The following is a 243,793-nucleotide window of genomic DNA, read 5'->3' as shown; positions in this document are numbered from 1 at the left end:
GCTTATTTATGACAAACACACTCGTTTGTAGGGAGCAGGGACTGTGGGCTTTGGGTCAGCAGGGTGAGGCTGTAGGGGGTGCAGATTCCAATTTACATCCCGCACCTGCTTGTGCGAGGGCACGCACCCTTCCAGCCCCTCTCCCTCCCAGGGACTGATCCGGTTGTCATCAGCATCCGGCTCTTTGGCACAGGTACCTGGGCACCGTATGCGGGTACCATATGCAGACCCCGGCTCTCTGTTATGGCCCTCACTCTGTGCTCTGGCTTCACCAGCTTCTGAAAGAGCTGCCCCACTGAGCCTCTCATGGAGCCCCCCCCCCCCCCGTTTGCCCTGACACTGCCTGGAAGGGTGCCTGCCCATGTCTCCGGCTATTCTCACAGCTCCCACCACGCACTTCCGAGAAGGTACCTCCCCCCCCCCCCCCCCCCCCCCCCCCCCCCGGCTGCTTGCCAGCGGTCTTCCTCTCTGGGTGTCCAACGCTCTCCGTGTTTCTGGGCGGGTCTTCGAGATGAACTCTCTAGATCAGCTTGATAGGCTTCTGTTGGACTTCCCATGCAGTGTGAATTCACTTTCCCAGGTGACTGCTGGTTTCCCGTGGAGGGTCCCCTGTGCCCCCTCTAGACTCTGCCCTGTGCCTAGAGGCGGGCTTCTTTCGGGGTGAAGGAAGTCACAGTGCCATCCCTGTCCCAGGAGGAGGAGCTTTCCTGTGGACTTTGACGTTTCCTGAGGTCGGGAACTGCCTATGTATTGTCAGAAAGTCCAGCTAAAAACACGCAGGGCCTGGAGTCCTTTTTTTTTTTTAATAAATTAATTTTTATTGGTGTTCAATTTACCAACATACAGAATAACACCCAGTGCTCATCCCGTCAAGTGTCCCCCTCAGTGCCCGTCACCCATTCACCCCCACCCCCCGCCCTCCTCCCCTTCCACCACCCCTAGTTCATTTCCCAGAGTTAGGAGTCTTTATGTTCTGTCTCCCTTTCTGATATTTCCCACACATTTCTTCTCCCTTCCCTTATATTCCCTTTCACTATTATTCATATTCCCCAAATGAATGAGAACATACACTGTTTGTCCTTCTCCGATTGACTTACTTCACTCAGCATAATACCCTCCAGTTCCATCCACGTTGAAGCAAATGGTGGGTATTTGTCATTTCTAATGGCTGAGTAATATTCCATTGTATACATAAACCACATCTTCTTTATCCATTCATCTTTCGATGGGCACCGAGGCTCCTTCCACAGTTTGGCTATTGTGGACATGGCTGCTAGAAACATCGGGGTGCAGGTGTCCCGGCGTTTCATTGCATCTGAATCTTTGGGGTAAATCCCTAACAGTGCAATTGCTGGGTCGTAGGGCAGGTCTATTTTTAACTCTTTGAGGAACCTCCACACAGTTTTCCAGAGTGGCTGCACCAGTTCACATTCCCACCAACAGTGTAAGAGGGTTCCCTTTTCTCCGCATCCTCTCCAACATTTGTTGTTTCCTGCCTTGTTAATTTTCCCCATTCTCACTGGTGTGAGGTGGTATCTCATTGTGGTTTTGATTTGTATTTCCCTGATGGCAAGTGATGCAGAGCATTTTCTCATGTGCATGTTGGCCATGTCTATGTCTTCCTCTGTGAGATTTCTCTTCATGTCTTTTGCCCATTTCATGATTGGATTGTTTGTTTCTTTGGTGTTGAGTTTAATAAGTTCTTTATAGATTTTGGAAACTAGCCCTTTATCTGATATGTTATTTGCAAATATCTTCTCCCATTCTGTAGGTTGTCTTTGAGTTTTGTTGACTGTATCCTTTGCTGTGCAAAAGCTTCTTATCTTGATGAAGTCCCAATAGTTCATTTTTGCTTTTGTTTCTTTTGCTTTCGTGGATGTATCTTGCAAGAAGTTACTGTGGCCGAGTTCAAAAAGGGTGTTGCCTGTGTTCTCCTCTAGGATTTTGATGGAATCTTGTCTCACATTTAGATCTTTCATCCATTTTGAGTTTATCTTTGTGTATGGTGCAAGAGAGTGGTCTAGTTTCATTCTTCTGCATGTGGATGTCCAATTTTCCCAGCACCATTTATTGAAGAGACTGTCTTTCTTCCAGTGGGTAGTCTTTCCTCCTTTATCGAATATTAGTTGACCATAAAGTTCAGGGTCCACTTCTGGGTTCTCTATTCTGTTCCATTGATCTATGTGTCTGTTTTTGTGCCAGTACCACACTGTCTTGATGACCACAGCTTTGTAGTACAACCTGAAATCTGGCATTGTGATGCCCCCAGATATGGTTTTCTTTTTTAAAATTCCCCTGGCTATTCGGGGTCTTTTCTGATTCCACACAAATCTTAAAATAATTTGTTCTAACTCTCTGAAGAAAGTCCATGGTATTTTGATAGGGATTGCATTAAACGTGTAAATTGCCCTGGGTAACATTGACATTTTCACAATATTAATTCTGCCAATCCATGAGCATGGAATATTTTTCCATCTCTTTGTGTCTTCCTCAATTTCTTTCAGAAGTGTTCTATAGTTTTTAGGGTATAGATCCTTTACCTCTTTGGTTAGGTTTATTCCTAGGTATCTTATGCTTTTGGGTGCAATTGTAAATGGGATTGACTCCTTAATTTCTCTTTCTTCAGTCTCATTGTTAGTGTATAGGAATGCCATTGATTTCTGGGCATTGATTTTGTATCCTGCCACGCTACCAAATTGCTGTATGAGTTCTAGCAATCTTGGGGTGGACGCTTTTGGGTTTTCTATGTAGAGTATCATGTCATCGGCGAAGAGGGAGAGTTTGACTTCTTCTTTGCCAATTTGAATGCCTTTAATGTCTTTTTGTTGTCTGATTGCTGAGGCTAGGACTTCCAATACTATGTTGAATAGCAGTGGTGAGAGTGGACATCCCTGTCTTGTTCCTGATCTTAGGGGAAAGGCTCCCAGTGCTTCCCCATTGAGAATGATATTTGCTGTGGGCTTTTCGTAGATGGCTTTTAAGATGTCGAGGAAAGTTCCCTCTATCCCTACACTCTGAAGAGTTTTGATCAGGAATGGATGCTGTATTTTGTCAAATGCTTTCTCTGCATCTAATGAGAGGATCATATGGTTCTTGGTTTTTCTCTTGCTGATATGATGAATCACATTGATTGTTTTACGAGTGTTGAACCAGCCTTGTGTCCCGGGGATAAATCCTACTTGGTCATGGTGAATAATTTTCTTAATGTGTTGTTGGATCCTATTGGCTAGTATCTTGTTGAGAATTTTTGCATCCATGTTCATCAGGGATATTGGTCTGTAATTCTCCTTTTTGGTGGGGTCTTTGTCTGGTTTTGGAATTAAGGTGATGCTGGCCTCATAGAATGAATTTGGAAGTAGTCCATCTCTTTCTATCTTTCCAAACAGCTTTAGTAGAATAGGTATGATTTCTTCTTTAAACGTTTGATAGAATTCCCCTGGGAAGCCATCTGGCCCTGGACTCTTGTGTCTTGGGAGGTTTTTGATGACTTCTTCAATTTCCTCCCTGGTTATTGGCCTGTTCAGCTTTTCTAGTTCTTCCTGCTCCAGTTTTGGTAGTTTGTGGCTTTCCAGGAATGCGTCCATTTCTTCTAGATTGCCTAATTTATTGGCGTAGAGTTGTTCATAATATGTTTTTAAAATCGTTTGTATTTCCTTGGTGTTGGTAGTGATCTCTCCTTTCTCATTCATGATTTTATTAATTTGAGTCTTCTCTCTCTCCTTTTTAATAAGGTTGGCTAATGGTTTATCTATCTTATTACTTCTTTCAAAGAACCAACTCCTGGTTCTATTGATCTGTTCCACAGTTCTTCTGGTCTCAATTTCGTTGAGTTCTGCTCGAATTTTAATTAACTCTCTTCTTCTGCTGGGCGTCGGGTCGATTTGCTGTTTTTTCTCTAGCTCCTTTATGTGTAAGGTTAGCTTTTGTATTTGAGTTCTTTCCAGTTTCTGAATGGATGCTTGTATTGCGATGTATTTCCCCCTCAGGACTGCTTTTGCTGCATCCCAAAGATTTTGAACAGTTGTATCTTCATTCTCATTAGTTTCCATAAATCTTTTTAATTCTTCCTTAATTTCCTGGTTGACCCTTTAATGAGTTTAGTGTCATCATGATATCTATTTAGTCCTTGTTTTTGTGGATTGTTCCACTGAACTTCTTCTTAAAGGGGAATTTTAAGAGTCCCCCTTAAAATTTCTTGCAGAGCTGGTTTGGAGGTCACATATTCTTTCAGATCCTGCCTGTCTTGGAAGCTCTTTATCTCCCCTTCCATTTTGAATGAGAGCCTTGCTGGATAAAGTATTCTTGGTTGCATGTTCTTCTCATTTAGGACCCTGAATATATCCTGCCAGCCTTTCTGGCCTGCCAGGTCTCTGTGGAGAGGTCTGCTGTTACCCTAATATTCCTCCCCATGAAAGTCAGGGACTTCTTGTCTCTTGCTGCTTTAAGGATCTTCTCTTTATCTTTGGAATTTGCAAGCTTCACTATTAGATGTCGAGGTGTTGAACGGTTTTTATTGATTTTAGGGGGGGATCTCTCTATTTCCTGGATCTGAATGCCTGTTTCCCTTCCCAGATTGGGAAAGTTTTCAGCTAGGATTTGTTCAAATACATATTCTGGCCCTCTGTCCCTTTCCGCGCCCTCGGGAACCCCAATTAAACGTAGGTTTTTCTTCCTTAGGCTGTCACTTATTTCCCTTAATCTGTCTTCATGGTCTTTTAATTGTCTGTCTCTTTTTTCCTCAGTTTCCCTCTTTGCCATTAACTTGTCTTCTGTGTCACTCACTCATTCTTCCACCTCGTTAACCCTCGTCGTTAGGACTTCTAGTTTGGATTGCATCTCATTCAATTGATTTTTAATTTCTGCCTGATTGGATCTAAGTTCTGCAGTCATGAAGTCTCGTGAGTCCTTTATGCTTTTTTCTAGAGCCACCAGTAGCTGTATAATAGTGCTTCTGAATTGGCTTTCTGACATTGAATTGTAATCCAGATTTTGTAACTCTGTGGGAGAGAGGACTGTTTCTGATTCTTTCGAGTTGAGGTTTTCCTTCTAGTCATTTTGCTCAGTGCGAGTGGCCAAAAACAAGTTGTATTGGGAAAAGGAGAGAAAGAGAGAGAAGGAAACAAAAGAGAGGGAAAAAAAAGGGAAAAAAAAGAAGAAAAAGAGAAAGAAAAAGAAAGAAAGATGAAAAAGAAAAAGGGGGTGGGGGAAGCAATCAGAAATCAAAAAGAAAAGAAAAAACAAAAAACACGGGGGAGTATCTTCTGATTCTGTAGACTTTAAGTCCCCTGACTTCCCCTGGAACTGGTCCGTCCAGCTGGTCTTCTGGGGTAGGGGCCTGCTGCTGATTTTCAGGTGTTAGCACTTGGGGGAGCTGCTCTGCCCCTGCCTGCTGCAGGGCTCAGCGGGGGTTGTTTACCCCGTGAGGCCCCAGGAGGAACAGCCCCAGTGGCTATGGCAGCTCTGGAAGCCTGGAGTCAGCCCCGCAGTAACTCCAGAGCTCTCGGTCTGCAGGGCCTGGAGGCTCCGGGGCGGGGCCGCTGATCTGCTCAGCTCGGGGCAGGAGCGTCCTCGCTGTCCTGGGCCCTCCCGGCCTCTGCCTGTCCCGGGGGAGGCCGGATCCTGGGCTGTGTCCCGGCGCCCTGTGCTCCGGGGCCTGCGCTGTTGGATTCGCGCTCCCGCCCCGCAGCCCCCTCCGCGGAGCCGCCGCCCGAGCCCTTCCGAGCTGCTCCGGCCCCGCCGTGCGCGCTGCAGCCCTTAGGGAGCTCGGCGCACTCTCCTGCCTCGCAGGTGTCTGTTAGTGTCCCCGGGAGCCCGAGGGCATCCCCGCCCTCCTGGGTCCTGCTCCACCTCCCTGCGGGCCCCTTTCCGCCCGGGAAGGTTGGTGCAGCTCCTGCTCCTCCGGGACGGGGCTCTCCTGTCCTGGGGACACTCGCCCCGGCCTCAGCCCGGCTCCTTGCGGGTCCCCTCCCCTCGGAGGCCTTTTGTTCCTTTATTTCTTTTTCCCCCCGTCTTCCTACCTTGATAGAGGCAGCGCGAACTCTTCTCACTGTAGCGTTCCAGCTGGTCTCTCTTTAAATCTCAGGCCGAATTCGTAGATTTTCAGGATGATTTGAAGGTTATCTAGGTAATTTGGTGGGGACAGGTGATTTGGGGACCCTACTCTTCCGCCTTCCAGGGCCTGGAGTCCTTGCCCTCAACTCAGGAGGGGATGCCCTCTGTGAACAGGAAGCCACATCGCGGGGACCACCTATCTGTGGGAGACCGAGGGGCTCTAGCTATGCCCGGAGACACCTTGGTCCTGAGACCTAGTTGTGCTTGGAGCATCATTATGCTGGACTTTTCAGGTTTGTGAACCAGAAAATCTCCCCAAATTTGATTTGGGTTTTCTATCCAAATCAGGACCAGGTGGGATGTAGGGGTTTAGTTTCTCCACATTAAAGCTCTCATCATGGTGTTAGGTTAAGTATCCTCAGGTGATACTTTTGTCTGATAAATCTTTTTACGTGTGTATCCACAGGAAAAAAGAAATTATTCCAAAGAGGAATAAGCATTGTGAGGCTATTCATAAGAACACAGTAAATGTTTAAAGTAACTTTGTAGATGTAATTGGTCATTGTCTTTAAAATGATGAACCATACTCTGCACAAAAGTAAAAATATTGAAATGATTCCCTTAGGGCCCATGGAGTCTATATTATAAGCTGGGCAAAATAAAATTATCCTCTTGTACTAAATGAAAATCTGTCCTACTGGTTTCACACAGTCTTGAGCAGCAGGATCTGTGTTGGCAGCGTAGGTGGTGATGAAGAGTGCAGGCTCTGGAGTCAGACCTGCTGGGCAGCCCAGTGGCCTTGGACAGTTTATTTGACCTTCATTTGCTTCAGTCCCTTGTCATTGAGAGAGGGACACCTACAAATTAGCTTTATAGGATTGTCACGGGGTGTCAGGGAACTGATGACTGTGAAGCACTTAGAATGGTGTGCGCAGTAAATACTCAGGAAGCGTTGACGGTTTTGGATCATGAAGTGAAATGCGCCCAGTTTGAGCCATCGTGCGTTGGGTGTAATGAGGCGACGCTCTGAGTTCCCATAACACCTGGGTATTCATTATTTCTGCTCTTAGTTGTCTATTTTGCTGTTTCCCAGAAGTTTTGACCCAGCCTCACCACAGAGGAGGACAAGGTTAAGATGCTCATCAAATAGACATAAACAATCAGAACAAACAACTATGACCACCAGGGGGCTTAACATAATTCTTCAGGTGTCAAAACTTGATTGAGTTTCCTTTTCAACGGGTCCCCCACAAAACCCTGAAAATACATGTCCTCCCTTGATCACGTCTTGGGATGGACTGTGCATACTTGTTTTTCAGTGATGAAAAGATTTTCCTTGGTGCTAAATCAGAAAAGACGTTCTCATGGCAGACTTTGCATAAAGGGTTTGAGGCTATGTGGGACATACCAGAGTGTTTTCATGGTTGTGTCTTGCCATAGACGTTAAAAGACGCGAGAAACAAAACGTGCAGACCCAGTCGGCACAAGGGCACAATGATTTTTTCCCTGGTATTCCCCGTATTGTCTCCGGGACCAGAGCGGGGCTCTGGCGTCAGGAGCCGTGTCTGTTTCTCTGTTTCTCTGCGTCCTGCCTTAATCTGCTACCGTTAAGTGCTTGGGGGTTGCATAGCCTGTGGACAGCTCAGGTTTCTTAGCTCTGACGTACCTTCCTATTTCCACATGCTTCCATGGACGTGCCCAGTATACCTGTCTTGGCCAAAGACGCATAGCTGTGTGGTCTGAATGTGACCCCAGGTGAGTGGGGTCTTCATGGCCGTGGTCTCTGGCTCCCATCTCACTTCGGGGAGTGGTGCTCAGTCTCCAAATTAGAGCTTAGGAGCCGTGACAGTAACGCCCCTCACCCCATAAGATCAGCTACTAGGTAAGGCTCTCCATGCTAGTGAACCTCAGCTTGCCCTGCGGTGCACCATTGACTTCTCTTCTCCTTGCAGAGTGACCGCTTTTGAGGGAAGGTCGTTGCCTCATGCATCCTGAGATCCCTGTCAGTCTTGCTGTCTGTGAACAAGAGCACTGAGCAGATGGCCTGGCCTGGCCGTCCCAGAGCTCACCCCATGTCTGTGTCTCCTCCTTCCGCAGGACTCCCTGTGTGGTGGCCTAGGCTCTGCTCTCAGGTCCCGTCATGACTTGGCCACGGGCAGAATGACGCCCTTCCCCTGCCCACACGTCCCCGTTACATCTCCTCTGTGCGGTCCTCCGTGGATCCCCTCAGACCTCGTGTAACTGCGATGCTCACACTGACAGGTTCTCCAGTCCTTCCCCGTGGTGGTTCGTGCCTTGGGGAATGGTCCACGGGAGCTTCCCTGTGCCAGCTCCCGAGTTGGGTCCTGGGTGTTGAGGAGAAGCCGTGGGGGCCAGACCTGGCGATCCCTCAGGCCTACTGCATGTGCTACGTCCTGTTACCCAAGAGGTATTTGAGTAAGTGACTCCCCAGCCAGTTCCCTTGCTGGTGCTCTGAGAGAGAGGCTCCACACGCCCGTTTCTACCCATTGTCTCTCTCAATTCTGTGTGAGGATGTTGGAGATACAGGACATGAGGGGCATGCCAGTGTGTTTGTTCACTGTATTTATTTTGCTAGAATATGAAACTTTTGGCTCTTTAGAAGTGACATCCATTATTCTGACGTCCTTTGGAATTTGCCAGCTTCTGAACAAATTTCTGAGCATCTCTTACTCTTAGAAACAGTATAGAATCTATTTTTAACGTAGAAATAATCTTAAATTAAACGTAAATAAAACTAGTCCCAGCAATTTCACTTCTGGGAACATATCCTAAGAAGATAACCACGAATTCATAGGAAATTATCTAAATGCTATCCAGTCCACCTTTGTTTTACAGTAAAATATTGGAAAATACGAATAATGAGAGGTTAGATAAATTCACGGTTATAGCCACGTTACCAAAAGTGCACATTCATTAAGAAGATGAAAGTTGGGTACTTAATACCACAAAACGGGGTTCATGTCACATTAAGGGACAAGAGGAGATAACAGGCGGCGCCTTCTCACCCCGTGTCTCGGAAGCTTCTCTGTGTGGAGCCCCAGGGAGAGACAGAAAAGATAGGCCAGAGTGGGGGCCCCGTGTGTCCTGTCTCGGGTGCTCGGAGCGAAGGGCGGCTTCCCACAGCGGCCTCCACGCGACCCCACCTGGCCGCTCCCAGCACACACTGCCCACACTGAGCTCTCTCCAGGCTGCTCCTGGAGCTGGGACCCATCGGGGCACCGGGCCCTCGCACAGCCCTTGGCCCCGCCTCTGAGCACCCAGGACTCGGCAGTCACCCCTCCTGCACGGAGCCTCCGCGTGGGCCCGTTGTGAGGGGTCCACGCCATCCCTCCCGCCCCCTCGAGCTCCCCGGCTCCTGTCTGAGGCATCGCTGGATTTACTTCATCGTTGTAGGTTTGTCTCCTGTCCGTGATCACCAGCATGCGCTGAGCACTTGCAGGGGCGAGCGGTTGGGCAGGCCCTCCACTGAGTGTGTCACACGCCCCTCGTGCTCCTCCCTTGCACCAGCCCCAGGAGCTCGCGACTGCAGGCCTCTGCGCGTCACGGATGCGGAGGTCAAGGGACAGAGGTTAGGGAATGTGTCCGGGGTCACATGGATGGCCTGCCAGAGCCGGCCAGTACCTTGGGTGGCTCGTCCGCTCTGGGAGGAGGGAGGGTTGTGTGCGTTTTGGTCACTGCTGTGTCCCAAGCCCCTAAAATACTGCTGGGCCTGTGGTGCCTCAGTCAGTGGTTGCTGAGTGGGTGAGTACTGATCCAAGTACTGATGGTGTTCACCTGTGAGTGCTGCAATGGAGACAGTGTCTGCTTCTCTGTTTTCTGTGTCAGAATGCTTCCGGCCTTGGGGCGTGGACCGTCCACAGAATGTCTGAAACACGGCATGTTACTGTTGTCATAAAGGGTGGCAGGTGGAATATCATCAGCGGTCCTGGTTTGTTCCCATTCTGTGCTGGGTCTTCCTGTGATGGCCCGACCCCTCAGGGCCCTTCACTCCCAGGTGTGGCCACAGCAGGTAGGGGCAGAAGATTGGCCCTCTGTTGGGACCTGCTCGCTGCTGTGACCAAGTCCCCGTGGCGTGTTCCTTATGCGACACGGCCGAGCTTGGCTTCCAGTCCCATCAAGAACGGGTTTTCTGGGACTCTTGAGGGCTTTCCCCAGAGGGGTGGTTCTGTACCCAGGTTCCTGCCGTCTGTGGCTCTGCTGTCCTCGCATGAGCCTTCAGGGTCCTCGCCCTCCTCACCTGACCGAGAGAGGGAGGAACTGGGAGGACCACATGGGGCGGAGCCTGGGGGACAGACCACTGCTCCTTTCCCATGGTCTATCACCTGGCAGGTCACCTGAAGGCTGGCAGTGGTGGCTCACTAGTAGGACCTGCGGGACCCTCTCCAGGGGCGTCTGTTCTCCATCTCGGCCTTGCTTTGCTCAGGATTGGTTGTCATGCAGCTGGCGTATCACGGTCGTGTGCTGTTTTATGCAGAGATGTACACACCTGGATCGGGTGTGGTAGGGGCCATGCGGGCTGTCAGCCAGGCCACACGTCCTGCTCTTACCTTTGCCACATAAAGCTCAGGGTCCGCACCTCAGGGCTGGAGACAGACGTAGGTCTTGTATCCTCCCACGGCGTATCTTAGCGTCTCTCAACAGAGGCCTCTCTGTAGGGGGTTGGGTAGAATGAGGGTCCTCGGTGTCACAAGTAACAGCATCTCTGGGGGTGACTCGTATTGTGGGTGGTCAGCAGCGCACCACCTCTTCTTTTAGCTTTGCCTGTGAGCTTTCGTTCGAACCCTTCAGAATTTCCCTCTATGTTAGATTTAGAATATTCTCTGAAAAGTTTACAGTGTTTTCCCAGGAACCAGAACAGACGGGACCTGGAGGTCAGAGCGTTACTGTTGATCTCAATAGCGCATTTGCTTGGCTGCCGGAACCTTTCTTGCCAACACCTCTGTTGTATATATTCTACCTTAAAAACTTCCCTCCTGGGGCAATGGCTGTCGTCTCCCTTAGCTGGGGGAGAAATGGGAGGCTAGTTGGGGACTTTGGTATGTTTTCTTTTCTTTTCTGGTCATTGGCTCTGCTAAATATTTAGAAATCCTACAGATGCGCAAATTAATGGCTTCAAAGTCACCAATAATTCCATGGACAAGAAACTCATTGTTTTTGTCTTGTTTGCTTCTTTCCCATCTTATTTTTTAAACCAGAACTGGGAACAATAGTGTTTTTTTTCTCTTTTCTCCCTTTATATTCTTTTCTGAGAACTTGTCCATATTTTCAAAATATTCTCTGATGACTTGATTGTATCTGAAGTGCGGTATTCCAGGATATGGTATTATTTAAGTGTTTCCCTATTGCTCCATGTTCAGTTGCTTACCTAAATGTTTGGCCACCATTCTGGGGCCTGACTGGGGCCTTGGTGGCTTGTGGCCCCATCACTCAGTCTCTGCTTCCATCTTCATGTGGCGGCGGCGGCTTCTTCTCTTTCTCCTTCTCCTTTCTCTCTCTTTTCATGTGGCTTCTTGCCTGTGTCTGGGCTACCTGTCCATCTCCAGTCTCTCTTTCTCTCTCTTGTCCACAGATCAGGGACCCACCCGGATGACCTGGGAGTGGTGGCTCCTCTCCAGGTTCCTAACTGAATCACACCCTCAAAGACCTCTTTTCCAAATAAGGTCAGGGTGCTAGATTCCAGGCACTGGAGCGGCTGTCTCCTGGGGGCCGTGTTGGCTTGCTGCAGTGGGCATGAATGTTCTCAGAACTTGAGACTGCTGCGAGCTCCTTGCGGAGCAGAACGTCCCCACTGGCATGGTGTGAGTGCTCATTTTGTGGCACCCTTCCCACCACTGGGAAGAAGGGGGCAGGTGCATTGGTCATGGGTCAAGTTGAGACTGTGTAAGAGCCAAAAGAGCAAAGGAGAGGAACGTCGGACACTTTTCTGTGCCCACTTGGAGAAAACTGAAGGCACGCATGGTGCGCTTAGAGGCACGTTTGTTCTTATCTTCAAAGATGGGTTAATACCCTTTATGTATAAAGATTATTTTCACGAGTGCATAAAAATGAAGAAGGAATGAATGGCAATTTCATAAAGGAGTCAATAGCTTGGTCAATAAGCATTTCGGGAATGGCAGAGTCACTAATAAAAGTAACACAAAAGCAAACTAAAAATCACTATTTTAAACTTATACAGTGGGTTACTATTTTAAAAATAATCAGTGGCCACACATTTTCAATATTTGATTATCAGACATCCGAGCAAGAGTCCAGTCCATTACTTTGTGCGCCTTCAACCTTCCTGAAATCCACCTGTGAGGAATTTTCATCTGCCAAGTGCACCGTCCCTAACGCTCACTTCCCCTGTGCTTCACAGCTCATCAGAGAACACTGTGTTCTGACTTTATAATGAAATGTAGATTTCCTGTTTCAAACGGTTTAATGGGATAGCGTTTTTAAAGAAGAATTCAAGCTGGCTAAATTTAGTGCTTGAAAAATGGCCAGTCCTAAAATAGACCTGTTCTGAACTGTCGGACCCTGGCTGCAGTATTTTGATGGAGAAGGTGAGCTGCCCGGGCTGCTGGCGCCTGGGAGCTGGTCCTCCCGGAGCGATGGCGGCTGCTAGCGGAGCTGATGCCACAGCCACCCTCCCTGGAGACAGGGGTTTCCTGTGCTGTCTTGCCGCTTCCGATGCTTCGTGACACGAGTGTCTAGTGTGATACGAGCTCCGGGCTCGTTTCTGATCTTGTTCGGGGTGTCTCCCCCAATCCTGATCTTTCACTGGCCGGTTCAGGGCCCTCTCTCCTGGTCCTTGTTGCTCTCTCTTGAGCAGACATTTAATAAATGAATCTTACAGTTTAAAACCCATGAGCACTTTTCTGGGTTTTCCGTCTCTTTCCTAATCCTTATGGTAAGTTTAAAATTCCACTTCACCTGACGTTCTCAAGTATATTGTTTTTTCTTGACGCCCCTCTGGTTCTCCTTTGTGGAAGGGTTGTCTGTGTCAGGTCCTGCACTGTGGTCACAAAGGAGGGCAAGATGTGGTCCTTGTCCCCCCCCCCCCCACCGGAGCTTCCTCATCTGGTGGGAGCCACAGAAACGGTATGACCAAACAGTTGGCCGTTGCACAGCACTTACCGGTGGGTCTGATGCGCAGACCGGTGGAGGGGGGCCCCGGGGATCAGGTGTGCACGGGGTCTGGTTCGCATCTGTCTGGGATGCGTCTGGCATTGGTTGTCCAGGAATGGGGACTGAGGCTGCAGGTGGGTGTTCAGAGCACTGTGTCCTGCCAGTTTTCCTGCTTTGACACTCTGGACCTGTCCCTTCAGCCCTACACGTGGTGGATGCCACCATGTGGGGGTCTGGATCCCCTTTGAAATAAGTGGGGGGCTGCAGAAGGTGACCAGGAGGCATTGGCACCCATGAAGACCCACCCAGCCTCTGGCAGCAGACCCAGTGGGATCAAGCAGATGTGGAGTTTGGCTGGTGGCCCCTCATGATGAAGCCCCTAGGGAGTGGGGTGCAGTCAGGCTGGGTCCTCTTGCCAGAGTGACCACACTGCTGTCCCCCCCGCCTCCAGACAGCCTGCTTCTGGGGTTTTCAGCACAGTCTTCCTGTCAACTATTATATTCCTTTGTCCATCCAAGTAGACTCCTGCTTATTTTGTTTTCAAGATTATTTTTAGAAACATGGCAAAAGCCATGGTCACTCTAGTATGGTTGTTTTATCCTAAATCCCCACCTTAGAAGAACACAGATTACAAGCTAAGGGAGTGTGTTTAACTTGATTTATTTGGGTCACATATTATCATTTCTCTCTTGCAAACATGCAAACAGTGGCCTTGAAAGGTTTGGAGGGCTTCACAGTGTGGGACACAAGCCAGAAAACTTAGGCCGGGAGTAACCATGCACTGTCCACCTGTGATTCCAGGGGAGGGAGGACGGCGTCCCCCTGGGCTGTGTTGCTCCCCTGCGTCTCAGAGCAGGGACCTTGCCAGTGCCTCTTTGGGGCAGAAGTCACATCAGGGCATGTTAGGAAGGCTTAGTGCTCTTTTTTTTTTTTTTTTCCTTAGGGTAGTTGACTACTGTTACGTTAGCTCCGGGTGTAGGATATAGAACTGGTCAGCTCTACAGGTTATGCCGTGTCCACCATGTGTAGCTGAGTCGGCCAGCATGCCGTCTGCCCTGTGTGGTGCCTTTCATCCCCTGGACACATATCCTGTCTGGAATCTTCATCTCCTGTGCACCTTCACCCGTGGTGCCCACGACGCCCCCGACCACCTGCCCTCCCGCAACTAGCAGTTTCTTTTCTGGATTTATAGGGTGATTCTCCTTTTCCTTTGTTTGATTCTTTGTTCTTGTAGATTCTACGTATGTGTAAAATTGAATGGTACTTGTCTTCCTCTGACTTAATTTCACTCAGCATACTGCCCTGTAGGTCCATCCATGTTGCAAATGGCAAGATGTCATCCTTTTCGTTGGCTGAATAATGAATGTCCTGGTGTGCGTTTGTGTGTGTGTTTGTGTGTGTGTGTATAACACCTTGATCCATTCATCTATTGATGGATATTTGGGCTGCTTCCACATCTTGGCTGTTGTAAATAATGCTGCTATAAACAAGGGTTATACATCTTTTAAAATTATTGTTGTGTTTTCTTTGAGTAAATACCAAGTAATGGAATTACTGAATCATAGTTATATTTTTAACTTTAAGGACCCTCCAAGTGGCTGCACCAGCTCACATTTCCACCAACAGTTGTAAGAGGGCTTCCCTTTCTCCACATCCTTGCCAACACCTGTTGTTTCTTGTATTTTTTAATTCTAGCTATTACAATAGGTGTGAAGTTGTATCTCATTGTGGTTTTGATTTGCTTGTCCCGGATGATTAGCGATATTGAGTGCCTTTTCATGTGTCAGTTGGCCACCTGTGTGTCAGTTTTGGAAAAATCTCTCTTTAGGTTCTCTGCCCATTTTAATTGGATTATTATAATTATTTTGGGGTGTTGTGTATACTTTAAATATGAATCCCTTATTGGATATATCATTTGCAAATACATTTTCAGTAGGTTACTTTTTCATTACTGGTTTCCTTTGCTGTGCAAACAGTTTTTTTTTTTTTTTTTTGGTGTAGTCACAATAGTTGAATTTTGGTTTTGTTTTCCTTGCTAAAGGAGACCTATCTAGAAAAATGTTTCTACAGTTGATGTCAAATAAACTACTGCCAGTGCTCTCTGCCAGGAGGGCTATGGTTTCAGGTCTCACATTTAGGTCTTTAATCCATTTTGAGTTTGTGTTTGGCACCAGAAAGTGGTCCAGTTTCATTCCTAGTCATGTAACTGCCCAGTTTTCCCAACACCACGTTGAAGAGACTGTCTTTTCCCCATTTTGTATTCTTGCTACCTTTGTTATAAGTTATGTGGCCATGTGTGCTGGAAGCATGGGTCCATTTCTGAGTTTTCTATTCTGTTTCACTGATCTAAGTGACTCTTTCTGTGCCAAGACCATACTGTCTTGATGACTGTAGTTTTGTAGTATTTCTTGAAATTTGGGGTTGGTATTCTTTTTGTTTTTCCAGCCCCCCCCCCAGCCTTGTTTTGGGTTTTATAGCCTTTTGTGGTTCTGTACGATTTTAGTATTATTTGTTCTAGTTCTGTGAAAAGTGCTTTTGGTATTTTGATAGGGATTGCATTGATTCTATAGATTATTTTGGGTAGCATAGACATTTTAATAATATTGGTTCTTCCAGTCTGTGAGCCCAGGATGTCTTTCCACATGTGTGGTCTTCAGTTTCTTTCATCAGTGTTTTATAGTTTTTGAAGTATAGGTCTTTCACCTCCTTGGTTAAGTTTGTTACTGGGTATTTTATTTTTTTTGGTGCAGTTGTAAATGAGATTGTTTTATTACTTTCTTTTTCTGCTACTTCATTGTTAGTGTATAGGTACTCAACAGATTTCTGTATGTTAATTTTGTATCCTGCAACTTTACTGAATTCATGGTTTTTTTTTTTTTTTTTGCTTTTTTTTTTGTTGATTTCAATTCAATGTGCCAACATATAGGACAGCACCCAGTGCTCATTACATCAAATACCCTCCTTAATGCCCATCACCCAATTCCCCATCCCTCTACCTACTGCCCCTCCAGCGGCCCTCGGTTGGTTTCCTAGAGTTCAGTATCTCTTATGGTTTGTCTCCCTCTCTAATGACTTTCCATTCAGTTCCCCTCCTTTCCCTTATGGTCCTCTGCATTATTTCTTATATCCCACTTATGAGTGAAACCGTACGTTAATTGTCTTTCTTCGATTGAGTTATTTTACTCAGCATAATACCCTTCACTTCCATCCATGTTGATGTAAATGGTGGGTATTCATCCTTTCTGGTGGCTGAGTAATATTCCATTGTATGTAGACCACATCTTCTTCATTCATGTGTCCATGGACATTGTGGCTCCTCCCACAGTTTGGCTACTGGGGACACTGCTGCTATAAACATTGAGGTGTAGGTGTCCTGGCATTTCACTACATCTGTGTCTTTGGGGTAAATAACCAGTAGTGCGATTACTGGGTCATAGGGTAGCTCTATTTTTAACTTCTTGAAGAACTTCTTTACTGTTTTCCAGAGTGCCTGCACCTGCCGTATTCCCACCAACAGTGCCAGAAGATTCCCCTTTATCCTCATCCTTGCCAACATCTGTTGTTTCCTGTCTTGTTCATTTTTACCCACTGGTGTGAGGTGGTATCTCATTGTGGTTTTGATTTGTATTTCTCTGATGGCCAGTGATGTAGCAGGTGAAGAACCATTTATCATGCAGTTGGACCTCAAAAGAAAGCAAGGTACTGTTCGAGAGGGGAGAGGTGGTGTTAGGTTCAGAGAGTAACCCCGTGTGGGTGGTTATGTTACTTGCCTCTGCAGTCCTGTTTGCCTTGGTGGGAGGAAAGGGAAAAGAGAGCCAGATGTTGCGAATGATCCATGGCCACCTGGTCTGACAGAGTGGAGACCTGGGCATCAGCAGCTGGTAATGCTCCTTGGCCAATCCAAGGTAATTGTTCAGCCAGCTCTGTTGGAGGAAGCAGACAACGTTATTTCTTACATTATAGTTGACATTTTTTTTCCGGCACAGAAACAGGTAAAGTCTGCCGAAGATAGGAATTCCTGAGACCCTGAGTGAACAGTTGCCTTTGTAATTCACACTCTCAAGACAGAGGCCATATGTAGCCCTTCTTAAAGATCTGCGTGGGACTGGGGCTGAGTGATTAGGAGCCAGGTTGTCATTGGAAATGCTCAGTTTCTCTTCTTACAGATGCCCTGAAATGGTTGCTTGATGGGGCTGTCTCCTACCGAGGTAGTCTGTGTTCAGCGTAACGCATCAGCTACCTTCTGAAAGTTAGTGTGAGATTTAAGTGGTTATTCAACTATGCTTCGTTGCAGAACAGTCACCTTATGTTTGGATTGATTCCTAATTTAATAACAGGGAGTCTATTTGCTCTACAAAAATGCACGTGGGATGTTTCCTCCCGGCATCATTAAGAGCAGGTAGTTGATTGCCTGGAATGAGTGGAGGCAGGAAGGCAGTTCTCACTTCCCTTGCGGAGGTGATTCCTGTTCTTCTCCATCTCCAGAGACTAGGAATTCTAGTAGGGAAATATCCAGCTCCTGAGCTATTCTACCTAACAGTGGGTTTGTTGGGGCACAAAGATGTGTGTCTCCCACTGTATTCGGCTTTGCCAAATCATTCCTACAGGTGATTGTACGTGACCGGAAGTGACTGGCTTGCCGAGCCCCGTGTTGGCATTAGCAGTACCCCACTTCATCTCCCCTTATCACCTCAGTCTCTGGACTGTGTGGTTTTCGGAACCCTTGCTTTATTGCCAGGGCAGGCAGTAGTTGATGTCCTGTTGCCGGGAAGGTGTTTGGCCATGAGCGTGGGCCTGACATTCTGAATTGGTTCTCAGAGTACATTGACCATAATTCATTGTGGACCCAGATGGGAAAAGGGAGTGGCCTATTCCTCAGGGCCGAGATGGAACGGGATGTGGCGGTTGTGCAGAGGCTAGGTCCACGCTTCTCTGAGTTGTGTGAAAAGGGCTAGAGAAACACAAGTTCTGTTGGAAGAAAAGTCAAGGTTGGGGTAGAATCTCTCAGGGTAGATTTTTTTCTTAAAACAGTTTATTTATTTATGAGAGAGAGAGAGAGAAAGAGATAGAATGAGCAGGTAAGAAGTGGCAGAGGGAGAGAGAGAGAAGGCGACTCCCTGCTGAGCACCTGATGTGGGGCTCCTCCCCGGGGTTCTGAGATCATGACCTGAGCTGAAGGCAGATGCTTAACTCCCTGAGCCCCCCGGACACCCCTCATAGGATGGATTGAAACCTGCTTTTATGGGCTGACTTGGAGACATCACCACCATATTCACAGTATCTCAGGAATGTGTGTCCCAAAACCTAGGATAGAATTACAAGTGAACTTTTGGCACCAACTCCATTTGATTTGGGTGGAGGAAGGACTGAGTCGTACTCCTTGAAGTTTAGTTTGGTACCTTAGGCACTCAGCTACCACTCATTGAATGAGTGAAGGCACTTCTAGAAGGAGAGACTCAAGTGTGTGGCTCAAGGCACTAAAGGTAATTTCTAGAGGGAGGGATCCTGTAACCTCCAGGACACCTTTCATTATTCATCCAGGTCAAGTTGGGACCTTTCACTGCCTCTTTTCTCTTTCCTTTTGTTCTTTTTCTTTCATTCTTGAGGTCATTTCATTGTCATTGTGTTTGTCTCTTGGAGTGCCTTAGCTATGGTCGATTGGGTATAGTAAGGAGTATTCCCGTGTGTGCAGACCCCCGGGCTCTCCATTCTGGTGCACACACATCTGCGGTGGTAGTTCAGGGCTGGGGCTGTGGAGCTACATTGCTTGGACTTGGATTCTGGCTGTGCCAAGAATATCATGCCAACAGTGTGATGATAATACCTCATTGCCTGACCTCGTGGCACCTCTTGTTCCTTATATGTGAATGATGATAATAGTGGTAGCTACCTTGCATGCTAGAAGTGAAATCATAGGCTTTTGTGTGTATAACCTAAAATTTCTTTCAGACGATTCACTTGGAATCAAAAAAGAATTTTGTATATTGTAAGCATCCATCCGTCCTGCCATATACTGTCTGATATTTGCTGTTCACAGACACATACAAGGTTATGTTACTTATGGTCATGTGACTTGTTAGTCAATGAAATGTGAACAGAAGTGAAGTGTGTCACTGCAAGGGAGATGTCTTTGAGGGCCAGCGCACTGTTTGCTACATTTATCCACCCGTGCACTCCCCGTTGGTCACGGGTACTGTTCCAAATGGTAGAAGCTCTCGCACGGGGGCCCAGGAGTGCAGAAATGGGGAGCAGAGTTCCCAGAGGACATGTGTCCACAGAGTAGCAGTGAGGTAATCAATCTTCAGTGTCTCGTGCCACTAACATTTGTGAGTTGTTTATGACCATTGTTCCCCTATTTAATTCTGATGAGTGCCTTCACCATGTTATATTTTAAATCTGTTTTTCTGACAGTATAGCTTAGTGATGTAGAGGGTAAAGCAGATGTAATTAAGTTTCCATGTAGTTCTTTTTAAGTGGCTGCTATTGGTCTGGGAGTTGCACTGTAAAAAGTTAATATTTATATTCTTGTCAAAACTATGTATCTTTTATTAGGTCTTTCCTGATAGACATGTACTCCTCTCCTAACTGCTGGGGTGAGGCCTGAGAAAGGCTGGCTCAAAGATCTCACTGTTTTTTAATGATTTTTTTTTTTAAAGATTTTACTTAGTTCTTTATGAGAGAGATAGAGAGAGACAGAAACACAAGCAGAGGGAGAAGCAGGCTCCACGCAGGGAGCCCGATGTGGGGACTCGATCCCGGGACTCCCAAGATCACGCCCTGGGCCAAAGGCAGGCACCAAATCGCTGAGCCACCCAGGGATCCCCAGATCTCACTGTTTGATGTGATTTTTCTGGAGTAATATAATAGCAGGATAGTGTGCCATCTTGGGTCAGACCTTGTCCATTTCGTGTTCTCTCTCAGCACTAGTAAGACAGAAGGCCAGTATCTCTATGTTACTTTCCGATTCCTTTGTTTTCTTAATGAATTTCATGAGCTTATTTTTACTTAACAAGCAAGGGCTTTTAGTATCAAAGTATAACATGGTTGTCACCCCCTCCCCGCCATATCTTCTGATTCATACCTTTTTTAGCCAAAAGAAGTGGCCTGTCATGTATCAAACAGTGTATTCCATATGCAGTTAGCATTTCATTTTTTTTTTGCAATTAGCATTTCAATTGTAACTTCAGTTTCTTTTGCACATTGCAGCATTTCTTTTCTTTTGTAGTATTGCAGCCACAATTGCTTTTTTCTCCTTGTCATTTCTGTGTTTAGTTCAGCCAAATGCTAATAAATTAAATGGTCCTCACTGACAACCTTAAGAATAAATTGTAGTTATAAATTTCATTTAAATTGGTATGTTCCAAATTATACAGAAGACAAAAATTTGAGTGTCACTAGTTAACAAAATTGATATGCATCTTTGGTTTCTAATTTGAATATATATTTGATAGGTCACTAGCACACTATTGTGTGCTTAGTGAATTTAGAGAATTGACTTTTAAATCTTGTATCCTTCCACTAGATGGTACGCATTCCTTTAGGAAATCTGAGACTTCCTCCAAGGAACTTGTCAGTTATTCCACTGATGGCTTAACAATAAAAAAGAAACAAATTCAGGTTAGAGCAATATCAAAAACCTGCGAAATATCCTTATGTCATGTAAAGAGCCACAGAACTTTGTGGCAGAGGTATTTATGGGTGAAAATGCACTGTATTTCCAAGGAATCAGTGATTTTATTGTAAAGCCCATTTGTATAAAAAGTACTTAACTGCATATCGTACTGTATTCAGTGAAGGGCAAACGATGGCAAAAAGCAGGCGTGGTGGTCCTCAGCCATGCAACTCTTGAAATCAATACTCAGATAATACTTAAATAAGTGTTAAATTACAACCGAGATAAAATCAGGTTATTGCTTCCTAGAGCGTATAATAGGGGGTGTGGGTTGGAAGCATTTGCTTACATTCTAGGGACCGCTCATTTAAGAAGTGATTACACAGCTAGTTCAATGAGATATGAAGGTTGTTTAAGAAAATCAGTCAGGCAAACATGGGTTGAGGCAGGAATTGCACAGTAAGTGTCAGTGTTGGGGGTGGTCTATACACATCTGTTATTGTTGTGTTTATTGCGGTGCGTAGATGCCCTGGGCCTTTTCCATTTGGACACTTGTGTTCTTCAGTTCCTATTTCCTCAGTGATTTTATTCCCTCTGCTCTTTCTGGAAGTTCTTTTAGGTGCAAGTTGATCATTCTGGTTTAGTAGGCCTTATTTTTTTGTTCTTTTCTCAGATTTTGCTTTCTGAGATGGATCTTCAACTTTTATTTCTCTATTTAATTTTTAAAGAATTTCCTGCCATAATTTTAATTCAGTTATTTTTTTTTGTGGGCGGTATGTGGGCTAGAGTGTATCTGTTCCTTTTCCATAGCATCCCAGTGTTACTTCATGGATACAGTGCCAAATGTTTTTAAGAATAATTAAAACAAACCAAAGAAATCCCTTATTTATCGATTCCTCACTATGGTTCCATGTGCTTGTCAAAGTCCTAAATCCCTTGTTTTGTTTTTTTTTTGTTTTTTTTAAAATTTTTTATTTATTTTATGATAGTCACACACACACACACACACACACACACACACAGAGAGAGAGAGAGAGGCGCAGAGACACAGGCAGAGGGAGAAGCAGGCTCCATGCACCAGGAGCCCGACGTGGGATTCGATCCGGGGTCTCCAGGATCGCGCCCTGGGCCAAAGGCAGGCGCGAAACCGCTGCGCCACCCAGGGATCCCCTAAATTCCTTGTTTAATTCTCCCAGCAACCCTAAGAGTTACATACTAATCTTCATCGGTTCAAAATGGGGATGAAGATTCGAAGAATAAGGCACGGATTTGACTCCAGTTACACAGCTGGTTAGGTGGTGGAGCTTGCCTTGAACCCCTGTGGTCTGACTCTGGTGGATTCTGTGCTGTTAACCTGAAGCTATTTCTGCTGGTTGATGGCTTCTCAGTAGAGTGGTTTTGTTCTCACTTTAAATCTTGTTTCATTCACAATGTGTATTTACTCTGGAACTTTGTTTCTGTTTGCTTGGTGTTGATTTTGTCAGAGGTCTGTTAACTCTTGGTTCTCTGCCTGTATCTGATAGTGAGGTGTTAAAAGGCTGATTGGAAGCTCTTTGTGTCTGGACAGGGCTTGGTGACTGCTGAGCTTCTCTATAGAACAGTGGTTTTCAGATGTTGTGGAAGAGGGGGTGTTGGGGGAAAAGTGATTTTGCAGCGCTTGGGGTCCTCAGGGACACTGTTACACATCCTATAATGGACAGGACAGGCCCCCGATAACAAATCATCCAGCCTAAAGTGTCAGTAATGCCAAGATTGAGAAAAAACTCCGCTTTTGAGTGAAGGGGTTGAAAAAGCAGTTACTCTTGGTCATGGGAGCAGAGGTTGTGGATTACAGAGTACAGTGGCTTTCTTTCCTGGGGCTCCTTGGGGTCTGCTGTCCCCGGGGGCTAAAGGAAAAGAGCCCCTCTCAGTGTTGAGGTGTTCGGCATCCTCCTGCCTGGCATCTCTGAGCCCGGAGCATCACAGTGTTCTCCCGGCCAAATCAGCCGGGAGACTTTCCTACACAGTCTTCCAGCATCTTCTAATAACTTTTTCTAGAAATTCATTCTAGAAATTACTTTTCTGCTTGTCTTCTTTCCACAATTATAATTTTTGATGAAGTTATCATGATACATCTTAGGATGGAGAAAAGATTCATATTTGTTATTAATCACTAAACTATTGAAGCCTGTTTTTTAGTGGGATTAGTGTAATTCATCAGCTGCTTATAGTCTCATTTTAAATCACTTCTTAGAGTTAGAATTATTCCTTCTCAGTTCTTTGAAGTTACTTTGAGATACATTTTTTTTCAAGATTATTTTCAAATGAGAGATACAGAGAGAGGCAGAGACATAGGCAGAGGGAGAAGCAGGCTCCCTGTGGGGTGTGCGACGCAAGGCTTGATCCCAGGACCCCCCGGATCATGACCGAAGCCAAAGGCAGACAGACGCTCAACCACTGAGCCGCTCGGGGGCCCGGAAGACTACTTTTCCACACCCCAGAGGCTTTTGCAAATGTCCCCAAATGCTCAGCCTTCCCACCAACGTCTGAAGGGAAGCCAGCCCAGCTCACAGGGGATCGCAGAGATTTGAGAGGCTTGGGCCTCCTCGCACCTATGCTTTGGGCACCCTTGGCCACTGCCCTCTGTGCGCATGCGCAGGAATGCCCGCTTCTGAGGTGCGCAGGCGCATTGGCGGTTAGCAGCGTTGCTAGGTTACGGTGGTTCTGCGTAGGAAGATTCCAAGTCGTTGGGCTTAGTCCCTGGGACGCTGAGGCGAGGCCCACTTGCCTTCTTGCTGGCGCGGGAGTGTATCGCACTAGAGGCGGTGAAACCTGTGTCCCTGAAGCCTGTTGGCTTCGTTCTGCAAAAGAGATTTACAATGTGGAGTGCGTGGGGCGCTCTGCCCTTCCGCATCAAAGTCGGGCCTCAGAGGGCCCCCTCGCCACCTGTGACTGGTTCCGGCCCCAGGTACCACATCGACAGTCGAGATCTTAGAAAAATCCACAAAGCTGCGGTCACGGGGAATGTGGAAAAACTGGAGCAGATCCTGTATTTTGGTTTAAAAGGCCCAGATAAAAGGGACAAGAGGAACAGGTAACAGGGCTTTTGAGGCAGGCGGGCGGGAGGAGGCGGGGCGGGCGGCAGAGGGGCTCATGACATTAAAAGCAAAGATTCTGGAGGGTGATTCAGCCACATAAAAAACCCCTCTGTATCGGAAAGTAATATTAACAAAATAAAAGAGAATGCACTTGCAAAATATTTACAACATCTGTTTACCAGAAAAAGAACACATATCTTCGTTTTACAGGGAAGTTATTAAAGGAATGAGATGGGGCCCCTGCATGGCTGAGCCAGTTGGCCTCTTCTGACCTCCTCTCAGGGTCATGATCTCTGGGTCGTGGGACTTAGCCCCTGGTGAGGCTCCCTGCTCAGTGGGGAGTCTGCTTTTTCTCTTTCCTCCTCCCTCTGCTGGTGTTCTTAATTTCAAATAAATGAAATAAAATATAAAGAAAAAGGAATAAAATTCCATTTTCCATCTCAAGCTTTGTGAAGATAAGGAATGATGTTACTTATACTACTGCTTAAAATTTAAGTTGTTTAAGCACCACATTGAAAAATAAGCTTTAGCCATGAAGTTTATTGGTGTAAAATATCTTTAGGAAATAATTAGAAATAAATAATATACAATGTGCTATTCTCAGCACTATTTACAATAGCAGTGTATTAAGAAGTCACTTAATGGCCACTTACTGGCCGTAAATAAATGGCAGTGTATCCATAGGCTGGACTACAGTGTGACCACTGAATGTGGCAAAAATAATTGATACACGTTAACATGCAAAGCTGTACTTTAGTGGATCATTAAATGGGAGAAAAATTGTTTTGATGATGCAAACACAAAAGCAGACAATGGTTTTGTGTTAGCCAAAAAGATGTGCAAAATATGAAATTAGTTATCTTCGAACATTTGGATTCTAAGTGAATTTTTCATTTTCTTAAATCTGTGATTTCTATAGGAAAGATACATAAAAATTCCAACAAAGATTTATTATTAATGAAGTAATCCAGGAGAACAGTAAGAATATGAATCTTGTGTAGATAAAAAATAGTTTCGGGATCCCTGGGTGGCGTAGCGGTTTGGCGCCTGCCTTTGGCCCAGGGCGCGATCCTGGAGGCCCGGGATCGAATCCCACGTCGGGCTCCCGGTGCATGGAGCCTGCTTCTCCCTCTGCCTGTGTCTCTGCTTCTCTCTCTCTCATTCTTGTGACTATCATAAATAAAAATAAAAATTAAAAAAAAATAGTTTCTACTTACTTACTTTTAAGAGATTTTATTGATTCATTTGAGAGAGAGACCAGGCACACAAGCAGCAGTGAGGGGCAGGGGGACAAGCAGAAACCCCGTGGAACAGGGAGCCTGATGATGTAGGGCTTGATCCTAGGACCCCAGGTCCATGACTTGAGCCGAAGGCATATGCCTAACTGATTGAATCACATAGGTGCCCCTCTTTCTATTTAAAAAAATTTGATGGCTGAGGATTGGTATTTTCTGACAACTTTTAGCCTCTTCAGAAGTAAGGAGAATATTTTTATCTGTATTGTAGCTTTTATTATGCATACATTAAATATATACATATGGTTTTATTATGTGCAGTTTTATAACATGTAATAAGTAAATGATTAACAATAATTTCGTTTTAGTTAAATCCTTACGGAAATAAAAAATATAAATATAAATGATATTGTGAAAGCTTATAGAATTTTTGTTGTATCCCTCTTCTGAAAAAAAATTTAAAAATAACAAATATAAATTTTTATTGCTATTTCAAAAGTATTAGTTTACTTTACAAAAGTTTTCTTTAAAAGTACTGAACTCTCCTGGTGCCTTGGTGGCTGTTTGTTGAGCATCAGACTCTTGATTTTGGCTCTGGTCATGATCTTAGGATTGTGGGGCTGAGCCCCCTGTTGGGCTCCATGTTCAATGGGGAGGCTGCTTGAGATTGTCTCCCTCTCCGTCTGCCCTTCACCACACTCATGCATTCTCTTTTTCTCAAAGAAATAGATAAATCTTTAAAAACTATTGAGCTCTCCAAATGTATTTATGTATTCTTTCAGTCCATTTATTTCTCAAACAGAACCTGAACACAGGATATGTAGCAGACATAGTCTACTCAGGATCTTTTCAATCTTAAAAAGACTTCATGTTGTCCTGTATGAGCAAGATGAGAAATTTTATGTATTTAGGTTTTAAAGCTTTGATTCTTAAGTAATATCTCTACTCAACATGGGGCTCGATATTTAAGGACATATGCTCTACTGACTGAGCCAGCCAGGCAATCCTAAGATGAGAGATTTTATTTTATTTTGTAAATGTTAAAAGATGTGTTTATTTTAAAAGGAGAGAGAGGGTCATGGGAGAGGGGAGGGACAGAGGGAAAGTGAGGATCTCAAGCAAACTCCACCCTGAGCATGGAGCCTAATGTGGGGCTCCATCTTACGACCTTGAGATCATCCTGAGCCAAAACCAAAAGTTGGACACTCCATCAATTGAGCCACCCGGGTGCCTCTAAGGTGAGAAATTTTAAATGGAAGTATTAGGACTTAATCTCACGTGAAGCTTTTCCTTGGAACTTCCTGTCAAAGGAAAACATTTCTGAAGATCGGAAATTGTAAAAGATTTCCCGCCCCTTTGACATTTCAATAATATTAAATACTAATATTGGTAACTGGAAATACTTGATTTCTATGAATCTAAACATTTTCTATTAATTAAAATGAGCTCCCCCCCCAAAAAAAAACATAATGAGCTGTTCCCATTTCTTTGAATCCTGAGTTCTTTTGGCTTAAAATTCCTTGAAAATCAAAGTAAGGGTTACTTTAAATAAATTATTTTGTTCTTTTAGTCCTCTATTCCCGTAATGCTTTCAACTAAAAATTATTTTAGTTCTTGAACAATATAATTCCAAGCATAAGACTAGAAGTGTAACAGACCTGCTGTATATGTCATTATTTCATTTAAGGCACACCGTAGATTGTATGATGCCCCACTATTTATGTACCAAGAAGAAATTTGTGTGTGTGTGTGTGTGTGTGTGTTTTTCCTGATACAAAGGTACTTCTATTGACAGAAGAAATTTAAGAAAATGTTAACATTCAGATGGGGAAGAGGGACTCTGAGGAAGGGAATTCCTTAGGGGAAAGGCTTGTGGGTTTTTTTTTTTAATGTAAATTTATTTTTTATTGGTGTTCAATTTGCGAACATACAGAACAACACTCAGTGGTCATCACATCAAGTGCCCCCCTCATGCCCATCACCGAGTCACCTCACCCCCCCCGCCCACCTCCCCGTCATCTCACCCCCCCCCCGCCCACCTCCCCTTCCACACCCCATAGTTCATTTCAAAGAATTAGGAGTCTCTCATGTTCTGTCTCCCTTTCTGATATTTCCCACTCATTTTTTCTCTTTTCCCCTTTATTCCCTTTCCCTATTTTTTATATTCCCCAAATGAATGAGACCATATAATGTTTGTCCTTCTCCGATTGACTTATTTCACTCAGCATAATACCCTCCAGTACCATCCACGTCTACGCAAATTAATGGTGGGTATTTCTCGTGTCTAATGGCTGAGCAATATTCCATTGTATACATAAACCACATCTTCTTTATCCATTCATCTTTTGATGGGCACCGAGGCTCCTTCCTCAGTTTGGCTATTGTGGACATTGCTATGAACATCGGGGTGCAAGTGTCCCTGCGTTTCATTGCATCTGTATCTGTGAGGTAAATCCCCAGCAGTGCAATTGCTGGGTCATAGGGCAGATCTATTTTTAATTCCAAGAAGAAATTTTTAAAAATCATTCCAGTTATAGTTTTAAGACATTTTGAATTAGAACTTGGATTCCAATGTCAGAGATATAAAAGGTGACAAAATGAGCATCTTGGAATCATTGAAATAGAGTATTCTTGCTCATCCTTAAACGTAGCTGCAAAGTAGGCATAATTGGATCATTTTACTTAATTGTAGTGGGTCTTTGTAAGTTGTAGTAATAGTTACAATAATACTTGTTCTAGGAACTAGTATTCTAAACACTTTGCGTGGATCCTCATTTAAGGATCACGACAAGAGGTCTTGTGAGATAACTACCTTTTATTTTATTTATTATAACTATTGTTTGGTAACCTCTATAACCAACAGGGGGCTCGAACCCCTGGCTCCTGATATCGAGTCCCATGCTCTTCAGTGAGCCAGACAGGTGACCCAAGATGACTATTTTTATGCTCATTTTGTGGATGAGGAAATTGCGATAAGGCTAAGTGGTCACTGTTAAGTGACAGAGTTCAAGTAGGAATCAAACCCAGGTTGAGCTGCCTCCTGAGATCATGCTCTTCCTAAACAGATAGGCTGTTCTTTTAATAGAGTGGTGAATAATCACTAATAAATATTGTACTTTCTTCCAAAGAAAACTAAATCTTTCTTTTGGAATCATGAGAATAACATACTATTTAACATTTACAATTAACATGAATTAATTTGCATGTTTTGAAAAGGTACACTGTAATTTCCTGACAAGTCCTTTCACAATCATAGGACTGCTCTCCACTTGGCCTGTGCCTGTGGCCATGCAGATGTGGTGTATCTCCTGATAGACCAGAGATGCCGGCTCAACCTCCAGGACGATGAAAACAGGACAGCTCTAATGAAGGTGCGTGGTCACAGCTATATCTGCCTGAGATGGATTGGATTGAAGTACTTGGAATGAACATTTGTTGCATTTAAACATAACTCATTGGTGAAACTTGTGGCATGTTTCCTTTAAATTCCCAGAATTTACATTCTGTTTCTTGGTGTAATGCTGACAGGCTGTACAATGCCAAGAAGAGGAATGTGCAACTATTCTGCTGGAACATCGTGCTGATCCAAATATTACGGACAACGAGGGCAACACCGCTCTCCATTATGCGGTCTCTGCAGAGAACATCTCCATAGTAAAGAAGCTGCTTTTATACAAAGCAGATATAGAGGCCAAAAACAAGGTACAGATCACCCTTTTTTTTTTTACAAAGTATTTGATGTTATATATATATATATATATATATATATATATAGCTTCAAAAGGTTTTTTTATATATATGTATATGTACATATATATGTACATAGGCACATATATATGAACACATGGACACGGAATTTTATACATCAGGTCCTGTCATCATGGAAACAACTCCAAAACCAAGGCGGGGGAGGGAAAGAGAAAAGTAATGCATATAGAAAGGCACCTTTCTGTCTGCTAGCCACCCTTCCACCCCAGAAAGAAAATCTTCCCATTAGTGCCTGGGAGTAGATGGTGCTCTCAGAGCCCAGAAAGGATTGAAGGCGTAGAGGGGAGTGTGGTGATGATGGAGGCCGAATGCTGTGCGGAGGCTTAGGAGATGAATGCTTCTGGGGATAAGTAGGAGACCGTGACCCAGAGGAGTAGCTTGGGTGAGTGTAAATGGGAGGAGAAAGCAGGAGGTTGTAATAGGCCATGGGCGCTCTAGGCCCTAAGGTTCAGAAGATGAGAGCAAGGGGATCAGGTCATGACATCCTACAGGGGGTATCTACTTGTGCTGGTAGCCACTCTGTCAGCCATGTACCACGGTGAGGTCTCCCATTCCGGAGAGTAGCTCCTGCTCAGCCTGTGTAGTTCCTCAGTGGGGTGGTAGGTGTCTATGGGGAGCTGGTGATGACCACACTCGCCAGTCTCCCTGTGCTTTCTTTGACGTGCATTACCTTCAGTGGCTGCCCTTGCAGAAACACTGTTGCATGCCATAGATAGGGTCCATTTTTCATATTTGGAAGCTCAAGCATTTCCTGAATGAAAATATTTTGAAATAATTGTCTAAGCTTTTGCTTTAAATAACAATACCTTTTATTTTTGAAGACTTTATTTATTTGAGAGAAAGAGAGCATGAGAGAGAGCACACATGAGTAGGGAGGAAAGGCAGAGGTAGGGGAAGAAGAGGCCTTCCCACTGAGCCAGGTAGCCTGATGCACGGGGCTTGATGTCAGGAGTGGGATCATGACCATAACTAGAGGGAGATGTTTGACCCACTGAGCCACCCAGGCTCACCATCATCCATCCATCCATCCTTCCTTCCTTCCTTCCTTCCTTCCTTCCTTCCTTCCTTCCTTCCTTCCTTCCTTCCGGGGTTTGTTTATTTATTTATTTTATCTTTTTGTTTTTTCTTTTTAAAATTTTTTTTTAGTAGGAGTTCAGTTTGCCAACGTATAGCACAGCACTCAGTGCTTGTCCTGTCAAGTGCCCCCCTCCCTTGGTGCCCGTCACCCAGTCAACCCAACCCCCCACCCACCTCCCTTTCCACCACCCCTTGTTTGGTTCCCAGAGTTAGGAGTCTCTCATGTTCTGTCGCCCTCACTGATATTTCCCACTCGTTTTTTCTGCTTTCCCCTTTATTCCCTTTCACTTTTTTATATTCCCCAAATGAATGAGACCATATAATGTTTGTCCTTCTCTGATTGACTTACTTCACTCAGCATAATACCCTCCAGTTCCATCCATGTTGAAGCAGATGGTGGGTATTTTTTGTTTCAATCCGTGGTATATGTATGCAATGGAATATTACTCAGCCGTGAGATTTTATTTATTTTAGAGGAAGTGAGCGAGCATGTGCAAGCAGGGGGTGGTGTGGGGGCAGAGGGAAAGAAAGAGGGTGAGAATCTGAAGTAGACTTTGCGCTGAGCCTGGCTCAGGGCTGGATCTTATGACTGTGATCATCACCTGAGTTTAGACCAAGAGTCAGATGCTCAACAGACTGAGCCACTCAGTTGCCCCTAAAGAATGATATCTCTGAAGAAGCATTAGAGAATGCAGCTTTCTTTTATGTACTTATGGCAAATATTTATGAGAACACAGAATGTGTTCTGAAACTTTATTTTCAAAAATTTTTTTCTGACCCAGTTTGTTTTATTATTTAGTGCCAAACAACAGAGGAAAGCAAAATTTGCGTTGGAAACACGCTTTGTCTTAAAACACAAAACAAATGTGTTTTACAGTATCAACTCTTGCTGCCGTCGAGAAGTTCCTATTTGATCAAAAAGCGATTTATTAACAGGGTCGGAGTTTATCTTTTATCAGCCTTGACTTAAGAGGGGGAAAAGGAGAAAGGAGTCAGAAATATGCCGAGCAATTTGGAAAATCGGCAAATGAGGGGAAATAACTAGAAGAGGTTTTTTTTTTTTTTTTATTGTGTTTGTCTTTCTTCGGTTTTTATGTTTAGGCAAGGTGTCTTCAATTTGCAGGGATAATAATTCTTACTTTAGGAACCAGTGAGTGTGTTGTAAACTTGTCTAGAGATGAATTCTAGGAGGACTCTGAGGAAATCAGATTGGCAGTGAACAGATGGTTGATTATGTGGGCAAGAAGAGGGTCACCTGGGCGGCTCAGCGATTGAGCATATGCCTTCAGCTCAGGGTATGATCCCGTGGTCCCAGGATCGAGTCCCACATCAGGCTACTCGAGTGGAGCCTGCTTTTCCCTCTGCCTGTGTCTCTCCCTCTCTCCCTCCCTCTCTCTCTCTCTCTCTCTCTCTCTCTCTTTCTCTCTCTCAGTCTCTCATGAATGGGTAAATAAAAATATTTATTAAAAAAGTGGCCAAGAAGAGGAAAGAACAAATAATCAACTGACATAGTATCGTATTTGGCAGCAATAGCCACTTAGACAAAACTCTAAACTCTGCTTGCAAATCTAGAGTGTCTTGATGGAAAGTAAGGAGTGTGTAAATAATGGAATCAAGTTGCATTTTTGAGTTTACTGGTCCTTGTTATAACCTCTAGCCATGGAAATTGAATGCAGGTTTGATAAATGACTCATTTCTGTTTTTGGCGGAATCCTCAAGTGATAGGGAGAATTGGCCACATAGGTGAAAGAGGAGACTGACGTGGTTGTGTACTGAACTAGTTCTCAGCTAGAATTGTGCTGGTGAATCACAGTCAACAGGGAACTTTAAAAGAATCTACAAGCCAAAACTGTCCCGTGAAGCTTTCGACGGAGTAAATCCAATAACATGTGCACACAGAGATTTGGAAATAGTTTTTTGAGATTCTGATACAACTCTTGGCTAAGAACTACTGAATGGGTAAGTATACATATACAAATTTAGAGATGTAAAAATATTAAATCTCTGCAAGAGCTGACGTTTGATACTGGCTACTTCCTTCCACTCTTTCATCTGTCTGTATCTCTATGAGAATTACAGATGAAAATTACTGGGCATCTGTGTTGGCTTGAAAAATAGTTACCTTTTCTCCAACTATCAGTCATTCCCTGGCACCCAGATGGGAAGTCTTTATGAGTAGTCTTTTAATAAGTAGAGTCTGACCCTTTAAAGATTTTACATGTTTTGCTACCATTCTGATTATTACAAGCAGGGTTTTCCCAATAGCAGCAGTAGAAATCCATGAACCTTCCTTTTTAGTTGAAGCTGTGCGATAGACTATCTTAGGATGTCTTTCAAATTCATAGGGCCCTGGCATAATCAGGGCAGTAGTGTTAAACATTCAGTATGTAGTTAGTGACAATGCAGATGGTAATTGTTTTAATAACTTGGCTTCAGAATTCCTCTGAACTCATTGCCTGTTCGGTTAGCAATCTGAGGGAAGTAAATACAAATAGATTGTAGTTGAAACAAGCATTGGAAAATTCTGACAGTAGGTGTTATGAGTCTTCACAGCAATTTTCATTAGAAGGTGGGGCCTAATTTGTTGTTAAACCAGATCCTGATGCTTTAGGAAAGGTTTGATGTTGAAGTATTTGTTTTATGCACAGCCATTAGAAACAGTCACAGCAAATAGAAAAACACAAGTAGGCTATAGACTAAATGTGGCCTCCGGATATATTTAGTTTCCACTGTCAGTTGAGCTAAGATTTAAAATTATGACACGCATGTAGAACTCTGGATTTTGAGCTTTTCTTATAGATGACTTCTGGTACCTTGAGCCCATGCTGCTGTTTGGTATGCTGTGCAGAGGCTGTCCCTTTATATGAGGTTGTGTCTCCAGTTTGCTCGTGTCCCCGACTAGGTTCTTCACTGACTCGTGTCACCTGCTTTGCCTCCATAAGCATTGAGTTTACAATTACTGTTTTATGGTATATGTTGATAAAGATTTCAAGGTTTTCAAGACAATCCCTGTTAATTGATAATATATTTTTTGTATTTTATGTTAATTTCTTAAGATTCAGATTGAATTTTCAGTTTCTTTGTCTCCTAATTTTTTTTCATTACTTTATTCAATAATCATGAGAGACCCAGAGAGAGAGAGGCAGAGAGCTAGGCACAGGGGGAAGCAGACTCTTATGGGGATCCTGATGTGGGCTCGATCCCAGGACCCTGGGATAATGATGTTCAGCCTCTGAGTCACCCAGCTGCCTCGGGATGAATTTTCTAAGTTAGGAATTGCAAGTCGGTTTTTTCACATTTTTTCTTTATATGTACAGTAATCATGTTCCTTTTGGAATATCTGCAAGCCATATGAGGTTAATCCTGGTTCTACTTGGATAGATTATGCATATTTCATCAATATTATCTTTCTCCTTGGTATTATTCCCTAAATATGCAATTAATTTAGTAGCTTATATTATACTAAAAATAATCCGTATAAAGCTGTATTAGAATTTTTGAATAATATTTTTTACTTAAACTCAGTTTCCCAACATGTAAACACCCAGTGCTCATCTGGTATTAGAATTTTTATTGATAAGTCATGACATTTTTATTTGATTTACACTTTGTCTAAATTATAAAATAATCATAAATAGCAATGATAGTAAAAACTAGAATACAAACAGGTTTTTTTTTAGAAGTAGATGTGCATTAGGTTCCCAGAATTAGTATAATTGAGAATAAAATCTCATATTGACTTAATTCACTTAGCGTAATACCCTAAGTCAGTCAGAGAAAGACAATTCTCATAGGATCTCATTCATATGTGGAATATAAGAAACAAGACAGAGAGGATCATAGGGGAAGAAGAGAAAAACTTAAACCGGAGAGACTGAGGGAGACAAAGCATAAGAGACTCTTAATCATAGGAGCCAAACTGAAGGTCCTTGGAGGGGTGAAGTGGGAGGATGGGATAACTGGGTGATGGACATTAAGGAGGGCACATGATGGAATGAGTCCTGGGTGTTACATAAGACTGAGGAATCACCGACTTCTACCTCTGAAACTAATAATACACTATATGGTAATGAATTGAATTTAAATAAACGGGTAAAAATGAAAAAAAAATCTCATACTGAGCTTTCTAACAGTTAAGATAAAACTTTATCATGGTATAATGGAAAGTCCAAGGACTATTTATGTAGTCATTTTTAATATTTTATTGTTTTTATTTTTTAAATTTTTTTAAAATTTTTTTATTGGAGTTCAATTGGCCCACATAAAGAATAACACCGAGTGCTCATCTCATTGTGTGTCCTCCTTAACCAAAGATTATTTAGTATTAAGCGGTCAAAGTTCATTTGAAGCTTGTTTCTTTTATTTATATTTATTTTTCTTTTTAATTTTTAAAAGAATAATTTTGTGTTTTAGAGAGACAGCACACACATATGCACAGGCTTGTGGGGGTGGGGGAGGTGGAGAAGAAGAGGGAGAGAGAGAGTGTCTTAAACAGACTTGGTGCTGAGTGCCAGGGGAACCCAGAATCCAATGTGGGGCTGGATCCCACGACCCTGAGATCATACCTGAGACAAAAACCAAGAGTCACTCAACTGGCTACGCAACCAGCTGCCCTGAAACCTAGCTCTTTTCATTCAGAGTCCATCTCCTTAGTGACTCATTTGGAGCAGGAGTGTTTTATGTTGACATCTGGGATCCCCATACCATTGATAGAAGAGAATCAAGCAAGTTTGTACAACCTGGAGAAACCCTTACCTTTTTATTGGAAAGTTCTTAAAATTATATCCCTGGGAACTCTTTTTTTTAATAATAAATTTATTTTTTATTGGTGTTCAGTTTACCAACATACAGAATAACACCCAGTGCTCATCCCATCAAGTGCCCCCCTCAGTGCCCGTCACCCATTCACCCCCACCCCCCGCCCTCCTCCCCTTCCATCACCCCTAGTTAGTTTCCCAGAGTTAGGAGTCTTTATGTTCTGTCTCTCTTTCTGATATTTCCCACACATTTCTTCTCCCTGGGAACTCTTATTTCTCAAGTATTTTTGGCTACAAAAAAAGGAATTGTCAAATGGGGATAAGCAAATGTAAATGGAGTTCATTTGTGCAAGATATATAGTGCGGTTTTGTAATATTTCACGAACTTAGATGATCATTGAATCTTTCTTTTGGGCACAGATTCTCTTGCAAATTTTGTGTTCTTTGGACTATAATTGAAGAAACACTACTCCAGAGATATCCATTAAAATCAATAACAATACTTTAAATATTTACTACTATGTTTTAGAGACTGGAGATACAGAGATAAAAAATAATCCTCCCCTCTAGAAGCTTTTGGTTTAGATGGTGTGGAATAAAATAACTAGAGTATACCGTGATATATATTGTGACAGAAGCAAAGATCCTTGGAGCCAGGCAATGTTTAAACCGAGTTTGTGGAATGACTGCAGGTAATCTGTTGAAGAGGAAGAGGAGGTCTATTTTACTATTTTTATTTTACGTTTTAAAAAGATTTTATGTTTTTGAGAGAGACAGTGAGCGAGCGAGCAGGAGAGCGAGCACGAGTGGAGAGGAGGGGTAGAGGGAGAGGGAGAAGCTGACTCCTTGCTGCAGAGGGAGCCCAAAGTGGGACTCCATCCTGAGACCCTGGGATCATGACCTGAGCTCATGAGCTGAAGGCAGATGCTTGACCAACTGAGCCACCACACTCCCTGAGAAAGCAGTATTTTAAAAATAGAGAGCAGCTGGTGAAACCATGGAGGGTTGAGAACATTGGGGCTAATTTTATTTACTCTGTGTGTTACATGTTTAAGTTACAGGATGGTTTAGGATTTTTACGATTCATATCCAAATATGTAATTTTGTAAATTATAAATTTTGTTTGCACTTTTACAGGATGGCCTCACACCGCTTTTAATTGCTGTAAATAACAACAAAGAGGACATGGTGGCATTTTTAGTAGAAAAAGGAGCAAATGTAAATGTAGTTGACAACGCTAAAAGGTAAAGTTTTTTTTTTTTGTGTGTGTGAATCTTAGTATTTGGTCAAGAGTGGAAACAATTTCTGAAGGCAGAAAGTTTAACTTAATAAGAAGGGTATTAACTTACAGGTATAGTGAAAAATGTCAGCATGTGATCGGTTAGGTAGAAAAGAATTCTGACAGGACAACGTGAAGAACATTGTATAGTATAATACAGGATCCTTTGTATTATAGATTGATGTCATTTGCAATAGTTTTTTTGCTGTATGATTTTTACAGTAGCTTAAAGTGTTTCTTGTCAAAATTGTTAGTTTTTTAGCTCAGAGCATGATGCCAGAGTCTGGGAATTGAGCCCCACATCGGGCTCCTAGCAGGGAGCCTGCTTCTCCCTCTGCCTATGTCTCTGCCTTTCTTTCTGTGTCTCTCCTGAATAAGGAAATATAATTGATAAAAAAAAAATTAAAGAGTCCAAGCAGAAACCTCTGAAATGGTCTCCAAGCCTTCATGTGGTAGGGTAAACCAAAAACAACCCTGCATCCTAGGAGAGATGCAGAGGGATAGTGCTAGGAGAGCTATGCAGTGGGATAGTGCTAAAGGATGAAAGGCTGGTGAGCTCTATCACATTTCTGCTTGAGTCACTAGTCTGGCCCATTCAGAGACTGGATAGATTGTGGCAAATATCTGTAGTTACTGTCAACTTGAACAAAGAGTCGTTCCATAGTTATTGTGCGCCTCTTATTGCTTCCAGAACAGATTAATAAGATGTCACGTACATGGTATGTCACCACTGATAACGGCAAATGCATTCTTTTCTATTCCGCTAGTGAATCAGAAATAGTTCATATTCATAGAGTATAGACAAAGTGTCCATTCATTTCATTTGCCTCGGTGTTTTATTAACTCATGAAGCTAGACCATTTGAACATCCCCAGAATATCTCATTGGGCCTATCATACTGACACCATGCTAATTTGACATGAGGAGCAGTAAGAGGCTATAACGCTTTGGGCCCTTGGTAAGACCGCATGAATTGACATTTCCGTGACGTTTTGAGGCATCTAGTGGGCATGCCAGGATATTCTCGCAGGAGTGAAAGAAAAATTGCCACATTTTGAATACCTTTTCACAAAGACAGAAACTGGGAGACCTCTTTGGGTTCTGGAGGTAGCATATTTTACACCACTAATTCTCAATGTGTTGGGGGTGGGGTGGTGGGAGAATAATTCTCCTCGGGGAGCATTTGGCAGTGTCTGGAGACCTGTTTTTTGACATGTCAAAAGCTGTACATACTTAATGTATCGAATTCAGTGAGTTTGTGGATAAGTGTAGACCTCTGGGAAATCATCACTGCCTTAAAGCCATAGTCCTACCCATCACCTCCCAAAGTTTCTTCCTGCTCTTACTAATTAATTAACTAATTAATTGGTAAGAACACTTGACATAAGATCTACCCTCTTAGCAAATTTTAAGTATGCAATGCAGTATTATTAGCTATAGACACTGCTAACAATAGATTTGTCTGGAGACATTTTCGGTCCTCACAACTGAGGACATTGCTGGCATCTAGTGGGTTGATGTCAGGAGTGCTGGTAAACATACCCAAGAGAGGCCTCCACAACAACCCACCATGTCCATGGTACAAGGTTGGGAAACCTTGTCCTACATTGAGTACTCCTTTCATCCATACACCTTGGTGAAACTAAAGAATGCAAGACTTCAGTGGTCTCAGAGCAGATGAATTGTGCAGCAGGTGCAGGCTGTGCTTAGGAGTCCCCACTGCTTTGGTCACAGGATCCAGTAGACCCTATGCTATGCGTGGTGTCAGTGGTGGGGAAAAGTTGTACCGTGGATCTTAGGGCAAGCCCCTGTTGGAGAATCAGAGCGCAGGCCCTTGGGGTTTTCTGATCTTGAGTCCCCATCAGAAGCTTGCCTGTAGAGGAGTCCTATGGGAGACAGAAATGACTTGGTTTTAGTATTTCTTCTGTGGTAAGTCATTGGCTGGACACAGCCTAGCAGAGACACAAGGCCCTGGTGTGAGTGCTACGGTGGATATGAAAATGTAGCAGCTGTGTCTACATTTTGAGCTACAGTTCAACTGTGCTCTCTATGGTAGATCCTCTAGAAGACAAATCCGAAGAGTGCAACTCTCCCTGGCCTCTATATTAGTCTGGGTCCAATCAGAAGACGGATATGACATAGTATTTTAAACCGTGGAAGTAAATATAAAGAATTACTAAATGGTGATGAGATAGTAATGAAAAGATGGGACAGAGAAGTCTGAAGACAGTACCACAGAAGAGCTAACTTGGGAGGGGGGTCCAAAGTTGCTAAAGAAGGTGTGATTGCAGCACGATGGATGGCAGAGAAGTTTGAGTCCTGTATGTCTGACTTCCTCTGTGCATCCAATTACCAGCCTCAACTCATTTGTGTCCCAGAGGGTTGTTCCTGTTTGCCTGGAGATTGAGCAACTGGCCCTGGCCCATCTTCTGGTTTGCTTCCCTTCTTCTTCTTCTTCTTCATCTTCTTTCATCTTCATCTTCGTCGTCTTTGTGTTCTCCTTCTCCTCCTCCTTTCCTCCTCCTTCTCTTCTTCCTATCCCCTACTTTATTCTCCCTTGCCCCCCCCAACCCCCCTTCACCAGCATCAGAAGTACTCTTCCCAGCTGTGCACTCCAGAGCATGCAGTCCCGGCCCCAGCCAGTGACCTTCCTATAATGGATACCATGCCCCCAGCAAATGCTCTTGACACCCTACTCGCTCTGTGCATCCAGTCCTTAATCTTAACTCTGCTGTATCCCTAAGGGGTTTGTTGCATCCTTCTGCATGTGCATATGATACACTGGAGGCCTTGCACTGCTCTGCTGGTCCGTGGGCTCATTGTGCCCTGACACTCTCTATACATCCGTTTATCAGACAGGACTCCCTGCACTCCTGAAGGATAGTTCCTGTTTGCATGATGGGTAGCATGGACTAGCTTTGGCCGGGCAACTCTGACTGTAGTTCAGACATCTCCTTCAATGAGATCTGAATCCCAGCCTTGGGATTTACCCATTCGGGTAATCTTTCTTGGGTAATCTTGCACCTTAGTATTTGGATTTCTTTTCTCATCTTTATAGTTGATCTACTGTTACAGTTCATCATTTTTTATATTAAACGTTCCCTGCTCAAATTACTAAGTGGTTTGTCTCCTGTTTGGACCCTCACTGATACACTATCCCTTCTTTTTGGAATGTGCTTCTCTCCCTCTCACTGGCTAACCCCTTTTCATTTTTTAAGTTTTAGCTTTGATATTGCTTCTTCCTGTGCATCCATCCCTGACTCACTACCCTTATTTTTACATGACTCCATAGGCCCTTTGTGCTCACCTTAAATGTGGCATTAAACTCGCCTCTACTCTGTGAACACCGCAGTGTCATGTTTGTTGTTCCCTCACTGACTCCCACAATGCCATAATACAGGTTTTCAGTACACGTTTCTGATTTAACTTTGGGTCCCTTTGAGGTGGTTCTCCCAGGTCAGGGATCTCCAGTAGACTATGGCCCAGGTCATCCTCAACACTCTGGAGCCCTCAAATTCTCATCATGGTTTAATTACGACATAGTTTCAGTTTTCCTCAGTAGATAGAGTGGACTGCAAGGGGAGAGATGTCCAAAAGAATAAATAACCAGTTATGAAAAACTGTTTTTTTTTTTTAATTTTTTTTTTATTTTTTTTTTTATGATAGTTACACAGTGAGAGAGAGAGAGAGAGGCAGAGACATAGGCAGAGGGAGAAGCAGGTTCCATGCACCGGGAGCCTGACGTGGGATTCGATCCCGGGTCTCCAGGATCGCGCCCTGGGCCAAAGGCAAGCGCCAAACCGCTGCGCCACCCAGGGATCCCGAAAAACTGTTGTTTTTTTAATTTTTTACTTATTTATGATAGTCACACACACACACACACACACACACAGAGAGAGAGAGAGAGAGAGAGAGAGAGAGAGAGAGAGAGGCAGAGACATAGGCAGAAGGAGAAGCAGGCTCCATGCACCGGGAGCCCGACGTGGGATTTGATCCCGGGTCTCCAGGATCGCACCCTGGGCCAAAGGCAGGCGCTAAACCGCTGCGCCACCCAGGGATCCCTGTTGGTTGTTTTTTAAAGATTTTTATATATTTGAGTGTGAGAGAACACAAATGGGGGTGGAGACAGAGGAAGGGGGAGAAGTAGACTCCCTGCTGAGCAGAGGGCTCGAGGCAGGGCAACTCCAAGGCCCCTGAGTCCTGACCTGAGCTAAAGAAGCCTTATTTTTTTAAGATTTTATTTATTCATTCATGAAAGACACAGAGGAGAGAGAGAGAGGCAGAGACACAGGCAGAGAGAGAAGCAGGCTCCATGCAGGGAACGCTGATGGGGGACTCGATCCCAGGACTCCAGGATCTTGCCCTGTGCCAAAGGCAGGCACTAAACCACTGAGCCACCGAGGGATTCCCTTAACGAAGCCTTTTAATGGACTGAGCCACCCAGGTGCCCCTATGGAAGGTGTGTGGTGAATTTCTTGGCAACTCTTAAAAGGAGAAGACATTCATGACAGCCCTGAAGTAGAATTGGAAAACCTGAGCTAAGGGATTTGGTAAAGCATTCATATCTCAGTTGTTTTTCATCATAAAACATATATTACCCTAACAGTTTGTTATTTTCATTAGTATAACTACCGAATGAGTATGCAGCAAAGTTGAACCAGGACATATATGAGACTCAGATGGGCATGGGAGTTCTAATCAGGAACTTTCTAGAGGATGTCTGTTCTAGATCCAAAATTGTTTTCCACAGAAGTCTGGGAATTGGAAATCTTAGGTTTCAGGTGATTGTGAGAAAGTCTTTGGGGGATCCACATAGCATTTGACCAAGGAACAAAGAAGCTCAGAGTTGGACTACCATATACTCTTTGAGTATCTCTGATCTATAGAAAAACACTACAGTCAACCAAATTCTTTAACTTACCTGGAGTCCTGGTGTGGAGTTCCTATCTCCTTATAGCCTGGTAATGCCGTTGCCCTCTCATCGCAGGTTGCGTTAGGAAATGTCAGTCTTCTCTTCAGTTGTCACTACAGAGAGCCTCTACTGGTCTCATAAGTCACCCTGGGGAATTCTAAGGGGACAAAAAATAATTTTCTAGCTGGCACCTGTAAGAGACAAATGCTTGATGCTCATAGTTGCAATCATTCACATGCACCAAAACCATTTGGTCTAGCTAAGCTGAATAGGGCCAAGAAATGGTTTCTTGTTGTTGTCGTCCCTTTGTTTTTGTTCATTGCTCTTCCACCAATGAACATATCTGCCCTGGAACTAGCCACTCTCTCAGAAGGGACCCTAGTGGTCTCCAGAGTTCTGTAGGTCATTCCAGCAGCAATTTCTGAAGATGCAGACCCCCTTAGTTTCTAGGTTGCTCATTCCAAACAACTTCTTGTCAAATCATGCAACCTACACACACAAAATGGCATTAAATGGCCTCTGAAATAAGTGCCTACACTTCTATCTATGCATTTGTCTTGCTGTAGAAACAGACACCAAACTTCCCAATTTTGCTGGTGCATCTTGTGCAACAGTGGTTTCTGTTAGGTTTTGTTGGTCAATTTTCTTTTCTTTTCTTTTCTTTTCTTTTCTTTTCTTTTCTTTTCTTTTCTTTCTTTTCTTTTTTAGAATGTGTTGATCTATTGACAGAGAAAAAACAAGGATAAGGAGCAACAAAGGGAGAGGGAGAGGCAGGTTCCCCACCGACCAGGTAGCCTGATAAGGGGCTTGATCCCAGGACCCTCAGATCGAGATCTGAGCTGAAGGCAGATGCCTGACTAAGCCCCCACTCCTTCCCTTTTCTAAGCAGGCTATAGTCCCAACATGAGGCTTAAACTCACAACCCCAAGACCAAGAGTTGCATATTCTATCAACTGAACCAGTCAGGGGCTCCTCCTTTGGTTAATCCTTAAAATCATTAACAAATGTAATAGGAATCTGGTCAGTGAGTTTGGGGGTAGCTAGTTTTGTATTAGCTGTTGTCATGGGTTTGCTCCTGCTTTTTTCTATCTGCCTCACCCACAATATCGCGTGTAGTCCAGTTGTAATTAATTAATGGATCAATTACCACCACATTAAAAGAAATTTCTGTAGACATTCATATACAGCCTCGGGGTGTGTGTGTGTGTGTGTGTGTGTGTGTGTGTATCACACACACATAAATATGAACAGACTATCCTGTTTGTATTTTACTTGATTTTTTTTTCAACTGCATCATACCATTCTTCGATTTAGATCTTTCTGGTGAAATCTTTCCCATCCAATTCATGCCTTCCCTGAGTACCTACGAGAAACTGCCAACTTTTGTTAACAAACATGCAGTTTAAAAAGTGCTTTAGTCTCATTACCAAATAAATACACAGATATCAAAAGAGTGACCACTTACAAGTTATAATGGGAAAATATTTCATTAGAAAAAAGAAAAAGCCAGGATATAAACACATCACGAGGTGTATGCAGGATTTACATAAGGGGAAAAAACCTCCTGGAAGCTAAGGAGGGATGTCAAATAAGACTTAAGCGCAAAGGCATAACGTGCGTCTAAATACACTGATTCAAGGAGATTGATTCTGTTAACATTAATTCTCTTAACCTAATTAGAAATTCTCTCCATGAATTTTTTAAATTTGGCATAGTGATTAAAAATTCATCTCAAGTAACGTAGAGGTAAATATTGCCAAGAGAATATTGAAAGAGAGGATTAAGAAGGGGAACTATGGACCTGTATTGGATACTAAAACATATGTATAAAGAAGTTAAAATACTAGAGTACTGATACAAGGTCAATTGAATCCAGTGTAAAACCCAGAAACAAAAACATAACAGAATGTATGATAAAGTGGCATTTTAAGCTAGGTGAGAAAAGATGGATTATTTAGAAGAAGCAAATAACTATTTTTTTAAACAGTTCTTAAGTGTTGGGGTGCCTGTGTGTGGCTCGGTTGGTTAAGCCTCTGTTTATTTTTTGTATTTGTTGATTTCAGCTTATATTCCTCCGTGTCTCTCTCTCTCTCTCAGAAAAAAAAAATTCTTAAGTGTTGTACCACACTGCAAACTAAATCTTGGATTGATTAAAGATTAAATTGGGGAATAACAGCAAAAAATAAAAATAAAGAAAATGTAAACGTAAGGCTGGGCCAAATCGGAGGATTATGAGGCATGCAGAAGTGCATTTTCATTTCATCTAGGGAATATGAATTGTTCTCCCCTTGTGAGCTTGCACTTGATGATACACATTGCCGAGTCTGACCATGAGAACAGTTTTCTGTTGGCTGCATCTGCTCCATTCCATGGAGACTGACAGGGGTCCCTAGGGATGTGGAAGAGGAATAATAAACTGAGGGAGAGCATTCGTTAGGGAAGTATTCTGGGGGAACATGCTTTCATGCACTCTAGCCCTAGTCGTATGTAAATACTACTTTTTTTTTTTCTTAAGATTTCATTTATTTATTCATGAGAAACTCAGGAAGAGGGAGAAGCAGGCTCCCTGCGGGGAGTCTCGTGCGGGACTCGATCCCAAAATCCAGGATCAGGACTTGATGAAAGCAGATGCTCAACCACTGAGCCACTCAGGGGCCCAGAAGACTACTTTTCCACACCCCGGAGTCTTTTGCAAATGTCCCGTAATGCTCAGCCGTCCCGGCAACGTTTGAGGGGAAGCCAGCCCAGGTCAAGGGGATCGCGGAGATTTGAGAGGCTTGGGCCTCCTGGGACATGCGCTTTGGGCACCCTTGGCCATGGGCTGCTTGTGAGCAGGCGAGTGACGCCAGTTTCTGAGGTGCACAGGCGCATTTGTGGTTAGCTGCATTGCTGGGTTACATTTGTTCTGCAGAGAGAGATTTTGAACCCCGGCGCTTGGTTGCTGGGACGTTGCCGCGAGGCCGGCTTGGCTTATCTCCAGCACTAAGTGTTGAGCTCTAGAGGCGGCGAAAACCTGTGTCTGTGAAGCCGGAAAGCTTTGCGATGAAGACAATGTTTAGCTTCGGGGGTAAGAGGGGCGAGCTGCCCTTGGGCTTCAAGATCAGCCCGCGGAGGGCCGGCTCCGGCGTCTGAATGGTACCAAACTCGCCAACCGGGCCCTGGGTACCACGTCCCAGACAGAGGTCTCAGAAAGATCCACAAAGCTGCCAGCGAGGGCAACGCAGCGCAAGTGCAGCAGATTCTGTTGCTGGGGATAAATGACTTGAATGATAGACACCAGATGAACGGGTGATAGGGACTTTGCAGCGGCGGGGAGGAGGCAGGGCGGACGGGGAGAGGCGCTCACCTTGCCGGCCTGAGTCTGGAGAGCTGAGCCCTGGGTGACCACCAGGGCGCTTGGCCATCTTTCTTCTGGTGGCCCAGCAGCACTAGTTGGTGGAACCGTACCTGGGGTCTACTCCGGCCCACTGAGCAACAAAATGTCTCCAGCTGCCTTTGGACCCGTTCATAATTCTCCATAGGGAGCACTTTACAGACAGTTTTGACGTGATTTAATGGATTTTCAATAGTAGTAGAAACGAAATTAAGGGGATGCCTGGGTGGCTGAGTGGGTGAGCATCTGCCTTTGGTTCAGGTCGTGATCCTGGGTCCTGGGAGCCCCAGTCGGGTTCCTAGCAGGGAGCCTGCATGTCCCTCTGCCTATATCTCTGCCTCTCTCTCTGTCTGTCTCTCATGAATAAATAAAATCTTAAAAGAAAAACAGAACTGAAATTAAGTATATATGGTATTTTATTTTTAATGGACATCTTATACCAGTGCTATTAAAGAGTGCATGCTGAGAGAAGTAATTCCCAGAATTACTTTGGATACAGGGCAGTATCTGACTTCTGTGTACAGTTTGTACCTATGTCATTTACTGAGGGACCTTGGAAGGAGATTTGGAATTGGGAAGATGGTTCTGTCTGTGAATAGGAAGCCTCATTTTTCTGAAAATGTGTACTCTTCCCGTGTTTATCAGTATTCCACAACGCAATAGAAACATTGCGGTTTTAGAAATTTTGAGCTTATATGTGCGGTCTCTGTTCTTTTCATTGTGATAAAATGCAGAAAAATTTTGCAATCACTCACTATATTGTACACCTGCACCTAATACAACGCTGTATGTTAACAAACTGGAACTAGAATACTTAAAAAAATTCTTTTTATAGAATACCTTCTAGTTATTAAAATGTACCTTAAATTTCCGCAAATTATTCGTTGACTAACAGCTGAAAAGACGGATAAATGAATGGAACACGTAAGAAAATGCCAAACACCTAAGTGTATGTTAAGACTTTATAACTTGATGCCGGTGACATTTCATATTAGTAGGAAAAGGTGAATCATTCATAATGTTGATGACATATCTGCTATTTGGAGAAAACTAGCTAGAATTTTATCTCATAAAAATAAGTTCCAGATGGAATACAGATTAAAAATGTTAAATCTGCAAAATACAGTACAAAAGAAGAAAACACGAATGCTTCTGTGCCCATTTTTTTTATGTTGACAAAGACCATTCTAAGAATGACTTTAAAAGCAAGAGTTCGGGCAGCCCAGGTGGCTCAGGGGTATAGCGCTGCCTTTAGCCCAGGGCCTGATCCTGGAGAACCCAGGATCGAGTCCCACGTTGGGCTCCCTACATGGAACCTGCTTCTCCTTCTGCCTGTGTCTCTGCCTCCCTCTCTCCCCCCGTGTCTCTCACAAATAAAGAAAATCTTAAAAAAAAATAAATAAATAAAAGCAAGAGTTCTGGAGGTTGATTCAGCCACATAAAAAATTAAAACTCTCTGTATATCAGAAAATAATATAATAAAAGAATGTCCTTGCAAAATATTTATAACATATGTGTATCAGATAAAAAAAAAGTCTTTGTTTTTCAGGGAAGGTATTAAAGGAATGAAATAGGGGGGCCTCTGGGTGGCTCAATCAGTTGGCTGCTTCCGACTTCCTCTCGGGGTCATGATCTCTGGGTCCTGGGATTCAGCCCCTGGTGAGGCTCCCTAGTCAGTGGGGAGTCTGCTTTTCCCTCGGCCCCTCCCCTCTGCTGGTGCTCTCTCTCTGTCAAATAAGTTAAAAAAAAAAAAAACGAAAATAAAAAAGGAATAAAATCCCATTTTCCATCTGCAAGCTTTGTGAAGATAAAGAATGATGGTACTTATACTCCTGGTTAAAGTTGTTTTTGACTTTTCGGATAGTTTGGTGGTTAAGTCCCAATTGGAAAATAAGTATTCCTTTTACCCATGAATTTTACTGATGTAAAATATCTTTAGTAAATAATTAAAGATAAACAATATACAATATGCTTTTCTCAGCACTATTTACAATAGCAATGTATTAAGAACTCATCTAATGGCCTGTATAAATTATAGGCAGTGTATCCATAGGCTGGACTACTATGTGACCACTGAATGTGGCAAAGATAATTGATACACATTAACATGCAAAGCTGTACTTTAGTGGATCATTAAATGAGGGGAAACAATTGATTTGATGATACAAACACATAAGCAGACAGACAATGGTTTTGTGTTAGCCAAAAAGATGTGCAAAATATAAAACTAGTTTTCTTGTTTCTTAAAAAAGAAGTCTCTGATTTCTACAGGAAAAGGTATATAAAAATTCCAACAAAGGTTTATTATCAATGAAGTAATCCAGGAGAACAGCAAGAATATGAATCTTGTTGTAGAGACAAAAAGACAAAAATACACATTTTTAAGGTATATAAAATACACATTTTAAGGTATATAAAATATACATACATTTTATAAAAGGTATATAAAAATATATATACATTTTAATGTATATAAAATATACATTTTAAGGTATATAAAAATTCCAACAAAGGTTTATTATCAATGAAGTAATCCAGGAGAACAGCAAGAATATGAATCTTGTTGTAGAGACAAAAAGAATTTCTATTTATTTACTTTTAAGAGGCTTCACTGATTTATTTGAGAGGGAGAAATCAGGCACACAAGCAGCAGGGGGACAAGCAGAAACCCTGTGGAGCAGGGAGCCTGATGACGTAGGACTCGATCCCAGGACCCCCGAGGTTCATGACTTGAGCCAAAGGCAGATGCCTAACTGACTGAGTCACCCAGGTGCCCCTCTTTCTATTTAAAAAAATTTGATGGGCGAGGATTGTTATTTTCTGACAACCTTTATTTAGCCTCTTCAGAAGTAAGGAGAATATTTTTATCTGTATTGTAGATTTTATTATGCATACATTAAATATATACGTATGATTTTGTTATGTGCGGCTTTATAACGTGTAATAAGTAAATGATTAACAATTTCATTTTAGTTAAATCCTTATGAAAATAAAAAATACAAATGATATTGCGATAGCTTATAGAATTTTTGTTTCCCTCTTCTGAAAAAAAGTAGCAAATATAAATTTTTATTTCTATTTCAAAAGTATTAGTTTACTTTACAAAAGTTTTCTTTAAAAGTACTGAACTTTCCTGGTGTCTTGGTGGCTGTTTGTTGAGCATCAGACTCTTGATTTTGGCTCTGGTCATGATTTTGGATTGTGGGGTTGAGCCCCCTGTCGGGCTCCATGTTCAATGGGGAGGCTGCTTGAGATTGTCTCCCTCTCCGTCTGCCCTTCACCACACTCATGCATTCTCTTTTTCTCAAAGAAATAGATAAATCTAATATATCTTTAAATAGATATATTAAATATAATATATATATTAATAGATAAAAAATCTAATGTATCTTTAAGTAGATATATTAAATATAGTATATATATTAATAGATAAAAAATACTATTGAACTCTCCAAATGTATTTATTCTTCAGTCCCTTTATTTCCCAAACAGAACCTGAACACAGGATATGTAGCAGACATAGTCTACTCAGGATCTTTTCAATCTTAAAAAGACTTCATGTTGCCAGTATGAGCAAGATGAGAAATCTTAGGCATTTAGTTTTTAATGCTTTCATTTTTAAGTAATCTCTCTACCCAACGTGGGGCTCGACGTTTAAGGACACATGCTCTACTGACTGAGCCAGCCAGGCAATCCTAAGATGAGAAATTTTATTTTATTTTGTAAATGTTAAAAGATGGGGGGAGAGGGGAGGGACAGAGGGAGAGAGAGGAACCGAAGCAAACTCCACCCTGAGCATGGAGCCTAATGTGGGGCTCCATCTTACGACCTTGAGATCATCCTGAGCCAAAACCAAAAGTTGGACACTCAATCAACTGAGCCACCCAGGTGCCCCTAAGGTGAGAAATTTTAAATGGAAGTATTAAGACTTAATCTCACGTGAAGCTTTTCCTTGGAACTTCCTGTCAAAGGAAAACATTTCTGAAGATCGGAAATTGTAAAAGATTACCTTTACCTGCCCTTTTGACATTTCAATAATATTGAATACTAATATTGGTAATTGGAAATACTTGATTTCTATGACTCTAAACATTTTCTATTAATTAAAATATGCTTAATAAAATGAGCTTCCCCACCGCGCCCCCCCCCCCCCCGGAAAATAAAATGAGCTGTCCCCGTTTATTTGAATCCTGAGTTTCTTTTGGCTTAAACTTCCTTGAAAACCGAAGTAAGAATTACTTAAAAATATCCTTTTGTTATTCTAGTCTCTTTTACCCATAATGCTTTCAACTACTGAAAATTATTTTAGTTCTTGAACAGTGTAATTCCAAGCATATGACTAGAAGTGCAACAGACCTGTTGTATATGTCATTATTTCATTTAAGGCACCGTAGATTGTATGATGCCCCACTATTTATGTACCAAGAAGAAATTTTTAAAAATCATGCCAGCTATAGTTTTAAGACATGTTGAATTAGAAATTGGATTCCAATGTCAGAGATATTAAAAGGTGACAAAAATGAGCATCTTAGAATCATTGAAATAGAGTATTCTTGCTCATCCTTAAACGTAGCTGCAAAGTAGGCATAATTGGATCATTTTACCTAATTGTAGTGGGTCTTTGTAAGTTGTAGAAATAGTTATAATAATACTTGTGCTATGAACTAGTATTCTAAACACTTTGCGTGGATCCTCATTTAAGGATCACGACAAGAGGTCTTGTGAGATAACTACCTTTTATTTTATTTATTATTACTATTTGGTAACCTCTATAACCAACAGGGGGCTCGAACCCCTGGCTCCCGAGATCGAGTCACATGCTCTTCAGAGTGAGCCAGACAGGTGACCCGAGATAACTATGTTTATGCTCATTTTGTGGATGAGGAAATTGCGATAATTATAAGTGATAGCAATTATGTGACAGAGTACAAACAGGAATCATACTCAGCTTGAGCTGCCTCCTGAGGTCATGCTCTTCCTAAACAGATAGGCTGCTCTTTTAATAGAGTGGTGAATAATCACTAATAAATATTGTACTTTCTTTAAACGAATAATAATTCTTTGTTTTGGAGTCATGAGAAAAACATGGCTCCCTAAAATTTACAATTATATGAATTAATTTTGTGTTTTGAAATAGTACAGTGTAATTTCCTTACAACTCCTTTCACTTTCATAGGTCTGCTCTCCACTTGGCCTGTGCCAATGGCCATGTAGATATGGTGAAACTCCTGATAGACCGGAAATGCCAGGTCAACCTCTGTGATGAAGAAAACAGGACAGCTCTTATGCAGGTGCGTGGTCACAGATATGTCTGCCTGAATTGGATTGGATTGAAGTACTTGGAATGAACATTTTTTTTTCTTTTACCTAGAGTATCGAGATTAACCATTACTTTTCAGAAAGTAGGATCACTGAAATGTGTAACACAGGCTCATTCTATGAGGTTTTTCTACCTAGGAAAAAAACAAATAGATATCCTAATGTTCCATTTAAGGTATTGACCCTGAATCATTTATAAGAGAAGGAGAAATCGGGATCCCTGGGTGGCTCAGCGGTTTGGCGCCTGCCTTTGGCCCAGGGCGCGATCCTGGAGACCCGGGATCGAATCCCACGTCGGGCTCCCAGTGCATGGAGCCTGCTTCTCCCTCTGCCAGTGTCTCTGCCCCTCTCTCTCTCTCTCTCTCTCTCTCTCTCTCTCTCTCTCTGTGGCTATCATAAATAAATAAAAATTAAAAAAAAGAGAAGGAGAAATCTGCTGTAACTACATATTAAATATCAATCAAATGTTTCCAATGCTATGTTAATACTTAACATTCATCTTAAAAATTGACTTTTGTGACAAGACTTTTGCCTTTAAACATAACTCATTGGTGAAACTTGTGGCATGTTTCCTTCAAATTCCCAGAATTTACATTCTGTTTCTTGGTGTAATGCTGACAGGCTATAAAGTGCCAAGAAGAGGAATGTGCAACTATTGTGCTGGAACATGGTGCTGATCCAAATATTATGGACAACGAGGGCAACACCGCTCTCCATTATACGACTTTAGTGGAAAACCTCTCAATGGCAGAGAAGCTGTTTTTACACAAAGCAGATAAAGAGGCCAAAAACAAGGTACAGATTAACTTTTTTTTTTACAAAGTATTTGATGTTCTAAAAAAAAATATATATATATATATAGCTTCAAAGGTTTTTTTTATATATATGTATATGTACATATATATGTACATAGGCACATATATATGAACACATGGACACGGAATTTTATACATCAGGTCCTGTCATCATGGAAACAACTCCAAAACCAAGGCGGGGGAGGGAAAGAGAAAAGTAATGCATATAGAAAGGCACCTTTCTGTCTGCTAGCCACCCTTCCACCCCAGAAAGAAAATCTTCCCATTAGTGCCTGGGAGTAGATGGTGCTCTCAGAGCCCAGAAAGGATTGAAGGCGTAGAGGGGAGTGTGGTGATGATGGAGGCCGAATGCTGTGCGGAGGCTTAGGAGATGAATGCTTCTGGGGATAAGTAGGAGACCGTGACCCAGAGGAGTAGCTTGGGTGAGTGTAAATGGGAGGAGAAAGCAGGAGGTTGTAATAGGCCATGGGCGCTCTAGGCCCTAAGGTTCAGAAGATGAGAGCAAGGGGATCAGGTCATGACATCCTACAGGGGGTATCTACTTGTGCTGGTAGCCACTCTGTCAGCCATGTACCACGGTGAGGTCTCCCATTCCGGAGAGTAGCTCCTGCTCAGCCTGTGTAGTTCCTCAGTGGGGTGGTAGGTGTCTATGGGGAGCTGGTGATGACCACACTCGCCAGTCTCCCTGTGCTTTCTTTGACGTGCATTACCTTCAGTGGCTGCCCTTGCAGAAACACTGTTGCATGCCATAGATAGGGTCCATTTTTCATATTTGGAAGCTCAAGCATTTCCTGAATGAAAATATTTTGAAATAATTGTCTAAGCTTTTGCTTTAAATAACAATACCTTTTATTTTTGAAGACTTTATTTATTTGAGAGAAAGAGAGCATGAGAGAGAGCACACATGAGTAGGGAGGAAAGGCAGAGGTAGGGGAAGAAGAGGCCTTCCCACTGAGCCAGGTAGCCTGATGCACGGGGCTTGATGTCAGGAGTGGGATCATGACCATAACTAGAGGGAGATGTTTGACCCACTGAGCCACCCAGGCTCACCATCATCCATCCATCCTTCCTTCCTTCCTTCCTTCCTTCCTTCCTTCCTTCCTTCCTTCCTCCTTCCTTCCTTCCTTCCTTCCTTCCGGGGTTTGTTTATTTATTTATTTTATCTTTTTGTTTTTTCTTTTTAAAATTTTTTTTTAGTAGGAGTTCAGTTTGCCAACGTATAGCACAGCACTCAGTGCTTGTCCTGTCAAGTGCCCCCCTCCCTTGGTGCCCGTCACCCAGTCAACCCAACCCCCCACCCACCTCCCTTTCCACCACCCCTTGTTTGGTTCCCAGAGTTAGGAGTCTCTCATGTTCTGTCGCCCTCACTGATATTTCCCACTCGTTTTTTCTGCTTTCCCCTTTATTCCCTTTCACTTTTTTATATTCCCCAAATGAATGAGACCATATAATGTTTGTCCTTCTCTGATTGACTTACTTCACTCAGCATAATACCCTCCAGTTCCATCCATGTTGAAGCAGATGGTGGGTATTTTTTGTTTCAATCCGTGGTATATGTATGCAATGGAATATTACTCAGCCGTGAGATTTTATTTATTTTAGAGGAAGTGAGCGAGCATGTGCAAGCAGGGGGTGGTGTGGGGGCAGAGGGAAAGAAAGAGGGTGAGAATCTGAAGTAGACTTTGCGCTGAGCCTGGCTCAGGGCTGGATCTTATGACTGTGATCATCACCTGAGTTTAGACCAAGAGTCAGATGCTCAACAGACTGAGCCACTCAGTTGCCCCTAAAGAATGATATCTCTGAAGAAGCATTAGAGAATGCAGCTTTCTTTTATGTACTTATGGCAAATATTTATGAGAACACAGAATGTGTTCTGAAACTTTATTTTCAAAAATTTTTTTCTGACCCAGTTTGTTTTATTATTTAGTGCCAAACAACAGAGGAAAGCAAAATTTGCGTTGGAAACACGCTTTGTCTTAAAACACAAAACAAATGTGTTTTACAGTATCAACTCTTGCTGCCGTCGAGAAGTTCCTATTTGATCAAAAAGCGATTTATTAACAGGGTCGGAGTTTATCTTTTATCAGCCTTGACTTAAGAGGGGAAAAGGAGAAAGGAGTCAGAAATATGCCGAGCAATTTGGAAAATCGGCAAATGAGGGGAAATAACTAGAAGAGGTTTTTTTTTTTTTTTTATTGTGTTTGTCTTTCTTCGGTTTTTATGTTTAGGCAAGGTGTCTTCAATTTGCAGGGATAATAATTCTTACTTTAGGAACCAGTGAGTGTGTTGTAAACTTGTCTAGAGATGAATTCTAGGAGGACTCTGAGGAAATCAGATTGGCAGTGAACAGATGGTTGATTATGTGGGCAAGAAGAGGGTCACCTGGGCGGCTCAGCGATTGAGCATATGCCTTCAGCTCAGGGTATGATCCCGTGGTCCCAGGATCGAGTCCCACATCAGGCTACTCGAGTGGAGCCTGCTTTTCCCTCTGCCTGTGTCTCTCCCTCTCTCCCTCCCTCTCTCTCTCTCTCTCTCTCTCTCTCTCTCTCTCTTTCTCTCTCTCAGTCTCTCATGAATGGGTAAATAAAAATATTTATTAAAAAAGTGGCCAAGAAGAGGAAAGAACAAATAATCAACTGACATAGTATCGTATTTGGCAGCAATAGCCACTTAGACAAAACTCTAAACTCTGCTTGCAAATCTAGAGTGTCTTGATGGAAAGTAAGGAGTGTGTAAATAATGGAATCAAGTTGCATTTTTGAGTTTACTGGTCCTTGTTATAACCTCTAGCCATGGAAATTGAATGCAGGTTTGATAAATGACTCATTTCTGTTTTTGGCGGAATCCTCAAGTGATAGGGAGAATTGGCCACATAGGTGAAAGAGGAGACTGACGTGGTTGTGTACTGAACTAGTTCTCAGCTAGAATTGTGCTGGTGAATCACAGTCAACAGGGAACTTTAAAAGAATCTACAAGCCAAAACTGTCCCGTGAAGCTTTCGACGGAGTAAATCCAATAACATGTGTACCCAGAATTTTGGATTAGTTTTTTGAGATTCTGATACAACTCTTGGCTAAGAACTACTGAATGGGTAAGTATACATATACAAATTTAGAGATGTAAAAATATTATCTCTGCCAGAGCTCACGTTTGATACTGGCTACTTCCTTCCAACCTGAGACCCTGGGATCTAGACCTGACCTCATGAGCTGAAGGCAGATGCTTGACCAACTGAGCCACCCACACTCCCTGAGAAAGCAGTATTTTAAAAAGAAGGAGCAGCTGGTGAAACCGTGGAGAGTTGAGAACGATGGGGCTAATTTTATTTACTTTCTATTTTACATGTTTATGTTACAGGATGGTTTAGAATTTTTATGATTCATTATCCAAATGTGTAATTTTGTAAATTATAAATTTGTTTCCACTTTACAGGATGGCTTCACACCACTTTTACTTGCTGCAAATGAGAACAAAGAGGACATGGCGACAATTTTAGTAGAAGAAGAAGCAAATGTAAATGTAGTTGACAACGCTAAAAGGTAAATTTTTTTTTTTTTGTGCGTGTGAATCTTAGTATTTGGTCAAGAGTGGAAATAATTTCTGAAGGCAGAAAGTTTAACTTAATAAGAAGAGTATTAACTTACAGGTATAGTGAAAAATGTCAGCATGTGATCGGTTAGGTAGAAAAGAATTCTGACAGGACAACGTGAAGAACATTGTATAGTATAATACAGGATCCTTTGTATTATAGATTGATGTCATTTGCAATAGTTTTTTTGCTGTATGATTTTTACAGTAGCTTAAAGTGTTTCTTGTCAAAATTGTTAGTTTTTTAGCTCAGAGCATGATGCCAGAGTCTGGGAATTGAGCCCCACATCGGGCTCCCAGCAGGGAGCCTGCTTCTCCCTCTGCCTATGTCTCTGCCTTTCTTTCTGTGTCTCTCCTGAATAAGGAAATATAATTGATAAAAAAAAAATTAAAGAGTCCAAGCAGAAACCTCTGAAATGGTCTCCAAGCCTTCATGTGGTAGGGTAAACCAAAAACAACCCTGCATCCTAGGAGAGATGCAGAGGGATAGTGCTAGGAGAGCTATGCAGTGGGATAGTGCTAAAGGATGAAAGGCTGGTGAGCTCTATCACATTTCTGCTTGAGTCACTAGTCTGGCCCATTTAGAGACTGGATAGATTGTGGCAAATATCTGTAGTTACTGTCAACTTGAACAAAGAGTCGTTCCATAGTTATTGTGCGCCTCCTATTGCTTCCAGAACAGAGTAATAAGATGTCGGGTACATGGTATGTCACCACTGATACGGCAAATGCATTCTTTTCTATTCCGCTAGCGAATCAGAAATAGTAATCTCTCTACCCAACGTGGGGCTCGACGTTTAAGGACACATGCTCTACTGACTGAGCCAGCCAGGCAATCCTAAGATGAGAAATTTTATTTTATTTTGTAAATGTTAAAAGATGGGGGGAGAGGGGAGGGACAGAGGGAGAGAGAGGAACCGAAGCAAACTCCACCCTGAGCATGGAGCCTAATGTGGGGCTCCATCTTACGACCTTGAGATCATCCTGAGCCAAAACCAAAAGTTGGACACTCAATCAACTGAGCCACCCAGGTGCCCCTAAGGTGAGAAATTTTAAATGGAAGTATTAAGACTTAATCTCACGTGAAGCTTTTCCTTGGAACTTCCTGTCAAAGGAAAACATTTCTGAAGATCGGAAATTGTAAAAGATTACCTTTACCTGCCCTTTTGACATTTCAATAATATTGAATACTAATATTGGTAATTGGAAATACTTGATTTCTATGACTCTAAACATTTTCTATTAATTAAAATATGCTTAATAAAATGAGCTTCCCCACCGCCCCCCCCTCCCCCCCCCGGAAAATAAAATGAGCTGTCCCCGTTTATTTGAATCCTGAGTTTCTTTTGGCTTAAACTTCCTTGAAAACCGAAGTAAGAATTACTTAAAAATATCCTTTTGTTATTCTAGTCTCTTTTACCCATAATGCTTTCAACTACTGAAAATTATTTTAGTTCTTGAACAGTGTAATTCCAAGCATATGACTAGAAGTGCAACAGACCTGTTGTATATGTCATTATTTCATTTAAGGCACCGTAGATTGTATGATGCCCCACTATTTATGTACCAAGAAGAAATTTTTAAAAATCATGCCAGCTATAGTTTTAAGACATGTTGAATTAGAAATTGGATTCCAATGTCAGAGATATTAAAAGGTGACAAAAATGAGCATCTTAGAATCATTGAAATAGAGTATTCTTGCTCATCCTTAAACGTAGCTGCAAAGTAGGCATAATTGGATCATTTTACCTAATTGTAGTGGGTCTTTGTAAGTTGTAGAAATAGTTATAATAATACTTGTGCTATGAACTAGTATTCTAAACACTTTGCGTGGATCCTCATTTAAGGATCACGACAAGAGGTCTTGTGAGATAACTACCTTTTATTTTATTTATTATTACTATTTGGTAACCTCTATAACCAACAGGGGGCTCGAACCCCTGGCTCCCGAGATCGAGTCACATGCTCTTCAGAGTGAGCCAGACAGGTGACCCGAGATAACTATGTTTATGCTCATTTTGTGGATGAGGAAATTGCGATAATTATAAGTGATAGCAATTATGTGACAGAGTACAAACAGGAATCATACTCAGCTTGAGCTGCCTCCTGAGGTCATGCTCTTCCTAAACAGATAGGCTGCTCTTTTAATAGAGTGGTGAATAATCACTAATAAATATTGTACTTTCTTTAAACGAATAATAATTCTTTGTTTTGGAGTCATGAGAAAAACATGGCTCCCTAAAATTTACAATTATATGAATTAATTTTGTGTTTTGAAATAGTACAGTGTAATTTCCTGACAACTCCTTTCACTTTCATAGGTCTGCTCTCCACTTGGCCTGTGCCAATGGCCATGTATATATTGTGCGTCTCCTGATGTATTTGAAATGCGAGCTCAACCTCCGTGATGAAGAAAACAGGACAGCTCTAATGAAGGTGCGTGGTCACAGCTATGTCTGCCTGAGATGGATTGGGTTGGAATCCCAATCAGTTCTTGGAATGAACATTTGTTGCATTTAAACATAACTCTTTGGTGAAGCCTCTGGCATGTTTCCTTCAAATTCCCAGAATTTACATTCTGTTTCTTGGTGTAATGCTTACAGGCTATAGAATGCCAACAAAAGGAATGTGCAAGTATTGTGCTGGGACAGGGTGCTGATCCAAATATTACGGACGACAAGGGCAACACCGCTCTCCATTATGCGGTGTTCGAGGAGAATTTCTCAATAGTAGAGGAGCTGCTTTTACACAAAGCAGATATAGAGGCCAAAAACAAGGTACAGATCAACTTTTTTTACAATGTATTTGACATTAGATACATATCTATATCTGCAAAGATTTTATTATGTATTTTCATATATACATACACACAGAGACCCTGAATTTTATACATCAGGTCCTGTCATCATGGAAATAACTCCAAAACCAAGGCAGGGGGAGGGCTAGAGAAAAGTAATGAGTGTGTAAAATCTAAGATCCACCTCCCAGGCCCCCTTCCTCCCCAGTAATAATCTTGTCGTATTAGTGCCTGGAAGTAGATGGTGCGCTCAGAGCCCACAAAGGATTGAAGGCCTAGAGGGGAGTGTGGTGATGATGGAGGGTGAGTGCTGTGCAGGGTCTTAGGAAATGGATGCTTCTGGGAATGAATAGGAGACCGTGACCCAGAGGAGTAGCTTGGGTGAGTGTAAATGGGAGGAGAAAGCAGCTGGTTGTAATAGGCCGTGGGCGTTCTAGGCCCTAAGGTTCAGAAGCAAGGGGGATCAGGTCATGACATCTTACAGGGGCATCTACTTGTGCTGGTAGCCACTCTGCCAGCCATGTACCATGGTGAGGTCTCCCATTCTGGAGAGTAGCTCCTGCTCAGCCTATGTAGTTCCTCACTGGGGTGGTGGGTGTCCATGGGGAGCTGGTGATGACCACATTTGCCAGTCTCCCTGCTCTTTCTTTGATGTGCATTACCTTCAGTGGCTGCCCTTGCAGAAACACTGTTGTGTGCCATAGTTAGGGTTGATTTTTCATATTTGGAAGCTCAAGCATTTCCTGAATGAAAATATTTTGAAATAATTGTCTAAGTTTTCACTTTAAATAATGATACTTCGTATTTTTGAGTATTTCATTTATTTGAGAAAAAGAGAGGATGAGAGAGAGCAAACACAATTTGGGCTTAAAGGCAGAAGGATGGGAAGAACAGGCCTTCCCACTGAGCCAGGTAGCCTGATGCATGGGTCTTAGATGGTGTGGAATAGTGTATACCATGGTATATATTGTGAGAGAAGCATAGATTCTTGGAGCCAGACAATGTTTGAAGCGAGTTTGTTGAATGAGTGCAGGTAATCTGTTGAAGAGGTAGTGGAGGTCTATTTATTTTTATTTTACTTTTTAAAAATATTTTATGTTTTTGAGAGAGCCAGCGAGCAAGCAGGAGAGAGCGCACGAGTGGAGGGGAGGGCCAGAGGGGGAGGGAGAAGCTGACTCCTTGCTGCAGAGGGAGCTCAAGGTAGGGTTCCATCCTGAGACCCTGGGATCATGACCTGACCTCATGAGCTGAAGGCAGATGCTTGACCAACTGAGCCACCCACACTCCCTGAGAAAGCAGTCTTTTAAAAAGAAGGAGCAGGTGGTAAAAACACAGAGGCGTGAGAGGGAAGGGGCTAATTTTATTTACTTTCTACAGTATATGTTTTAAGTTTAGAGGAATGTGTAGTAGTTTTAAAATTTAGCATGCAAATATGTAATTTTATAAATTATAAGTTTTTTTTTGCACTTTTACAGGATGACCTCACACCAGTTTTAGTTGCTCTAAATGAAAACAAAGAGCAAATGGTGAAATTTTTAGTAGGAAAAGGAGCAAGTCTACCTGCAGGGGATAAGGTTATAAGGTACAGTATTTTTTTGTTTTGTTTTATTTTTTAAACCTTAGTATTTTGTCTCAAGTGGTAACAATTTCTCGTGTCATAAACTTTATCTTATTAAGAGGATTAAGTTGTAGTCATATAGTGAAAAATGTCAGGATGTCATCTCTTAGGTAGAAAGCAATTATTCTGACAGGGCAACATGAACAGTGTATAGCAGAATTCATATTTCTTTGTAATATTGATTGATGTCATTTGCAATAATTTTTTTGCCATAGGATTTTATATTAGCCAAAAGGGTTTCATATTAATATTATTAGTTTTATAATGGGGACTCCTAACTTGTAGTTTACTTTAAGACACAGTTCTGGATATCTGAACTCTTTTATTAATATTTTTTAAGATTCTATTTCATACTTTTCTTTAAAAGATGCATAATAAGCATAAGTAGGAGTTGTTTTTTTTATTGACTCTTTATTACTTTAAAAGATGCATAATAAGCATAAGTAGGAGTTGTTTATTTTTTTTATTGACTCTTTATTACTTTTTGTGAAGAATACTGATGTTGTTAGATGATCCCAAAGTGGTTAATTACCATTACCAGATACTCTGGGTTCATCAGTTTTTATTCTTTTTCTTTTCATGTCCAGTATGTTTTATCATTTTCATTTTTAATTGGAATGGATTGAAGGATGAAAGAGAAACTTAGGTAAATAGACTCTTCCTTTAATGAGGAGAAATCATAGGTGAGTGATAAAGAGAACAGATATGGACTTTAGCTTCACCGAAGACTAGGTTTAATTCTTAGCTTGCCTCCTTGCAGTGTATGTGACCTTGGAAACATTACTTACCATCACCAGATACCTTTCCTGATATGAAAAGGAGGATAATAATATATCCTTCAAGGGTGGTTGTGTGTAAATAATATTTTTCTATATATATGTGTGGGTATATACATATATATATAAATGTGTGTGTGTGTATATATATAATGTAATTTAGTGCCTACCACATGCTTAACTTAGCATCATTAATTGCAACTATGACTGTTTTCTTTTCATTAGTGTGAATATTACTGTTTTAAGCCTATAGATAGCTTTTATACCGACGTGGCCTCCAGGTGGCTTGGAGGTACACTGTACCTGTTTAAGGAAAAAATGGGGAATTTTTAAAATGATTTTATTTATTCATGAGAGACACACAGAGAGAGGCAGACACACAGGCAGAGGGAGAAGCAGGAAAGATCTGGAACTCCAGGATCACGCCCTGAGCCAAAGGCAGATGCTCAACCACTCTGCCACCCAGACGTCGCAGAATGGGGAATTTTTTTTAAAAACCCTTCACCTATTCAGATCAGTGACCTCAGCATAGTTTCTTGCTCATCAAAGGGTTTTACATTAGCAACTTCTACTATAATACCCAAGTGGAACCAGAGGCTTCTTTTTTGTCCCTTCATTTTAGCCATGGGGTTAATTTACAAAGATGAACACTTGGACATGTTAGTGGCCAATTCTGTAGCAACATGTGAGATAGTACCTTGATGAAGTGTATCAGATTAGGTGCTTAAATACTCTTGAGTTCTTTTTTTTTAATTTTTATTTATTTATGATAGTCACAGAGAGAGAAAGGGAGAGAGGCAGAGACACAGGCAGAGGGAGAAGCAGGCTCCATGAACCGGGAGCCCGATGTGGGACTCGATCCCGGGTCTCCAGGATCGCGCCCTGGGCCAAAGGCAGGCGCCAAACCGCTGCGCCACCCAGGGATCCCATACTCTTGAGTTCTTAAGGATGAAGTTATCTCTCTTTTATTTTAGAATAGCCCTTATGCTTGCTGTAAAATATGCTGTAAAAGATGAACCATGAAATATAGCAGTCTTCTCTTTAGGAAGGTTTTCCTAAGATGTATATGGATGGACTGCAGAAGAATATGCTATTATTAATAGTATTAATATGTAAGTGTTTACATTAAAATGCTAGTTATTACTGGGATACCTGGGTGGCTCAGCGGTTGAGCGTCTGCCTTGGGCACAGGGCATGATCCTGGGGTCTGGGGATCGAGTCCCACATCTGGCTCCCTGTGAGGAGTCTGGTTCTCCTTCTGCTGATGTCTTTGCCTTCTCTCTCTCTCTCTCTCTCTCTCTCTCTCTCTGTCTCTCATGAATAAATAAAATCTTTTTTAAAACGTGAAAATAAAACATGCTAGTTATTTCTCAACTGAGGTTTAAAATGCAGTAAAATAGTGTTACTTCCTATGTAACAGCTGAGAAGGTATAATTTGATTCAGGCACTTTGGGATGGCAGTGAGTTAGAGCCTATCATCACCCAGAAACCAAGCAAAAGGCTAGACTAGTTAGAAGTAGCAATGGGTGCACGATTCTTTATGTCAGTTCTCTTGAGACCTTTATCCTTAGGGATCCTCACTGTATCTGTTTCATTCCAACTATAACCCTTCTGCATGGTGTTCACATAATGTTATATCTGGGTGCTTCTTTAAAGATTGATTGATTGATTGATTGATTGATTATTTGAGAGAGAGTGAGCACAAGTGAGGAGGAGGGGGTGGAGGGAGAAGGAGAATCCGACACTCTGCTGAGCTGGGAGCCCAACACAGGGCTGGATCCTGAGACTATGACCTGAGCCAAAGGCAGATGCTTAACTGACTGAACTACCCAGGCACCTCAACGTCTGTTTTTACTAACTAATTACTTGTGTCCTAAGATGTTCAGTTTCACAGAAAACTCTATACTCTTCCTTGTGGGTTATCACCTATACTTTCCCCCTTGAATTTTCCAAGAACCTAAGGATTTCCCTAAGACCGGAGAGGCAGTCCTCTTTTATAAGCCATTTGGATGGAAAAAGGGACATGCTCATCATTCTGTGGTTTCCTTTGATTCTGTTCCTGCAGCATTGCTATTGAAACTGGTTCTGCAGTCCAGTCATGATTGACTTTTGCTAATAGGATGCCCTTGCTGATCCGCATTCCTCAGTCCTCATGGTGATCCACACTTAGAATTCAAACTTAAACCTTTTTTTGTTTATTACCTATGCTTATATGCTCAGCTGCTCTTCCAAAGCCACTGGCGTGCTGTTCCGACAGCTGGACCTCCTGGCTTTAGCCCCATACACCCTTCCCTTCACATTCAAAAACTTTACGTGGAAACCATATATTAGCCCAGACCTTCATGATGAATTAACCTTCAAGGATTTTGTTTGTCTTTTCTGCTAGCAGATTTTAGTAGGGACCATTCTAAACTATTAAAGAAGTTCAAATAACACTACAGGAAGAGACTGGACTTTCCTTTCCCTTTTGTTCCTACATCCGTACTCGAAGACTGCTTTATTTTTTTTAATTTTTTTAAAAGATATTATTTTTATTTATTCATGAGAATACACAGAGAGGAGGGGGAGAGAGAGAGGCGGAGAAGCAGGCTCCATGCAGGGAGCCCGACGTGGGACTCGAACCTGGGTCTCCAGGATCACGTCCTGGGCTGAAGGCAGTGTTAAACCACTGAGCAACCCGGGCTGCCCCCCAAGCCTGCTTTAAATCCTGTGGAATACCTTTTCTTATTAGGTCATGGAAGGTCTCATATTGCCCTTCCCAGAGTTGTGGGCATCACCTTGCCTGAGAGGCCACGTTTTGGGTATATAATACCTCATTAAATCCTCCTAACGGCCTTGTAATATAAGATGGTAAGATTCATGTTTTATAGAGGAAGACTTTGAGTGGAAGAGAAGTGGCTGGTCCAAGAACAAAAAGCTGCTGGTTTTAGAGCTAGGACTTTGGGATTTGAGACACTTTCCATTATGGCAGGCTAACTCTTAGTTTACTGAGCTATAATGCCCTCAACTCATGACTGGTTCACCTTACTTTTGTTTCTCCTTTAATTATAATTACATACTTAATAAAAAAAGTTTTTAGAACTAACAAATTTGAAGTACCTATGGGGTAATTTAAGTTTTGATGTTAACCCTGATATTGTTTGAAAAATCTTAAGAATTTGATATATCTGGTAAATGTTTTTCATATCAGTATTAAAAAAGTCACATTGGTTGTCACTCTTTCTTATACGTAGCAATGACCAACTAATTTCTGAACATGAAGAAGAAATGAAACCCGAAAATTCTTCAGAGAATCATGATCTAGGTACGATTTTTTAGAGTGAATTACTTACGGTGGTCCTAACATAGATGAAGTCAGAGTAAGGCAGTTTTGATAATGAAAGAGCAATGAAAAAACAAAACAAATCCAATGTGTAAATTGCATGGGTATTTGTTTTGTTTCTTAATTTCTTTCTTAATAGTATAGGATTCAGAATTTGAGAAGTTATTTTTGGTAATTTAAAATGTGAGGCAGTATTGTCTGAAAAGAAATTCGTTATCTTAGTATTTTTTAGATTTTATTTCTTTATTCCTAAGAGAGACAGAGAGAGAGGCAGAGGGAGAAGCAGGCTCCATGAGGAAGCCTGATGTGGGACTCAATCCCAGAACCCTGGGATCACAACCTCAACCAGTGAGCCATCCAGGTGCCCTCATTATTAGTTATGATACTTAAAATATCATGTGATATCATGTGTAAATAAGAAAAAAAGATATTTAAGTTGGTATGTTTTATGTTTCCTCTATAAATAAACATGTTATAAAAGTTATACTGGTTATACAAATGGATATTTTAATTTTTACAAGTGGATTTCATTTAGTAAATATTATTATAGCATGATTTGTCTCATTATCCTTAAAACTGGAACTCTGCAATACCTTGCTGGTACTTTACACAAATGGCAAACAATAAGAACTGCAAAACCTTAGCTAGTGTGCAGCAATACCAATGAGATTGCTTGATTTTTAAGGTGATTACCTATCCTACAGAAGCCTGTTGAGGAGCACAGGTTATTTTAGATGCTGTTGCATCAACGCAATCTCACTATTCGTGACTTCACTTCTCTTAAGTCAGAATGTGATATGTTGACTTCATTAGGACAATGTTCGTTGCATAATACTGTAGTTTTTTGGAAATAAGATACTCTGTTACCATTAGTCAAAAGATGATCATAATAAATATTCGAAAAGGGCAACTTGGGCTCAACAAATTATAATAAAAGCACAAAAATATTCGCAGTAACAAAGATGTTACCGTTGCTCCCCAGAGGTGGCACCTAGTGCGTTGCATGGTCTGAAATGTAGGAAGAAACCTTTACCTTAGTGTGGATCTCTATCACAGAAATCTTTAGGTTGGCTTTGGTTTTGCAAGCTATAGGAAGCAAAGATGAAATAGAGTTTTGGTCTTTCAAGGTGCTCATAATAGAATAGAGCTGTCTTTGTGTTGTGTTTTTTTTAAAGATTTTAATTTATTTATTCATGAGAGACAGAGAGAGGCAGAGATCCAGGCAGAGGGAGAAGCAGTCTCCATGCAGGAAGCCCGACATGGGACTCGATCCGGGAAGTCGGGGATGAGGGCCTCAGCCAAAGGCAGACACTCAACTGCTGAGTCACCCAGGGGTCCCTGTCTCCTTTCCTGCTTGGCTAATTAGCAACAGCTTCAAGCATATTTTCACATGACAATATCCACTGACCAGAAGAACTGTGTTTTTTTTCTCTATGTTTCTTTTATATAGGAAGAAAACTCAGCGGCTTGCAGTAAACTTCCCCTAACATTTTATAGGCTAGGTAACATGACTTGCTTGTTCCTAAAGCAGTCACTGGTAAATCATGTACTGTGATTAGCTTAGAATAATCATTTCTCCTTTTGCAGCTGGGGTGAGACCACATTCTTTGTGTATTGGGACAATAAATATCCAAATAAAGCTGTGGTTCTCCAGCAAGAATAAAGAATATGGAATGGCTGTTGGGGAGGGAGCCAGCAGGGATTGATTGGAGAATTTGAAACAGAAGAATAATCAGATTAGATTTGAATTAGGGCCCTTTGGTTATGGCATAAAATGGGGATCACCAAGCTTTTCTTAAAAGGGCCAGATGGTGAATATTTTAGGCCCTGGGGTCTCACACTCTACCATTGTAGTGTGAAAGTAGCCATAGCAATATGTATTGAAATAGATGTGACTGTGCTCCATTAAAACTTTATTTACAGAAACAGATGGCAGGTTGGATTTGGCCTGTGGCCATAGTTTGCAGGCGTCTTGTGTGGAGGATAGATTGAAGAATACCAAGTTAAAGATACTGGAAGACAAAGAAAGCTTTTATTTCCTTAGCCAAGTATCAGTCCATTTTGAAATTTTCGGCCCTCTCTACTGAACAAGTCAGGAGGCTCAATTCATTCCATTTAAAATGTTCTTTTTTTCTAGGCCTTATGTCTTTCTCTAGAAAAGATTTTAAGAAGAGTTTATTTATTTGAGAGACAGACAGCACAAGCGAGGTGGAAGGGCAGAGGGAGAGAGAAAAGCAGACTCCCTGAGGGTCTCCACCCAGGACCCCGAGATTGTGACCGGAGCCGAGCCAAACTTTGTGATGAGGTGTTTCATCCTGAACTTAGCAGTCTCTACTGAGGAGCTGAAGAAGTTCCGTTGTGCTACAGCCAAATATGTATAGTCTGTTTTAACTGCTCCTACTAGTGGAAGTCCAGGAAAATCATGCTATTTAAGTTTGCCATTGTCACTTTATGATAATGATTCTGCTAATGATACCATTTCCTGTCAGTCTCATAGGGTTTGGTTACAATAATGGTCATTAGAAACATCCACTTGTATGTACCACATCCTGATAACTAGAATTCTTTTCTTGCATTTGGTAAATAAAGAGGAGAAAATGAGATTTCTTAATGCATTAACTGCCTACCAATAGTACAGTTAATATCCACTGTAGTGTGGTTTCTAGGTGTGGTCCCAAAGGAATACTTTTTAACCAATCATCGTCGGTCTTACACTTTTAATATTCTGTATTTTTCTATTGTTGACTTAAAATGTATTTTGCTGCTTTCTTCACTAGTGGCTGAGAAGTCTGAAGAAGACTCCGTAAGCAGGTAGGACTTTTATGGATTTTTAAAAATGATGTGTTAACTAAGGGAGTGGAGAGGAAAGGATTTGTTGAGTGTTGTCTTCTGGGCTAGACTCTATATTATGTGCTTAATACGTATTACTTACATAGTCATTGCAATAGTTTCACCAAGGGGCTGTGCTGTTATAGCCTACTTTTTATTAACTAGTCAGCTGTAGTTCAGGGAGGTGGATTAATTGACCCAGGATTCCATAGTTAATGAGTAGCAGACCCATGATTTGAATGGTAGCTCTGTGTGGCTCCCACATACATTTTTTGCCCCTCAGCAGGACTGGAATTAAGATACAGATCTTAGATCATCCCAGAATGTCAAATTTCATTACATGTTAACTCTGAAATAGAATTTTCTTAAGAACCAGGCAAGTCCAAGCATTCTCCTAATATATTTGACACAACTAGTGATAGCTAGAGATAAGTATTGTGGTGGTAACTAGTTTCTTGTTTTTACTGTCAAAGATTTTGGAGTGGATCTCAGTTACCTATGGCCACAGTACCATAGCTTTTACATAAGCAAGCCCTAATCTGGCAAGCTCTTACATATAGTGACATCTGCTCTCCTTGAGATGAATGATTTTTCTGAAAGTGAAGGATATGTAATCTAGGTATAGACCATGGTATGTTAATTAAATTTATCATCTATTTAGAGGATATTTCTAACAATTGTCTATTTACTGACTTCTCAGTCTAATTTTCCCTTTAGGCTGGCACCCTTGATAAGTTCTGTGAAGCTTTTTCTATTTTTGTAGACTTTTTTGCTTTTCTCCATGTCCTTTCTATACTCTTTTCTTGATTTTTTTTAACTTCTCCAGTTTTTCTTGCTGTTTCTTTTATTCCATTACTTTTTTATCATTTCTGCCAGCTAAGGATTCTCCATTTTTCTACAGACAAAATGAAAAGCAGATAGAATTTCAGGGTTTTAAAGAATCTTAGAGATGTGTTAATCAAAATACTCTCTGATGCTGTAACCCATGTTTAACATCCTTACCAAGTGGTGGTTGAAGTGGAGAATTTGAAACTCAAAAGGGATTAAAGTGACTTACTTGAATTTGATAAGTGACAGAAATGAGATTTAAATTTAGATTTTTTCCCCTTTTCTCTCATCTTGTAGGTGAATGTTTTAATAATATAAAGATAGGGAGTGGGTCTAGTGTACACGAGAAGGGAATTAGGAGACGGCATGTTTCAAGAAGAACCACACTGGGTTGAATAGGAAAAAGAGTTTTTGAAATGATGTCAGAATATTGGGGTTTATGACAAGATAGACAAAGATCAATATATTGGGTGTTGTTTAGAAAAGCATATTAAAATAGAGTGTTCTGTGGTCATCAAGACAGTGTGGTACTGGCACAAAAACAGACACATAGATCAATGGAACAGAATAGAAAACCCAGAAGTGGACCCTCAACTTTATGGTCAACTAATATTCGATAAAGCAGGAAAGACTACCCACTGGAAGAAAGACAGTCTCTTCAATAAATGGTGCTGGGAAAATTGGACATCCACATGCAGAAGAATGAAACTAGACCACTCTCTTGCACCATCCACAAAGATAAACTCAAAATGGATGAAAGATCTAAATGTGAGACAAGATTCCATCAAAATCCTAGAAGAGAACACAGGCAACACCCTTTTTGAACTCAGCCACAGTAACTTCTTGCAAGATACATCCACGAAGGCAAGAGAAACAAAAGCAAAAATGAACTATTGGGACTTCATCAAGATAAGAAGCTTTTGCACAGCAAAGGATACAGTCAACAAAACTAAAAGACAACCTACACAATGGGAGAAGATATTTGCAAATGACCTATCAGATAAAGGGCTAGTTTCCAAAATCTATAAAGAACTTATTAAACTCAACAGCAAAGAAACAATCCAATCATGAAATGGGAAAAAGACATGAAGAGAAATCTCACAGAGGAAGACATAGACATGGCCAACATGCACATGAGAAAATGCTCTGCATCACTTGCCATCAGGGAAATACAAATCAAAACCACAATGAGATACCACCACCCACCAGTGAGAATGGGGAAAATTAACAAGGCAGGAAACCACAAATGTTGGGGAGGATGTGGAGAAAAGGGAACCCTCTTACACTGTTGGTGGGAATGTGAACTGGTGCAGCCACTCTGGAAAACTGTGTGGAGGTTCCTCAAAGAGTTAAAAATAGACCTGCCCTACGACCCAGCAATTGCACTGTTGGGCATTTACCCCAAAGATACAGATGCAGTGAAACACTGGTTCACCTGCACCCCGATGTTTACAGCAGCAATGTCCACAATAGCCAAACTGTGGAAGGAGCCTCGGTGTCCATCAAAAGATGAATGGATAAAGAAGCTGTGGTCTATGTATACAATGGAATATTACTCAGCCATTAGAAACGACAAATACCCACCATTTGCTTCAACGTGGATGGAACTGGAGGGTATTATGCTGAGTGAAGTAAGTCAATCAGAGAAGGACAGACAGTGTATGTTCTCATTCATTTGGGGGATATAAATAATAGTGAAAGGGAATATAAGGGAAGGGAGAAGAAATGTGTGGGAAATACCAGAAAGGGAGACAGAACATAAAGACTCCTAACTCTGGGAAACGAACTAGGGGTGGTGGAAGGGGAGGAGGGCACGGGATGGGGGTGAATGGGTGATGGGCACTGGGGGGGGCACTTGACGGGCTGAGCACTGGGTGTTATTCTGTATGTTGGTAAATTGAACACCAATAAAAAATAAATTTATTTAAAAATGATAATAAAAAAATAAAATAGAGCGTTCAAGAGAGTCCGGAGCAGCATTTCTTTTTGTTGGTTTAATTGAAGGAACTAGCATACTTCAGGGTTTCTTTCCTTTTTTAAGATTTTATTTATTCATGAGAGACACAGAGAGAGAGAGAGAGAGAGGAGGGAGGCAGAGATCCAGGCAGAGGGAGAAGCAGGCTCCATGCAGGGAGCCTGACTTGGGACTCGAACCTGGGTCTCCAGGATCACGTCCTGGGCTGAAGGTGGCACTAAACCACCGGGCTACCCGGCTGCCCTACTTCAGGGTTTCTGTTGAGAAACACTAAAATCAGTTGAGCCACTGGCAAGAGTGTTTACAGCAAATTAGGAATGGGGATATCATCGACTTCTACCCCACCTTACAGAATGCGGCTTAGATCCTCTCAAATAATGGGGGGAATGGAGATTCTGAACTATATAGCTGTATGGCCCAAGGTAGTGGTCTTGTGATCTCTCCACCTCTTTTTGTAATTCTCTGATGCCCTTCCCGTGTATGTGTAGGGTTTGGTGGGGTAGGACTAGCTGTCAGATCAATAACGAAGCTTCATCTGGGTAGTTGGTAACATGCCTACATTGAGATGACTGCATGGATGACTCAGACTCCATTTAGCTGGTTCTCCAGGAGCAGGAAATGGCTCCTATTCTTGGTCATTTGAGCCTTTCCTTGTTTTGGGAATCTGTGCCTTGGCAGGCTAAAGACTTAAACGTTGGAGAGTGCCACTGAGCCCTGCAGAGGAGTGATCCAGGAGTGGGAGCTCACAAAAAGAAAATATTACGCAGTGTGTGGGGAAATAGAGGTACAGATATCGGGACTGTTTTTATAGCAGTCCCTCTTCTTGGGTATCTGAGTGCCCTTGATGATTTTTAAGGTCTTGCTAGTTTATGTGGACATAAATAAGGCAGGACTTGTGAAACTTGGATTTTATAATTTTTAATCTTTTAATCTCTTTGGAAATATTATTCCCACTAATAACATATAAATTTGTTCTTTAACATTTGTAGATCTTTTTAAAAATTTAAGTGTAGTTGACACAATGTTATGTTGGTTTCATGTGTACAGCATAGTGATTTAGCAGGTCTATATTATTACCCCATGCTTACCACAAGTGTAGCTACTATGTGTTACTGCATAATGCTATTACAATACTATTGACTATATTCCCTATGCTGTACTTTTATCCCTGTGACTTACTATAATTGGAATGCTGAACCTCCCACTTCCCTTCACCCATTTTGTCTGTCCCTCACCCACTTCCCTTCTGGCAGTACAGAATTCTCTGTACTTATGGGTCTGGTTCTGCTTTTTGTTTTGTTTTTGTATTTTTTTAAATTTTTTTTTAAATTTATTTATTTATGATAGTCACACACAGAGAGAGAGAGAGAGGCAGAGACACAGGCAGAGGGAGAAGCAGGCTCCATGCACCGGGAGCCCGATATGGGATTCGATCCCGGGTCTCCAGGATCGCGCCCTGAGCCAAAGGCAGGCGCCAAACCGCTGCGCTACCCAGGGATCCCTGGTTCTGCTTTTTGGTGGTTTGTTCATTTGTTCTGCTTTTTCGATTCTACATATAATTGAAATCATACAGTATTTGTCTATTTAGCTCTGACTTATTTCACTTAGCTTAATACCCTCCAGGTAATCCATATTGTTGCAAATGGTAAGGTTTCATTCTTTTTTATGGCTGAGTAATATTGCTGTGTGTGTGTGTGTGTGTGTGTGTGTGTGTTATGCATCTGTTGATGGACACGGGTTGCTTTCGTATCTTGGCTGTTGTAAATAATGCTGCAATAAACATTGGGGTACATATGTCTTTTCAAATTAGTGTTTTCTTTTTCCTTGGGTAAGTAAGTACCCAGTAGTGGATTACTGGATCATGTGGTATTTCTATTTGTACTTCTTCAAGGAAACTCCATTTTGTTTTTTTACAGTGGCTGCACCAATTTCTATACCCATCAGCAGCGCACGAGTGTTCCTTTTTCTGGGCATCCTCACCAATATTTATTTTTTTGTGTGTGGTTTTGATTCTAGTCATTCTGACAGGTGGAAGGTGATAATTAATGGTGGTTAACTTTTGTCTAGTTAGCTGTCAAACATTTCAGAGAATTCCTTATCTGTCACACTAGTTATGGGAACTAAAACTGAGCCTTTACTGGGTATTTCACAGGTTAGGAGAGGTGAAAGCAAAATAGATAACTAAACCCTTTTTAAAAACAGAGGCCAAGAGGCACCTGGCTGGTTCAGTCGGTTAAGCGTCTGCCTTTGGCTTGGGTCATGATCTCAGGGTCCTGGGATAGAGGCAAGTATGGGGCTCTCTGCTCAGCCGGGGGCCTGCTTCTTTCCCTCCCTCTGCCTGCCTCTCTGCCTACTTGTGCACTCTTTCTCTTTCTTTCTCTCTCAAATAAATAAACAACATCTTAAAAAATAACACAGAGGCCAAATTTTGAAAGACCTGTACTCTGAAAACATTGGTGAAAGCAATTGAGGATGACACAAAGATGGAAAGAATTCCATCTCATAGATTGGAAGAACACCTATTGTTAAAATGTGTATAGGACCCAAAGCAATCTACAAATTTAGTGCAAAGCCTATTAAAATCCATCAACATGTTTCACAGAACTAGAGCAAACAACCCTAAATTTATATGGAACCACTGAAGACCTCAAATAGCCAAAGCAATATTGGAAAAAGAAAAACGTAACTGGAGATATCTCTATGCTAGATTTCAAGTTATATTACAAAGCTGTAGTAATCAAAACGGCATAGTTTTGGCATTAAATAGATACAAAAATCAGTAGAATAGTATAGAAAATCCAGAAATAAACCTATAGCGATATGGTTAATTAATCTTTGACAAAGCAAGAAAGAATATCCAGTGGTTTGAAAAGGCAGTCTCTTCAATAAATGATGCTGGGAAAACTGAATGGGTATATAAAAGATTGAAACAGGACCACTTTCTTTCACCATTTACAAAAATAAATTCAAAAGATACAAATATATCACATAAAACCATTTTATCCTTGAAGAGAGCACAGACAGTGATCTCTCTGGTATTAGCTGTAGCCACATTTTTTTGGTTATGTCTCCTGAGGCAAGAGCAATAAAAGCAAAATAAACTCTTGGGGCTACATCAAAATCAAAAGCTTTTGCGGTGAAGGAATCAATCCACAAAACTAAAAGGCAACCTACAGAATGGGAGAAGACATTTGCATATGACATATCTGATAAAGGGTTAGTATAAGAATATAAAGAACTGATACACCTCAACACCCGAAACACAACCCAGGTCAAGAATGATCAGAAGACATCAGACATTTTCCTAAAGAAGATGTCCAGTTGGCCAATAGACATGTAAAAAGATGATCAGCATCATACGTCATCAGGGAAATGCAAATCAAAGCTACAATGAGATAGCACTGCACACCTGTCAGAATGGCTAAAATCAAAACCACAAGAAACAAGTGTAGGTGAGGATGTGGAGAAAAAGGAACCCTGTTGCACTTTTGGTGGAAGTGCAAACTGGGACAGCCACTGTGGGAAACCGTATGGAGGTTCCTCAAAAAGTTAAAAACCGAACTACTGACAATCCAGTCATTGCGCTCCTGTCTATTTACCCAGAAACGACAAACACACCAATTCAAAGGGATACATGCACCTCATGTTTTTACTACAGCATTATTTGCAATCATCAGCCTAAGTGTGCATGCTGATGGATTAGTGAATAAACAAGAAGTGTGTGTGTGTGTGTATATATGTATACACACACACACACACACACTATGGAATATTCAGCCATCGAAAAGAATGACATCTTGTCATTTGCAATGACATGGTGAAGCTAGAGCATATTATGCTAAGCAGTGTAAGTCAGAGAAAGACAAATATCATATGATTTCACGCCTAAGTAAAATGTAAGAAACAAAAATGAGCGAAGGAGACAGAAAAGAGATTAACCAAGAAGAAGACTACTATAGAGAACAAACTGATGGTTACCAGGGGAGAGGTTGGTAGAGGAGTGGGTGAAATAGGAGATGGGAATTAAGGAATGCACTTGTCACCATGAGCACTGGGTGATGTATGGAATTACCAAATCATTATATTGTATGTATGAAACTAATGTAACACTGTATGTTAGGGTACTGGAATTTAAAAAAAGCTTAACAAAAACGAGGCTAAATTTTCGTATTTCAAGAAACTTCATTTAATAAACAGTTGACCTTTTACTTGATTTTTCTTTTAAAAGAAATGAACTTGTCTTTGTTTTATATTTTTGCTCTAAAGTCTTTCTGATAAAGCTGATATTGATAATTCATGGCCTTCATCAATTGAAGACTTAAGTCCTCGTACCAAGGTAAAGTACTTTCTTGTAAAATTAATTTTCCTGCTCTGAATTTAGTGTTATGTATTATGGCTTGCTTCTTGTCATTTTATGTTTTTTTTTTTAATTTTCTTTATTGGAGTTCAATTTGCCAACATTCAGCATAACACCTAGTGCTCACTCCCCCAAATGCCCCCCTCAGTGCCCATCACCCAGTCACCTCAACCCCCTGCCCACCTCCCTTTCCACTACCCCTTGTTCGTTTCCCAGAGTTAGATGTCTCTCATGCTTCTGTGTTAGTGTCTGTTCTTTCAGTCCATCTCTTTCTATGTTCATTGTCAATATTTTTGGTTACGGCTTTTTGTTGTCTGTGTGTCTGTGGTTTTCATTCCTGAATCATTACCCCACAAGGCTTATTATTTCTCTCACTTTCCTGGAAGGAGCTGATGTTAAACAATCATTTGTCCTTAGCATTTTGACAAACAAAAGCAACTTAAACTGTTTGTAATGCCAACTTGCCTAAATAAATACTACTAAAAACTAATTTTAATATTTTCTCTTATAAGAGATAGTCATGCAATTATAAATCATGCACATTTAAAAATTTTTAAAGCTAATAAAATAATTAATTTTTAAAAATATTGTATTCATTTATTCATGAGAGAGGCAGAGACAGAGGCAGAGGGAGGAGAAGCAGGCTCTGTGCAGGGAGCCTGATGTGGGACTCCGGGATCACACCCTGAGCCGAAGGCAGATGCTCAACCACTGAGCCACACAGGCATCCCAATAATGACATTTCTTATTGTTAGTTTTTTGAGTTTAAATTACTTAGGCATAAATTTTTATTTTAAGTTATTTTGGTAAATAAAGTATTTAAATTTTTTTTAATTCAAATTAATTAACATATAGTGTATTATTAGTTTCAGAGGTAGAATTTAGTGATCCATCAGTTGCATACAGTACCGAGTGCTTATTACTTCAAGGGCCGTCCTTAATGCCAATCACCCAATTACCCCATTGCCCCAACCCTCTCCCCTCCAAGAACCCTCAGTTTATTTCCTATGATTAAGAATCGCTTATGGTTTGTCTCTCTCTGATTTTTATCTTATTTTTCCCTCCCTTCCCCTATGCACATCTGTTTTGTTTCTTAAATTCCACATAGGATTGAAATCATATGGTATTTGTCTTTCTCTAACTAACTTATTTCACTTAGTATAATACTCTTTAGTCCCATCCATATTGTTGCAAATGGCAAGATTTCATTCTTTTTGATTCCATTGTATTTATACACACCGTATCTTCTTTATCCATTCATCTGTCAATGGGCATCTGGGCTTTTTCCGTAGTTTGGCTATTGTGGTCATTGCTGCTTTAAACGTTGGGGTGCTGGTGGGCTTTCAGATCACTATGTTTGTATCCTTTGGATAAATACTGAGTACTGCAATTGCTGGGTGATAGGATAGTTCTATTTTTAACTTTTTGAGGAAGACTTTGTATAATAATCAGGGGTGGGAAAAGTAACATTTTGGGACTGTTAAATCTCTTATAATCTTCACTCCATGAGAAAATGTAGGTTAGTAAATGGCAGAACTGAGTTTTCAGTCTCTATTTGAATGATCTCCAAAACCTGTGTTCTTTTTGTAATGGTGTTCATCTGGTAATGGTGAATATTACAATTATTTTTACGAAATGTGATGCTTGTAATCCTGAAAACTATCAATTTTTTTCTAGACTGTCCCGCAACTAAACTTAAGAGAGCAGATGGCTGCTTTTCTGCGAGCCAGGGGTAAGCTATTTGAAGATTTGTGTTATTCACTGAGTTTTGTCCATTTTTGTGTTATTTAGTAATTTGAAGTTACAGACATCTTCATGTACTCTTGACTTTTTCACTAAATAGGAGCAGACTATGCCATTTTGAGCCAAGAATGTAGACTTTTATTTGCTGACAATTTTGCAAGTGAAGATAAGACTGAAACTCTTTTGAAACCATCAGTCAATGTCTCTGACTATTCTCCTCTTGCTTTTGTATCACCTGAAACTCCTCAAACATCTTTAGCAATGCGTGATGTTACAAAGGTAAGTTGTTTTGAACTTTTCCCCCCATGTTTTTTCACCTACCATCCTCTTGATATCCTTATAATGAAAAGAATCTTAGGGAGAAATGGAAGCCCTCAAGAATATAAGAGAAAACAGTGTAATAACAACAGAGAAGTACTGGGTTGAGATTTATAACTGTTGGTGGGAATAAACAAACCTTAGGTATGCCATCATGGAAAGAAAGAATTAGAAAGCAACTGGAAAGAATAGCTAGATGGGTGTGAAGATGAGGGAGGGGTTGTGGGGTAAGTAAGAATTCATTTAAGATGGATGAGATGAATGTAAAGATAGAGTTTAGAGAGATTGTTATTACAAAAACAGCAGTAGTGAGGCTAAGGGAGAACAGATGCTGTATATTATAAAATATGGTAGAAATTATTTTAAATGCAAATTAATAAAAGAAAGTCTGCAATACAAAAAATGCTCAGATTCTTCTGAATGACAGCTGGTTTTTATGAAGAACTGGAAGGAAATTTTATCCTTTTAAGTTTAATAAAGTATGATAGCCTATATTTAATTTAGCAAAAGTTGTGTTTATACATAGTACAAAGTAAAGTCTGTTTTAAGTCATAATCAGATTTATTATGAATTTTGAATTTTGGCCGTTGTCTTTCTTGTGGTTTCTAATTAAACTTACTGTGTGGTATAATCTTGGTTGATTTTAGATCTTTTGAGAATAAAGAGAGGACATAAATAAACATTTTAGTTAGTCTTTTCATTAATTAAACCTGAAATTTTTTCTTAGGTAAGTGAGGTTCTTAATCTCTAGCCATTAAATGAAAAAAAATTTTTTTAAGCTACAGGACTCTTAAAAATATAAAAACTTTTTTCTGGATTCTGATGCATCTTTTTAAAAAAGTATAAGCATAGAATAGAGACACATGCCAAATGAATAAACTCATAATTTATCATTCTTTTTGTAAGATGATTTCTCATTAGAGAAACATAAGGAAGGAAAAGTTGCCCATAGAGTATACAAAGTTATTTCCAGAAGGATGATCTTTACTTTTTCAAATACCTCCAACAGTGGATACATTTTATGTTATCTCAGGAAACTTTAGTGTTCATAGTTGTTATATTTTGTATTTTGTATTTTTTATTTCATTTTTATTTTATTTTATTTTATTATTTTATTATCTTATTTTATTTTATTTGTAATTTTTTTTTATTGGAGTTCAATTTGCCAACATTTAGCATAACACCCAGTGCTCATCCCGCCAAGTGCCCCCCTCAGTGCCCATCATCCAGTCACCCCAACCCCCTGCCCACTTCCCCTTCCACTACCCCTTGGTCATTTCTCAGGGTTAGGTGTCTGTCATGTTTTGTCACCCTCACTGATATTTTCACTCATTTTCTCTCCTTTCCCTTTATTCCCTTTCACTAATTTTTATATTCCCCAAATGAATGAGACCATATAATGCTTGTCCTTCTCCGATTGTCACGTTTCACTCAGCATAATACCCTCCAGGTCCCTCCATGTCGAAGCAAATGGTGGGTATTTGTCGTTTCTAATGGCTGAGTAATATTCCATTGTATACAGGGACCATATCTTCCTTATCCATTCATCTATCGATGGACACCGAGGCTCCTTCCAGTTTGGCTATTGTGGACATTGCTGCAGTAAACATTGGGGGGCAGGTGTCCCGGCGTTTTGCTGCATCTGTATCTCGGGGTAAATCCCCAGCAGTGCAATTGCTGGGTGGTAGGGCAGCTCTATTGTTAACTCTTTGAGGAACCTCCACACAGTTCTCCAGAGTGGCTGCACCAGTTCACATTCCCAGCAACAGTGCAAGAGGGTTCCCCTTTCTCCACATCCTCTCCAACATTTGTTGTTTCCTGTCTTGTTAATTTTCCCCATTCTCACTGGTGGGAGGTGGTATCTCATTGTGGTTTTGATCTGTATTTCCCTGATGGCCAGTGATGCGGAGCATTTTCTCACGTGCTTGTTGGCCATGTCTGTATCTTCCTCTGTGAAATTTCTGTTCCTCTCTTTTGCCCAATTCATGATTGGATTGTTTGTTTCTTTGCTGTTGAGTTTAATAAGTTCTTTATAGATCTTGGATACTAGCCCTTAATCTGATAGGTCTTTTGCAAATATTTTCTCCCATTGTGTAGGTTGCCTTTTAGTTTTGTTGACTGTTTCTTTTGCTGTGCAAAAGCTTCTTATCTTGATGAAGTCCCAATAGTTCATTTTTGCTTTGGTTTCTCTTGCCTTATGGATGTATCTTGCAAGAAGTTGCTGTGGCCAAGTTCAAACAGGGTATTGCCTGTGTTCTCCGCTAGGATGCTCATGGATTCTTCTCTCACATTTAGATCTTTCATCCATTTTGAGTTTTTCTTTGTGTATGGTGTTAAAAAGTGGTCCAGTTTCATTCTTCTGCATGTGGCTGTCCAATTTTCCCAGCACCATTTATTGAAGAGACCGTCTTTCTTCCAGTGGATAGTCTTTCCTGCTTTGTCGAATATTAGTTGACCATAGAGTTGAAGGTCCACTTCTGGATTCTCTATTCTGTTCCATTGATCTGTGTGTCTGTTTTGTGGCAGTACCACACTGTCTTGATGACCACAGCTTTGTAGTACAACCTGAAATCTGGCATTGTGATGCCCCCAGCTCTGGTTTTCCTTTTTAATATTCCCCTGGCTTTTCGGGGTCTTTTCTGAATCCACACAAATCTTGATGATTTGTTCCAACTCTGAAGAAAGTCCATAGTATGTTGATAGGGATTGCATTAAACGTTTAAATTGCCCTGGGTAGCATTAACATTTTCCCAATATTCATTCTTCCAATCCATGAGCATGGAATATTTTTCCATCTCTTTGTGTCCTCCTCAGTTTCTTTCAGAAGTGTTCTGTAGTTTTGAGGGTAGAAACCCTTTACCTCCTACGTTAGGTGTATTCCCAGGTATCTCATGCTTTTGGGTGCAATTGTCAGTGGGATTGACTCCTTAATTTCTCTTTCTTCAGTTTCACTGTTAGTGTATAGAAATGCCACTGATTTCTGGGCATTGATTTTGTATCCTGCCACACTGCTGAATTGCTGTATGAGTTCTAGCAATCTTGGGGTGGAGTCTTTTGGGTTTCCTATGTACACTATCATGTCATCTGCAAAGAGGGAGAGTTTGACTCTTCTTCTTTGCCAGTTTGAATGCCTTTTATTTCTTTTTGTTGCCTGATTGCCGAGGCTTGGATTTCTAGTACTGTGGTGAATAGCAGTGGTGAGAGTGGACATCCCTGTCTTGTTCCTGATCTTAGGGGAAAGGCTCCCAGTGTTTCCCCATTGAGAGTCATATTTGCTGTGGGCTTTTGTAGGTGGCTTTTAAAATGCTGAGGCATGTTCCCTCTATCCCTACACTCTGAAGAGTTTTGATCAGGAATGGATGCTTTATTTTGTCAAATGCTTTCTCTGCATCTATTGACAGGATCATGTGACTCCCGTTTTTTTCTCTTGCTGATATGATCAATCACATTGATTGCTTTACGAGTGTTGAACCAGCCTTGCATCCCGGGGATAAATCCCACTGGGTCATGCTGAATCATCTTCTTAATGTATTGTTGGATCCTATTGGCTAGTGTCTTGTTTAGAATTTTTGCGTCCATGTTCATCGGGGATATTGGTCTATAATTCTCCTTTTTGATGGGGTCTTTGTCTGGTTTTGCAATTAAGGTGATGCTGGCTCCATAGAACAAGTTTGGAAGTACTCCATCCCTTTCTATCTTTCAGAGCAGCTTTAGTAGAATAGGTATGATTTCTTTAAACGTTTGATAGAATTCCCCTGGGAAGCTATCTGGCCCTGGACTTTTGGGAGGTTTTTGATGACTGCTTCAATTTCCTCCCTGGTTATTGGCCTGTTCAGGTTTTCTGTTTCTTCCAGTTCCAGTTTTGGTAGTTTGTGGTTTTCCAGACATGCACCCATTTCTTCTCGATTGCCTAATTTATTGGCATAAAGCTGCTCATACTAGGTTTTTAAAATCGTTTGTATTTCCTTGGTATTGGTGGTGATCTCTCCTCTCTCGTTTATGATTTTATTAATTTGAGTCTTTTCTCTCTTCTTTTAATAAGGCTGGTTAATGGTTTTATCTATCTTATTAATTCTTTCAAAGAACCAACTCCTGGTTTTGTTGATCTGCTCCACAGTTCTTCTGGTTTCTGTCTCATTGAGTTCTGCTCGAATCTTTATTAGTTGTCTTCTTCTGCTGGGTGAAGGTTTCATTTGCTGTTCCTTCTCCAGCTCCTTTAGGTGCAAGGTTAGCTTTTGTATTTGTGTTCTTTCCAGTTTTGGGACGGATGCTTGTATTACGATGTATTTCCCCCTCAGGACTGCTTTTGCTGTATCCCAAAGATTTTGAACGGTTGTATCTTCATTCTTATTGGTTTCCATGAATCTTTTTAATTCTTCTCTAATTTCCTGGTTGACCCTTTCATCGTTTAGCAGGATGGTCATTAACCTCCACGTGTTTGAAATCCTTCCAAACTTCCTCTTGTGATTTAGCTCTAATTTCAAGGCATTACGATCTAAGAATATGCAGGGGACGATCCCAATCTTTTGGTATCGATTAAGACCTGATTTGTGACCCAGTATGTGGCCTGTTCTGGAGAAAGTTCCATGTGCACTTGAGAAGAACGTGTATTCAGTTGCGTCTGGATGTAAAGTTCTGTAAAATTCTGTGAAATCCATTTGGTCCAGTGTATCATTTAAAGCGCTTGTTTCTTTGGAGATGCTGTGCTTAGAAGATCTGTCGATTGCAGAAAGCACTATGGTCAAGTGTCCACATATAAGTGTATTATTATCTAAGTATGTCTGAACTTTGGTTATTAATTGAGTGATATACTTGGCAGCTCCCGCATTCGGGGCATAAATATCATGATTGTTAGGTCCTCTTGTTGGAGAGATCCTTTTAGTATGATATAGTGTCCCTCTTCATCTCTTACTACAGTCTTTGGGATAAACTTTAATTTAGCTGATATAAGGATGGCTACCCCTGCTTTCTTTTGAGGACCATTTGAATGGTAAATGGTTCTTCCAGCTTTTCTTTTCAGTCTATAGGTGTCCTTAGTTCTAAAATGAGTCTCTTGTAGACAGCAAATAGATGGGTCTTGCTCTTTTATCCAGTCTGAAACCCTGCGCCTTTTGATGGGGTCATTAAGCCCATTCACGTTCAGATTTACTCTTGAAAGATAGGAGTTTAGTGTCATCATGACACCTGTTCAGTCTCTGCTTTTGTGGATTGTTTCCTTAGACTTCCTCTTTCTTTTACAGTGTCCCCCTTCATATTTCTTGCAGAGCTGCTTTTGTGGTCACATATTCTTTCCGTTTCTGCCTATCTTGGAAGCTCTTTATCTCTCCTTCTATTGTGAATGGGAGCCTTGATGGATAGAGTATTCTTGGCTGCATGTTCTTCTCATTTAGGACCATGACTGTATCCTGCCAGCCCTTTCTGGCCTGCTAGGTCTCTGTGGAGAGGTCTCTGTTATCCTAATACTTCTCCCCATAAAGGTTAGGGATCTGTTGTCTCTTGCTGCTTTTACGGATCTTCTATTTATCTTTGGAATTTGCAAGTTTCACTATTAAATGTCGAGGTGTTGAGTGGTTTTTATTGATTCTACGTGGGGATCTCTCTATCTCCTGGATCTGGATGCCTGTTTCCCTCCCCAAGTTAGGAAACTTCTCAGCTATGTTTTGTTCAAATACAGTTTCTGGACCTCTGTCCCTTTCGGCACCCTCTGGAACCCCAACTAAACGTAGATTTTTCCTTCTGAGGCTGTCATTCATTTTCCTTAACCTATCCTCATGATCTTTTAATTGTTTTTCTCTTTTTTCCTTAGTTTCCTTCCTTGGCATCAACTTGTCTTCTATGTCACTCACTCATTCTTCTACCTCGTTAACGGTCATTTAGGACCTCCAGTTTGGATTGCATCTCATTGAATTGATTTTTAATTTCGGCCTGATGAGATGGAAATTCTGCAGTCATGAAGTCTCTTGAATCCTTTATGCTTTTTTTCTAGAGCCACAAGTAGCTTTATAATTGTGCTTCTTTATTGGCTTTCTGACATTGAATTGTAATCCAAATTTTGTAACTCTGTGGGAGAGAGGACTGTCTCTGATTCTTTCTTTTGTGGTGCGTTTTTCCTTCTAGTCTGTCTGTTCAGTGCAGAGTGGCCAAAAACAAGTTGTACTTGATAGAAGCGCAGAGTTTTCTCACTGTGTCACTTCAGCAGTTCTCTCTTTAAATCTGAGACCGAATTTTGGTAGGTTTTCAGGGTGATTTGAAAGTTATCTCTTCTGGGGTGACAACACGGGTTTCCTTAAATTTCATTCCTTGAGGACCTGGGTCAGGTACTCAACCGACTTCCAGTGCCTTTTTCCTTCACCGAGTTCACACATTCGCTTCCTAGGGGCCGGGTGGCGGCCCGGACCCCCAGCAGGCGGAGGGCACCCGGGAAGGGGAGTCACAAGAGATCCCTCCCGCCTCCCCCCCCTTAGCCCCCACCGCCACTGCACTTTGGGTCCCGGGCGTCGGCCGCCCGAGGGGCGGGACTGGCCACGGCGGGGCAGGCGCGCGCCGACCGCGAGGGCAGGGCGTGTGCTCCCGCCAGGCCCCTGGGCAGGCGCGGGGGGACGGGGCCCTGGTGTCGCCGGCCGCGAGTGAGGGGCGGCGGGGAGAGGCGGGCACCGCAAACGCCCTCGCCTTCTCGGGAGCTGTCGGGCTCCCCTCGCTTTCACTCGCTGTTTTGCGTTTTCTAGATTAAAAACTTTTTTAAGGGAGCCCCTGGGTGCACAGTGGTTTGGCGCCTGCCTTTGGCGCGGGGTGCGATCCTGGAGACCCAGGGATCAAATCCCCGTCGGGCTCCCTGCATGAGCTTGCTTCTCCCTCTCCTGTGTCTCTGCCCCCCCCCCCCCCCTCTGTGTGTGACAATCATAAATAAACAAAACAAAACAAAAACTTTTTAAAGTAACTCTATATCCAATGCCTGGGCTTAAACTCAGGTGCTGACATTTCGAGTCACAACACCTCTTGTGGACTGAGCCAGCAGTGCCACCGAAAGTTGTTAAATATACCTGTGAATTTCTTTCATACAGAAACTCAGAAATACAGGAGATTTGATTGTTTTAGGCCTTTTCTTCTCTCTTGTGAATATGGAATATTGCGTCCTGCTTGATAATCATACATGACTTTGGAGACTTTAAACCTTTAATTTGGATGATCATGATTATTAATATTTTAATACTAGATTCTTTCTCCAGCCTTTAAGTACCATCCTATATGTGTAGATAGGAAATTAAAGCTATTAGTATGCTATTCACAGTGGAATAAAAAACCATGTGAATTTTAAAATGGGGTTTTAAATTTTTCTCATAAAGTGCCTTAAAATTCTGTAATCCCTAAAATATTTCTCTTCTACAACTTAAATCTTAGCTTTTAAGATTCATTTTTAAAAAGGAATATTGTGGCAGCCTGGGTGGCTCAGTTTAGCGCCGTGTTCAGCCCAGGACCTGATCCTGGAGACCTGGGATTGAGTTTCCCATGTCAGGCTCCATGCATGGAGCTTGCTTCTCCCTCTGCCTGTGTCTCTGCCTCTCTCTCTTACTCTGTGTCTCTCATGAATAAGTAAACAAAATCTTTAAAATTAAAATGATAAAATAAAAAGGAATATTCTCACAAATCTTCAATTGGTGTTTTGCAATTAAATCTTTCTATTTATCTTAAAAATGCTATTCGCTACAGAAATGAATACATACCCACATACATATGCATTTTTCTAAGGATTTATTTATTTCAGAAGTGGGGGGAGAGGGGCAGAGAGAAGGAGAGAAGCAGAATCCCTGCTGAGCACGGAGTCTGATGTAAAGCTCAATGTCACAATCCTGACATCATGACCTGACCCGAAATCAAGAGTTGGATGCTTAGCCGACTGAGCCATCCAGGTGGTCATTACTTGCCTATATTAATAAAAGTATATTTTCTTTTTTTTAATAAATTAATTTTTATTGGTGTTCAATTTACCAACATACAGAATAACACCCAGTGCTCATCCCATCAAGTGTCCCCCTCAGTGCCTGTCACCCATTCACCCACACCCCCCGCCCTCCTCCCCTTCCACCACCCCTAGTTCATTTCCCAGAGTTAGGAGTCTTTATGTTCTGTCTCCCTTTCTGATATTTCCCACACATTTCTTCTCCCTTCCCTTATATTCCCTTTCACTATTATTCATATTCCCCAAATGAATGAGAACATACACTGTTTGTCCTTCTCCGATTGACTTACTTCACTCAGCATGATACCCTCCAGTTCCATCCACGTTGAAGCAAATGGTGGGTATTTGTCGTTTCTAATGGCTGAGTAATATTCCATTGTATACATAAACCACATCTTCTTTATCCGTTCATCTTTCGATGGACACCGAGGCTCCTTCCACAGTTTGGCTATTGTGGGCATGGCTGCTAGAAACATCGGGGTGCAGGTGTCCCGGCGTTTCATTGCATCTGAATCTTTGGGGTAAATCCCCAACAGTGCAATTGCTGGGTCGTAGGGCAGGTCTATTTTTAACTCTTTGAGGAACCTCCACACAGTTTTCCAGAGTGGCTGCACCAGTTCACATTCCCACCAACAGTGTAAGAGGATTCCCTTTTCTCCGCATCCTCTCCAACATTTGTTGTTTCCTGCCTTGTTAATTTTCCCCATTCTCACTGGTGTGAGGTGGTATCTCATTGTGGTTTTGATTTGTATTTCCCTGATGGCAAGTGATGCAGAGCATTTTCTCATGTGCATGTTGGCCATGTCTATGTCTTCCTCTGTGAGATTTCTCTTCATGTCTTTTTCCCATTTCATGATTGGATTGTTTGTTTCTTTGGTGTTGAGTTTAATAAGTTCTTTATAGATTTTGGAAACTAGCCCTTTATCTGATATGTTATTTGCAAATATCTTCTCCCATTCTGTAAGTTGTCTTTGAGTTTTATTGACTGTTTATTTTGCTGTGCAGAAGCTTTTTATCTTGATGAAGTCCCAATAGTTCATTTTTGCTTTTGTTTCTTTTGCTTTCGTGGATGTATCTTGCAAGAAGTTACTGTGGCCGAGTTCAAAAAGGGTGTTGCCTGTGTTCTCCTCTAGGATTTTGATGGAATCTTGTCTCACATTTAGATCTTTCATCCATTTTGAGTTTATGTTTGTGGATGGTGCAACAGAGTGGTCTAGTTTCATTCTTCTGCATGTGGATGTCCAATTTTCCCAGCACCATTTATTGAAGAGACTGTCTTTCTTCCAGTGGATCGTCTTTCCTCCTTTATCGAATATTAGTTGACCATAAAGTTCAGGGTCCACTTCTGGGTTCTCTATTCTGTTCCATTGATCTATGTGTCTGTTTTTGTGCCAGTACCACACTGTCTTGATGACCACAGCTTTGTAGTACAACCTGAAATCTGGCATTGTGATGCCCCCAGAATGGTTTTCTTTTTTAAAATTCCCCTGGCTATTCGGGGTCTTTTCTGATTCCACACAAATCTTTAAATAATTTGTTCTAAGTCTCTGAAGAAAGTCCATGGTATTTTGATAGGGATTGCATTAAACGTGTAAATTGCCCTGGGTAACATTGACATTTTCACAATATTAATTCTGCCAATCCATGAGCATGGAATATTTTTCCATCTCTTTGTGTCTTCCTCAATATCCTTCAGAAGTGTTCTATAGTTTTTAGGGTATAGATCCTTTACCTCTTTGGTTAGGTTTATTCCTAAGTATCTTATGCTTTTGGGTGCAATTGTCAATGGGATTGACTCCTTAATTTCTCTTTCTTCAGTCTCATTGTTAGTGTATAGGAATGCCATTGATTTCTGGGCATTGATTTTGTATCCTGCCACGCTGCCAAATTGCTGTATGAGTTCTACCAATCTTGGGGTGGAGGCTTTGGGTTTTCTACGTAGAGTATCATGTCATCGGCGAAGATGGAGAGTTTGACTTCTTCTTTGACAATTTGAATGCCTTTAATGTCTTTTTGTTGTCTGATTGCTGAGGCTAGGACTTCCAATACTATGTTGAATAGCAGTGGTGAGAGTGGACATCCCTGTCTGGTTCCTGATCTTAGGGGAAAGGCTCCCAGTGCTTCCCCATTGAGAATGATATTTGCTGTGGGCTTTTCGTAGATGGCTTTTAAGATGTCGAGGAAAGTTCCCTCTATCCCTACACTCTGAAGAGTTTTGATCAGGAATGGATGCTGTATTTTGTCAAATGCTTTCTCTGCATCTAATGAGAGGATCATATGGTTCTTGGTTTTTCTCTTGCTGATATGATGAATCACATTGATTGTTTTACGAGTGTTGAACCAGCCTTGTGTCCCGGGGATAAATCCTACTTGGTCATGGTGAATAATTTTCTTAATGTGTTGTTGAATCCTATTGGCTAGTATCTTGTTGAGAATTTTTGCATCCATGTTCATCAGGGATATTGGTCTGTAATTCTCCTTTTTGGTGGGGTCTTTGTCTGGTTTTGGAATTAAGGTGATGCTGGCCTCATAGAATGAATTTGGAAGTACTCCATCTCTTTCTATCTTTCCAAACAGCTTTAATAGAATAGGTATGATTTCTTCTTTAAACGTTTGATAGAATTCCCCTGGGAAGCCATCTGGCCCTGGACTCTTGTGTCTTGGGAGGTTTTTGATGACTTCTTCAATTTCCTCCCTGGTTATTGGCCTGTTCAGGTTTTCTATTTCTTCCTGCTCCAGTTTTGGTAGTTTGTGGCTTTCCAGGAATGCGTCCATTTCTTCTAGATTGCCTAATTTATTGGCGTAGAGTTGTTCATAATATGTTTTTAAAATCGTTTGTATTTCCTTGGTGTTGGTAGTGATCTCTCCTTTCTCATTCATGATTTTATTAATTTGAGTCTTCTCTCTCTTCTTTTTAATAAGGTTGGCTAATGGTTTCTCTATCTTATTACTTCTTTCAAAGAACCAACTCCTGGTTCTATTGATCTGTTCCACAGTTCTTCTGGTCTCAATTTCGTTGAGTTCTGCTCGAATTTTAATTAACTCTCTTCTTCTGCTGGGCGTCGGGTCGATTTGCTGTTTTTTCTCTAGCTCCTTTATGTGTAAGGTTAGCTTTTGTATTTGAGTTCTTTCCAGTTTCTGAATGGATGCTTGTTTTGCAATGTATTTCCCCCTCAGGACTGCTTTTGCTGCATCCCAAAGATTTTGAACAGTTGTATCTTCATTCTCATTAGTTTCCATGAATCTTTTTAATTCTTCCTTAATTTCCTGGTTGACCCTTTTATCTTTTAGCAGGATGGTCCTTAACCTCCACGTGTTTGAGGTCCTTCCAAACTTCTTCTTGTGATTGAGTTCTAATTTCAAGGCGTATGGTCTGAGAATATGCAGGGGACGATCCCAATCTTTTGGTATCGGTTCAGACCCGATTTGTGACCCAGTATGTGTTCTATTCTGGAGAAAGTTCCATGTGCACTTGAGAAGAATGTGTATTCAGTTGAGTTTGGATGTAAAGTTCTGTAGATATCTGTGAAATCTATCTGGTCCAGTGTATCATTTAAAGCTCTCGTTTCTTTGGAGATGTTGTGCTTAGAAGACCTATCGAGGGTAGAAAGAGCTAGATTGAAGTCACCAAGTATAAGTGTATTATTATCTAAGTATTTCTTCACTTTGGTTAATAATTCGTTTAAGTATTTGGCAGCTCCCACATTCGGGGCATATGTATTGAGGATTGTTAAGTCCTCTTGCTGGATAGATCCTTTAAGTATGATATAGTGTCCCTCTTCGTCTCTCACTACAGTCTTCGGGTAAATTTTAGTTTATCTGATATAAGGATGGCTACCCCTGCTTTCTTTTGAGAACCATTTGAATGGTAAATGGTTCTCCAACCTTTTATTTTCAGGTTGTAGGTGTCCTTCTGTCTAAAATTAGTCTCTTGTAGACAGCAAATAGATGGGTCCTGCTTTTTTATCCAGTCTGAAACCCTGCGCCTTTTGATGGGGTCATTAAGCCCGTTCACGTTCAGAGTTACTATTGACAGATATGAGTTTAGTGTCATCATGATATCTATTTAGTCCTTGTTTTTGTGGATTGTTCCACTGAACTTCTTCTTAAAGGGGAATTTTAAGAGTCCCCCTTAAAATTTCTTGCAGAGCTGGTTTGGAGGTCACATATTCTTTCAGTTCCTGCCTGTTTTGGAAGCTCTTTATCTCCCTTCCGTTTTGAATGAGAGCCTTGCTGGATAAAGTATTCTTGGTTGCATGTTCTTCTCATTTAGGACCCTGAATATATCCTGCCAGCCCTTTCTGGCCTGCCAGGTCTCTGTGGAGAGGTCTGCTGTTACCCTAATATTCCTCCCCATGAAAGTCAGGGACTTCTTGTCTCTTGCTGCTTTAAGGATCTTCTCTTTATCTTTGGAATTTGCAAGCTTCACTATTAGATGTCGAGGTGTTGAACGGTTTTTACTGATTTTAGGGGGGGATCTCTCTATTTCCTGGATCTGAATGCCTGTTTCCCTTCCCAGATTGGGAAAGTTTTCAGCTAGGATTTGTTCAAATACATATTCTGGCCCTCTGTCCCTTTCGGCGCCCTCGGGAACCCCAATTAAACGTAGGTTTTTCTTCCTTAGGCTGTCATTTATTTCCCTTAATCTGTCTTCATGGTCCTTTAATTGTCTGTCTCTTTTTTCCTCAGTTTCCCTCTTTGCCATTAACTTGTCTTCTATGTCACTCACTCGTTCTTCCACCTCGTTAACCCTCGTCGTTAGGACTTCTAGTTTGGATTGCATCTCATTCAATTGATTTTTAATTTCTGCCTGATTGGATCTAAATTCTGCAGTCATGAAGTCTCGTGAGTCCTTAATGCTTTTTTCTAGAGCCACCAGTAGCTGTATAATAGTGCTTCTGAATTGGCTTTCTGACATTGAATTGTAATCCAGATTTTGTAACTCTGTGGGAGAGAGGGCTGTTTCTGGTTCTTTCTTTTGAGGTGAGGTTTTCCTTCTAGTCATTTTGCTCAGTGCAGAGTGGCCAAAAACAAGTTGTATTGGAACACGGTGGAGTATCTTCTGATTCTGTAGACTTTAAGTCCCCTGTCTTCCCCTGGTACTGGTCCGTCCAGCTGGTCTTCTGGGGGAGGGGCCTGCTGTGCTGATTTTCAGGTGTTAGCACTTGGGGGAGCTGCTCCGCCCTGCCTGCTGCAGGGCTCAGCGGGGGTTGTTTACCCCGTGAGGCCCCAGGAGGAACAGCCGCAGTTGCTATGGCAACTCTGGAAGCCTGGATTCAGCCTCCGCAGGAACTTTGGGGCTCTCCGTCTGCAGGGCCTGGAGGCTCCGGGGCGGGGCCGCTGATCTGCTCAGCTCGGGGCAGGAGCGTCCTCGCTGTCCTGGGCCCTCCCGGCCTCTGCCTGTCCCGGGGGAGGCCGGATCCTGGGCTGTGTCCCGGCGCCCTGTGCTCCGGGGCCTGCGCTGTGGGATTCGCGCTCCCGCCCCGCAGCCCCCTCCGCGGAGCCGCCGCCCGAGCCCCTCCGAGCTGCTCCGGTCCCGCCGTGCGCGCTGCAGCCCTTAGGGAGCTCGGCGCACTCTCCCGGGGCGCAGGTGTCTGTTAGTGTCCCAGGGAGCCCGAGGGCATCCCCGCCCTCCTGGGTCCTCCTCCACCTCCCTGCGAGCCCCTTTCCGCCCGGGAAGGTTGGTGCAGCTCCTGCTCCTCCGGGACGGGGCTCTCCTGTCCTGGGGACACTCGCCCCGGCCTCAGCCCGGCTCCTCGCGGGGCCCCTCCCCCTCGGAGGCCTTTTGTTTCTTTATTTCTTTTCCCCGTCTTCCTACCTTGATAGAAGCGTGAACTCTTCTCACTGTAGCATTCCAGCTGGTCTCTCTTTACATCTCAGGCCGAATTCGTAGATTTTCAGGATATTTTGAAGGTTATCTAGGTAATTTGGTGGGGACAGGTGATTTGGGGACCCTGCTCTTCTGCCATCTTGCCCTCCTCTGTCCATCTTGCCCCTCCTCTGTTGTATTTGTCTTTCTGAGGAGTGAGAGAGTAAGTGAATTAATGTGATGTTTTCTGAAACTTTTTTTTTTTTTTTTTTTGGTGGTGTTCTTATAGGAAGGAACAATGAAGCCGGCAAGTGGTAAAAAGGACAATGGTGTTGATATTATTGAAAGTGCTCCACAAGAGCAAGCAGTTAATGACAATTTGACTTCTGCTGATAGAGCACACAAAAATAATACGAGTGGTAAGTTAGTGAACCTCTATGAGTTGTTTTTCTATGCTTACAGGCTAGTATAAAACAATATGAAAGTATGTAGATCCAAATTTTGTTATCCATTTCATTTCACGAAGTTATTTTTCTTTTGCTTTCTTTCTATATATCGCTACTACTGTGAACTTTTTCTTCCTGAAAATGCTTCATCCCTCTGAAAATCTTATCTCCTATTACTTTTATTTTTTTTTAATTTATTTATGATAGTCACAGAGAGAGAGAGAGAGAGAGAGAGGCAGAGACACAGGCAGAGGGAGAAGCAGGCTCCATGCACCGGGAGCCCAACATGGGATTCGATCCTGGATCTCCAGGATCGCGCCCTGGGCCAAAGGCAGGCGCCAAACCGCTGCGCCACCCAGGGATCCCTATTACTTTTATTTTATTGAAATATTTGTGAATGTGGATAAGCTTGTATATGTGTTTAGAATTCATAGTAATACATGTTCTCATTAATGTATTTTTGACTATATTTTACAGATAGGATGTCAGCTTTAGGAGAAGAAGATAGTTCACCTTGGGATTCTGAGGTACTGTCTTTTATTATTTTAAAATATAAGCAATGAGTGATATTGTAACAAAAAGCGATGCTTAGACTTTATGCTCTCATGTCTGTTTTTGCCCATAAAAACAAATTCCTTATACATTTTACCTGTAATTGATAATTATGTACTAAATATGTTAATAGAGTTCTGCTAATTTGCAAGCTTAACTTAGTGAAAGGTGTGTGGTAGTGTGGCAGAAAACTGAGCTTAGAAGTGTTAAGGAATCAGGATGCCTGGGTGGCTCAGTGGTTGAGCATCTGCTTTCTGCTCCGGGCACGGTCCCAGGGTCCAGGGATTGAGTCCCACATTGGGGTCCCTGTGGGGAGCCTGCTTCTACCTCTGCCTGTGTCTCTGCCCCTCTGTCTCTCTCTCTCTCTCTGTGTTTCTCATGAATAAATAAAATCTTTAAAAAAATTGTGTTAAGGAATCTTTTTTTTTTCTATATTTCATCCATTTACTCATGAGAGACATATACACAGAGAGGCAGAGACACAGGCAGATCACGCCTGGAGCTGAAGGCAGATGCTCAATCACTGAGCCACCCATATATCCCGAGTTAGTTATCTAAAAAGCTAAAGAATAACTCTAGGTCAATCTATGGTGAAATGTATGATTCTGTGGTGTGTATAGATGTGGAAAACTTCTAATGTGATCTAGACAGAGTTTGGATTATAGTTTTTTAGAAGTATAAATCATATGCATTATGTTTATATATTAAATTTATTAACATGTGTATCTTATATATTATAATTTCCATATTCTATTTGTTATATATAAAGCATATATAGTTTGTGTATTATGCATAATGTATATTATATCATAATTTATATATTAACTATATATTTAAAGATTTATTAAAAGATTTTATGTATTTATTTATTGAGAGAGTGAGTGGGAGGGAGAAGGAGACAGAATCTGAAGCAGACTCCATTCTGAGCCCAGAGCCCATCACAGGGCTTAATTCCATGACCATGAGATCATGACCTGAGCTGATACCAAGGATTGGATGCTCAACCAACGGAGACATCCAGGCCGCCTAAAAGTATTATATTTGGATTGTCAGGTAGATCTACAAGGAGCATTGGGAGTATAATAACAATGTGGTTTAGTGGTACTCTATTCATTTATTTTTGTAAAGATTTATTTATTTATTTATTTATTTATTTATTTATTTATTTATTTATTTATGAGAGCGAGCGCATGCATGAGTGGGGGAAGGGGCAAAGGGAGAGGAAGAAGCAGGCTCCCCACTGAGCAGGGAGGCTGATGACTTGGGGCTTGATCTCAGAACTGACTCAGCCATCAAGGCCCCCATGATTTAGTGGTACTTTAAAAGGTAAAAACATTTTGTATAGTTAAAATAGCATGCATTGAGTACCTTTGTGGCAGCCCTACTTATAGTAACATAAGTATAAAGTAATGATGACTTATTCTAAGGTGACAACTATGGAAGCAGGTAAAAAGGGCCCATGTCTTAGTAGAGGCAGCTGCTCTACAATGCTGTGAGCACTGTAATTGAAGTCAAAAGATGTGCTGACATCCTGATTCTGTCACTCACTTGCTGTGGGATCTCAGAAAAACTTGCTTAACCATTTTTTGTTTGAATGTCAGTGACCTCATTCATAAAAATGATATTAATATGTACCTCTCAGGTATGTGTCATGACCAAATGTGGTAACAAAGGTGAAAGCACTTTGGTAAGGTGTAAGGAATGCTCTAGAAATACGAGACAAAAATGATCACAGCAGTATTTTAGTGATTTACTAAATATAGAGGGCATGGTTTTTAAATGTGAAGATTTCTGAAGGACAGTAAAATGGCAAGTGTTAAGAAAAGAATGGGAAAGTTAGAGTAGACAGGTGGATTTCTAATTTGGGGTATGTTAAGTTTCAGTAGCCTGTGATTAGAGACATTGTGTAGGTGTACAGTTGGCCCTTGAGCAAGATGGGCTTGAACTGCGTGATTAGAGACATTGTGTAGGTGTACAGTTGGCCCTTGAGCAAGATGGGCTTGAACTGCGTGTCGATTTACAGATGCTTTTCGATACAGTATTTTCTTAATGTAGCTTCCCTTCCTTATGATTTTCTTAATAACCTTTTCTTTAGTTTATATTTTAAGGATATAGTGTATAGTACATATAATATACAAAGTTTGTTCATTGCCTTTACGTCATTGGTAAGGTCAACCTCAGGTTATAATTTACTTGACCTTCCATGCTCAGTTTACCGTCAGTGGCCAAATGAGGGTTAAGATCTAGCTTAGATCTAGAGAGCATATATGTGAGTCTTTTATTGAAATATTTTGGTTTTTCTTACACGTTTCCTATTTTTAAGTCTAATTGCTCTTAAAGTAGGAAATTCAATAAGAGATGAGTAGCTAAGTTTTGGGGGAATCAAAAGTCATTTGTGGATATTTGACTGTGTGGCCATCAACACCCTCAGCCCTTGCATTCTTCAGGGGCTGATAGTATAGTGATTTGGTACTTAGACCTTCTCAGTGAGATGAGGATGATAATTATGTTTTAGAGAGAGAGAGAGAGAGAGAGAGAGAGAGCACGCACGTTGTGAACAGGTGGAGAGGAGCAGAGGGAGAGAGAATCCCAACTTTGCTTCATGCTCAACACAGAGCCCATTGTGGGGTTTGATCTCAAGACCCTGAGACCATGACCTGAGTTGAAATCAAGATTTGGACTGAGCCACCCAGGCACCCCCTCAGTGAGATGATTTTCAATGTTTCGACCTTAAATACATTTCTGTTACTGAATACTAACTATGACCAGGCTGTACAGGTTGTAGTGGTAGGAGCAGAAAAATAAGGAAACTGATCCATTATAAATCACTGTAAGTGTTTTCATGTAAAAAGAAAAAATGGAAATGTTAGTTTAGGGAATATTGGAGGCGTTTGTAGTTAGGATGGGGAGGAGAATGGGAGTGGAATTTTGGTAGTGAGAAAAGATCTCTCTGAGTGTGGCCAGAGCTGCCAAGTGAAGGGTGGGAAGGACCAGTCGCAAGAATGTCTTGGAGAAGGACATTCTGGACAGAGAGACCATGGAGCACATCTGTTCATTTTACTCTAATATCTTAGAATGACCAGGAAGCAGGAAGACTCACCCCATTGTTATAATCATTGTTATTTTTGTGTGTAGAAAAGAAGCTGAGCGTACTAAAACAAATGCCTGGTACCTTTTAGGTGATTAATCAATAATCATGCTCTTTTTGCATGAGTGAGTAAGATGAAAGAAGTTTATTCAGTAAAGATACAGAGAACGCTCTTAGAAGTGAGAGGGGTCCCGACAGGGTTGCCCTCAATAAATGTAAAAGAATTCTTATAAATAAAAGATTCTTTTATTTATAAAAAATAAATTCTTATCAATAAAAGAAAAGAATTCTTCCCTTCTGAAAGCTTACTATACTTTTTTGAAGCATTTCATACCTGTATCTAAAATATTTTGCTATTATTTAAACATAATTTCAAGAAAAGTTTTTCTTCCTGCTTTGCCATTTCATTCAACCATTTTTTTCCTACCAATAAAAATTCCAAGCTTTTGTTTATCTAAGTGAAGGAGCAGCTACCACAGTGTTCTGTTTATACTCAACATGGTGTACTCCAAGGTTTCTTATCATGCCAAGTATCTTATGTTAAGACTAAAAAACTTTCTGCCATTAGGAACAGGTTAAATTTATAGCAAATATAGTTATTAAAGAATTTGTTTCAATACATAGTTTTACTGTCCTTTTATCCTGGTGGAAAATACAAAGTAGAGTCAGGTGTTTTGTTATTTCCTTGATGAAATGTACGTATAAGTCAGTCTTCTTGTCTGTGAAAATATTTACTCTGGCCTTCCATGTTCAGTTTAGAGTTAATGACCAAATGAAGATAAAAAGATGCACTTAATTGAGAGAGCATAGATGAGGTTTTTAAATGTGTTGGTTTTCAATACATGCTTCTCTTATTTGTATGTCTGATTGTGATTAAAGTAGAACATTCGAATATTTTCTTAGAAAAGGATTTGGAAATCTTTATGCAACTCACTATTGATGTTGATTTTAACAGAGTATTTCTGCAAGATTTCCAAAGAAATCTGTTGATTGTTTACCTGGAGCTGCAGATCAACAAGGGCAAAGTATATTCAATGAACAAGTAGAAGGTAAGAATTGTATTTTATAAAAAGTCATTTGACAGAATGTTGATTTAAAACAGAAATTCTCACGTATCCTAATTTCCAAAGAAAATCACCTATTAAATGCTTAGAGAGAAAGATGTGAAAAGGAGGTAAGTTCTATATTTTATCAGGTGTCAGCTGCAGATTAGATTGAGAGTACCGCTAAAGGAGCTAAATTACTGGTTCCATTTCCAGGTATTCCAAGACCTAAGGAACGCCTGGAAATAGTTGGAAAAGAGCAAAGAGGGAATGATGAGAATGGCTGAGAGTACAGGGAGTAAATGGAGGAAAATTAAGCAGCGCTTTATAGTGGAAGGTGGTAAAATAAAAGAATTCTTTTAAAAGGAAGAGCAGGGGATCCCTGGGTAGCTCAGTGGTTTGGTGCCTACCTTCAGCCCAGGGCATGATCCTGGAGTTCCGGGATCAAGTCCCACATCAGGTTCCCTGCATGGAGCCTGCTTCTCCCTCTGCCTGTGTCTCTGCGTCTCTCTGTCTCTCTCTCTCTCTGTCTCTCTCTGTGTCTCTCATGAATAAATAAATAAAATCTTAAAAAATAAAAGGAGCAAATTTCTTGAAATGTGGGGATAATATCAGGTGAGCTTCCAGTACCAAAACTTGTCGGAGTAGTATACCAAAATTTTCCCACTCTTAACAGTTTTTCTCACTGTTGGGAAGACATTATGGATTGACCTAGCTGATTATGCAGAGCTATGTCCTAGTCAGCTATAAATGTATATATGTTAGGGGTGCCTGGGTGGCTCAGTCAATTGAAGGTCTTCTTTTGGCTTGGGCCATGATCCCCGGGACCTGGGATGGAGCCGTGCTGAGCTGGGAGCCTGCTTTTCCCTCTCCCTTTGTCTGCTGCTCTGCCTGCTTGTGCACGCTCTCTCTGTGTCAAATAAATGAAAACATCTTTTAAATAAATAAATATGTGTACCTCAATGTCATATAAAATGGTGTTACTTTGTAAGTATCATTTCGTGCAAAAAAAGAGAATTGGAAGGAAAAAGAGAGCAGGCTCAATTAGGGGGAGATCAAGGAAGCTTTAGCCCTGATAAAAATTCCGTTAGAACATTTATGACTTTTAATACGTCTTCACTTTCAGAATTGATAGTGATGAACTTGAGGCTTGATCATAGAAGGTTAAGGTAAAGGAATACGGCAACAGGGTTCAGTATGACCCAGGATTTCTCAAATTATAGTTAATCGCCCGAGACCTTGTTAAAAATGCACACTGTGAACAGCAGGTCTGGAATTCTGCATTTTGACCTCTCAGGTGATGCCAGTGGCAGTGGTCCTTGGGTCATGTGCTCAGTAGCATGGGTATAGACTTCTCTGTAGAGAAATCTGGAAGAGCTGTTAGATAGTTCAAGACATAGCAGGGCCAAGAAAAAGCATTATTTTGTTTTTATTTCTGAACATGTTTATAACCAGAGGGGAGCAAGGAGATACAGAAATAGAAGGTATAGATGTATGATACTATTGCTAAACAAAGAGGAAAGAAGTGGTGGAGAAAATCCATAAAAAGGTTGTAAAAGCAAAAAAAAAAAAAATCAAGACCATAGATCACAAATTAGTTTTTAAAAAGATTTATTTATTTATGTTAGAGAGAGAGTGAGCGAGCAGGGAGGGGGGCAAAGGGAGAGGAAGAGAGAGTCCTTAAGCAGACTCCCTGCCGAGTGAGGAACCCACCATGGGACTTAATCCCAGGACCCCGAATTCATGACCTGAGCTGAAATCAAGAGCTAAGACCTCCCACTGACTGGGCCACCCAGGTGCCCCCAGAAATTACTTTTGAAGACAGGGGATAGTGAAGGGAAAGAGGGAAAAATGAAAAACGTCTTAGCTAGGAAATTTTGGAGTTGCTGAGGAAACTCTAGAGAATTCACTTTTTTTTTTTTTTTTTTTTTTTTTATGACAGACCTAGAGAGAGGCAGAGACACAGGCAGAGAGAGAAGCAGGCTCCACGCAGGGATCCCGGCATGGGACCAGATCCTGGGTCTCCAGCATCACACCCTGGGCTGATGGTGGCACCAATCCTTTGTCCCCTGGGGCTGCCCGAGAACTCACTTTTTAGATAGCTTGAGTTTATTTGTACTGACACAGATTAGATCACAGCTGCTCCACAAAGAATACTGAGAGCAAATGGAGTGCTGGACTTGGGATAAAACATAGCCACCATTCATCTTCCTCAAATCTGTTGGACCTCAAAGATACATGTTGCTTTGATATTCGTTATTCAAATGAGATTAATTTGAATATGGAAGCATGGGTGTCTATTTTTCAGATAGCTCATTTTGGGGGATGATAGCTGTTTCAGACAAACCGTTTCAAGACTGACATAGTCTACCAAATCAAACTAATTTTGGAAACAAAAGAAATCATAGGGTCCATTCCTTAAATGCTAAAATTGTTACTATCAATAAATAAGACACTGATTTTGAAATACAAAAGATTTTTAGTATCTAAAAATTTGGTGGCAATTAAATTGATTTTTTTCATTTTGGTAGTCATAGTTCCATATTGAAAGCTTATTATACATTATTTCTTAGATGTGTTTTATATACCTTCTTGCATGTGTGGGTCAAGAAACTTTAACATGGCTAAACTAGAGGATACAAGAAATGTAGGCATACTAGTGGCCCACATGGGTATAGACAAAAGTGAATACTTTTATTGACTATTATCCTACAAGTATATCCAGGCTGATCAATTCATAACACTGTTTTCAGTGAAAAATAAATTACGCATTCAGTAAATTATGCATTCATCATAACTGCGTACTGCCTAAATTACGGGACAAATTGAAGAACATGGCAAATACTTGTAGTAGAATGGTATCGATGATTCTGCTGTACTGCAATCAGGATGTGCTGTTGCATTCTACCATCAGCTTTCACATTTATCCTCTCAGAGTCATCATTTGTTCCTCTGATTAAAGATTGCTTTTCTCCCCCATCAATCAGCATGTTCACGTTGGTATATGTGCAACATTTAATGATTTCTGTTTTAGTTATTTCATTTGAAACATCATCTTACTTTTGGAATCCTAACTGCATGTTAATGTTGAACATATATTTCTATTATTTTCTAGTATTTATAATGGGTTCCTATTTCTGTCTTGTCGCTGTCTTAATCCACCTTTCTGTTTGGAGAATCAAGACCAAAACCTAATGTAATCACTTTGAAAGCCAAGCCTGAGGATTCAGCTTAATCCTAACTGCATGAATGTATAGTTGGCTTTCATATTTATGTATAATTAACTACATGTCCCTTTTGTGTTTTAGATTCCCCTGGAAAAGATCTTCACTGGGAGGTAAAGCTTTTGTATTTTTATTTTGAGTTTTTAACTACAGATTGTATGAAATGTACATGGTCTTAATCATATTGTTTCAATACCCATCCAGTCGACCGCTAAAGTGAAAGATTCTGTTCCTAATGAAGGAGTAGCAACGAGTGATAAGCAAACATCCATGTCAGGTAAGTTTTACAGTACAAATATACCTGTGGAAAGATGTACACTAAAATATTGAAATGCCCATCGTCGTCTTATACCAAATTCTTCTTTGTGTGTATGTGAGGCAAATTTAATTGAAGGATTTGACATAAATAAGGTAGTTTTATTTCATTGCTGACATCTATGTTTGAACAAAAGATATTTACAAGCATAAGAAAAAGAGATTTTAAAAATATAAGCTTTAGTTCAAGTTTCTACTATTAAGTTTTGAAATCCTAATGTTCCAGGTTTGGAATTCCTTTACTTCTAAGGGATTCCCAGAAGTTAATTATTAGACTCTAAGATTTTTCCGGTGTTCACCATACTTATTTGAATTCTGACTTTTACCTAGAGTAAAGCTTCCCTTGCTAAACATGTTAGTTGTGTTTTAACTTCATTTCATCTTTATATTGTTATATTGATCATTTTAAGCCAAACACTTGTTCTGATTGTGTGTGTGTGTATGGTGACTTTGATGATTAGAAATGTGGGAAAGAATTAGTTGTATCTTAATATTTGGTAGACACAATCTTTTAAAAAAGTAATTCTGAACTTTTTCGGCCTAGGGTCCTTTTCTACTATTTAAAAATTATTGAGAATTCCAAAGGACGTCTGCTTAAGTGGGTTATATCTGTTGATATTTACAATCTTAGAAATTAAAACAAACATTTAAAACACAAAGATAAAAAAAAACACAAGGATACACAATCTCATGTTGCTAGCCATTAGAGCTGTGATCCACTAATCATGTGAGTTGTGATGCTATCACACATTTTATCTTTCGAAAACTTTATTGTACACTTAATAAGAGAATGAGAGTGAAAATGTCAAATAACATTTAGTACGATTGTGAAGATAGTTTTCACCTCTTGGATTTTGTGAATCGATGGATCTTGGACCTCTGGGGATTCTCAGATGACATGGGAGAACTGATTTAAACCATGTACAGGGTTCATGGATACAAAATGATAAAGGGGCCCTTGTGATGCAATGGGCATTACAGTTCCATTTCTGCATTTCTTGCTTCTTTCTTTCCCTTGACTTAAGAGGTTTAAATCAGACCAATCTTGTTTATAAAGGGACAATAGTTTTGTTAATATATTCATTTTCTGTTTCATGGCGCTGTAGTTTTGGATCTCAGTGTGGACTGAGACTTAACTTTGTTTTTACACGGAAAGGATTATATTACCCAAGTCTTTCATTTCTCATATAAATATGTATTTGTCCAAAAATTAAATTCTGAGGATGTTGGTGCATTGAGGAAAGACCCATCTCATTATTATTAAGGTAGTACCATTCAGTATAAGTTTTTAAAACCTCACGTCTTTAGAACACAAAATGCATTAAACATAAAATAAATGATTAGACATCAGTTTTGTTACTAAAAACATTCAGACCTTGAAGACTCGTAATTATCAATGAACAGAGCTTTTATGGAGTATAGAATATGTAATAGAGCTTGGTGAGTGAATTAAACTATATAATACTCGAGAATGAAAAAGAGAAAATGAGAGAGAGTTAAATACATCTGTGTGAATGCCAAGTATAGGACATGTAAAATATAATTAGCTATGAATGAGTAGTAAGTAGTGTGTCTGGGAGAAGAGCAGGACTTGTGGCTGTTTCTCTAAGAAAAGAATTTGTACAAATTCGTTAAGTTCGTATTGTTTACATTCTAATAAAGGAAACTTTGTTTTCAGATTCTTCTGATTGGGATTCTAGTTTGTCCCTCAGTAATGAGACTTGTCAAAGAACTGGGGATTTGAAAGTTGATAATAAATGCCCATTTGTATCACAACCAATGATCAAAAATGACTCAGCATCCACAGAATTTGGACAGACGACCTTAGTAGATAAAGAAAATATTAGTATTGGAGCTGTGTTTCAATTAGAGAATTCTATGCTCCATGGCCTGTGTGAATCACTGCTACCAGAAAATAGAGAGAAAAAAAAAAAAAAAAAAAAAAAAAAAAAAAAAAAAAAAGAATCCTAGAGAGTTCAGTGTCCTCATGATTTCACCATAGTTCTGATTTTTCAAAAATATTTTGTGGTAAAATTTGTGGTAACTCCTTTCATACAACCTACCACCAAACAGCATCTTTTAGCAAGACATTTTTGCATTCTTCCTCTAACCAAAGCCACATATAAATAAAGAAAGAGAATTAGGAGAAAATAATTTCTTTTAGGCTCGTATTCATCATTCACTTGAGAGTGGGTAGCAGGATTAGATTTAGAATTTGGGGACCAGTTGGGAAAACTAGGTAGAGATGTAAAGATTGTTAACTCACTACATAGTTTCTTAGCTTTATTTTTATAGCTCTAAATTCATAAGTATTGGATACTATATTTACTGTAACAAAAAAAGCACCTTCCCAAACAGAATGTTAAAATATTTCCTGTATTCTCTATGACTTTATTTTGGAGTTGACTTTCCCAGCAGTAATGGTAATCATTGAGAATTTACTACATAGTACCCTCTTCTCAGCTATGTAGGCATAGTCCATCTCCTTGTTTGATTATTTTTATTTTACTTTTTTAGAGAGTGTCAGAAAGTAAGGAGGGAGGGATGGGCAGAAGGAGAAAGAATCCCAAGCAGGCTCCACACTCAGCATGGAGCCCAATGCGGGACTCAGTCTCACAACCCTGAGATCATGACCCGACTGAAATCAAGAGTTGGATACTTAACTGGCTGAACAACCCAGGTGCTGTTTTATTATTTTAAATGAGTAAAGAGTTCCCAAGGAGTATTGGTTTTAAGTATCGAATATCATTTAAAAATAATATATGGAAAGTCAGTTGTAATTCTACTAAGATTTTCAGTTGATTAACCACATCTAACGTGTGTTCTACTTAATGTATCAGTTACTCCAGTGTCCTTTATCAGTCATATGATCACGTGTGTACTAACATATCGTATAATATTTTTTCACTCCTGTAGTTTTATGTTATTTTCTTCTTCTTTAATGAGAATTAACTCATTTTCTAAAGATTTTCAGTTATCTCCAGGAGTAGTGAGTATACACTGTAAATCCAGATTTATTGATCTATACAAGTGACTTGTTTGCTGTTACTTCTTCATGAGCTTGGTAGATCCAAGAAGCAAGACTTTAAAAAGAAAACACCTGTAGGCTCCTGTACCACAGGAAAATGTGAAACAAAAAAATTACAAAGTACATGCAAGCAACATAAAACAGTTCATGTAAATTATATCTCTTTTCCCTTGATGCCAGGATTGTTGTTGATTCACTTAGTACATATTTATTCTGTACTGAGCCCTGATAATTTTATATTCTGAATATTTCTGGAACCATTCTGTCAGTTCAGGTGTGTATCATCTTTGTTTTGCATTACTACCTTCTAATTCATCTCCTGTCTTTGATCACAGTGCCCCTCACACTCATCCCTCCCCACAGTATTTAGAGTGATCTGTCTCAAATACACATACGACCGTGAACCACTGTTGAAAACATATTTATGTCCAGGCATCTTAAAATTAGAAAGCTTTCATAATCTTGACTTGACTTCTTGACTTCTGCCTAAGTCTTCATCTTTAGCCCTTTATACCGTCTGCCCTTATCTCTGGTATCCTGAACTGCTAGTGATGTCTTCCTCTTTGATCCCTCTATTTTAGACAAATATTTACCCTGTTGTGTGCTTCTCTCCCTTGTCTTACTACAGCCTTGCATGCTCTCCCCATTTTCTGCCCTCTAATCCCTTTGAATCTGTCTGACGTCACTGTTGCAGTCTCAGTTTAGGCATTATGTCTAGGAAAGCTATTCCTGACACCTTATATCCACATGCTTCTTTAAACCCGGTCCCGTATCTATCACTTAGTGGGAACTCCGTAAGTAAGCACTAAGTAACATAAAGACTGTTTACACAAAGATGATTTAAGAGATTGTCCCCCTACAGGGATGCCTGGGCGGTTCATTCTGTTGAGTGTCCAGCTCTTGATTTCAGTTCATGTCATATCTCAGACTTGTGAGATGGAGCCCCAGGTGGGGCTCAGCACTGGGGGTAGAGCCCGCTCAAGATTTTCTCTCTCCCTCTGCTCCTCCCCCCCCGCCCCGGATTGTCAAGATTGTCCCCTACAGTGTAGGAGCAAAAGAACTAGATATATAAAGAAGTAGTTTACAGTTCAGGTGGTGAAGGTACACTAGAAAACCTGTAAGGTATTAAGGTAACCCCAAAGAAAGAGATACATCTTTATCTGGGAAAGGATAGCTATAATCAAGGATGACTTTACACAGCAGTCTGAGTCCTAAAGGATGCAAGGAAATTTGTCAAGTAGTAGAGGAAAATAATTTCAGAAACGTTTACTCATCGGGGACATACACCCATAGGGAGGATATACACTGATAAGGACATGAAAAGTACTAATAATTTTGGAAATGATGAATAACGTTGTGGTTGAAGCTTAGGGTGTTGTTTAAGAGGTACTGTTACAAAATAGAGAATAATCTCTTGTGATTTTATATGTTTCTACTGTATTTTAAACTTTTGTTTCTTATTGTTTTGTTCATGGATATTAAGTCGATGAATTTGTGAATGAATCTTGGAGATGTTTGTGTGCCTTTAACCTGGTGACATTGAGTATTTCTCAAATGGTTTGTTGAAATTTTAGATAATTAAAAGTATTTCTTAAATATTCAGCTAAAGATGAATTTAAACTCTTAAGTGATAAATGATATTTTCTATTTTTATAGAGGTAATAGCTTTTATCTAACCATTCTAAGTAGTCCATTTTAACTATATATATAGATTTGTCATCAGAACCAGACTTAGAAGTGGCATCAGAGCAAGAGCAAGAGCAAGAAAGGCCTGATGAAAGTGAAAATAACCACCCCCAGGTATGTAAAATTTTAAATTTAAATTTCTGATTTTGTATTGTTTTCCCTGCTTTTCTAATATTACACGGTTCAAGTGAAATTATCTTTGAGTGGCTATATTGAAGTCAATAGAGTATAATTTAATATTTAGTTTTTATAAAATTTTACGAGTTACAAAACTCCAAAATGTTGTAATTTTTAGTAACTAAGTTAAGCTAAACTTCACCCTTGGAATTTAGGCAAAAAAAAATTTCTTTTGAGGCAAAAATAATTCTAAATATTCTTTGCTTCTTCCATTTTTGTAACTTCTTTACATGATAAAGAAGGTAGCATCAAATATTGAGTCATGTCTAAGCAGTTGAAATTATGAGCAGTATAACAATGATGACTACTGACTTAGACTCATGTACAGGGAGTGATTATTCTCAGTGGTTCAAAGTGCCTAGTTCTCTATTTCCAGTTACATATGCCAAGATTAGAGATTTATTCTGCTTTGTGATCTCTGTGTAGTTGACTTCAGAGAATGGGGTCATGAAATCACTACGATCGCCTGTTGTCGAAACGCACCTTCCAGGATGGGAGCTTTGTAATTGGATTATAAACAATAACTCTTTCCGTTATTTCATTTCAGCACAGGAAATCCATATTATTAATATTTTTCTTATCCACTGTCAGTGGACATTACAATATATTAGAGGTGGATACAAGCAGATAATCTATAGCAATGTCTAACACTATCATAGTATATAATTTAAATTAAAATATAGGAATTTGTTTTTCTTTGATTGATGTTAATTGACATTTGCCCCCCAAAAGTGTAGTTTGCCTATCATCTAGGTTTTAAATTTGTAAAAACTCCTGAAATGCATTGTAGGAACTCACTGTTTAAGATACAAGGGGATAAAATGTTTTTAAGTTTGTAACATTAAAAATCCTCTGATTCATTTTTTGGTAGATGTAAGTGTATTGAATTGTTTAGTGAAGAGAAACCTGACAAAATATAAGTGAATGGATTTATGCTTTTCTTCTGTCCTCACTTCTTAGTTATAATCAGTGTCTTAGGAGCAGCTGATAACTAAATTTTAATCATTTTCTAATTTTTCTTTGTCCGCATTTGATTACCTAAGGATAAAGTTATTTCACAAACGTGTATCCTGGCTGAAAAGACATCTGAAAGCCAAACCAAGCAAATTAACTTTCCACTTGTGCAACTGCAAGATATGGCTCGAGAACCAGAAATGCATATGGAATGTGATAGACAGGATGATAGATCTGTACATTCAGAACATCTTCGTGCACACAAGAAGTATGAGGAGATATGGAAGAAACAAGGCAAATTAGAGTGGAAAAATAATGTAAAGCTCATGAGCAGAGAGTTAACTCAGGAGATTGGTAAAACTTGTGAAAAGTACCAAATTATTACTCATCCTAACGTAGAGCCACTACATGGTAATTCTAAAGAAGCAGACTCAAAGGAAATAGCTCCGCAATTGACAAAAGTTACACTTGATTGTGAGGAAAAAGATGAATTTGGAGTGTCTGTCTTTGTAGTACCTCAGGCCTTTCCTGAACAAAAAGAGCCTCGTCTCGAAAATGCTGTTCTCTCTCATTCATACTCTGGGTCTCCAGACTATGCTTGCCAGTCATCTTCTAAGCTTTCTTTCCATGAAGATGATAACAAACCAGGTGAGCATGTTTTTAACAAAAATGAGAGTCTTGATAACGATACAGAAGATAAAAAAGTAAGGAACCCACTTGTTACATTTGAAGTGAAAGAAGACCAAGAGTTTGACCTGCAGATGGCCAAAAGTTTGAACCAAAATACCACTAATAGTAAATTAGACACTGGCTATATCCCTCCGTATAGTGACCCAGAAAGCCTTTTTGATTTGCAGCTTGCCCACTCCAATGTGGTGAAACAAATGATTCAGAAGAAAAGGCATGATACTTCTGCTATTACAAACACTTACAAGAAAACAAAACCAACACGAGACTCTTTCCAGAAGCCATTATATGCAGATAATGACAGTACTTATAACTATAAAAGTATGGAACCTGCATTAGAAATTGTGAGTTCTTCACCACGTCCTTTCAGAACATCAGAAGTACATCAAAAAGAAGAATTACAGCAAGATAAGCAAAATCTGCAAAGGTTTAAGAATGAGAAAGGCATGTTACAAGTAGAACTCCTGGCTTTGGAAAAAGAGAAAGTTGAACTTCAAAAAGAGGTAGAGAGATTCACTTTGCTGCTGCTCTTTTGTTTTTTGTCTTTGTCAATTATCTGAGCCATTTTGATTTTCCACTTATGAAAAAAGCTCGTGTATAAAATGGGGTTGTCTCAATATATAATTGTGTTCGGAAATAGATGATTTCTGCAATCTAAATGATAGGAATGCAGGAAAACATATGATTTGTGTGCCTTAAGTTTCTTTCAGTTTCCCAAGTGGCATGTGAACTGGGAAGCTCTTTTCGCTATGCACCCTGTGACCTCATGAAGCAGAGTAACCGTAGAGAAAATTGCTTTAAAAATGCGATTATCATGGGGTGCCTGGGGGGCACTGCCAGTTGAGAGTCCTAGTCTTGTTTCTGGCTTGGGTTGTGTTGTCAGGGTTGTGAAGAGGGAGCCCCACGTCGGGCTCTGTGCTCAGCATGGAGTCTGCTTGAGTTTCTCTCTCCCGATGTGCCTCTCTCATGCTATCAGTCTTGTTCTCTAAAATACATAGATCTTTAAAAAATATATCATGATATCTAGGGTTTTTATCTATTGGCTTAAATATAAGTTGCACTTCCAAACAATAAATGGAAAAGAAGTTGGGATGCCTGGTTGGCTCACCTGTTGAGCGTCTGCCTTTGGCTCAGGGTATGATCTGGGATTAATTAAGTCCCACATCAGGTTCCCTGCATGGAGCCTGCTTCTCCCTCTGCCTGTGTCTCTGCTTCTCTCTGTGTGTGTCCCTGATGAATAAATAAATAAAATCTTTAAAATAAATAAATACATAAAATGGAAAAGAAGCAATAACTAAGGGAAGGGATATAAACAAATATTTCATCTAAACCAATCTATTTATTGCTTCTGTTTATTGCTTCAGTGTGTTTAGTCTTCTCTGCTTTCCTCAAACTCTTGGAACTTCAAATTCCAACACGACCACTTTGAGATATTTTTTTTTAATTTTTTTTGAGATATTTTTAATAACAAATATTTGCATCATCACCAGTTTTTTTCTCCCATGTTTTTAAAAACAGACTCCTTTTTTCTTTTAGTATTTATTTATTTATTTATTTATTTATTTATTTATTTATTTATTTATTTATTTATAGGGTGTGAGCAGGGTGAAGGTTAGAGGGAGAGAGAGAAAGGGAGAGAAGCAAACTCCCCAGTGAGCGTGGAGCCTGAGGCGGGGCTCGATCCCATGACCATGAGATCATGACCTGAACTGCAATCAAGAGCTGGATGCCCAACTAACTGTGCCACTCAGGCATCTCCTCCACATTAAAAAAAAAAAAAATTAAGATTTTATTTGACACACACAGAGAGAGAGAGAGAGAACACAAACCGGGGAGCAGCTGTAGGAGGGAAAGGGAGAAGCACGCGCCCGGCGGAGCAGGAAGCCTGATGCACAGGTCTTGATCCCAGAACCCGGGGATCATGACCTGAGCCAAAGGCAGATGCTTAGCTCAGCCACCCAGGTGCCCACGTGTGTGTGTGTGTGTGTGTGTGTGTGTGTGTGTATACACATGTGTTTGTTTAATCACCATTCTCAGGTGTTTCTGTTGAGTCAAACCTTTACATTATGTTTAATAAAGTATGATATATTTTTACACATACGACTTTTATCATGTAGGTAGCATAGATTTTCAGCAAACCTTCAGTATTTGACTCTAAGGGAGAATACTGATGTTTGAGGTGAAAAATAAACAAAATCTAGAGATATCCTCCTTTAAAATAAAAATTAGCTAAGCGCCTCATCCCCAATTAAGGTATTAAATTACTGTGCCAAAGTCACACTTTTAGCATAGCTGATAAATAAACTTGTTGGGTCATTTATTTGATTCAGCATTAAGGAATTGTATCATCTCTTTTGATGCTAGGTGATGCCACTTGAGGAACTTTGTACAAATCATGTAACCTTTTTTGGTTTTATTCCCATTATCAATAGAAAATGGGATTAAAGTTGATAATTACTTTTATACCCTCTAGCTATAAAATTTTATGGTTATGGAATGTGAAATTTGGGGAGCATTACTCATTTCCCAAAATTCTACACTAATATCAGTTTTGCTCTGCTTTTATGTTGTGGTGAACTTTGGTTCCCATATTTTAATGAACACTGTGCCTTTTTTGATAGCCCTGGGATCCAAATGAAAAAAGAATTATAAAAGGCAGTTGGGGAAAGAATAGCTCAGTGCAGAAATGGAAAGCTTCCTATTTGTTCCTGGAGCATCACAATGTCACATCCTTTAAATCTGTGTAAGCAAAATCCAGATGGTAAAGACAGAGGAGGACAGATTTTTGTGTGTCTTTATTTCTTTGGATCTGCTGGTCAGATGGGGTGAAGTTGGGAATGTTAGGTGGCAAAGTGTAGATATGAACACAAAATTAAAGTCCTTTTTGAAATTCTGGAAAATTATGTTGTTCTGTTCAAACAGAAATGAAGCAGAATTTCCAAAAATTGCAATTACATGCAATGATAAAGTTAAGCGCAAGATAGTTTTATTGATTAAAATTATGATAAACTAAGAGTCAAATGATACAATTAATGAAAAAGTTCTTTTTAATGAATAAAGTTGTAATAGTTATTCTAGTATCAAATTTCCATTCAAGAGTGGAAAAGAAAGGAAGAAGCACAAGACTAGTAAAATGGAAGGAGCAGAAAAGATATATGCTGCTGCTGCTCCTGCTGCTGCTCCTGCTGCTGCTCCTGCTGCTGCTCCTCCTGCTGCTCCTCCTGCTGCTCCTCCTGCTGCTGCTCCTGCTGCTTCTGCTGCTCCTGCTTCTCCTGTTGCTCCTGCTGCTCCTCCTGCTCCTGCTGCTCCTCCTGCTGCTGCTTCTGCTGCTCCTCGTGCTGCTGCTGCTCCTCTTGCTGCTGCTCCTGTTGCTGCTCCTGCTGCTCCTCTTGCTGCTGCTGCTGCTCCTGCTGCTGCTGCTCGTGCTCCTGCTGCTGCTGCTCCTGCTCCTGCTGCTGCTCCTCTTGCTGCTGCTTCTGCTGCTGCTCCTGCTGCTGCTGCTCGTGCTCCTGCTGCTGCTGCTCCTGCTGCTGCTGCTCCTGCTCCTGCTGCTGCTCCTCTTGCTGCTGCTTCTGCTGCTCCTCCTCCTGCTGCTGCTGCTGCTCTTGCTGCTGCTCCCCTTGCTGCTGCTCCTCCTGCTGCTGTTCCTGCTGTTCGTCTTGCGGCTCCTGCTGCTGCTGCTGCTCCTCTTGCTGCTGCTCCTGCTGCTCCTGCTGCTCCTCGTGCTCCTCGTGCTGCTGCTGCTCCTCTTGCTGCTGCTCCTGCTGCTGCTCCTGCTGGTGCTGCTCCTGCTCCTGCTGCTGCTCCTCTTGCTGCTGCTGCTGCTCCTCCTGCTGCTGCTCCTGCTCCTCCTGCTGCTGCTCCTGCTCCTCTTCCTGCTCCTCCTGCTCCTCCTGCTGCTGCTGCTCTTGCTGCTGCTCCTGCTGCTGTTGCTCCTCCTGCTGCTGTTCCTGCTGTTCCTCTTGCGGCTCCTGCTGCTCCTGCTGCTCGTCCTGCTGCTGCTCCTGCTGCTCGTCCTGCTGCTTCTCCTGCTGCTCGTCCTGCTGCTTCTCCTGCTGCTCCTGCTGCTGCTTCTCCTGCTGCTGCTGCTCCTGCTGCTCCTCTTGCTGCTCCTGCTCCTGCTGCTCGTGCTCCTGCTGCTCCTGCTGGTGCTGCTCCTGCTGCTGCTGCTCCTGCTCCTCCTGCTCCTGCTGCTGCTCCCCTTGCTGCTGCTCCCCTTGCTGCTGCTCGTGCTCCTCCTGCTGCTCCTCCTGCTGCTCCTGCTGCTGCTCCTGCTGCTCCTCCTGCTGCTGTTCCTGCTGTTCCTCTTGCGGCTCCTGCTGCTCCTGCTGCTCGTCCTGCTGCTTCTCCTGCTGCTCCTGCTGCTGCTTCTCCTGCTGCTCCTCTTGCTGCTGCTGCTGCTCCTGCTGCTGCTGCTCCTGCTGCTCGTGCTCCTGCTGCTCCTGCTGGTGCTGCTCCTGCTGCTCCTGCTGCTGCTGCTGCTCCTCCTGCTGCTGCTCCTGCTCCTCCTGCTCCTGCTGCTGCTCCCCTTGCTGCTGCTCCCCTTGCTGCTGCTCGTGCTCCTCCTGCTGCTCCTCCTGCTGCTCCTGCTGCTACTGCTGCTCCTCCTGCTGCTCCTGCTCCTTGTGCTGCTGCTCCTGCTGCTCCTGCTGCTCCTCCTGCTGCTCCTGCTGCTCCTCGTGCTGCTGCTCCTGCTCCTGCTCCTCCTGCTACTGCTCCTGCTGCTGCTGCTTCTCCTCCTGCTCCTGCTGCTCTTGCTGCTCCTCCTGCTCCTGCTGCTGCTGCTGCTCCTCCTGCTGCTCCTGCTGCTGGACTAATTCAACAAAGAAAGAGTGGAAAAACTGATAACCACCTGTTTCCTACTACGCAGAATGAAGATTCTGATAGGTAAGCCTATAGCAATATTTAAACAGTAGATAATTATTATTTTTCTATAAAACAAATTCTATTTGGAGCTAATGTTCATGATTAACACATTTTATATTTTTAGTAGAGATATTCCACCCAGGGTGCTAAACAGAAAAAGGCAAAGACTGGTATGGTATCAATTTTTTTGCAGGCATAGTGATAAATATTTAATTAAAAAAATAATGTAGGTTAGCAAATGTGAGGGAGAAGTCATTCTTATACACTGTTGTTAGGTGAAAATTGTCAAATCCGTTGCACCTGAGTGGCTCAGTGGTTGAACGTCTGCCTTTGGCTCAGGTTGTGATCTCGGGGTTGTGGGATCGAGTCCTGCATCAGGCTTCCCATGAGGAGCCTGCTTCTCCATCTGCCCATGTCTCTGCCTCACTCTGTGTCTCTCATGAATAAATAAATAAATAGAAATTTTTAAAAGAGAGAGAAAGAAAATTGACAAATCCTTTCTGAAGGGTGATGTAGCAGTGCATTTGAAATTTCACATACGCTGTCCCTATATCCCAACGGCTTCATTGCCAGGAGTAGATCCTATAGGAGAACATGACTTGTGTGAACACTTAGACACACATATTCTAAGAACATTTATTATGTATTATTATATATATAAAATATGACAGATATATTAAGAGTACTTACATAAACATGTTACATATATATGTTAAGATTATTTATTACAGCATTCCCTTATCAAAAACTTGGAGGGAGTCTAACCATCCATAAGGAAGTAAGTTTTCACACCTATAAAATAATGCAGTGTGTGACTATTTGAGAAAATGAATTTAGGTCTGCAGGGTTTTGATTGTTTAACAAAGTATATATATATTTTTTAAATTTTATTTTTATTTATTCATGAGAAACACAGAAAGAGAGAGAGAGAGAGAGAGAGAGAGGCAGAGACACAGGCAGAGGGAGAAGCAGGCTCCATGCAGGGAGCCTGATGTGGGACTCGATCCTGGGACTCCAGGATCACACCCTGGACTGGAGGCAGGCGCTAAACTGCTGAGCCACCCAGGGATCCCCCAGAGTATATTTAAAGTGTTTGGTTTCATGTCTTACAGAAACTTTAGAATACTTTTAATATCTGCTAAGTTGCAAAAGGAAGTTACCTGCTACACTGGCACTCTATTACCAACAAAACTGCTCATTATTAGGTTTTTGGTTTTGGTTCCCAATGCATGAGTGCTCAAATGTTGGACTCTCAAATTGATCTGAATATTATTACGAAGAGATTTCACAGGGCAACTTGTCCCATATTGTGTATAAACATTTGATCCCTATGGTATAAACCAAGAGGTTGTTAATGCAATGGGGGAATCTTCTTTTTCAGGCACTTTGCATACATGCTATTATTTTTCCTTTAAAAATGTTTTTAAGATTATTTATTTGAGAGAGATAGAGTGTGAGTGCAGGGAGCGGCAGAGGCAGAGGGGGAAGCGGGGAGCCTGAAGCGGGGCTTGATCCCGGGACTCCAGGATCATGACCTGAGCCGAAGGCAGACGCTTTACCGACTGAGCCAACCAGGTACCCCTTATTCTTCCTTTTTAAAGACCATATATTTCAACATGCACCACACCAAATTTTTCAATAGTGACTTCATATTATACAATCTATGAAAATTCACTTTCCATTAATTCTAAACACAGTGGATCTATTAAAACATAAGTCAGATTATGTCCTCCTCTGCTCAAAACCTAATGGCCTCCCATTCACTCAGAGTACATGCTCAAGTTCTTTCTAACACCTACAAGGCCTTATGTGACTTGTTCATCTCAGGTCCCTCCCTATCCTTTCCTCCCTCTGTCTCTCTGATTTGAACTACTTTCTATCCCTTTCCTTCTGTTCAGCCACACTTGAATTTCTCACTATTCTTACCCCCACCCTCATTATAAACACTTCAGGCATACCTCTGTACTTGCTATAAACTCTCTGTGGAGTGCTTTTCTCTCACGTATCCTCATGGCTTACTCCTCGCTCCCTCTTTTTCTCCCTGGTTTTTGCTTCAAGGTCACTTTCTCAGTAAGGCCCTTCTTCGTTTATCCTGACTAGTATTTCGACCACCCCTTTCGCTATGACACATTGAAATTTGATTTCTCTGCTTTAGTTTTTCTCCTCTCATACTGTGTAGTTTGCCTAGGTAGTTTATTGTTACTATGTTTACTTTCCTCGTGAGCAGGATTTTTTCTGTTCATGGCCGTGTCCTCAGTGCTTAGAGAACATTCTAGCATATATAGTGCTATTCAGTAAATGTTGGTTGAGTGAATGGAGTTTAACCCGTGTGTATTGTTTTTAACATAATACCAATTCTCACTTAAACAGAAAAAAAGGTTGGCATGGGTCCATTCTGACCATTTAATGTGTCAGTTATCTGCATTTTGTGGATTATTTGGGCCTAATATTGTGGTTATTTACTACTTATTCTTTTACTGGTATTTATGTTAGTTTTAATTATAGTAGAATGGAATAAAGGAAGAGCAAACTTCATTTATGTTTCATTAAGGAAAATGAAATGTGGTGATAAATTATTATAGGACTTTAAACATTTTTGCCAAAGGATATGAGCCCTCAATATCTGAAATATAAAGGTGAAGTTGGAATTTACTGCTTACTAATAAGAGGGAGCTATGCTGGCTACTTACAGTCTTTTCTGACAGAGTAGTCTTCACTTTCTATATACAGTTTCAGGAAAAGTGGAGTTTAAGACTTGGGAGACTTTCAGAGAAATAAATGGTTTGTCATCATCTAAGCACCATGGTAATTTGGGTAAGACTGTTGTTGATTGGTTGGCACTCGAGGCATGCGTATTGGAGTGGTTTTGTCCCACATTGGCTATACTTCAGGAGGGAGAAGCTGACATTGGTTGGCTGGTGAGTGGGGACAGATGGCATTGATCATTACAAACATTTAAAACTGGTTCTGATGGGTTCTCGTTACCATGGCTGCATGTTAGCATTCCCCCGCCAACATCACTTTGAGGTATCTTTAACCAGTTGTTTTCTATTTAAAAGTTGCTTCTATTTAAATTTTTTAAAATTTATTTATTTATGATAGTCACAGACAGAGAGAGAGAGAGAGAGAGAGAGAGAGAGAGAGGCAGAGACATAGGCAGAGGGAGAAGCAGGCTCCATGCACCGGGAACCCGATATGGGATTCGATCCCGGGCCTCCAGGATCGCGCCCTGAGCCAAAGGCAGGCGCCAAACCGCTGCGCCACCCAGGGATCCCAAAAGTTGCTTCTATTAACTGTGTTCAAAATGAAAGCTATTTCATATCCATAATTACAGATTTACGTCTGAAATTTGGGTTGAGGAGAATTGTTTAATAATTGCTTTCAGGAAGATCCATCTTTTTTGGATGTTTAATTTAACTAGAAGAGTTATCTGTATGGCAATTTTAAAACAGTAATTGCTGGTTTTGTTTTTGTTTTCAGTGCCCTAAAGTTACTCAGTTAATAATCTCCTGTGGGAAAATTCAGTCTTTTTGTAAATTTACATGGCTGTATGCTCATAATATTTTCTTGCATGCATTTAGTCCATGAAAAAATATATATAATTTTCTGTTGGTAAATCTAGCTTTTTGTATTAGAATTAGATACTAGGCTAAAAGTATGCACAAGTTACCAAAACATTTTCTTTTTCTTTGTCCCTTTAAAATTATTTTTAAAAATTTATTTATTTGAGAGAGAGAGAGAGAAAGAAAAAGAAAGAAAGAAAAGAAAAGAAGAAAGAAGGAAAAAAAGAAAAAGGAGAGAGAGAGAGAGATGGAGAGAGGATCTCAAGCAGACCTGGGGGTGATTCCACAACCTTGAGATCATGACCTGAGCCAAAGCCAAGTCAGACACTTAACTGACTAAGCCCTTCCAGCTGTTCATTAAACTTCTCATTTTGTTTATGTAGTATATTCCTCATTTTATTGAATTAACTGTTTTTTAAAGCTTTTATACATTTATTTTAGCGAGAGAAAGAGTGTGTGAGCTAGGGGGGAGTAGCAGAGGGAGAGCGACACTGTGCTGAGTGTAAGCCTGATGCAGGGCTCAATCTCATGACCCTGAGATCATAGCCTGAGATGAAATCAAGCGTCAGACACTTAATTGCCTGACCCACCCAGGCACCCCTGAATTGGCTTTTTGTGTTTCCTGGCAGCTCCTTGAATTTTCTTAAGACTGAGATTTTGAAATCTATCTTGGATAAATTACAGATCTCCACGTGTCTGAGATTGATTACTGGACGATTATTGTAATCCTTTGTTGGTGTCATATTTCCTTGATTTTGTCATATCCTTTTGCATTGCTGTCTTTGCGTTTGAAGTAGCAGTCACCTCCTCCAGTCTTTAATGACTACCGCTCCCATGTGTCCAAACCTGATTGTTTTGCTCTGGTGGTGTGCTAGAACTTCTCTGCAGGAAAGCTGGTTTTCCACGAAGACTCTCTACCTCCATGGGTGATTATCTGAGTGTTTTCCAGGGGCTCCCAGATGGTGGCTGTGAGGGTGAGGGTGGCGCCAATTTATGGGCTTTTGCCAGGTCCACAGCTGGGAGTGTAGTGTGTATGCCTGTTACCTGATGCACGGGCAGATGAGACTTTTCCTCGGTCCCTTGGTGAATGGCCAGTGGTCCCCTTGATTCCACAGGTCCTACACAGGCAGTTTTGTTCCCACAAATGACATTGTATCATAATTGTATATGTGTATTTCCTTGCATATGGTTGCACTTCATAACTGTTCTGTGAATTAATAAATGAATTCAGATGGGTAACAGATGTTTACAAAAATTGTTTTTTTTTATTCCTTACCAGTAAAATTATTAGAAAATATTGGTTTTCTAATGCATATTTTAACTGGATTTTTTTTTTTAAGTAATGATCCTGGTTTGTCTATCATGGAAATAAAGAAAGATAAAAATGTAAAGTGGACTTTAAAATCATCTATGATTACACCAGGCTTTGAGAAGGCCGATTCCCTAACTGGTAGTCTACTACGAGTGAGTAATGACAACAATCTAAGTGAAATGGATCAGGATGAAAGAAGGTAAAATCTATAAATTCTTTATTTCCTTCTGAGGGAATGTTAGTAGCTATGATTATTGTTATGTAAGTAAAACACTGTAATATAGTGTCGTACAGGCTGAGGGAAGAAATATTCAAGTATATCAAAAACACCACTTGAAAGGTTAGGATGAGGAGGAGTGACTTTAAGATTTCATTTATTTATTCATGAGAGACACAGAGAGAGAGGCAGAGACATAGGCAGAGGGAGAAGCAGGTTCCCTGTGGGGAGCCCAAAGCAGAACTCGATGCCAGGACCCCCAGATCAGGATATGAGTTTTGTGGTAAGAGGTTGTTTATTTTAGAATTGGTTCCACCATGCAGTATTCTCATATAATTGAATATGCAGATACTATCCTTCATTGATTGAAAATATATATATATAATAGTAAATATACAGACACATAGGCGATTCTGAATAGAACTAATCATTCCTTGTTAGGTTAAGGTATTCAGTACCTTTGACAGTATCATGAATAGCTATGATTTTGTGAGGGGCTTTGGAGTATCTGATTATATTAACTTAATATTTGTTTAGGTTCTGGGGAAGGGGAATGGTTTTGTTTATTTACAATATGTTTATTTACAATTGAAAAACTATTCATCTATTGTAGATTATTACTTTTGGATTATAAAGTTCTAAATTACAAGAGCCACGGTTACTGTACCAGCAGCGTCATTGACACATATTGTGTGCTTAATGAGTAATTGTTGAATCCATGAATAAACATTTGAATGAGTAAAGGAATGCCCATTAATGAACATCTTTAGAAGAATTAAATCTTTAGTTTATTGAAAGTAGATTTTCAATACTGCCTAGGTATGAAGTGTTTTAATTTAAAAAAAAAAAAAAAGGTGTGTGGGATGCCAGGGTGGCACAGCAGTTGAGTGTCTTGCCTTGGGCTCAGGGTGTGATCCTGGGGTCCCGCATCAGGCTCCTTGTGGGGAAGCCTGTTTCTCCCTCTGCGTGTGTCTCTGCCTGTCTCTCTGTCTCTCTAGTGAATAAATAAAATCTTTTTTAAAAAATAAAAAATTAAAAATGTATGTAAGATTCAGAAATTATTTCTAGAATAATTATAGCTAGAAATGGAATAATACTATAGATTCAATTGCTATCACATTACTTAGAAATACTTAACTTACTTTTACCACATATTGTAAAACACATGTTGGGAAGGGACATTTCCTGGACTTGAGTTCTGGGTGGTCTGCTCCTGCCAGCTGTATGGGCTTGGGGAAGTTCCTTAGAATTTCTGTGCCTCATTTGCTTCCTGTGCAAGATACGCAGTATAATTGCCTACTTCATACGGTTTGTGTAAGGCCTAAAAACCCTTCAGGATATGTAAACTGTCCCAAATAAGGCATAGTAGTTGCACAGTAAAACCTCAAAACACTAATATCGTGATTATTTAAAAAGGGCTTGTGTCATAAAAAAAACTTAGTTTGCACTTTCCAAATTGATTTAGTGAAAACTTGTTTTTATTGAAAATGACAACAAAAAATGTATATTTACCCCTATCAAATAATGTAAGTAACATTATGATTTTCCTTTACTTTTGCAATTTTGATCTAAATTTAATACTTTGTTAATATTACTATTAATATTGCTTAGATATGCTTTAAATATTCTTTGTATTTTAAGTATTTAATATTTTCCTGAAAAGAATCCTTTCTCTTTTTAGACCTGCAAAGAAAACATCTAAGGAAAAGAACAAGGTAGACAAACAAAATAATATAATTCTATTTCATTTATGATATATTTTTATTATATTATTTTGATATTTCATATTTATCAGAAATATTATTCCATGGTAAAAAAATTACTTTATGAAACGCACAGTGAAAAAATGAAACTTTTCCTTTGTTGTACAGACATCTGCTGTGAAAAAATTATTCAGAAACACTAATTATTGATAAAGGTATTTTTGATAAAAATCAGTTCTTTTAAAAAGTACCTATGTTTTTGCTTTTATAAAAAGATGGATATTTATCATCTCTCTACGCTTAGTATATTTTATAAATATTTGGATGACGTTTTGAAATAGTATTATTTATTTGTAGGTCAAAAAGCAAGTGAATTCTGTGGAACACCTTGATGGCTTAACTCAGTCATCTGAAGCAGCTTCAGAGCATTGCATGTTGCAATACTCCGATTATAAGAGTTCCCTGTTGCCCATTGGACAACTTGACATGGATTGTAAAGGTAGGGCCGTCGTATAAATATAAAGCCTTTTTCTGTATATATGATTGTAGCAATATGTACACATCTCGTCTAGCGGGGCGCCACACAACACTGATGTGTTATAGAGCTACTCTTCTCAGAAATATGTTTTATATTAAAATAGAGAACTATTGAATACTCTCAGCCAAAGAACTATAATTTCAATTGTGGTTGTCTACGTGGGAATGGCACACTTGATGTGTTTGTGAACTCTGCTTCTCTTCTGTGCTTCACCCAAGGTCAGGTTACCATTATTTTTCTCCTAGATTACTGAACTAACTACAGGACTGTTTTCCCTGCCATTCCACTTCTTGGGATCTTGGTCTACACTGCAACCATAATTACTATACATTTTTAAAAGTTTACATTTCATCACATTACCCCCTTGCTTAAAGCTTAGCTGTTACTTCTTAATGCTATGAGGTGAAAGACCATAGTCCACAGGCTTCATCTTGTATGGTTTCATATCCGTCCTTCCATCCATGTCTCAGCCACTGTCTTAGATGTTTTTTCATATAATAGAGGCTTTCTTTCTCCAACAGCTTTAGTTAGGTAAACTGCACATGTATGAAGTGTATAATTTGATAGTTTTGTCATATATATACACACATATGAAACCATAACTGTAATTTAGACAGTTAACATATCCATCACTCTTAAGTTTCCTGTCTCTTCATATTGCCTTATTATGAAACTGCCAAATTGTTTTCTAAAATAATTGTACTATTTTCTAAACCCACCAGCAGTGTATGAGGGTTTCTAACTCCTCCATATATATTTGTGAGTACTTAGTATTATCAGTTTTTTAATCGTAGCCATTGATGGGTATTTAATATAAACACACACACGCATATATGTGTATAAATGTATACATTTATGGTTGTAATACACATTTCCCTAATAACTGATAATGTTGAGCTTATTTAACATCTGTATAGGGAACCCCCGGGTGGCACAGCGGTTTAGCGCCTGCCTTTGGCCCAGGGTGCGATCCTGGAGACCCGGGATCGAATCCCACGTCGGGCTCCCGGTGCATGGAGCCTGCTTCTCCCTCTGCATGTGTCTCTGACTCTCTCTCTCTCTCTCTCTCTCTCTGACTATAATAAATAAATAAAAATTAAATAAAAATTAAAAAAAAACATCTGTATATCTTCATTGAGCTGCCAAAATTTTTGTCATTTAAAAAATTAGGTTTATTATTTGTCGAGTGTTGATAAATCTTTGTTTTTGTTTTTGATATCTTCTTATTATTTTTTAAATTGGAGTTCAATTTGCCAACAGATAGCATAACACCCAGTGCTCATCCCATCAAGTGCCCCCCTCAGTGCCCATCACCCAGTCACCTCAACCCCTCGCCCACCTCCCTTTCCACCACCCCTGGTTCATTTCCCAGAGTTAGGAGTCTCTCATGTTCTGTCACCCTCCCTGATATTTTCACTCATTTTTTCTCCTTTCCACTTTATTCCCTTTCACTATTTTTTAAATTCCCCAAGTGAATGAGACCATATAATGTTTGTCCTTCTCCGATTGACTTACTTCACTCAGCATAATACACTGCAGTTCCATCCATGTTGAAGTAAATGGTCAGTATTTCTCGTTTCTAATGGCTGAGTAATATTCCATTGTATACATAGACCACAGCTTCTTTATCCTTTCGTCTCCCGAAGGACACCGAGGCTCCTTCCACAGTTTGGCTACTGTAGACATTGCTGCTATAAACATCGGGGTGCAGGTGTCCCGGTGTTTCACTGCATCTGTATCTTTGGCTAAATCCCCTGCAGTGCAATTGCTGGGTCATAGGGCAGTTCTATTGTTAACTCTTTGAGGAATCTTCACACAGTTCTCCAGAGTGGCTGCGCCAGTTCACATTCCCACCAACAGTGCAAGAAGGTTCCCCTTTCTCCGCATCCGCTCCAACATTTGTTGTTTCCTGTCTTGTTAATTTTCCCCATTCTCACTGGTGGGAGGTGGTATCTCATTGTGGTTTTGGTTTGTTTTTCCATGATGGCCAGTGATGCGGAGCATTTTCTCATGTGCTTGTTGCCATGTCTATGTGTTCCTCTGTGAGATTTCTCTTCATGTCTTTTGCCCATTTCATGATTGGATTGTTTGTTTCTTTGCTGTTGATTTTAAAGAGTTCTTTATAGATCTTGGATACTAACCCTTTATCTGATAGGTCATTTGCCAGCGTCTTCTCCATTCTGGAAGCTGTCTTTTAGTTTTGTTGACTGTTTCTTTTGCTGTGCAGAAGCTTCTTATCTTGATGAAGACCCAATAATTCATTTTTGCTTTGGTTTCTCTTGCCTCACGGATGTATCTTGCAAGAAGTTGCTGTGGCCAAGTTCAAAAAGGCTGTTGCCTGTGTTCTCCTCTAGGATTCTGATGGACTCCTGTCTCACATTTAGATCTTTCATCCATTTTGAGTTTTTCTTCGTGTATAGTTTAAGAGAATGGTCTAGTTTCATTCTTCTGCACGTGACTGTCCAGTTTTCCCAGCACCATTTATTGAAGAGACTGTCTTTCTTCCAGCGGATAGTCTTTCCTGCTTTGTCGAATATTACTTGACTATAGAGTTGTCGAATATAACTTGACCATAGAGTCAAGGGCCCATTTCTGGATTCTCTATTCTTTTTCATTGACCTCTGTGTCTGTACCACACTGTCCTGATGATCACAGCTTTGGTAGTACAACCTGAAATCTGGCACTTTGATGCCCCCAGCTCTGGTTTTCTTTTTTAAAATTCCCCTGGCTATTTGGCGTCTTTTCTGATTCCACACAACTCTTCCGATGATTTGTTCCAACTCTATGAAGAGAGTCCATGGTATTTTGATAGGGATTGCATTAAATGTATAAATTGCCCTGGGTACCATTGACCTTTTCCCAAAATTCATTCTTCCAATCCATGAACATGGAATATTTTTCCATCTCTTTGCGTCTTCCTCAGTTTCTTTCAGAAGTGTTCTGTACTTTTGAGCGTATAGATCCTTTACCTCTTGGTTAGGTTTATTCCTAGGTATCTCATGGTTTCATGTGTAATTGTCGATTGGATCGACTCCTTAATTTCTTTTTCTTCAGTCTCATTGTTAGTGTATAGAAATGGCCCTGATTTCTGGGCATTGATTTTGTATCCTGCCACACTGCCGAATTGCTGTATGAGTTCTAGCAATCTTGGGGTGGAGTCTTTTGGGTTTTCTATGTACAGTATCATGTGAACCGCAAAGAGGGAGTGTTTGACTTCTTCTTTGTCAGTGTGAATGCCTTTTATTTCTTTTTGTTGTCTGATTGCTGAGGCTAGGGCTTCTAGTACTATGTTAAGAGCAGTGGTGAGAGTGAACATCCCTGTCTTGTTCCTGATCTTAGGGGAAAGAAAGGCTCCCAGTGTTTCTCCATTGAGAATCATATTTGCTGTGGGATTTTCATAGATGGCTTTTAAGATGCTGAGGAATGTTCCCTCTATCCCTACACCCTGAAGAGGTTTGATCAGGAATGGATGCTGTAGTTTGTCAAATGCTTTCTCTGGCTCTATTGAGACGGTCATACGGTTCTTGTTTTTTCTCTTCTTGATATGATCTATAACATTGATTGCTCTATGAGTGTTGAACCAGCCTTGCATCCCGGGGATAAAGTCCACTGGGTCATGGTGAATCATCTTCTTAATGTATTGTTGGATCCTATTGGCTACTATCTTGTTGAGCATTTTTGCATCTGTGTTCAGGGTTATTCTCTCTACCTCTCGTTTTTGGCGGGGTCTTGGGTTTTGGAATTAAGGGGATGCTGGCCTCATAGAATGAGTTTGGAAGTACTCCATCTGTTTCTATCTTTTGGAGCAGCTTTAGTAGAGTAGGTGTTGTTTCTTCTACAAACGTTTGATAGAATTCCCCTGGGAAGCCATCTGGCCCCGGACTTTTGTGTCTTGGGAGGTTTTTGATGACTGCTTCAATTTCCTCCCTTGTGGTTGGCCTTTTTGGACTTTCTATTTCTTCCTGTTCCAGTTTTGCTAGTTTGTCATTTTCCAGAAATGAGTCCATTTTTTCTAGATTGCCTAATTTATTGGCGTATAGCTGCTCATACTAAGTTTTTAAAATCGTTTGTATTTCCTTGGTATTGGTGGTGATCTCTCCATTTTCATTTATGACTAATTTGAGTCTTTTCTCTCTTTTTTTTTAATAAGGCTGGCTAATGGTTCATCTTTCAAAGAACCAACTCCTGGTTTTGTTGATCTGTTTCGCGGTTCTTCTACTCTCTATTTCATTGAGTTCTGCTCGGATCTTTATTAATTGTCTTTTTCTGCTGGGTGTAGGTTTCATTTGCTGTTCTTTCTCCAGCAACTTTAGGTGCAAGATTAGCTTTTACATATGAGTTCTTTCCAGTTTTTTGAGGGATGCTTATATTGCGATATATTTCCCCCTCAGGTCTGCTATTGCTGTATCCCAAGATTTTGAAGAATCTTATCTTCATTCTCATTAGTTTCCGTGACTCTGTTTAATTCTTCTCTAATTTCCTGGTTGACCCTTTCATCTTTTACCAGGATGGTATTTAACCTCCTCATGTTTCAATTTCTTCCAATATTCTTCTTTTGATTTAGTCCTGTTTCACAGCATTATGGTCTGAAAATATGCTGGGGACAATCTCAAATTTTTGTTATCGGTTGAGACCTGGTTAGTGACCCAGTATGTGTTCTATTCTGGAGAAAGTTCCTTGTGCACTTGAGAAGAACGTGTATTCAGTTGCATTTGGCTGTAAAGTTCTATAAATATCCGTGAAATCCATCTGATGCAGTGCATCATTTAAAGCTCTTGTTTCTTTGGAGATATTGGGCTTAGAAGATGTGTCATTTACAGAAAGTGATGTGTTAAAATCTCCCAGTTTTAGTATACTATTATCTAAGCATGTCTTAATTTTGGTTATTAATTGATTGTTATACTTGGCAGCTCCCGCATTCGGGGCATAAATATCATGATTGTTAGGTCCTCTTGTTGGAGAGATCCTTTAAGTATGATATAGTGTCCCTCTTCATCTCTTACTATAGTCTTTGGGATAAACTTTAATTTAGCTGATATAAGGATGGCTGCCCCTGCTTTCTTTTGAGGACCATTTGAATGGTACATGGTTCTCCAACCTTTTATTTTTAGGCTGTAGGTGTCCTTATGTCTAAAATGAGTCTCGTGTAGACAGCAAATAGATGGGTCTTGCTCTTTTTATGCAGTGTGAAACCCTGCACCTTTTGATGGGGTCATTAAGCCCATTCACGTTCAGATTTACTCTTGAAAGATATGAATTTAGTGCCATCATGATACCTGTTCAGTCCCTGTTTTTGTGGATTGTTGCCTTGGACTTCCTCTTTCTTTTACAGAGTCCCCCTTCATATTTCTTGCAGACCTGGTTTGGTGGTCACATGTTCTTTCAGTTTCTGCCTATCTTGGAAGCTCTTTATCTCTCCTTCTATTGTGAATGGGAGCCTTGCTGGATAAAGTATTCTTGGCTGCAGGTTCTTTTCATTTAGGACCCTGACTATATCCTGCCAGCCCTTTCTGGCCTGCCAGGTCTCTGTGGAGAGGTCTGCTGTTATCCTAATATTTCTCCCCATAAAGGTTAGAAATCTCTTGTCTCTTGCTGCTTTAAGGATCTTTTCTTTACCTTTGGAATTTGCAAGTTTCACTATTAAATGTCGAGGTATTGAGTGGTTTTTATTGATTTTAGGGGGTGATCTCTCTATCTCCTGGATCTGAATGACTATTTCCTTTCCCACATTAGAGAAGTTCTCAGCTATGATTTGTTCAAATACACTCTCTGGCCCTCTGTCTCTTTCGGCGCCCTCTGGAACCCCAATTAAATGTAGATTTTTCCTTCTGAGGCTGTCATTTGTTTCCCTTAACCTTTCCTCATGATCTTTTAATTGTTTTTCTCTTTTTCCCGCAGCTTCCTTCCTTGCCATCAACTTGTCTTGTATGTCACTCACTGGTTATATGTCACTCTTCTACCTCGTTAACCCTCATCATTAGGACCTCCAGTTTGCATTGCATCTCATTTAATTGATTTTTAATTTCTGCCTGATGAGATCTAAATTCTGCAGTCATGAAGTCTCTTGAATCCTTTATGCTTTTTTTTCTAGAGCCACCAGTAGCTTTATAATTGTGTTTCTGAATTGGCTTTCTGACATTGAATTGTAATCCAAATTTTGTAACTCTGCGGAGAGAGGACTGTTTCTGATTGTTTCTTTTGAGGTGAGTTTTTCCTTCTAGTCATTTTGCTCAATGTAGAGTGGCCAAAAACAAGTTGTACTGGAAAAAGGAGAAAAAGAGAGAAAAAGTGGGAGGGGACAAACAGAAAACAAAAAACAAGAGGGGGTATCCTCTGATTCTATATACTGTAAATCCCTCGACTTCCCCTAGAACTTTCCAGCACTGCTTGGTCAGTGACTTACTTTTCCCCTGTCCTTCCAGCTGGTCTTCTGGGGGAGGGGCCTGCTGCGGTGATTCACAGGTTTGTGCACCTGGAGGAGCTCCCTAGCCCCTTGCCAGGTGCAGGGCTCAGTGCAAGCTGTTTATCCTGTGAAGCTCCTGCTCAGTCCCAGGTACAAGGTGACAGCAGGAGGAACAACAACAGTGGCGGCAGCCAGCTCTCCATCTCTGGAGTCAGCTCCCGCAGTAACTACCTCAGCTCCCAGTCCCCAGGGGCCTGGATGGTCCGGGGGCAGGGGGCGTTGATCTGCACAGCTCGGGGCCGCCTGGCAGCAGGAGCGTCCTTGCTGCCCTGTGTCCTCCCAGTCTCCACCTGTCCCGGGGGGAGCGCCGGATCCTGGGCTGTGTCCCTGGCACCCTGGGCTCTGGGGCCTGCACCGCTGGAATCACACTCGCAGGGCTACACAGTGGCCGCCACCTGAGCTGCTCCTGGGGCCCCGCTGGGCGCGGCGTCCAGCCCTTTGGGGAGCTCGGCCTGCAGTGTGTGGAGGGCTCTCCCCCAGAGTGCAGTTGTTCTTTTAGTGCCCCTGGGAGCCTGAGGGCATCCGTACCCCTCCTGGGATCCTGCCTGAGCTCCCTGCAAGCGCCTTTCCTTCCAGGAAGATTGGTAAAGTTTCTACTTCTCCAGGACTGGGCTCTCCTGTCCTGGGGGCACTAGCTTCGTGGCCTTTGCCTGGCTCCTCGTGGGGGCTCCTCCCCCTTGGATGCTTTTTTATTTCTTTATGTTTTTCCGTCTTCCTACCTTGATAGAAGCGTGAACTCTTCTCACTGTAGCATTCCAGCTGTTCTCTCTTTAAATCTCAGGCCGAAATCATAGGTTTTCTGGATGATTTGAAAGTTATCTAGGTAAGTTGGTGGGGACTGGTGACTTGGGGACCCTACTCTTCTGCCATCTTGCCCCGCCTCCTTCTCTTTTTAATATATACCTCAGTGCTATAAATGGTGAGATGAGTGCTACTCTAGGAGGATTCCAGAAATTTTTAACATATTATGTTTTTATTTTCATTCAGTACGTGATACTTTGTAATTTCTTTTTTCATGACTTCTTTATTCCAAGGGTTGTTTAAAGATTTTATGTATTTGAGAGAGAGAGAGAGAGAGAGAGAGAGAGAGAGAGAGAGAAAGAGAGAAAGCATAGGCGAGGGGAGGTCCAGAGGGGTAAGCGTCCTTCCCTCTGAGTGGGAAGCCCAACGTGGGTCTCATTCCCAGGACCCTGAGATCATGACCTGAGCTAAAGGCAGACACTTAATCAATGGAGCCGCCTAGGTCCCCCGACCCAGGGGTTATTTAGATGTGCATTATTAATTAGTTTGCAAGTATTTGAGTATTTTCCAGAGGTAGGTTTGTTCTTCATTTCTAATTTGATCACTTTGTGGTCACAGAACACTTTCATGACTTCAATCCTTTTGACTTAACTCCTTTTATTAAGGTTTATTTTATGACAGAGAATATAATCTCTTTTGGTAAATGCTCCATGGATACTTGAGAAAGGTGGTGGTGGTCAAGTCTTCTATATCCTTGATGATTTTCTGCCTATTGAAATCTCAGACTAAAATTGTGAATTTGCCTGTCTCTTTGCAGTTCTGTTGATTTTTGCCTTATGTATTTTGATCTTATTAATAGATTCATAAGCATTTAGGTTTGTTATGCTTATTTACTGACCCTTTCATCATTAACAAATGACCTTATACATTACTGAGAATATATATTGCTTTGAAATCTATTTTGCCTGGTATTAATATTGCTACTACTCAAGCTCAGCCTTCTTTTAATTGAGGCTTTTAGACCATTTTCTTTCTTTCTTTCTTTCTTTCTTTCTTTCTTTCTTTCTTTCTTTCTTTCTTTCTTTCTTTCATTTTTTGATAATTTTCATTTACTCTGATTATTGATATAGTTGATATAAATCTCTCATCCTGTTTGCTTTCCATTTGACCTGCTTTGTTCCCATTTTCTTTGCTTTCTGCTTTCTTTTAGATTAATCAACTAATTTTTACAAGTTAGTTTAATTTATATATATATATAAACATACACATATAGTGTATGTATGTGCTTTGCTTATTACTATAACTCTTAAGTTTTGCTATTTTAGTGATTGCTTTAGGGTTTAAAGCATATGATTCAAACATCACAGTCCACCTTCTTGTAGTGATATACCACATCATATGTAGTTAAAGAAAATTACAATAGGGAACAGGTGAGTAGCTTAGTGGTTGAGATTCTACCTTTGGCTCAGAGTGTGATCCCAGGGTCCCTGTATCGAGTCCCGCATCAGGCTATCTCAGGGAACCTGCTTCTCCCTCTGCCTGTGTCTCTGCCTCTCTCTCTCCGTGTGTCTCATGAATAAATAAATAAATAAAATCTTTTTTTTTGAATTACAATAGTTTACCATTTCTTCTCTCCTAGCCAGATCCTCTGTGGGTCTGTGGGATTATAGTTTTCATTAAGTTTAGAAAGGTTTCGGTCATGTTTTCTTTTCTTTTTAAAAGATTTTAAAGTTCTATTGATAATAAGATTTTATCCATTTATTTGAGAGAGAGAGCATGAGCAGGGAGAGAGGCAGAGGGAGAGGGAGAAGCAGACTCCCTACTAAGCAGGGATCCCACCATGTGGCTTGATCCCAGGACGCCAAGATCATGACCTGAGCCGAAGGCAGACACCCACTGACTAAGCCACCCAGGCGCCTGGTATAATGTCTTTACGTTGAAGTTACTCAATATTTATTTAATGTATGAATGAGTGAATGTGAACATGCTCAGTCCTTTATATGCAAAAAGTACTCATTTTATTTTGCCTTTTTAAAGAACAAATTTGTGGGAGAGCAGGAGCAGGAGATGGGGAGAGGAACAGAGAGGGAGGGAACGAAGGGGTAAAGAAACTTAAGCAGACTCTGCTGAGTGCAGCACCCAGTGCCAGGTTCAATCCCACAACTGTGAGATCATGACCTCGGCCAAAACCAATAGTTGGATGCTTTTACTAAATGACCCACCCTGATGCCTCCTGTATTTTATTTCTGTTTTTGTTTTTCCTCTGGTGTAGATTCTGTTAGCATATTGACAACCCAGGATGCAATTTTTAAATACAGAAGATTAATAGAATTAAAAACAAAGGACTGTGAACAACTTATAAGAAAAATTTTAAAAATGGAATATAAGGTCAATGGACTACAAAAGGAACTATCAGAAGCAAAAGAAATGAAATCTCAGTTAGAGCATCAAAAAGTGGAATGGGAACGAGAACTCTACAGTTTAAGGTATGACATCTTGGTTTTAAGGAAATATTTCAACTATGTACTTGTTTCTTTTTTTTTAATAGACTCCTCACTCAGCATGGGGCTTGAACTCACAGCCATGAGATCAAGAGTCACATGCTCTATCAACTGAGCCGGCCAGGAACCCCTTGAAATACTTACTTTTATACTACAGATGTGTAGGAGAAGTTTTGTAATTGCTAATTAGCCTTCTGGGATTTTATAGGGAAGAAAACTCCTTTAGAAATGTGAAGTATCAAAAGACGAATGGGTAAAGAAGCAGTGGACTATGTATACAATGGAATATTGCTCAGCCATTAGAAACGACAAATACCCACCATTTGCTTCCACGTGGGTGGAACTGGAGGGTATTATGCTGAGTGAAATAAGTCCATTGGAGAAGGACAAACATTATATGGTCTCATTCATTTGGGGAATATAAAAATTAATGAAAGGGAATAAAGGGGAAAGGAGAGAAAATGAGAGGGAAATATCAGCGAGGGTGACAGAACATGAGAGACACCTAACTCTGGGAAACGAACAAGGTGTGGTGGAAAGGGAGGTGAGTGGAGGGTTGGGGTGACTGGGTGATGGGCCCTGAGGGGGGCACTTGACGGGGTGAGCACTGTGTGATATGCTGTATGTTGGCAAATTGAACTCCAATAATAAAAAAAAAATGTGAAGTCTGAGATTCTTTGAAATAATACAGTAAGTTTTTAACAGTGAATACTTCTAATAATTTAATGTATATTCTAAAGCATAATTTTAATGACCATGTAGAAGTCCATCATATGTAAACCTCATTATTTAACAAATTGAATTTTGGTTGTTTTCCATTTTCCTATATTTTAATTAATACTATAAGGAATGTCTTTAATTTTGTTTCTACATTCTTGGTTAATTGGAATAAATTCTTTAATGTAGCATTGTGTTAACGTATAAAAATATTTAGTGGAGGTCTCTGATCCATATTTTTAAGTTGTTCTAAGGAAATTTTATATTATATGCCCCCCAACAGAGTGTGAAATGGCCAATTTTTCCTCAAGACAGAAAAATTTTTACACTTTGGTTTATTCTTAACATATGCAGGGGTTAAAAAGTCAAATGGGGAAAAAAAAGTCAAATGGAAAAATGATTCATGGTTAAGTTTTTTCAACATTTCTTGCATATATAAAGAAAATTAATTCAAAAGTCTATGCTGAAAGCACATCTTACTCTTTATTCTTTAATTAATATGGATCCTGTGGTGTTTTCAAAGGAGTTTTCAAGTGATTTTTAAAATACATAATAATCAAGGTTGAGAATAATACAGAATAAGAAACATAAAAAGCATGGGCAATAGATATTAGACTCCCTAGTCTAGTACTGGATCACGGTCATCTGCAGGTGTATGTTGTGTAAACGACATCTGCTGATGCTGTCTTACACTGAAGATCATTTTTAGAGGTACCTGTGATGTTTTGTGAAATAAAAATTTATTTCTAGTGAATTTATAAAGTTGTTGATAAACAGCAACTTCTCTTTTTAATTAGTAATGAAATGATTTGTCCTAATTGAAGTGTAATTATCACTCTGTGGGGAAAAATGATAATTTTCAACTCTAACTTTCCTGAATAATTTCAGAATTCGTTTCCTTACAACATCTACCAGAGTTATTACTGAGTAAAACTTACTAAGTTGCAAAATGCTTTCTCATTGCTTCTTTTAAACTATGTCTCTTTTTGAAGAGATTGAAGTGATAAATTAAAAACATGAGCCCTAGAAAGGAAAAAAATTGAGAACAGAAAAATTTCATTTGGATAATGTACCAGCATATGTGGAACCAGATCATAAAATAAAATTTTTATTGCTGACAAAACAAATTTTAAAATGAACACATGCATTTGCAGATTGACCTTAAAGCAAAAAGAAAAAAGTGCTGATATGTTATATATAATTATTAGGGAGCAATTAAGAAGTAAAGAAGAGCAACATAGTAAAGAAGTTGAAATGAAACAACAACTTAATCTTAGAAGACGAAACTTGGAATTGAAGAGTGGAAAAAGTAATTGGAGTCAGGTAAATTTTTGGCAGTAATTGTATATTTCCATCAATATTATTTATAGTATCCCTTTGATATAATACATATTATTAGGCTTCAAATAGATTAAACATTTCATTTTAACCTAATAGCAACCATGATATTTATAGCTACAATTACTCTACCTTATTGGAATTCTTGGCCTCTCACATATGCTCTATGTATATATTTTGAATGAAGGGATGGAAGGTAAAATGAGATAAATGTGATATTGATTTATTGATTTATGGAATTGTATTTATTTTTACACAGAGCATGGGCTGGGGGGAAAGTAGTAGAGGGAGAGGGAGGGAAATGAATCTCCAGCAGACTCTGGTCTGAGCACAGAGCCTCACCTGGGGCTGAATCTCGTGATCATGAAATCATGACCTGAGCTGTAAAGAGTCGGACACTTAACCCACTGAACCCCCAGGTGTCCCAGTTTTGGATTTTTTAATGTTGAAATATGAGCTAGATTTCCTTGAGATGCTGATGAAACTAGTTAAATGTTTTATACAGAAATTTTATTTCACAATACTATGTCTACTTATATTTTTACTCTGTGGCACGTTTTGCTGTCATTTAATTTAAAATTTGAGTTATTCATTGAGGATGAAAAGCTTTGTTATAAAAAAGACTACTTTGAACATTTTTTTAAGTTCTCTTAAGCCTTTTGACTTTTTTTTTTTAATGATAGGATCCAAAATCCTAATGAAAATGTGTCTCTAGGTTATAGAAGAGCAAAATGATGTTCAGAGGCAATTTTCTCGAGAACAGAATGCCCAGAGTATTACATGATGGAATACTTTTTTTTTTTGGTATATTTTTTATTGGAGTTCGATTTGCCAACATATAGCATAACACCCAGTGCTCACCTGTCAAATGCCCCCTCAGTGCCCGTCACCCAGTCTCCCCCCCCCCCGCCCACCTCCCCTTCCACTATCCCTTGTTCGTTCCTCAGAGTTAGGTGTCTGTCATGTGTCATCACCCTCTCTAATTTTTCCAACTGATTTTCTCTCCTTTCCCCTCTAATCCTTTTCAGTATTTTTATATTCCCCATCGAGTGAAACCATATGATGTTTGTCCGTCTATGATTGACTTACTTCACTCAGCATAATACCCTCAGTTCCATGCACATTGAAGCAAATGCTGGTTATTTGTCATTTCTAGGGGCTGAGTAATATTCCATTATATATATAGACCACATCTTCTATATCCATTCATCATTTGATGGATACTCAGGCTGCATCCACAGTCTGGCTATTCTGGAAAATGCTGCTGTAAACATTGGGGTGCAGGTGTCTCGGCTCTTCACTGCATCTCTATCTTTGGGGTAAATCCTGAGTAGTGCTATTGCTGGGTCGTAGGGTAGTTCTATTTTTAACTCTCTGAGGAACCTCCACACAGTTTTCCAGAGTGGCTGTACCAGTTCACATTCCCACCAACAGTGCAAGAGGGTTCCCATTTCTCCGCATCCTCTCCAACATTTGTTGTTTCCCGTCTTGTTAATTTTCCCCATTCTCACTGGTGTGAGCTGGTATCTCATTGTGGTTTTGATTTGTATTTCCCTGATGGCCAGTGATGTGGAGCGTTTTCTCATGTGCTCGTTGGCCATTTGTATGTCTTTTTGGTGAAATGTCTGCTCATGTCTTTTGCCCGTTTCATGATTGGATTGTTTCTTTGCTGTTGAGTTTACTAAGTTCTTTATAGATCCTGGATACTAGCCCTTTATCTGATACGTCATTTGCAAATAACTTCTCCCATTCTGTAGGTTGTCTTTTAGTTTTGTTGACTGTTTCTTTTGCCGTGCAGAAGATTTTCATCTTGATGAGGTCCCAATGGTTTATTTTTGCTATTGTTTCCCTTGCCTTCATAGATGTATCTTGCAAGAAGTTGCAGTGGCCAAGTTCACAAAGGCTGTTGCCTGTGTTCTCCTCTAGGATTCTGATGGATTCCTGTCTCACATTTAGATCTTTCATCCATTTTGAGTTTATCTTTGTGTATGGTGCAAGAGAATGGTCTAGTCTCATTCTTCTGCACGTGGCTGTCCAATTTTCCCAGCACCATTTATTGAAGAGAGTGTCCTTTTTCCAGTGGATAGTCTTTCCTGCTCTGTCGAATATAACTTGACCATAGAGTTGAGGGCCCACTTCTGGATTCTCTATTCTGTTCTATTGATCTATGTGTCTGTTTTTGTGCCAGTACCACACTGTCTTGATGATCACAGCTTTGTAATACAACTTGAAATCCAGCATTGTGATGCCCCCAGCTCTGGTTTTCTTTTTCAATATTCCCCTAGTTCGGGTTTTTTTCTGATTCCACACAGATCTTAAGATTATTTATTCCAGCTCTCTGAAGAAAGTGAAGAAAGTCCATGGTATGTGGATAGGAATGCATTGAATGTGTAAATCGCCCTGGGTTAGCATAGACATTTTGACAATATTAATTCTTCCAATCCATGAGCATGGAATATTTTTCCATCTCTTTGTGTCTTCCTGGATTTCTTTCAGAAGTGTTTTGTAGTTGTTAGGGTATAAATCCTTTATTTCTTTGGTTAGGTTTTCCTTGGTATTGGTGGTGATCTCTCCTTTTTCATTCATGATTTTATTAATTAGAGTCTTTTCTCCTTTGTTTTTTATAAGGCTGGCTAATGGTTTCTGTATCTTTTTCTTTCAAAGAACCAACTCCTGGTTTTGTTGATCTGTTCCACAGTTCTTCTGGTCTTTATTTCATTGAGTTCTGCTCGAATCTTCACTCTCTCTGTTCTTCTGCTTGGTGTAGGTTTTATTTACTGTTCTTTCTCCCAATTCCTTTAGGTGCAGGGTTAGCTTGTGTCTTTGAGGTTTTTTCCCAATCTTTTGAGGGATGCTTGTAATGCGATGTCTTTCCCACTTAGGATTGCTTTGGCTGTATCCCAAGGATTTTGAATGGTTGTATCTTCATTTTCATTAGTTTCCATGAATCTTTTTATTTCTTCTCTAATTTTCTGGTTGACCCATTCATCTTTCAGCAGGATGCTCTTTCTCCTCCACCTGTCTGAGTTTCTTCCAAATTTCTTCTTGTGATTGAGTTCTAGTTTCAAAGCAACGTGGTCTGAAAATATGCAGGGGACAATCCCAGTGTTTTGGTATCGGGTGGTCTGTTCTGAGAGAGTTCCGTGTGTACTTGAGAAGACTGTGTATTCAGTTGCGTTTGGATGTAAAGTTCTGTAAATATCCGTGAAATCCATGTGGTGCAGTGTATCGTTTAAAGCTCTTGTTTCTTTGGAGGTGTTGTGCTTAGAAGATCTGTCATTTGCAGAACGTGCCGTGTTTAAGTCTCCTACTACTAGTGTATTATTATCTAAGTATGCCTCTACTTTGGTTATTAATTCACTGATACACTTGGCAGCTCCCACATTAGAAGCATAAATATTCATGATTGTTAGATCTCCTTGTTGGATAGACCCTTCAAGTATGATATAGTGTCCCTCTTCATCTCTTACTATAGTCTTTGGGATAATCTTTAATTTATCTGATATAAGGATGGCTGCCCCTGCTTTCTTTTGAAGACCATTTGAATGGTAAATGGTTCTCCAACCTTTTATTTTCAGGCTGTAGGTGTCCTTATGTCTAAAATGAGTCTCTTGTAGACAGCAAATAGATGGGTCTTGATTTTTTTATCCAGTCTGAAACCCTGCATCTTTTGATGGGATCATTTAGCCCATTCACATTCAGAGCATCTATTGAAAGATATTATTTTTACTATCATTGTAATGCCTATTCAGTCCCTGTTTTTGTCGATTATTTCTTTGGGCTTCCTCTTTCTTTTACAGCGTCCTCATTAATATTACTTTCAGAGCTGGCTTGGTGGTCACATATTCTTTCAGCTTCTGCCTATCTTAGAAGCTCTTTATCCTATTCTGAACGAAAGGCTCCCTGGATAGAGTATTCTTGGCTGCATGTTCTTCTCATGTAGAACCCTGAATATTTCCTGCCAGCTGTGTCTGGCCTGCCAGATCTCTGTGGAGAGGTCTGCTGGTAACCTAATATTTCTCCCCATATAAGTGAGAAATCTCTTGTCTCTTGCTGTTTTAAGGACTTTCTTTTTTTTTTTTTTCCCTCCTTGGTGGGGGACCTCTCTATCTCCTGGACCTGAATGCCTTTTTCCCTCCCCAAATTAGGGAAGTTCACAGGTATGATTTGTTCAAATATCCTTTCTGGCCCTCTGGCCCTCTCGACCTCCTGTGGAACCGTAATCATGCGTAGATTTTTCCTTCTGAGGCTCTCAGTTATTTCCCTTAAGCTTTCCTCATGGTCTTTTAATTGTTTTTCTGTTTTCTCTTCAGCTTTCCTCTTTGCCATCAACTTGTCTTCTGTGGCACTCACTCTTTCTCCTAACTCATTAACCCTCATTGTTAGGACCTACCTTCAGTTTGGATTGCATCGCATTTAATTAATTTTTAATTTTGGACTAATTAGATCAAAATTCTGCAGTCATGAGTTTCTTTAATACTCTATGCCTTTTTGTAGAGCCACCACTAGCTTTATAATTGTGCTTCTGAATTGGCTTTCTGACATCAAATTGTAATTCAAATTCTGTAACTCTGTGGAAGACAGTACTGTTTCTGATCTTTCTTTTGTGGTGAGATCTTCCTTCTAGTCATTTTGCTCCCTGCAGAGTAGCTGTATGAATGGGCTGAGTCTAGAATATCAACCACAATCTAAGTAAACTTCACCTTAGATGATTATTTTTTTTTAAACATTTCATTTATTTATTCAGGAGAGACCCAGAGAGAGGGGTGGCAGAGACACAGGCAGAGGGAGAAGCGGGCTCCATGCAGGGAGCCTGATGTGGTACTTGATCCTGGGACTCCAGGATCATGCCCTGAGCTGAAGGCAGGCACTAAACCACTGAGCCACCCAAGGTTTCTTATCCTTAGATGATTCTGACGAGGTCCATGACATGAAATTGAAAACGAAGGGAAGAACAAAATAACACAAAATGACCACTAAAGTGAAAAACAAATTTTAAAACAAAGTAGTAGAAAATAAAAGGCCAAGAATGCCAAGGAAGAAAAAAAAAAGAAAAGAGGGGTGAAAAAAGGAAAGGTAAAGAGGGGAAAAAGAAAAAAAGAAGAAGAAAAATAAAATGTCAGGGGGAATGGGACATGGTGGTGGTGACGAAGTTGTAGTAGAGGGAGAATGTAGTCTACCTGAGGGGTCCCTAGGGGGTGATCCTCTTGCTCCTGAGTGTATTAGGTTCTGTATGTTAGAAGATACTGAGTCCCAAATTTCTACAAACCAGAAACACTTGTAGAGAGCCCCAGCATTGTTCCCCAAAACATAAATGAGATAAAACGGGGGGCAGAATGGGAATGAAGAGAGAATATAGTCTCACAGAATGAACCAGCATGTATACCACTTGGTTCTGGGTGTGTGCTGGTCCTGTTTTAGAAGGTCTTGTGCCATTGTAGAACAAAACAAGGTAGAGAAAACAAAAACGCACATACACAAAAAACCTATCTTGTCTAGCTCCCAAAATTAAGTTGAGTATGTTGAAGGGAATCTAGAAGTGGAAAATATATCTAAGACATGTAATTGTAAAAATATGAGAGTCAAAAAGGAAGAAACTTAAAAACGAAGAGGTGTCAAAATATTGTAGTTAAGGTGGGAAAAGAGAAAGAAAATTGGAAACTTACAGTCTGAAATAAAAATGAATTGTACTGGAAAAAAGGGGGGTAAAAGAGGGGTACCCTCTAGTTCTAGATATTGTAGATCCCTCGACTTCCCCTGGAGCTTTCCAGCGCTGCTGGGTCAGGAACTTGCTCTTCCCCTGTCCTTCCAGCTGGTCTTCTGGGCGAGGGGCGGGCTGTGCCGATTCTCAGGTGTGTACACCTGGGGGAGCTGCTCCGCCCCCTGCTGGGTGCAGGGTCAGGGGGAGCCAACTTCCCTTGAGGCCCATGTCCCCTGGCGGCCCCGGCTCTCCCAGGCACAGGGTGACACCAGGAGGGACAACAACACCGGTGGCGGCCAGGTCTCCCTGGCCCTGGAGGGTGGCCCCCGCAGTGACTCCCACCATCTCCCAGTCCGCCGGGGCCTGCATGCTCCCAGGGCAGGGGGCGCCGATCTGCACAGGTCGGGGTGCCGGGGCAGGAGCGTCCTCGCTGTCCTGGGCCCTCCCCGGCCTCAGCCTGTCCCGGGGCGGGGGGGGGGGAGCGCAGGATCCTGGCTCTTCAGTGACCCCGGGACCTGGAGGTCCACCCCCCCCCCCACCATCCCGCCTGAGTTCCCTGCTGAGCGCCTTTCCATTTAAAGCTCCCGCTTCTCCAGGGCTGGGCTTTCCCACCCAGGAGGTTTTCCCCGAAGGCCTTAGCCCGGCTCTTCCGGTGTCCCTCCCCACTTGATTCTTTTTTAATTTTTAGTTCTTTTCCGCCTTCCTACCTCGTTAGAAGCGAAAACCCTTCTCTCTCTAGCGTTCTGACTATTCTCTCTTTAAATCTCAGGTCGGGCACTTGGGGGGAGGGGGGCACTTGACAGGATGAGCGCTGGGTGTTATACCATATGTTGGGAAATCGAACTCCAATAAAAAAATAAATAAAAATCAATCATCAATCAATCAGTCAATCTCTGGTCAAATTCGTAGGTGTTCAGGATGATTTGAAAGTTCTCTAGGTAAGTTGGTGGGGCCAGGTGCTTGAGGATTCCTACTCCTCCCTCACCTTGCCCCCATCCCACCCAAGATGGAATTCTAAACAATCACCTTTGCAAATGAAATGAGATAGAAATGTCTCATACTAAAATGAATTCTGAGGTATTTTCTTTAGTTATTTTGAAGTACATGTGTGTATGTATTTGTACGTATGTATATTTTATTTTTTGGAATTCTTATTTTTCTTCATGTATGTGTATATTTCTAAAAAACCAACCCTGTACATTATGGAAAGTACAGAGGATTTTAAAAGAATACGTATCTATGTGTGAGTGTGTGTGTATATATACACATACATACATACATACATACATACACATATGGGTCTGTGTAGGGGGGAGTGTCGTTTTTAGTCCATTCGTTAATTTAAATGCATTTGTCTGCAGTGGTCAAATAGTGCCATTCATAATGTCCTTATCTGAAGGAGAAGTTTTTATTATTTTGGAAAATAGTATGGAATTTCTGAGCTTTCCATAACACAAAACTCTTGCTACTAACAACATATGTTTTAGTTTTTGGTAATTCCTTCACCACCTCTATATTCATAGAGAGGTTAGTTTCACACTTCCACTGATGAACAGGAGGAAAAGCATAGCCCATTCAAAGACCTTACTTCAGATGTTAGTCTCCTACTTTAGAGAAGAGTAAAATTTGCTCCAAGTAGCATCCGATTTCATTACAAGGAGCTTTTGAAATAATAATATGCTGTAATATATACTTACTGATAATTTATTGATAAGTCTTTTGTTCTTAATAAGGTAGCTCAGTGTATTTTCCCCTTTTTTTGCATTTATTGCCATTTTAATCATCTGAAGAGGAAATAAAATTAGTTGCAGCCACAGATAATCTCATGATTTTTCTAGGAGCTACATAAATTTTACCTTAGTTAGTATTGGTATTTTGAAATAGAAAGCTTTATTTTTTCTTTTTACAAGACTTTATGGATTCATTTGACAGAGAGAACACAAGCAGGGGGGGTGGAGGCAGAGGGAGAGGGAAAATCAAGCTTTCTGCGGAGCAGGGAGCCTGACACGGGACTCGCTCCCAGGACCCGGGGACCATTATTACCCCAGCCGAAGGCAGAGGCTTAACTGACTGAGCCACCCAGCCACTCCCGAAATACAAGGCTTCTTTTGTATTTAAGATTCACACTAGAGAAGTAGCTGCAGTTTGGTGCCAGAACAGTGGTGGTGGGTACAAAGACCTGGGGAATGTCCTGCAGCTCACTTAGTATTTTTAACTTCTCTATTCTGGAATTGTGATAACTGAAAGAGATAATTAATGTATGCAGACATGTTTGTAGTACAATGCCTAGATTTATTAGTTATCAGTAGATATAATTCTTATAACTGAGTATAGAAATGTTAGAAAAGTAGAACGTGTATGGAATATTCTCAGGACAAAGTAAGGTTAGGAAATTTGTCCAAATATATGCAGAGCTAAGGGTTTTCCTGTGGACTGTATTAGATATGAGACTGTAAACTCCATTTTAGTGTAGTCAGATGTATTAGTCTTTTCTTTCAGGCCTTCTGCGTTTGTTGTAAACCAGAGAAAGACCTTTCCAATTCTGAGATTCTTAGGATTTTGTCATGATTTCTTTTTCCTTTCATGCATTCATTGTTTTCAATTAAATTTTTGAACTTCGGGGAATTTATGCTTGTATAAAAAGTTTGAGGCTTGGATCCAACTTTGTGTTTTTCCAGTTGGATATCCACTTAACTGCAACCTCTTCTTTGTATAAACATAGGATATTCTTTGATTTCAGAGAAAATCATGATAATGTCATTTTATTGAGTTCCAGCTAAAAGACTCTTGTTTTACTTAGGTTTCTCCTCCTCATGAAAAAGAAAAAGGTCTGTTACATGAAAACCGCATGTTGCAAGATGAAATTGCCGCGCTAAGACTGGAAATAGACACAATAAGGAATCAGAAGCAGGAAAAGGAAAAGAAATATTGTGAAGACACTGAAATTGAAAAAGAAAAGAATGACAGTCTTCAAAACGCCATAAAATTGAATGACGTAACATTAAACAATACAGTATTCCAATCTAGTGGGCAGCTGAATGTTGTGACACCTGAGAATACCATGCTGAACTCTAAACTGCAGGATGAAAGGCTAAACAGAGAAAGACTGGAAGCAAAACTTCAGTCATACCGAGCTAGACTCACTACAGCTGTACAGGATCACGATCAAAGTCAGGCATCAAAAAGAGACCTAGAACTTGCTTTCCAGAGAGCAAAAGATGAGTGGTGTCATTTACAGGGCAAAATGAACTTTGAGATGTCTAACCTAAAAGATAACAATGAGGTGCTTTCTCAGCAACTTTCTGAAGCCAAAAGTAAATTCAATACCCTAGAAATTGAGCTCCAGTATCAAAGAGATGCTCTCAGAGAAAAGACTTTGGCTTTAGAACATGTACAAGGAAACCTAAAACAAACACAGGACCAGAAGATGGAAATTGAGCAGAAATCTCAAAATGAACAAGATAAAGTGAATAAGTACATTGGAAAGCACAAATCCTTAGAAGAGAGATTATCTCAACCACAAAGTGAAAATACGTTGCTCCGAGAGCAACTAGATGATGGCTACAGCAGAGTGGAGTGTAAAGAAAAGACTAGAATTGATCTCAAAGACCAGGTTCAGGTTATTGTAAGAACTCTTCAAGCTGAAAGAGAAAAACAAAGTCTTATACTGCAAGAAAGAAATAAGGAGTTAATCAACGAGTGGAAGCATTTAATAGAAAGAATATATACGTATAAAAAGGAGAAAGAAGGAAGAGAAGTAAGTATTCAGAAAGACAAATATTTTTCAAGCTTCCTGTTAGAAAATTCAAAGTAATGTTTGGTATAATGGCTTATTAGTACTTTTTGTTTGTTTGTTTGTTTTGAAGAGAAAGAGTGCACCTGCACCTAAGTGGGAGTGGAGTGGGGCAGATGCAGATGGAGAGGGAGAGAGAATCCAAAGTGGGCTCGTGGGCTCTGCCCAGTGCAGAGCTCCACATCATGACCCCGAGATCACGACCTGAATGATGATGGGTCAATTTTGAATCTAGTTGAATATAAAAAAAAATAGACACTATCAGTCAGCATAACTTTTATCCAGCAAATAAAACTTAGACCTGAGAGGTGCTTTAATTTGCATAAAAATGCTGCGTCATCTATGAGAAACCTCAAGAGGTTAAGTTATACATTGTTAAAGAAAGGAGTCTGATATTAATAATTTATTGTTAATACTACTAAAATAATTTTAATTCTTGTCACCACATTTTAATACCATGATGAACAGATAAGTGGAAATGCTCATACCTGAGTGTTTTGACCTTGAGGTTCAAATAAGTGGATTAACTTGACAACTAACTCCAGATTTGTCACATGAACTGAAGTGTAGGTGCTGTATCTCAGTACTTTTTTTTTTTGATAGCTTTTTAAACATTTTCAGTTAGCATACTTTTATTTATGTAAATTTAAATGTTTAGTCTCAAATCATTTATTCTTGTGACCTTTTAACTCTTTGAAGGCATCTACTTTTCACTAAATCATAATTTGGGATAACTGGTGACTTAGCAAAACTGTTTTTGATTTCATCTTCCCACTACAGTTTATAACTTAAGCATTTTTCAAATAATTTGCTCATTTCAAAACTCAAGTAACTACCATTTGGGCTTAAAATTTTCCAATAGAATTGTATCTTTGTGATTTATTAATTTGGCACTGGATCTCCATTTTCAGGCTACTGAGGGAGGGGTGGCAGGATTCTTGTATAGCAGGAGTGGAGTGAGCATAAACAGGGGAGGGCGCTCTAGGAGCTCTGAGGCCAGGAGGGAGGCAGAAGCCAGGTTATCTAGGGGGCTTGAGGGCCATTAGTATGACTTCACTTTTGTTCTGAGATAGTAACCTATTGGAAGGATTTGAGCAGAGGATTGAGTATGTGAAGAACTTGGAAGTTAATTTTAGCCTCTAATAAAAAAAAAAGAGAGAAAACGTTTCATTAATGTAGAATTTACCACTGCTAGTCTCACCTATATAATACCCATTTCTTTTTGAGACTTCAGCAGGCTGGGAAGGTTTGCAAATTCATCAACAAGGAATGGAGAGTGGGGCTGAAATAATTATCTAAGTAACATAACTGACTAGGCAGGAGGATAACACTTTTTGTGTCTTTAAGTGAATTCAGTTAACAGCAGTGTGTACATTCTAGGAATAGAAGGTGAGTTGATGTATGTGGTGGTAAAGTACATATGTTAGAATTCTATATTATTAACATAATAATAGGATGATTCCTAAAATCAGTAAAAGAAGGTCTTCTTAGGTAGTTATGAGAGAACTTCAACAAGAACTATCCAATACCGTAAAAAAGCAATCTATGTCACAGTCTTCACTGGAGTTATCACATTATTGTACTAAGTTAGAAGATGAGATACAGGATTTAAAGAAAACATGCAATCAAATCAAACGTCAGGTATGACATATAACATGTCAACAGTTCATCTGTAGCTGGTTAAATAATATAAAGTGTTTTAGGATGCTAATTTCCATGGACCACTTTCTTTTGTATTTTCATTTCAATTTATCATAATTTTAGTGTCTTCACCATGCACCTATTTATTAAATTCTGACTTTTCATTCTGCCATCTGTGTTACATGTTTTTTCTTATAGCATTTACCCATTCACAGAAATTGAGGGATTTTTTCCTGCTATACAATATTTTTTAAAGATTTATTTATTTATTTGAGAGACAGAGAATGCATGTCCATGCACACTCATGAATAGGGGGAGGGGCACGGGGAGAGAGAAAGAATTTCCAGGAGATTCCCTGCTGAGTACAGAGCCTCATGCCAGCTTAATCCCACCACCAGTGAGATCATGACCTGAGCTGAAATCATGAGTTGGACGCTTCAACCAGCTGAGCCACCCAAATGCCCTAAACAATGTTTTTTAATGAGATCTCTATTACCATGATGAGGTGAGTTAGATAAAATCAGAAGATACGGTTTAATAGAATGTTTCAGAAAATCGTCTTATTTCTCATCTTCACTTTTATTGATGGATATAGACTCTGTACTGATTTCAGGAAAACTTGTAAAGAAAGGTTACGACTGGGATCCCTGGGTGGCGCAGCGGTTTGGCGCTTGCCTTTGGCCCAGGGCACGATCCTGGAGACCCGGGATCGAATCCCACGTCGGGCTCCCGGTGCTCAGAGCCTGCTTCTCCCTCTGCCTATGTCTCTGCCTCTCTCTCTCTCTCTCTGTGTGACTATCATAAATAAACAACAACAAAAAAAAATTAAAAAAAAAAAAGAAAGGTTACGACTAGTGGAACTGAGGTGTTTCCTTCATTTTCTTTTCCTTTTATATATTTATTTATAAATATTATAAAAGGGATCCCTGGGTGGCGCAGCGGTTTGGCGCCTGCCTTTGACCCAGGGCACGATCCTGCAGACCCGGGATCGAATCCCACATCGGGCTCCCAGTGCATGGAGCTTGCTTCTCCCTCTGCCTGTGTCTCTGCGCCTCTCTGCCCCTCTCTCTCTCTCTCTCTCTCTCTCTCTATCATTAAAAATAATAATAATAATAAATAAATAAATATTATAAAATATTTACGTTTTGAATATTTTTTAAAAAGCTTTATTTATTTATTCAGAGAGAGAGAGGCAGAGACACAGGCAGAGGGAGAAGCAGGCTCCATGCAGGCAGCCTGACGTGGGACTCGATCCCGGGTCCCCAGGATCACACCCCGGGCTGCAGGCGGCGCTAAACCGCTGTGCCACCGGGGCCGCCCCATTTTTAATACTTATATATTAAAAATGCATGGAAATATTCAGATGATGTATATACAGCCAAAAGAGAGAATTAAGAAAATTATCTAGGTCCTGCCATTGGCTCTTTTTAAAAGGTTTATTGAGCTATAAATACAACTACCATATAGTTGACCCATTTAACAGTGTAGTTGTCGCTGAATCTATGTATAGGGTTTTGCAACTATCACTGCCATCAGATAGAACATTTTCATCACCCTGAAAAAAAAACCCTTAGCTGTTGCCCCTGATCTCCAGCAAGCAGGAATCTACTTCTTGTCTCCATAGAGTTGCCTATTGTGAATGTTTCATATAAAGGGAGTCACACAGTGTGTGGTCCTTTGTGACTTGCTTCTTTCACTTCCTGTTTTCAGGGTTCACCTGTGTTCTAGCATATGTCAGTGCTTCATTTCTTTTTCTGGTCAGACAGTCCTCCATTGTGGGCCAAAGCCCTTGTTCATTCATCATTTAATGCACCTTCGGGTTATTTCCACTTTGTGGCCCATAATAATGCTGCTGTGAACATTGATTTAGTTGTTGTCTGGACATCTGTTTGTATTCCCCCGCCATCAGATTTTATCCTTTAAGTTAATTGGGGTGATTTTACCATCTCTCAGCCTTTTTTTTTTTTCTTTTTTTTACTCATTCTACCCTTTCTGTCTTTTTAGTTTCCCTTCCTCTTGCCTAATCCTACACTATTGAGACCTGGCTCATTGTCTCTCATTCTCCATGAGGCTTTCTCTGATTATTCTAACTCCCCCTGAACTTACTTTCTTCACCTGTATCCTCTGGTCTGTGCAGACCAGTTTAGTCCTTTATTTTACATTGTTTTTATTTTTTTCATGAGCGATAATTCTGTCTTCCTATGTACAAATGTATCTAAGAGGGAAAATATTTTATGTGTATGGTACCTATCCTTGCATAAATTTGAGAATATCTTAACAGTTTTTAGGATAAAATTAAGTACTTTATACCATAGCAGTAATTTCTGATTGAAACACATTGACATAACAAAGCTGTATTCTAAATGTATTTTAAGCAGTTAAGTGTAAAACTGAAAGCATTTAATCTGATCGGGCAAAGTGTTCAATTGGATGCTGGTTTTTCTGATTATGGCAAAACAGTCTAAATATGCCTGCCTTCATTGTGCAACCAGAACTGAGATTTACAGAGTTCCAGCTCTTTACCAATTATAAAGCTCTGAGGACAGGTTTTTAAATTTTTTTAAGTTTATTTATTTATATAATCATTACGTCTATTGTGGGGCTTGAACACGACCTGAAGGTTAACAGTTGGATGTTCTTTTAACTGAGCCAGCCAGGTGCCCCTGGGGGCAGCTTTTCTGATATGCCACACCACAGAGCCTTACTTAATCTCTACTCATCACAGTACTTGCTAAAGCCCTCTAACATAAACAGTTGCTAAGATGAACAATATGAACGTGAAATGATTTGGGAACATTGGTTTAGCAAGAGTCCATTATTTCCACGTGAGTGGCTTTACCTTGCCTCTGATGGTCATGTAAGTTATGTATCACGCAGTGTAGGAGTTACTGTTTGCACTGTAGTCCATGAGCATTGTCCACTGAGTAATATAGAGAGGAGGTAAATTAAAATTATTATAAGTGGAGGAAAGTACCATTGGCTAGTGGAATTTGTGAAATTTTTTTCTTAAGATTTAAAAAATTTTTTTTAACTTTTGTTTATTTACTCATGAGAGACAGAGAAAGAGAGAGGCAGAGACATGGGCAGAGAGAGAAGTAGGCTCCATGCAGGAAGCCTGATGTGGGACTTGATCCCAGGACTCTAGGATCAAGCCCTGAGCCAAAGGCAGATGCCCAACCGCTGAGCCACCCAGGCATCCCTTCTTTTAAGATTTTATTTGCGAGAGAGAGAGATAGAGAGGGGGAGGAGAAGTGAAGTGAAGTGAAGAGAAGAGAAAAGAACATGAGTGCACAAGCAGGGGGAGGGGCAGAGAGAAAGGGAGAAGCAGGCTCCCTGCTGAGCAGGGAACCTGATATTGGGGTCTCAATCCCAGGACCCCAAAATCATGATCTGAGCCCCCAGCAGATGCCTAACTGACTGAGCCACTGAGGCACCTGTAGTGAAAGTGTTTTGAAGTCCTGAGGCTATATCCTGGGCCTTATGCTCCCCATTTGCTACCGCTTTCAGTGGTATGAAGAATGGTTTCAATATAACTTGTATAAGAGATCACCTCTATTGGCCTGCCATCTGCCTAAAATATCAAATATCATTAGAACATAAAACACAGCAACAATAATAATGCTAATTGCAGACACTTAGAATTTGGTATGTGCCACATACCCTTCTAAGTAGTTTATGTATATTCCCTAATTTAAACTTCCGACTATCACGGTGAGGTAGATACTATTATTAACTTCATTTTACACATGAAGAAACTGAGACACAGAAATTTGAAGTAATTTTTCAAGGTCAAACAGCTAATGCCCAGGGGAGTTGGAAATTCAGATCCAGGCATTCTGGTTCCTACAGAGATCCTGCCTCTGAAGCTGTTACTTGAAATATCTGATTGTCCCTGAAAGCAGCATGTTGACTTGTATAATCACTGGAATGCCCATGGTGATTTGTAAATGTGAATATTTATAAAATTATAATTGATGTGGTGCTTGGAATAGAAAACTAGAAAAGTTTACCATAAGGTAATTGCCTGTTTTTCCTCCTTTGAACAATATGTAAATTTGTATGTGTACCTGATAAAATATAATTTAAAAACGTTAGAATGTTGTTTTTTAATACTAGAAGAGTGGTCAGAAAGCTTTTCTGTCAGGGGATTGTAAATATTTTGGACTTTGCAAGTCATAGGTCACTATTGTAGCACTATAATTCTGGGGTAGCCTTAAATCAGTATGTAGAGGAAAATGCGGCTGTGTCCAGTGACATTGTATTTACGAAAACAGATGGTGGTGGTTTTATACTAGATTGTCAGTAGTTAAAAGTATTTCTTTTCTATTTTAGGTACAAGAAGCAGAGGATCAACATACAAAGATTGTAAGATGTATTGAGAAGTCGCGAGATCACGAGAAAAAGTACAATTTTTTTTTTAAGATTTTATTTATTCGTGAGAGACACAGAGAGAGAGACCTAGGCAGAGGGAGAAGCAGCCTCCCTACAGGAAGCCTGATGCAGAACTCGATTCTGGGACTCCAGAATCATGCCTTGATCCAAAGGGAGACGCTCAGCCACTGAGCCACCCAGGCGTTCCACAACAGTACAATTGAAAGCAGCACAGAAAATAACTTGAGTATTTATAAAGCAGATAAGTAGTATAGTATGAGAAATATACCCATTATGATAAATACATCATTGTTTAGCTGGGTAAAAATATCAGCTTTGTGGGATTTTGAAATGCATAATTTTTGCTTACGATCTTTACATTTTGTACATTAACCCCAAAACACAACCAGAAAAATGGCACAATTGCCAAATCTACTTTTTAAATTTTTAAGAATTTATGCAAGACCTTTAGATGTTTGATTAGAAATTATGTGGTATGTTTAAAATTTGTGTCTGAGAATAAATACTTTAAAATATGCATTTTAGGCTTGAAGTTGAAAATGCCAAGTTAAAAGTTACAATCAAGGAGCAAGCAGGCGAAATTGAACAGCTTCAGAAAGACCTGTTAAGTTCAAGTTCGGTAAGTCAGTCTCTTAATTTCTGTCCTAAGGAGAAGGAATTTTTATATCTCTAGTAGTGTATAAGAACATTTTGGATAATATGAAAATTCTCACTCATAAAAATATTTATTATATTCATATGGTTGCTATTTAACTACTCTTGGTATAATTCCTCTTTATAGATAAAGTTGACTGAATGCATAAATTAATCATTTTTGTAGTAAGATTTTAATAAAAAGCATTGTGATAGCCTAAGCAAAGCAGTATTTTATATATATCACATTTTGTGTATCTGTCAGTGATCGTTTGGGTTTTTCTGCCTCTTAGCTGTTGTTGGTAATGCTGCTATGAATATTGGTATACTAATGTCTGAGTCCCTGCTAATATTTTTCAATATGTTTAAAATTCCCCAAACTTTGAGTAATAATTTGATATTGAATGCTGACTTTCTCTTGTAATCTAAACCCTTCACTGAGATTTTGAGAATGAATTACTTTACTAATAATTTGTAGTGATTTGTAATTACAAATTGGTAATGTGTTGTCTTCATTAAAAATGACTACGAGGGGGATCCCTGGGTGGCTCAGTGGTTTGGTGGCTGCCTTGGGCCCAGGGCATGATCCTGCAGTCCCCGGATTGAGTCCCAGATGGGGCTCCCTGCATGGAGCCTGCTCCTCCTCTGCATGTGTCTCTGCCTCTGTGTGTGTGTGTGTGTGTGTGTGTCTCATAAATAAGAAAATAAAATCTTAGAAAAAAGTAGAATGACTACTAGGTAATTATGCAAACATTTTTCTCAAAGGGATGTAGTTATCTCCTTGTTGGATTTTGTAAAGAAAAAGAGATGCCAGTGAAAAAGTAGAAATGACTGCTCGGTCAGGGCCTTATAGAGTAACCTAGTGCTCGTAGCATTCATTGCAAGTTCAGAAACGAATGTTTTTCTGTTACCTTGAGTTAATCATACTTTCAGAGATTTAACAGTCCAATCTCAGAAAAGATTAATGTGCAATCCAGGACTCCAGTTTATTGATGGGTAGTGAAAACTATATAACCATTTACAAGCAGTACAGGATTATCGTGCCATTCATACCGTCCTTTGTAGGAGTGGCTACCAATGATTTAAGATGAGAAGATTGCTTTGGGACTTCTAAGCTGGAACTATGAGGTAGATGGACCTTCAACTAGTTTCTTTCAGTGACAAAAGTTAGGTGCATGCAAATTTCATTAAACGATCATACCTATCGGGGGAACTAGCACATTCTGTTGACTGGTCCTTTCTGTGGCCAAAGAAACATCGAAAAAAACTTTTTTTCCTGACTTCATATAAAACTGCTCAAGTTGTTTTACTGTACTTTTCATGCAGTTAACTTGACAACATGTTGATAAGGAGTCTTATCGCTGACTGAGAGTGCCATGAGTTGTCCCCCTACAATATCACACAGGAATCTATTAGGGAAGCCATCACATATTACAGAGTTTGTAAGAATATCCATAGATATTCTGTAGATTTCTCCAGAAATGAATTAGGGTTATGGTATAAAATTATTAGCCACTTTAAGCTTACCCTATAACATAAAAACTTAAATAGCTTTCCAGCAACTTAGTTCATAGCCCTAATTTCTCTAGAAGGTTCTCACCTCATGAATCCCCAGGACAGAGACTACGTCTGTGTTAAGATATTTCATGGACACCATTTTGAGGTGAAGAAATCTGGATTGGGAAGGAGAGTTAGCTCTAGCTGACTTAAGCCTCTGAACAAAATAGTCAAGTGTGTGTCTGAAACGGACTTAGAAGAAGACTTCCGTAAGTTCACATCTCTATGGAATAGGAAAGTACTCAAAAGGAAACAAAGGCAAACCATCCATAATCCAACCCTTGGGAAGAACTTTTGCATTATAAAAGAAAGACAAAGTACAGTGGTCAGCATCCTGAGGGTAAGGGTGTCCCCCCACCCCCGAGATTAAAAAAATAATACACTCGGGACGCCCGGGTGGCTCTTGCATTAAGCGTCTGCCTTCAGCTCAGGGCATGATCCTGGAGTCCTGGGATTGAATCCTCCATGAGGCTCCCTGCATGGAGCCTGCTTCTCCCTCTACTTGTCGCTTTGCCTCTCTCTCTCTCTCTCTCTCTCTCTCTCTCTCTCTCTCTGCCTCTCCCCCCCCCACCCTCTCCCTCTGTACCTCTCATGAATAAATAAATGAATAAATAAAATCTTTAAAAAATAATACACTCAAAGTAATACCAAAAAGAGTCAAGATAAAATGTACAAGATTAGCTGTGTGAGGTGCCTGTGTGGCTTAGTGGGTTAAACATCTACCTTCGCCTCAGGTCATCATCTCAGGGTCCCAGAATCGACTCCTGCATCAGGCTCCCTCCGCAGCAGGGAGTCTGCTTCTCCCTCTGTCTCTGCTCCTCTCCCCATTTGTGCTCTCTCTCTCAAATACATAAATTAAAAAATATAAAAATAACAGATTAGCTAACTAGAAAGGTAATGCACGTCAGGTAGCAGGTACTGAATGTGTGGTTGAAAATATTGTCTGTGAGGAACTAGAAGGAAGATGGAAGCATATACATGACCTCAGTAAATGGGTCAAGGCTGAAAATGTAGAGTAGAGCATCTGGTTTTGAAGCCTTGGGATTTGGAGAACTCTGAGAGGATGTGAAAAAGAGGAATAGCAAGGGTCCAAGGACTGAATGTCAGCATTTGCTGTCATTTAGAAATGAAATGGGATTAGAAGAGCAGAGGGAAGATGTGGTCATTGTTTTCAGCTGCTGCTGAGAAGTAAAGCAGGATCAGGACTTGTTAAAAAAAAAAAAAAAAGATCCTTGATGATCGTCAAAATTTTTTAGTGGAATTCCAGGATTGAAAGTCAGATTTTAGTGTAAAAGAAGCGATGAAACGATGAATCTGTGGCTGATATGACACATTAAAGAATGTTCGAGTCCAGTGAAAGGGGAAAAGCAAGATGATCAAAAATGCTGCAAGAGTAAGGAAACGTTTTTATAGAATATTGGGAGGCTTAAATTTTATTTAAATAGAAAAGAAGAAATTGAAATTTTGCAGAGAAGGAGAGTATCTCATCCTAAAGTCAGATGATCATCAAAATTATAATGGGGACAGTATGGGAATTTTTCAGAGACTATCTTAATAAGGTGTGATCTCACAAAACCCCGAGTATCTTAAGATGTTGGTGAAACTGCTTCTAGGACATCTCTAGAAACTCAAATGTAAGTATAGCCACTTGAAAGATTTTTTTCATTAATGCTTGTATTAATGTGGATTAAAACCCTCTGTATTTCCCAAGTAAATTTTGGCAATTTAAATTCTAGAAACAAAAATGATGAAAATATAAACTCAGTTGAAGCTGTTTTAACAAACATCCTTATTTTTGAGATTTCTTGTCATTGACATTTGGCTCATAATCTACATTTTATATGTATTTTATAAACCTGTCTAAACACATATTACTCATGGATTCATGAGAAATAGCATTTTATAAAAGAAGAAGGAGTCTTTCGATTTTTGAAACTAATGTTCTTAAAAAATTGTTTCCAAGGTGTGGTGATGAAAAGGAAAACCTAAAGAAATGTATGGAGTTGACACAGTCTTTGCAGTTCAGGTTGGATCAAGAAGTGAAGAAAAATGAGGAATTAGAAAAAGAGAATACTGGGTAAGACTAACATTTCACATCACTTTAACCATTAATTAATTTACCTGTAATTGTACTTTATAAAAACCTAAATAGAAACTCTTGCCAAAATACTACATTTACTCTTCAGTGATTCCTTAAATAATAACAACAATGCCTTTGACATATGTTGTCAACTGCACTTTTCATTGTCCACCTTGAATTATGTCTGCAAGATATCTTTGTTCTTAGATAATCTTTCCTTTTAATAGTGTTCTTTTCTTAGAGCAGATATCCTAATCTCTAAAAACGTATCTGTGTCATTATGTAACAACATCAAAAGTTACCTTGGTTTCGCATGTATTTCTTTTTATTTATATTATTTACTTGAAATTCAAATTAATTAACTTATAGTGTAATATTAGTTTCAGAGGTCGAGTTCAGTGATTCATCACTCTTATGTAACACCCAGTGCTCATGCCATCACATGCCCTCCTTAATCCCCATCAGCCAGTTACCCCATCCCCCACAATCCCTTTCCCTCCAGCAACCCACAGTTTGTTTTCTAGTATTGAGTGACTTATGGTTTGTGTCCCTTTCTGATTCCGTCTTGTTTTACTTTTCCTTCCCTTCCCCTATGCTACTCTGTTTTGTTTCTTAAATTCCACATATGAGTGAAATCATATGATAATTTTCTTTCTCCAATTGACATATTTTGCTTAACATTATCCCCTCTCGTTCCATCACATCATTGCAAATGGAAGATTTCATTTTTCTTTTTTATAAATATATTATTTTTTCATGAGGGGCACACAACACACACACACACACACACACACACACACACAGTGAGAGATAGAGAGGCAGAGACCTAGGCAAGAGGGAGGAGAAGCAGGCTCACTGCAGAGAGCCCGATGTGAAACTCGATCCCGGGATCATGTCCTGAGCCAAAGGCCAACTCTCAGCCACTGAGCCACCCAGGGGTCCCAAGATTTCATTGTTTATTGGCTGAGTAATATTCTGTTCTCTCTCCCCCTCCCTCGCTCTCTATCTAATAAATAAATATGATTATTTATATCTATATCACATCTTCTTTATACATACCTCTTTCAAAGAACATTGGATCTCCTAGTTTGGCTATTGAGGATATTAACTGCTATAAACATACGGGTGCAGGTGCCCCTTTGGATGCCGACCAAAATGATCTTTGGGATTCATACCTTCTAGCACAATTGCTGGGTTTTACATAGGTAGCTCCTTTTTCAACTCTTTGAGGAACCTTCAATCTGGAGTTGTCTTTGTGTCTAAAATGAGTCTCTTGCAGATAGCATATCGATGGATCTTGCCTTTTTTTTTTTTTTTTTTTTGTAATCCACTGTGATACCCTGTGTGTTTTGATTGGGGCATTTGGCTTGTTTACATTCAGAGTAACGATTGAAAGATATGAATGTAGTGCCATTGTATTACGTGTAAAGTCCTTGTTTGGGTGTACTGTGTCTGTTCCTTTCTGGTCTGTGTTACTTTTGGGCTCTCTGTTTGCTTAAAGGTTCCCCTTTACCACTTCCTGCAGGGCTGGTTTAGTGATCACAAATTCTTTTAGTTTCTGTTTGTCCTGGAAGCTTTTTATCTCCCCTTCTATTTTGAATGAGGTCCTTGCTGGATAAAATTCTTGGCTGTAGATTTTCTCATTGAGCACCCTGAGTATATCATGCCAGCTCTCTCTGGCCTGCTAGGTCTCTTTGGATAGATCTGCTGCCAGTCGAGTATTTCTCCCCTTCTTGGTTCAGGGCTTCTTGTTCCAAGCTGCTTTAGGATTTTCTCTTTGTGTCTGAAATTTGCAAGCATTGCTATTATATGTTGAGATATTGACCTGTTTTTTTTATTGATTTTGAGGAAGGTTCTCTGTGCCTCCTGGCACTTGAGTGCCTGTATCTTTCCCCAGATGAGGGAAGATCTCTGCTATAATTTGCTCAAATATGCCTTCTGCTCCCTCCTTCCCCTCTTCCTCTGGGATCCCCATTATTCTAACATTGTTTTGCTGTGTGGTACGACTCATCTCTCAAATCCTCCTGTCATAGTCCAGTGGTTGTTTCTCTCGCCTTTCCTCAGCTTCTTTATTCTCCATCGTTTTGTCTTCTATATCACTATTTCTCTGTTATGCCCCATTTATCCTAGCAGTTAGAACCTTCATTTTTTATTGCATCTCACTAAGATTAGCCTTTTTTAGCTCAACTTGATTAGATATCAGTTGTTTTGTTTCTCCAGAAAGGCATTCTCTAGTGTCCTCTGTGTGTTTTTTAAGCCCAGCTATTATCTTGATGGTCATTATTCTGAACTCTCGCTCCAGCCTCTTACTTATTATCCATGCTGATTAGGTTCCGGACAGTCAGCACTACCTCTCGTTCTCTTTGTGGCGGTGAGTTTTTCCATCTTGTCATTCTGTCCAGAGAAGAAGAGATGAGTGAGAGAACAGAATAGAAAAATATCGAGAATGACCCCAGAGTAATATATGCTAAACAAATCAGAAGAGACCCGAAACCAATAAAAAGATTTAAAAAGGTGATAATAGAATTAGAGAGCTGAGCAGAGCAGTACACTGGATCCTATGTGTATTTTGGTCTGTTTGATAGGAAATTGCATCCCCAAATGGTTAAGAGGAAACCTTGTATATACACAAAATAAGATTAAATACAACGAAAGGCTAGAATGTAAGTGTAAAAATGGAAATTAAAAGTCAAAATACAAAAAGGATATTATCAGGCAGTTGAACAGAACCGAGCAATATACCATATCCTATGTATATTTTGGTCTCTTTGTTATAAGAAATTACATCCCAAAATTGTAAAGAATGAAAAGCTTCATTACATGCAAAAATAAAATTAAATGCAATGAAAGGATAGAATTTAACTGTAAATATGAAAATTAAGATAGATTTTAAAAATAATATAATCAGATGAAGAGAATAGAGCAGTATAGTAGATTCTGGTTGTATTTTAGTCTATTTCTTAGAAGGAACTACTTCCCGAAATGGTACAGAGAGAAAAACTTCCATATATACAAGAATACTACTAAATGCAGTAAAAGGATTGAATGTAAGTGTAAAAAGGTAAATTGTAAAAGAGTTGATAAGCGATGAAATTGGTTGAAAAGGAAAAAGAAAATTAAAATAGAAAGACTAAGGAGTCGTGAGAAATAGCCATGAATTCTATATACTGTTTGCCCCTAGCACTGGAGTTCTGCAGCTCTCTGTGATGAGTAAAGTTGGTCTCAGCTGGATGTTGTTGCTGACCTCCTGGGGAGAGGCCTGTTGGGATGATTCTTAGGTGTCTTTGCTTACGGTGGGATTGCACCACCCTTGCCAGGGGGCCAGGCCAGGTAAGCAGCTCCAGATTGCTCTCTGTGGCTTTTGTTCCCTGATGGCTTTCTGGGCAGCTTTAGAGGATGAGAATGGAAATGATGGCCTCCTAATCTCCAGCTCTGGAATTGAAAGATCTCACTCCCTACTGCGTCTCCCTGGTTTCTGTCTGCACTCTGTATTCACCCAGCCTGTGACCAAGCATTTTTATCTCAAGCACACAACCCCCTTTCGGTTTTCCAAACTTTGCGGACCCCTGTAGCCCCCATTCACGCTGTGCCTCCAGGGGGAAGGAGGAGGTCTTGCCCAGTTTTGCCACTTGCTGGACCCCTGCTTGGAGAGTGGTCACCTGACTGATCCTCGGTTTGGGGTTTATGGCAACACGGAGCTGAATGCCCACTCCTGGGCTCACTGATTGCAACTGGTTTCCCTGCTCAAATGCCTTGGCAACTGCCATACTCAGGCGCCCCCAATCTTTCTGTGGCCCCCAGGGATCCTGAGACCACACTGTCCATCCCACCTAGGATGCTGCCCCCCGTTGCCACCTGAGCACCTTTCAGACAGGGATGTCCTCACTGGAACAGACTTCTTAAAAGTTTTGGTTGTGCACTCTGCTGCTATATCACTTTCCAGGACTTGCCTTCTGGCTTCCAGAGGCTCCCTGCCCCCATGGTTTATCTTCTGATATATGCCTGGACATTTCCAATCTCCTCGCAGGGCACTGTTCTATTTGTAGAATTGCAACAATTCTTTTCTTGGCTCTCTGTCTGAGTTCACAGGTGTTCAGATGATTTGATAGCTATGTAGCTGAATTCCAGACACCAGACAAAACTTCCTACTCCTCCACCATCGTCCTCTTCTTCCAGAAATTCTGTATATTCAATCGATCAATATTAATTGTACTTTTTATTAGACTCCTCTGAACAGCAATATAGGTTTCTTCTCAGTTATCCAGATTAAACTAAATAGGGATTTATTTATGTGATTATCTTTCTATTTAAGCAATCCGTAACTTTTACTCTCTAAAAGTATCATTTTCAGACCATGTTTCATAAGCAAAATAAAATTCCTACAATAATGTCTCTTGTTTAACTTGAACATTGTAAGTAACGTTTGATTTATTTCAGATGCAGGAGCTGAAGAAAATATAACTAGAGAACTAAAAGAAGGTATGTTGCCAAATGTATGAATTTAGATGGTCATTAATTTCTGAAATAAACCACAAATAGTAACTGGCATCCCTTCCCCTTGTTAAAATTTTGTCTAGATATATCTAATAAAAATGTAAAACATAAACATAATGAATAACAGACTTATTCCTCATTTGGTCATCGTGTTTCATACCTTTTTTAAAAATCTGCTGTCTGTGCACCTGTTATCACTTTTCACTTGTGCCATCGCTATTCAGCTGTCAATCTGAAAATGTGGGCGTTCTCAAACTCTTGTTTCTGCTAGTGGTAGAAGACCAAAAAGACCAGACTTGTCTTAGTAATACTTAATTAAGCAATTATATAGTTCATATAGCTGTCCCTTGACAGGTGACATTTCAATCTCCAGCCAATGGTTTTGCCATTGGGTAAAATTCCAGGTTCCTTAGCGTGGAATACAAACACCCAAATCAATTTGGTTCTTGCCACGTTGTTGAGCCTTCTCTGTCGCTATTACCCTACTCTGCTGCTTTGCAGAGAGTAATCATTCAGGTATCAGCCTACCTATTCCCTCCACTGAAAAGCAGACAATATTGATAGAAAACCAGGATGTCCCTTCTGTGTGTTCTTAGAGTGTCTTGTTTTAAACCTGTCGTGGTATATTTGACTCTAGAAATTGCCTGTTTGATTTTTCAGTTGATAGTATATGATTGTTCAGGGGTGGACTGTGCCATCAGCTTGCAATCTTATCTTGTAATGAGAAAACCAGAAGCTCTAGTATTGATCCACAGTAGTAATTAATTCAATGGCCAATCGTGAGCAAACTTGATTTAATAGTAATCTTGTATTTTATATTGTAGTTATATGTAGATATTTTTCATTCTTAACACTCAGAAGATTCCAACTTTTTTTTACTAACTTCTAGTTAACTATAAAGTATTTCAGATAAAGACTATTATTATTCTTTCTCTTTTTCAGCTGCTCGTGAATTAGAATCAGGATTCTGTAGATCCTCTCCTTTAGGACCTACTGATGAATCAAATGTAAATCAAGATCTAGTACTGCAAGCATGACGAGAATATGGAGAGATTTTGAATAAAAAGTATATGATCTGAAAGATACATAGTAAAAGTTTATCACCTAGATGTTTAATAAAACATTTTAATTGTTTCCCAGTAAATGTCTGTTGTACAAAAAATCTTTATTAAAGGAAATTTTGCTATATCGTGTGTAATGAAAGTTTATATACTATTTTAAGCTATGTTTCTTGGTGTCTGATGAACTTTTAAGCAGTGGAAACTAGCATGCTTCAGTCTGCCCAAGTAACAGCCTTTTAAACAGCACCCAAACAACCAAGTTGTCAATATTTCAGTGGTGTTAACTGATAGCTTTTTTTTGTATTTTAGTTTCTATTACTGGACCTATGGATTTAGACAGACATCATTTTGATTTACTGCTGCTAAGGCTATCTACCAGTGGTACATGTAATACAATTTTTATAGTGCCATAAAACCCGTGTATAATTTTAATTTTAAATACTTATTCATAGCTCTTTCCTCATGGTGAAATAAGATTTGCCTAAGTCTTTTTACCTTTTCTGTTTATTTTTTATTTACTTTTTGAGAAATTAGAGAAAAGTAAAAATAAAGAAAAGTAAAAATTAGAGAAAAGTAAAATTAAAATTAGAGAAAATTAGAGAACAGTCTTAAAATTAGAGAAAAGTAAAAATAAAGAAAAAGAACTTTCCCCCCCAGGACTTTGGAAGTAAATTGTTAAATTATGCCCAATTCCTGTAGCATTTTCATCCTGCAAGTCAGTACATTCCACATAGCTACCGTACAACCCTGCCAATCAGAAAATCAACACTAATGCAATTGACCCTTGAATACTGTGGAGCTTAGGGGCACTGATACTCTGTAGTGAAAATCTATGAACCTTTGACTCCCCCAGGCACGTAACTACTAATAATCTGATGTTCACCAGAATATTTATTGTACCAAAACAGTCAATTAACCTATGTTTTGTGTGTTATATGTATTCCATACTATATTCTCCCTACAAAGTAAGGTAGAGAAAAGAAAATTAAACAATCAGAAGGAAGAGAAAATACATTTACAGTACTGTATTTTTAAAAAATCGGCATATAAGTACACCCAAACTATGTTAAGTATACATCTTTTTTTTATTTAAATTCAATTTGCCAACATTTACAAGGGTCATCGGTTTCAGATAAAGTTTTCAATAACTCATCAGTTGTGTATAACACCCAGTGTTCATCAAGTCACGTGCCCTTCTCCATGCCATCACTGAGTTACCCCAGCCCCCCATTCACCTCCCCTTGAGCAACCTTCAATATATTTTCCAGACTTAAGTCTCTCATGGTTTGTCTTCCTTTCTGATTGTTCCCCATTCAGTTTCCCCTCCTTGCACTATTTCTTATATTCCGCCTATGAGTGAGACCATACAGTAATTGTCTTTCTCCAATTGACTTGTTTCACTCCAGCATAATACCCTCCAGTTCCATCTACGTTGATGCAAATGGTAGGTATTCATCCCTTCTGGTGGCTAAGTAATATTCCATTGTGTATATATACCACATCTTCTTTATCCATTCCTCTGTTGAAGGACATCTTGGCTCCTTCTACAGAATGGCTATTGTGGACATTACTACTATAAACATTGGGGTGCAGGTGCCCCTTCATTTCACTACATTTGTATCTTTGGGATAAATACCCAGTTGTGCAATTGCTATATCAACTATACCCTCTATCATTTAAACCTCATATTCTTTTAAAGCTTTGACAGTTGTCTGTAGTATCCTTTATAGCAAGGAAGATTTTATTTATTTATGAGAGATGCAGAGAGAGAGAGAGAGAGGCAGAGACAGAGGGAGAAGCAGGCTCCATACTGGGAACCTGATGTGGGACTCGATTCTTGGTCCCCAGGATCGCGCCCTGGGCCAAAGGCAGGGCTAAACCACTGAGCCACCTGGGCTGCCCTAGAATGTCTTTCAATGTGGGTTTTTCTTATATTTCCTTATGATCAAATTCAGATCATATATTTTAGCAAGAGAACGACTGAACTGGTCCTCTACTCTTCTATTGCATCATATCATGTGACCTACAATTTTCATTTGTCCCATTGTTGGTGATGTTGATTGCTGGAGTAGTATCTTCAGTTTTCTCCTCCAGAATGTTAACTTTGTACTTTATAATTACCTCCAAATAGTATCACATTGAACACTAAGACTTAAGTCATGAGTGTGGAGGTCGAGAAAATTAGGGCCATTCAAGTTTAACATGGGCACAAGTACAGCCATTGTAGCTTCAACAGCCATCTCAGGCCGCTGTGACCAGGAACTGAACTCTACCCTACCCCGGCTACAGAAAAAAACCACCTTATTCCTTATCAGAATAAGGAAGCAAGAGCTTGTGAGACCTCTTTACTTGAGATTCTCACACCCCCATCCTTACTGAAAAACCCCACCTTACCCCTATACCAGCCCATAAAATCCCAGCTGTAACTCACCTCAGGGTCCAAGTCCCTGGTCTGCTGTGTTGGGTATACTTGGACCCAAGCTCGAGCTTGTTAATAAACCCTCATGTACTTACATCGGTGTCGGCTCCTTGGTGGTTTTCTCGGATTTGCAGTCTTAGGCACAGCAATGAGTTTGGGAGTGGCGGTACAGAAATATTCAGTCTAGAGCAAGGCTGTTCCTTGTTCTTGGCCATGTAGGCTTCCTCACTATGCTTGCTTCATGAAGCTAAAAAGGAGGATTTCACTGCACAGAAGCCTCAGTCCTCTTTTAAGGATTTCACCTGATTAAATCAGGCTTACTTAGAATAATTCCCTTTTGATTAACTCAAAATTAACTGAATTATATCTGTAAAATTCCTTTACATTCGCCATGTTGTAATGGCTAGAATCAAATCACAGATCTTGCCTACACTTAGAAAAGGTGAGAACACCAAAGGGCATTTATTATGGGGCCACCTAGGATCTTTACGTTACAATTATATTGAAAAAGTTTCCTTATAATACTAGTTTTTTCTGTTTTATCATGAGTGAATGTTGAATAATGTTTATTTTGCATATATTGAGATAATTTTTAAAAAATGTGTCAGTGTGGTGAATTATATTTGCTCATGTTAAACCAAACTTGCATTCCTCAGGTAAACTGAATTTAGTTGTAATTTCATTTGTTTAATACAGTGTTACTCATGATCTGCTAATATCTTGGTGAGGATTTTTTTCCTCTCTATTCATGGATAATGATGATGCAAGGAATTTTGAATATTTTAACTCAACTTACATGTCTCCAAACTTATGTGTATTGTTGCTTTGTTTTAACTGTCTTGTATCTCTAAAAAATACATGACATTTTTGCAACCTTTTTTTCCCTAAGATTTTATTCATTCAGGAGGGACACAGAGAGGGAGGCAGAGACATAAGCAGAGGAAGAAGCAGGCTCCCTGCCAAAAGCTGGATGTGGGACTTGATCCCACAATTCCTGGGATCATACCCTGAGCTGAAGGAAGATGCTCAACCACTGGGCCACCCAGGTGTCCTGACATTTTTGCAATTTTTATAATGTATTGTCAGTGTTCATTTAAAGTGATCCGCATGTTTAATTTTTTTTTCCCTATTGCATCTCAGAACTTCTATCTGGGACTATTTTTCTTCTGTTTGTTTATGTACATGTTTTAAAATTTTCATTAGTGAGATAGGCCTGGTAATCAATCTCTGTTTAAAAATGTCTTTATTTCCTCTTATTCTTGATGTACATTTTAACTGCATCTAGAGAGTCCTAGGTTTTTGTTTTTTTTTTTTTTTGATCATACAGAAAATGTCATTCCACTACCCTTTGTCTTTCAGAATTACTATTTAAAAATTAGCTGTCTACCTTTTTCTCCTTTGAACATAACCTATTCCCCACCATGTCCCTTTCCTGCACAATCTGTGGTTATTTTTAAGATTTTACTCTTGGGGGTAAAAAAAGGGGATTTACTCCTTGTTTTTATGCTATTATGTGTCTAGATTTGGATGTCCTATTTATCTTATAATGTTCCATAATTGGAATTCATTTGGCTTTTTGAATCTGTGATTTGATGTCTCAGATTAAACATATTTAGTTAGATCTTACGTAAACTCCATATTTCTTAACCTCTCTTTGCATGTTTCCATGGCTGTTTTTGGTCTCTTTTCTATATTCTCAATTATTTATTCATTTTCCTAGCCTGCTATCCAGCCTGCTATCTGACCTATCCATAGAAATTTAAATCTGGGTTGTTGCATTTTGAAATAAGTTTTCTTTGGGTCTTTAAAAAAAATCTATTAAAATAATATTTTTAGCTTTTTATTCTTTGAAGTATATGGTGTTTTTTTTTTAAATGATTAGCTGAGGACATACTTTTAATGAGAAATAAAGGACAAGGGTAGGGACCACTAATCAGAAAATGGGAATTAGGGACACCTGGGTGGTTCAGTGGTTGAACATATGTCTTCAGCTCAGGGTGTTATCGCAGGTCCAGGATTGAGTCCTACATCGGGCTTCCTACGAGGAGCCTGCTGCTTCTTCTGTCTATGTCTCTGCCTCTCTCTCTGTGTGTCTCTCATGAATGAATAAATGAAGTCTTTAAATAAAAGAAAATGGGGATGACTACACTTTTGTGTTTTTTTTTATTCTCTAACTTTAAAATGCATAATGTGAAAACCAGACAAAGACCCCCACTAAAAAGAACTACAGGCCAATATCTCTGATTTTTTTTAGTAGGGAAATAGTTTTATTATTTATATTTATATAATGGAATAATATGTGGCCATTAAAGAGAATGAAGCTGCATATGTGCTGATACAAAATATACAAGGTATCCTGTTTTACACAAGGAACAAAATAATGTCATAGCTTGCTACCATTTGCAGTTGAAAGCAAGGGAGGTATAAGACTGTGTACATATCTCGGGTGGCCTCTGGGAAGGAATCCAGGGTATGACGGAGGCAGAATAAGAATAATTTCTTTTAGTATTATACAATCTTTTGTACAGTTGAAGTGTTTAAGCATGTGATATTTCTTAGTTAAACAAATAATCACTGAAAATGTAACCCACATGGATGCAAAAAATTCTCACTAAGATACTAGCAAATCAAATCAAACAATACATTAAAAGAATCAAGTGGGATTTATTCCTGAGTTGCAGTGGTTCAGTATTCACAAATCAGTCAACATGATACACTACATTAATAAAAGAGAATAAGAGCCATGTGATCCTCTCAATAGATGCAGAAAAAGCACTTGACAAAATACAGCATTTGTTATTGATAAAAACCCTCAACAAAGTAGGGATAGATGGAATGTACCTCTACATCATAAAGGCCATATTGGATAGACTCACAGCTAATATTATCCTCAGTGGGGAAAAACTGAGCTTTTTCCTACAGTCAGGAAGAAGACAGGGCTGCCCACTCTCACTGTTACCATTTAACGTAGTCCGGAAGACCTAGCCTCAACAATCAGACAACAAAAAGAAATAAAAGATATCCAAATCAGCGAAGAAGTCAAAACTTTGACTATATGCAGAACGACATGATACTCTGTAGAAAACCTGAAAGGCTCCACCAAAAAATTGCTAGAAATAATACATGAATTCAGCAAAGTTGTAGGATATAAAGTCAACATACAAAAATTTGTTGCATGTCCATACACCAATAATGAAGCAGCAGAAAAAGAAGGAATTGATACCATTTGATGCAACTGCACCAAAAATAATAAGATACTTAAGAATAAGCCTAACCAAAGAGGTAAAAGATCTGTATGCTGAAAACTACAGAACACTTATGAAAGAAATTGAAGATGATATAAAGAAATGGAAAAACATTCTATGCTCATAGATTGGAACAAACTGTTAACGACAGAGAACTAAGTGGTGATGGAGGGAGGCGAGTGGGGGTTGGGCTAGGTGGGTGATGGGTATTAAAGAGGGCACTTGTTGGGACACCTGGGTGGCTCAGCAGTTGAGCATCTGTCTCGGCTTGGGGAGTGATGCTGAGGTCCCGGGATTGAGTCCCACGTCGGGATCCTTGCCTCTCCCTCTGCCTGTGTCTCTGCCTCTCTCTTTCTGTGTCTCTCATGAATAAATAAATCTTTAAAAAGATAGTAAAGAGGGCACTTGTTATGACAAGCACTGGGTGTTATATGTAAGTGATAAATCACTGAATTCTCGTGAAATCAATATTGCATTGTATGTTAACTAGAATTTAAATAAAAAATTAAAAAATAAAAAGCGCAGTGTGATGAGTTGATATGGATTCTCACATTCTAGTTAATTAATGCATTCTGTCCCCTACATATTTACTCGTTTTTGGTGAGAACAGTTGTTTTAGTTTCTTAGTAAATTTCAATCGTACAACACAGAATTATCAACTATAGCCCCCACATTTTGCATTAGATCTTCAAACCTCATTCATGTCATAACTAAATGCTTGTGTACTTCTATCCGTCTCTACCCATTTTCCCCACTCACCAGCCCCTGGCAACCACCATTTTACTGTCTGTTTATATAAGTTCAACTTCAAAAATTTTTTTTGAATTCCACATATACATGGTATCATGAAGTATTTTTTTCTCTTGCTTACTTAGCGTAATGCCTTTCAAGTCTATTCATGTTCTTGAAAATGGTAGGATTTCCTTAAAGTCTAATATTTGCACTTACTTTACTTTATTCATCCACTTACTTTATTCATCCATCAATGGAAACATGCTTTTTCCCATACCTTGGCTGTTGTGAATACTGCTGTGAACAGATATCTTTTAGAGATATTTTAGTTTCCTTTGGATAAGTATACCCAGAGCTGGGACTGATAGAGCATATGGTATTCTATTTTTAGTTTCTTGAGTAATCTCCATACTGTTTTCACTGGTAGCTATACCAATTTACATTCCAACCAACAGCGTGTGAAGGTTTCCTTTCGTCCACATTCTCAGCTACATGTGGTACCTCTTGTTTGTTTTGTTTTGTTTCTTTGATAATAGACGTTCTAACAAGTATAAATTTATATCTCATTGTAATCTTGATTTGCATTTCTCCAGTGATTAGTGATGTTGAACACTTTTTCATGTATGTGTTGGAATTTTTCTTTCTTGGAAAAATGTCTGTTCAGGTCTTTTGAACATATCTCAATTGGGTTATCTAGCATTGGATGAATTCCTTGTATATTTTAGGTATTAACCATTTATTGGTTATGGTTTGGAAATAGTTTCTCCTCATTTCATAGGTTGCCTTTTTTAAAAAGTTTTTACTTTAATCACCCAGTGCTTATCACAAGCGCTCTCTTTAATCCCTATCACTTACTCATTCACCCATCCCCCTAGCTTCCCTCTGGTAACTAACTTGTTTTCTGTAGTTAAGAATTTGTTTCTTGGGATCCCTGGGTGGCGCAGCGGTTTGGCGCCTGCCTTTGGCCCAGGGCGCGATCCTGGAGACCCGGGATCGAATCCCACGTCGGGCTCCCGGTGCATGGAGCCTGCTTCTCCCTCTGCCTATGTCTCTGCCTCTCTCTCTGTGTGTGACTATCATAGATAAATAAGAATTTAAAAATAAATAAATAAATAAATAAATAAATAAATAAAAAGAGAATTTGTTTCTTGGTTTGTCTGTCTCTCTTTTTTTCCTCGTTGCTCATTTGTTTCTTAAGTTCCAAATACGAATAAAATCATATGGCATTTGTCTTTCTCTAACTTATTTCACTTAGCATTACACTCTCTGGTTTTATCCATTTTGCTGCAAATGGCAAGGTTTTGTTCTTTTTTATGGCATTGTATATATGCCATGTAATTTATCAGTGCACACTTGTGATGTTTCCATATCTTGGCTATTGTAAATAATTCTGCAATAAATATAGGGGTGCATGTATCCTGTGGAATTTGTGTTTTTGTAATCTCTGGTTAAAAACCCAGTAGTGCCAATTACTAGATTGCAGGTAGTTCTATTTTTAACTTTTTGAGGAACCTCCATAATTTTTCCACAGTGGCTGTACCAGTTTGTATTCCCACCAACAGTACATAAGGGTTCCCTTTTCTCCACATCCTCACCAACTCCTATTATTTCTTGTGTTTTGATTTTAGCTTCTCTGACAGGTGTGAGGTGGTATCTCATTTTAGTTTTGATTTGCATTTCCCTGATGATACATGATAATGAGCATCTTTTCAAATATGTGTGATGGTCATCTGTATGTCTCCTTTGGAAAAATGTCTTTGTCTTCTGCACATTTTTAAATTGGATTATTTCTTTTTTGGTGTTGAGTTTTATACATTCTTTATAGATTCTGGATTCTAACCCTTATTGGGTATGTCAGCCCTTTATCGGGTATGTCATTGCAAATATCTTTTCCTATTCCATAGGTTACCATTTAGTTTTGTTGATTGTTTTCTGCACTGCACAGAAGGTTTTTATTTTGAGGTAGTCCCCATAGTTTATTTTTGCTATTGTTTCCCTTGTTTCAGGGGACCTATGTAGAAAAAACTGCTATAGCTCATATCAGAGAAATTACTTTGCTGTTTTCTAGGATTTTTATGGTTCGGTTCTCACATTTAGGTCTTTAATCCATTTTGAATTTATTTTTTGTGTATGGTGAAAGAATGTAGTCTAGTTTCATTCTTTTTCATGTTGCTGTTCTGTTTTCCCAACACCATTTATTGAATAGACTGTCCTTTTCCCCATTGGATACTCTTTCCTACTTTGTCAAATATTAATTGACTATATAATTGTGGGTTTATTTCTGTGTTTTCTGTTCCATTGATCTTTTTGTCTATTTTTGTGCCAGAACCATACTGTCCTGATCACTACAGCTTTGAAATATAGCTTGAGTTTCAGAATTGTGATGCCTCCAACTTTTCTTTTTCAAGAGTGCTTTGACTATTTAGGGTCCTTTGTGTTCCATACACATTTTTAAATTGCTTTATTCCTGTGAAAAATAGTATTGGTATTTTGATAGACTGTGTTAAATGTGTAGATTGCTTTGGGTCATTTAGGCATTTCAACAATATTTGTTCTTCTAATCCATGAGCATGGAATATCTTTCCATTTCTTTACATCATCTGCAGTTTCTTTTGTCAGTGTTTTATGGTTTTCAGAGTCCAGATCTTTCACCTCTTTTGTTAGATGTGTTCCTAGGTATCGTATTATTTTTGATACAATTGTAAATAGTATTGTCTTCTTAATTTCTCTCTCTGCTGCTTCATTGTTGGTGTATAGAAATGCAACAGATTTCTGTACATTGATTTTGTATCCTGAGACTTTACTGAATTTATTTATCAGTTCTAGCAGTTTTGTGGGAAGTCTTTCAGGTTTTGTATCTACAGTATCTTGTCATCTCCAAATAGTAAATATTTTACTTCTTCCTTACCAATTTTGATACCTTTTATTTCTTTTTGTTGTCTGATTGCTGTGGCTAGAAATTCTAGTATTATGTGGAATAAAATTGGTGAGAGTGGACATCCTTGTCTCATATGTTGCCTTTTGATTTTGTTAGATGGTCTTCTCTGCTGCATAGAGCTTTTTTATTAAATTTTTTTAAAAAGATTTTATTTTTAAGTAATCTCTATACCCAATATGGGACTTGAATCTACAACTCCGAGATCATGAGTTGCATGCTCTACTGACCGAGCCAGCCAGGCACCCCTGCACAGAGCTTTTTAGTATGATGCAGTCCCCTTTTTTTTTTTCATTTGTTGCCTTCACTTTTGGTGTCAAAAATAAAATAAAATCATTGCAAAGACCAATGTTAAAGAGCTTACTTCTTACATTATCTTCTAAAAGTTTTGCTGTTTCATGTCTTACCTTCAAGGCTTTAATATATTTTGAGTTGATTTTTGTGTATCAACTATGTAAAGGAGTCCAGTTTCATTCTTTTGTGTGTGGATATCTAGTTTTCCCAGTACCATTTATTGAAGAGACTATTTTTTCCCATTGCATATTATTGATGTTTTATCAAAAATCAATTGTAAGTATGTGGGTTTATTTCTGGGATCTCTATTCTGTTCCATTTAAGTGCCTACTTTTATAAAAATACTATCCTGTTTGATTACTATAGTTCTATTATTACATATAGTTTGAAATAAGAAAGTATTATACCTCTAGCATTGTTCTTTTTCAGCTTTGGCTACTCACAATCTTTTCACTTGGTTAAATATATTTCTAAGTATTTTATTGTGTTTGATGCTCTTGTAAATGGGATTATTTTATCTCTTTTTCAGATAATTTGTTGTTATTGAATAGAAACACTCTTGATATTGGTATATTGATATTGTATCCTGCAACTTTTCTGAATTCATTAATTAGATCTAACAGTTTTTGGTGGAATGTTTAAGATTTTCTACACATAAAGTCATGTCATCTGCAAATAGAACTTAGTTTTTCCTTTCTGATTTAGATGACACTTAATTTTTTTTTCTTGCCTAATTGCACTGAGTAGGTGTGGTGATAGTGGGCATCCTTGTCTAGTTTCTAATCTTAGAGGAAAAGCTTTCAAACTTTCATCATTATTATATATGTGGGCTTGTCCTGTATGCCTTTTATTGTGTTGCAATATGTTTCTTTCCCTAATTTGTTGAAGTTCTGAGAATGAATGGATTTTGAATTCTTCAATTGCTTTTTATGCATTCACTGAGGTTATCATATTATTTTAATCCCTTATTCTATTAAATATGTAACTATTATTATTATTGTTTTTTGTTTATTTGCATATATTGAACCATGGACAAATAGTGTATGATACTTTTATTGTGTTGTTGATTTTGGTTTGCTAATATTTATTGAGAATTTTTGCATCTATTGATCTGTGGTTTTGGGTTTGTTTTTGTTTTTTTTTTTTTCTCCCTGTAATGTCCTTATCTGGCTTTGATATCAGGATAATGCTGGCCGTGTAAAGTGAATTCAGGAGTGTTCCTTCCTCTCCATTTTGTTGGAAGAGTTTAATAAGGATTGTTGCTAATACTTTTTTCATGTTTGATAAAATTCAACCAGTGTAACCATCTGATCCTGGTCTTTTCATTGTTGAGAGATTATTTTATTTTATTTTATTTTATTTTATTTTATTTTATTTATATCTATTTATGAGAGAGACAGAGACATAGGCAGAGGGAGAAGCAGACTCCCTGCAGGGAGCCTGAGGCAGAACTCGATCCCAGGACCCCAGGACCAGGACCTAAGCCAAAGGCAGATGCTGAACAACTGAGCCACCCAGGCGCCTCTGTTGAGAGGTTTTTGATTACTGATTCAATGTCTTGTCTCATTATTGGTCTGTTCATATTTTCTATTTCTTCATGATTCAGTCTTTATAGGTTATATGTTTCTATGAATCTATTTTTTTAGGTTTCCAATTATTGCCATATAATTGTTCACAGTAATCTCTTGTGATACTTGTATGCCTGTGGCGTCAGTTATAATATCTCTTTTCTTCATTTTTTATTTTATTGAGTTAAAAGTTTTTTCTATTTGAGTATAGTTAACACATTACATTAATTTCAGGTATACAACATAGGCATTCAATTTCTCTAAGCATTATACTATGCTCACCACAAATGTAGCTACCATGTTTTTTTAAAGCCACTTTTTAAAAAAAGAATTTTACTTATTTAAGAGACCATGAGCTGAACATGGAGCCTGATCCAGAATCTGATCCCATGACTCTGAGATCATGACCTGAGCCAACGACAGATGCTTAAGCAACTGAGCCACAGAGGCACTCCTGTGGCTACCACGTTTCACTATACAATTACAATAACACTGACTATATTCCCTACGCTGTGTCTTTTATTTCCATGACTTATTTATTCTATAACTAGAAGTCTATATCTTCCACTCTCCATGTTTTTGCCCATCCCTTCACCCCTACTTCTCGCACAACCATCAGTTTATTCTCTGTATTTATAGGTCTGATTCTGCATTTTCTCTTTTTATTCATTTGAGGTTTTTGGATTCCACATTTCTATTTCTCAGTATGACAATTCACTTAGCATAATACCCACTAGGTCCATCCATATTGTTGCAAATGACATGATCTCATTCTTCTTAAGGCTGAATAAAATGCCATTGCCTATTTCTTACTGAACCATTTGTCTATTGATACACATGTAGTTTGCTTCCATATCTTGGCTATTGTCAATAGTGCTGCAATAAATATAGGGGTGTATATATCTTTTCAAATTAGTGTTTTCATTTTCTTGGGTAAATACTCAATAGTGGAATTACTGGTCCACATGCTATTTCTACTTTTAATTTTTTGAGGAAACTCCATATTATTTTCGACAGTGGCTGTAACAGTGCACACTCCCAGCAACAGTACACAAGGGTTCCTTTTTCTTCTAGACCTTCTTGCCAATACTTGTTACTTCTGATGTTTTTATTGTAGCCATTCTCACAAGTATAAGGTGATATGTCATTATGGTTTTGATTTGCATTTCCCTGATGATAAGTGATCTTGGCATCTTACATGGGTCTTTAGTCATCTGTATTCTTTTTTTTAATATTTATTTATTTATGATAGACATAGGGAGAGAGGCAGAGACACAGGAGGAGGGAGAAGCAGGCCCATGCCAGGAGCCTGATGTGGGACTCGATCCCGGGACCCCAGGATCGCGCCCTGGGCCAAAGGCAGATGCTAAACCACTGAGCCACCCAGGGATCCCCTAGTCATCTGTATTCTTCTTTGGAAAATTTTCCTTTACAGATCCTCTGCCCATTTTTTAATTGTATTTTTTTCTTTTGGAAGGGATGTTGAGTTGTATAAATTGTCTATAATTTTAGGCATTAAACAATTATTGGATATATCTCTTGGAAATATCTTCTCTTATTCCATAGGTTGTCTTTGTTTTGTTTATGATTTACTGTGCTGTGCAAAAGTTTTTCTTTTGATGTAACCCCAATAGTTGATTTTTGCTTTTGTTTCCCTTGCCCTAGGAGATGTATCTTAAAAAATGTTGATATGACTGATATCAGAAATTATTGCCTATGTTTTTTCTAGGATTTTTATGGTTTCAGGCCTCACATTTAGGTCTTTAACCCTATCTGAGTTTTTTTTGTATATGGTTTTGGAAGTAGTCCAGTTTTTTTCTTTTTTTAATATTTTATTTATTTATTCATGAGACAGAGAGAGAGAGAGGAATAGACACAGGCAGAGGGAGAAGCAGGATCTGTGCAGGGAGCCCGACGTGGGACTCAATTCAGGTCTCCAGGATCAGGCCTTGGGTGGAAGGTGACACTAAACTGCTGAGCCACCTGGGGCTGCCCATATACAAACAATTTTATTGAAAATCAAGATACATAAACTTCAAAAATATTAAAAGATTTTTAGCCCATAGCGAATTGTTTCCTGCTTTGATATTAGTAATATTTACTTGTAATTAAGTTAATTAGCCCCATTTATGTCTACAGCACAGCTTCTCAGATTATCTGTGGTAAAGGACTGATGTTTTAAATTCTAGTCCATTACAGATCTACCTGTGGCCCTACTGTGAACTGAACTGCATACCACCCAAATTCATATGTTGCTTTCTTTTACATATAGCTGTCCTGTTTTCTTAATACCATTTATTGAAGAAATTGTTCTCTATTTTGTATTCTTGCCTTTTTTATCATAGATTAGTTGACCTAATTAGCATAGTTTTTTTTCTGAGCTCTCTTCTCTTCCATTGATTTATGTGTCTGTTTTTGTGCCAGTACCATAATGTTTTCATCACTACAGTTTTATAGTATATCTTGAAAACTGAACTTGTGATACCTCCAGCTTTGTCTTTCTCCAGGTTGCTTTGTCTGTTTGAGGTATTTTGTGACCAAGAAAAAAAGACAAAGTGCCCAAATAAATAAAATCAGAAATGGAAGAGAAAAAGTAGCATGTGACACCACAGAAATACAAAATATTGTAAGAGACTGCTGTGAACAATTATATGCCAACACATGGGACAACCTAGAGGAAATGGATAACCCTAGAAACACAATCTTCCAAAACTGAATCAGGAAGAAATACAAAATTATTTCTGATTTTATTTACTTGAGTTTTCTTCTCTTTTCTTCTTAGTGTAGCCAAAGTTTAGTTTTGTTATTTCTTTCTATTATTTTTCTGGTCTCTGTTTTATTTATTTCTGTTCTGATCTTTATTATTTCCCTTTTCCCCCAACATTTACTTATTGATTTTCTGTCTAGACGATCTATCCATTGTTGAAAGTAGGGTATCGAAGCCTTCCACTATTATAGTATTTTTGTTTTTTTCTCCTTCAGACCTTTAAAAAAATTATATATTTATTTTAGAGAGAGTGTGTGTGTGGGAGGGGGAGTAGGGAAGGGCAAAGGCAAAGGGAAAGACTTAAGCAACTCTGGAGCTTAAGGAACTGTCACGGAGCAAGGAACTGTCGTGGAGCTTGATCTCATGACCAAGCTGAAATCAAGAGCTGGATGTTTTACCAACTGTGCCAGCCAGGTGCCCCTGATTCAGATCTCTTAGTATTTGCTTAATATATTTAGGGTGCTCTCATGTTGGGCACATGCGTATATATTGATGATTATTAGTTCTTCTTGATCAAGTGACTCTTGTATCATTTTATAATGAACTTCTTTGTCTTTTGTTACTATTTTTGGCTTAAAGCCGATTTTATCTAATGTAAGTATAGCTACCTCTGCTCTCTCTTGGTTTCAACTTGTATAGAATATCTTTTTCATCTGTTCACTTTTAGCCTATGTATACTAAAGCTGAAGTGAGTCTCGTATAGGAAGCATATATTTGAGTCTTACATATTTTTTGAGTCTTACATATTTTATCCATTCAGTCACTCTATGTCTTTCCATAGGAGAAATCCATGCATTTTCATTTTGAGTAATTACTGATAGATAAGGACATACTTACACCATCTTATTGTTTCCTGGATGCTTTTTATAGTTCCCTTAAACCTTTTCCTCTTTTGCTGCATTCCTTTCTGAATTGGTGATTTTCTCTAGTTGTATGCTTTGATTCTCTTCAGTTTATCATTCATGAATCTATTCTAGGTTTCTACTTTTTGGTTACCATGAGGCTTACATGAAACACCTTATATGTATAATAGTCTGTTTCATACTCATAACAAACTACAGTCACAAATTAAAACTCTACACTTTTCTCCCCTTTTATATTTTTGATGTCACAGTATGCCTCTTTTTATGTTAATTAATCATTGTAGCTATAACCATTTTTAAACAGTTTTCTCCTTTGTTGAACTAGAGTTAAGTGGTTAACATAACACCATATTGGAGTAGGAGTATTCTGAATCTGAGAGTATTTTTTTAATAATAAATTTATTTTTTATTGGTGTTCAATTTGCCAACATACAGAATAACACCAAGTGCTCATCTCGTCAAGTGCCCACCTCAGTGCCCGCCACCCAGTCACCCCCACCCCCCGCCCTTCTCCCCTTCCACCACCCCTAGTTAGTTTCCCAGAGTTAGGAGTCTTCCATGTTCTGTCTCCCTTTGTGATATTTCCCACTTATTTTTTCTCCTTTCCCCTTTATTCCCTTTCACTATTATTTATATTCCCCAAATGAATGAGACCATACAATGTTTGTCCTTCTCCGATTGACTTATTTCACTCAGCATAATACCCTCCAGTTCCATCCACGTCGAAGCAAATGGTGGGTATTTGTCGTTTCTAATGGCTGAGTAATATTCCATTGTATACATAGACCACATCTTCTTTATCCATTCATCTTTCGATGGACACCGAGGCTCCTTCCACAGTTTGGCTATTGTGGACATACAGCAATTTGGCAGTGTGGCAGGATACAAAATCAATGCCCAGAAGTCAGTGGCATTTCTATACACTATCAATGAGACTGAAGAAAGAGAAATTAAGGAGTCAATCCCATTGACAATTGCACCCAAAAGCATAAGATACCTAGGAATAAACCTAACCAAAGAGGTAAAGGATCTATACCCTAAAAACTACAGAACACTTCTGAAAGAAATTGAGGAAGACACAAAGAGATGCAAAAATATTCCATGCTCATGGATTGGAAAAATTAATATTGTGAAAATGTCAATGTTACCCAGGGCAATTTACACATTTAATGCAATCCCTATCAAAATACCATGGACTTTCTTCAGAGAGTAGGAACAAATTATTTTAAGATTTGTGTGGAATCAGAAAAGACCCCAAACAGCCAGGGGAATATTAAAAAAGAAAACCATATCTGGGGGCATCACAATGCCAGATTTCAGGTTGTACTACAAAGCTGTGGTCATCAAGACAGTGTGGTACTGGCACAAAAACAGACACATAGATCAATGGAACAGAATAGAGAACCCAGAAGTGGACCCTGAACTTTATGGTCAACTAATATTCGATAAAGGAGGAAAGACGATCCACTGGAAGAAAGTCAGTCTCTTCAATAAATGGTGCTGGGAAAATTGGACATCCACATGCAGAAGAATGAAACTAGACCACTCTCTTGCACCATACACAAAGATAAACTCAAAATGGATGAAAGATCTAAATGTGAGACAAGATTCCATCAAAATCCTAGAGGAGAACACAGGCAACACCCTTTTTGAACTCGGCCACAGTAACTTCTTGCAAGATACATCCACGAAGGCAAGAGAAACAAAAGCAAAAATGAACTATTGGGACTTCATCAAGATAAGAAGCTTTTGCACAGCAAAGGATACAGTCAACAAAACTCAAAGACAACCTACAGAATGGGAGAAGATATTTGCAAATAACATATCAGATAAAGGGCTAGTTTCCAAGATCTATAAAGAACTTATTAAACTCAACAGCAAAGAAAAACAATCCAATCATGAAATGGGCAAAAGACATGAACAGAAATCTCACAGAGGAAGACATAGACATGGCCAACATGCACATGAAAAAATGCTCTGCATCACTTGCCATCAGGGAAACACAAATCAAAAACCACAATGAAATACCACCTCATACCAGTGAGAATGGGGAAAATTAAGAAGGCAGGAAACAACAAATGTTGGAGAGGATGTGGAGAAAAGGGAACCCTCTTGCCCTGTTGGTGGGAATGTGAACTGGTGCAGCCACTCTGGAAAACTGTGTGGAGGTTCCTCAAAGAGTTAAAAATAGACCTGCCCTACGACCCAGCAATTGCACTGCTGGGGATTTACCCCAAAGTTACAGATGCAATGAAATGCTGGGACACCTGCACCCCGATGTTTGAGAGTACGTTTATCTTTACCAACGTGTTGTATATTTTCAGGTGTTCTCATATGACTAATTATCAACCTTTCAATTCAGCTTCAAGCACTCCTTTCAGCATTTCTTGTAAGGCAGCTCTAGTGATGTAACTTCCCTCAGTTTTTGTTTGTTAGAAGAAATCTTTATTTTGCCTTCATTTCTGAAGACAGCTTTGGCAAGTTAAGTATTCCTGGTTGGCAGTGTTTTTTGTTTGTTTCTTTGTTTGTTTGTTTGTTTGTTTTTGCAGGATTTTGAATATATAGTTCTGTTATCTCCTGGCCTGCAAGATCTCTGCTCAAAAATCTGCTTTAGCCTTATGGGACTTACCTTGAATGAGATATTTTTTTTTCTTGTTGCTTTTGAAATTCCTTCCTTGTCTTTGATTTAGTCAGCTTCATTATAATAGGTCTTGTAGAAGATCATTTTGGGTTGAAATTTTGTGGTGACTTATTAGTTTCATGAACTTGGATATCCACATCTCTCCCCAGATTTAGGAAGTTCTCAGCCATTATTTCTTTAAACTAAACTCTTCACCCCCTTTTCTCTCCTCTTTCTGTGACTCCAGTGATACTTCCATTGTTTTTTGTTTTGTTTATCATGGTGTCCCATAATTTTCATAGGTTTTCTTTATTCCCTTTCATTCTTTTTCCTTTTGGCTCCCCTATTTGGATACTTTAAGTTGACCTATCTTTTACCTCACTTATTCTTTATTCTGCTTTGTCAAGTCTGATATTTAATGTCTCTACTGAACTATTCAGTTACTGTATTCTTTAGGTCCAAAATTTCTGTTTAGTGTTTAAAAAAAATGTCTTCTATCTCTTTGTTGGACTTCTCATTTTCTTCTTGTATTGTCTTCCTGATATTGTTCAATTGTTTATATGTGTTTTCTTATAGCTTCTTGAGCATCTTTAGAAGAACTGTTTTGAATTATTTGTTGAGCAATTCTTGGATCTCCATTTCTTTGGGGCCAGTTACCAGAGATTTACTCTATTCCTTTGGTGGAATCGTTTCCCTAATTTTTTGTGATTCCAATAGCCTTTGGTAGATCTGTGCACTTGAAGAAGTCACCTCTTTTGAACTTTATAGCCTGACTTTGGTAAGGTAAGATTTTTACTTCAGAGTAGGGGCATGCTGATGCAGGGTACCAAGTGTAGGGGTATGAGTGGCAATGGGTGTCTTTGGCTCTGGCCACTGAGGTCCACAGAATCAACATCTCTGTGGTCCTTGGTGAGCATTCAAAGGGTCCATAGTGTCTTCAAGGGCAGTTAGGGTCCTCAGTGGACCTCCAGGTACGATGGCTAGGGACCAGGCAAGTAGTGGTGCTAGCCAGAGCTTGTGGTGACATATTTGGCTGCAGGGTCTAGCTGCAGGTGCCTGTGTAGTGTCATGTACCAGCTGGGCACATAGTGTTGTGGTGGAGTCCGGACAGCAGCAAAGCACAGGCCCAAACACAGGCTCACTTGCCTGCACTACTGTGGCTGCTGGGTATTGCCATGGGTGCAAGGCAGTGTCAACTGTTGTCAGGAGTCAGATCTGGGGTGTGTGGGTACACACCTGAAGGAGCTAGCTCTGGCATAGGCCAGTGACAGAAAACAGGGCCTTATCTGGGCCCAAAAACAATTTCAGAAGCCCTGGCTGTTGGTGCCCTCTCCTATGCTTTCACAATCTTACTCCAAGGCATGAACACTGCAGTGGAGCCCAGTTATCAGGCTGGCAGTGAGCAAGTGCACAGCTAGATGGGTAAGTCCCAAGCACACACATGGTGGTGGGGTCAGCAGTGGGGGTCTAGGCTGGCATTTTACACTTTACACTTGTGCACCTGCAGAGGCCTGGGCTGGCTGCTGGTGCAGTTTCCAGGCTCTTCTGAGAGCCAGAGAGGGGAAGTAGTGGGAGGAGACTCACTCAACTGACATCAACAGATATCAATACCTGTGGGGTACAAGCTAGTGAAAACTACAGAGGTTGCATGGAGGCTAAGTTGGCCACTGATTTCTTCAGTGGCAAAATGTGCTGCATGTCTCTGAAACAGGTTGTGCTACATGGCTGCTCTTAGTGACTCTTGTGTTTCTCTTTTGCTTCTAACCATCTCTTTATATTTCACCTTTGTTGGTCTCTGGGTGGGGTGAAACTGAAGTGGGACCTTTGTGTGGTACTCTGAATGGCTGGGGAAGCTGGTCACTCATTCTGCTTTTCCTTTTCTATTAAGTGGAATTCTTTCTGGCCTGGGAGTTCCCTCTTGGAACTGAGCAGTTGGCACATCTCATTCTCTGTGAATTTCTTTGCAGAAATTTTCAGGGATGAAGGTTTGAAACAACACATATAGTACACAGGGGGCATTGATATGACCAAAGGCTCACAATATCCCTCCTATGAGAAACTATAAAGTACGGGGCTGTGAAAACATCTTCACCACCAGTGTCAAATGAATATGTTCCATTTTCTTTAAAAAAAAAATAAGAAAGAAAATAGGGCTACTTTTCTTTAATTTTTCATTCATTTTTATTTTGCTCACATAACTCACCTGAGTACCTTCCATTATACTTGCAGAATGGCTCTATCTATTGGCCCACTATGGACTCTCAAAGATGAAGATAAATCTTACCAAAAATAGGTAAGGCACAGTAGCTAAGCCAATGGGAAAGATCTTGTGCTTTTGTCATCTGTCTCAAAGGGATTCCTTTCCAGATCTGTCAAAACAATAATAACTATAGTTGTGTCACTATAGATGTTTCTGAGGTGTGTGTGTATGTGTGTGTGTGCATGTGTACATGCACAAGTATATGTTTTGAACCTGGAATTTAGGACACAGTATATTACAGAAATTCTGCTAATGAGAACTAGGATTTGAACCCTGGCTCTCTAATGCACTCTGCTTCCAAGCACTGACATTACAATGCTGGCTTTGGAGATGTGCAAAGAAACTCACTATCTTAAATAATGAATAACGAGTAATACCTAATTCACTTGGGGTCCTTGTGGGACGAGACAATCTTAAAAGAGGGCACTTTTAATTCTTGGTTAGAGGTCAAGTAAAATAAGTGCAAGGCATTACAGACACCAAAGTCTTATAATTACTATGTCCCTGGATAATTACTCCAGGGTTAGAGAATATTTAAAAGCTTTACACATTGCAGAGTATAAGAAAGAAACACATTTTATCATTGCAAATTTGACCAAATGCAACAGTGATTAATTGCTGCTTTAGTTAACATATCCTGTATATCCCTCTCAAATTAATATGGTTAGAAATATCACTGTTTTTTCCCCACTCTCAGAGCATTGGCTTGTCAGTAATACATAAAAAAGATTTTTATAATTCATCGTATCCCTCCCAGTCTTCAAAAACAGACTGTTAAAAAAAATTAAAAAAAAAACAGACTGTTATTACATCTTCTTTTCTTTCTTTTAAAGCAGGACAGGGTTAAAACCCTCAACTTGAAAGACATGTAGAAAGTTTGCCTTAGTTACAGGGATTTCAAAGACCAGAGCCAAAGTTATTATGTTTGTACCAAGAAGAAGGATGGAAGGAGCATATGACTGGACCCATCTGTAGCAAATTGCCTTTGATGATGCAACAAAAAATAATTAAAACACAACAAAGAACAGTGAATGATCCCAGTAGTGAACAAAATCCTCTAGAAGGCTGATAAAGATGCTGGTGCAGAAAAACAGCATTTCTTTCAGGAAGAAATTGTGAGAAGGAAAATTCATTTCTTTAACCTTTAAAGAAGTCTTACTGTTTCTACGTGGGCTCTGTCCCATTAACATTCTTTTCTAACCTCGTATCAGCTCTAATAACATTTAGTTCTGACTCTGAAGCCCTGAGATGGAATGCCACTATGCAATATCTTTGCAGTTTTATGATCAATAAAATACCCTTATGCCAGAACATAGTAATCAATGCATAAGAAATGAATTTCAAACAAAACAATAAAAGTATTACTAAGATAAATATCTTTTAGATATTAAAAATGTCACATATAGAAAATAAACATTGCAACATATATACTACAACCAGAAGACCTATAATATTTGGAGAAGTCATGAATTAAAACCTGAAGGCTTATGAAATAACACATTAGAATTTAAGAATTATGGGCAGCCCAAGTGGCGCAGCGGTTTGGCGCTGCCTGCAGCCAGGGGTGTGATCCTGGAGACCCAGGATCGAGTCCCAAGTTTGGCTACCTGCGTGGAGCCTGCTTCTCCCTCTGCCTGTCTCTCTCTCTCCTTCTCTCTCTCTGTGTCTCTATGAATAAATAAATAAAATTTTAAAAAAGAATTTAAGAATGATGAAGATAATTATTACCCCATAATATTTGTGCATAGAGTGGTAATTGCTTTCTGGCTCCAAAGATACAAATTTAGACTGAAATTTAACAAATGAGAATTGCATTTTTATACCTAATGATGAGATGTAGAGTACTCTGGATCTATGGTTTATGGGAACAATGTAGAATAATTACTACATCATATAATCTTCCAAGTCAGATTTCACTTCCTGTTAGAATTTTTCCTAGAGTTTGTCTGGGTTTTCATTTTCCCTTCAATGTGAGAAGTTTATGAAGCCTCACTAATTGGACTGGAAATTTCTATGAGAAATGCAAAGTATGGAATAATGATAGCATTCTCATTCTTCACTCTTGTGCTTCCAGTATACCCAAAGAGAAGTAGTTTGGGTCTACAGTCTTCTTTCTGTTCCACTTTAGGGCAATTCTGTCATTCCATTCCCTCACTTGTCATGATCATAACTAATCTTCTCCTAAGCAGTGAAGTCGCCAAAGAGCTTCTCAAGCCCGTGAAGTGTTCACTCTGTATTCAGTGGCTGCTGGGTTATGCTGTCAGCTTGGAAGAGGCCCCTGAGGATGGAAAGAATGAGAGATTCAGCCAAAAAAAAAAATGCGCCTTCTAACTGAAGAAGTTTTGTGAAGCCTAGTGATGGCTATATGAGGCTCAGCTAAATCTGCCCTAGTAGATTTTATAAGGTGGTAATTGTGTTGTTCTAACAAAGCATAGCTCTGTTATATACATATTTTATACTCCTGCCATTCTGTGGTAAAATGCAATCCTATTTACTAAGTTTTACTCTGAATCTGTTTCTTTGGAGATGGGAATTTATAACTTTGTGAACAAATATCATAATAATTATTTCAACTATCTTTAAGGTAGTCTATTTTAACTCCAATGACCATGATTTAGGAATGGTTGGCTTTAAAGTCAATTTGAAACAAAAATGACCAAAAGTAAACACCCTACAATGAAGTACTCTTTGCAAATGACATCAGGGTTGTTTTTTTTTTTAATTTTTTTTTATTTATGATAGTCACACACACACAGAGAGAGAGAGGCAGAGACACAGGCAGAGGGAGAAGCAGGCTCCATGCAGGGAGCCCAATGTGGGATTTGATCCCGGGTCTCCAGGATCACGCCCTGGGCCAAAGGCAGGCGCTAAACCGCTGCGCCACCCAGGGATCCCCAACATCAGGGTTTAAACTAAATGCAGTAAACCATGAGTATCCTGCTTGCACAGGAGATATATACACACGCACAGAAATATAGTACAGTTGGCAACTTGAGTACTCGCAGAAGAATATCAGAGTATTGAGAGACCCCAATGGTAAGTTGTCATCTGTATAAAGACATGAGATAACCAACTGACCCTGCTGCCAAGAAGGAAGAGAGGAAAAGTCAATGGATTGGAGTCATGGGAGAAAGGCTGTGCATTCCTTCTGTACATAATGCCCAGAACCTAACTATCGACAAGGCTGAAAGGAGACTTGTATAATTGGCAGCTCTATGTCACCCTGAAGCACTTCCTTCTGCTGTTCATGAAGGCCAGGACACAGCAGGGATTCCAAATTCAATCAGCACAAGGACAACCATCCTACCAAGGAACACAGCGTGACATAGGAAGAGACTGACAAATATCACAAGGATGAAATGAGATGATTATGTCATATGGATCATTTACATTAGGCATTAATCTAATTAAGAATGATGTGTAAAAATATAAATGAAACCAGTCAAAAAGAGATTAGTATAACTAACATGTAGAGTCTAAAATAGAGCAAAGAAAAAGAAAAACAATTTGTTTGGGATACCTGTTTAATTAAATGAATTGAACCAAAGGTTTGGAAATCTAGCTCATATTTTTGGAATTATGCCAATTGTTTCTTAATGTAATCTTAACTAATTTCAGCTCAAGTAGTACTAAAAGACATTACTGATTGTCCTTCACACAAACATGTTATTGTGAGATCTGCCTTTTTATAGGGACATTTCAAAAATCAAAGCTAAAGTAATTTTCAATATACAATTAAAATATTATAGAAATGGATTTGCTGATTTTGTGAAATGGACAATTCACAATTACCTGCTTTCGTTTTCAGAAATTCCTCCAGTTGTGTTTGGTATATTAAGTACTAACATTTACCCTGAAAATCCCAAGTTCATGCTCTTTGAGTCTTGAAATGGCCTTTGTCCAAAAGTGATAAAATTCTGAATGAGTTTGCTTGGCAGCAGATGCCGGCAATTCAGATACCAGAAAATTTGGGGGCTGGAGGTGAAAATGGGTGGCTCTTTATTTTTTTTTAAGATTTTGTTTTTATTTATTCATGAGAGACACACAGAGAGAGAGACAGAGACAGGCAGAGGGAGAAGCAGACTCCATGCAGAGAGTCTGATGCAGGACTCGATCCCAAACTCCAGGATCATGCCCTGAGCCTCAACTGCTGAGCCACAAAATGGGTGACTCTTTAAAACTAGATGTCAAGAGATTGCAAGAGTGGGGGAAAAAAAAAAGAAACAAAGGGTAAGAGGGTAGGGTTGCAACAGGGAGACACTTTCCAAAAAGGTATTAATGGTTTACATGAATTACTTTGGGCTTTGTCTTTCTAAATACGATACTGTATATTTAATCATATCATTGAAAAATAATTAGGGGCTATGTCTTCCCTTTCTTTATCAGCCAGAGTGGTTTTCCAAGACAATGGTGATCTGCCCTAAAACAGCTGTTATTTTTTTTTAATTTTTTTATTTATTTATGATAGTCACAGAGAGAGAGAGAGAGGCAGAGACACAGGCAGAGGGAGAAGCAGGCTCCATGCACCGGGAGCCCGATGTGGGATTCGATCCCGGGTCTCCAGGATCGCGCCCTGGGCCAAAGGCAGGCGCCAAACCGCTGCGCCACCCAGGGATCCCTAAAACAGCTGTTAAATGACAATGTAAACTCTTACTCTTTTTACTGGGCCTTAAAAACTGATTTTAGCCTCAGTAATAGAATCTTGGCTACTCATTTTGATTCACCTCAGTTTGGTCTTCACCTGTTATTTATGATTTCTCCCTTTAAGAGAACAGCTCTTGAGGAGCAGTAGCATGGAAAATGTTCTGGTGGATATACGTGTGTGTATATACGTGGTATGGTAGTAGATGCATATACACAGGTGTTTATATACGTGGTATAGTAGATACATACATACACATGCCTGTGTGTACAGGTATATGTATACATCCCTACATATATGTTTTCACTGGATCTCAATGAATGTGCAATCAGAAGGGGGATATGATTGTTCTTAGTGGGCTGTAGTAAACTACAAGCATGGAGCAGAAGCAAATGACCCTGTGCCTCTTCTGTCTATTGTGTTAAAAGAGCTGCATGCATTCTCCTGAGATGATTAGAACTGCAGAGGGAGGGATCCCTGGGTGGAGCAGTGGTTTGGTGCCTGCCTTTGGCCCAGGGTGCGATCCTGGAGACCCGGGATCGAATCCCACATCGGGCTCCCGGTGCATGGAGCCTGCTTCTCCCTCTGCCTATGTCTCTGCCTCTCTCTCTCTCTCTCTCTCTCTCTCTGTGACTATCATAAAAAAAAATAAAAAAAAAACTGCAGAAGAAAGTAAGAGGGAAAAGATCTCCAGCAGACATTTGGCTGTACTTCTTCACGGGACAAATGTGCAGACCTCTGTGGTCCAGGACATTGTGCAGTAGGATGATTGCTGGGTAACTGTTTTGTCCTTAGAGTGTCCTTCAAGTGACAAGCTTCCAGCTCATTCATTAGTCTCCTCTCCCCAGGTATGCTGGGGCACTAATCTAATCCTTGAGCCTGAAGGATCTATATATCTCATATTTACATATTTATGTTTGTCTTTTTTCTTTATTTTTATTTTTCTTCATTGCTCTCCCAAGTCATCTCACTGGAAAGAAAAATAGAATGAGGGATGACATTGTTTAAATAATTATGATTTATATTTTAGAAATATATTTTTAATTTACTACTAATAATTTTAAATATGCATGCATGAATATATTGGTGAAATGTTCATGTGTCCTACATTCCAGGCATTGTGTGAGCAACCTTAAATACTCAATCTATAATTCTCACAAAAGACAAGGTAAATATGATAGTTTTCATTTTTCACATGAATAAAATGAAGGTTATGGCAGTTAACAAGATGTCTAATTAGTAAAGAACTGGTTTACTTTTGTTACACTCCATTGAGCTCCAAATAAATATATTTGAGTGAGATTAGAAAATAGTGGGATGCTCTGGCTTCTCTGTCACTGACTGTGTGGTTTAAGGAATGGGAAATACTGGGAAAAAGACAGCACTGCCCTCCCATCCAAGTTTCATGGAAGACATCACTAATTGTGGTTTTTCTGCTAAGCCCACGTGCAGTTTTCGAATTTTCAGTCTTTGATAAATGGGAAGAAACTTTGGCATCTCAAATCTATGGTTAGAACTTTATATCATTTTTGTTATTTTGATCTATTCATTTAATATATTTCCCTAATACTTACCTAATTACCTTCCTCTTTTCTGTGTGTGTGTGTTTGTATGTTTGTCTATTTGCCGCTTCTTTTGGTACATTCATTAGTGTACTAGAATCTGCTTAATTTTTACTATAACTATTTCTTAACCACAATATTATCACTGAGTTTCATCTTGTATCACCATTTCTAATCCCTGGAACAACAATAGGACTAAATAAATTCAATAAATGCAATAAATGCAATAATTATTCCTTACATGTAATGTTCTTGTCCCTAGTAAATTTCTTAACATTTATGCTGAGTAATTAACCCACCACTCATAGGCATTGGGGTCACAGTGATGTTGCCTAAAAATTTAAGGGATGCACACAGCTCTTTTATATTAAATCTTAATATGGCTCTCCTATTGTGTGTGTGTGTGTGTGTGTATAATTGAAAGGCTAAACCAAATAAAACTTTGATTTATAGATTTTTTTTAATTTTTTTATTTATTTATGATAGTCACACAGAGAGAAAGAGAGGCAGAGACACAGGCAGAGGGAGAAGCAGGCTCCATGCACCGGGAGCCTGACGTGGGATTCGATCCCCGGTCTCCAGGATCGCGCCCTGGGCCAAAGGCAGGCGCTAAACCGCTGCGCCACCCAGGGATCCCGATTTATAGATCTTATTCTAGCATTTCAGCAATTTTTTGTCCAGATAATAAGTTATAGAGCAAGAATTGTTCCTACCTTTTTAAAGAGAAATAATACATTTGACTTAGAAGGGGCATAAACCATGTCTTACAGATGGCCTCCTGTTAACAAAGCTCTCCAATTCCAGATCGTAGACAGCAGCATGGGCATTAGATTCAGACAAATGTGAGTTAAGTCTCTGCTTGCAGTGTGTTCTTGGCTTCAAGTTTCCTAATTACTGAGATTCAGTTTTCTTATTTATAAAGTGAATTAATAATAGGTACTTTCAGGGTTATTTTTAACATTATAAGACTATATCTCGGATGCCGGAATAATTACAGCAATTACTATACATATAGTATATTATATATTATTCACATATAGCATATACATATGAAAGCAAATCAAAAGCTCAATTATTTTATAATTTACTGAGCATCTTCTATATAGGAGATAATTTACATGGCAACTTTGATAGAGGAACACAGAAATTGGAATTTCCCATGAAGGAATTCATCCCAATAAGATATAGACATAGATATAAGATATATAAGATATACATATTTATATGTATATATATATATACACACTAAATATATGTATATGTATACAAGCAGACTAAATATCAAATCACATGCAATAATTTCCTGAATTAAAAACATCAGGAGCTGTAAGTACTTGACCTCTTTCTCACCACCTGTCCAGAATCTCTGCCCACTGTCAACTATTCTAGGTCAACCTTCAAACCTTGTGGACATAATAAAGAGTCTGACCCCACATCACTTTCCCTTACTGCTTTTGTGTCTTCTTGGGATGGGGAGAGAGGCTTTGGTAGATGAAGTGCTAGCAATCTGGACGTGAGTGGATGATCTCTAAAAGATTTAGCTAGCATTCGTTGGAGGCGCCATATTTGGTGAATTACATCAAAGATATTCCATCTTTATAAAATACAGGTATATGTTTATCTCCTCCCTCTTTCCCCCTCTCTTCAAGCTTCTCACCCAGGCAGGTGCTCAAAAGGTATTTCTGAAGTTGGTCTAATTCTGCATTCTTTAACTCTGAAATGCTAATCTCAAAGTACTATGTCCTATCAATTTATTTCTCAAAATTCTAAACATTCTTGGAGTGCCTGAGTGGCTGAATTAGTTAAGCATCTGCCTTGGGCTCAGGTCATGATCCTCGGGTCCTAGGATCAAGCCTCACGTCCAACTCCCTGCTCAGTGGAGAGCCTGCTTCTCACACTGCCCCTCCCCTATTCTTTCTCTCTCTCTCTCTCTTAAATAAATAAATAAATAAATACATACATACATAAATACATCAATGCATAAATAAAATCTTTTAAAAATACTAAACATTCTTTTCTATCTCATGGTGAGCCCAATACCTCCTTATTTTCCTAATCTCTGCCTTTTCTTCTCTATCATGACCACCATACCCTTCCCCATCCTGAGAGGATTATTTCCTCTATGCTAAGTGATCTTCAAAATCCTTTATGCATATTATCTCTTTTAGTCATTTTAACCCTATGTATTGGGTGCTATAGGTCCATACTTCCCTACCCATAAATTCAAAACCTAAAAAGTCTGAAAATTAAAAACAATGTTTTTTACTCATCCGATATCAAGCCCTGACACAAACTGAGATGAGGCTATTTGTAATCTTTATTTATTCCACTGAACATAAATAGTCATATTTTACTTTGGAATTATTCATATATCTTATTATGGAATCAATAGCACAAACTTGCTGGATATACACCTAAAATAGGGTATGTGTACTGTAATGTCTTCCTAAAATCTAAACAATTCTGAGTTAAAAAACACATTTGATCACAAAGGGTTGAAATAACAGGCTGTGAATGAGTATTGCTATCATGTCCAATTTACAGCTAAGGAAGAAGAGCCCAAAGTAAGTGGGGCGACCTGCCCAAAGTCATACACTAGCAACTGACATAACTAGAATTCCAAAGTCCTTCTGTAACTGGAACCTGATCTCTAAGCCTGTGCTGCTTCTGATAAATTCTGTAGCTCTAAATTTTCTGAACTCTGTCCTATAAATTTTACCTTCATATTTTCAACAGTCTTTGTATGATTTCTAGTTCTCAGTTTCAGGCTACCGAGGAAGCTGTCTTGTTAGAGGACTCCATTACTTAAGAGCTACCAGTGGCTCCCATTGGCTACAGGACTGAGTCTTAATTTCTCACAATGGCATTAAAAACACTTGCCTTAACATGGCCTTGTTGTCTATGTCTGATCTTGACTCTTCAGTCTTTAACTCACTTTTGATATTCTAATTGCATCAGACTCTTCAAGGCCCCATATATTCAAACATTTCTATATGCCAGTGCCTTTAATCATGTGATATTCTTTGCTTGGAATGTTCTCATACACTTTATGTACTTGGTAGTATCTTTCTCAATTTTCAAAGCCTGATTCAATCGCTACATTCTTTAATATACCTTGCTAATTTCGCATGGGCCCTTCATCGCATAACAATCCCACCAAAGCACTGAACCGTTTTTCCGTAATAGCATGGGATTTGCTCACACTCAAGTGCAATATATGTGGTGTTTTTCCTCCTTTTTATTTATGAGGCATTTAAATCATAAGTTATTTTTCTTCTCGACCCTCAGCTGAATTAATGGCATGTAAAAGATATCTAATAATAATTGATTGAAATTAAAATACAGCATTCATGTGAAACATGTCTATTCAGATTTCATTACTTGTCCTCACATGCATCAGGGAATATTAAAATGTAGTTAGCAATTTAAACATGCTTTCTTTGAGTTTATGCAAAAAAAACCTTAAAGTTTTATTTCTATCATTATAACATTTTATCAGCAAATGGAAGGATGCATTAGAGTCAATGCTCAATATATGGGTTAAATAAGTAGAAAAAAGAATAAATTTATTTTATCATGTTAGGGTTTTAATCTTTAATCAATAAACCATTGTTTATCCTGTTTAATTCCAGTCCTGTGTGAATTAATGGCTAGTCTTATCTCTTTTGCTATTGACTTCTCTTACTAGTATGGTCTTTTGTCTCTGTGTTCATATTTTAAGTTTGTGATCTTTTTTCAATGTACCTTTTTATTTCATTAGCATACTTTGAGAATAAAAGTTTGGGTATTTTTGACGTGTCAAGTATCTTTTATTTTTAATGTTAATTTTTAAAAAGATTTTATTTATTTATTCAAGAAACAGAGAGAGGCAGAGACACAGGCAGAGGGAGAAGCAGGCTCCATGCCAGAAGCCTGACGTGGGACTCTATCCCGGGTCTCCAGGATCACACCCTGGGCTGAAGGCGGCACTAAACCCTGAGCCACCAAGGCTGCCTGACGTGTCTGTTAAGTATCAAACATTATTCCTATTTTGGGGAATCCAATGGTTTACTCAAGCAAGAAAATTCTCCCATTCTTTATTTTATATATACATAATGTATACTTTCCTGAGTAGTAGCTCCTTTATACGTTATACTCTGTGCTTATTGGATAGTATTGATTTTTAGAGGATTTTGAATTGAGAATATTACTTTTAACATTCTATTGAAAATTTTTATTTACATTTTATAAACAATGTATACTGGTGTCCCTTTGGGAAGAAGAATTTGAGCAAGGATCTTAGCTTGAAGTTTGTTATTCATTTGTACACATTTGTTGTTTTACACACATATATTTGTTTTATTTTCTCTCTCATTATTCCCCACCCCTCAAGAAGGACAGCAAACTGAGTTATGTCCAATAATTTTGTCATAAAATGCTGCTCTTCTGTTTGCATTGAATTGTTATCTACTCTCATGAGCAGCGGTGTGCCAAGGGACAGATACAATCATTCATGAATGACATTTTGCTCCAGACCTTGCTGTCTCCTCTTATTATTCTTCCTGTCAGATGCTTCCTAAGGACTTCTCATTTTTATTTTTTCCCATTGTTCTATGTTCTCTTTTATGTTCAACCATATGAATGTTTTTCTCCTTCAGGAACCAAATGTAGTGTGAAAGACAGTAGAAAATAGCCATCAACCACTAAGTAGGAAATCACCTTGAATATCATCAATTGGGAATTTTAATTGGGTTAGTGAACTTTGTCTATAAAGAGTACAGGAAAGACCTTGCAAGAATCATTCTGAGTGCAGCTTTTTCAGCCCCATGGCCTGTTCCTTATTATGGATAATTCTTCTTTTTGTATGACCTAAGATTTAGGACAATTGTAGTATGTCTCAGGAAAATTATCTATTAGAATGTAGTAACTCATTGCTTAGACAACATAACTTTTGTTTAGTTTTTAAATGTTTATTACAACTAAGTAATACAATTTAAACCTATTAAAATTAGTTTTTACCTATATCAGGAAAAGAATCTGAAATCAATTTGAAGTTTTATAGGGAAGCTTTGGAGCAGTTTTCAGCTGTACTAGTAATTCCATGCAACATCTCAATTCACCAAGCTGAAATTAAATACACATTCATTAAACAAATGCTTTTGTAGTACCTACACTATGCCCAGCTCTGTGTGGGGCATGAGGATTGAGAGGTGAATAAGATGGAAAATTCACCAAATTGTTTATTGTCTGTCTTTAGACAATAAACAAATGTTGAAGTAATTGAAACATAAGATGATATTGAAAAATGAGAAGTAAAAGGTACTTCAACAACAAGGTGAGATGATGCTATATGAGTGAGGATAGAACCCACCCTGAAGGTTCTATTTCTCTAAGGTGATACTGGAAGAAAAAGTCCCATCACTAAATAGTGCATTTCTATAATTCCATTAATTGCATTCCTGATATTTTTTTTCTTATTCCCCTAAACTCAAAATATTCTCGATCCTTGTCAACAGTTTGAAAAGGAAATTTAAATATTTTAGATGCTTTATTATAAAAACGTTTTCAGATGATATTCTATATATTACATACTCATTTAGTATCAGTTACACAATGTGCTTTTGTTTCTTTTTCACACAAATATGTCTACATAGATACATGCAATCTGTTTGTGGTTATTAAGCAGTTATTCTATGCAAGGTACTGTGCTAGGCACTGTTTATCAGATTTTGCCCAGCCTTGCATTCTGTGTATCTAATGGGAGAGGCAGATATTGATCTGGTCATCATACTAGTGAAGACTTTATATAGTTATAAGTGTGATAAGTGCTATGAAGGAGGATTGCATAATGCTCTCAGAGTCTGTGGCAGGGAGGTATGATCTAGTTGAAGACATCAGTGTGGATTGCACGAGGAAGTGATGACCTTCCTGAAACATGAGTGGGAATTGATGAAAGGAGGAATGAAAAGGACCATTTTATATAAATGTACTGAAAAGAGAAGGAACATGGACCATTGGAGGATTGTAAGAGAGTGAGTGCAGTTAAAGCAGGAGGAGGGAAGAGAAGCCTGGTAGGAAATGAGGTTGGGCAGGAGGGCCTCTGAGCCACTTTAATGTAGAGACTGCAAATATCTGCTAATTCAGCAGTAGCAGCCTCCCGATTTCATAATGTGAACACTGATTTTTTGAGATCACTTGATAGGACCAAATTTTTCTTAATAGCGTATCAGCCATGTTGCCTATTGAACATATATACACTGCGCTTATTCATGATTTACTATGCCACCAAGATAGACGTGTCCATGCAACAGCTCACCTACAAGTTGGTGTACCAGCATCTCATGCTTTCCTGGTGAAAGAATGTCTTAATGACATATTCACTGGATGATAACATGGTCATGGGTCAGATATGTTGTGACACTCTTGATGTCCAAACCCAACAAATAATGACTGTTCATTCTAGGCCATCATGGTAGAGAAATTCCTTAGCTCTACTAACTATATCTGAAGATGTAAAGACAGCTGTCAGGTATTACCTTATTTACTTTCAACAATGAATGTGGAAGAAAGGACCTTGTGAACATGGAGGAAAAAATTAATATTTGTGTGGGAAATGGAAGAAATCAAATAAGAGTAATTCATGGGGACTTTGTGATCACTCTATAAACAAAGAGGACTAATACTTGCATGAACTTCTCCAGACCATGTAAACATGTGGCTCCCGAACACAAAGGAAGATCCTTAAAGAGCTTTCACCTGCTGTGATATGACAGATACATATGAATGTGAATAGAGATATTTATATCAGATTTATGTGTTTTTATGAATGAAAAAGGAAGCAAACTTTTTATGTTATACACTGTAAATGACTATGATTCTGTGGTTGGAAATCCTGGAAAATGGGAGGATTGGTATGGTAAAATGGAAGTGATTATAAGAAAATAATTATATAACTTCAGCTTCTTTGATCTCTGTACTCACAAACTATTTTACTTAAGTGACAGATTTCGGTTGCCTAAATTTTTAAAGAAATTTGTTAAGACATGCATGTTTTGGATTTCTAGCAAAAAAATGTAACAATATTCTGTTTAAAATGGTTTTACCAAATATATGTTTAAAAACCACATATATCTGTCTACCCAATGAGTATATTGATCTAACTCTCAATGTTATTCCCCCTCAGCAGAAAAATTCCTATAAACATAAGAGCCACTGACTAAAGATATTATTCCAAAATAATAACTGTTTGCTAGATATTTCTCTGGAAGAGATTTTATGCCATTTCAAAATAACCTACCCTTCATTCTATTTTTGAAAACTCAAAGTAGCATTAACCTATACATAAACTATAACATTTTGGTATATTTGCCATTTTATTTTATTTTATTTTATTTTTTAATAATAAATTTCTTTTTTATTGGTGTTCAATTTGCCAACATACAGAATAACACCCAGTGCTCATCCCGTCAAGTGCCCCCCTCAGTGCCCGCCACCCAGTCACCCCCACCCCTCGCCCTCCTCCCCTTCTACCACCCCCAGTTTGTTTCCCAGAGTTAGGAGTCTTTATGTTCTGTCTCCCTTTCTGATATTTCCTACCCATTTCTTCTCCCTTCCCTTTTTAAAGATATTTCTAGATTTGTTTTTAAATACTTAATACTTTAGAGGATTTAAAGAATTATACATATTTATCTGCTTGATATAGATATTATTTTGAGTTCTAACCACTCCTTTCCATTCCTTAAAGTATATATAATATATATATATATTTTTAAATATTTTATTCAGTTATGAGACACACACACACACACACACACAGAGAGAGAGAGAGATAGAGAGAGAGAGAGAGAGAGAGAGAGAGAGAGAGGCAGAGACACAGGCAGAAGGAGAAGCAGGCTCCATGCAGGGAGCTGGACGCGGGTCTTGTTCCCAGATCTCCAGGATCATGCCCTGGGCTGAAGGTGGCGCCAAAATGCCGAGCCCCCCACCCCCACCCCCCGCTGCCCCTAAAGTATATTTTAAAAATATTTTTAACTGTAATAGGCTTTAATGCCAGTAAAATCATCCATGTGGCTTCAAATATTTGGTGTTTTACTCTTATCCAGTGGCAGAGGATGAAACAAAGCTGTGAAGCCAACCATTAGGGCCAACCATGTATTAAATATTTTATTTTTCTTTTATTGGTTAGGTTCAAAATGATTCATATATGGCTTTTCATCTTTTTATCTATCTTATATGTGCTCAGACTTTTATGAGCATAATGATTAGACATGTTTAAATTTTTTTGATTGTTGAAATTTGAAAAAAATAGCAAAAAAATCATGGACATAGTAGACACAAAAAGTTTAATTAGAGTACTTAGAAGCTGTGTTCTATCATCTTACAAATAAGTAAGGTCAAATAGTTCTTAGAGTTATTTTTTTCTGGCCTTCTCACAGATTTGAGATTAATATAAAATTAGATAGATAAAATTATATAAAATAATATATTAATATATGAAGATATAATTACATTTATGTATATAGAGAGAGCAGATTTCTAAACTTGCATTTATTAAACTGTTTTATCTTAGAGTAGTGTAAGTATTGCTAAGATAGTACAAAGAGTTCTTGTATATCTCACAGCCCAGTGTTCCCTATTATTAATATCTCACACTAGTATGGCACATTTGTCACAATTAAACAATATTAAACTTTACTAGTAACTGAAGTCCATACTTCATTCAGAATTCCTCAGTTTTTCTCTAATAACATTTTTCTGTTGCAGAAGTCATGCCTTCTTAGCCTCCTCTTGGCTGGAACAGTTTCTCAGGCTCTCCTTTGTTTTGATGACCTTGATCTTGAGGGTTATTGGTCAGGTGTTTTGTAAAATGTCCACCAATTAGTATCTAAACTGGTGTTTTTCTCATGATTAGACTGGGCGTGTGTTTACCATTCTTAGTATATAATTATGTTAAAGATACATAATATCAAAATGAAACATCTCTATGATGTTAATTTGATCACCTGGCTTGAAGTAATGTTTGTCAGGTAAAAGTTACACCTTTCCTCCCTTTCATAGGGTAATTTTGGAATGCTACTAAGCACAGCTCACACTGAAGGAGTGAAAAGTTATTGTACCCCTTCTTTTTTTTTGAAGATTCTATTTAGTTATTCATGAGAGACAGAGACAGAGAGAGAGGGGGGGGGCAGAGACACAGGCGGAGGGAGAAGCAGGCTCCATGCCAGAAGCCTGACGTGGGACTCTATCCCGGGTCTCCAGGATCACGCTCTGGGCCAAAGGCGGCACTAAACCGCTGAGCCACCCAGGCTGCCCAGTTATTGTACCCTTTCTGGAGGGTGAAATATCTATATTAATTATTTGGAATTCTTCACTACAGATTTATCTAATTTATTTAATGAATTATTTCAGTATGGACTGATTGATATTTTATACTGTGGGTTATAATCTAGTACTCCTTATTTCGTTCTCACGCTGTTCCAGCTTTGGACATTGGGAGCTTCTGTGGCTCTTTGATATAGTCCTATCTTTGTGGGATTTATTTTTACTTTTTTGGAATTTTTTTGGGATACTTTTGGTATTTCTTTACTCCAGGCTCATGTTGCATAGTTTCTGACCCAGTTCTAGAATCACCAGTTTTATTAATGCCTTTTATTAAAGAATGGAATTGGAATAGGGTGCTAGGTGTGCTCTTTGCTAATGGAGTCTTGTTGCCTATAGGGTCTGTTAGCTGGCAGAGCTAGGAGGTATGTAGGATTGAGCTGTACATACATATGTATCTATAACTATGTTTATAACTATCTCAGATTTAATCTAAATACAAATTTATATTGTTTTCTACTATAAAAAATCACTATATACATTATTCTAGCCTCTTAGCTTGTATGTCCTCTTAATCCAACTGTGAAATCTGGCCCCCACCATCTTTTATGCATTTAATTAGTTATTCAATTGTACATGCATTGTGGCTTAGAATTGCTCACCCATACTCCCATGGGAAACAACTAGAATATATTGCTAATGTGCATTTCTTTTCTGTTAGTCTTACAGTCTCCATTTCCAAACGTGCTTAGTTCAGTGCCTTATTTCCCTATCCCCTCAGTGAGCTCATTCCATACAGTTGCAATACATTTAGGTTGTTTTGTCACATTATGCATTCTTTCCTGGGATATTTCAACCTCTTACAGGTTTTATTTTTTAATTGAGTAAATTAAGGTCACTCTTTATGCCATAAAGTTCCATGGGCTTTAACAAATGCCCAGTACTCATTTACCATGACAACATCATACAGAGAAGTTATACTGTTCTAAATAATTCCCTGTGCTTAACCTATTCACTTCCCTTCGCACACCCCTGAACCACTGCCAGCCACTGATCTGTTTACCATCATTATAGTTTAGGCTTCTCTAGAATATCATGACAATTATATTCTAGAGAAATATTTTGGAGTGAATATAATGATTCATCAAACATTTAAGGTGTTATGAATCTTTGCAATAGGGTGTGATTTTTTTTCTAGAAATAACAAGCACTTCAAAAGGATAAGACCACAATGACATGCTTAAGTCTTTGTAGTAGACACAGAAATAATACACTGGCTTAGGTATAGGTTCTGGGATCACCATTTTTGTTTCTGGACTTTTGTCTTGTTTTGTTTTTTCTCTTTCTGACTCTCAGAGACGCTAAAATTTTGTCTCAGTTTTCTATATTTAATGCTTCATTTGAGAGGACCCTGATAGCAATATGATAATCTTTTTGTGTGTGTGTAAACTACTTATTTCTGGGAGCTTATGGCAATTTATCTTAAATTTAGAGTTTAGAGATGGCACAAGGTTGTTTTGATCTCAAAATTTTGAGTTGTACTTTAGCTCAGAAATTTTCTTTTATTATTTTTTCTGATTATTGCTTCTCCTCAATTTATTTCTCCCTTTTTGGAACTCTTATATTTAAATATGGATTTTCAAAATCTATTCACATCTTTTGTCTTTTCACTCATAATATTTAGCTATTTGCATTTCAGCTCAAAAATAATGATAAACATTACAATATCAATAACTAATATAGGTGCTTTATCAACATTACTTCTTTTTGATCCTTACAACAACCCTATGAGACAAGCATATTTACTCTGTATTTTAAAGATGAAATAACTAGTAGGAATGGGCAGAGCTGAAGTTTAGACATGACAGTCTGATTTCAGAGCCTGGAGACACATCAGTATTCCACATACTATATTTTGAGATAACTCCACTTCATATCACATATTTGACTTCTAGAAATCTTAATTCTCTAATAGAGTTTAGCTCTCTTTGTCCTGGAACTATTTTTATTTTTTTTATTTTTTTTTTTAATTTTTTTTAATTTTTATTTACTTATGATAGTCACAGAGAGAGATAGAGGCAGAGACACAGGCAGAGGGAGAAGCAGGCTCCATGCACCGGGAGCCCGACGTGGGATGCGATCCCGGATCTCCAGGATCGTGCCCTAGGCCAAAGGCAGGCGCCAAACCGCTGCGCCACCCAGGGATCCCTGGAACTATTTTTAATATCCCCTAGTCCTTCATATTCTCAAATTACCCATTTAAATGATTTATTGGACTTCCTTAAGATTTTTGATAGTTTTTTTAAGACTATATTTTTTAAAGCAATTTCAGGTTTATAATACAATTGAGTGGAGGGTACAGAGACTTCCAATATATCTCCTGCTCCTACACATACATGGTCTTCCCCATTATCAGTTATCACTCAACTGAGTAGTACTTTTTTTTTTTTACCAAACATAAAACGACATTGACACATCATAATCACCCAAAGTCCATAGTTTACCTAGGGTTCACTTTTGTTGTTGTACATTCTATAGTTATGCAATGATATACAACCTTTATAATATCATGCAGGGTATTTTCACTGTCCTTTTTTTTTAACAGATTCTTTTTTTTAAATTTTTTATTTATTTATTCATAGAGACAGAGAGAGAGGCAGAGACACAGGCAGAGGGAGAAGCAGGCTCCATGCTGGGAGCCCGACATGGGACTCGATCCAGGGTCTCCAGGATCACGCCCTAGGCTGCAGGCGGTGCTAAACCGCTGCGCCACCGGGGCTGCCCTATTTTCACTGTCCTAAACATCCTCTGTGCCCTGCGTTTTTATTTCTCCCCAACTCACACAACCACTCACACAACCATCTTTATATTGTGTCCATAATTTTGCCTTTTCCAGAATGTCATATTGCTGGAATTATACAGTATGGATTGGAGTCTTTCAGATTGACTTCTTTTAATAGTAACATGAATTTTAGGTTCCTCCCTGTCTTTGCATGGCTGTATATAGCCCCCATCTTTTTTAGCACTGGATAATATTCCATTGTTGGATGCATCAAAGTTTATCCATTTGCCCCCTGAAAGACATACTGGCTTCTTCCAAGTTTTGGCGATCATGAATAAAGCTGTACACATCTATGTTCAGGCTTTTATGTAGTAGATTTCCAACTTATTTCCCTGACGATATATGATGTGGAACATCCTTTTGTACACTTATTTGCTATCTGCCTATCTTCTTCGGTGAACTATTAAGATCTTTGCCCATTTTTAATTGGATTTATTGTTGAGCTTTAAGATTGTTGAGTTGTATAATTTAGATAACAATCCTTTATCAGCAGTGTCTTCTGCAAATATATCCTCCCAGTGTAGGCTTCTCTTCTCACTTTCCATCACAAAGTAGATGTTTTGAATTTTAATAAAGTCCTGCTTATCAATTATTACTTTCATGGATCTTACCTTTGATGTTGAACCTAAAAAGATATCACCATACCTCAAATTCATGTAGGCTTTTTCCAATATTATCTTCTAGGAGATTTTTGTTTTATTTTTCACATTTAGGTCTGTGATCCATTTGGAATTACTTTTTCTGATGGGTATAAAGTTTGTGTCTTCATTTATTTTCATGTGGATGTCCAGTTGTTCCAGCACCATGTGTTGAAGACACTGTTTTTGTTTCATTGTGTTGCCTTTGTTCTTTTGTCAAAGATCAGCTTGCTGTGTTTGTGGAAGTCTACTTAGGGCTCTGTTCTATTCCATTTATCTATTTATCTATTCTTTCATCAATACCACTTTGTCTTGATTAATATAGCTTTATAGAAAGTCTTCAAGTCAGATAGCATCAGTCCCTCAGTTTTGTTCTTCTCCTTTAATATTGTATTAACTATTCTAGGTCTTTTGCCTCTCTTTATGAACTTCAGAATTAGTTTTTCAATATCCACAAAATGCTTGCTGGAATTTTGATTGGAGTTGCATTGAATTTATAGGTCAAGTTGGAAAGAGATATTTGTGTATAGTTTCCTTTCTTATAATGTCTTTGTTTTGGGACGAGAATTATCCTGTCCTCATGGAATGAATTAGGAACTATTCCTTCTGCTTCCATCTTTTTTTTTTTTTATAAATTAATTTTTATTGGTGTTCAATTTACCAACATACAGAATAACACCCAGTGCTCATCCCGTCAAGTGTCCCCCTCAGTGCCCGTCACCCATTCACCCCCACCCCCCGCCCTCCTCCCCCTCCACCACCCCTAGTTCATTTCCCAGAGTTAGAAGTCTTTATGTTCTGTCTCCCTTTCTGATATTTCTCACACATTTCTTCTCCCTTCCCTTATATTCCCTTTCGCTATTATTCCTATTCCCCAAATGAATGAGAACATACACTGTTTGTCCTTCTCCGGTTACTGTGGCCAAGTTCAAAAAGGGTGTTGCCTGAGTTCTTCTCTGGGATTTTGATGGAATCTTGTCTCACATTTAGATCTTTCATCTATTTTGAGTTTATCTTTGTGTATGGTGCAAGAGAGTGGTCCAGTTTCATTCTTCTGCATGTGGATGTCCAATTTTCCCAGCACCATTTATTGAAGAGACTGTCTTTCTTCTAGTGGGTCGTCTTTCCTCCTTTATCGTATATTAGTTGAGCATAAAGTTCAGGGTCCACTTCTGGGTTCTCTGTTCTGTTCCATTGATCTATATGTCTGTTTTTGTGCCAGTACCACACTGTCTTGATGAACACAGCTTTGTAGTACAACCTGAAATCTGGCATTGTGATGCCCCCAGATATGGTTTTCTTTTTTTTAAAATTCCCCTGGCTGTTTGGGGTCTTTTCTGATTCCACAAGAATCTTAAAATAATTTGTTCTAAGTCTCTGAAGAAAGTCCATGGTACTCTGCGCCTTTTGATGGGGTCATTAAGCCCATTCACGTTCAGAGTTACTATTGACAGATATGAGTTTAGTGTCATCATGATATCTATTTAGTCCTTGTTTTTGTGGATTGTTCCACTGACCTTCTTCTTAAAGGGGAGTTTTAAGAGTCCCCCTTAAAATTTCTTGCAGAGCTGGTTTGGAGGTCACATATTCTTTCAGTTCCTGCCTGTCTTGGAAGCTCTTTATCTCTCCTTCCATTTTGAATGAGAGCCTTGCTGGATAAAGTATTCTTGGTTGCATGTTCTTCTCATTTAGGACCCTGAATATATCCTGCCAGCCCTTTCTGGCCTGCCACGTCTCTGTGGAGAGGTCTGCTGTTACCCTAATATTCCTCCCCATGAAAGTCAGGGACTTCTTGTCTCTTGCTGCTTTAAGGATCTTCTCTTTATCTTTGGAATTTGCAAGCTTCACTATTAGATGTCGAGGTGTTGAACGGTTTTTATTGATTTTAGGGGGGGATCTCTCTATTTCCTGGATCTGAATGCCTGTTTCCCTTCCCAGATTGGGAAAGTTTTCAGCTAGGATTTGTTCAAATACATATTCTGGCCCTCTGTCCCTTTCGGCGCCCTAGGGTAAACCCCTATTAAACGTAGGTTTTTCTTCCTTAGAGTGTCCATTTATTTGCTTAATTCTGTCTTCGTGGTTCTTTAATTGTTTATCTCTTTATCCTTCAGTTTACCTCTTTGCCATTTTTTTAACTTGGTTCTTCTCTGTCACTTCACTCGTTTCTTCCACCTGTTCTAACCTCGTCGTAGGACTTCTAGTTTGGAATTGCATCTCATTCAGTTGATTTTTTAAATTTCTGCCTGATTGATCTAAATTCTGCAGTCATGAAGTCTCGTGAGCCTCTTATGCTTTTTTCTAGAGTCACAGTAGCTGTAGAATAGTGCTTTCTGAATTGTCTTTTGACATTGAAGTCGTAATCCAGATTTTGTAAACTTGTGGAGAGAGGGCTCGTTTTCTGTTCTTTACTTTTGGAAGTGACGGTTTTCCTTTAGTCATTTTGCTCAGTGCAGAGTGGACAAAAAACAGTTGTATTGGAACCGGGGGGAGTATCACTGGTCCGTCCAGCTGGGTTCTGGGGGAGGGGCCTGCTGTGCTGATTTTTTCAAGGTGTTGGACTTGGGAGGTGCTGCTTGCCCCATACCTGCTGCAGGGCTCTGCGGGGGTTGTTTACCCCCGCCAGGCCCCAGGAGGAACATGCAGCAGTTGCTACGGGCAACTCTCGATGCCTGGATTCAGCCTCCGAGGAACTACGGGGCTCTGGGCTCTCGGTTCTCCGTCCGCAGGGCCTGAGGCTCGGGGCCGGGGCCGCTGATCTTGCTCAGCTCGGGCGAAAGGAGCGTCCCCTCGCTGTCCTGGGACCCTCCCGGGCCTATGCCTGTCCCAGGGGGAGGCGGGAACCTGGGCTGTGTCCCGGAGCCCTGTGCTACCGGGGCCTGCGCTGTTGGATTCGCGCTCCCGCCCTGCAGGCCCCCCTCCGCGGAGCACGCGCTACGAGCCCCTCCGAGCTGCTCGGTCGGTCCCCGCCGTTGCGCGCTGCAGCCTTAGGGAGTCGGCGAACTCCCATGACGCTCGCAGGGGTTCTGTTAGTGTCCCCAGGGAGCCGAGGGGCATCCCCGCCCTCCTGGGGTCCAGACTCAAAACTCCCTGCGTGCCCTTTCCGCCCGCCCGGGGAAGGTTGGTGCAGCTCCTGTCCTCCGGGACGGGCTCTTCTGTCTGGGGACATCTCGCCACAGCCTCAGCCCGGCTCCTAGCGGGCCCCTTCCCCTCGAGGCTTTTGCTTTCATTTATTTCTTTTCCCCCCGTCTTCCTACCTTGATAGAAAGTGCGAACTTTTCTCACTGTAGCATTCCAGCTGGTCTCTCTGTACATCTCCAGGCGAATTCGTTAAAAATTTCAGGTTTGGTTTGAAGGTTATCTAGGTAAATTGGTGGGGGACAGGTGATTTGGGGACCCTGCTCTTCCGCCATCGTGCCCCTCCCCTCTGCTTCCATCTTTTGAATAAAATATAGATTATTCATATAATGTATTTCTTAAATAGTTGGTAGATATCACAAATGCACTCATATGGATCTGAGTCTTTTAGTTTTGGTGGATTATTAATTATTGATTCAGTTTCTCTTATAGCTACAAGCATAGTCAGATCATTTGTTCTTGTGTGAGTTTTGGCAAATTGTGTCTTTCACTTTCATAGTGTTAGTACATTTTATCTGTGTGATCAAATTAGTGGGAAAAGAGTTGTTTCTAGTTTTCCTTTATTATCTTTTTAATTTCCATAGGATCTAGAGTGATGTCCCCTCTTTCATTCCTGTTTGTTAGTATTTGTTCACTCTCTGTTCTGTCTTAGCATGGCTAAAGATTTATCAGTTTTTATCTTTAAAAAATAGCTTTTGGTATTATTGATTTTCTCTATTGATTTTCCATTTTCAATTTCATTGAATTCTGCTATAGCTTTTTAGTTTGTTTTTTTTTCCCCTTCTCCTTTTTTTGGACTTAATTTGTTCTTCTTGTTCTATTTTTCCAGGTACAGATTTATAGTCCTAGCCACAATAATCAGACAAGAAAAAGAAATAAAAGGCATATGTATTGGTAAAGAAGAAGTTAGGTAGTTTTAGATCTCTCTTCTTTTCTAATATATCTATTTAATACTACAAATTTTCCTCTAAATATCATTTTCTCTGAATTGCACAAATTTTGATGTTTTGTTTTCATCTCAGTTTAGTTCGAAATATTTTTAAGTTTTTCTTGAGATTTCTTATTTGATTCATGTGTTACTTAGAAATGTGTTGTTTAACCTCCATGTATCTTAGGATTTTAACTATCTCTCTGTCACTGATTTCTAGTTTAATTCAATTGTTGTATGAGAACAGATTCTGTATGATTTATATTTTTTTTTCAATTTGATAGGTTTGTTTTATGGCCCATAGTGTGATCTGTCTTGGCAACTGCCCCATGTTAGCTTAAGAGAAATCTGTATTCTGCTGTTGTTGGATGAAGTAGTCTATAGATGTCAATTATGTCTAGCTGATTGATTCTGCTGTTGAGTTCAGCTATGCCTATATTGACTTTCTACCTGTTGGGTCTGCCCATTTCTAAGAGAGATGTTGAGGTCTCCAGCTATGATAGTGGATTCATCTATTTCACCCTGCAGTTTTATCAATTTTTATCTCATGTAATTTGGATGCTCTATTGTTAGGTCCTTACATGTTAAGAATTGTTATGTCTTCTTGGAAAATTGATCCCTTTATCACTGGTAGTTTCTTTTTAGGAACACTTCTCTCTTTGCTTTTAAATATACCTCAACAGGAGACTTCAATGTAATTTTTTAAATCTATTTTTTAAATTATGGTAAAATACATAGCACACAAAACTTAACAGTTTTCAAGTGTACAGTTCAGTGGCACTTAGTACATTCATATTATCATGCAATCATTACCATCATCCATCCAAAAATTTATGGTGAATAACTGAAACTCTGTACCTATTAAAAAGAGCCACCTTTTCATCCTCCTTTTTTTTTTTTCAGGTTTCTATTCAAACTTTATGTTTTCCTGTTTTTGTCCTTTTTTTGTTGTTTTTTTTTTTTATTAAAGGAACAGGAGGAGGGGGACAATGGTCTCTCAGGCTGCGGGGGAGAGCCTCAGGTCCCCAATCCCTCTGTTGAAGATGCTCATTGAGCTTGTGTTGTAAACTGGGTGGGGAAGGTGGCTTGTAGTGCTAGAAGAGTTAGAGATAGGATCTATGACCCATCCAGCCCTCACAAGAAGAGTCAGTGGGCAGGGGGCAAGCCCCCTGGACTCTGTCTCAGGCTCACCTGAGGGCTGAGGGCTGATGGTCCTGGTAGGCACCATGTTACTTTCTGTCTCTATGGCTTCGACTACTTTAGATCATAAAGTATTTGTCTTTTTGTGACTGGTACAGTTCACTTAGCATAATGTCTTCAGGGTTTATCTATGTTGTGGTTTAGGTTGGATACCCTTCCTTTGTAGGGTAAATAAACATTTCATTGTATGAATTAACACATTTGATTTACCATTCATCTGTTATTGGGCATTTGGATTGCTTCTACATTTTGACTATAATAAGTAATGGTGCTATGCACATGGGTGTAAAAATATCCAGTTCTTTGGGTACCTGGAAGAGGAATTGTTGGATAATACTGTAGTTATATCTTTAATCTTTGAGGAGTTGCCTAATATCTATAGTGACTGCACCATCTTACTTATCAACAACAGTCCACAAGGATTTCAGTTTTTCTACATCCTCATCAACACTTTTCTTTCTTTCTTTTTCCTTTCCTTTCCTTTCCTTTCCTTTCCTTTCCTTTCCTTTCCTTTCCTTTCTTTCTTTCCTTTCCTTTCCTTTCCTTTCCTTTCCTTTCCCTTCCTTCCTCTTTTCTTTCCCTTTCCTTTCCTCTTTCTTTCCTTTCTTCCTTTTTCTTCCTTCCTTCCTTTCCTTTCTTCTTTCTTTCCTTTCTTTCTTTCTTTCTTTCTTTCTTTCTTTCTTTCTTTCTTTCTTTCTTTCTTCTTTCTCTCTTTCTCTTTCCTTTTTTCCTTCCTTCTTTTTTTAATAGCTATTCTAACAGCTGTGAGGTGTCACACTGATGTTGTTTCGTTATTGCTGACTTTAATATCCATCTAAGATAATGAGTCCTCTTTAATAGTGATTGATTTTTCCTGGTACTTACCAGACTCATACCAGCTCATATAGATAGACAGCCGTTTATTGTAATTGCAGTGTGAATAATGGCCCATAAAAAACCCCTTCTACAGGTCTACTCAGTGACCTCCTGGGGCGTGGTGAAGATACATCTAACTTCCACAGGCAGACCACTCCTTTCCTTGACACCACTGGTTGTTTATCCTCCAGCAGGAAACCAGGAGAATGATTAAGTTATGAATGTGTATTTAAGATGTTAATTGCATTGAAATTTTCACATTATGCTTCTAAAATGCTTATAGGTGAATTTTTTGTGTTAGGTTTTATTTCCCTTAAAAGTTGCTCAAACAACCACTGTGGGACACCTGGGTGGTTCAGTGGTTGAGCATCTGCCTTTGGCTCAGGTTCTGGGATCCAGTCCTGTATCGGGTTTCCTGCAGGGAGCCTGCTTCTCCCTCTGCCTATGTCTCTGCCTCTCCCTCTATGTCTTCTGTGAATGAATATATAAAATCTTAAAAAAGAAAGAAGGAAAGAAAAGAAACAACCACTGTTTGCCAAACAGTGCCCATTGTTTGACAGTGTTCTGAAAGTTCAAGACAGTGTAAGAATAACATAAAAAGAAAAAAACGAATAAATATTGGCAAGGATCAAATAAAACCCATGTAATAAGAAGACCAAATGGGGGTGGGGTGCCTGTCTGGCTCAGTCAGAAAGCATGCAACTCTTGGTCTTGGAGTTGTGAGTTTGATCCCCACATTGGATGTAGAGATAACTTAAAATCTAAAAAAAAGACAATATAATTCTCTAATTATAAATCCTATGTATTGAAAATTTAATAAAACTATCTAGAGTCCAACACATTAGCCAAGGACAATATAATTATATTTAAAAAACCCATAGGTTTTACCAATTTTTAAATTTATTTTATGTGTGCTATTGTTTCAAGTGTGTCTTGTCTTTCATTTTGTATCTATATTAATTTTTTATCTTCATTTCTAATAACTCTTTCCCTCCACAACCATTTTAATATATATGCTTAGTTGTTTGCATTCTATAATATATGTGCTGCTCTTTTTGAATGTTTTAACTTTCATTTTACTATTTTTTTCTCTTCAATCTGTATATTAAAGATACATCTTTGTTTTAATATATGCATCCAGTTGATTATTTCCCATTGCTGCAAAACATTCTATGAGGTGTACTCATCACGTTTTGCCACTTCATCCTCCATTTATCTAACTTCCACAGAGCCTGAGCATCTCCTTATAAGTGATTTGATCTTTAAAGTTTCTTCTTACATAAATTATTTGTAAATATCTCTTACATATTTTTCTGCCTTGTCATTTTCCTATTGAACTTTTTGGAATTATTTTTATAGTTAAGTTTTTGGTATTTAACCTTTTTATATTTCTATTGCTGCCATGGTAAGACTTATTGCTATTTTTTCTCATTTTTTTAAGTCTACATTTTATTTTATTTTATTTTTTTAGGCTGGTTTTGGTCTTTAACTTAAAGCACATACTTGTGTTCATTTATCCCTATTAATTTCTTCCCCTTAACTAGGTAAGCCATTTACCATGCTCTCGTGGCAATGTTACTTCTATTCTTTCCTTCTGTCCCCCTTTCTTTTCTGCCCTAAGAACTGATTATGTTAATATTTTCTATATTTTTTACTCTGGATTATTTGTAATAACTTTCTCTGTTCTTTGGTCCCGACTTTTATATTTTAAGATTTTATGGTTTTTTTTTAAGATTTTATTTATTTATTCATGAGAGACACAGAGAGGGGGAGAGAGAGAGAAAGAGAGAGGCAGAGACACAGGCAGAGGGGGAAGCAGGCTCCATGCAGGGAGCCGGATGTGGGGCCCAATCCTGGGACTCCAGCATCATGCCCTGGGCTGAAGGCAGGTGCTAAACTGCTGAGCCACCCAGGGATCCCCAGATTTCATGTATTTATTTTAGAATCTCAGACATTCTCCACACTGAGCATGAACCTGACACCAGGCTTGATCTCATGACCCTGAGATCATGACCTGAGCTGGATGACTGAGCGACCCAGGCACACCCCAACTTTTATATTTTAAAACTGATCTTACTTTCTATATCTTCTGTGAGATTCCCTTAGATTTTTTTTCTTATGTTAGCATATACTCCAGTATTTGTGAAGGGATCTCTTTTATGTCAAATTTGAAGTCCTGTATATATGATGATCACTTTTTTATGCCTTCATATTTGACTGCCAGCGTGGCTGGATATAAAACTCAAGATTCAAGGTCATTTCCTTCAATACATGCAGTTGTTAGTTTACTGTCTTCTTGTATCCAAGGTTGCTATGAAGAAGTCTGATTTCTATCTAATTATTGACCTTTCCTTTTTCTGGAAATATTTAGCATTTTTTTCCTTTGATATTCTTAAATTTTACCATAGCGCATAACTGCATTTGTCTTTCTTTTTTATCTCATTTGGCACTTCATGTTCTCTTACTTTTGAAATATTATCTTTAATATTTTTGTTTCTATTTCTCTTATTTCTTAATCTTCGTAGAACCTCTTTTATCCATATATACAGCCTTTCTATTTTTATCCTTAAAATATCATTTTGGTTTTTAATATTTCATACTCTTCATTTTCCTGCTGACTTCTCTAAAAGTTTTGGAATCAGATCTTTCTACTCATTAATTAATTCTTCAATTGTGACCGTCATGCTGTTTTCAAACCTGTTTTATTCTTTATGTACATATTATATTTTTCTTACCCAATATTTCTATTTAGTTGCTTTCATCATTTCCTGTTTTATTTTATATTATTATATCTTTGCTTATCTTCTTAGGTGTATACATGAAGCCTTTTATTTTATTTTTTCTATATATTTTTTAAGTATTTAATTTCCAGTTATATATAATGTAATATTAGTTTCAGGTGTACAGTATAGGGATTCAACACTTCCATTCAACACCCAGTGCTAAAACTCTGATTTCATTTGTTTTTAAAATTTTGCTTTAGATGTTATACATTATTCAATTATTTTCATCTTGTAATGGTCTTTTGGCCTCTGATAGCCTAGTAACTTTGGCCTGTGAACTCATACATTTGGTGAAGGCCAACCCTTCGCCAGCATCCCACTCACCACTCAACACACATTGCCATATATCTATAAATAAATGTTATAATAAGTATGTAACATTTATTAAAAAGACTAAAATTCTAGTTAAGTGGCATGAAGAGTCCTGACCAAGCCAAAAAAACAAATGATAACTCAGGGTAAAATAAGTCAATATTTAAAATTTTAGTTATTCATTAAATTATTTTAAGATTCATTTGGGAGACTGAATGTATGAGAAAACCCAAAGAACAAAAAAAAATTGAGGATGAAAATGTGATGTATTAAAAAAAAAAAGAAAATGTGATGTATTAAAAGGCAACATTAAAACAATCAACTCAGGCGTAGCAATTTTACCTCCCTTCATGTCTTTCATCTTTTGCACTTATAATATTTATGCTTTAATTATTTCCTTTACATAAATTGAGAACCATATTAGATGGTATTTTATTTTTTCCTCAACCATCAAAATAACAAAATTCAAGAGGATAAGAAATGTTTATTATATTTACTAATATTTTAGCTGGTTTTTTTGTTCCTTCTTGATATTCTAAGATTCATTCTTTTATCATCTCCTTTATGTTTAAAGAAACTCCTTTAGACATTCATTTAAGGTATGTCTACTGGTGACAAATTCTCATAGTTTTCCTTTACTTGAAAAAGTCTTGGAAGGAGGGGTCTTGGGGCTACTAGACCTGATTTGGGTTGAAGTCTAGGCTCTGCTCAGCCTTTGTTTTGCGGAATGGGGACAGAGTTTTAGTATTTCTTACTGCTTTTCTTTTCATGACACTAAAGAGAAACTTTAACATATAGTATGAGGGCAAATACATTGCCAAAACAAATATGCAGTATGTAAAACAAACGGTCAATATGTATAACATAATACATGGGAAATCAGTTCAAAGTTGGGTAAATGACTGAATTATGAGAAGAGAGTATTCCTTCAATCTCTATAATTTATTATATTATGTCTATTTTTACTATTGTGGCCAATCACTTTTCATATGTTTATTATTTTGGGGTGTTGAATTTAACATCCATATGAATGAATGCAAGAGATATATCCTTGGCCAGTGGCAGAATCATGAGTTGAAAGTAAGAGGGTTTTTTTTTTTTTCCAATTTGGAAAGAATCAGAATATTAAGTAAATAAAACACAATGTATGTGGAACACAAATTAGATAGATATTACTGTTTTAAAAAATTGTTCTGATATATATTAATACATACCAGAAAATAAATAAAATCTGTATATAACTTTTCTAGTAATTTATTTTTATCACTTTCTCCACAAGTTAGACTCTTTTTTTCTACCTTTTTATTCCTGGTATCTAACATAGTGCATGTGAACATCGAATATTTGCAGAATAAATGAGTGGATGAATGATAAGCCAGTAAGTAAATAAACTTCCATTTTACATTTGGATGCATATAATTTTGATAATTATGAGGAATGATAGCAAATATATTAGAATGATATTCTATAGTAAAGTGCCATTTGGTTGATCCATGATTGGTTTTCAAAAGAATTCACCCTTGTTTTCTTTTCTTATTACATAAAATGATAATGGATATATTATTCAAATCTCTTTTTCACTAGAAGGTCAGTTGTAAGATTGAAGAAATGGTTTTATGTTATTGATTAAAGTGATCACACAACCTTCTTCTTGAAAACCCTATGGGGATTTGTCATAGTTAATGAGTGGCTCTAGAAACTTCAGAAGTAGATTAATAGAAAATATTAGCAAAATGAATTAAGTTTGTAAATTGAGACAGACTTTATCAATATCCATGCCTTGTTATGTTGCTATGTGTCAGACAGGCCTTTCTATTTTAATCTTTAATCATTCCTTTGATTCCACATCACTACGACATCATGACAGTCAAAGATTAACCTTGAAAAAGGCTTCTTTTCTTCAGTCATCAGAAAAATATGAAATTCCATTAAGTAGGTGTGAATTTCCCATTCCCTTCAAGGCAAAAGTTACATGAGTCTCTGGGTATAAAGATTTATCTTTTTTTTTTTAAAAGGATGTTCAGAAATCTGTCTAGACACCATTAGTTGTTTTGCAAAGTTAATTTTGGATTAACTGATAGGTGGCTCCACTTTCTCTGTAATTCAGCTAAGGAAGAACTCCTGGATTGGGTCTTCCTCAGCAGAACAATGTGTCAGCCTTATTTATCAACATTAGTGCCCAAAAAAGCACGGATCTATGGAGATGTCACTCCTTTGGATCCCTTTTAAAAATATTTCTCTTTTTTCTTCAGCTTATATTTAAAAATACCTATAAATTATGTATTTCACAGTTGCATGCCATAAATCTATTGGAACAGCTTGCTTGATTTTCTGGCTGCCATTCCCCTCAGTATTCCCCTCAATTCCACAAGTTTTATTACAAGCTTCAGACACAAAGTTTTTATTCGTTGTTATTGCTGCTAATTTGTTATGAAAACAAAATAGTGGACCCTGAGATATTATTTGGGGCTAACCATAACTATTAACATATATGTACATGTATAATATATATAGCAAGTATATATATATATTTATAATGTTATATATAGCAAATATATGGTTTATTTATTCTCTTTCTTTGTAATGTGTCCACTATCATCATGATTTATTAAAACATCTCATTCTCAGGAGGAGCAGGGACCAGAAAAGCAAAGAACAATGACAACCAAACTTAAACCTTCAGAGGGGATACTTACATAAAGTTTTTTTTAGGATGTTAATTTTTCCTTTACAACTGAAGAATGTGATATAGACACAGTTGTAGTTAATGCTCATATAGCAATCATATTATAATAGAAATTTTTAAATACCCAAATTAACAGAATAACAGAATTTTTGAAATCTTACTAATCTTAGGAAGCATCACTTTGCCACCATGGCTCACTTCACAATCCCTTTGTTGTATCCATCAGGAATAGAGATCTCTCCCACGTATTCCTCCTTCAATCCTTTTTTCTCTTTCCCTATGGAAATTATACCCACTCTTTGATGGAAGATACAATCTAAATAATTACAGAATGTGAATAGAAGGTTGAGGGAGCATCCGGAGCCATAAACCAGGGCTTCTGTAAAATGTTAAGATACCTTCAGATATCGAGAATTTTGCGTTCATGTGAAAGAGATAGAATGACCTGGATAGAGCCCTTTTAAATAGTGGTGTCTCTGAAAACACCAAAGCAGATTTATCAGTACTTCTTGTAGGAAGCGCTGTAGTAAATTAACATGCCTTCTTTGCTTTGATGAGATCAAGTATAGCATTGATATTGCTGGAGTTCCACTGTTTGTTTTTTAATCAGTTTTTACTAATAAAATGCCTCTGTTCTAAATGATTGATTTTTTTTCTTCTTTTGTGTTTACTCTAATACAAACTTGTTACCTTCAGAGAGAAAAAGGACTTTCAAGAGTATGGCAAGAGAGTGAGCAGAACTCCAGTGGTCATTGGCAAAAGGCTGTCATCCTGCTAGGAAAGCTAAGGAGTTATGAAGTCATATTCCAAGGTATCAGAACAAGAGATCTAGGAGGAGGAGCTGCAATTGATGACATTGAATTTAAAAACTGCATGACTGGTAAGTTTTTGGAAATCTCTTCTACTTGGAACAGCTTTCATACTCTAGCCATTTTATCTTTACTTCTCATTTACAAAATGTTCTGCTGTTACATATTTGGTACCTCCATAAAAATAAGTTGGAAGCCATCATTCCATAATTGTTGAACTTACATGTTAAGAGAGGATAGCTTCTCCCTCCCACAAGTGCACAAATATTTAATTCCTTCCTTTGTTCCAGACCATCCCTTTTCTAACATGTAGAAGTGTTGTTCTTTGTACTTTTTTTCCTTTGCACTATTTTTCAACATGAATTAAGTGTATGCCTAATATTTACATACGTTTATCTAAAGTAATTTAAAGTAAGCCAGTAAAAAAATTGTTTGAAAGCTGTCACTTAGTGGATATATGAGAAATAAATTCAACCAGGTGTAATTCAAGCAGAACTTGAGTTGAGAGCAAGGCTTTGGGTATTTTTGCTACTACAGCAAGTGAACAGCAACTTGAAAAGTTTTGCTATCATTTATCTCACTTCCAAAAGTGAGAAGTTTAACTCTACTTAGATTTTCTTTACCAAACTACCCAGAAAATGTCAAAAAATAATTATAAATATCCTTGTACAATTTCACAACTGGCAAAGTTCTTTTGGAGGCACTATTCCATTTGATTTTCCAAAATAGTGCCATGTGACATACACTGCCAATGAATTCTACACAGATTCACTCAGAGGCAAGATCCTGAAATAGGAAGCTAAAGTTAAGTGCTGTTTAATTTTATTATTGCTCTTACACTAAAGTATCGTTTCACTGAGGCATTTCAAAATGCCAAAAGTTTGGTTTTGGTGATGTTACAGCATCGGCTCTTTTATGAGCAAGGCTGCTTCAAAGATCCCAGGTGATCTAGGGAGCACAGAGCTCTGAGTATCCATGTCAGGAGAGGAATGGGATTTGGGCTTGGAGATGTTTGGGAGAGAGTACTGGATAACAGCAAATGAAGTTATAAACATATAATCATGAAAATTTATCTTAGAAGATATGTGTTTATTCTAGAAGAATGTGCTTCTTCGGTTCATTGCTAGTCACCTTCCTAGTAATATGCTAAATTTCTGTTATAATTAGTTCAACCTACAAATGATTCTGACAACTTTAAAAATATCTTCAAAACTTTTTTCTAAGATTTTAGAAAGAAGCTTTTATTAAACAAGAGATATTCCTTTCCTTTTAAGGGAGGCAGAATGATTATTAGACGGGTTGATTCAGGACAGAAGAAATTCGAGAGTTATTATTCCAACTTTGCCAGTTTCGTGGAGAAGTTTGCACTGTTTTTTTTTCCCCATTCCTGTAAAGTCCTGTGAGAATTTACATGATTCTAGTTAATTTTTCTCAGCTCAATCCAATGCTCCGCTTACTGAGAAATACTTCAATGTCTTATGTTTAGTGATAAACTACACTTGGGGGCTATAGTTCTTTCTGTGTCATCAAAATAAAGACGCCAATTGTGGCCAATTGCACTTAAATACGGACAGTTGTGTAACAAATATGTTTTAGGACAAAGTAACCATTGCTTTATTATTATTATTATTATTTAAATATTTTATTTATTTATTCATGAGAGACAGAGAGAGAGAGAGAGAGAGAGAGAGAGGCAGAGACACAGGCAGAGGGAGAAGCAGGCTCCATGCAGGGAGCCCGATGTGGGACTCGATCCCGGGTCTCCAGGATCACATCCTGGGCCGAAGACGACGCGAAACTGCTGAGCCACCCGGGCTGCCCAACCATTGCTTTATTAAAAAGCAGTTAAAGCCCAATCTGCTATAAATAATAAGGGTTTTCAAATTATGTTTTTGTTAGGATAGAAAGAGGAAAAAAACATTATGAGAAATTGTGAAAGAATATCTATGGAACTAAAAGAAAATTATTTTGTCTCCTTAGTTTTGTACTATATGCTAGTAAAATATTAGTATTACTCAGAATACGTTACCTTAAGCTCCTTGGCACTATCACCAATTTAGAAGTAAATGGCATTTAATTAAACACCTAAAAATCAGAGAGGTACTACAGAACAGTGGTTAAGAACAAGGAGTCTTGGGGTATCTGGGTGGCTCAGTAGGTTAAGTGTCTGACTCTTAATTTCAGCTCAGGTCATGATTTCAGGGTGGTGAAATCAAGCTCCCCATCCAGCAGGGAATCTGCTTCCCTCCCTTTTCCCCTCCCCTCCTTATGCTCTCTCTGTCTCTCTCTAAAATAAATAAAATAAATGTTAAAAAAAGAACAACAAACAAACAAGGAGTCTTGGGGGGCACCTGGATGGCTCCATTGGTTAGGCATCCAACTCTTGATTTCAGCTCAGGTGATGGTCTCGGCTCGGGCTATGATCTCAGGGTTGTGAGATTGGGCTCCATGCTCAGCAGGAGTCCACTTGGGATTCTCTCTCTTCCCTGTCCTTCTGCCCCTGCCCCCCTCCCTCCTTCACTTGCCCACTCTCTGTGCTAGGTAACCAACTTCAAATCATATGCAAACACATTGCCATAAAGTCTATCATGGAATTATTGCTGTTTGTTATTTTAGGTGAAGAACTTAAAACATTACTTCCTATTTATTTCTCTGTCACATACTGCTGATAACAGAAGACCATATATTATATGATACCATTTATATGAAATATACATAACAGGCAGATGTATATATATATATATATATATATATATATATATATATATAGAGAGAGAGAGAGAGAGAGAGAGAGAATATATTAGTGGTTGCTTAGGACTGAAGGGAAAAGGGGTGGGGAGTGACTGCTAATGACTATTGGCATTTCTGCATTGGATGGTGAAAATAGTCTACATTTTTTATGGCAGTTGTTGCACAACTTTGTAAATATACTAAAGCCATAAAATTATAAACTTAATATAGGTGACCTTAATGGTATATAAATTCTAAATTCTAAATCAATATACTTTTAAACAAAGTATATAAAAGCAAGAGAATTATGGAAACATGGTAGTGGTGATGGTGGTGAGGGCGGAGTAGTAGTTGCTGGATTTTCCCAAGGTCTCACATCAAGACAGTCAGAGTACCTACTCTGCAAAGTCAGTAAGTCACAGAAAACATAGACAACAAAATGAAGTAAAAATGCATCACTACAAAAGCCAGTATACAAGCAATTAGGGACACACTACCAACAAACACAAGACCTTTGTGTTATTTATGTCTATAAAGGAGAAGACATGAGAATCATGAAAGAGCCAACATATTCCCTGGAATATGCAGTAGGTGATTTGATAATAGCATCTAAAACTGGAGGGGTTTCACTCACTTATGGAATGAGTGGGTGCAGGGCTCTGTGGTAAGTTCTGTGGGGTTGGGGCAGTTGACACTGAACTCTCAAACTGGGTACAACATAATCCCCTTCCATTTCAGCAATTCATTTTCAAACACCCCACAAAACAAAGCATTAACAGACACAGTGCTGGGAGTGGTATCAAAATTGAGTAGGCTAGGAACAGATGAAGGGAAGAGAAGACCCACATCAAAGTAGGGGGTGGGGCAGAGCCAGAAAATCTCAAAAAGCAAGGTATTATATGTTTTTATAGACTTATGTAGATTCTATAGATTTATAACCTTTTTCAGAGGTTTAACACTAATCCTCTAACTTTGGCTATGTCATTATAGAGCTTCAGTTTTCACATTTGCACAATGACAGGATCATAATGGATTCTCTGAGATATTCCTAGGACTATCTGACAACTCTGGAATCTAGGCATATTTTTAAAAAGTTCAGAATAACTGAGAACAAAGTTTAAAGTTGATGAAATCAGAAGAAGGTAGAGGATATATATAAATTATATATATTTATATTTGTATTTGGTGTTTATCTACTTTACCTGCAAGTAAGAAAGCTATTTGAACTTTGTGATTACTTTTAAGTTTCTTTTCAAAGACTTACAACTCAATTTATTAGGTAATTTATTAGGTAAGTACATGACCAACATAAAGCTATATGTATTATTTTTTATTTCTTTGCATTCTGAATATATCATAGTACTATCTTCAATTTACTATCAAATCTATTATTTTTTCTAAAAAAGAAAAATAAAGCAAAAGCTTATATGGTTTGTCCAGGGACACACTAGGAAGTTTATCTCTTTTCTGGATAAAGTTAACAAAGAGGCAAGTAGCTTATTCATGAAAAAGTAAGCGACAGATTATGAACTTGATATCTCCTCTTTTTAAATTCAAGTTGATTTAAAATGATTTTTTAAAATAAAAATCTTGTAAAATGCAACTACCAACCTATAGAAGACAGAAGTGGGACTGAAATTTATGTAGACAGGAAAGTAATATTCCATCATTGTAATTATCAAAGTGTCATTTCTAAATTTAAGTGGTTACTCATTTTTCAAAGGGAGTATTATTTATTAAGTACAATCCTTCAGCTGATATTTGTTGAGTTTACTATGAATACTAAATAGCATTTATGTTAGTTGTTGGGAGCCCAGTTCTACAAAGCCATTAGGTTAGGTGCAAATCCCAGTTACCCTCTTGCTTTCTGCTCTGTGGTTTTAGGCAGGTCACATGATTTTCCCTAGTCTCATTTTTCTCAGCTACGAAACAATAACACTGCTTCCAACTGAGAAAGTTCTTAGAAGGACTAAATCATTTCCTTTTATGCAAAGTGCTTTGAAGAATGCATGAGATAAACACTGAATATATGTTAGCTAAATGTATAAAGGAACAACCAGTTCAAAAGACTTGATAGTGTTTTAGGCACAACACTTTTTATGTCATCATCATTTAAGATCTGGTTCTGTTCTGTTCACATGTTCAGCAAACATTTATCGATTGCCTGAGCTGCAGAAAGCTCTGTGCAATGTACAGTACACATCTGCTCAGAACAGGGCTGAGATGCACGTGTTATAGTGTTTAGCTTTATTGATTTTCCATTTCCCCTTTTCAGTGCTCCTTCCTGGACTCCCGGCACCTCCTCCCCTTCCCCACATGCCCCTGTGCCTTATATTTCTTGGCCTGCTCTGCGAACTGTTTCCAAGAAACTCATAAACTGGGTCCCTTAGCCTGGTACCTTAGGGCGGGGCCAATCACAGTATAAGATGTTGCCTTTTCCACTAAAACATCTAAAAGATTCAATTGAATGATGACCAGGGAAGATGAAGGAATGACTTAGGGAATAGAAAATGCTTCTAGAAGTCAATAAAATCTTCTAAGTAGACAGTAGCATAGTAGCGACTCTGCCTTTCTCTAAATGCATACCGAACAAAACACATCATGCTCCTCAAATAATCCTAAATGTGAAAGGAAGGAAATAGTTTGGGGATAAAGTAATAGAAGCCAGTGTCATTATAATTTTAGATGTCTGGTGCATTGTCTTCACACATAACCTGAATAGGCTTTCTCTTTTATTATAAGCACTTTCACATCTTTCATTTTTCCCCCTCAAAAACTGTATGTATGACTCCTAAGTGTCCTTTAAACAGTATTTGATCTGGAGTGAAAAATAGTAGCTTGATGATAATGATTTCAGGGCAGCATTACTCTGGATTCAAATGGAACTTGGGAGATCACAAAAACAGTGATTGCTCTATATAAAGTTCACGAATACATAAATCTATAAACAGAAGCCTGTAGAGTTTGCCTTCAAAACTTAACCTTCTTCACTTAGTTTAGATGAAAAGCTGTGTTTCCACTCAAAATATGAGTGCCCCAAGTATTGCTTTTAGATCTCACACAGTTTTCTTTCAAAGCATATGTATTAGAAAAGAGAAGAAAAAAGAAAAGGAGGATGGAAGTGTGTAAAATATATATGTATATATAATAACTGAACATTGTACCCTAGTGAAATAATTAAGTCACTTGTTTTTAATAACTAATGACTAAATGGTTTGTAGTCTGTATAATATAAGGATGTATAAATAAAGAATGAATGGATATATGGATGGTGGATGGATGGATGGATGGATGGATGGACAGTTAGATTAATAGAAACCATTTACTCATATCTTGGTATATGTGTGCAAGTTCAGAGCAAGTTTCTGCCTTCACCTGATTTACATTTGATAAAGTAACATGTAATATTGTGTCATGGGTAATAGATGCTGCGAATGATAGAGGGAGAAAGCAGTGGAGAATTATTACCTTGATTAGAGTGGTAAGGAACTGTTAGAAGATTACAGTTGAGTAGAATCTTAAATGAAACAAGAGATGACCATGCAAATATCTCAACGAAGAGTTCCTCAGACCTCGGGACCAGCCAGGCAGATTTATCAGGAGGAAAGAATGTTGATGAAGCTGAAGAAAGAAGGGTAGGAGGATAGTGATGGGTTTCATTATTCAGAACTTTGTCATCAGAAATGCCTGCTCTGTACTGAAGATTTCATCACAGCATGGGTTTAAGCAAGCTGACTGGCGGTCAGGTCTGCATAGGATTAAATTCGGTCGCTGCCACTTACTTGCCATGTGACCTTGAATAAATGCTTATCAACTCTGTTGCCTCCATTTCTTTATGGCAGTAAAAATCAGACCTACTTCTTAGGTAATTGCAAGGATTTAACAAATTAACATATGCCAAGAGATTTGAACAAAAACGCTTTATGTTAACTATTCAATAAATGCTAAACTTACAATTATCATCACAATCATCACCATCATATTTAATTTAATCCTCAGTAAATCTCCGGAAAATTGTGGTACCCAGAGATTGCAACAACTAATACCAGCCAGGTCCGTTCCCTTACTGATGCTTAACAGCAAAGAACCTTAGCCATAGAGTTAGTCATAAAAATATGGATTAGTACTAAAATTCTGATAAATACCTTGGGAGTAAAAGCGGACACACAGCGCCTGCCATATATAGTGTGTCAGTAATTTCAACTGTTCTTTTTTTAAGTTTTTATTTAATTGTAGTTAGTTACCATATATTATAATATTGGTCTCAGGGTAGAATTCACTAATTCATCACTTACACATGTTGTGTTCTTCACAACACGTGCCCTTCCTTAATGCCCATCACCCATCTAGCCCATTGCCCACCCACCTCCCCTCCACCAACCCTCAACTTATTCTCTATAGAGTCTCATATAGTTTCCTTCCTTCTTTTTTCTTTTCCCCTTCCCCTATATTCATCTGTTTCGTTATATTTCACACGAGTGAAATCATATGGTATTTGTCTTTGTCTGACTGAATTATTTCACTTAGCATGCTATACTCTAGCTCCATACACATCATTATAAATAGTAGCATTTATTTTTGATGACTGATTAATATATAAATATATATTGACTAGGTAAAAAAATATATATATATATATTGGCTAGGTAAAATGGTTCTCAAGTGGAAAAAAATAGCCTTATTTGAAGTAACTACTTTACATACCTGGAAATATCTTTTATTAAAAAACAAAAACTGTGAAGGTCATGTTTTAAGATTTTTGTTATGATTAATTTATGCCCTGATTAGATTTCCTTTCTAACTTAAATATCTGTATTAGTAACATGTCCATATATAAATGCATGTTTTATTAAATATATACCATATAATGATGCAAATATTAATATTTTGACTTTTCAGTGAAAGAAAAGTAGCTAATTTTTATTGATTCAAAAATTTTGATTCTTCATCAATGCAGAAGAAGTGATATCAATCCACTGACTTATAAACAAATACTACACATTTTTTAAGCCTATAATTGTTTGTGGTAGAGATCATTAAACTATTTGCAAAGTATCCATTTTCTTTCCATGTATCCCAGACCCTTTTGTGTAGGTGAATCAATGTGACCAGTGTGCTCTGAGCAAGTAACATGTCACTTCCAGGTTGAGGCATTTACACGCTGGAGACCCTCCATGTCTCCCTTCTGATACTGTCATAGAAGAGGCCTTATTTTCCAGATGTCATGTCTACATTTTCCTGGTCTTCTGAATTGGTAAAGTCCCTCTACCAATTTGTTTTAAATATGTATAGTAAGTGACCCTTGAAAAATGGTGTTTTTGAGATCTTGGTTTATTTATTATGTGTCATACAATCTACTTGGTCATATCTAACACTCCATGCAATTTCCTACAGTACAGGAAGTATTTTTACAGAGCTATTAAGGAATTGTACTATACATCAGTAGGGTTGTATTCGACATTGGGTTATCCAGCATTGTGACCCTCACATCAGATAAATTTGCTTTCTTTGAGGTTACCGCATGAGGATTGTGGTTGCTTAATGAACAAAAAAGAAATTACAACCAAGCTATCAATCCTTTGCAGGTTTTTTCAAACTGAAGATGTAAAAGAGAAAGATACCTACCTACCTTTCAGATTCCAATATTCTAAATATGTTAAGAAAGAGCTTTCAGCAAACTTGCCTGTAGCCTTGTGGGGAAAGTTAGTCAGGAGGAAAAAGTTGACACTACACAAAATTCAGAACCAAGAGGTGGAGAGTCCTTGTGCCATCAACCCTGGCAATAAGTGAAATCAGAGCTCCGGCTATAGTCTTCGCTTTGCTTTATTGCTTGAATTGATCTGAGACAGGCCTCAGGAGAGAAGCCTCATTGTCACAGTCAACCAACAACATCATTCTTCAATAAGTCTTAGAGCCAAGTTATTTGCTTCTTGTAAAATCAGGGCATCGATTCTTGTTCTTGGCACCATGCCCACATTTTTTAAATCAGGACTATGCGTTTAAGTTATCAGCTATTTTAAATTAAAAAATCAAAGCCAAGATAGATCTAATTACTTAGCATTATATTGAAATCGTTTGTTACACACCTAGAAAATATTAGATACTACTTTATCTTTCAAAATAGTTGATAAGATTAGTGTTCCAGTGTCAAAAAGGTCCACATTTGAAGCTGTAATTATAATCTTATTACAATGACAAAGTAAATATTATAATTGATGTGATTATACTTGATTATAATCTAAGAACAATGATATAATTCATTCATAATATTAAGGAAAAATAATTAAGCATACACTTCAGTAAGGTTTAAAAAGCCTTTGAAATACCCCTAAGTTCAAATGAAGGGTACTGTAGATCTGAAAACTAACATTATCCTTGTTTCATATAGTTTCTAATTAGAATTTTTTTTTAAATTACAGTTAACATTTCCACACTTAATACCTTGGTCAGTAAGATGATTGCATAGAGTATTTGTGACAATATGGTACTCAGTTTTTATTGAATTATGTTTTAATAATTATTTTCTGTTCAAGATTAATATTCATATCAACAGGACTTCCATTTTACATTAATGAATTTTTTAAATTTCCATTATACAGTTGAAAGAAATATTCTTCAGAGATGAAACATTAATACAAATATATGTAATATATACAAGCTATAGGTGTATTTTAAATAAATAGATGTGGAGCTCAAGAAATTTATATCAGTCTGGGATCCCTGGGTGGCGCAGCGGTTTGGCGCCTGCCTTTGGCCCAGGGCGCGATCCTGGAGACCCGGGATCGAATCCCACGTCGGGCTCCGGGTGCATGGAGCCTGCTTCTCCCTCTGCCTATGTCTCTGCCTCTCTCTCTCTCTCTCTGTGATGACTATCATAAATAAATAAAAATTTTAAAAAAAGAAAGAAAGAAATTTATATCAGTTGAAGCAAACATAAAGAACTTGGTTTTAATAAAATTTGCATGTATATATACATGTACAAATATTAAGCCAAGAATAGGAACAAATTATCTTGTTTTATATTTGATATAACACACATATACACAGAGGCATATATGAATTTCTGAAAAATCTCATATTTTGAATAGTCACACAAAGAAAGGGCTCGTGGGAAAATAGGATTAAGGCAAGCTACTGGAAGCATAAGTAACTAAGTTAAATACTACTAATATAAACAGTAACAACCATAATAGATACTAGCATAGTACAAAATAAAAATATTTTAAAGTCCAAATAGAGGAAATTTTCAGTAAATGTATTACTTTACCTAAAAAAAAAAAAAAAAAGGTGAGTTGGGAAGCAAGAAACCTTGGTGGAAGGTTGGTTTAAAAAATGTTTAAGGCTAGGGATGCCTGGGTGGATCAGCAGTTGTTTGCCTTTGGCTCAGGGCATGCTCCTGGGGTCCTGGAATCGAGTCTTGCATCAGGCTCCCCACAGGGAGACTGCCTCTCCCCCTGCCTGTGTCTCTGCCTCCCTCTCTCTGTGTCTCTCCTGAATAAATAAATAAATCTTTTTAAAAAATGTTTAAGGCTGTTTAAGTAACAGCCTTACTTAAGTACTTAAGTAATTTAAGTAACTTAAGTAACTTAAGTATGGAGACAAGGGGAAAGTGCCCAAAGACTGAAAAAGCTATACAATAAATAAGCACTTGCAAAAAAGCATGTGGAGAAACAGGTAAAGAACATCCCAAACAGCCCTGCATTCTTTCTTGGCTCTCTAGCTCAGCTGTGTTTGTTGTCTTCCTTGGTGGCACAAGACCTTATTGAGGTGAAGAAAATTATATGGAAATCAGCACTACCTCTGTGTTGTATTAGGCCTAATCCCCCCCCACTGGTTAGTTACAGTCATCATTGTTCTCCAGAAACATTCATTGCCTGTGAATCAAGACAGTAGAAGGAAACTGGTATATACTGGACATTTGTGGGAGCCAAGGTCAAACTAGACGCAGCACATGCATAATTTGTTTTAAGGAGGGAAGAAAGATATTTAATACAGAATGGCTTCTTAAAGGATTTGACCAAAATAAGTCACACAAATTGTCTGGAAAGTTGCCTCAATAGATTTGGGAAATACAGTTTTAAGTTCTTGACTCAAAGGTCAGGAAGGAGCTCAGCAAAAGAAACCAAGTGTGGTTTGGATTTCTTCCCACTAGTTTCCTTTTTGGTCTTTTGGTCTTTATGCATTCTCATGATAATTTCTGGGAATTCTCTAGGTTAATTAGGTCTAGTTTAATTGCCAATAGCATTAAACACAAAGGGAGTTTATGTAAGGATAGGAGGAATCTCAGGAAACCCAAGATCAGCAACACAGTCCAGCTTCAGGAAGATTCTAAAACCAAGATTGAAGAGGAAACTTGAGCCATTCTTTTTTCTGTTCCTTTTGTCTCTTAACTGCATCTCTGCACGTGTTTTATTCCCTCACCCTGTAGAACCAGCTTTCTCTGCTTCACTATGCATAGATAGAAAACATGACTACACCTCATGGTTTAAGAGCCCTAATATATTGCTGCAGTAACTCATTAGCTATATTTCTAAATTCCCTAGTAGGGGATTCTGATCAACTGATCTTGGGTCAAATGATGCTCATCAGAACTGTAGTTCAATGGTAGGGACATTGTCCTTAAACACATAAGCCTACTGGGACCCAGACTTTGTGACCATATGGATGAGAGGGAATCATCAGATGAAGGGAATAAGGTAAACAACTGCATTGTGGGTCCACTGACAATGTATTCTTAGGATGTTATTCATTCAACAAATATTAATGCACTACTTCCTATAATCAAGTGTTGAAGTATAATACACAAAGTAATTGACTGTTTCAGTAGATGACTAGTCTAATGGTGTGGGTAGAAATCAAAGAACTACCCTAGAATATGCAGTAGGAATGGAGAAAGAGGTGAAGGGTGTGTGAAAAATTGTGGGAGAGCTGATAGTTCAGGATGGCTGCTTTAGCTCTAGTCAGTATGTCTACCTTCAAGCTGGCAGGAAAAAAAGATGGAGAAAGAGGCAAAGAGCATGTACTAACTGTCCTTTAAAAGATTTCCTTAAAACCATTGCACATCAATTTCACTTATAACTAATTAGCCAACATTTTGTTCATGTTCAAACCTTAAAGAAATCTAAGACATGGGTTTATTCAACACTAAGGAAGAGGAAGGGGGTGGATATTTGTTTAGAGAACTAGTAGCCTACTACAGTTTCCTGCTAGGCAATTTTTAAGCCTAAGAGCATACAGAATTATGACACTTTAAAGGTATATTGTCCTGGGTGGCTCCGTTGGTTAAGCATGTGACTCTTGATTTCACCACAGGTCATGATCTCAGGGTCCTGGGATCGAGCCCCATGATGGGCTCCATGCTCACAGGGAGTCTGCTTGAGGATTTCTCTCTCTCTCTTCTGCCTCTCCATGTGCTCATGCTCACTCCAACTCTCTCTCTCAAATAAATAAATCTAAAATAAAAAAAAATAAAAATATATTGTCAAACCTTTCTTTCTTCTATTTCTCCATATGCTCTCTGCTAAGAGTGCCAACTGTTTAGCTCTCAATCCTTGGGCATGTCTTCCTTCCTCTCTCCCCCCCTCCCCCATCTCCATAATATCTTCTTAACCCTTTCTTTAACCTCCATCTCTTTCATCAAGATCACTTCCCTTTTCATATTTTTTTGAGAAATACATTTTTATAATTTAGTAGGTGAATTGATAGTGTTTTTATATATATGATTAATACTGAAGTTAAATCTTTTATTAACCGTTGTGTGCGTTATAGGTCAATCACATTTCTTTTGAGAATTGCCCATTCATTTCCTTGCCAAAGATTTCTATTGAGTTGTTGCTTTCTTGTGTTGATTTGGACATGGTCTTTCTTCACTAACTATAGAAACCATATTTTTAAAGACATATTCTGAATATATTTTTCTTGCTTTTCATTGTCTTTTCATATTTGTAGTACTTTCACTGAGAACATTTCATTCACCTAATTCTGTTCAATTTTATTTAATGAAGGTTTACTATATAGGTTTGCTTTTGTCGTTAAGTTTAAGAAACACTCAGATTAAAAATGTTCATGTTTTTCTGTTTTTCATCTTTAATTTTAGTGCTTACATTTAAAGGTCCTTGCACCACACTTCTCCATCACCATAGAGATTTTGTCTAATTTTAATTACACTCTATATTTTTTGTTCTTTTTTCCCAAGTACCCTACCAAAAACAATTCACCGCAACATTGTTGTTGTTTTCCTTATAGCATGCTGGTCCATTTTACTTTCTGAGTATTGTGATCTACTATTTTATTTTTTAGTTTGTTGTGCTTTGCACTGAGGGAACACCCTGGTTTCATTTTAGTTGTTTATTTCTTAGTAGTTAATTAAAATTCTCTTAATTGTCTTACTCTGGTGGAAACTAAAATGTGGAATTAGGTGATTATCAAGGACTCATAGGAATTCATTTGGCAGGGTGATGCTTTCATTTTCTTAATTGCTTTAGATTAAGCCTAGTCCAACATATTAAAGGTTCTTTTAATCTATACTAAAGCTAAATGTGTTGAACTATTAAAAAAAAGAAGGAAAACCAAAAAGAAATGAGAATATTTAGAAGTTCATCATTTTATTATTCACTAATTGATCTATTACTGTTAATATATCTTGAGATCATCTTTAGCAAGAACTACTGTATGCCTAGATATATTTTCATGAGTTGAGTCTGATTGAATGTTATCTCAGGATATGTTAAAAATTGTAAGCACATTGAAATGAAGTTAAGGGGGCATTGGATGCACTTTCCCAAGAAGCTATGGGATATCTTCAAGAAACCACGAGAACATATGCATAGTGAGGCATGTGGGGTCTTTCCCCAAAGGGTCAATAACCTCAGCGATTAGTTGATCTGAAAAATTCAGAATCTCCAGTTTTCCACGATCCCAGAAAGCCCATTTCCAGAAATTAGCCAACTCCCTCCCTCACTTCAACCTTTCTCCTTACTGGTTCTGATACTAATGTTGGTATAGTCTAGGATGACAAATGTGTTATTCTGAGAAGGCAAGCATTTGTTTTCCTTATTTTTTTGTCTCTCTTTCTGTCTCTCCTTCCTCTGCTTTCTTTCTTTCTGTCTTTCTTTGTCTTTTTTTGCTAAAACAATTTTACTTATTTTTAGCGAAATGCATCAGTGAATGTGGCAGTCAGTCCTGGCTGGACACTAAAATCTCCTGGGAAGCTTAAAATATTGCTTCTACACAGGTCTTCTTCCAGACCATTTCAACTGTTATCTCTGGGTGTGGAGTTCAGGCATCCATAATTTTTCAAGCTTTAGGTAACTCTAACGTGTAGCTAGTACCATGAGCTCTTGTTATACATATAAAACAGTATCTTAAATTATATGTTCAGCTTAATGTCAGAATAAAATGATCCCCCAAGTTATTATACACAAATTAAGTACATTAGCTATACTTTGGAAATTTCTTATGTGTGCTTTTTGGCAGGAGGAAATCACTACCCTGCCTTTTATGATTATCATCCTCTGGAATTCATTTTTAGTTGTAGTACAGTTGATTGTACTAAATAATGTAATTTAACTTGGTCAGTTTTTTGCACTTTATATAAATAGTTACACTGTAAAATCATGTGCATTTTTGGTGACTTGCTCCTGTTTTAGCTATATATTTTTGAGATTCTTCACTATGCACGGAACTGTGACTCATTAATTTCATCAGTTGTTTTATGTTGTTGTGGATGATTACTCCTTGGCTCAAAAGAAATTTGATTCTATTTCTAATTTTTGCTTTAGAGACTTAAGTGCTAAGCAACCTCATCCATATAAGATTGTGATATTTGTTAAGACTGAAGTTTTGTCACAGCATTGTCTCTCAAGTGTTTGAACTGGATTACATGTCAAAATAGGTGTACATTAAAAACTGCTGTCTAATTAAAACTTTTTTTTGACCCAGATTCAGAATATTAAGTCACTCCTCAGATTTTTGAAAGCAACAAATTAGAAACCACCTGACTTATAAAAGTACTTATAATACAGGTGGTAGAGTCATTCATTCTCTCACTTTCTGGGAACAATATCCAAAAATGATTTACCCACTAAGACTTACAGAATCACTACTAAAAAAAAGCCTTTTGTGCTTCCATTTAGAAGCTCCTTGTTTAATTTAATATACTCCTAAAGATGTGGAAATTTTTTTAAAGATTTTATTTATTTATTCATGAGAGACACACAGAGAGAGAGACAGAGACACAAGCAGAGAGAGAAGCAGGCTCCCTCCAGGGAGACCGATGTGGGAATCGATGCAGGACTCCAGGATCACAACCTGAGCCAAAGGCAGATGCTCAACCACTGAGCCACCCAGGCATCCCAAGATGTGGAAAATTTGAAACATGAATGATTTTAATGTAGCTTTGTCAATTATTTTTTGATAAAATAAGTTAATGTGATTTTAACTTATTCAGACATGATTCAGACATATTTATATCAAACTCTGGAGATGTAGACTTAGCTCATTTACTGATTTGAAAATGTCTGCCATGTGTACTGTTTGGCAAAGATGGTTCTCATTGTCAAACAGGTTAAATCAGACTTACTTTTTGTTATAATAAGCCTGTCTTTTTTAAAATTCATATAAATGTATAAAAACACATCCCTATCCCACTTGTAAATGCAATACTTGCAGAATACGAATTTCTTCCACATTCCTCACATATTTCTTTAAAATATATGCATGTTTAATATCCTAGACAATACTGTTTGCCTTTTTAATGCTAATATCCTACAATCCATGTAAATCAAAGCAAAACAGTTTGGTATCCAACACTTGTTGAGTAGTAAAAATGTTTCCAAATTTAAGTTGAAGATAAAGTTAGGCTTTGCCATAACATCAACTCCTAGCACAGTGCCTACCCTTTTATGTTCATAAACATAAAGGACATAAAATTTACCATATTAGTCATGTTTAAATGTACAGTTTAAGGACATTAAGATATTTACATTGTTGTGCTGCCATCATTGGCATCCATCCAAGTACTCCTCATCTTATAAAACAGGAACTCCAGGTAAACAGTAGTTCCCTATTTCCCTCATCCCTAGCGCCTGGCAACCAACCACCATTCTTCCTGTTCTATGAATTTGACTACACTAAGTGCCTCATAAAAGTGGAACCAGACTTACTTATGATTTGCTTACATCACTTAGCATAGAAAGTTCATCCATCTTGTAGCACATATCAGAATTTCCTTCCTTTTTAAGGCTGAATTATATTGTTATATGTGTATACCACATTTTGCTTATGAGTTCTCTGTCAGTTTACACTTGGGTTACTTCCACCTTTTGGCTACAGTGAATAATAAGAATATGGTGTATATACCTGTTTGAGTCCTTAGTTTCAGTTTTGGTAGGTATATGGCCAAAAGTGGGCTTGCTGGATCATATGGCAATTATATTTTGTTTTTTTGAGTATCACCATTCTGTTACTCATGGTCACTCTGCCATTTTACACTCTCACCAACAGTACATAAGTGTTCCAGTTTCTCCATATTCTCACCAAAACTTATTATTTTTTGAGTATTTTATCTTATTTTTTTAATATTAGTCATCCTAATGAATATGAGGTAGTATCTCATTTTGGTTTTGATTTGCATCTCCCTAATTTACATTTATGATGATGAGTAACTTTTCATGTGCATGTTAGCCATTTGTCTCTCTTCTTCTTGTAGTACCATAGTTTTCTTTGCTCTAAGACATAAATTTCTTTTTAATCTACCATAATTTGTGATACAATCTGTTGAAATGTCTTCTGCAGTCATAGGTAGGAATTATGAGGCTTATTTATGAAGCAAGAAGGTGGGAAAGATAAAGTAGTAGGCAAAAGAAGAAAGTGTATGCATTTTTTGTTAGGTTTATTGTGCCTGATATGTTGTAGAGAAATCCAATAGAAAATGTATTAAGTTTCTAAATTCAGGAAAAGGTATAGATTGGGATGTGGCTATCAGATCATCAGCCCCCAGGGGGCAGATAAAACCATGATGCCCAAGGAAGAGCAAAGAGAAATAAAGCAGGATCACAATTGGTTCTGCTAGCATTTAAGGCTTGGTCAGGGGCACTTGGGTAGGTCAGTCAGCTAAGCATTGAACTCCTGATTTCAACTCAAGTCATAATTTCAGGGTCCTGAGATAGAGCCCTGCATTAGGCTCCTTGCAGGGGTTGCGGCTTCCTTAAGATTATTTTTCCTTCTCCTTCTGCCCCCCACCATGCACACATGTGTGCACCTGCACATGTTTGCTCTCTCTCAAAAATAAGTAAATAAATAAATTTTTTAAAAAAAAATAAGAGTTGGCCTAAAAGAGAAGCCAAGATCAGAAGGAAGGTGAAGAAATGGCAAAGTACTAGGAATGTTATTCCTTTAGCCAAAGAGCTCAAGAAACAGAAGATTTCAGAATAGATGGCCTTTTGGCCATATCAGAGGTAACACTGCAGTCCCAAATAGAAAGGGTTGATACTTCTTTTAAAATGGTAGTCAGAAAAAAAAAAATGGTAGTCAGAACTCATCAGATTGATGAACAAAGGTTCTGTTCCTGGCATATGAAGAATAGAAAAGAGGTGGGAATGGGTGAGGACTTCTGAATCCATAAACCGCTAAAAGCATTCATGCATAAAAGTATCACATTCTGAGTTTTGTTCTTGGTGGTGTTTTATTTCTTTATTATTTTTTCTCCTTCTCAGGCCATCTAATAATGTTTTTCTGTCTAAACCTTTAAGTCACTGATTTTGAGATATTGCCTAGGGCTCAGCAATCTATTGTTCTTAAACAATATGAAGAATTTAAAGAAGACTGGATATTTAACATATATCTAGATCTAAAATAAAAATAAAAGTGAAAATTTGAGTCTCATGTCTGAAAAGAGAGGTTGAGATATATCATTTTCTTTCAGACAAACAGAAACAGTTCATAAAGTCACATTTTTTGTGTAAAAAAAATGAAAAAATCAGTCATTAGGAGATTTTCCATTTAACAGGCACTTTGACCCTGTGCATCACGGGTTGAATCTCATTTTTTATATGTTCCTAAACTCTTACTGTACACCAAGGCATGGTCCAGTAACTCTGATAACACTTCTGATAATTTCAACACAAGCTGAACTTTGTTATGACAGAGATCAGTGGGGTTGCATTTTCAGATGTCTTGCTAAGAATTGTTTGATATGTGCATTGACCTTCTTAAAACCTACCATATTTTTCTAACATAAGATAGATTTAAATGGTCCTGCTGAATAGAAACTATGAGACGCATTGTTAATTTCCGGATGTTTGAAAATACTGGTCATGCGATATTAAGCTGTCAGCAGAGTTGAGATTTCCTTTCATTTGCAAACTTGCCCCTGAGAGCATTTCTAGAGAAGAGAGCACTCAAGTGAAATAAGCAGTTCATCTGTGAAGGAAGATTTGGGGTGCATGATTTTTTTTTCCAAAATGCATTTTGCCCTTTTTCTTTTCTACACAAGATGTTGCTCTTCCTTCAAATAGATCTGAACCTTCCATATTTTCAATATGTTGCCAAACTTCCTTGTTAAGGAACTGGAGAAGAATGGAGTTTTATAAAGGAAATCCATAAAGGAATTGCTTTGTCTCAATCAAGTGGTCTGGTGTGTCTTTCTATTTGGTTAAATGTAGCTGAGATGATAGACACTTTGAAAGGCCATCAACTAAATAACTATTAAATAATATTTATTAATGCAACACTGGAAGCTAGAGCTAATTTTTATTGCTCTCTGACAGCAACACATAAATATCTTCAATTATAGTGCTACAATACTGTTTTACTAATAAATTTTTATCACTAGGTTATAAATTCTTTAAAGGTAAGAACTATTGTAGTATCTACCATGCTGTCTGATAGTCGCTCGATACATCTTCCTGGAATGAATAAAAGTTTCTAAGTTGATGATATAACTCGATGTAAACATTTAGTACATTGTATGAGAGAGTGATTTTCAGTATTTTAGAGATTAATATTAAATGGCTTACCTAAGGTCACAGAGCGTTTATAAGAATGGGTGTTCAAATCATTATCTTGATCCTCATATTTGGACTGCCCATTAGCAATCGACATTTACTGTTTAGTACTAATTCTAAAGTACTAGACGTAAACTTTTACTTAGAATGATAAAACTTGGGATCCCTGGGTGGCGCAGCGGTTTGGCGCCTGCCTTTGGCCCAGGGCGCGATCCTGGAGACCCGGGATCGAATCCCACGTCAGGCTCCCGGTGCATGGAGCCTGCTTCTCCCTCTGCCTGTGTCTCTGCCCCCCTCTCTCTCTCACTGTGTGCCTATCATAAATAAATAAAAAAAAAAAATTTAAATAGAATGATAAAACTTTTGAAACATACCTTCCATAAATACTATCCAAATGATAATTTATCAACAAGTTAAAACAGACAAATGACAAGCAAATCACATATAAACAAGTAAAAAGAAATCATGTTTATGGAAAACTTCCTTCTTGCAGCCATGACAAATGCATCTTTCTGTTTCTCTTTCAGTAAATGCCTCAAATGCTGATATATGTTTACCTTTATGTGAACACAAGATACAAAGAGTTGTATATGTCAATTTCAGGGATTTTTAAAAGTGCAGATCTACCATTGGACAAAATGCGAGTAGCATAATGTTTATATTAAATAAAGAACATCCTTTGGATAAAATGTTTTATGAGGCTTTCTTGAGGTTATTTTTAGAATATGTGACCTAAGACATTAACAGTTTTTAAATATTAAATTTATATTGAAATTTAGACTAAAGAAGAATTGACAAAATTATATCATGGGATATGTTTCCTACTCACTAAAACATAAAAGTATTTTTAAAACCCCAAACTAATACTCTAAAATTTCAAAAAAGAGAAAAATATACCAGTCCCAGGATGATCAGAAGGGATTCAAAACTGAGATCATAGGTAGAAAAGCAAATTTCCTAGTGGCCTAAAGGATATGGGGACCTGTACGTGGAATATGGTACCTGGGGACTGGATTTTTTAATTCTGTTGGAGAACAGGAGAGCTAAATATGAACCCTTTCCATAAAGCCTGGTCCTTTTTAGGGAAGCCTCAGATATTTATTGTCTAGGGACTTGGAAAAAGCAAATGAAATAGGAGTTGCCATCATAAAACCAAAACTGTAAAATTGTACCACACCTCATATAGGATAGTAGCTGATGTAAGAATGAGAACTCCAACACAACAAATTAATATTAAAAATTTTAGGACCATGGAGACTTCAAGGGCAGTACAGAATCCAGTGTAAATTTATCCTGTTGGGGCCATATGCTAGTGAGATTATGATACAGAAAAAGGGAAAGCATGGAAAAAAGAATAGGCAGGATGTTAAATAAAAATAATAAAATTAAACTTCTAGATATGAATAAAATTATAACTGAACATAAACATCAATGGAAGAGTGAAACAAAGAGTTTAGAGACACAACTGAAGAGTAAATAATCAAATTAATATGAGTTTGGGCACCTGGGTGGCTCTGTAGGTTAAGCCTCTGATTCTTGGTTTCTTCTCAGGTCATGTGTCATGAGATCAGCCCCAGCTCTGTGCTCAATGGGAAGTCTGCTTCAAGAATCTCTCTCTCTGCCCCTCCTCTACTTGCATATTCTCTAAATCAATCAATCAATCCTAAAAAATATGAGTTTACTCACCAGAATGCAGCACAATAAGGGGGGCGGGGGATGAAATAGTGATTAAGAGGCCCCGAGGATCAGATGAGTAAATTCAACACTTGCTAATTGGAGCTACAGAGGTAGAGACTTAGGGAAAGACACTAGTTGAAGAGATAATACTGATCATTTTTTATAACTGAAAAATGGCATGACTTTTCAAGTCATTATAGTTTAGAAACACTTACAAACTTCAGTGGCAAGGATCAAACTAGTTCCCAGAGCTTGACATCTGAAAGCATTTTCCAATAAAAGGAACCAGGGATTCTTGGAGAAACAGCTGATGACTGATTGTAGGACTTGGTCAGGAAACATATAAGATGAGCCTAAAGCAACTTATAGTCCTAGAAAATAAGGTAGTGTGTAAAAAGAAAAGCCTATATTGATGGGGTATGTCAAAGGGACACAAAAGCCAACTGAAAGAGCTCTTCTTGGCCAAAGTTGGGACAATTTGAGCAATAAAATAAAATTGCATCGTAATATGACTCAAATTATAAAATACTCCATTCTGAGTCCAAATTGATATAAATATTTACTGAATAAATAAGTAAATGAAGCAGAAGAGACAAATTTCCCAGGTGTAAAAATTCTAGATAATTTATGTGATCCTTGCCCTGAAGGAGGGGAGTATAGATCCCATAGATGTGGTCTACACCTAGTGATTTCCTCCAAAGAATGTTTACAGAAAGGGATAGAAAAGGAGCCTTATAGTGGAGAATCATCACAAGCATTACACCAGGCAGGTGAACAAGTTCATCGTGAACTCTCCCAAGTTGTGTTAATAGTTATATATTTGTCATTACATGATGAAAATAGCACTTCTAAAGCCATTAATTCTATCTTATCGTGAGAGGAAAACAAACAAAACAATAACAAAGAAACCCAAACTCCCATAGAAAGGCATCCTACAAAATACTTGATCAGTACTCTAGGAAAAGTCATCAGAAACAAGGTAAACCTGAGAAACTGTCAGAGCAGAGTCATCTACAAAGACATGGCATTACCAACTAAATAGCATGGTCTTGAAAGGCAGGAAATATGCCCATTATGTCTTTTATATCTTGCATATGATTAGTATGTTCTATATAAGAAATGAAGGAAAAAGAAAAGAAATGAAGGAGCTTAAAAATGAACGCCCATGTGAAATTTACTGTCTGAAATTGCAGTGCATATTGAATATCACTTGAAGAAGACTATAAAACCCATGTTTGCCCACAAATACAATCTATAGAATGATTATATCTAGTTCTGTATAATGAACCCTGCATATAAAGCTATTTTAATCCAAATAGAAATTTAAAGGGGCGAAAGCTTCTTGACTGTCAGTTCTGTTTCAAAGCAGAATAAAGCCAGTTTTAAACTGCAGTCACTTTCAGATTGGTGACAGTTTGTTCAAATCCATAATGACTTAGTCTTATTAGTCTTACATATACATCATGCTTTTATTAGAGTAAATATTTCAACTACCTTATTTTATAGACCTTTTCTTGTTGGTAGGATTTTTCAGTTTGTCATGCTTTAGTTTTAGGTCTTTAGGATTCCTGTCATCTTTCTTTCTTCTTTCTTTCTTTCTTTTCTTTCTTTTCTTTCTTTCTTTCTTTCTTTCTTTCTTTCTTTCTTTCTTTCTTTTTTTTATTCTCTCCCCCCCCTTCAAAAGGGAAAGGGGATAGGGGCAAAGGGAGAGGGAGAGAATCTTAATACATAGGCTCCATGTTGAGATCGCTCCCCTGAGATCATGACCTGAGCTGATATCAAGGGTCAGATGTTTGACTGAGCCACTCAGGCACCGCAACTTTCATTTTTTCTAAAATAAATATTCAGTTTAGTATTTTTTTTTACATAACCCACTGCCACCAGATTATCTTTAACTCTCTGTTATGAGTACCGATGTTCTTCCCATTCTTATATCATTAACTATAAATAAGTGAGATTATCTCTCATTCTACATATTTGTCAATCAGGTGAGTAGGTGCTACTTAATCATTTTGACTGAATAAGGAAATTGAAAATGGCTACATACATGTAAGACATTCCCACTAACATAATCTGCCTTTTCTGTTTGCTACAATGTTTTTGTTAACAACTGTCTGACTACATTCTTGTCTTAAAGATCTACTTTTGTTAGAATCGTAGGCACTTTTCTTTTTTCTTGGTGCGATGCCTATGCTATAAAAATTCTCATCATTGCTTGCTTTACTGCAGTTCAAAGCACTGACTTGATTTCTTTTCATGTCATTGCTATTCTATATTGTTAAGAAATAAGCTTCGTTTAGAGATGTAGTCTATTTTAGTCACTTTTAAAAACTAAAGAATGAATTATTTAAAGTCAAAACACCTTTCCTCTATGGAGTAATTATATATGGCTTCATAGCCTATGGCATGGAGAAATAAAATAATCCCCAATGCATAGAGTTGCATACTAAATAATGTCCACATACTGCTCTGGGTTAACTATAAATTCTCACTAGTGTTAATTAAAAGTTACGTGACAAAGATTCTACTCAATATACATGACCTTTCTTTCTTTTTCTTGCTGATGCCCATAGTTAAAATATTTGCCATTTTCTTAGGTGGCTTCTCTTCATTCTCTGGATTTATACTACATTTTACTGGTAGATTATTTCTGGAAATTACACAAGTTAAAACTTGCATTTTTATCAAATCTGTGGGATGTGCTATTTTTCTTCATGGAAATACTAGCTAACTTTGAGTAAATTACCCTTACCACAGGCACATCAGCTCTGGACCTATAATAATCTAGGTAACAAAGGAATTGTGAGCTTTATTTAATTTGTTGAACGAGAAAAAATAATTTGGGACCTTTCATGTAGATCCTTAAAGGTATGAAGTATCATCATTGGACTTCCTGTGATTTAAAATTATATTCAAATATGCAAATTTCTATAGATTGTTTTGGGTAATATGGACTTTTAACAATATTGGTTCTTCAAATACATGGGAATGGAATATCTTTCCATTTTTTGGTTATCATCTTCAATTTCTTTTGTCAGTGTTTTATAGTTTTCAGAGTACAGGTCTTTCAACTCCTTGGTTAAATTTCTTCCCAGGTATTTTATTATTTTGGGTGCAATCATAAATGAGATTCCTTTCTTAACTTCTTTCTGCTACTTTATTATTAGTTTATAGAAATGCAACAAATTCTGTATATTAATTTTGCATCCTGTGACTTTCCTGAATTCATTTATTAGTTCTAGCATTTTTTTATAAATTAATTTTTATTGGTGTTCAATTTACCAACATACAGAATAACACCCAGTGCTCATCCCGTCAAGTGTCCCCCTCAGTGCCCGTCACCCACTCACCCCCACCCCCCGCCCTCCTCCCCCTCCACCACCCCTAGTTCATTTCCCAGAGTTACAAGTCTTTATGTTCTGTCTCCCTTTCTGATATTTCTCACACATTTCTTCTCCCTTCCCTTATATTCCCTTTCACTATTATTCATATTCCCCAAATGAATGAGAACATACACTGTTTGTCCTTCTCCGGTTACTGTGGCCAAGTTCAAAAAGGGTGTTGCCTGAGTTCTCCTCTGGGATTTTGATGGAATCTTGTCTCACATTTAGATCTTTCATCTATCTTGAGTTTATCTTTGTGTATGGTGCAAGAGAGTGGTCCAGTTTCATTCTTCTGCATGTGGATGTCCAATTTTCCCAGCACCATTTATTGAAGAGACTGTCTTTCTTCCAGTGGATCGTCTTTCCTCCTTTATCGTATATTAGTTGACCATAAAGTTCAGGGTCCACTTCTGGGTTCTCTATTCTGTTCCATTGATCTATGTGTCTGTTTTTGTGCCAGTACCACACTGTCTTGATGACCACAGCTTTGTAGTACAACCTGAAATCTGGCATTGTGATGCCCCCAGATATGGTTTTCTTTTTTAAAATTCCCCTGGCTGTTCGGGGTCTTTTCTGATTCCACACAAATCTTAAAATAATTTGTTCTAAGTCTCTGAAGAAAGTCCATGGTATTTTGATAGGGATTGCATTATACGTGTAAATTGCCCTGGGTAACATTGACATTTTCACAATATTAATTCTGCCAATCCATGAGCATGGAATATTTTTCCATCTCTTTCCTCAATTTCTTTCAGAAGTGTTCTATAGTTTTTAGGGTATATTTTGAGAACCATTTGAATGGTAAATGGTTCTCCAACCTTTTATTTTCAGGTTGTAGGTGTCCTTCTGTCTAAAATGAGTCTCTTGTAGACAGCAAATAGATGGGTCCTGCTTTTTTATCCAGTCTGAAACCCTGCGCCTTTTGATGGGGTCATTAAACCCATTCACGTTCAGAGTTACTATTGACAGATATGAGTTTAGTGTCATCATGATATCTATTTAGTCCTTGTTTTTGTGGATTGTTCCACTGAACTTCTTCTTTAAGGGGAATTTTAAGAGTCCCCCTTAAAATTTCTTGCAGAGCTGGTTTGGAGGTCACATATTCTTTCAGTTCCTGCCTGTCTTGGAAGCTCTTTATCTCCCCTTCCATTTTGAATGAGAGCCTTGTTGCATAAAGTATTCTTGGTTGCATGTTCTTCTCATTTAGGACCCTGAATATATCCTGCCAGCCCTTTCTGGCCTGCCACATCTCTGTGGAGAGGTCTGCTGTTACCCTAATACTCCTCCCCATAAAAGTCAGGGATTTCTTGTCTCTTGCTGCTTTAAGGATCTCTCTTTATCTTTGGAATTTGCAAGCTTCACTATTAGATGTCGAGGTGTTGAACAGTTTTTATTGATTTTAGGGAGGGATCTCTCTATTTCCTGGATCTGAATGCCTGTTTCCCTTCCCAGATTGGCAAAGTTTTCAGCTAGGATTTGTTCAAATACATATTCTGGCCCTCTGGCCCTTTCGGTGCCCTCGGGAACCCCAATTAAACGTAGGTTTTTCTTCCTCAGGCTGTCGTTTATTTCCCTTAATCTATCTTCATGGTCTTTTAATTGTCTTTTTTCCTCAGTTTCCCTCTTTGCCATTAACTTGTCTTCTATGTCACTCACTCGTTCTTCCACCTCGTTAACCCTCGTCGTTAGGACTTCTAGTTTGGATTGCATCTCATTCAATTGATTTTTAATTTCTGCCTGATTGGATCTAAATTCTGCAGTCATGAAGTCTCGTGAGTCCTTTGTGCTTTTTTCTAGAGCCACCAGTAGCTGTATAATAGTGCTTCTGAATTGGCTTTCTGACATTGAATTGTAATCCAGATTTTGTAACTCTGTGGGAGAGAGGACTGTTTCTGATTCTTTCTTTTGAGGTGAGGTTTTCCTTCTAGTCATTTTGCTCAGTGCAGAGTGGCCAAAAACAAGTTGTATTGGGAAAACGAGAAAAAAAGAGGAGAGAAAGATGGAAAGAAAAGAGAAAAAGAGAAAAGAAAAAAGGAAAAAAAAAACGAAAAAAAAAAAAAGAGGGGATCCCTGTGTGGCGCAGCGGTTTGGCGCCTACTTTTGGCCCAGGGCGCGATCCTGGAGACCCGGGATCGAATCCCACATCGGGCTCCCGGTGCATGGAGCCTGCTTCTCCCTCGGCCTCTCTCTCTTCTCTCTCTCTCTCTCTCTGTGTGTGACTATCATAAATAAATTAAAAAAAATAAAAAAAGAAAAGAAAAAAAGAGAAGAAAAAGAAAGAAAGGGAAAAAAAGGGTGGGGGAAGCAAACAGAAATCAAAAAGAAAAAAAATGGTGGGTATTTGTCGTTTCTAATGGCTGAGTAATATTGGAGGGTATTATGCTGAGTGAAGTAAGTCAATCGGAGAAGGACAAACTGTATGTTCTCATTCATTTGGGGAATATAAATAATAGTGAAAGGGAATATAAGGGAAGGGAGAAGAAATGTGTGGGAAATATCAGAAAGGGAGACAGAACATAAAGACTCCTAACTCTGGGAAACGAACTAGGGGTGGTGGAAGGGGAGGAGGGTGGAGGTTGGGGGGTGGGGGTGAATGGGTGGATGATGGGCACTGAGGGGGGCACTTGACGATATGAGCACTGGGTGTTATTCTGTATGTTGGCAAATTGAACACCAATAAAAATAAATTTATTAAGAAAAAAACACAAAAAGAAAAAAAAAAAAAACCACACCCGAGGGAGTATCTTCTGAATCTGTAGACTTTAAGTCCCTTGACTTCCCCTGGAACTGGTCCGTCCAGCTGGTCTTCTGGGGGAGGGGCCTGCTGTGCTGATTTTCAGGTGTTAGCACTTGGGGGAGCTGCTCTGCCCCTGCCTGCTGCAGGGCTCAGCGGGGGTTGTTTACCCCGTGGGGCCCCAGGAGGAGCAGCCGCAGTGGCTATGGCAGCTCTGGAAGCCTGGAGTCAGCCCCCGCAGTAACTCCAGAGCTCTCGGTCTGCAGGGCCTGGAGGCTCCGGGGCGGGGCCGCTGATCTGCTCAGCTCCGGGCAGGAGCGTCCTCGCTGTCCTGGGCCCTCCCGGCCTCTGCCTGTCCCGGGGGAGGCCGGATCCTGGGCTGTGTCCCGGCGCCCTGTGCTCCGGGGCCTGCGCTGTTGGATTCGCGCTCCCGCCCCGCAGCCCCCTCCGCGGAGCCGCCGCCCGAGCCCCTCCGAGCTGCTCCGGCCCCGCCGTGCGCGCTGCAGCCCTTAGGGAGCTCGGAGCACTCTCCCGGGGCGCAGGTGTCTGTTAGTGTCCCCGGGAGCCCGAGGGCATCCCCGCCCTCCTGGGTCCTGCTCCAACTCCCTGCGAGCCCCTTTCCGCCCGCCCGGGAAGGTTGGTGCAGCTCCTGCTTCTCCGGGACGGGGCTCTCCTGTCCTGGGGACACTCGCCCCGGCCTCAGCCCGGCTCCTCGCGGGGCCCCTCCCCCTCCGAGGCCTTTTGTTCCTTTATTTCTTTTTCCCCGTCTTCCTACCTTGATAGAAGCGCGAACTCTTCTCACTGTAGCGTTCCAGCTGGTCTCTCTTTACATCTCAGGCCGAATTCGTAGATTTTCAGGATGATTTGAAGGTTATCTAGGTAATTTGGTGGGGACAGGTGATTTGGGGACCCTGCTCTTCGAAAGTCTAGAAATAAACCCACACTTAGGTTGTCAATCTACAACAGAAGAGGTAAAAATACATAATGGGGAAAAGAGTCTTTTCAACAAATGGTATTGAGAAAACTGGACAACTACATGGAAAAGAAAGAAACTGGACCACTTCCTTACACAAATATAAATATAAACCCAAATGGATTAAAGACCTAAATATGAAACTTGAAACCGTAAAATTCCTAGAAGAAAACATGAGCAGTAATTTCTTTGACATCAGCCATAGAAATATTTTTCTAGTTATTCTCCTCAGTCAAGAGAAACAAAAGCAAACTAATAGAAAGCTTATGAACAGCAAAGAAAACCATCAACAAGGCCTAAAAGCAATCTACTCAATGGGAAAAGATATTTTAAAATGTCATATCTGATAAGGGGTTAATATTCAAAATATAGGAAGAACTTACAGGAAGTGGACTTTTTTCAGAGGTTTTTTTTTTTTTTTTGTAAATTTATTTTTTATTGGTGTTAAATTTTCCGACATATACAATAACACCCAGTGCTCATCCCATCAAGTGCCCCCGTCAGTGCCCATCACCCAGTCACCCCCAACCCCCGCCCACCTCCCCTTCCACCACCCCTAGTTCGTTTCCCAAAGTTAGGAGTCTCTCATGTTCTGTCTCCCTTTCTGATATTTCCCACTCATTTTTTCTCCCTTCCCCTTTATTCCTTTTCACTATTTTTTATATTCCCCAAATGAATGAGACCATATAATGTTTGTCCTCCTCCGACTGACTTATTTCACTCAGCATAATACCCTCCAGGTCCATCCACATCAAAGCAAATGGTGGGTACTTGTCGTTTCTAATGGCTGAGTAATATTCCATTGTATACATAGACCACATCTTCTTTATCTATTCATCTTTCAATGGACACCAAGGCTCCTTCCACAGTTTGGCTACTGTGGACATGGCTGCTAGAAACATTGAGGTGCAGGTGTCCTGGTGTTTCACTGCATCTGTATCTTTGTTTTTTATATATAAATTTATTTTTTAGTGGTGTTCAATTTGCCAACATATGGAATTACACCCAGTGCTCATCCCATCAAGTGCCCCCCCTCAGTGCCCTTCACCCAGTCACCTCCAGCCCCCCCCCCCGCCCACCTCCCCTTCCACCACCCGTAGTTCGTTTCCCAGAGTTAGGAGTCTTTCATGCTCTGTCTCCCTTTCTGATATTTCCCACTCATTTTTTGTCCTTTCCCCCTTTAGGATCTTCTTAGGTAGCAGAGTGAGCCAGAAGCCTAGAGCACTTCACCTGGGGACGGTGTATGGGCATGAGCACCATCACCCTTATAGTCTCAAAACACAAAATAAATTATTTTGCATTAAAAAAAAAACACCCCCCCCAAAAAAAACTCAACACCAAAAAAACAAATAATCACATTAAAAAATGGACAGAGATCAACATTATTAACCATCAGGGAAATGCAAATCAAAGCAATGAGATACCACTTTATACCTATTAGAATGGCAAAAAACTAAAACAAAACACAGACACAAAGGAATAGCAAATGTTGCCAAGAATGTGGAGAAAAACAACCCTTGTGCACTGTTGGGAATGAAGATTGGTACAGCCACAGTAGAAAACAGTCTAGAGATGCCTTAAAAACTTAAAAGTAAATTATCACATGATCCAGTAATCCTACTACTAGATATTTATCCAAAGCAAATGAAAACAATTATTCAAAAAGATATATTCACTCTTATGTTTGTTACAGCATTATTTACAATAGCCAAGGTATTGAAGCAATTCAAGCATCCATTTGTAGATGAATGGATGTGATACACACACACACACACACACCATACCCTATACATAAAGATGTGGTATACATATATATATATATATATATATACACACACATATATATATCACATCCATTCATTATATATATACATATTATATATAAATATACACAGACACAATGGAATATTATTCAGCCATTTGCAACAACATGGGTGGAACTAGAGGGTATAATGCTAAGTGAAATAAATCAGAGAAAAACAAATCATATGATTTCATTCATATGTGGAATTTAAGAAACCCAATAAACAAGGAAAAAAAGAGACAAACAAAAACCAGACAAAAATATTAAACACACAGAACAAAAAAATTGTTACCAGGGAGGAAGTGTATCAGTGGGGGTGATGGAGGATGAAAGAGATAAGTGGGATTAAGAATACACTTACATGACCATTGAGTAATACATAGTATTGGTGAATCTGGGATGCCTGGTGGCTCAGTGGTTGAGCATCTGCCTTTGGCTCAGGTCGTAATCCTTGTCTGGGGATCTAGTCTCACACTGAGTTCCATATGAGAAGCCTGTTTCTCCCTCTGTCTGTATCTCTCCCTCTCTCTGTGTGTCTCTCAGGAATGAATATATAAAATCCTAAAAAAAAAAAAAGAATTGGTGAATCTCTGTATTGTACACCTGAAACTAATATAACACTGTATGTTAATTATACTTCAATTAAAAAGTGTGACTTGCTTTGCAAATTCTACTTATATTCCTAAGCTTCCTGTAAATGAAGGCATTATGCCTTCAGTAATTATACCCATAATTTATTAAGAACAAACTAGGGATTAGGTACTATGTTTAGCCTAAAAACACATCCCACACTCCTGTTTCTAAGGGGCTTGGAGTCTGGAGGGTCAGACAGACATATAATATGGCTCTTATAAGAGATGGCAAACAGTTAACATAGGAATAATAGAAAGGTCCTTAGCTGGCATGAAACAGAGTACCCAACCTGGGGCTTGGCTGACAAAGAAAAGGCAAAATGAGGAAAAAAGGAAGGTGTTTCCCTGAGTCTTGAGGTTGAGCAGACCAGCAGGAGCACAAGAGGAAATGGTCAGTGTAGGTAAAGGAAGTAGCATGGGTGCACACATAGAAAGATGAGAGCAAGTGGCTTATTTATGAAACCTTCAGTAGTAGGAAATACTGTAATTTTGGTGCAGGCACTTATGAGTACAGTTGCAGAAAATGAGACTAGAAAACTAAGCAGGAACCAAAAGCAAAACATTTTTAGTGTCTGGATTAAGACATTGGATTTAGGGAATGGATGATTTTGAAAGCGCAGCCTTTAGAAGTAGCTGAAAAATTGGACATGGGACTGAGAGTGGGGAGGTATCTAGAAATCTGCCTTGGACAGCTATTAAAATCAGTAACCTATTTAAGTATAGAATCTATAAAACCACTAAAAAGAATATTAAAATTGAATGAAATATAAAAATGACCTTGTTTTTGTTTTTTTCCCCAGTGGGAGAGACTTAAGAGATTTGCCCAGAAGCCACTGATTTCTTGTGCCATGACAAGAAGTTTATTGCATCCCACCTTATCTGCGACTATAAACCAGAGTGCTCTGATGGATCTGATGAGGCTCACTGTGGTAAGTGGATTTGGCTGTTCTGATGCAAGCGTTCAGCACAGATTTCACTTTTTTAGGAAAGGAACACATTGGCATCGATGACGGGGAGGAAATGTTCTTTTCATGCACTACAGTATATTTAAAATAGCTAAAACAGGGATCCCTGGGTGGCGCAGCGGTTTGGCGCCTGCCTTTGGCCCAGGGCGCGATCCTGGAGACCCGGGACCGAATCCCACGTCGGGCTCCCTGCATGGAGCTTGCTTCTCCCTCTGCCTATGTCTTTGCCTCTCCCTCTCTCTCTCTTTCTCTCTCTCTCTCTATCATAAATAAATAAAAAATTTTAAAAAATCTAAAAAAATAAAATAGCCAAAACAGTTCCCACTATACACTATACACATAGCCAAATTGCAGCCCTGTCAACAGTTTTACTCCTATACTAAAAGCTGCAGCCCATCTTGTCACAAAAAAAGTTGCAATGTGTCATTGTGCAGAACTGCATGGGAGGGGGTGTCAGAATTTTAATTGCCAGAAACTGACCTAGCCGTTAAATACATTTGCATTGTTGTACATACATCACCACCCTTCATCTCCAGAACATTTTTCATCTGGAAAAATGGAAACTTTATACCCATTAAATAGTAATCCTCCATCTTCCATCCTCACCCCTGAAAGCCACCGTTTGATTTTCTGTTTCTATGCATTTGACAATCTAGGTATCAAAGACAGTATTTGGAATCATACAGTATTTGTCTTTCTGTGATGGGCTTAAATTTCTTAACATATTAATGCTATATTTTAAATTTAAGTCAAAGTGTAAAAGGGAGTGAAATCACTGGCATTTCCTAAAACTACTATCAATGCCACAGTATTATAAACTTAATTTTATAAATTATTGTGTGTTTCCTTATAATATATGTATGTATTCTCAAATGAAATTTATAATACATTGAAAAATACTTTCTGGTGTTCTTTTTAAAAAAGCCTATATTTAATATAAGTTAGTTTTTCCCCCAACTGTTCTTTCTAGCTTTTTAAAAGTACATCAAAAAATACATTTTTGATACTGACTGTAGAGAATGGATTCCAATGGAGCTCTAAAAATAATGCTCCAAAACATTTGCGGAATCACTCTTTTTCCCACTAGGCATAACAAGTAGAATATTTAAAAATCACCATCAACATAAAATGAAGATTCTAAAGGAAAAATAATTTGAACATAATAACATTGACATGCATAATCCAGTAAGTGGAAAGGACAGCTATCACATGCACATAGAAAAAGAGTTACAGAAAGTAAGTTTTCTTCCTCTCATTTTAAGATGCACATATATTGGAAATGTTTATATAAAAAATACATTTTTCCATTTATTCCTATCCTTAGCATGGTCTAGGAACAACTTTCTAAATATTGAATATATAAAGATAAGACATTTTCTTAGACTTCAGAAACTAACCTTTTACTTTGGGAGGGAATTGGGAGATATATTAAAATATAGTTTCTTTGCTTTTTGAAAAAGTTGGTCTTAAAAGAACTATGATTACTTTTGAAATGTAACCTGTGCCATTAATAAAAATGGCTATCACAGTTTATTTGGGGAGTACTAATGAAGAATATAGTGTGTGTATGAGCTCACATGTACATACGTGCATCCATATGCCCACGCAACATAAATATAGGCTTGTAAAACATAAAAAGTTACTAAGTATTTTGGTTTTTCAAATGTGAATGCTGCTTTTTTCCCCATTGGCTTCACTCATTTTTTTCTCTCAGACTGCCGTATATGATTTTTATTTTTCCCACAGCTCTTTGTATTGATACAAAAATACACGAAGACAGTTTTGATTTTCAGAACCTGAGTCAGTTGCATACTCATATTTGTTTGTGTTACCTACAGCTTTGGTGTCCAACTGCATGCAGTATTTTATTGTATTAAAATTAAAACAATATGTTGACAAATGAAATAGTCACTTTCCTTAAGACCTTTGATAGACTTTGTCCAAATCCAAAGGGAGCATTACAAAACACACATGGGTATACAGGTGACTTATTGATTCTGCAAATTGATTTCATCAGTATTTTTTGTTAGTAGTCTTTTGAATACATTGGAGGTATCAGGGTTAGGTTCCTGCAATCAGATAATCTGTTGTGGATGATGAAGTAAATTACAAAATGTTCAAAATGACCTTTGGAGAAATATAAAGGAAAAATGGACCTTTGGTTTATTAAACTGAAGTCTTCATTTTGATGTTGACCCTTCCATGTTGAATAATTATTTAAATTCTGAGACTCATTTCCTTATCTTTATATTAGATATATTATAAATCACATCCATTCAATAGAGCACTTTTAGAATTAAATGATGTAAAGAATATATTTGTTCAGTCTTCTGGGATTAATAATGTTAGCCTCTTCTATTTCATTATTTTTATACTCTTTAAATTTGTTAGTCATAGTGGATGTATTACGTGTAATTTATATAAGTTCAGGAATTCTTCATAAGTAAACTTTTACTATAAGTTATAAACAAAGATAAATATTTTCTTTGCATCCCTAACTCCTGTTGCAAAAATTTGTGGTTTAGAATGAATGAAATTGATTCTTTTTCAAAGAAACAGTTAAGTAAAAAAAAATGTGTTATTTTCTGACATGGAAGAAAATTATTCCCTCAAGCCTGTATTAAGTGTGCCTTGTATTCTAGGCTAGGGATGTGCAGGGTGTGGGTGGGTGTATTCTGTATTCTCTGCTGCCTTTTACAACAGTTGCAAACATCATTATCCATAGCCTTCTTTCCCACTGAACCCAGATTTTTCAAAATTGTTCTCAATGCAGCACTCTATGAGGCCATTTCATGCTGAAGAGAAAGTATTAAATATCCCTGTCTTAACCATTGTGGTATAGCAAACTAAGGCAGATATGTGCATATGATGAATTAAAAATAATTAATTATAGGGTCAGTTCTTAAAAATATATGAGTAAGTTGATCAGTATTTACATTAATCATACCACTGGGAAAATGCTATTTGTTTAAACATTGTTGGTAATGCTTTGAATCTATTTGAGAAATTATGGCAAATATCACAATTTAGAAAATATTTTATCAAAAGCAATAACCATTTGGAAAATACTGACCACAATAATCATCATCAAGAAATAGTACAAAGTTCCTTGTATCATTTACCATTTAATAGTTATATATAGAACTACTTATGGATGTAACAGTTCAGTAGTGATACTGCCCACATGGAAACATTTATAGTGATTCAATGGTAAACAAAACAATGACAATCCACAATAAAGAAGTAATGAATTTCCAAATGAATAGAAATTATAATCACTGTTAAGTGCCATAAAACACACATGCACATATACTCTGTTATGGGCTAGAAAGGGAAAAATAGGATGTAAGTTGAACATTCGAATATAAATATGATTTGCTAGATCGCATGAAGGAGATAAATTAATTAATATACTTGTAGCAGAAACTTCAAACTCAATCAGTTAACATCATGGTAGTTCCTATTGGTTGCCTGTACCCCTTTGTTTCTTAAAAACAGAACTCCCAATTTTATTTGGGGTGGCATTGTGACTAACTACAAATACCATCTTCTCCAGACTTCCTTGTAGCCACCAGAGACCAATGAGATAATGTGGCAATTTGAAAGAAAAACACCAGACTAGGGGAAAAAAGTCTTCTCCTTTCCTCTTCCCACTTCTTTCAATTCCTTGAATAGCATGTGATACTAGGAAGTACCAAAGTCATCTTGCAACCATGAATGAGCTTGAGAATGACAAGATGACAGAGTGAACAGATGGAAAATATGTGCTTCACAACCACATAGTTGAGCCACAATACCAACCTTAAATGGACAACATCCTGGCTTCTTTTTAATTGAGATGAATTAATTCCTGTTTCAGCTCCTCGTACTTGGGTTTTCAGTTGCTTGGAACCAACTGCATTTTTAACTAATACAATAAGGAAAATGTATTATCTCACATAGAAAGAGGTCAAAAGCAAGGAGCCCTAGAGCTGGTTAATTTTAGCAACTTCTGTTATCAAAAGATTAGAACCATGGGGACTGCTCCTTCCTTTATCCTGTGCCATCTTCATATAACTAACTTTGAAATAAGGTCAGCGACTCATATAATCTCTTCAATCCCAAGGATTATGTCTTTACAGTGATATCCTGAGGAAGAATAAATGGTTTTTCTTTCTTTTGATTTGTTTTTAACTGCAAGACAAACTTTTCCTACTTACCTTTTCCAGAATAAGACTCGTCTAGAATTGTATCCCAAGGACTATGGCTAAACTAATCAAGATGAGGAAAAAGAGAACAATGCACATCACGATTGCTTAGATAAATTATAAGTCATCTCTGGCTATCTGAGTGAAAAAAATTGAAGAGTCAAACAAAATACAGTTCTGTCCTCCACAAGAGAGAGAAGGAATGACTGATAAATGAATACCCAGCTGCTAGAGAAGCATTCAAAAAGAGAGGAAACATAAAAGTTGGGAAAAAAATCAGTTTTTATTTAAGAAAAAATTTTCTGAAAAATTTGGTTGGCATAGAGGCAATTTTAAGATTCCATTTCAAAAACATTCTGCATCAAAGGAACAGTTCTTGTATGCAATACAAGGGGTTTAGCAGATTATATTCAAACGACGTGAAAAACCTGATATTGTGAGCAATGGAAGTAACTCAAGAGCATTCTTAAAGATGATTAATGTTGTTTGAGTTTGTGGAGTTGATATAATGAAGGCTCTATTAAAAAGGAAAAGAACTCTTGAAATAAACTAGGGGCTTGGACCAATGGAAGTGGAATAGGGATTATAGACTTCAAGGAAAAGAGTGATTTAAGCTCTCAAAGGGATAACCTACAAGTGTTGGTGGTAGACTGAATATGGAAATGAGGAATATAGAATCAAAGATAACTCCAAAGGTAGGATCTTTAAAAGAAGAGTGAAGATCCATGCTCTGAATTTAATCAATAATCTCAATGAGAAGAACTCATTTGCAGAGATGAATGATGAGTTCATTTTAGGCCTTTTAGTTTTGAGATTAGCAGTTGCATTTTCTAAGTGGAATATTCAACAAGCATTTGAAGATAAACACCTGCGTTCCATCCTGGCTGTAGATTTGTAGGTCATCTGTATTAAAGTGTGAAGTACTAAAGAAAAAGATGAGTAAAAGGTATACAGATTGAGAAATTTAAGCATATAAGATTAAATCAAGTGGGGCACTGTACCCTGGCTATGTCTACAAGTTATAAGAAAGGAATTGTAGAAAATGTGAGATTGAAGGACTCTATCTTTATCTCTAACAGAAAAAAAAATGGAGCTGTAGAATGCTAATAGCTATAGAATGCTTGATAAAGTGTTAAGATCATAAACTGAGATTAGCCCTAGAAAAGAGAAAATGACATAATTTAACAGCAGAGAGAATTAAATATAAAAGAATTGATCCTGATTGTATTAACATATTTAGAGTCATACATAAAGTCATATGTTAGATAAGGTGGTACAGAAGATTTAAGGGTGGTTACAAAGAATAATAAAGGATATAGAATAATTTTTATAGGTCCTATGTGGTAGGGAGTCAGTTATGTAGAAATGCAATAGTGCAGAACCTGTTGTGACATCATTCTAAGGAATACATAATGGTTGTTTCATATTTATATTGTAAGATTCTTCATGTTTGCTGTTGTGTTAGCTAAATACCTGGAAGACTGGATTTCTTGCTTTAGCCATATTGTATAGCATAGTATAAACCTACTTATATCATGATACTGGAATAATAAACATAAAAAGAGGATATAGAGAGCCCATAAATGAGCATATACAATTAAATACAATCTATGTCATATCAAATGAATGAAAGAAATTCAGTTAATTAAAAATAATTCTAGATTTTAGGGATAAGATGCAATCATGCCTGAGAAGATAAATACTGATTAATGAAACTATTGTCAGGGATCCAGAAAATTTTCTGTAGAAATATTTAAAACCTTGTTTGTGATATGTTTGGTATCGATTTTAGCAGCACAATTTTCTTCTGATACAGTTTTTATATGCTGGTATTAGTTTTATGTTAAGAGGAAGTTATGAATGGGAAACAATCTAGAGAAGAAATATTAAAAGCAACATAAATGTCATCTTTCTAAAAAGGAAGGAAAATTCAATAACAATCTCAACTGATTCATACTGGTTAAATCATGCAAACATTCTGTCTGTACAACACAGTTTTACAGTGAATGCTCAAAAATAATAACCTCTGTGCAAAAAATAAAAGAAAAAAGAAAAATGTAAGTATCAATTGTGTGATGATGATAATTTCCACAGATGACTAAATAGTAGACATTCAGCTATTATCTGGTCATTTTTCTCATTATGAGTAACTTAATTTTAATGAGTTATCAATTAATTCTTAGAAAAGAACTTTCAGTATTTAGTGGCTAGCTTTGAAATGTTGTATGTGGATGCTTGGTATGGTGTGCTGAGAGGGTCTGTGCCCTCTAGCATTTCTACTTCTCCAGAGGCACCATTTTTTTTTTAGTTAATGACTTTGTCCCTCTAATGGTCTATGCTGTTCAAACAACAGAGGGAAGGGAGGACTGAATTAAACTTCTAGACAACTAAGCTGTTGATTTATTTGACCTCACTTCTCTATATTATCATAATATTATGTTCATTGCTTATATGTAGACACAGTTTTATCATCTGTGATATAATTAATCAATCCATACAGCTCCTTCATGGATAAATGACAATATCCATGCACTGCCTCTAGAATTTCTGATAAAACAACAACAACAAAAAGCTACATGTGCAATTACCAATAGGTACAAATGTCCTGGTTCTTTAAATTTATTAACAAATCATTAAAATATGCATGCACTAATTTTAAATAATCACAAATGTAGTATAATACCAAGTGTAGGGGATCCCTGGGTGGTTCAGTGGTTTAGCGCCTGCCTTTGGCCCAGGGCGCGATCCTGGAGCCTCGGGATCAGTCCTACGTCGGGCTCCCAGCATGGAGCCTGCTTCTCCCTCCTCCTGTGTCTCTGCCTCTCTCTCTCTCTATGTCTATCATAAATAAATAAATAAATCTTAAAAAAAATACCAAGTGTAAAATACATTTCCAGAACACTTTATCAAAATTTTCATTTCCTTAGGCCACTATACAAGAACAGCAGGAAGTTGCAATTTTGAAACAACTTCAGGAAACTGGACCACAGACCGCAGTCTTACTCAGGACTATCAAGATGACTTGGACTGGGCCATTGGCAACAGAATTCCTATGGGAGCATTGAGTCCAGACTTTGATCACACCCCAGGTGAGTCTAGCAGAGATACACAGGCCAAGTGATTCACTCCTGGACATCTGCTTTAACTATTGGAATGAATATCAGAGAGCATTCCTTATGTCTGTGTGTGGGTAGAGCTCTATAGGCTTCATGAAAGGAGAGATAGTCCTTTTTTGTAACCTCTGAATTATTGAATAGACACAGAACTGACATCGCTACAGCAAGGAAATCCATGACTCATATTTTAAGAGACTCACAGATTTTATCTAGTCTCCCCTAACGGTGTCCATAAAGTGTCCAGTTGGGGGAAGAAACGAGTAGAGGACATTCAGATTAATGCATTCATTAGACAAAGCTGAGCAATGATAAGAGTTTTCCTGCTGCCACAATGGCCAGTAGTTGGCCAACTCTTTGGTTCCAGTCCCTCTTAAGTGTAGGAGCAGAGATATAAGAGGTAAGTGGTGATAAAAGGAATGAACATCACAAACTCTTGACAAGGTTTGCCTCCTTCCTTGTGATTTGAGGTTCATGGAATCCTTAATTGTCTTACAGGTAATAGGGTGAGAGTAGAAGTAAGCTTGTATTCTTATTTACTTTTACCCTGAAGTGTTGCCTATTCAGCACTTTTTTTCTTCCTCCCCATAGAACTCTAACTTTTCTTAAGGATCAAAAAAATAATTTTTTTATGATATAACTTTTCTTGGGGATAAAATCTTGCTTTTCTTAGGGATAAAAAATAACTTTAGATATTTGTGATGATTATTTTATGTGTCAGCTTGGAGGGTGTCTTTGGATTTGGTTAAGATTTAAATCAGTGAACTTTGAGTAAATTACCCACCATAATAGGGAGGAGGGCGGGGGGGGGGGGTTCATCCATTCAGTTGAAGGCCTAAATAAAACAAAAAAGACTCACCTCTCTGAGCAACAGGTAATTCTCCACAAGGCTGCATTCAGACTTCTGCCCCATTGACTTTTCTGGTCTCCAGCTTAACAGCCCACACTGCAGATTTGGGGCTTACCAGCCTCTGTGATCACATGAGCCAATTCCTTATGGTAAATGTCTTTCTAGTTTCATACACATTTTATTGGTTCTGCTTTTCTGGAGAACTCTAACCACTATCACTCAAAACAATTGAAGCATAGGTACAATGAAAAAGAACAAGTATATAATGGGATTAATTAAAATGACTTTTCAAAGAAAAAGTATGCAAGGTTGTCTCAGCCAATTTATGACTAGTAAAAAAAGAAGAATACTTTAATTATTTATATATTCAGGCAGATTGAAAATATCATGATGTTCAGGTATAGCCTAGGTGATCATTTTTGTCTTAAAGTTGGATCCTAATTCATCTCCAAATTGAATATTCTTATTCCTTTTGACCTACCAAGTTGTATTTCCTCTTCCTCACCAAGTTTGGTTTG

At 38.9% G+C, this 243,793-nt stretch overlaps 1 protein-coding gene across 1 annotated transcript; it reads left to right on the top strand.

Moving 5' to 3' along the window:
- The first annotated feature begins 23,625 nt into the window (after positions 1–23,625).
- LOC129515569 (ankyrin repeat domain-containing protein 26-like) lies at positions 23,626–152,958 on the top strand. The gene is made up of 34 exons (XM_055334492.1): positions 23,626–23,864; positions 28,360–28,474; positions 28,632–28,805; positions 35,843–35,949; positions 49,446–49,560; positions 50,210–50,383; positions 53,836–53,942; positions 56,313–56,427; positions 56,595–56,768; positions 58,264–58,370; positions 62,416–62,486; positions 65,282–65,315; positions 72,403–72,472; positions 74,171–74,225; positions 74,337–74,515; positions 88,610–88,739; positions 89,244–89,293; positions 93,362–93,455; positions 96,758–96,786; positions 96,878–96,950; positions 101,728–101,816; positions 102,923–104,023; positions 108,049–108,407; positions 113,290–113,460; positions 115,160–115,193; positions 115,539–115,680; positions 125,196–125,409; positions 127,350–127,464; positions 135,981–136,937; positions 142,947–143,017; positions 143,532–143,625; positions 147,161–147,273; positions 151,714–151,755; positions 152,713–152,958. Exons 1-33 carry the CDS (start codon positions 23,650–23,652, stop codon positions 151,724–151,726), a joined length of 5,661 nt encoding a protein of 1,886 aa, XP_055190467.1. The 5' UTR covers positions 23,626–23,649; the 3' UTR covers positions 151,727–151,755; positions 152,713–152,958.
- Positions 152,959–243,793: the final 90,835 nt, after the last annotated feature.

This window comes from Nyctereutes procyonoides, unplaced genomic scaffold (assembly GCF_905146905.1).
Source record: "Nyctereutes procyonoides isolate TBG_1078 unplaced genomic scaffold, NYPRO_anot_genome, whole genome shotgun sequence".
Classification (NCBI taxonomy): Eukaryota; Metazoa; Chordata; class Mammalia; order Carnivora; family Canidae; genus Nyctereutes; species Nyctereutes procyonoides.
Note: the sequence above shows the minus strand (reverse complement) of the source record. Positions and strands in the feature narration are given on the sequence as shown.

What these genes read in the sequence shown, in the direction of transcription:
- LOC129515569 (XM_055334492.1), top strand. Translation starts at nt 23,650, where the DNA reads ATGTGGAGTGCGTGGGGCGCTCTGCCCTTCCGCATCAAAGTCGGGCCT. An exon ending in CGAGAACTCTACAGTTTAAG is followed by an intron (nt 125,410 to 127,349) that starts GTATGACATCTT and finishes TATAATTATTAG; the next exon opens with GGAGCAATTAAGAAGTAAAG. An exon ending in AGGAGAAAGAAGGAAGAGAA is followed by an intron (nt 136,938 to 142,946) that starts GTAAGTATTCAG and finishes TTTCTATTTTAG; the next exon opens with GTACAAGAAGCAGAGGATCA.